Consider the following 288358-nt stretch of genomic DNA (forward strand, 5'->3'; position numbering starts at 1 on the left):
TGTTGCTCATTATGTTGTGGGTTGATATAATATCAAAAGTAACCACGCCATGCAGTTTCGTGTAGTCTAGGCCTACCGTGCGATTTACACCATCAGTGACTTTAAATTCCGTTGTTTTAATGGCTTTTAGTCGTTTTGCAAGGTAATTTTCGCTTGCATCATGACCTTTCATGATTTCATGATTTAATAGAGCTGGTTGGTAAATTGATCCTCTCAACCAGTTCATGCAAGCTGTCACAATCTTTAGTAAAGTAGAAATGTAGTCGAGAAAAAAGGTTTGAGGAAAGCTGTTTTAAAGAATTTAAATTGTTTAAATATTAAATGATAACTTTTCCAGTATCAAGCATGTCTTTGTAATGCATCTGTCAGAACTCGCGTTTTGTGTATTGTGTTTGATTTCTCTCAGCTTTAAATTAAAGATGTTGGCATTAAATTGTTATACCCCGATTCATCTAGTTTCTAAACCCACGATCTACAATAATTAAGGATTGATTGTCAATTTTGTTGCTTGCATGGACTGATGAAGGGAAGTGAACCTCGTGCAAAATGGTAGGCGAACTGCTTCATATAACCAAATTAAAAACTTCGCCACCAGATTGCAAAATTCGGTCACAACGGTGTGACTAAGTATGTCACTTTGTAACATTGTTATACTTATCGTACATGTGTGCACAGTAGTGGAACAGCAGACAGTCAGCTACTAGTATTCTCGTCGCCAAGGCAACACAAAATATAGTCCCATACACGTCTTGATTATTGTACGATGTTGATACACATAAATACGATATTTTCAAGGTAAAATATTCATTTATAACAAATATTTATGATATTGTATAATAAAAACTTAGCAATACCCATATAAATACGAATTTAAAGTGCAGTGTTGACAGTATAGTGTGTGTGTGATTTGGTCAGTCGAGACACAGGGACTCGGTTAAAAAAATGAGCACAAGGTTAACGTGACAACAGCTGTTCAGTGAAATATCACAACTTTAAAAAACAGAGTTTATACTCTCTAAAGCATCGAAAAAATGTTTATTTTGTAAGGTTTTATAATTTGAGTGAATGTTGGATTTTTAGTCTTTCGATTATTATTTATAAATGGCATATGTTACTCAAAATTTAACGCCGAACCCCTGTGACCGTATGTGATGCAGTCTAATGGCGGGATATTCAGAGCTCCAGAAAAAGTGTAACAATGTGGATTTTAGTCGCAGATTAGCTGATGCTGTACATTGTGCTCTTGAAATATTGGATTTCATTGTCGTACTGGCGTTTTGGGATGTAAATTCTGATAATAGTAAGTAAAGGAACATTGATTTGAAAATCGCGGTATTCGACAGCTGGAAACTTGTGTCCTAGATTTAGAATGAGTCAAATTACGACAATAATGTGTCCCTGTGCTCGATGTAGCATGCTGCTGCTACAGTCTGTTTTGTGTTGTTAAATAGTGTTAAAATTGAGGTTTATTTTCTGTGACCACTAAAATGATTTCAAGCATGGCATTCGAGATACAGCTAATGTTAGACCTACTGCGCTATGAGCTCGGTGCTATCGGGAGTGTCAGTGTTTTGTGAGATCCTGTTTTCTAAACTGTCTGCATTATACTGGCATTTTTATTAGCACATAAAGCGGCTATTCCACTTGAGTTTATATATACGTTTATAACAATGATACACAATTCACAAAATGAAAGTGCATTCAAGTCTGAGGCGGTACAGAACTCGATCGCCATTGTAAACTCAGTGAATGTATTCACACACCGGCATGAAAGTGATTCGTCACTCAGAACAGAAGCACGCGACCCAAAATCTTCAACGGGAAATCAAGTGATCTGAGTTTACTATGTTCATTGAGGCGGAGCGAGGTGCTATTTATATTTACATCATCTTCATCTGATATCTCGCTAAGTCCATTTATAGACGGCAGAATGTTCGCGGTGATTGTCGCGTCGTTTTCGCTACCAACCAACGAACCAACACTATCGAGGACATATCCATCTGGAAAATGCGATACTCATACACTTTACATAGTTTCGTTTCTTTTGACCACGCTAGCTTTTTCTTTGGAAGATATGATCGTTGCTTTAATGTACCATCCAATATCACAGACACTTTAATGCATCTGTTCTCGAAATATGTTTTTAATGCCTGAGTGGATTTGCTGGTACAACCGTACGTATTTTCTAGATATTTAGCAACAGAGTGGACAATTCTACTTATTGTGGTATGGTGAACACCAAACAGTGAAGAAAGTTGTATGAAGGATTTGTTTTCAGCTTCATCCAAAATACTGACATTGCTTTTTTTGGGTAAATATATTGCAATAGAACAGTTGCTTTAAGGCCACCCAAACAAATATCATATATCTTGTAAAACTGGTCATTTGTCCACCCTGGCCATGCAAGACAGTCGTCATTGTCCATTTTATCATAATCCAAAGTGATTGTATGATTGGTAGATAACTTGCCGCTAATCTCAAGTAAGTCATTGATGATATCCTTAGACTTATCTCAAGTAAGTCATTGATGATATCCTTAGACTTATCTCAAGTAAGTCATTGATGATATCCTTAGACTTATCTCAAGTAAGTCATTGATGATATCCTTAGACTTATCTCAAGTAAGTCATTGATGATATCATTAGACTTATCTGGTAAATGGTCAGTTAGCTAATCTCGATTAGACAAATCAACATTAATGCTAGAATAGGTTTCCTTTTCTAGTTGATACTCTGAACATAATCTGGAATATTTTTAGCATCACAGCTTATGTTTAAATATCAGCTGCTAACTTGCCCGCATTGGAACGACATAGGTGTCCTCCATACACTTATTGTATAATTCAGCAATTTCGGTGAGATGATACAGCATATAATACAGATCTTCAACAGTTAGACTATCTTAATCAGCAGAATTTGTGTTGCCCGTGAACTCTTCAATTTCATCGTCACTTCTAGAAGGATCTGGACTTTTGTTGTTGTTGTTGTTGTTTTTTTTTTTTTTTTTTTTTTTTGCTGTGTTTTGTTGTTGTTGTTTTGGGGTTTTTTGGGGTTTTTTTTCTTCGACTACTTTTAATAACATTTTGGGCATAAACGTGGATCATCACTCTGTTCAAGATCTACACCTTCAGAAAGAATGTCTTCCATCCATTTTTGTGGACGTCGTGGATTCTTTCCACTGCCTATTTGATTATACTTAAATCTAATTCCACAGCCCAAACAAAAACAAGAATTTTCCATTTCGGATCACTTTCTGATAATATCGAAGAACAACTTGTAGTAGACTTATCAACACACAATGTAATTACATGTTACCGTTTGTGTCCCACAAGGTGCTCTTTTTTAACCCTTGCTTTTTATAAGAGTTACTTCATGACTTTTTTAATGCAGAAATCTTTTGTTATCAAGTAATATTAATATACATTTTTGCCTGTATTGTAAGATTAATGTATCAAAATGTTATTGTTATGCCTGCTAATATGTTTCTTGTCGGTTTCATTGGCTAACTTTGATCGGATTCTTGTTAAAGTAAAGTCTGATTCCTGCGGAAGTCTGATTCCCGTGAACGTTAGAACAGAACCGATATAACTGTCTTGGTATCCAGTACATTTGAAATGGATCGAAGATTTTTTTTCCATTTCAGAAAGGAAGTAAGCAACATATTTTGAGCATGGCATCGTCAGCTAGTAGACTTAACTTTCTATCGCGGGGAGTGTGGTCATTACTACTACAGACGTCAAGGTCACCTTCCCACAACGTAAAGTATACCCACAGACAAGTCTCCCGGCTTCTTTCTACACTAAGACGATCTGCGGTGACAGGAGATGTACACACAAGGCCATTCAGTACCACAAGCTTAACTAAAACCGTTTTCACAAGCAATTTACCTGATCTTGAAATTCCACAGGAAAGCCTTGGCGGATATTTGCTGCCAAAGTTTGATACTTTCGGCGACAACACAGCACTGGTAGATATCTTTTTTAAGTGATATATTTCTACCCAATGTTCTTTTTTTCCCCAAAACGTTCGCACATATTTATTAAGATACTTAATGGTTTTAATAATAGTTAAAGGTTTATTTTATTTCTACAGTCATCTCCAAATGATTCCCATGAACACTGCAGACTCATTCCCACCAGTATTGGTGATTTCTTCCTCTGTAATGACTCAAACCCATTAGTATTGGTGACTCCTTCCTCTGTAATGACTCATTACCATTAGTAATGGTGACTCCTTCCTCTGTAATGACTCATTCCCATTAGTAATGGTGACTCCTTCCTCTGTAATGACTCATTCCCACTAGTATTGGTGACTCCTTTCTCTGTGATGACTCATTCCCACTAGTAATGGTGACTCCTTCCTCTGTGATGACTCATTCCCACTAGTAATGGTGACTCCTTCCTCTGTGATGACTCATTCCCACTAGTATTGGTGACTCCTTCCTCTGTAATGACTCGTTCCCACTAATATTGGTGACTCCTTCCTCTGTAATGACTCGTTCCCACTAGTAATGGTGACTCCTTCCTCTGTAATGACTCATTCCCACTAGTATTGGTGACTCCTTCCTCTATAATGACTCGTTCCCACTAGTATTGGTGACTCCTTCCTCTGTGATGACTCGTTCCCACTAGTATTGGTGACCCCTTCTGTGATGACTCGTTCCCACTAGTATTGGTGACTCCTTCCTCTGTGATGACTCGTTCCCACTAGTATTGGTGACTCCTTCCTCTGTAATGACTCGTTCCCACTAGTATTGGTGACTCCTTCCTCTGTGATGACTCGTTCCCACTAGGTATAGTGACACCTTCCTCTATTATGACTCCTTCCCACCAGTATTTGTGATTCCTTCCTCTGTAATGACTCATTGTCACACGTTGATGATTAATTGTTACTGTTTAATTCCGGTAAACATTGACTTATTTCCACAAAGATGTATGATCTTTTTCTAAAACATTGACGACTTATTGCCACAAAAATTGACGACCTGTTCGCACCAAAACTGATGACAGTATTCTTACCAACATTGAAGACTTTTTTCTTACCTAAATCAATGACCTTATTCTTACATACATTGATGGTGTATTATTACAAAAAAATGATGACTTATTTCTACAAAGACGAATTATTCCTTTCATCATAGAGGGGTTTTTTTTTTGTATTCAGACACATATCTATAATATTTTTCTGTATCATTGACGTTTTATTTCTACAATTAAACATGGACGTTTTATTTCTGCAAACATTGAAAACGGATTCCCTCTAACATTGATGACTCGTTTCTACAAACATTGATGACTGATGTCTACAAACGTTGACGCATTATTTATGCAAACATTGACGACTTATTTCTTGAAACGTTGACAAATTATTCTTACAAACATTGGTGACTTATTCCCTCTGACATTGATTTCTTTATTCCCTCAAATTTTGAACATTCATTGTTTTACTTTTTGTTATTCAAGGTCGATTTCGCCAACGGCAAGACATACACTTACTCTGAGCTCAAAGCAGCAATACTTTGTGTGGCTAGTGCCCTCAACAGACTTGGTTACAAGAAAGGCGATGTCATGGCCATGTATTCTGTCAACAACTCAGAGTATTGTATCCTACTGCTAGCGTGTGTAGCATCCGGGATTATCTTGACCACCGGCAACCCGACATACACACCTGGTAAGTGTCAAACAATATGTTGTGGTTCTTTACCTTATCAAAGTCATATCAGTCATGCATGACTAACTGATAGAACGGACTAAGTTACGTGTGTCCAGGATGATGGGACTTATTGTTATCATTACGTACTTTACTCAATGTTAGGCACTCTTTCTGTTTGGGGGCCGCGGTGGCCTAGTGGTTAAGGTGTCCCGACACTTTATCACTAGCCCTCCACCTCTGGGTTGCGAGTTCGAAACCAACGTGGGGCATTTGCCAGGTACTGACCGTAGGCCGGTGGTTTTTCTCCGGGCACTTCGGCTTTCCTCCACCTCCAAAACCTGGCACGTCCTTAAATGACCCTTGCTGTTAATAGGACGTTAAACACAACCAAACAAACAATCTTATATCTAATCCTTGTCGTGCGGCGATTGTTTTATAGGTATCTCTTTTATTTTACGATGTTTTTGCAGCAATGATATTATCCTCCAGCTCTATCATTGCACATTGTGACAGCTAGTCTTTGTTCACCTGGTGTATAAGATGTTCATGTTTACATTACAGCGGAGCTTGCGCGACATTTAAATCACTCTGGGTCCGCAAGTTTGGTTGTCGTCGATGTTCTATTACCAGTCGCCAAGACGGCTTTGGACAGTGACCCTAACTTGAAGAATGCTATCAAGGTACTGCTTATAACAATGAATAAGATTTAAATTTAGCCAGTATCTCAGGGATTCATAATCTTAAGATTAATCGATTGTTTGTCGCTTTGCCTGACTATTTGATCTGCTCTCTGCACCCATATCAAACGACTGGTGCTACATTGGTTTCTTGTATTTGAACCACACTAAGTTGGGTTTAAAACTTATAGTAGCACCAGCATGAATGCTTCCACTACGCATGATCAGAAACACGCTTTTTGTTGCTACACGTGATGATTCAACTAATTTCGTTTTGTTATGCTCGAGTTATTAAAAGTATCAAAGGAGGGTTTGGAAAGGAAGCAATTCAGCAAGAAACCTACTGTGGTATAAAAAAAAACGCATCAGTGAATGGTATCATTTCCTGAAACCTCAACTAAAGAATGTCAACATCGAAATTCGAAAAATAATAATCCATACTTCTTTACTATACATGGAAGCGATTCCGGCCCCTTGGGTCATTTGTATCAAGTTGGTTCAGTCATTTAATCACAGAACGTCAGATGATTCACAATTTTGTGAGCAGAAATACTGCTATTTATGGGTTACTTACGTAAATTTATCTTCACAGCACGTGATAGTCATTGGAGAAGCAGATGGCTACCGCTCGTTTTCCTCGTTACTGGAGGATGACGGGAAATCTTTCCCCGACAAACTCAACATCGATCCTATGAATGACGTGGTTGTCATACCCTACTCCAGCGGAACGACAGGGCTACCAAAGGGAGTGCAGCTCACCCATTATAACCTGGTTGCTAACCTTCAGCAGTTTAGGTATAGTTAGCTACTCTTTACTTTTAACTACATTCAAGGTACCCTCAGTCTCTTAAACAATTTTGGTGAGCAGAACACAACATACTTTCATAATATATATATCATTTTATTTTTTTATTGAAGACATGCATCCATATCTAAAGATGAGAGTTTTTCTCATTAACGTTTTCTTTTATAAGCGCATCATTTTACTACCTAGACAAGCATTACATTTATGTTGCCTTTTAAAGAACTATCTGTATGAACAAGTTAGTGGGAAAACTGCTCTTTAATTTACTGATTTTCTTCAGTATATATAACTATATTACGCGTTTTGCAGGTTAGAACTATAGTTTAACTAATATCAAATTCGACTATAAATGAGGCAAAATCCTACATTAAAACATACTTTATCTTACAGTTCAGTAATATACGATTAATTAATTGTTTTCTTGTAAATGTTTGTGTACTGAAAATGGAACGAATTTATTGTTTGATTCTATAATTTTGTAACAGTATTATTCGCCCATCTATTACATGTTTCTGGGTGTTTATGGGTTTTTTTCGTCCCTACTTTTATCTTTTTCTGCCGTACGTGAGCTCCGGTCCGGCCCGATATACAGAGCATTATCTTTGTTAAAATTAGTTTTCTAATATAAAAAAAAAACAAAAAAACAAAACAAAAACAAAAGAAAAACTCGATTGGTCCTGGGGATATCCAACATAACTCGATTTATCTGCTTTTGGAGGTGTTGCTAAACTTTCTGAGTGATGATAATGTATTCTAGCAGAAAGTTTTGAAATGTTAATATTTTATTCTGGAAAGGTAATATAATTTTCGCTTTATCTACTTAACTCGATATTTTTCTTTTCACGCAAATAAACTGTAGAACCCATTTGATATCACAAAGTACTACTACTACTTTTCTTCAAAAAAATTAATTAATAAATGAATAAAATACTTAAATCAGAGTAAAAGATACTTAAGTCTATACATTTTCCATATTATGTTAGGACGGTGATGAGGGTGACCGAGGAGGATACCAGCTTAGGGTTCCTTCCCTTTCACCATTGCTACGGCATGATCCTGGTCATGATGGGCGTATTTCAGGACGGAGGAAAACTAGTGACGCTCCCGAAATTTGACCCCGTCAATGTTCCTTACGGCTTTGGCTGAACAGAAGGTAAATTTCTACAAATTTGGTGTGCTTAAAATATCAAGTTTAAGTTTTGAGGGCGCCATCAGGATCGACTTTGATTTAATTAATGGAAAATGATTTATTTCCTTTCATGTTTTTGATGTGAGTTAATGTTCCTGGTGGTCCATTTGTCAATACCACAGCTACAATATTACTTGTTGTTTGACCATGTACAATATTACTTGTTGTTTGACCATGTACAATATTACTTGTTGTTTGACCATGTACACTATTACTTATGGTTTGACCATGTACAATATTTCTTGTTGTTTGACTATGTACACTATTACTTGTTGTTTGACCATGTACACTATTACTTGTTGTTTGACCATGTACAATATTACTTGTTGTTTGACCACATGTACAATATTACTTGTTGTTTGACCATGTACACTATTACTTGTTGTTTGACCATGTACAATATTACTTGTTTCACCTTGGTTTTAACGGAGAGTATTAGCGAACAGAGATCATTTACCTTCCGGAAGGCGTCTTGAACATATTCTCCCTGTAGTTTTTTGACTTAATCTGAATATCATTCTTTTGTTTATACTCATTTCATCATTATGGTTTACTATTACTCAGTTAACTATTTTCATGAAACAGTATTTTCATTTATTCGTTATATGGTCTAAGTATGTTAGTACAGGTCCGACAGAGGTATTCTTCAGAATGTCATATTTCAACGCGTTAATGATTCTAACCCTTCATTATGTAGGTAACAATGGCACATATTGTTCCACCAATCGTCGTGTTTATGGCCAAACATCCCGCTGTATCCCAGCATGACCTTTCTAATCTAAAAAGGGCAGTGGTTGGAGGAGCCCCTCTAGGTGAAGCCATCACTGAAGCCTTCACGAAGAGATTAAATGTCCCCATCACACAAGGTAGGGGTCGTAATTCTCATGTTGTTTGTTTTAATTTGACTATTTGTTGACTGGTAGGTTCATGTATTCTTAAATGGAATCAACAGATGTCATGGCTGGTATACGAATACCATATTCTTTAATGCATTTGATATCGATACCATTTTGTCCATTGTCACCGCATACAATATGAAACTGTAAGAGTTTAATTTGGAATGTCCATTTCAAGTAAAAACGACGAGAGACGTCATCGGTGTTTTATTTACAATACCATTCTCAGAAACAAGCTATTTTGTCGTGAATAATATTTAAAATGTATTATGTAAAATATCATCGTTGACAATGTATCTAAGCTATTTGAGTTTGAACTTTCAATATTGGCATTTACTTTGTGGCAATTTATGCCTAAATGGAATTCATAAGAAGCGAACAAATTATATGATACTGTATCAACACTTTGTATGCTTGAAACAAATGGCAAAAATTGAATTCATTTACCATAACAACATTAGTCTCATCACAGTGTGACCTCGTTACCACAGGTAGAACTCTCCGCCATCGGACCTTTTCTTCTTCTCGTGTTATTTTTAATAGACATGATCCCTGTAACATGTGCCTAAATCCAATGTTGTTACGGTCTTCTTAATGTTAGAAAAAAAAACATTCCCAAAATCTCACAGAATACCCAGGGTACGGGCTGACTTTGGTGTTTATATTGGTACCCAGGGTACGGACTGACTTTGGTGTTTACTTTGGTACCCAGGGTACGGACTGACTTTGGTGTTTACTTTGGTACATAGGGTACAGACTGACCTTGGTGTTTATATTTAGTACCTAGGGTACGGACTGTTTTGATGTTTATTTGGTACCCAGGCTACTGACTGAGTTTATGTATATTTTGGTAATCAGGTACGGACTGATTGATGTTCATTTGAAATTGCACCCAGGGTACGGACTGACTTTGATGTTTATTTGGTACCTAGTATACGGACTGACTTTGATGTTTATTTGTTACCATGGGTACGAACTGGTTTTAATGTTTACTTTGGTATCCAAGGTACGGACTGACTTTGATGCTCCCTGGGTACCCAGGAGACGGACTGACTGATGTTTATTTGAATTGGCACCAAGGTTACGGACTGACTTTGATGTTCATTGGGTACCCAGGATACGGACTGACTTTGAAGTTTATTTTGGTGCCTAGGGTACGGACTGACTTTGAAGTTTATTTTGGTGCCTAGGTTTCGGACTGACTTTGATGTTTATTTTGGTACCCAGGGTATGGACTGACTTTGATGTTTATTTTGTTACCTAGGATACGGACTGACAGAGACGTCTCCGGAGTTAGTGTCTGATTCCCTTCCCCCGAGCCCAGGAACTACCGGCCGACTTTTGCCCAATACAATGGCCAAGGTAAGTAATACATAGCCATATACAAACTTATGATACGTGTCACTACACATATTTGATTCATTTTAAAACAGTTGCGAAACAAGTTACATGAACTTATATTAATCACCTTTTTGTGGAATGGAAGCGCACGAGGGTTCTTATTGGGAGGAGAAACCGGAGTACCCAGATTTAACCCACGTAACCCATATTACTACTCTACCGGCTTCTGTTGGTAGTGACAGTATCTGCAGATAACAGTATACTTTTGTTGAACTATATGTTACTTTCTGTTTTTTGAAGCTATGTTATGCTATCATTATTTTCTCAGGATATTAAGATTTATAAATGTTGTCAATAAAAATTTGTGTTTATCTTAATTCCGTTTTTATCTCCTCGTTCGCTTTAGGAGTGCTAACGACAGAATTGATCAGTTTAATTATTCATCGATTGTCTTGGTCTTTATCACCTTGCATAACCTAGGTCGTCAATCCGGAGACGGGTGCCGAGCTCGGAACTGGAGAATCCGGAGAGTTAGTATTCAAGGGTCCACAGATAATGAAAGGCTATCTAAACAACCAGCAGGCCACTGATGATATGATAAAGAATGGATGGCTGTATTCAGGTAGCATTTGTTGTTAATCGAAGTCGTCTTATATAACATTCTAACGTTCATTATTTTTTCTTACATGTAGTTCTTGCGTGTTGAACGAAAGGCACCCGAGTGAATACACACCATTATATATAATAGATAGATAACGGATAAATAAAACCTATATCTAAACCTGTTTCGTTTTTCTAATCCAACGAGATCTCTTATATGGTGTTAAGGGCACCATAATGCTATTTCGTCCTCCTACGTCTCTTCTTCAGTGATTCTTCCGTGATGTTACGAGCATCGTTGGCTATTTCATCCATCTAGGTCTCTTCAGTAGTGATTCTCCAGTGATGTTACGAGCACTGCAGAGCTATTTCGTCCTCCTAGGGCTCTTCAATGATTCTTCAGTGTTGTGAGCATCAGAGCTATTTCGTCCTCCTGGGTCGCTTCAGTGATGTTGTGAGCATCATAGAGCTATTTCTTCCTCCTAGGTCTCTTAGTGATTCTTCAGTAATGTTACAAGCATCATAGAGCTATTTCGTCCTCCCAGGTTTCTTCAGTAGTGATGTTTCAGTAATGTTACAAACATCATAAAGCTTTTTCTTCCTCCTAGGTCTCTTAGTGATTCTTCAGTGATGTTACGAGCATCATAGAGCTATTTCATCCTCCTACGTATCTTCAGTAGTGGTGTTTCAGTGATGTTACGAGCATCATAGAGCTATATCGTCCTCCCAAAATCTCTTCTTCAGTGATTCTTCAGTGATATAACAAGCATCAGACCTATTTCATCCATCTAGGTCTCTTCAGTAGTGATTTTCCAGTGATGTTACGAGCATCATAGAGCTATTTCGTCCTCCTAGATATCTTCAGTGACTCACAATTGAAGTTGGAGGCACCAAAGAACTATTTTCAATGAAGAGTACCCATTGAATATTGTTATATATTCATACAGATTATTTGACTACCGACAATGTGATTTGGATATGTCTGATACATAACGAATCCGGAAAGCTTATGTCTCGAATAATAAATCATGTTATTAGGGATCACCTACAGAGATACATATTTCTATTGTATTTAAAATATAAGTTTGTTCGGTTTATTTTATTGTTTATGTAGGTGGCAAAAAGAGCTCCTTTTACACACACCCTGTCCCATAGTAAAGCACGAGTCATTATGTATATCTTATATTGATAACGTCATTAACAACAAAGAAGCCTTACACAATGCTTTACTGTATAGGTGATGTGGGACATGTACAAGAGAACGGCTGTATTGTTATCACAGACAGACTGAAGGAACTGATCAAGTACAAGGGTTTCCAGGTACAGTTAATAGTTCATACCATATTTAGACATATTAAATCACTACACAATGTTCTACATACTCTCAAATTCTATCCTATTGGCACACTTTCTGTTATATGACGTCGTTCAAGTAATGAAAATGATTTATGTCACATAGTCAAACCAGTCCCATATCGGCAATGATATATTGAACAGCATTCTGAACCCCGATGTGTTGGAAGGCATTCATTTGACTTTCGGTGTCGGGATATGTGTGTTACTATAACAAAAATCTGTGTTCTCGTAACTCTTGACCTGTACCTATTTAACAAAAAGACCTATAGAGATATGACCCGGCCTATTTTGAACATGGCGCTGAGAAATAAATCGCTCACAAGTTACATTTGTGCGTAAGTCCCTAAATGTTGAGCCATTCTAAATGAGACTTTCAGATTCTTAGTGACGTAGCAATTCATTAGTTTATTTATGAGTTTCTTGGTTATAATTAGGTTCCCCCGGCAGAATTGGAGGACCTTGCTCCTCAAACTTCCGGGTATCCAGGACGCGGCTGTGATAGGTATCCCGGATGAGGCCGCTGGGGAGCTGCCTCGAGCTTACGTGGTGTCGAAACTAGACCAAACATTAACTGAAGAGGAAGTCTGCAAGTTCGTTGAAGGTAGTGTTTATAAAAGGAATTGTAATCTAAGAATTACTGATGTTTTAACAACTGCTTATGGCCATTTTCTATTGAATGTGTCATTCTAAATATACTAGTGTCTTTATGACGTCACTGTGTCTGTACATAACTGATAATGCCGTTAATAAAATGGAGAAAACAAAATTTTCCTTTCTAATTATCGTTTAATTTTTTATCTCAGAAAACGTGTCTGGATACAAGAAATTACGGGGTGGAGTGCAGTTCTTGGAAGAAATCCCGAAGTCGCCTTCTGGCAAAATCCTCAGACGAGTTCTCAGGGACGAACTTATCTCGAATGTGTGATTAAGTATATGGGATACTTAAATGTATATTGTTAAAACTCATTTTTATTCTAACTGTACATACATTTATTTGTAAATAAAAACACTTATGACAGTGACAAAGCAACTTAGGAGATGTTTTAATTCAGAAAATTGGTATATGTCCTCATTAATGCATGATGATCACTTAAAATATATTTATATTTTACGGAAGGATTTTACTATGATACTTTGTTGTTATTGTTACTTTAAAGTAGTTTTATGACATGAACACGATAGAAGTGTATTGCTTAACATAATTAATTTTTAAAATATAGGCTAATAACCATGCCGGGTATTGCTAAAGCAATGCATGTCCTTTTCCTTCCCCCGCCAAAAATAGTAACAGTGACCCAAAACACCCTGATACTCGAACTTGATCAGTAGCTTTACTCATACTGAAGATACATACCAATTTTCACCAATACATTGGACCATGGCTGAGAAAAATGAGGAAAACCAGGTGGGCAGACGGACGGACAGACGGGTGGACGTGAGGAAACCTATCTTCTCACATACTTCACGGGGTTATCCCGCGGTTGCCAGATATCATACTCGTGAGACTAACACCTTGATATTTTTCACTCGTGCTACGTACTCGTTAGATATCCTCTATCAATAAATCATCTTATATGATAAAATTGTAGATTTATTGTTAGGGACACGGCAGTTCTGAAGAATAACATTGTCACTCGACGAAATCAAAATAGCACAACTCAGAAATGGTAAATATCTATATGGATATGATTAAGCAAAACATTATTTCCATGTTCGACAACCTGTCTGATCTCTGAATCTAATGTCTTATCTCTGAATCTAATGTCTTATCTCTGAACCTTATGTCTTATCTCTGAACCTAATGTCTTATCTTTGAATATAATGTCTTATCTCTGAACCTAATGTCTTATCTCTGAATCTAATGTCTTATCTCTGAATCTAATGTCTTATCTCTGAACCCAATGTCTTATCTCTGAACCTAATGTCTTATCTCTGAACCCTATGTCTTATCTCTGAACCTAATGTCTTATCTCTGAACCTAATGTCTTATCTCTGAACCTAATGTCTTATCTCTGAATATAATGTCTTATCTCTGAACCTAATGTCTTATGTCTGAATCTAATGTCTTATCTCTGAATCTAATGTCTTATCTCTGAACCTAATGTCTTATCTCTGAACCTTATGTCTTATCTCTTAATCTAATGTCTTATCTCTGAACCTAATGTCTTATCTCTGAACCTTATGTCTTATCTCTGAATCTAATGTCTTATCTCTGAATCTAATGTCTTATCTCTGAATCTAATGTCTTATCTCTGAATCTAATGTCTTATCTCTGAACCTAATGTCTTATCTCTGAACCTAATGTCTTATCTCTGAACCTAATGTCTTATCTCTGAACCTTATGTCTTATCTCTGAACCTAATGTCTTATCTCGGAATCTGATGTCTTATCTCTGAACCTAATGTCTTATCTCTGAACCTAATGTCTTATCTCTGAACCTGTCTTATCTCTGAACCTAATGTCTTATCTATGAACCTAATGTCTTATCTCTAAACCTAATGTCTTATCTCTGAACCTAATGTCTTATTTCTGAACCTAATGTCTTATCTCTGAACCTAATGTCTTATCTCTGAACCTAATGTCTTATCTCTGAACCTAATGTCTTATCTCTGAACCTTATGTCTTATCTCTGAACCTTAATGTCTTATCTCGGAATCTAATGTCTTATCTCTGAACCTAATGTCTTATCTCTGAACCCTAATGTCTTATCTCTGAACCTAATGTCTTATCTCTGAACCTAGTGTCTTATCTCTGAACCCAATGTCTTATCTCGGAATCTGATGTCTTATCTAAGAATCTTTTGTCATATTGTCTTATCTCAGAATTTGTTATTAAACATATGTTTCCTTGAATCTAACATCTTATCTCGGAATTTGATTGTCTTATTCCTACCTTCGAATCTATTGTTTTACATAAGTTTCTCCTGATCTGATTTACCTCTGGATCTAATGTCTTATCACTTATTTTTTATACCTTAATTTTGTGTCTTATCTAGGAATATAATGGTCGTATCCACGAATCTGACGTCTCATCTATGAGTTTAATGTCTTCTTTCCGAAAGTAATTGTCTTATATCTCTGAATTTAATGTTTATTGCAGAATCTAACGTCTTGTCTTATCTCCAAATTTATTTCTTACACGTATCTCTCTGTCTGTTGTCTTATCTCTAAATGGTTTGTCTTAACTCTGAATCTAATTATCCCCTTTCCTAATTGTCTTGTCTCATAATCTATCGTCTTATCTTCTAAGTTATTGTCTTATCTTAATCTAATGTGTTATCTCTGAATCTAACGTCTTAACTATGAATCTTTATCTGATCTCTGAACATAATTGTCTTATCTCATCATATAATGTCTGATCTCCGAATCTGACGTCTTATCTCTGAATCTAATGCCTTAATTATCTGTGATTCTAAAGTCTAAAATCCGATATCTCATTTCTGAACTGAAATGTCATCTTTAAAAATATGCCTGATCTGCCTAATGATTAACCTGTCTATAGATTTATATTTTAAGTCTTAGAACTGTGTTTACTGTGTTTGAATATAACGTTTAAATTACTTGTTACGTGTCATCGAACTCTTCAATTGGGTGGGGGCCTCTCTGAGTCATGTAGTTAAAACTCATGTCTGAATAGTTAGTTAAGTGGTGTGACGTCCCAAATTTACGAAGGCCGGAGCTTGTCGGTTATTTAAAATACTTTAACTTAAAATTAAGTGTAACGACAGGGCACATTTCCGATTACAATTTAATTTCAAGTTTAAACGGTACCTATTTGACTTCTTCACGGCCTAGAACGACCACGAATCACTTTTATTTTCAACCCTGCCACGAAAGTGTAACGCATTCACCTTTAAAGCGGTTGATGAGCGATCGGTCGGTATCGGTCTCTGTATTGCGTAAAGCTATACCGTAATGCCGACGGCTAGGGGTTAGCAACGCTTGGTATGTGTATACATATATATGCATGGTGTCTATTTATAGCTCAGACAACCTACAAATTGTGTAGAAGGGATAAGACGAGTTCTTCTCTCAAGGTATGTGGATCTATTATATAAGGTGTTATATCGATACACAAGTCGGAGGTTTTACTCATATTAGAAATAAATATCAATATTAAATTTCTGGCCAAAACCATCGTATTTTCGTTTTAACGTTCATGTCAAAGTGCATACAAATTAAAGCCTGCATATACGTGTGTAAACAAATAAGTACGGGCTGTACATATATGAGGCCTGGTTATATCGGTACAAAATACCTGTGTAGTAATTGAAGGATCGGATAGGTCAAAGTCCTTGTGATTTGTGTCTGGTACATTATAATTGTAACCGGGGCACTAGGACACTTGTCATCGGTAACGTTTTCCCGTTTCCCACACGGCTTGTGAGGTATGTATATAGTTTGGAACATGTGTTCATGTTTCACATCAATGTATATTTAGTACGTATATAAGCTTTATTCATGCGCAATAACTATATGGTCCCGGTGTATGCTATATTTATATATATAACGTTTCGCTGCCAGTGACTGACACATATAAATATCTGACATATATATATTATAACCTGCAGGTGATTGAGCTAGATGAAGCGTACAAACAGTATCGTCAGCTCAGAATTGCGGTCTCAGTCATAAAACATTCAACGTTACAAGTCAACGCACATACTATATCTTTCATCGACCCAAAACGATGTTTGGTCACATCCAGTAATTAGCGATCAATTCTGTGATATTATAAGAAATCTATAAGATGAACCTTTTATTATATAGTCCTCTGGCCTAACTTCACTTCATACGTATACAAAATCATGTCTATGATAATATTATGAACATGATAGCATATAGTATACCATATACTGCACCATAACATGTACTGTCCAACGTTCGTTGTATACATTCCAGCGATACGTATACAATATATAATTCACTTTCAGCCTCACAGCTGTAGTATGTACGAAACCAAACACACGAAACATGCATCTCGGTAAACAATCTATTTATATCTTGACGAGTACACGGATGATGAACAAAATCTCGGATTTGCTGGGACTGAAATTTAAAATCAATATACTAAACGGCGAGCTAGGACCTGTGCGTTAAGCAAACCATACTTTTTAAACAACAGTGTCCCGGTAACATTTCTTACGAGTATAGAGTGACATGTCAGAACTGCAGATAACCCAGCGACCTGATTGTGTCTCGCTGTCCTACTTTTCCCAGAGGCCATATTGCACCCACGACAAAATCGGTGGTTCATATGATCAATTTCCAGCTTACAGAACTTGTGATCAGTCCCGGAACGTCGAGCGCCATTACTAATTGGTTTCTGTTATTATTAGCTTTGACAGTTAGTGACGTCATTGTCTGTTGATAATTATTTGTTTTAATAATTCAACCCAAAGTTTAAAATATCGTACAGAATTCATAAATCTGAGACATGGTTTGGTCCCCGTCTAGTAGAAACAGGTCGATGTATATATAGGTAATGTTCACTTCGGCTTATCAATATATGCATTTAAGCATTTTTAATTTTCATTATCTATGTTTGGGACAAGATTAGAAAGCCTTTGGCCAGACAAACTCGCTGACTCCCGAGATAAATTGAGTCCAAAAGTGAAGGACGTTTACAATATCATATTTAGCTAGCTACTAGTATATTATACAGGTTTCCTGACTAAAGTCAATGTTCTGTCGATGTTTTATCGTCTACATGACTCCACCTATTACTAGATTTCGTCTCGCCGACTATAGTCAATGTTCTGTCGGCTTTATTTAGTTACTGATTTATCGCCTATATGACTCGCCTAGTGCTAGAATTCGTCTTTCCGACTATAGTCAGTGTTCTGTCAAAGGTTTACCGCCTACATGACTCCGCCTATTACTAGATTTCGTCTCGCCGACTATAGTCAATGTTCTGTCGGCTTTATTTAGTTACTGATTTACCGCCTACATGACTCGCCTAGTGCTAGAATTCGTCTTTCTGACTATAGTCAGTGTTCTGTCAAAGGTTTACCGCCTAAATGACCCCACCTATTACTAGATTTCGTCTCGCCGACTATAGTAAATGTTCTGTCGGCTTTATTTAGTTACTGATTTACCGCCTACATTACTCGCCTAGTGCTAGAATTCCTCTTTCTGACTATAGTCAGTGTTCTGTCAATGGATTACCGCCTAAATGACTCCACCTATTACTAGGTTTCGTCTCGCCGACTATACTATAGTCAATGTTCTGTCGGCTTTATTTAGTTACTGATTTATCGCCTACATGACTCTCCTTTTGCTAGATTTTGTCTCGCCGACTATAGTCAGTGTTCTGTCCTCGTTAATAATCACAACATGCTACTCCGGGTAACTCATTATCAATCTACAAGTGTAGCTTTTTCAGATTATACATGCAAAACCAGGCACTGTTTGCCAGGAATCTTGACCCCATGTATCATGCTTTTGTTCATGACGTACTTTTCATGACATTGTGTGGTCAGTCAGGGTCATTGCAAACGAGAAATTATATGGCAGTATATTGTGTTTATAATGGACAAACTATTTTCTTAAGCCAATAAAATGGCGTGTTTTGTCATCATTTTAATTGCTTATGTGTCTCGATAAAGAAAGTGTTGCCTGCGTCTATTAAAAAACCCATTTGTTCGCATCATACCAGCACCGTCATTCCTGCTGAATACCAATATAGCTTCGAGGTATCTATCAATATGCCGATACAACTTTTATTTTTCAAGAGATTTTTAACAAGGCAGAACAATTTATTCATCTCAACCATACACCATCAAATTCACTTTCATTCAAGGGTATTACATTAGTTTGTTTGTAAGAAAGAAAGAAAGAAAGAAAGAAAGAAAGAAAGAAAGAAAATATAGAGGGATATTAAGTGATTAACCTGGACGAAGAAAGAGGAGAGAGAAAAAGAACTTTTTGATTGACAGGCTTACCATGCACAAAAAACATTTGAAAACGGAGAATGCCAGTGTAACTTTAATACGCTCCGTCGGTCATCTGGTGTTTGATGTTACCTGTATGACAACACAATATTAAAAGTACCGACACCGTCAGGGACTTGTGTATTGCTTAGATGACCGTGTTTTTGTGAAAATTCATTTCAGTAACCTACATTGTTGTACTGTATCAAGTTATGTGTTGAATCCTGTTATGAATAAGAGATAGTCTGTCATGTTCCATTCGTCAATACAACGCAGTGTTACTTCAATATTATATGTTGAAAACGTATTCCTTACTTAACATGATTTTCAGTTGCATTCGAACACGAAATACTGGCTATCTTACCATAAGCGGTAGCGGTATAGCCTTTGTATACATCTAAAGCATTTTACTTCATGAATATTTAAATTTGTATTACATGTAACTTAGATATTCACACTTCTTTGCCGCGACTGGCTTCTCAATGGAGGAAAACCCAGAGAAACTGAGGACAGAGACCTGGTCGTGTAGATGATTCTGTGGATGGAGGAATTGTGCGATTATTGTCCTCGTCAGTATCTATGTTGCTTTCTTATTTGACAGGTGTGTGTTGACGTTGGTATGAAGTTTGTTTCTGTTTTGCTCACACCAATTATCCTAGAAATATACACTGGTAGGCCTGCTAAGATGTCTCTTGTCGGTTTTATTAAATCTTTGGTCTGATTTATGTGGAAGTAAGTACAGAACTGACGTATTTGTCTTGATATCCAAAACATTGAAATTGATTGAAGTTATTTCAACATGTTTTTTTTTTCAATTTCAGAAAGAAAGTTAACGATATATTTTGAGCATGGCATCGTCAGCTAGTAAACTTAACTTTCTATCGCGGGGAGTGTGGTCATTACTACTACAGACGTCAAGGTCACCTTCCCACAACGTAAAGTATACCCACAGACAAGTCTCCCGGCTTCTTTCTACACTTAGACGATCTGTGGCGATAGGAGATGTACACACAAGGCCATTCAGTACCACAAGCTTAACTAAAACCATTTTCACAAGCAATTTACCAGATCTTGAAATTCCACAGGAAAGCCTTGGCGAATATTTACTGCCAAAGTTTGACACTTTCGGCGACAAAACAGCATTGGTAGGTATTTCTTTTTATACACAATTCTACCCAGTGTTTAACTTTTTAGGTCACCTGAGACGAAGTCTCAAGTGACCTATTCTAATCGCCTTTTGTCCGTCGTCGTCCGTCGTCCGTCGTGCGTCGTGCGTCCGTAAACTTTTTACATTTTCGACTTCTTCTCCAAAACCACTTAACAAAATTCAATGAAATTTGGCAGAAAGTTTCTATGGCTGAAGGTCAACCAAAATTGTGAATTATATGGTCCCCAGCCCCCAGGGGCCTGAGGGGTGGGGCCAAAAAGGGTCAAATTGACTAAAACTTCAAAAATCTTCTTCTCTACTCTCAGATATGGTAGAATCAAATACTCTTCATAGATGGAAGGGTCTTAAGGTGCTTTACCAAAATTGTGAATTTCATGACCCTGGGGTCTCATGTTTGCCCCTGGGGAGGGGGTAAACTTTACTATAGTTTATATAGGGAAATCACATTTTTGACTATTATTTGTTGGATTTCTATTGGAATTCATTCTAACTTGTATCAAATTATCAGCATGATGACAGTTTGATGGTATGTACATGTTGGCCCTGGTTGACCCCCAGGGGCTGGTGGGCGGGGCCAAAAAGGGTCAAATTGACTGAAATTTCAAAAATCTTCTTCTCTACTCTCAGATATGGTAGAATCAAATACTCTTCATAGATGGAAGGGTCTTAAGGTGCTTTACCAAAATTGTGAATTTCATGACCCTGGGGTCTCACGTTTGCCCCTGGGAGGGGGTAAACTTTACTATAGTTTATATAGGGAAATCACATTTTTGACTATTATTTGTTGGATTTGTATTGGAATTCATTCTAACTTGGTTCAAATTATCAGCATTGGATTACAGTTTGATGTTATGTACATGTTGGCCCTGGTTGACCCCCAGGGGCTGGTGGGCGGGGCCAAAAAGGGTCAAATTGACTGAAATTTCAAAAATCTTTCTCTATACTCTCAGATATGTTAGAATCAAATACTCTGCATAGATGAAGGGATCTTATGGTGCTTTACCAAAATTGTGAATTTCATGACCCTGGGGTCTCACGTTTGCCCTGGGGAGGGGAGTAAACTTTACTATAGTTTATATAGGGAAATCACATTTTTGACTATTATTTGTTGGATTTCTATTGGAATTCATTCTAACTTGTATCAAATTATCAGCATGGGATGACACTTTGATGGTATGTACATGTTGGCCCTGGTTGACCCCCAGGGGCTGGTGGCCGGGGCCAAAAAGGGTCAAATTGACTAAAATTTCAAAAATCTTCTTCCCTACTCTCAGATATGGTAGAATCAAATACTCTTCATAGATGGAAGGGTCTTAAGGTGCTTTACCAAAATTGTGAATTTCATGACCCTGGGGTCTCACGTTTGCCCCTGGGGAGGGGGTAAACTTTACTATAGTTTATATAGGGAAATCACATTTTTGACTATTATTTGTTGGATTTCTATTGGAATTCATTCTAACTTGGTTCAAATTATCCTCATGGGATTACAGTTTGATGTTATGTACATGTTGGCCCTAGTTGACCCCCAGGGGCTGGTGGGCGGGGCCAAAAAGGGTCAAATTGACTGAAATTTCAAAAATCTTCTTATCTACTACATGTATATGTTAGAATTAAATACTCTTCATAGACTGACCCCATTAGGACTGATGGGTGGGGCCAAAAAGGGTCAATTTAGTTGGCCGAAATATTTCAAATCTCAGGTGACCGTTAAGGCCCTTTGGGCCTCTTGTTAACGATTAATGGTTTGTTGTATTGCCACATTTCTAAACAACTCATCCCTTCTAGTATTGGTGAGTCCTTCCTCTGTAATGACTCGTTCCCACTAGTAATGGTAACTCCTTCCTCTGTAATGACTCATTCCCACTAGCATTGTCGACTCCTTTCTCTGTGATGACTCATTCCCACTAGTATTTGTGATTACTTCCTCTGTGATGATTCATTCCCACTAGTATTGGTGATTACTTCCTCTGTGATGACTCATTCCCACTAGTATTGGTGATTACTTCCTCTGTGATGACTCATTCCCCCCAGTATTGGTGATTCATTTCTCTATAATGACTCATTCCCACTAGTATTGGTGACTCCTTCCTCTGTGATGACTCATTCCCACTAGTATTGGTGACTCCTTCCTCTGTAATGACTCGTTCCCACTAGTATTGGTGACTCCTTCCTCTGTAATGACTCATTCCCACTAGTAATGGTGACTCCTTTCTTTGTGATGACTCATTCCCACTAGTATTGGTGATTACTTCCTCTGTGATGACTCATTCCCACTAGTATTGGTGACTCCTTCCTCTGTGATGACTCATTCCCACTAGTATTGTCGACTCATTTCTCTATAATGACTCGTTCCCACTAGTATTGGTGATTCCTTCCTCTGTGATGACTCATTCCCACTAGTAATGGTGACTCCTTCCTCTGTGATATTCCATTCCTAATAAAGTTTAAACATTTGTTGTTTTGTTTTACACAACATTTTGTTATTCCAGGTTGATTTCGCCAACGGCAAGACGTACACTTACTCTGAGCTCAAAGCAGCAATTATTAGTGTCGCTAGTGCCCTCAACAGACTTGGTTACAAGAAAGGAGATGTCATGGCCATGTATTCTGTCAACAACTCAGAGTATTGTATCCTACTGCTAGCGTGTGCAGCATCTGGGATTATCTTGACCACCGCCAACCCTGCATACACTCCTGGTAGGTATCAAATCTTATGTTGAGTTTTGCTTACCTGATCAGAGTTGTACTAGTCCTATTTCTAACATATTGGTACAGAGTACGTGAAATAGGGAATGATGAAGGGGTCATTATATTGTAAGTGCATGCCTAACTTATATAACGGTCTAAATCACGTGTGTCCAGGAACACGTGACTTATTTTCATCATTAGTTACTTTACTGAAAGTTTGGCACTCTTCGGGTTTCCTGTCCATGTATTGTCGTATAGCGATTGTGTTGTATATATCTCTTCTATTTCACATTGACATATACCGGTAATTTGTTTACATTGCTAGTCCCCTCTTGCTCATTTATAATGCAGTGTTGCTTTTAGTCTTTGTTCGCCTGATGTACAAGATGTTCATGTTGATATTACAGCGGAACTTGCGCGACATTTAAATCACTCTGGGTCCACAAGTTTGGTTGTAGTCGATGTTCTATTACCAGTCGCCAAGACAGCTCTGGACAGTGATCCTAACTTGAAGAACACTATCAAGGTACTGCTTATAAAAACGAATGAGGTTTAAATTTATCCCATATCTCAGGGATTCATAATATTCAGATTAATCGATCACGTTCTTTATGTAAAAGTAAAACGTATAACTGGTATGCTCCATTCCATACTTTGTATTAAAATTGTTGTTTAACTATCATAATCAATCCAGATTTTCCTAACATCATTGTTAGTTCATGACAAGATGTATTGTCGTCGGAAGAATAATGACATGTTTGTCGCGTTGCCGGACAATTTATCTGTTTTCTGCACCCATTGCAAACGACTTGTGTTGCATTGGTTTCTCGTATTCCAACGACCCTTTGACGAGTCTTTAACATAAAGTAGCATGAATACTTCGCCTACGCATGAACAGCAACACACTTCTCTTTGCTACACGTGATTCATCTATTTTTAAGTTATGATCCACTAGTAGCAATGCAGCAAGCAATCTATTGTGTTATTCAAAAATGCATTAGTGATAACTATTTAATATACATGAAGCTATTCAGGCCAATTGGACCCTTTGTATTATATTGGGTCAGTCATTTAGTCACAGAACCTCCGATGATTCACAATTTTGTGAACAGACATATTGGTATTGACGGGTTACTTACGTAGACTGATCTTTACAGGAAGTGGTAGTCATTGGAGAAGCAGAAGGCTACCGTTCATTTTCCTCGCTTTTAGAGGATGACGGGAAATCTTTCCCAGACAACCTCAACATCGATCCGATGAATGACGTGGTTGTCATACCCTACTCCAGCGGAACGACAGGACTACCAAAGGGAGTGCAGCTCACCCATTATAACCTGGTGGCTAACCTTCAGCAGTTTAGGTAAAGTTAGCTGCTTTTTACTTTTAACTACATTCAAGGTACTTCTAAACAATGGACAAAAAAGGAGCATTTATGTCTAAAGCTGAGGGGTTTTCTCGTTACCACATTAACTCATAATGTTATTATCTTGATTAGCAATACATTTATGATGCTTTTTATTGGGAAAAACACTGTCTCCTCGATCAATGTATTGGAAAATCCACTATCTATATGAACAATTCATTTGGAAAGAACCTTTCTGTACAAACAATTTATTATGAAAACCACTGTTTGTACGAACAATTTCTTGGGAAGCCACTATCTGTACGATAATACCATACTTTAAGTGTTTGTGTAATGAAAATGGAACGGATTTATAGTTTACATAATTATGTATCATATTTGATTTTAATTATCTGGTTACAGCATTGTTCGCCCAATTATTTCATGTTTCCGGGGTTTTGTGTATTTTTCGTCCCAACAATTATCTTTTCCTGTCATACTAGAGCTTCGATCCGCCCCATATTTTGTATTTTGCATTTTTTCTGCAAAATTAAAACAATTAGACAAGAGTAAAAAATACATTATTTTTGGAAATACTTATTTGTTGCCATTATTAAGAATTAGACTCCTCTGAATTTCATTTTCCATATTTTGTTAGGCCGGTGATTAGGGTGACCGAGGAAGACACCAGCTTAGGGATTCTTCCATTTTATCATTGCTACGGCATGATCCCGGTCATGATGGGCGTATTTCAGGACGGAGGAAAACTAGTGACGCTCCCGAAATTTGACCCCGTCATGTTCCTTACGGCTTTGGCTGAACAAAAGGTAAATTTCTACAATTTTGGTATGCTTAAAATATCAAGTGTTTTGAGGGCGCCATCAGGATCTACTTTTATTTAGTAATCAAGAAAATATTTATTTACTTTTATGTTTTTGAGGTGCATCAATGTGATGGCGGTTCCTGTGTCAATACCTTAGTCCTAATATTACTAGTGTGTGATCATGGCTTTAACGGCGGGCATTGGCTATTAAACAGAGACCATTTTCCTTCCGAGAGGCCTGGTCTTGCACATATAATATTTGCAGTTTTTAGAGTATATCTAAATATAATTCTTTTGTTCATATTTGACCCTCATTTCATCGATATGGTTTGTATTTACAATTTTTATGCTACATTATTCTCTGAATTCGTTATATATATTATTTTATTTATTTGTTTAGTTGGTTTAAGCGTGTTAGTGCATTTTTACGGAATACCATATTTCAATGTGTTAATGATTCAAACCTTACATCACGTAGGTAACAATGGCCCATATTGTCCCACCAATCGTCGTGTTTATGGCCAAACATCCTGCTGTATCCGAGTTTGACCTTTCTAATCTGAAAAGGACAGTAGTGGGAGCGGCCCCTCTAGGTGAAGCCATTACTGAAGCCTTCACTAAGAGATTAAATATCCCCATCACACAAGGTAGGTGTCGGATTTCTCGGTTTGTTTTTTTTATATATAATTATTTGTTTTTGATAACTTTATTTTCATATTAACTGATAGGATCATGATTTCTGAAAGGGAAAAACAGTAAAGGATATGACTAGCTAACGAATGACATCATATTCTTCACTATGTTAGATATAATACGTACCACATTTTCACCGCATACAATGAAACTTGATTTAGCCGCAAAATCTACAAATTCAATTTGGAATTCCAATTTAAAAAGTAAAAACGACATGTGACGTCGTCAGCGTTAAAATAACATCATCATCACAAATGAGCCATTTTACCATATAAATGCTACACATGTATTGTGAAAAAATGTCATTGTTTACAAAGTATCCAAACTATTTAAGTTTTAACTTTTAGTATTGGCATTTACTTTGTTGCATTTCATGCCTACATGGACTTTACAAGAAACGAACATGTGCTATGCTTCTATATCCCTATTATTTATACGTATGTTACGGACAGACTTTGATGTTTATATTGGTACCTATGTTACGGACTGACTTTGATGTTTATTGGTACCTATGTTACGGACATACTTTGATGTTTATATTGGTACCTATGTCACGGACTGACTTTGATGTTTATTTATACCTATGTTACGGACTGACTTTGATGTTTACATTGGTACCTATGTTACGGACAGACTTTGATGTTTACATTGGTACCTATGTTTCGGACTGACTTTGATGTTTATTTGTACCTATGTTACGGACAGACTTTGATGTTTATATTGGTACCTATGTTACGGACTCACTTTGATGTTTATTTGTACCTATGTTACGGACTGACTTTGATGTTTATTTGTACCTATGTTACGGACTGACTTTGGTGTATATTTGGTACCCAGGGTGCTGACTGACTTTGATGTTTATATTGTACCCAGGGTACGGACTGACTTTGGTGTATATTTGGTACCAAGGCTACCGACTGACTTTGGTGTATATTTGGTACCCAGGGTACGGACTGACTTTGGTGTATATTTGGTACCCAGGGTACGGACTGACTTTGGTGTATATTTGGTACCCAGGGTGCTGACTGACTTTGATGTTTATATTGGTACCCAGGGTACGGACTTCTTTAATGCTTATATTGGTACCAATGCTGCGGACTGACTTTGATGTTTATTTATACCTATGTTACGGATTAACTTTGATGTTTATATTGGTACCAAGGCTACCGACTGACTTTGGTGTATATTTGGTACCTAGGGTACGTACTGAATTTGATGTTTATTTTGGTACATAGGGTACGGACTGACAGAGACGTCTCCTGTGTTGGCGGTTGATAACCTTCCTCCTAGCCCAGGAACTACCGGCCGACTTGCGCCCAATACAATGGCCAAGGTAAGCAATACCATTCAGTTCTTTTCGTACAAATTACAACGCGTCAATTACTACATTTATTGATTCTCAATGACGTCATTTCTGTTGATATTCCATAACTTTTACAAACGTGTCACTATATAAACTTTATTCGTTATAAATCATTTGCGAAACATATCATGGGAACTTATTTCAATCACTCGTGTTGCCGGGGTGTGAAATCAAACCGGGATACTCAGCGAAAGCCGACGTGAACCCCGATATTACTCTACAAGCTTCTGTAACTGACAGTATCTGCAGATAATAGTATAGTTTTTCGGCATAGTCGTATAATATTCTTTTGGCCTCGGATATGACGCGACAGGTGGCGTTACTTGTCAAGATGAAGTATGTGATTGGTCAATGTAGCAGTAAATACAAAATGCATATATGCAGTTAAAAACGAAACAAAGTTAAGTGAATGTAAGCTTAATAAGTGGATGTATTTTTTCAAATGGCACATTAAACTTATATTTCTAATTCGAATGGCTTAGTAATGCCTCAAATGTCTTATTATCACCAAATTATTCAAACTGATTTGTTATCATTGCTGAAACGCATAAGTTCGTTAATTTATTTCATCTGCAGTTTTACATTATAACCGCCAGAATTGAAACTATGCCGTTTATTTCTTATATATAAATATAAATATATTTACCTTCCTGTGATTGGAAGCTATGTTATGCTACCATATTTCTCTGATGATATTGATTAAGGTTGTGAATAACAAGTTGTCGATATAGGAGTGATAGCATCAGAATGGATAAGTTTTATCTTTTTTCAGCCGTGCCTCCACATTCCTTCCAGTGTTTTATTGTATCCTATAGACAGTAAGTTAATCAATAAACCATGCAATCAAACACGTACACATGAATTCCGTTATTAATCGGCCGGTCATTGTCACCTTGTATAACTCAGGTCGTCAATCCGGAAACGGGTGCCGAGCTCGGAACTGGAGAAACCGGAGAGTTAGTATTCAAGGGTCCACAGATAATGAAAGGCTATCTAAACAACCAGCAGGCCACTGATGATATGATAAAGGATGGATGGCTGTATTCAGGTAGGATATTTCTGTAAATCGAATCTTCTTTTATAAGTTTCAAACTTTATTATTTTGTCTTAGTTCTCACCTGTTGTACAAAAGACACAAGTGTGAATACACGCCATTATATATGATTGGATAGGTACTGGATGGATCAAGCTGCGTCCTGTTTCGTCCTTACGAGTACCTTCAGTGATGTTACATTTGTAGGGACACCATAGAGCTGTTTCGTTCTTTTCAGGTCGTTCACCTAAGTGATATCAGGACATCATAGAGCTGTTTCATCCTTCTATGTTTCTTCAATGATTCTTCAGTATTGTCAGGGACAACTTAGAGAGCTGTTTGGTCCTTCTAGGTCACTTCATTGATGTTACGTTGGTAGGGGCATCAAAGAGCTGTTTCGTCCTTCTAGGTCTCTTAAGTGACTTTCCAGTCATATTGGGGAAGCTATAGAGCTGCTTCGTCCTTCTATGTCTCTTCAGTGACTCTCCAGTTATGTCAGGGGCAACACAGATCTTTCGTTTCTAGTTCATCCAGCCTTTTCTCTCTTTTCTCTCGAAAACTGTTATGAAGTCATTAAGTAGGTTATAATGTAACGCAACTATAGCAATCGCCCGAAGAAAGCCGCAAGCTGGAAAACGTTTGTAATTTCAATATCGAGTTTCAGTGGCCATGTTAATATTTCGTTTTTACATTTATACATGTATTTACATTTTTTAAAGTCAGTTATTATATCTGATATTTGAAACGTAATCAACAACATGTGACACAATGTTCTCTTGTATAGGTGATGTGGGACATGTACAAGAGGACGGCTGTATTGTTATCACAGACAGATTGAAGGAACTCATCAAGTACAAGGGTTTCCAGGTACAGTTAATAGTTCATACCATATTCAAACATATTAAATCACTATTCAATGTTCTACATACTCTCAATTGTTATCATATTGTCATAATTTCTGTTATATGTAAGTCGTTCACACAAACAAGTCATTATTAGCAATGACATATTCTGAGTTCTGCAACATTTGGACCCTGATCTGTTGGAAGACATTCGTTTGACTTCCGGTGTCGGGGATATAGGTATTTTAACAAGATATTATGAGTTTCTTGCCTATGATCAGGTTCCTCCGGCAGAATTGGAGGACCTACTCCTCAAACATCCGGGTATCCAGGACGCGGCTGTGATAGGTATCCCAGATGAGGACGCAGGGGAGCTGCCCCGAGCTTACGTGGTGTCCAAACCAGACCAAACATTGACTGAAGAGGAAGTCTGCAAATTTGTTGAAGGTAGTGTTTATAAAAAGAATGTAAATCGTAAGGAACGATATGCTGATGTTTTAAGAGTTTAACAACTGCCAATGGCAATTTCTATTGAATGCGTCATTCTTAATATACTAGTTTGTTTATGTCTTCACTGTGTCTATACATAAATGATGCTGCCTTTAATAAAATGAATAATAAAATATCTTTCCCACCTAATTTTCGTTTTTTTTTTTATCACAGATAACGTGTCTGGACACAAGAAACTACGGGGTGGAGTGCAGTTCATGAAAGAAATCCCAAAGTCGCCTTCTGGCAAAATCCTCAGACGAGTTCTCAGGGACGAATTAAGCTCGAAAGTGTAATTAAGTAACACAATAGGAATGTTTCGAATGTATCCGAGATCATTTAATGTATATCGTTACAACTCGTATTGATTTTAACTTGAAATATATGTATTTGCACTTTAATGCACTTATGGCAGCGACAATGCAACATAAGGGATTTTTTTTATTTCATTAGATTCTTACATTCTTGGCTGGACTGATGAGACTAACACATGAAACTCCAGTCACGATGTATCACACATTTTAATATGTTTACATTTTACCAAAGATTTTACGATGATATTGTGTTTTTACTGTTATTTTGAAGTAGTATTATATTTTTGAAATGAAGGTCAATAAGTAGTGATATGATTGTTGTTCTGTAGATATTAACTATGTTTTACGTGTGATGTTTGAATATTCGCCTGGTGATCGAAGGATCGCTACATGTAGTTCGAGTCCCGACACGGGAACGGTGTGTTGTACCCTTGAATAAGATACTTCCTGTTCGATATATATGTAAATGACTACCTGGTAAGATAGGTTTGTTAGCACCGAAAAGTAGTTCTACTAGGTTTATCTTCCAAGGAAGGAGTAGAGAAAGAGGGATAGTTGGAGGGGGTAAAGACGGGGTAACCACGGATGCTTATTTTTGTGATCCACTTTAAAACAACTGTGTTGCAATAGCGGTATAATTAAAATTGCAACGTAATAATTATTGATATTATGCTTATGAAAAGGGTATTTTTAAGTAAAGAATATTTGACTTTGTTTAAAAGCTTTCTTTTCTTCTTTTCTTTTTTTCCACAATGTAGATTATAGTTACAACGAAAGTGTTTTACAGCAGTTGTTTGCTATACTGTAAAATACCTTTTTACCTGTAGAGGCAATTTACTTCTTATATAATTCTGTATATTTTATTCTCAATCAAGAAGTTTTTCTCCTTCTTTTTAAAGTAGCTATGTTTACACTGTTAAGTTCATCAATGAAATTGACATTTTGCTGAAGATTTGAATTATTTGTGTGGATTTAAATCTCTCGCGAAAGAAAATCAGTTGCACATTAAAAATGACGTCATAGCAATAGCAGGATTGTTTGTTTGTTTTTGTTTTTGTTTTTGTTTTTTTTTTTTTTTTGCGAAACGGAATCGAGAAACAATTGACTCTACAAGATGACACACCTTTCTGACGATTTAATTGTAGGTTGTAAGCAAAGACAATATTTCGTCATCTTTGACCTGAATGATATTGTTTATACCGTAGTCTATCCTGGAGAGTTTTACGGAAGAAGCATATTCAATATTAATATGGTATAAATACAATTTATATATAGGTCACTGTGACATGATAAATGATATATGTGACAGAGGAGCGGGAAATTGATCTATATATCATGTATATCATGGCGGAATGTATACAGCGCAGAGAATTATGATGACCTGCGGTTTAACTTTCTTTTACTAGATTAAACAGCAGGGGTATAATGTTTTTACTTGATCATTTTTAATAAATCAGTTTTTATAGATTTTTAAAAGAAATGCTTTATATTTGTGTGACTGGTATAAATCATAGATGATTTTAAATATACTGCTGATATTACAGTGATTTGTGTAGATGACAACAAGCGTTATTGTGTATGTACGCATTATAATATGTTTTTATGTATTAATCATTATTGTGTTTCTTTATTATTGTTGTGTGTTAATCAGCATATTGCAGCATATTGTCTTTTTCAAGCATTATTGTGTATCGATCGTATCAAGCATAAATGTCTTTGGATGCTATAAAACATTATTGTGTATGGATGTAATCAAACAATACTGTGTGTGGATGTTATCAAACAATACTGTGCGTGGATGTTATAAAACATTATTGTGTATGGATGTAATCAAACATTATTGTGTGTGGATAGTATCAAACATTACTGCGTGGGTGTTATCAAACAATACTGTGTGTGGATGTTATAAAACAGTATTGTGTATGGATGTTATCAAACATTAATGTTTGTGGATGTTATCAAACATTATTGTGTATGGATAGTATCAAACATGATTGTGTGTTGATGACATCAAGCATTACTGTATGTCGATGTTATTAAACATGATTGTGTGTTGATGGTTATAATCAATATTTTGTATGCATATTATAATCTTCTGACGATTTATTTCAAATAAAGATCAAAGATTTCTATTGGTTTCAGACAGGTTTTGCATTTTAACTCGCCTAGCCCGTAGGGCCGGTGAGCTTATGATATGGCGCGTTGTCCATCGTCTGTCTGTTAACGTTTCTAAAAAAATAGCCACCAGTCATGTGCGGGTTAGTGGATTTTGACCAAATTTTGTCTGAAGCATTTTTGGGGACGGGAAACAATTTTTTTATGAACCCTGGGTCTACCCAGGGGCTTGAGAGGAGGGGTCAAATAGGTGAAATTGAGCATTTTTTAAAATCCTTTTTCTGTAGGAATGAAAGGATTTGTTCCTTACGTCATCTGAAGGATCTTAGGGGAACCAATTTTGTATAAACGGCGTCCCTAAGTAGGTGAGGGCGGAGAACAAGCGATAAGGTGCCTGGTTAGGGCAACGGGAAATTCGAATCTTTGAGATACGTTTAGATTTCACAGCCACATACATGCATACACACATAAAAACTCTATATCAATTCTTATTTTGTAATTTCAAAATCACAGTCTTGAAATATTTTGTCAGACCTGTATCAAACCTGTCATTCACAAATCGATAGTTATATAATACATTGTATTTATAAGTTGGAGTATGTGGAATACATGTTGGTATAGAGTAGAAAGTAGAAAGGAAACTTACTTCAGTAGATTGTTCAAGAGATCTTCCACATTATGGAAGTGTAATGTGTCGCCATGATTGATAATATACCGGAGTAAGAATGCTCCTCACGGGTTTACATAAAACTTCGCACAGATATGCACATACAAAGTGGATGGAAATATTAACCAATAAAAACATGTAAAATATCCCATTTTAACCAATAAAACATGTTTACAACCCTGTGACCAACAAATGGTTTATCCCAAAAGTATATATTACTTACCTGTATGTAATACTGTACAGTTATATCTATCTAAATTAAAACATCTAAGAATGGTATCGAAATCTCACTACACTCCATTGTATAACAAATTGATGGATGAAAAGTATTCAACATATGGTGAAATTTATGTACATCCTTATCAGGAGGCCATATGATAAAAGAATCATCAAGGAACCTTAAAAAATTAGGTTTGTAAAATTATCCCAAAACTAAGATTCAATATCAGAATAGAGTTTCTTCGAAATATCCCAAGACAACAGCAAAAAAGGTGTCAGCTAATGAAAATATTAAAACCTAGTCTCAATAGACCATAGTAGATATGGCGCAACCTTATAAACTTGTTTTGTAAACGCATGTACATTGTGACGTCACGTTATTTGTTACGTCATCAAGTTGTTCTTTCAAAAATAAACATTCCTGAGGAGCAGCAATAGCTGTGAGAGCTTGTTTGTCGGTAGGTTGTTTTATATATATATATATCCAAATCTACATGTACACGATTTTTTTTTCTCGATACATATAATTATATATATATTTAAATGTTTAAATATATGAACATGTATACTATATAAACGCAAACAATTCATGTAATATGTATTGTCAGGTATGTTAGATACTTCCTCCCTGAGGTAAACCATACCGAGGACACCATAACCATTCATGAGATATTTATAGAATCGTAACAACCGATGTAAGACACATCTGCCAAGCTGACTCGGGATTATCAAACAGGTAAGTCTGTTAATCAAACTTCACTATGTGGCTATAATGCTTAACTCTTTTGTTTCTTAGGTATTTGATTTGTTATCTTACAGACAACAGCTGATAAATTGATGAAAACATATATTATGCACTGAATGTCATGCTCAAAATGGAAAACAAACTATCTAGATCATCAAACAAAGAGTGCATTTTTTGTATTTCAGAAAACCTTAGATATACGTAAAATTTTGTGCATTTACGCAGTAAAAGAACGAACTACAATTGTAATTTGCAATGATATGGAGCAGCATGAATATATATATATATACTTATATTGGAGCTCTACCGTCCTACAATACGAACACTTTAGACGATTAATTACTTATTCATAAATTAAGTTAGATGCAAACATATATATATGCTTGTCTCAAATGATATATTGTGTGATCTATTGTACCTACCAGTTCAAGTGCATCGTGATTTGAGACTTACGTATGTGTATTAATGCCACTGTGAAATCACATAATCACCACAGTGGTGACAAATAACACATCGAGTAGCTTATTACATAGATATTTTCATATTTATTTTTTTAAATCAGTCGTGAGTCGTCTATCAAGGAAGAAATATACAGAGCGCCTATTAATATCTAAACAAACATTGAATTTGTAAAGAGTAATGTACACAAAAAAGGTAACATGATACCTTGCCCGGTACTCTGTCGTGTCACAAGACAGTACAATGGAAAGGTTACCTCAGGTTAATTTGTTACCGCACAGGATCCATGCAGGGTCGGGTAACAAAAGGTATACATTGCTTGATTGGCATAAAACTAGCACCACCCCTTTTTAAATGACGTCACAATTTGTAGTTTATGGTAAACTATAAAATCTCCCGTTTGCAAGCACACATCGACCAGTTTCTGTTTTATAACACTGTACAATATGACCACAGTCGGATATGTCCTAACAAATGACGTCACAATATTTGTTTTAGGTGAGGATAATGAATTTTTTAATATGAAAATTACGTAGTAAGATTTTCCCCAATACGAGAAACTTTCTATTTCCTTTTCACTACTTTCCATACTAAAACGCAACAGACAGACAAGGAATAGAATCTTCGAAATGACACACCACCTTCTGAACGTTAAACTGCTTAATATTCAAATCGACAACTTCATGAAAACATTAATGTTTTAGACTATATCTTTAATCATCTGGTTCACCTAATACTATTTGTATTACTTACTAATGGTCTTGTGTGGTTTTGTCACAACCTAGGTTTTACAATACCAAGAGGAGAATCTTGAAAATAGCTTCCAAAGATGCTCTATTTGAGAACATTACATTTCTTGAGCTAGATTTAGCTGATTGCTCTTATATAAAACAGATGTCCCCATGATATAAATCCTTCTTTTTTCATATTTTGCCCTAGATTTAAATATAAATAAACTTCTTCACATTCGATAGTCTCTTTTTCATGTCTATCCTCTTATATCAAATTGGCCAGTTTATAAGTCTATTATAATGTAATGATATAGTGATGATCACTGCATCATTAATTTTGATTGTTTTTTAATGTGTACTTTTTCAGCCACGATGTCCATTCCAACTTCAAGACTTGGTAAGATAGTACTTACATCCAGAGGCTTCTCCGCATCATTCGCTGGAAAAATCAACAGAAGATATGTACAGAAAAACCGTCGGATATGGTCATCCATTGAAACTCCTATTGACAGAAGGGCATTTGGGAAGCAGTTTTCTACGACATCGGCTGCTCAAGTTATATACACCAGCCCTTTCCCGGATGTAGAAATCAAAACACAATCACTTCCCGAATATATTTTTCCGAAATTCGAGATCTTTGGGAACAAAATGGCCCTTGTAAGTGATACATATCTCTGATAGACATGCTTATTGAAATGTGATTATGGTATATCACACTTTATCATTCAGAAATTTCTATTGAGATCGTGTTGTAGAACTATGTATTCTGCATGTCTTAATATTGTGCACTTATTCTTAGATTTTATTCACAAATATTGACAATATCTTTCAATTTGATTTGATAGGCACTTTAAGATATTAACAGGAATATGACAATAACAATGACAATTTAAGGAAATCCAAATGATAAGAAAAGAGAAACATGCTTAAAATTCTTATGTATCTCCTTTTATGATATCCTCCTGAACCAAAGTAGACAGACGTGGAGAATTTGATAAGAGGGAGGGGTACAAAAATCACTCAACACAAAATATGTAAGAAATGTATAGAGGGTATGTAATATATGTATTTATATAGACTGATGTAGCAGTGCGACAGTTCAATAACTGATTATGTACATTTGAAGTACTTTGAAGTCTAGTTAACGTTGATATGACACAACCTGCAATGCAATTTGTACCACCGTATCACCGGACGATATTAGCAGTGTAATAGTTACTTCGCACAGAGAAATTTATAGTTTAATACAACTAATCTTATGTGCGGCAAAAATGTCATTATAAAGAAGTTAATACAAACGAAAAAGTGTATTGAATGATTTTTTTTTATCTTCATGTTATGCATTAAAAATAGGTATTGTTTGGAAATAGTGAAATTAGCAATTGTTTTACGTAAATTGATGTCCTTCTTTCTTCAATGTTTACTGTATTGTCTTCTACAGGTAGACAACGACACAGGTAAATCGTACACATACCTGCAACTGAGAGACGCGGTGATAAAGGTGGCCAGTGGTCTACACAGACTGGGATACAAAAAGGGAGATGTACTGTGTATGTGCTCCACCAACAGTACCGAGTATGCTATACTCATACTGGCCTGTGTGACGTCAGGCATAATACTCACCACAACAAATCCTGCTTACACTTCCGGTATTTATCGCAAATTGCCGTTGATGATATAATTAGTATAACAATAAAAAATATATTTTACAATGCACATTTTAATCGTTTAATACAGTAAATAGTGATTATATTGATTCTTGTTTTATTCATATTTGTATTTTAAGATTTCCTTATGTTCATTGAAAACGTATGAATTATGTTATGTTATGAATAGCGAAAATTAATTAATGGGCTAATCAGACGTTAATTACCAATATACAATACAAAAAACCACAGTATATTAAAATAATTCATAATAACACAAACAAACCTATACAGTAGGTCTAATATAGGTTTCCATCTTCCCCAGTTTTGTTCCTATTCCCTTTTAACACGTGATTTTTGGATTAAATCTTACTGCATTTGATGGTCATTTTGAGTGATAAATCTCGACATTCAATTGCTCATAGACAAACAAGAACACATCATATCGTGGGGAATTGTAGACATTTATATATGTGTTTATATCATATGAGAAGGTAAAAGCCTCTCCTTAATGTTATTACTTTCACACAATGGTATTATGTTTTCCTTTGCAGGCGAACTTACCCGGCATCTCCTTCATTCAGAATGTAATGGTGTGGTAGTGATTGAAGCACTGCTACCATGCGTCAAAGAGGCGATATCGGCCGACAGGAACCTTCAAACCAATATTAAGGTAACTGGCGATCAAAAATCACAAAGTATGGTTTCTTTCAAATTGCAACTGAGTAAATTGTCGGCATTGTTATAACAATTCCCATATTCGTCACAACATATCATAAGACAATTTGGTGCATGATTAGGGATAAACGAAACTAGCAAAAATTACTCGCATTCTAAATATAGTAACAATTCATCAACAGAATTTTCTCTCTTGTTTAAAATGAACGTCTTTTTCTGTCTACTAGAATATCATTGTGGTCGGTGAAGCCGAGGGATACCGTTCGTTCTCGTCTCTCTTGAAAGACGATGGGAGTCTTTTTAACGAAAATGTGGATTTTAATCCACACAATGACGTTACTTTGTTACCATACTCAAGCGGCACGTCAGGCTTCCCAAAGGGCGTCATGCTCACACACATGAATATCGTCTCAAACCTGCAGCAATTCAGGTAAGAAATTATGTTTGTGTTTTTGTGATTATACCTTAAATAACATATCCCCGTCCTATCTACACAGGGACGTCATATATAACGTTCTAAAGCATAATACAGCCAGATAAACGTATCACAAACCTCTGACTATACTATCCTTGTTAACATATGAAATATCATTTCTATATTGTTACAGAGAATGTACGAGATCCACCTCAGAGGACATAGGTTTGTGCATACTTCCTTTGTTCCATTCCTATGGTATGATCCCCATACTGTTGGGCACTCTCCAGGAGGGAGGAACTCTGGTAACCATGCCTCGCTTTGAGCCCGAACCTTTCCTTAATGCTCTTCAGCGGCACAGGGTAAGATAGATTATATTACCATTCTTTGATTTGGTAATGCCAAATGGTGTTGATTTCAAGTCTCCTGTCAAGTTTTGGTATAGATGTTTTCTTACTCTAACTGTTTGTGACTTTTAAAGTGAGACACACAAATATTTGTTAGACCAAACCGTCTAAATTCAATGAAACTCTTACATTCGATAAGAAAACCGATTGATAGAAGTTCTACAGCTTCTGGATCCTTTAAGATGTTTGAAAAGTTTGACTGCATAGCATATTGTAACCGTATGAAATATAATAGTTTATGCATTGTAATGAAACTTCGAAATATCCAGGAACATAATACAGATCTATATCCATTGTAACGATTGTTTCCTAGTAACTAACACACATCAGCAAAGACGTACACAATAACTAATCATACAAGTGACATAAAGAAATATTTTAACCGATGTATCATAGGAACTGTACATGTTATATCCGCAATTATTAAAACGTATTGCATTCAATAGATTAGAAGTCTTTTCTATTCATTTTGTATAGTATGTTTGTGCAAGTAAAATGTTAAGTAGTGGCCGTCAGATCCTGTCATACTTATTTGTTATTAATCGAGACAATTAAAAAGGAATATATACGTATTCAATATGTAAAGCCATAAAGTCTCCTAATGTTGCAGTATTACCATAGCTACGAGAATAAACATTCACGTTTCCAAGTGTCTTTTTTTATAATTAGTATCACGTGACCTCGAGGGAACCTTTACCTATTATGAAACCAAATAATACTTAATTGCAAAATATAGACAATTATCCATTGTTTTGATAACTGATAGGTAATTATACTATTTTATTGTTACACATAGAGAATTTAAAGAGATATATGAATTTAAAGAGATATATTTTGTTTAAAAAAATAATAGGTACAGAAATTTGTGTCTGTTAGGTGACGATACTTCAGATGGTGCCACCAATAGTCTTGTTTCTTGCTAAACACCCTATGGTACAGAAGTATGACCTGACCAGTATACAGGTATCAATCTGTGCGGCTGCACCGCTGGCTTTCTCACTGTTTACGGAATACCAGAACCGATTGAATTTATCAATTATCCAAGGTATGTTAATTACGTTTTTTTTTGTTTTTGTTTTTTTCGTCTAGTCTGTAACCTATTCACATGTAACTCCGTTTTCTTTGGAAATCTGAATATGTCTATATTGTATAAATTAATTTTAATTTGGATCGACTAATGCATGTCTGCTTTTTGAGTTAGTTCAAAATGCTAATCACGTAGTTTCCCCACTTTATGCAAGTGGCCGCCATTTTACATCAACGTCAGTGACAAAGGAGGAATATGTATTATGATATCGAATTAGAAAATTCAAAAACGACAATAAAATGGGAAAATATTATCGCATAACTGAAGAGAGTTACCATTATAATTAAAAAGAAATTTATCAAAATAACAAAAGCAAAATGCAAAAGTCCAACTCAGATAAAATAATCTTTGCTATAGATATTTGATGTACATTTACGACCTATAGAACTTAACATCTTCGAATTAACATGCACTAGTGCTCGTGTCAGATTTTGTTTATGAAATGGATATGTTACAGAAAAATATCTTTCCTCTCTATTCTTTTCCCCCCATGCATTGCTTTCTGTCTCCTTTAACAATACTCGTCCTCATATTATCAACCAACACAAAATTGTTTGAATACATACATAACCTGTCCATACTTCAAGCCCGACTAGAACAACATTACGATTATTGTAACGTTTAGAAATTACTTCAAAACTGGATAAAGGAGTTGAACACCAGATGTTATTCTATAAAGTTCATTGAAAGGTCTAGTATTTTATCAGCATGAATTTCAATTAAAAAAAATGTAGTGTTACATCTGTTAGACGTTAAGTAAAGGGTGTAAGGTTATATCGCTTTTGGGTTCAATGAAGGGTGTAGTATTACATTATTTGTGTGGCGTTTAATGAATGGTGTAGAATTGCATCTGTATGCAGTTTAATTAAGGGTGTAGTATATCATTAGTATGGAGTTTAATCAAGGATGTAGAAATTACATCTGTATGGATTCCAGAGACGGTTGAAGTGTTACATCTGTATGAAGTTCAGTAAGGGGTTATTATCATATGTTATATAACAGTTATATGTAAAGTCTAAATGTATTCACCATTTAATAACAAATGTAAAGCGTTTTAAGTACAGAGATTATCAGTTGTTCCTCCCTTTTTTGTATTTTAGGGTATGGTATGACGGAGCTGAGTCCTGTGGCAACCTTAGATACTATGTCATCAGTTCATCCGGGAACTTCTGGATTTCTGATTCCCAATACTAGTGCTAAGGTAAATTTAAAGTTAGAATCCAGCATTTTATTCAGTTGATACTCTCAGTTTGTGTACATTTGAACTACAAGCGTGAATAGAGGGCGCCACTTTACATTTGATAGACTATCTGAAAAATGGGTTTTTACCACTCAGCTTAAATTTATTTTAGTGGTAAATTTATAATTTTGATTTATAATTAATAACGACACCGTACCAACTGATACTTATATAAATCACTCAGATATATTAATAGCTTAACTTAACGTAAAGTTATTTTCATGATGAATGGTTTTGTATCTTTTATTTGCACGTGTTAACAAGGCCGATATTAACACGAGTGTATGATGCAGGTAGTAAACATAGACACGGGAGCCGAACTTGGCCCTGGACAGATAGGTGAGATATGTATACGGGGACCGCAAATCATGAAAGGATATCACAACAACAAGGAAGCTACAGACGAAACTGTTAGAGACGGATGGCTTCATACAGGTATTTTTCGTCTAAGATATTAACATCATTAAAATTGCTCTTTAATGTTATCATCCATAACATATATGTATTTTCATTTGAGTTATAAACTTTGATAATTTTATCAATAACGCTCAGTCCATGCATACTTCCAGCATATCACAATGGACACATTCGTCGTACAACGCCATCTGGTGATTTTTCTTACCCTGCTTTTGCGTATTACCTCTAATGAAATGACTTTAGTTTTAAATTTGATGTCGCTATTGGAAAAACAAATCCTTCATATTTGTATATTGGTTTTGATGCATTTTAATGTAAAGGTATCTTGTCGTTGACTTATTTTTTTAGTTTTACATAAAATTTTAAAGAAATGAACATGTCATAGAAATGGATCATATTTGTTCGTCTATCTATTTTACGACATATCTCCATTCAATTGATCTTAACTAATAGCTAAACACAAAACATATTTGAAATTTAGATAATTTTCGCTTTGAAGGCGACATTGGTTACGTGAACGACGACGAATGCTTTGTGATCACAGATAGATTGAAGGAACTGATCAAGTACAAAGGATTTCAGGTACTGGATGAAGAGACAATGAATGAAAACAAGGCAGTTGTATTTGTGAGGGATCTTAGCAATTGATAATACCTATACGACTGACAGTTTGATAATCATACTTGATAACGACATACTTGAATCGAACCCGGGACTTCTAGCTAGCCAGTCTTACACTGAACCGATCAAGCTAAAAAGAGAAACTCTCTATATCCGAGTAGTATATTGCGGCTTGTATTATCGGCGTTGCAGGTGTATCGAGATAATAGATTTATATTGTGTAAAGGAAATGATAAATGCATACACTTCACTCACGTTGATGTTGTGTGAAGATTTTACTTACAATTTGTGTTGTTACTAAACCAGATAGCTCCAGCAGAGTTGGAGGATCTTCTACTCCAACATCCGGGGATCCAGGACGCGGCGGTGATCGGTGTTGCGGATGAGGAAGCAGGGGAAGTGCCAAGAGCTTACGTAGTGCCTAAACCAGACCAGGCACTTACATGTGAGAGCGTGGCAAAGTTTGTAGAAAGTAAGGGGCACAAACTCTCACCACGGCAAATACTCATTGGCATAGTGTTTGGATTTTGTTAAGATATAAATCAGCGCATTGCAATGTTATTTCTTAATTTCTTAAATCCTACCTATATGAAAATGATATTTATTTATTTACATCAGTTGTAATGTGACGAAATCAGGTATCGAGGAAGAAACAACAAAGAGACGTTACAAAGTAATGACTATAATCGTGAGCATGACTGAATAACGAAAAATGATTTTTTTTATTGTTATAGAAAATGTATCTGGATACAAGAAACTCAGAGGAGGCGTAGAAATACTAGAGCAGATTCCCAAATCGCCTTCAGGAAAAATCCTCAGACGCATACTTAGAGACAATTATGGAAAATAATACCTTGGACTAACTGCAGTGTTACGAAAAAGGATGGTTAGAACAAAACAGAATTGTGATAACAGGTTTCATGGTTATGCGTATATACTTACTAATTTAAAGTACCTGTTCTGCCTTTACTCCCTTATCTCAAAATGACGGTCTCAATATGTCTTACCGTATGTTGTGCTCAATGAGTATACACATGGTCTGTACTTGTGTGTGTTGTAGGAATGAAAATGTGCTCACATGAGGAGGACGAGGACGAGGAGGACGAGGAGGGATGAAGACTAAGAGGACGAGGACGAGGAGGACGAGGACGAGGACGAGGATATGTTAGAATGATATTTGAAAACTACAAATATTTTAATGAGTTATATTTCATTATTCTATCATAGCGAAGTTCACGGCTAAATTGAATGCAAGAATGTATCCAGAAAGAATGAAAGAATTTTACATTACCATAACCCGTACGAAAGAGTAAGACTGGAGTGAAAGTTGTCAGGGGATGATTTTGATTTAAGAAAAAAGACAAGAAAATAAAGACATTGTAAACGTGGACAAAATAACACGATGGCGAAAATGATATTATTGTGTATAATATATATCCTATTGTAAATGTTAATGAATTAAACATCTTCCTTTAAGTTATTGAAGACTCTGGAAATATTTAGTTCTATAAAGACCACAGAATCTTCCACCAGGCTTCAGTCTAAGTATAGAATCTCAAAAGATTTTCATTTCATATGATATTTGTTGAAACGAGTGCTATGATTAAAAAATGTTTCCTTAATTATCTAGTAATTTTTCAGCTGATATAAAATACTGAGCAGTTGTCATATATAAACATCTTCATTGTGCGTCAATGCAAACCAGGAATGAAATATTCTGCTCACAACTTAGAGTGTTCCAAACAGACACACAATTGTTAAAACTGAATCCAAAATATTGGATGTAATATACTGTGAGATAGAGAAAGGAACGCCTTATATATAAACTTACAAACTTATACTGTTTTTTTAGTTTTGTTTAATTTGGTGTATTTTTCTTAACGTCCTATTAACAGCAAGCGTCAATTAAGAACGTGCCGGGTTTTCAAGGTGGAGGAAATCCGGAGTATCCGAAGAAAAAAACACCGACCTACGGTCAGTACTTGGCAACTGCCCGACGTAGGTTTACGAACTCGCAATCCAGAGGCGGAGGGATGGTGATTAAGTGTCGGGACACCTTAACCACTCGGCTACTGCAGCATTTCTACGTTCTGTAGTACACTTTTTATAAAAAAAAAAATACCTTTAATTGAACCATTTTAAACACTTCATAATGAATCAGTCTTATTTTGAATAAAGATAGTAGGAGCGAATATAAATTGGCTTTTTTCTCTTCGCCATTTATGAAGGACAAACAATGTAAAGCGTATACTTCTATAGCATTGTAAACATCATTGATGAATCCATGGTGCCTTGTCATATGATTTGATAATCCGCGCTACCATGGTACGTACGTAACGACAAATATACTAGTCACGTATTTGTTTAAAAGTCTTAAAAAATTAATAGAGAACATCGAAATAATGATCGTAAATCTAATTCTGTCGATAAGAGTAAAACATGAACAAATATCTAGATAGAACTTTCAAAAAAAGCCCAAGGTGTGATAGACCTTAAATGAAAACGTCTTCTGTCTCCGGGTTACGGGTCAACACAAATAAGGTCAACGATGGTGACAGCAAAACCACCAAACACGTCTGACATCATATCACAAAAGAAAATAGAATATTTCCAAATCCACAAGACCACAAAACTTTACCTTGCTCTTCATTTACCTGCATTTCTCTCAACCATGCGTCGTTATTTTTCCGTCAGTAGTTGACATATGTAATGGAAGATTTTTTTTATAATGGAAACAAGTCTTTGAATATTGAATCAAATTGGACATGTGAAAACCGTACATTTTAGGCAGAGGAAGCAGGGGTATTACTGTCTAGAAATAGAAAATTACCAGTAGGAAACTTGAATCCGGCACGCTTTTCATACGGCTTAGTTGTACACTGTCCCTGTTGGTTACGTAAGGTCGAGATAGGGGGATGATGTTTGCAGTCTGCAGTGGCCTTTTATTCAAGTTGTATAGGGTATATCATGTCGACATGGTTATTAAAGTTTTTGTTGCTTAAAGATAACATATTGCCAATATATATATATAAGTGAAATTGAATGACTTTGCAAGGTTTCGATTACACTTATGACAAATTGTGTTAATGTTGTTTTCAAAATGTTTTTAAATAAATGCATTATTCAATAATTTCCTCGTCAGTTCTGTCTGTTTTCGCAACTTGATTTCAGTGTTCGGTGTCCAACGTCTCTATCCGAGTGATTTTTCCCTTATGCCATCGCGTGGTCACTTGAACAAATGACTACACATGGTATAACTAGCGCGCCCAATTAACGTTTTAGTTAGAAATAAACTTAAAGCACTAGGGTTAGAAACTGGAGAACAGTGCTGTGCATTTTTTCTGCTAATTCACGTAATCATTTAAAGGCGTTAGAAACTTTTAACTTGTCATTACATTCACACATCGAATTGTTCGATGGCATTTTTATTATATTTCATTAATTTAAGCATAAGAAACCTTAGAAAACACTGAAGAACATAAATGCATCCTTCGTGTCAGGCAATGCAGCCACAACATCGAAATGCACAAGTTGCAACATTGTGCAACAATTGTATAATTGTGTATTTATTCATCATAGCCTTCTTTTCATGGCACTATGATCTGATATTGTTGTAGAGGAATGGCATCTAGAGATCACATTCTCAGACATAGTACCTTGAAAAGAAAGTAATTAAATTTTTGATACATCACACTTACATTTACTTTGCTAAATTAAATATTCAACTGAATATTTAACCCCGGAGGGTCTGTCAACGTCAACCACACCAGTGACGTCAATATAGATTCACGTGAAATCTCATAAAACACATTGTGTAGCCAAGTCAGTATTTTGTCATGTGATGAACTTATTTACATGAATACACTAATGAGCAACAAAGTGGAGCGCAACATTACATTCATTAACCTGTTCTTATCAGCTCTTTGATACAATCGGACTCTTAACAAAAACAAAAAACAAGATGGCCAACAAATGGGCATAATTTGTTTCAATCGGTATGTCAATAACCAATTGGAATATCTGGTCACAAAACTCAATGAAGAAGTTGATTTTCAGAAATTCAAGCATTCTCTCTTTCATTTTCAGTGTATTTCCTAGTTGTATATCTCATGAAATATGCTCCCGCTAGCCTTTCTTCGAAAAGTGCTCTCATCACATGAGAACGAAGGGGTTCCTTAAGTTTGGAATCGAGGATGGTAGTGTAAACAGCAAAAATTACAACATAATTAATGTATCATAAGCACAAACTTAGCAACAATTTGTACTACTTGAGATGAGACACTTTAGTCCAATGTATCTCAGGACTGTCAACCACACACACAAAGATTTTCCTAAAACAGAGTAACCTGTGTCTTTCGATCACTGTCGGGACGAACCTGTTTTACCCGATACAGGTACCAGTATCTGGTGACAATCAATAATCTAACGGTGTGTATACATTTCATATTAACTATATACAATGTGAAGTGACATCAATCAATATCAATTATATAATACTACCATTGCAACTTAATTACATAAGATATGTTAGTATGTCTAACGGCATTATTTGCATTTGGTCGAATGATGTTTGCCAGGTATGTGTTACATACGAGGGCTGATTGATATGTTGTGTGCCTCATATTGAAGGATTTGAATTTTGTCGGACATATTGTATTATTTTTCAACATAATCCCCTTCAGTATTTATACACTTTCCAGCGGTGTTTAAGAGCCTTAATGCCACTTTTATAGAACTCCTTTTCTTGGCTGTTCAGAAAGTCATCCACTGCATGAATGACGTCATCATCGGACTGAAAGTGGTTGCCTGAAATAGCTGTTTTCAGTTTTGGAAACAGATGAAAGTCTGATGGAGTGAGATCAGATGAAGAAGGCGGATGCTCAATCAATTTTTAGTCACAATCGTGAATGGCAGCCATGGCATTGACAGACTTGGACAGGAGCATTGTCCTGATGGAATAACACACCTTTAGTGAGCTTTCCGCTGCGCTTAAGTTTACTATTTTCCAGTACCTGCCTAAGAAGTGAAGCATACTATGTGCCATTGATTGTTTGTCCCTTTTGGAAAAAATATATCAGCAGAATACCATCTGCATCCCAGAAAACAGAGGCCATATCCTTCTCAGCTGATTGAACAGCCTTTGCCTTCTTTGGCGGGGGAGAGCCAGTGTTATTTGGCCTCTGGGGTAAAACGATGGCCCCATGTTTCATCCATGGTGACAAAAATGAAGAAAGTTGGCAGGATCTTCCTCCAAAAGGTTAAGCTTAGCACGCGATAACGTGCACCTGGTGTGCTTCTGATCAACTGTCAGTCTTGGTACCCATCGGGCCGAAAGCTTTCTCATTGCAAGATCCTCGTTGACTCGTCTGTCACTCATAACAATATAATGAACTTAATTGCCCATTTCTGGGGTTGCAACAATGACAGGCCTTCCAGGACGGGGGGGGGGGGGGGGGTGTCATCATTAAGACTCTGTTGGCCGCGCTTAAATCCCGCCACCCTCCTTATCACTGTAGCATATAAAGGAGCATCTTTCCCTAGTAAATATCCTTTTTTATGCAAATATTGGATCACTGCTCTTTCACCGATTTTGTCCATTTTGCAAAAGCCGCTTGTGTTGTTAATTTTAGAGTGCTACCTCGTCGACATAAACAAATCAAAAGAGACCAGTCCTTGGGTACACGGCCCTATATAGTCAGAGAATAGTAGGACATAAAATGAACATTCTTTAGTACCTCCTTCAATACGAGGCTAACAATATATCATTCAGCCCTCGTATATGCGTGTCTTTATGCCATCAAACCAATTTGGAAACTTATTGCGTGGGGCCTGAGCCCCACGCAGGTAATACATCGGCGAGTTAAGAAATTTGATCACTTTTGCCAATGGGGAAAAGCGAGTGTGCGCATGTGCTAGGATCAGTAACTTCCGTGAAAAGGTCAGTTAAATATCCGAAAGGGCATGCATGCATCGGCAGCATCTTTTGCCGATATGGGGGAAATCTCCAGTGAAAAGATTTATAGCGGATCAGATTGTAAGAACTCTTCGGACTATTTATAACTTAATATCTGAAAGGACAGGCTTAAACAGACCGACAAAACCTGACTCTAACCGCATTCATTATTAGGCTGGAGCAGCCCAGGTATTGTTTAATCGCCGAATGTCCTATCAGCAAGGAATGTATTACTAGTGCAAACGCTCCATCTAAATGGAGTCAACATTATCTTCATATAAATACAGTAGTGTAGTATCTTAACAAGGGACTTTCTTATCTTATATCCTTTTGATATGTCTAGAATTATAATCACTTGTATGTTCATCAAATGATTATCTAGTCATTTTATCATAACAGATTATCTAGTCATTTTATCATAACATATTATCTAGTCATTTTATCATAACAGATTATCTAGTCATTTTATCATAACAGATTATCTAGTCATTTTATCATAACAGATTATCTAGTCATTTTATCATAACAGATTATACCTAGCCAGTGTTCAATTATTCTGATGAGAAATGACAAGTTTGAAAATGGAGTCAATACATAATGTATTACCTTTGTTTAAACTAGCATCATAGCAAGGGACTTGCTTTATCATATCCGTTTAATGATGACATCTAGAATTATAGTGTTGAGGTATTTTTCTTGATGTTATCGCAATATATAGATAGATATAATATCACTGTAGAAATTATTTATATATAGAAATAATATGATCACATTGTATGCAAGCAATGTCTAGTCATTTGATAATCCGCGCTACCATGGTACGTACGTAACGACAAATATACTAGTCACGTATTTGTTTCAAAGTCTTAAAAAATTAATAGAGAACATCGAAATAATGATCGTAAATCTAATTCTGTCGATAAGAGTAAAACATGAACAAATATCTAGATAGAACTTTTAAAAAAGCACATGGTGTGATAGACCTTAAATGAAAACGTCTTCTGTCTCCGGGTTACGGGTCAACAAAAATAAGGACTACGGTAGTGACAGCAAAACCACCAAACACGTCTGACATCATATCGCAAAACAAAATAGAATATTTCCAAATCCACAAGACCACAAAACTTTACCTAGCTCTTCATTAACCCACATTTCTCTCAACCATGCGTCGTTGACATATGTAATGGAAGATTTTATTTATAACGGAAACAAGTCCTTGAATATCAAATTGGACATGTGAACACCATAGTAAGTAGAGGAAGCAGGAATATTACTGTCTAGAAATAGAAAATTATCAGTAGGAAACTTGAATCCGGCACGTTTTTCATACGGCTTAGTTGTACACTGTCCCTGTTGGTTACGTAAGGTCGAGATAGGGGGATGATGTTTGCAGTCTGCAGTGGCCTTGTATTTTGGTTTGTTTGGTTTGTTTTTGTTTAACGTCCTATTAACAGCCAGGGTCATTTAAGGACGTGCCAGGTTTTGGAGGTGGAGGAAAGCCGGAGTACCCGGAGAAAAACCACCGGCCTACGGTCAGTACCTGGCAACTGCCCCATGTAGGTTTCGAACTCGCAACCCAGAGGTGGAGGGCTAGTGTTAAAGTGTCGGGACACCTTAACCACTCGGCCATCGCGGCAGTCTGCAGTGGCCTTGTATTCAAGTTGTACAGGGTATATCATGTCGACATGGTTATTAAAGTTTTTGTTGCTTAAAGATAACATATTGCCAATATATATATATAAGTGAAATTGAATGACTTTGCAAGGTTTCGATTACACTTGTGTGTTAATGTTGTTTTCAAAATGTTTTTAAATAAATGCATTATTCAATAATTTCCTCGTCAGTTCTGTCTGTTTTCGCAACTTGATTTCAGTGTTCGGTGTCCAACGTCTCTATCCGAGTGATTTTTCCCTTATGTCATCGCGTGGTCACTTGAACAAATGACTACACATGGTATAACTAGCGCGCCCAATTAACGTTTTAGTTAGAAATAAACTTAAAGCACTAGGGTTAGAAACTGGAGAACAGTGCTGTGCATTTTTTCTGCTAATTCACGTAATCATTTAAAGGCGTTAGAAACTTTTAACTTGTCATTACATTCACACATCGAATTGTTCGATGGCATTTTTATTATATTTCATAAATTTAAGCATAAGAAACCTTAGAAAACACTGAAGAACATAAATGCATCCTTCGTGTCAGGCAATGCAGCCACAACATCGAAATGCACAAGTTGCAACATTGTGCAACAATTGTATAATTGTGTATTTATTCATCATAGCCTTCTTTTCATGGCACTATGATCTGATATTGTTGTAGAGGAATGGCATCTAGAGATCATATTCTCAGACATAGTACCTTGAAAAGAAATTAATTAAATTTTTGATACATCACACTTACATTTACTTTGCTAAATTAAATATTCAACTGAATATTTAACCCCGGAGGGTCTGTCAACGTCAACCACACCAGTGACGTCAATATAGATTCACGTGAAATCTCATAAAACACATTGTGTAGCCAAGTCAGTATTTTGTCATGTGATGAACTTATTTACATGAATACACTAATGAGCAACAAAGTGGAGCGCAACATTACATTCATTAACCTGTTCTTATCAGCTCTTTGATACAATCGGACTCTTAACAAAAACAAAAAACAAGATGGCCAACAAATGGGCATAATTTGTTTCAATCGGTATGTCAATAACCCATTGGAATATCTGGTCACAAAACTCAATGAAGAAGTTGATTTGCAGAAATTCAAGCATTCTCTCTTTCATTTTCAGTGTATTTCCTAGTTGTATATCTCATGAAATATGCTCCCGCTAGCCTTTCCTCGAAAAGAAAGTGCTCTCATCACATGAGAACGAAGGGGTTCCTTAAGTTTGGAATCGAGGATGGCAGTGTAAACAGCAAAAATTACAACATAATTAATGTATCATAAGCACAAAGTTAGCAACAATTTGTACTACTTGAGATGAGACACTTTAGTCCAATGTATCTCAGGACTGTCAACCACACACACAAAGATTTTCCTAAAACAGAGTAACCTGTGTCTTTCGATCACTGTCGGGACGAACCTGTTTTACCCGATACAGGTACCAGTATCTGGTGACAATCAATAATCGAACGGTGTGTACAGATGTATACATTTCATATTAACTATATACAATGTGAAGTGACATCAATCAATATCAATTATATAATACTACCACTGCAACTTAATTACATAAGATATGTTAGTATGTCTAACGGCATTATTTGCATTTGGTCGAATGATGTTTGCCAGGTATGTGTTACATACGAGGGCTAATTGATATGTTGTGTGCCTCATAATGAAGGATTTGAATTTTGTCGGACATATTGTATTATTTTTCAACATAATCCCCTTCAGTATTTATACACTTTCCAGCGGTGTTTAAGAGCCTTAATGCCACTTTTATAGAACTCCTTTTCTTGGCTGTTCAGAAAGTCATCCACTGCATGAATGACGTCATCATCGGACTGAAAGTGGGTGCCTGAAATAGCTGTTTTCAGTTTTGGAAACAGATGAAAGTCTGATGGAGTGAGATCAGATGAAAAAGGCGGATGCTCAATCAATTTTTAGTCACAATCGTGAATGGCAGCCATGGCATTGACAGACTTGGACAGGAGCATTGTCCTGATGGAATAACACACCTTTAGTGAGCTTTCCGCTGCGCTTAAGTTTACTATTTTCCAGTACCTGCCTAAGAAGTGAAGCATACTATGTGCCATTGATTGTTTGTCCCTTTTGGAAAAAATATATCAGCAGAATACCATCTGCATCCCAGAAAACAGAGGCCATATCCTTCTCAGCTGATTGAACAGTCTTTGCCTTCTTTGGCGGGGGAGAGCCAGTGTTATTTGGCCTCTGGGGTAAAACGATGGCCCCATGTTTCATCCATGGTGACAAAAATGAAGAAAGTTGGCAGGATCTTCCTCCAAAAGGTTAAGCTTAGCACGCGATAACGTGCACCTGGTGTGCTTCTGATCAACTGTCAGTCTTGGTACCCATCGGGCCGAAAGCTTTCTCATTGCAAGATCCTCGTTGACTCGTCTGTCACTCATAACAATATCATGAACTTAATTGCCCATTTCTGGGGTTGCAAATATTGGATCACTGCTCTTTCACCGATTTTGTCCATTTTGCAAAAGCCGCTTGTGTTGTTATTTTTAGAGTGCTACCTCGTCGACATAAACAAATCAAAAGAGACCAGTCCTTGGGTACACGGCCCTATATAGGATATAAAAAGAACATTCTTTAGTACCTCCTTCAATACGAGGCTAACAACATATCAATCAGCCCTCGTATATGCGTGTCGTTATGCTATCAAACCAATTTGGAAACTTATACAGAGATTCTGGCGATGTTTTATTGGATCTTGCTCATCTGACAATGTATCGCTGAGTAATTCATACCCACTACTCATATGGTACTCGCAGCAAAACTTTTCAGGTCAGGTATCTATTTTCTGTTTAACTGTCTTTTTTGTACCACTGTAAAACAGCTACTTATATTTTGCTACTATAATGAGATTTGACAAGTTAATAATATATTCCCATTGTTAAATAGTTATGTCAATGTAACTTCTGCTCACTGAGCTGACTGGAGTCACGAGGTAGGAAGCGTGCCCAGTTTATTGGAAGGATTGAGCGTTGTGCCTGTGCAGTGACCTAGTTTGTGTTGTTATTCCATATCGAATGTGTAGTGTGCAGTCATTTTGGACTTTACTACTGCAGACAGGGTAGTGTGACGTTAGTATACATGTAAATACCGAAAGCAAAATCAGCCAACGATCTGTAGCAAATCATGATGAGATTTGGTAATTGGGTAAGCAGAGCGACTGTCCTGTGTACGTATTCCCGACCCTGTGTGTCCACTGGTTGTCTGAGGAGAATCTCTCCCAATGTATTGTCATCCGTGAGACCGCCGTGTTACAGGGAGTTCTCCAACACCGCTGTCCGAAATGTTATCTACACAAGTCCCATACCGGATATACACATCAAGGAGGAATCTTTGGCGGATTATCTTTTACCAAAACTTGAGAGATTCGGCAGTAGAACGGCACTTGTAAGTTTAACGATATAAAGAAAGGACTTAATTATAATAATATTAATGTATATAGCAATGTTTTCAAAACATGCATCATTAAAGTGTGTGCATATAAAAGCGAATATCTCGTCGCAGTTCCATTTAATTGATAATGTCCGATACATCATTAGGGGCTATACTATCGCAAAAATGTTTTTGTGTACCTTTTCATCACATTTTATTATTCTTCCCAGGTAGACAACGATACAGGTAAATTGTACACTTACCTAGAATTGAAGGACGCTGTGATAAAGGTGGCCAGTGCCCTACATAGACTGGGGTACAAAAAGGGAGATGTACTGTGTATGTGCTCCACCAACAGTACCGAATATGCTATACTCATACTGGCCTGTGTGACGTCAGGCATAATACTCACCACAACAAATCCTACCTACACCCCTGGTATGTATAATATGTCGCTAAGCTAAAAATAGAAATAGAAGGAAGGCTTTACGATATTCACATTTCAATTGTCTTAATTTTTTTATATTGAGCCACATTATCCCAGACTCAAATCAAATAAGCTGGGTGAAATTGTATATCACTATATTTCCTTTGTCACAATCTCTTATCTTAAGCTCAGATCCAAAACATGCTAATTATTTCGTTACATGAATGACCGTTTGATTATCAATTCGATACAAACATATAAATAAGCATATTATTTTGGCGCGAATATTTACATGAAATACTATTTAGATTTAGATTGATAATATCTCTTATCTGTTAATGAGACATTTATTTGTCCCCGCGCATTGCTGAAAACATACATATTAAGCAACCCATGCTTTCAGTTGCAGAAAGCAGTCAACCTTAAATATACTACGAATTGCAAGGGTCATTGTTTCTTTCAGTTGAACTTGCAAGGCACCTGAGCCATTCAGGCTCCACCGGTGTGATTTTGATGAAATCACTACTGCCGAACGTCAAAGAAGCTCTTGCAAGTGACAATGTTTTAAAACATAAGCTCAAGGTATGATGCATTATAGTAATGATGTTTTATGTTATATTTAATAACATTCTAAATTCTGAAGTTAAAAAGATCTGATTAATGCCCATTGCAATCATATGAATGAAGGTCTATTTTCGTTATATATTTTAAACAGAACATCATAGTAGTGGGTGAAATGGAAGGATATGAATCGTTCTCAAGTCTGCTCAACGATGACGGTACTTGTTTCCCGGAGAATCTCACGATTGATCCGAACGAGGACGTGGCACTCCTGCCGTACTCCAGTGGGACCACGGGGCTCCCTAAGGGAGTCATGCTGACACACATGAACGTTATAGCAAACCTTCAGCAGACGAGGTAATGTCATTGTTACATTGTATTGTTTTTTCTTTACAGTTCCAGTTCTGTTAATTTTATCTAATACAATGTCTGTAATAATCCTCCAGTAAAACTTTCTTGGCTAACTGTTTTAACTTATAAAATTGAAATTGGCTTCCGAATCTTTAACTTTATTTTTTATTGTCAAAATGACTCGACATGCTGCAAATCGAACTCGAGAAGGGAACATAGTGCACGTTTCGACACCATTTACCCAATGTTAAGTTAGATAAGCTGCAACAAGTCAAAATCAGACAATGATGTTAAAGAACAAACAAAAATAAATTTATTACATATATATGTATTTGGTTAAAAGAAAAATCTTATTAAAGCATTAAAGAAACTTAATCGAGGTGTTATAGGGTAGTCCAGAATTATTAGCTCATTCGTTATCAGTATCAATATTGGTGCGTGATATGAATGAAATTCTATGAGGTACAAAAATCACCACAATTAATGTTTTCAGCACATTCACCTACAAAAGATGATTGATATCAAATATATCACCAAAGCGGGTTTACACTAGAAAGCTTTACCATTTTGATTAAAACCAGTTAAGGACCTGTTATAATTTACGGTTTGAACAATATATAACATGTCTATACACCGCTAATGTTTACAGGCCACAACTAACTATCACGATGGATGACACCATTCTGTGCCTTCTGCCAATGTTTCACGTTGCTGGCTTGATCGCCATTTTAATGGGAATATTAAAAGATGGCGGGAAAATTGTCACGTTACCTCAGTTTGAACCTGGATCCTTCCTGAAAGCTATCCAGCAGCACAAGGTATTCAAAACTTCTATATCATCATTTTAGGATAACTTAACTGTAAAACTTCATTATGTCCATTTGCTTGTGCTAACAGATGCGAGATCCGTTTTAGGTGACCCTGCTGTATATGGTGCCCCCTATAGCACTGTTCCTAGCCAGACATCCACTCGTTGACAAGTTTGACATTTCAAGCATCCGAAGCCACGTTTGTGCAGCTGCTCCATTAGGAGAGTCATTGTGTTTGGAGTATGAAAACAGAATCAAACATCCGATTTGTCAAGGTAGCTTTGGATACTACATGAAATACCTCATCTTTTATCTGAAGGTTTCAAATATTTTTAACATCTTACTGAACATTTTCCACCTTTATTTCGTTATCTTTTATTTTTCCTTTGTTTATTCATTTTCAGAATATTCCTAGATTTCTTGTTTAAAATTTAAAATCAAATGTATTGGTCTTAACTCTATGTTGAAAGCAGTATTGTTGAAAATCGATATATTAATAGCCGATAATACGAGTCTTGATGAAAAATAGAAACTTTTTTATTCTCTAAATGTAGGTTACGGGATGACAGAACTGAGCCCATTTGCTACATTAGACACACTACCTCCCTACCATTTAGGAACGGTCGGGCAACTAGTACCGAACACAAAAGCTAAGGTAAGAAAAAGTCTACAAAATGGCTACATCTATACTCCGGAAGTGACTTCTTCCACGTTCTTAATGAGATATATATTTCTGATGTGTTGGTTTTTTTTTCATAAGTACATGCGTCTGCTTCTGGTTAGTATTGATAGAAAATCACTAGCCCCTACACTTACTACATAAAGTGTTGCTTTAGTTAAAGTAGGGGCTAATATTTTTCGGCATAGCCGTATAATATTCTTTTGGCCCCGGATATGACGCGACAGGTGGCGTTACTGGTCAAGATGAAGTATGTGATTGGTCAATGTAGAGGTAAATGCAGAATGCTGATATGCAGTTAAAAACGAAACAAAGTTAAGATTGAATGCAAGCTGAATAAGTGGGTGTATCTTTTCAAATGAAACATTAAGAAAATAATATTCCTGATTAAAATCAATATTCTTATTATCACCAAAAATGATTGAAACTGATATAATTTTGTTATCCTTGCTAAAACGCATTAGTTCGTTAATTATAACAACCAGCATTAAAACTATGCCGCTTATCTTTTTTAAAGATACTTCTTGATTCTATTAATACTTACCAGAAACAGACGCTTGTGTTATGAGTTACAATTTGTAACTCTATTCCTAATAAACATATTAAACTTAGTGAAAAGTAGATCAGTAAATGATATGTTGTTTTGGTTGAAATATATACCAATGTCTAATACTATTTCTGCATGTGCAAGCTTTTATTACCTGCATAAGGTGTTGTATGAATGCATACATTTATATTAAGATGTCTATCTTAATCTCTGGTCAGGAATGACCGAAATGAATATCAAGCATCTGTTTGACGAATTGTGTTGTTTATACTGCACAAGCGTGTATTAATGTTGGGTTACCACCAGATAATGTGTCCGGAGACTGGAGCTGCACTAGGACCTGGGGAAACTGGGGAGATTTGTATAAATGGGCCTCAAGTCATGAAGGGATACCTAAATAACGAGGAGGCTACACGAGAAATGATCAAGGACGGATGGCTTTTCACAGGTACAGAAACACAAAAATTAAAGTGGAATTCGAACCACAACTCTCAAAATAAGGTCACTTGATAGCGAACAAGAATAAGACCAGGCGTTTAGGAAGTGCAAGCGTATTGTACTTCGTCGACGAAGTTTTCCATATAAATCTGGTATTCAATGCTTTAACTGTTTAATACAGTCGCTAAGTATACAGGTAAAGGGTTTCTTTTTAACGGAGATTTATCATATATGCTTTTTGGTATGTCATCTGTTTGTTCCTCATTCACATTAACGTCAACTCAACATTGGACAGTGTACGAAAAAAAGAAATAAATCTGTATTTACGATTATCGCTTTCTAACGGGAAAACTCTACAATTTGATCTCTAACTTTCTTTTAATATATAATCCTTCCTAACATAACTAATTAGAACAGGAGGATATTATGTCTACCACTAGGTGATTTGGGGCACGTGCGAGAGGACGGATGTTTCGTCATCGCAGACAGACTGAAGGAACTCATCAAGTACAAAGGGCTGCAGGTTTGTGCTTTTGAGTTGGCAAGTCGTCTTTGCAGCATCCGATGTTATATTGAAATGGGGTTCGACGATCCTTATTTTGAAACAGGCGTTATCACCCCATGATCTTGGTACATTATACTATGCGTTCTCAGGACAAATAAAGGTTCATACATAAAATTGGCAGGAATGAAATATATTTCATACATATTTATTATTGCACGAAGACATGTGTGGATACGTCAGTTAGGCCAAAAAATAACTTTATTGTTTTCTACCTGAATATTATTATTTTGAGAATGTGACGAAATGGCGATATCTTACCTTACCACTCATGATGTGATATTCAATTTGGAAGCAATTAAATATCTTATATTTACAAATAAAGCCACAAAAACAATTATTATACAGTAGCTAAATTACAATGACAGAAAGACATATTCTCGTGCGAAGTTCGATACTCACCGAGTAATTAGTTTACAACTTTTTTTTTATTATTTGATATACATAGACTAGTCATGTGTGAAATCAGTATGTTTTTTTATTTCTCATTATTGAAAAAAGGTTGCCCCAGCAGAGCTTGAGGATGTATTACTGAGTCATCCCGGGGTACAGGACGTGGCAGTAATAGGGGTCCCAGATGAGAGGGCTGGGGAAATCCCTCGTGCCTACATCGTACCTAAACCAAACAGCAAGTACACCCCAGAAGATATATCGAAATTCGTCGAAGGTAAGTTTGATATATCAAAGTACGAGATGCTTCGGCGATTGGTTAAACCGACAACAATAGTGTTTATTGAAGAAAACTACAGAAGTAATTATGAACGATTTTATAATGCAAATCGACAAATTTAATTATAAAGTATATAATCGAATTGAAATGCATTTCTTTTAGGAGATAGATATTGTACCGATTTTAAAAGCATGGAAAATCTTTCAAAATAAATAAATATTGCGTAGCCAAGTACTGTGTAATTAATTCTTACGTATTGACAGAAAACGTTGCTTCATACAAGAAACTGAGAGGAGGAGTTGAATTCCTGGAGGAAATTCCAAAATCACCATCAGGAAAAATACTCAGGCGTATTCTTCGGGACATGCCCTAAATAATTCGTCATAACAGGTGATGTAAAAAAAAAAAAGACATACAAGCATATACAATCAGGTTATATACGTTTTGTCTCCTCAACTTGTATTGCAAGTTGTTTGTTTGATATGTACGGGATATAACATTAAAATTAACACGTGTTACTTAAATCTTTTTCTGCTTATTATTTACTGTTTTTGTTATTACATTATATATTTTGTTGTGCAAGATGACAGAATATACAATGTTATATACTCAATATCTATATATTGCCAACAATGGAAAGTGTAGTCTACGATCACGCGAGTGAGGTATGTAAATACGTCCGTGTACAAGCTTGACCAGGTGTAGACTACGCCGATAGTGGTCACGCACGGCCGAACATCAACTCCGGTACGAGGTGTCATAAATAATTCATTGTTTATTTCATTACATTTCATTGTTATAATATTATATTTCATTGTTTATAAAATTATATTTCATTCTTTGTAATAACATTTCATTTCTTTTTTTTTATTACTTGATATTTTCATTGTTTTTATTTCAACTTATCATTTTTACATTACATTTTATTGTTAGTACATTATATTTTCAGTATTTTTAGCCCACCATCATCAGATGGTGGGCTATTCAAATCGCCCTGCGTCCGTGGTCCGTCGTCCGTCCGTCCGTCCGTCCCTCCCTCCGTCCGTCCGTCCGTCCGTCCGTCCGTCCGTCCGTCCGTCCGTCCGTAAACAATTCTTGTTATCGCTAATCCTCAGAAAGTACTGAAGGGATCTTTCTCAAATTTCATATGTAGGTTCCCCTTGATGCCTAGTTATGCATATTGCATTTTGGGACCGATCGGAAAACAACATGGCCGACAGGCAGCCATCTTGGATTTTGACCATTGAAGTTTGTTATCGCTATTTCTGAGAAAGAGCTGAAGGGATCTTTCTCAAATTTCATATGTAGGTTCCCCTTGGTGCCTAGTTATGCATATTGCATTTTGGGACCGATCGGAAAACAACATGGCCGACAGGCAGCCATCTTGGATTTTGACCATTGAAGTTTGTTATCGCTATTTCTAAGAAAGTACTGAAGGGATCTTTCTCAAATTTCATATGTGGGTTTCCCTTGGTGCCTAGTTATGCATATTGCATTTTGGGACCGATCGGAAAACAACATGGCCGACGGGCAGCCATCTTGGATTTTGACCATTGAAGTTTGTTATCGCTATTTCTGAGAAAGTACTGAAGGGATCTTTCTCAAATTTTATATGTAGGTTTCCCTTGGTGCCTAGTGATGCATATTGCATTTTGGGACCGATCGGAAAACAACATGGCCGACGGGCAGCCATCTTGGATTTTGACCATTGAAGTTTGTTTTTGCTATTTCTGAGAAAGTACTGAAGGGATCTTTCTCAAATGTCATATGTGGGTTTCCCTTGGTGCCTAGATATGCATATTGCATTTTGGGACCGATTGGAAAAAAACATGGCCGACGGGCAGCCATCTTGGATTTTGACCATTGAAGTTTGTTATCGCTATTTCTGAGAAAGTACTGAAGGGATCTTTCTCAAATTTCATATGTAGGTTTCCCATGGTGCCTAGTTATGCATATTGCATTTGGGACCGATCGGAAAACAACATGGCCGACAGGCAGCCATCTTGGATTTTGACCATTGAAGTTTGTTATTGCTATTTCTGAGAAAGAGCTCTTTCTCAAATTTCATATGTAGGTTCCCCTTGGTGCCTAGTTATGCATATTGCATTTTGGGACCGATCGGAAAACAACATGGCCGACAGGAAGCCATCTTGGATTTTGACAATTGAAGTTTGTTATTGCTATTTCTAAGAAAGTACTGAAGAGATCTTTCTCAAATTTCATATGTGGGTTTCCCTTGGTGCCTAGTTATGCATATTGCATTTTGGGACCGATCGGAAAACAACATGGCCGACGGGCAGCCATCTTGGATTTTGACCATTGAAGTTTGTTATCGCTATTTCTTAGAAAGTGCTAAAGGGATCTTTCTCAAATTTTATATGTAGGTTTCCCTTGGTGCCTAGTTATGCATATTGCATTTTGGGACCGATCGGAAAACAACATGGCCGACGGGCAGCCATCTTGGATTTTGACCATTGAAGTTTGTTTTTGCTATTTCTGAGAAAGTACCGAAGGGTTCTTTCTCAAATTTCATATGTGGGTTTCCCTTGGTGCCTAGATATGCATATTGCATTTTGGGACCGATTGGAAAACAACATGGCCGACGGGCAGCCATCTTGGATTTTGACCATTGAAGTTTGTTTTTGCTATTTCTGAGAAAGTACTGAAGGGATCTTTCTCAAATTTTATATGTAGGTTTCCCATTGTGCCTAGTTATGCATATTGCATTTTGGGACAGATCGAAAAACAACATGGCCGACAGGCAGCCATCTTGGATTTTGACCATTAAAGTTTGTTATTGCTATTTCTGAGAAAGTACTGAAGGGATCTTTCTCAAATTTCATATGTAGGTTCCCCTTGGTGCCTAGTAATGCATATCGCATTTTGGGACTGATCGGAAAACAACATGGCCGACAGGCAGCCATCTTGGATTTTGACCATAGAAGATTGTTATCGCTATTTCTGAGAAAGTACTGATTGGATCTTTCTCCAATTTCATATGTAGGTTCCCCTTGGTGCCTAGTTATGCATATTGCATTTTGAGACCAATCAGAAAACAACATGGCCGACAGGCAGCCATCTTGTATTTCGAAAATTGAAACTGGTTATCACTATTACTAAGAAACTAATGAAGGGATCTTCCTGAAATTTCATATGTAGGTTCCCCCAGGTGCCTAGTTATGCATATTGCATTTTGACCCGAAAAAACATAAAATGGCCGCCGGCTTCTCATTGGTTGAGGCTTGTCCGGACAACTCCTCCTAAAGTACTACTCCAATTTTAACGAAACCTGGTATACATGATCAGTATAACATGTAGTTGTACATCCCACATTTTTTTTTTCGATAAAACATTTTTCAAAATGGCCGACGGCTTCTCATTGGTTGAGGCTTGTCCGGACAACTCCTCTTAAAGTACTACTCCGATTTTAATGAAACTTGGTATGCCTTATCAGCATAACATGTAGTTGTGCATTCTTTATTTATTTTTTATTTTTTTAAATATATTTTTCAAAATGGCCACCGGCTTCTCATTGGTTGAGGCTTGTCCGGACAACTCCTCCTAAAGTACTACTCCAATTTTAACGAAACTTGGTATACATTATTAGTATAACATGTAGTTGTGCATTCTTTATTTTTTTTGAAAAAAATATTTTTCAAAATGGCCGCCGGCTTCTCATTGGTTGAGGATTGTCCGGACAACTCCTCCTAAAGTACTACTCCAATTTTAACGAAACTTGGTATACATTATCAGAATAACATGCAGTTGTGCATCCCATATTTTTATATTTTTTTTTTTCGAAAAAACATTTTTTCAAAATGGCCGCCGGCTTCTCATTGGTTGAGGCTTGTCCGGACAACTCCTCCTAAAGTACTACTCCGATTTTAACGAAACTTGGTATACATTTTCAGTATAAGATGTAGTTGTGCATCCTTTATCTTATTTTTTTCGAAAAACCATTTTTCAAAATGGCTGCCGGCTCCTCATTGGTTGAGGCTTGTCCGGACAACTCCTCCTAAAGTACTACTCCGATTTTAACGAAACTTGGTGTACATGATCAGTATAACAGTTTAAAAAATGGGAAATGAACAGGTGCACTCCTAGGTCAGGCAGGGGACTTTGTATTGCTGTTGCAATACTATCCATCCTTGTTTTCTATTGAAAGCGGCGCAGCTCTATTTCAACGCTGCCGATATAACGTAGTCTATATGTCAAGGGTGAATACACCCACCTGCAAAAGGAAATGATTTGATGAACAATTGAATTTATATTAATGATATATTTGTACATCGTATGATTTTCTGATAATTTCTAACTTTCATTATTATTACTTGTAATATACACTCTCATATTTTTGAGGAATAAAGAATGATGATGATGATGATGATTTCATTTCTTTTTTCTTATTACTTGATATTTTCATTGTTTTTATTTCAACTTATCATCATTTTTACATTACATTTTATTGTTAGTACATTATATTTTCAATGTTATTACATTATATTTTCAGTATTTTTTCCATTATATTTTCATTGTTTATTACTTTATATTTTATTGTTTATTTGAAAAAAAAATCATTGTAATTACATAATATTTTCATTATTTTTTTACATTATATTTCATTGTTATTACATTATATTTTCGTTTTTATTACAGTATATTTCATTGTTTATTAAATTATATTTTCATTGTTTATTTCATTATATTTTATTGTTATTACATTATAATTTCATATTCATGTCCGTTTCATATGTGAACCTTTACTTTTCCTAAGACCATGGTGTGACAACACTTATATATACGAATACCTTAGTAACGCAAATAACACAGAAAGACAATTTTATTATTCGTGCCCTGGCCGAGTCTTGAACTCATGATCTATGGCGCCCAATCGCCTAGCAAAAAAACAGTTTGGCTCTCCCAGCTTCTAAACTAGAGCTCGCAAACATACCTGTATATAGGCACACGTGCAATTATATCGGCCTCGTACCAGACTCTGTGGACTATGTCGATTATATATACCATAATGAGAACTTGAAATCAAGGACACTACATAGTTTTTGACAGCAGCCGCTTACCTCGATCTCGTTACTTACAACGTAACCAGTAGAGACAGCTTACAGTTAAGCTGTATGATAAGCGAGCTTATTTCAATTTCAAAGTTGTTAATTTTCCCTTTCTTGATTGTAACACTACTGCTTTTGTTTTTCGGCATAGCCGTATCATTTTCTTTTGGCCCCGGATATGACGCGACAGGTGGCGTTACTGGTCAAGATGAAGTATGTGATTGGTCAATGTAGCGGTAAATGCAAAATACAGATATGCAGTTACCGACGAAACAAAATAAAGATTGAATGCAAGCTGAATAAGTTGATGTATATTTTCAAATGACACATTAATAAAATCATATTCCTGATTTAATGCAGTCTAATTATCACCAAAAATGATTCAAACTGATATAATTTTGTTATCCGTGCTGAAACTGTGCATTCATTAATTGGTTCGTTAATTTATTTTACCAGCAGTTTTACATTATAACCACCAACATTAAAAGTATGCCGTTTATCTTTTTTAAAGATATTTCTTGTCTACATGGCCCATTTGATTCGATTCGATATTCAAGGACGTGTTCCCATTCTCACGATTTATGTGACAGATGCTGACTACTGGACAAGGAAACTTATCATCACACTTAAGGTCTCGAGATACACAGGTTGGTACGAAGAATGAGACGCTATTCCTTCCAGAACACCTGATCCTGTTCTACTTTTACTTTTTTTTAAATATTTTTTATAATTCAATAAAATAATTTAAATAAACCTGCATGCATTCGTTTGTGAAAAAATCAACTTGGTCGATTAAGAACAAAATAAATCATTTCCCAAATCCATGCTCTATGGATTTTTCGTGGTGATTTATGACCTGTTTCCGGTCCATAACATAAGCTTTTCACATACGACTCTGTATTTGATGAAACTTCCCCGTTACAACACTCGATGATTAAATATATATCTTCAGTATTAAAGTATAAATATCAGTTATGTGACAGTAGCCTTATCTTAATGATTTAAAACTTAATTTGAAATTTTGTTAATTTCAGTATCAATTTACTAAAAATAAAAATGAATGGTTCTCCTCACCGGAATATTCCATGTCGAAATAGAAGATTGGTAGGTGGTTACTGTGGTTATTTCAGCGTCATAATGATATCAATCACACTACTGATATCTTCTCTTCCAATTTTATAGAGGAGGCATATCCAAATCAAAGATTGACGATAGAGGTCGTAGATAGGGTTTTGTATGCTTAGTACAGTGGATCAGCCGGCAAATATGGCGTAAAGATTGTACCAGCTGTCCCAATTGCATGATTCTATTACGTTTTGGGTATTATCTTCCTCATTCTAAACAAATTTCTTTAAACCGAATCTCCCCTTGACACTGCCTCATATTTGGCTATCAGTTGTGCGTTCACTCCTATGAGGAAGACTTCGGGTTCTGTCCCCTGGTCGAGACAAACCAGAGTCTATGGTAGTAACTACTTGTATCAAATCATCAGTATTTTCGGAGAGACCGTGTGAAGTACCCTGTTGGTTTGGTTTGGTTTATTTTGTTTAACGTCCTATTAACCGCTAAGGTCATTTAAGGACGGCCTCCCGTGCGTGTGACATGTATGCGTTTGGTGAGTACGTATGTGTGTTTTGGGAGACTGCGGTATGTACGTGTTAAGTCTCCTTGTGATAGGCCGGAACTTTTGCCGATTTATAGTGCTACCTCACTGAAGCATACTGCCGTAGACATCCAGCAGCATACCCCACCCGGTCACCTACCTGCAGGCCCTGGTGCCTTCAGATGTGAGTTTATGTGAGATAGCACTATGGTGTTAGTTTGTATTGTACTTCTGTGAGGTAGCACTTAAATAATACACCATTGCGAGTCAGTTTGAAACCGAGATGAGGGGGCCCCTTCAGATGTGAGTTTATGTGAGGCAGCACTATGATGTTGGTTGGTATTGTACTTCTGTGAGGTAGCACTTTAATCATACAATATCGCCGGTCAGTTTGAAATCGAGACGAGGGGGCCCCTTCAGATGTGATTTTATGTGAGGTAGCACTATAATTTTGGTTGGAATTGAGCTTCTGTGAGGTACAGCACTATGGTGTTAGCTGGTATTGTACTTCTGTGATGTACCACTTTAATAATACACTATCGCGGGTCAGTTTGAAACCGGGACGAGGGGGGCCCATATACTTTCGCACATATATGATAATATGATCAGATTATGAAATGAGTAGCCGAATCGACTTCACACTGTTTACCAAATCAGATGAAAAGATCGGGCGATTTGACATTACACAATCTCTTACACTTATAACACCTTACAGTGCATGGACGTCATTGGTAATTTGATTATATCCGAGGTATATTATATAGGCAGGGTATAGTCATCGAAACGTCACGCTTGAAAAAAATCCAATACTGGTGGTGATAGATAAGTTAATTCACGTAAGTGATAGACGTTGGTTTTGTCATGATTTTATCGAAAGCAAAACTAATTCGAACGCCGAAGGTGTATGATCTACACAAATTAGATCTATAAAAGTCACTTAGCCCCTTTGGTGACGTACACATACACAATGTTGTTTACGCCGTTCCAGCCAGCGCGTGACCTAGTAAATAACGCTACAAAATCTCTCTAACTTTATCAGCTGTTTTATTGCACACCACACACCGCACACAACTAACAGGGGTTCAACCATATATCTTCGCCTGCTCCTAGATCGGAAACACGCTATTTCAAGTGTGCATGGTGTCGCATGCAAAGTTGAGTGAAGAGAAAAAAGTGTTTCTCACACGATATCAAGATGTCAACTTGCAGGACATTGACAAGTAGATTGGGTGCCCTGTGCACGTATCACCAACGCTATATGTCTACAAGTTGTCTGAGGAGAATCTACCCCAGTGTATTGTCATCCGTGAGACCGCCGTGTTACAGGGAGTTCTCCAACACCGCTGTCCGAAATGTTATCTTCACAAGTCCCATACCGGATATACACATCAAAGAGGAATCTCTAGCGGAATATCTTTTACCAGAATTTGAGAGATTTGGCAATAAAACGGCACTTGTAAGTCAAGGATATTCTCGAATCTTTTAGCTATATAATATAACATGTCAAATTTTACAAACGTTAGCGACATATAGATAATACTGTATTTTTTTCCCCATAATTGAAAATATTTGTAACTGATTTTGTTTCTAGCTTGTGTAAACGAATTCAAATTACGATATAATATCGTTATGTCACTTTAAGATACGGGATGTCAATAATTTGATTTATTCATGGCCAGGTAGACGACAGTGCAGGTAAATCGTACACTTACCTGGGATTGAGGGACGCCGTGATAAAGCTGAGTAGTGCTCTACACAGACTGGGGTACAAGAAAGGAGATGTTCTGTGTATGTGTTCCACCAACAGTACCGAGTACGCTATACTCATACTGGCCTGTGTGACGTCAGGCATAATACTCACCACAACGAATCCGGTGTACACTTCCGGTATGTTAAAAATTAGTTCGAGTTTCCTCTGGCCCTGACACTATTGTGTATTTCTGTTACAAGCCAGACGTGGTGTCAAGGCCAGAGGAAACTCGGGCTAGTTAAAATAAGATGATGTTTGATATGTATTTTATTAAGGAAACAGAAGCCGTTTCAACATAGTTTCGCTTTTTTCAAACATATTTCAAGATAAGTATTACTGATCTATTTAAACAAGTTTACATTGATCAATTCAATAGAGATCAGTGTATAATATAGTAAATAAGAATATCGATAATATTCAATAGAATCACTTTATATAAGACCATCTATGGGAGATACCATTGCTAATTTTAGGTTTGGTCGAGTGGCACAGTGGCAGTACACTTGCCTTTCGCCTAGGCGGCCGGGGTTCGATTGCCCGATCGGGCGTTTAAAGGTATAGGGTCACCTGTCCGACCACGTGGTTTTCCCCGGGTACTCCGGTTTCCTCCCACAGTAAGACCCATTAGGCGCTTCCACCCCGGCTTCCAAGCGTGATTTATATAAGTTAATATAACTTGTTTACATTTTAATTTCAGGGGAAATTGTACGACACTTCCATCATTCAGGCGCCTCCGGCGTGGTGGTGACAAAATCACTATTGCCGAATGTCCAAGAAGCTTTGGCAAGCGACAGCAGCCTTCAAAGTACTATTAAGGCAAGCTTTCATATCAACATGCTTGTTAATGAATAAATCAATGCATTTAAGGGGACGGTACATTCCTGCGTTTGAATAAAATTTAGGTCATCAAAATGGAACTAAATGGAATATGTGCATTTTCCCCAAGTAGTAAAAGTTATAATCTTTTCATTAATACGACAGTTTTACTCGCAAAGTAAACCGAAGTTCTTCAAGTATTAAGTCCTAAACATTCTTAATTCGCCCCGTAATATCACTAATTACCGCAAAAACAGACGTTATTTGTGTTCGATTCGTCATTTTGTCTGTACATTTCGGTCATTACTAGTAGGCACAAACACTCGTGTATTCCTCGTTCGGACATAGATTCCATCAAGAGAAAGTTTGCATCTTTCTTCTGTCCGAACGAAGAAATGTCCCTTTAATAGTTTTGTAGAAGGACATGCCTGAGGATTTCATATGTTTGCGTTAATCACAAAATAAAATGTTAAGTGACACTAAAATCTCGTATAGCGTTCGCAAAACGCAATTTTTTAGATACCTTTAATCTTTGTTAGGTATGTTCTGTAATACGGTGCTGGGACAATTAAAATGATGTTTGAGGTTTGTCCAGCTTTGACCAGTCATATTCACCCTCATGAGTATGCAAATTTTTATCACAAAAATATTTCCTTGTTATTTGTTCTTTCTGTTTATATGACACGTGTATAGTATAATCTCGCAGAACATCATAGTGGTCGGTGACATGGAGGGATATCGGTCGTTCTCAAGTCTACTCAGCGATGACGGTACTTGTTTCCCGGAGAATCTAATGATTGATCCGAACGAGGACGTGGCACTCCTGCCGTACTCCAGTGGGACCACGGGGCTCCCTAAGGGAGTCATGCTGACACACATGAACATCGTATCAAACCTTCAGCAAACAAGGTATAAGTTGTTTTGGGTTTTTTTGTGTTTTTTTTTAATTATTATTTTTTTTTTTTTTTTTTTTGAGGGGGTGGTATTTCCGCTATTGTAATAATGTAGGAAAACGATGCAGAAAGCTATAAAAAAACTTAACATCTGTTTTCTGATCAAATATATATTTAAACAAATTAAAATTCGTGGTAAGAATATAATGAGATATGCGATATTGAAGCCATTGAAGTTTAGTATTTTTTGTTACTTTACGTGGAATATTGTATATTTTACTCCATTGTCCTTCATCAAATAAGAGCTGTTCATTCCATTTTGATTTGCCAGTAGCAACAGTGTCTGTTTTATTGAAAATATTATAAAAGAGTTTTGAATCACTGATACTTGAGAGAAAACACTGTATATTAAGGAGGTAGCAAAGGGCGAGTAACTGGTGGGATATTTTGGGGTAGAGGATCTGGCAGACATTGCCGACCTGCAGATATTAATCCTTGGACCTGAAGAAAATATGTATGTAATTGATATCTATGTGAAAGTTCTTCAAATAAATAGAAAGTTATGTCCTCTGAAATCTTTAGAAGGTCTGCAATTGTATGTATTCCTGATTTATACCATGATTTATAGAACACAGGTTTACCAGCAACAGTTATGTCCTTTTATGCCAAATGCACTTAGTCAAAAATGAATTTGGTTTGGGTTCTTTAATTTCGTTAGAGTTACTAGTAATCAATTTATACCAGGCATGAAAAACGTCCTTCCAAAAATTATTAGTACATAATTTACTACAGTGAGATATATATTCCCCACCAATATTTAATAGAAGATCCACATCAAAATTATCTTTTAAGATATATTTCCATTTCCCTTCAGTGTTATACAGTCTTCTGACCCACCCCAATTTAAGAGAGTTTATAAACGCATATAAATTTATCATTTTCAAACCTCCTTTACAATGGTCTTGAACAACAATGATTCTTTTATCTTTGTCAGTTTTACTATCCCATAAAAATTCGAATAACAATGAGTTTATTTCCTTTATCACCTTTTCACTTGGGTTAGGAAGAGATATAAATAAGTGATTAAATTGGGATATTATTAATGACTTGATGATGTGGATCTTGCCAATAGCAGTAAGTTTTCTTTTTTTTCCATGTTTTGAATAAACTTTTTAATTTGACTATTTTCTTATCAAAGTTAAGTTTAGGGATGTTTTCTAGGTTCACATCGAATTCAATACCAAGCAATGTAAATTTACTTTTTCCCCAATTAAGATTGAATTCTGGGATTATGGTATCATTACTATATTTCATACTTCCAATCCAAATTATTTCAGTTTTATTATTTCATTATTCTTATAATCAAATTTTTTTCATTTTTAAGCCAGAGATTTAAAAAAAAAAAAAAAAAAAATCTTTTAGAGTCTCGCGAAGTGATTTTTCTGAACCGTCTAATGCAAGAAATATATCGTCAGCATACTGGGATGTAAAAATTTCAAAATTGTCTGTTTTAATTCCTTTTATATTAATATTTTTCCTTAAACGAATTGCTAAGACTTCAGCACATAGAATGAAGATATAGGGTGCTATTGGGTCACCTTGACGACAAGATCTTTTTATTTTTAAAAAATGGAGAAAGTATCCCCCCTTGATTAATTGTTGATGAAACATTTTTGTGTAATGTATCAAACCATTTTAAAATATCATTGCCAAAGCCAAAACATCTCAAAACTTTTCTGATATAATTCCAAGACACAGAGTCGAAAGCTTTTTCAAAATCTACCATCAAAATCATGCCAGGGATATAATTTTCTTCAGTGAATTTCATAATGTCATATAGTAGACGTGTATTCTCCCCAATATACCTCCCCGATAAAAACCCTGTCTGATCATGACTTATAAGTTTATTTAATACACCTTTTATTCTGTATGAGATCACTCCAGAAGCAATTTTATATTATAATATTCAATAGGGAAATTGGGCGCCAATTTTTCAAAAAATGTCTTCGTTTATCACCTTTTGGTATACATGTAATTATACCTTATCTTCTTTAAAACAATTACAGTCATTGCGAAACAAGTTCTATCAACTTCTTTTTATCACACCATTTGGCCGGGATAAAAATTCGCGAGGGTCTTGCTGTGAGTTAAAACCGGATCTTCTCATGGAAGACCCCCGGCGCGCTTCGTCAAACTTTTCAAAGTGACATCCCTCGCGCGCTTCATCAGATTTCTCAAAGTGACATCCCTCGCGCGCCTCATCAAACTTTTCAAAGTGACACCCCTCGCGCGCTTCATCAGACTTCTCAAAGTGACACCCCTCGCGCGCTTCATCAGATTTCTCAAAGTGGCACCCCTCGCGCGCTTCATCAAACTTCTCAAAGTGACACCCCTCGCGCCCTTCATCAGATTTCCTCAAAGTGACACCCCTCGCGCGCCTCATCAGCTGGCTTCTCAAAGGAATATCCCTCGCGCGCTTAACCGGGCTTCTCAAAGGAATACCCCTCGCGCGCTTCATCAGATTTCTCAAAGTGTCACTACTCGCGCGCTTCATCAGAACCAACAGGGGGACTAATATAGTTTGATATGGATGTTAATATAAGAATATAGTTTGCACAATTACATGTACAGCTTAACCGTAAGATATAATGTGTTGGTTATATCATCAATACCTACTTACTCGTTCCAGACCACAGTTCGCTATCACGAATGACGATTCCGTTCTCTGCCTTTTGCCGATGTTTCACGCTTATGGCATGCTTTTCATTCTAATGAATACATTACAAGATGGAGGCAAATTAGTCATATTACCCGAGTTTGAGCCAGAGTCGTTCCTCACGTCTATCCAACAACATAAGGTAATTAATCTATTAATTCCATTAAATGTTCACTAGTTTACACCGTCTTTATTCTTGGTTGAATGTTCGCGCTTCATTTACCGAATGCACTTTCTCTTTCAACGGTGATGACAAATAGTTTGTTTCAACTGTTTTAGCCAATGCACTGTTTAAGTTGTAAAGATTACCTACAATCTGGAAAACAATAACTGTTGGTGGTAACAGAAAACTCATAAGCATTGTTTATCATCTTTGCTCGTTTATAATACTGTCGAGTGGAGTTACGCGCCTAATGTTTCAACCAACCACACATTGATGTTTTGTTAATTAAAGCAACGAACAAATGGCAGGACATTCAACTTATTATTTTTCGAGTTATCAGTAGAGGCAACAATAACAAAGAAAAGTCTTAGACTATACAAAAAAATGCTTATTTTGACGGCGGAATATCCAGTTGAGTCGTTCTTCAGACCTAAAAGTTCAAAGTCCTGAAAAGACATGCTTAGCTTTCCGAAACGTCACTCAAAACCATGGGATGGACATATAAGAATATCACTCATAGATATTTTCCATGTCCATTTCGCCCTTAAGTATCCTTGATTTTGTTGATGATATAAATGTATTGTTATCTTAGGTAGCAGTGTACAGTAAAACTGCCCAATTCTGAAAAATATGACACATGTTTTAGATATGTGAACATTGCCAGTTAACCCTACATATTACCTCTAATAAAGTATATATATTTGTAATCTGTACAACATTTGCAATTTTTATACAGCTCTGAAGGATAAGTAAACTTATATTTTCTGTGATTTTAGAGCTGTGATTACCATGGTAACAGCTTAAAAAAGTACTCAAAAATTGCAAAATATTATGATATTTGACCCAAAATGACACAATTCTCTACACATTTTTTTTTCTGAAACCTATTTGAAATTATATATCTCTATCCCAAAGACAGAATTAATCTTGTTTTGACATATGTTGTAAATTAAGTTTTCCTGCTATCTTACCTTTTCTTTGGGCTTCCATTTTTCGCTGTAGGCAAAACTAAACTTCCTGTGAAAACACACTTTCGGAAAATCCGGAAATTTAAAATCCGGAACCAATTTATTAATTTTTTTGTTTCAACAAATGTGAAACTTGTATGTACTACTACATACTGAATATAACAATTATAGTGTACATTTACTTTTTTCATTTTTGTTATGCATATCATAATACAGGAGTTATTTGCTTAACAAAAAAAATCGCACCATAGCCAGGCTGTCCTACTGTAGTGTGCTACCTTATGTTTTCATTTATTCGATAGGTGTCCCTGCTGTACATGGTCCCCCCTATAGCACTGTTCCTAGCCAGACATCCACTCGTTGACAAGTTTGACATTTCTAGCATCCGGGCCCATTTATGTGCGGCAGCTCCCCTGGGAGAGTCATTATGTCTGGAGTATGAAAAGCGACTGAAATATCCGGTTGTTCAAGGTAATTGCATTTGATCCAGCATATTGTTTAAATTCGAATTAAAATTACCGGCGAAGTATTTTTCATTTACTTATATACATGTACCTTCTAAATTCTATGTTAAGTGATATGCGAATTTTCCAGGCCTGTGTTTTAAAACGTTTTCATGAATGACAACTTTTATATGAAATTTATACGAGTATATGAATTTCAACATAAGAAACAGAAATACATATAAATACGTTTTTCTTACTTCTTTGAAAAAATAGTGTGAACAACTAAAACTTGCATATGTAAATACAGGATATGGGATGACCGAGCTGAGTCCAGTCGCCACTTTGGACACACTTCCTCCACACCACGTGGGAACTGTGGGGGAGTTAGTACCCAACACTAGCGCCAAGGTAACAGAGCTCACATTATAGAACCAGGTTATGTTGTACAGAGAAACACTTTGATGAGGAATAATGAATCAATATTTGATGTTTCCTGACTTCTTAGAATCTGACCAGTTACGCTGAACATGTCCATCTAGGTTTTTACCAGAGTTCATTTATATTTTTCTCCCGTGATATTGTGAAACGCTCAGCAAGTTGTCTTTTATTTGCAATCTAGAAAAGATTAGAATTAATGGCAATATTTCGGCCACTTCCATCAAATTTCGAATATATTCTGAGAGTTGGTAATTGGTTGAAATATTTCTATCTTGATCAGAGGTAAGACAAACTAACAGTTTACCAGGACTGTCTAAAAGATAGCTCTTCAGTTTAGAAACAAAATTAAATTAACAAATGTTTGTTCGTTGCATTGTTGTTGTCGTCGTCGTCGTCGTCGTCGTCGTCGTCGTCGTCGTTGTCGTCGTCGTCGTCGTTTACTGTGGTCGCGGAAATATCAGTTTTGACTTTAAATTACAATTTTGCATGCACTCGATATTCTCCTTCTTAATTCAAACGCCATGATGATGATGATGATGATGATGGTGATGATGATGATTAATCTACCTGTCGACAGTTTTTGTGCCTCGAGACGGGAGCTGAACTAGGCCCAGGAAAGACAGGGGAATTGTGTATTCGGGGACCGCAAGTCATGAAAGGATACCTTAACAATGAGAAGGCTACTAAAGAAATGATTATAGACGGATGGCTTCATACAGGTAAACTGTACAATGACCAAGTATAGACATTACATTCAAATGCATTCTTTCTATATGCATGCTAGTCCAGTTGATATATTTCTACAGGAAACGTATTTATATCGTCAATTAAATGTTAATTAACTAGATAATTTCTTGAGATATATGTATGTTCTTTCTCAGACTGCTTTGGTGAAAATGGGACTGTATCTGAAAGCCTAAGTAAAAAAGCATCAAAATTTGGAGAATCACTGAATCACTGAATCACATGGATATAAGTCTTATTTGACTTCTTTGATGTATCTTGACGTTTTCCCACAACTAATGTTTGTCTTTCGCGACTTCGTTCCGGTTTCACACACACTTAATAATCACAAAATTATATGTACACTTAAAAAGTTCTAAAATACATAATGTATACTCAGAGTATATTATCGAAGTTGGTCATAAAAAACTGGGGTATGTCTTACTGAGAAAGGTAGACGTTACTACTATATACATTTGTCAGTTAACTGATAGTTCAATAGTTCTACTATGGAAATACATATCATTTCTAGTTTGACGTTTGATCCCTTTATAACTTCCATAAAAACTATCGGAATTTTTTCTGCTATTAATGAGCACCTTTTGTTTTTAATTTGAGTACGCAGCTTTAATGATTGACCCTTCTATGCAAATTACCAGTATCGTTCACTAGTAATGTCAGAGTTCAGAATAAACTGCAAATCTTCTCAACTGAATTGGTGACGGACGAGCTGACGGAGAAGGAGTAAAACTTGATGTATCCAACCATTTCATAGCTGTTTCATAGATATACAAATGAGTATGTGTTTTTTTAGTGATAGATGATGTTTTCTAACACTAGGTGATGTCGGGTATGTTCGGGAGGACGGAAGTTTTATGATTACAGACAGACTGAAGGAGCTAATCAAATACAAAGGATTTCAGGTTTGTTTTGTTTAAATTATATGTACAATGTAACTGATACTATGATATACACCAGCGCATTATGCGACGAGCTTTTAATCAACTGTGAAAATGCAAAACAAAAAGTGTGTACATCGTCTCTGTACGAATAAGTATCATTATGACCGAGCAGTACCGAGTGTTGTGGCCCAGGCGTACCTAGACATTGTGGCCCAGCGGTACCGAGTGTTGTGGCCCAGGCGTACCTAGACATTGTGGCCCAGCGGTACCGGAGTTATGGCCCAGGCGTACCTAGACATTGTGGCCCAGCGGTACCAAGTGTTGTGGCCCAGGCGTACCTAGACATTGTGGCCCAGCGGTACCGAGCGTTATGGCCCAGGCGTACCTAGAATTGTGCCCTAGCGGTACCGAGCGTTATGGCCCAGGCGTACCTAGAATTGTGGCCTAGCGGTACCGAGCGTTATGGCCCAGGCGTACCTAGAATTGTAGCCCAGCGGTACCGAGTGTTGTGGCCCAGGCGTACCTAGAATTGTGGCCCAACGGTACCGAGCGTTGTGGCCCAGGCGTACCTAGAAATGTGGCCCAGAGGTACCGAGTGTTGTGACCCAGGCGTACCTAGAATTGTGGCCCAGCGGTACCGAGTGTTGTGGCCCAGGCGTACCTAGAATTGTAGCCCAGCGGTACCGAGTGTTATGGCCCAGGCGTACCTAGAATTGTAGCCCAGCGGTACCGAGTGTTGTGGCCCAGGCGTTCCTAGACATTGTGGCCCAGCGGTACCGAGTGTTGTGACCCAGGCGTACCTAGAATTGTGCCCTAGCGGTACCGAGCGTTATGGCCCAGGCGTACCTAGAATTATGGCCCAGCGGTACCGAGTGTTGTGGCCCAGGCGTACCTAGAATTGTGGCCCAGCGGTACCGAGTGTTATGGCCCAGGCGTACCTAGACATTGTGGCCCAGCGGTACCGAGTGTTGTGGCCCAGGCGTACCTAGACATTGTGGCCCAGCGGTACCGAGTGTTGTGGCCCAGGCGTACCTAGAATTGTGGCCCAGCGGTACCGAGTGTTATGGCCTAGGCGTACCTAGAATTGTGGCCCAGCGGTACCGAGTGTTGTGGCCCAGGCGTACCTAGAATTGTGGCGTACCTAGCATTGTTTAGTGTTCTGGCCCAGCAGTACCGAGTGTTGTGGCCCAGCGGTACAGTGTTGTGGCCCAGCCGTACAGTGTTGTGGCCCACCAGTACAGAGTGTTGTGGCCCACCAGTACAGAGTGTTGTGACCCACCAGTACAGAGTGTTGTGACCCACCAGTATAGAGTGTTGTGACCCAGCAGTACAGAGTGTTGTGGCCCACCAGTACAGAGTGTTGTGACCCACCAGTACAGAGTGTTGTGGCCCACCAGTATAGAGTGTTGTGACCCACCAGTACAGAGTGTTGTGACCCACCAGTATAGAGTGTTGTGACCCACCAGTACAGAGTGTTGTGGCCCACCAGTACAGTGTTGTGACCCACCAGTACAGAGTGTTGTGGCCCACCAGTACAGTGTTGTGACCCACCAGTACAGAGTGTTGTGGCCCACCAGTATAGAGTGTTGTGACCCACCAGTACAGAGTGTTGTGGCCCACCAGTACAGAGTGTTGTGGCGCACCAGTATAGAGTGTTGTGGCGCACCAGTATAGAGTGTTGTGGCCCACCAGTACAGAGTGTTGTGGCCCACCAGTACAGTGTTGTGGCCCACCAGTACAGAGTGTTGTGGCCAAACAGTATAGAGTGTTGTGGCCCACCAGTATAGAGTGTTGTGGCCCACCAGTACAGAGTGTTGTGGCCCACCAGTACAGAGTGTTGTGACCCACCAGTACAGTGTTGTGGCCCACCAGTACAGTGTTGTGGCCCACCAGTACAGTGTTGTGACCCACCAGTACAGTGTTGTGACCCGCCAGTACAGTGTTGTGGCCCACCAGTACAGAGTGTTGTGGCCCACCAGTACAGAGTGTTGTGACCCACCAGTACAGTGTTGTGACCCACCAGTACAGTGTTGTGACCCACCAGTACAGAGTGTTGTGGCCCACCAGTACAGAGTGTTGTAACCCACCAGTACAGAGTGTTGTGGCCCACCAGTACAGAGTGTTGTGACCCACCAGTACAGTGTTTTGGCCCACCAGTACAGTGTTGTGGCCCATCAGTACAGAGTGTTGTGACCCACCAGTACAGAGTGTTGTGACCCACCAGTACAGAGTGTTGTGACCCACCAGTACACAGTGTCGTGGCCCACCAGTACAGAGTGTTGTGGCCCACCAGTACAGAGTGTTGTGATCCACCAGTACAGAGTGTTGTGGCCCACCAGTACACAGTGTTGTGGCCCACCAGTATAGAGTGTTGTGGCCCACCAGTACAGAGTGTTGTAACCCACCAGTACAGAGTGTTGTGGCCCACCAGTACAGAGTGTTGTGACCCACCAGTATAGAGTGTTGTGGCCCACCAGTACAGAGTGTTGTGGCCCACCAGTACAGAATGTTGTGGCCCACCAGTACAGAGTGTTGTGACCCACCAGTACACAGTGTTGTGGCCCACCAGTACAGTGTTGTGACCCACCAGTACAGAGTGTTGTGACCCACCAGTACAGAGTGTTGTGGCCCACCAGTACAGTGTTGTGACCCACCAGTACAGTGTTGTGGCCCACCAGTACAGTGTTGTGACCCACCAGTACAGTGTTGTGGCCCACCAGTACAGTGTTGTGACCCATCAGTACAGAGTGTTGTGACCCACCAGTACAGAGTGTTGTGGCCCACCAGTACAGAGTGTTGTAACCCACCAGTACAGAGTGTTGTGGCCCACCAGTACAGAGTGTTGTGACCCACCAGTACAGTGTTTTGGCCCACCAGTACAGTGTTGTGGCCCATCAGTACAGAGTGCTGTGACCCACCAGTATAGAGTGTTGTGGCCCACCAGTACAGAGTGTTGTGACCCACCAGTATAGAGTGTTGTGGCCCACCAGTACAGAGTGTTGTGGCCCACCAGTACAGTGTGTTGTGGCCCACCAGTACAGAGTGTTGTGGCCCACCAGTATAGAGTGTTGTGGCCCACCAGTATAGAGTGTTGTGGCCCACCAGTACAGTGTTGTGGCCCACCAGTACAGAGTGTTGTGGCCCACCAGTACCGAGTGTTGTGACCCACCAGTACAGAGTGTTGTGGCCAAACAGTATAGAGTGTTGTGGCCCACCAGTACAGAGTGTTGTGGCCCACCAGTACAGAGTGTTGTGGCCCACCAGTACAGAGTGTTGTGGCCCACCAGTACAGTGTTGTGACCCACCAGTACAGTGTTGTGACCCACCAGTACAGTGTTGTAGCCCACCACTACAGAGTGTTGTGACCCACCAGTACAGAGTGTTGTGGCCCACCAGTACAGAGTGTTGTGGCCCACCAGTATAGAGTGTTGTGGCCCACCAGTACAGAGTGTTGTGGCCCACCAGTACAGAGTGTTGTGGCCCACCAGTACAGAGTGTTGTGACCCACCAGTACAGTGTTGTGGCCCACCAGTACAGAGTGTTGTGGCCCACCAGTACAGAGTGTTGTGACCAACCAGTACAGTGTTGTAGCCCACCACTACAGAGTGTTGTGACCCACCAGTACAGAGTTCTTTTCTCAGTTATCTTCATATATGTGTAAGAGACAGGAGAGAATTAAAACAGTGCCTATTCATGTTAAACAAAACAAAACAAATGTACATTTGATATGCATGCATCGGCCTTTCTCCGAAGATCGCTTTATGGTGATAAATGTTTTCACTCTTCGTAAAAAAATAAATGTTTAATACTGCTGAGCATGTCCTCTGCTTTACTTTGTGTCCCTAAATGTTAAAGGAAAACCGTAGAATGCACTTCCCCAATCCAGGGATATAGAGGGTAAACAGATCACTCACCTGTCGTCATATTGAGAACACCGAACTTATTGATTTTGCGTCTACAGTTCACGCCGTGAGTTTTACCCACAATGCAAAGCAAACAAGGCAGCATTAGAACATTTATACAATATGTTTCGGAATCGGCCATTAATACCATATCTAAATATTTGCTTTGATGTCGTGCACGGTGGATGAATGGGAACAGAAATCTTACTGAGTTCATATCCCTGTAAATATAGGTCCATACCTGTAGAGGATGCGCAAAATTGTCATGCAAACTTTCACACTTTATATAAAATCTTTTTATGTAAGTGAGGACAAGTCATATGTGAAATCAGTTTGTGTTTTTTTCTCAATGCTAAAATAGGTAGCCCCAGCAGAGCTTGAGGATGTATTACTAAGACACCCCGGGGTACAGGACGTGGCAGTAATAGGGGTACCAGACGAGAGGGCTGGGGAAATCCCTCGTGCCTACATCGTACCTAAACCAAACAGCAAGTACACCCCAGAAGATATATCGAAATTCGTCGAAGGTAAGTTTACTGTTTCTATTATCTTTTTATAGTCATATTGGTATTTTCAAAGGTTCAGTGGATTGTACAAAAGACAAATATAAATAGCAATATTAAATATAGTCCGACAAGAATGACCTGTCGTGTTGAACTTTGATTAGAAAATTGATTATAGACGAGTCTATAGTCATTTAGGGGAAATAGGTACTGGTGTATATACATGTATGTTAAAGAACTCTGTTAGTTGCTTATAATGTAACAAACCTTATCATCAGCTGCATCATTTGCATATATACTGGTCTAAGATTTAGCGACAAAACTGTGAACAAATGATTGCATAATTACTTGAATATGTGTAAGCCATGCATCAAAAATAAATGATACAACCCCTATGTTGTCAATATATAATTGTAAACAAAAACAAATGGTCCAAAACAGCACCCTGCTGGACACAGTAGTATTCCTAATCAATATGTTTTGTTAACACACCTGTGCACAAATGGAACTACCCACTTTGAATATTCCATGAAAAGGTCAACGCGACAGGTCATTCTGGTTTGACTTTTTTATACAAAAACAAATAGCAATATAAAATATGTATTAATAAATATACACGGCATATGAGGAAAGAAATACAGTTGTTCAAGTCCATCTGGGACTCGTCAATGATGTTAGGGGTAAAATGTGTGAAAACTGAAAGGAAGGTTGGGGAATTCAAAATGGGCCAAAACAACTGAAATCTAATGGTAAAGACATACACATTGTTAGTAACATTTACATGTAAATACATCGACATTGTAAGTTACCTGTACATAAAGTTATCAGGTAAATAGATTGTATCCGTATTTAGATGTATGGTGTCTGAGCAGACGATATTGATAAATTATTATTACACTTTAAAACAATGTACATAGCTTTCCTATATTCATTGACTTCACTATGAATTATCAATTAATTGTGAAAGTTTAAATAAAAGTTTCAGTTCTCTTTATTATATTTGACAGAAAAGCGTTTCCTCCTACAAGAGGCTTCGAGGCGGAGTAGAATTCCTAGAGGAAATTCCAAAATCGCCATCTGGAAAAATTCTCAGACGTTTACTTCGCGATATGTCCTAGAGAAATCACCAATTGAAAATGACGTCACTGAAAATACACAAACTGGCTACTGTCAGAAGCAGTGCATGCATGCACCGTGAAGCGTACATTCAACAAAACCAAGCAAGACTAGTTATAAAGATATGTATAATAAATACATATACAAATGAAAAACATCAAGCGCCCTCACAAAATATTGAAAGTGAACCCAATTTAGTGTCTGCCAAAATTGTGTACAGAAAACTAGATTGGACTTTTACTAGAAGCCACCTGTTATCAAAATAAATCCATATTGTATCGTATATATAAAAAAAATAAAACAAAAACAAATGTGTCTTAGTGTTTCTATGACAGAAATATATGAAACAGTCCGAGACTGTTGATGTTAAACAATAACTTTTATCAACTGAGTGAATGAAATATTTCAAAAGAGTTTGTCGCGATTTTAATTAATTGCTATGGTGACTGTCTTCGTTAAGATAAAGATAATCATTGACTACAATCTTTAGACGTTAATATACGCTCTGATCCAGGGAATAGGCCTACAGCTCAGAATTTGTAAAAAAAAAACTCATTCTCAACAATGAAGTAAATGCATTATCAAGTACATAAGCACAAGACATTGAGCGAGGATAATAGAATAAATATTAGCGTTTATTGGTAACCTTATATGGTAAGTTCCGAGGTAAAGTCGGTGATCATGTCCAGATAGATATGTGGGCTTTCTGTACGTCATGCGCATTTGGTCCATGCTAACGAGATTGGTCTTTGGTCAATTAAATCTAACATAAGTGATAGAATTGTGTTTTGCAGAACTTTATGGAAGTCGTGACCTTTGGTCAATTAAATCTAACATAAGAGATAGAATTCATGAGAAAAAAAATATTTTGTAGAACTTTATGGAAGTTTTTTTGTTTTTTTTCTAATCCAGACATTTTACCATATTTTGTTGATGGCGTAATGTACGTTATTGATCACCACACTCGTTATAACCACACGCCATCACTGGGCAACACTTTACTCTCCATCCATATCGACCTCCTGAATTAAATGGTCCGGGATGATGTTTGCGTATTTGACAAAAGGTTTCTATGGAAATTTGAAGAAACAGGACAAAATTTCAAATTATTTCTCCAAGGTATCGGCGCATAATTAAGAACCAAAATGTCCCCACAAATTGTACAGGTGACATGCAAGTAAACAATACCCTCAACTAAGAATTTAGTAAGATACAGTAAATATGGAAGCTATAAATTCACATGAATTGTGTTGTATCTATTGCAACACATAAAAGGATTGATTGTCAAGTTTGTTGCTTGTCAGGACTGATGAAGGAAGGAAGTGGATTTGTTGCAAATTGTACACGAACTACTTGGCAGTTCGAATCACTTCTCTTGTTCAATCCACGCAAGCAACAAAACAGACAAGTAAATCCTTAATCACAAAACGTGTAGTTTCATTTAATCACTACTTATAAGAAATTAATTCACTATGCAAAATCGATTTTGTAATAGGTACATGATTATCTACCTTTCAATATACAACATTTGTTTTTGCTCTTTTCACTTTTTTCCTTCTGGTCTTCCACATATTTGGTTCCCGTCACCACAGACGAGTACTACAAGAACGAAACATTTGTATGATGTTCCTTACCTCACTTACAAGTCCTAGAAGAACGAAAAAGCTTATGATATCCCTAACACCACTAAGGATTCCAAGAAGAACAAAACAGCTTATGATATCCCTAACATCATTAAGGAGTCCAAGAAGAACTAAAAGGCTGCATGATGTCCATAACAACAATAACGAAACATAGAAGAACCAAACAGTTGTGTGATGCCCCTAGCGTCACTGACGAGTCCTAGAAAAACGAAACAGGTGTATGATGTCCCTAACATCACTGACGAGTCCTAGAAGGACAAAACATCTGTGTGATGTCCCTAACATCACTGACGAGTCCTAGAAGAAACAAATAGTTGTATGATGTCCCTAACATCACTGACGAGTCCTAGACGGACCAAACAGTTGTATGATGTCCCTAACATCACTAACGAATTCTAGACGGACCAAACAGTTGTATGATGTCCCTAACATCACTAACGAATCCTAGAAGGACCAAACAGCTGTATGTTGTCCCTAACATCACTAACGAATCCTAGACGGACCAAACAGTTGTATGATGTCCCTAACATCACTAACGAATCCTAGAAACGCCAAACAGTTATGTGATGTCCCTAACATCACTGACGAGTCCTAGAAGGACGAAACAGCTGTATTATGTCCCTAGCATCACTGACGAGTCCTAGAAGGACAAAACAGCTGTGTGATGTCCAAACGAAACAGTTGTATGATGTCCCTAACATCACTAACGAGTCGTAAAAGAACTAAACAGTTATGGATACAAAGTTTGATTAATTATTTTACGTATATTGTCTCCATTACTTAATTATTATTCATAATGGCGCTATTCACAAGTGTTGAATTCTTCAATCCGATAACGTTTGTGATATGTGTAATTTTGATTAAAGTGAGGTGGGAATAGTCGTTAATATGAATGTTACACAATATCCACCAAATGACAAGACCCTAATACATAAAGATCGTATGGTACCAACCAAATTTTGATCTTTATTTTCTCTATATGCAAATTTGATCTTTTCATGGCCGTCTGCCGGCCATTATAATAATCAAAACAACAAATTCCTCATGGACAGATGATGGACGGCTGGACCACGGACGAAGCAACTGTCATGATCATTTGATAAAGTCACCTACCGATGTGTGTCCAAGTCATTTGTATGACTTAATATCATATCTGTCTTCCTATTTGCTCAAAGCTGTAATAACCTAGCCCAAGTTTCCTCTGGCCCTGACACCATGTCTAGATCCGGTGTAGGGCCCCTACACCAGACATGGTGTAAGGTTTTTTTTTGCTAGAGGAAACTTTGGCTAGTAATAACGAAAACCTATAATAGAGTGATTGTTATATAGGTGGTAATAAGTAACACAGCAACATAAACAGCTTTAAATGTATTTTATTGGTATATACGATACATATCACAGATACCATTTCAAGGTAAAACTTTCATAAATAAAAGAGTTTCTCCACACGACCAGGTGGTGTTCGTGCCGTAACAAAACCATCCATCCACACCCCCTGTTAAATTAAACTGACCAGAGGTACAGACAGATTTATAAAGAGAATTGGCTTTCGGTTGCTCTACCCTGAGACTTATGCCCAGCGAAAAAGTTTGCTTTGGCAACCAGAAGTTTTTGCAAGCATATTTAATGGTGGTCTAATGCACATACGAATTGCAGGAGTTTCCTCTGGGCCTACCAAATATGTAGTGGTCAGAATGTCCAAGCCTGGTGTCAGGGCCAGAGGAATCTCGGACTAACATACCAACATATACACTGCATTCTTAACAGATTTACATCAACTATTTCTAAAACAGACAGAAATCAACTTTTTTTTTATATTTCAATTATGCCGACACAGATTGATATTGAGCCATATACTCAAGTTTTTTTTTATGTAGGACTAGTCAACTTTTGAAAATTACTATCTTTGTTACTAATAGAACTCGATTGAAATTCCATGCAAAACACTGGTATATTCAAATGAAACCAAAATATATACCAAATGCTTAATTGACAATACCCAGGTAATCACCTCAGACAAAGGTACATTTGTATAGCAACATCTGTCTGAGTAACGAATTAACAAATCCAAATACATGCTTCCATACAGTTTAATACTAACACTGTGTTTATATTCACAGTTACCCAACAACATTTTTGCAATTGTTCGTAAAATCTTTTACATTTTGTGACATAAAGCCATCCATTCATTTAAGGAGTCGTGGATCCAAATTTCTTGTCTGGAACCTCAGGAAATATTCAAATCTGATAATGTTTATAAAATTAGTGCTATAACTCAGGTATTCACGTAATAATGTATTCAAAGCACCATTATGCATTTTTTTTTAAATGATATCCAAATGCCCATTTAGGAAATAAATGTTACAGCTAGAAGATAAAAACAAAATACTCCGACAATTGTTTTCCAACTCGTTTGTAATCCATACAACACAATAGTCATTAAAATCAATGTAATTGTACAACTTAAACAATAGGCGATTGTTCCCTTACTACAAACCTCGTATACCTACCACCCTTGAAACTTCACAAACTAATTAACATTACGGACCACAATGGCATGTACATTCCATGTGTTTGCAGTTAATGCTACTGGTATACTTAAAATAAAAAAATGTGATTCTTATATCAATAAAGTGGAGAATGGACTAGTTTTCATTTTTTTTTTTAATATGTTGAACACAACGGAGAAAACATTTTCTGGCTTTTTGATCACAGAAAGTCAGCCTCCACAGAAACCTTTGTCATTTTTGAATTCTATTATGGCAGCCTCCTGCAGAGTAATAAAGTTTTCATCATTTTCTGAATTTCTTCTTCTCCTGAAAATAAGGAAAAAATACAATACGTTAAACAAGCTGATAAAATAAAGAGATTTTGTTATGATTAGGAAACCTGCTTTATATATTTTTGCGATCTTTTAAATACCATTTATCCTGTAATAGGCCTAGGACCAACAGTAACAATAGTCGTAAGATTTATTGCAGGGTATATTTATAGGCATTTTTCTTGAACGACATCAGACATTTGTAGGCTTATTACAAGGTATGGGTTAGCTGTTTAAAGACCTCACAACAGTCAGGGTGATATTAAGAGGGAGGGAGGGAGGGAGGGAGGGGGGGGGGGGGGGGGGGGGGGGGGACAATAAATTGCCTCTTACATCATGCAGTGAGATTCTGCAGGCATATTTTCCCTCATCCTAACAGGTTGTCATAAACATCAACATTTTCAATATTTCCAGTCCATTTGATAAATAGAGACCCAGCTTTTTGAAGTTACTACCCGTGAACCACCATAGCATTAGCCCTAAATGACTAAAAATTGTTGATTGGCTGTTAAACAATACAATACCGCCATAACTGTTGCCACCGCCAATACTAGAACATACCTTAGGTTGTTGTACTTTCTGTGACTTTAAGTCATCGATTTCATCTTTTTGCTGAGCCAGTTTTTCGTTCATGCTGGCTAAGTGCTCGCTCATCATACTAAGCTGGCCCTCATAACTTTTTGTTGTTGTCTGCAACTCATCCTGGAAAAATGTCATCATCAGAAATGTATCTAAAATTCTCACGATATTCATGAAGTGGCCCGAGAAATGTTGTTGAAAATGGAATACTGCTACCCTGGGGCCGTTTTCGTTTTTGCGGTCCAAACGGTTGGCCTAGTTCGACCGGTGCTGTTCGTTTATGAAATAAAGATGGACCTGGTGATTTTATATTGTTTTCATATGAGCCTCGACAAAGACTTCCAAGGCCTGTATCAACATTTGCAGGTCTGTCAAGATATATGTTTGAAATATTACATTTAAGAACTGACGAACCAGTTTGTCCACATAAACCAACAGGCCCTGGGTCAAGCGATTTTTTGAAAAGTTTATCATACTGGAAGTATTGATAAATAAATTTAAGTTGTAGTTTATAATTATTTTTAATTTTTTCTGTGAAATATAGACAGATTACTCTCCATTATCATAGAATATATGTTTTCATTTTTATAAGTATCCTATATATGCTAACTCCTGGCCACTCACCCTCAGTTGAGCGAGATGTTGTGAGGAATCTTTTAGCTCCTCTTCACACCGGGTTTTGGATTTGTCCGCGATCTGTAATTGTTTGTGTAACGCACGCACCTGTAAAAAATAATTCATATAAATGTTATCTTAAATTATACTGAATATCTTCCTAAACAATTTGTCAGATGTAATAAATGAATCTGTAGGATCTATAATTTATGGAAAGAAATTCGGAGATAGCCATCGCAATAAATGCAGGGGACAGATATTTTTGCATCCCAAGAAAGAAATAACACAAGACGGTACTCCAATAACATAAGAGGCCACTGGTCAGCCGATTTATTACCTGACATTATTGTGCCGACTAAATTTTTTCGGTGTGTCAACCCCTAACATTGTTTAAGTAACAAAGATGGGTGATTTCATGATATTAAAACATGTATTTGTTTCCCATTCTGATTATTTCATAATGAGCTTTAATTGCTTCTTGACATAATTGTCAAACATTTGAAAGTAACACACAGCTTTATATCTGATCCTAACTGAACATTAAACCTACCTGTCTGACCTATGACCTGAATGTGCAGGCACCTTTGACCCAGACTCAAAGGCTGCCCCAAATACATTATCGTGAACCACAAACTTCTGACCTTGACATTTGACTTGACCTCCCAGTAAAAAAGACCTTGATTACCTCTGAGTGAAAATGACCTTGATGTTTGATGATTGACCTTACCGCTGAGTTAAAATGACCTTGACATTTGACCATAATGCTAAGTTAAAATGACCTTGACCTTTGACCTTACTGTTGAGTTAAAATGACCTTGACATTTGACCTTACCTCTGATTTTAAATGACCTTGACATTTGACCTTACCTCTGAGTGAAAGTTGACAGCTTTGCTCTCCACAAGCTGCAGTTGTAGCGCCTGATCATTGATTCTGTTGGTGAAATGGTTCTTAATTAGGACTTCCCTTGTTTCTGCATCACTGGAACCAGCTGACACCATGTCCAATTTCCCAAACTGAAAAATAAATGAACTGATATAAGCCTTTACATGAATAGAAAATATTAACAACTCTCCAACATTAAACTAAAAAGTAAAACTGTGTACAATATTTTTTTTCTACACAATGAGAGGGTTTATCTAAATTCAATCCGTACACTTATTTGTACAAGTAAAGTATAGAAAAGTGTTACCATAGCAGCCTTGGCTTCAGGATTCTGAGGTATGACAGCGTCTAACGACGAGGTCCGAGAACTTGGCTCTTTGCTAATGTTATCCTCTATAGAGTCCTTCATAGCCCCAGAGGCAAGCCTACTCGCTAGCTCTTTCTCTAGCTTCTGCACTTTCTGAAACAAGTGATGGAACATCTCTTAATACAAATCAGTCATTTTAACACGAAGAAGTCCTACACAATTAACTCTTGAGCTGCCGTTTCATTTTCCAATTCAAACATACACATCATATAAAATGAATCTGCCAAGGACAGGCAGCAAGTTCGTGTTTAGATTCATACATATAAATACATGTATAAGAAATGGGTTTTTTTTGTTTTTTTTCTAGCTTTTATTTCTGTTTTCTTATTGCAGTCGCCCACCTCGGTTTCCTTGTCATGTTTTATCTGTAAAAGTTGGAGTTCCAACATCCAGTGTTCCTTCTCCTGTTCCAGCTTATTGACTCGGGTCTGGGCAGTCGTCAGCTGTCACCACAGAAAATATGTAAATGGTTACAGTATTATTAAATGGTTACAGTATTATTCAATGGTTACAGTATTATTAAATGGTTACAGTATTATTAAATGGTTACAGTATTATTTAATGGTTACAGTATTATTAAATGGTTACAGTATTATTTAATGGTTACAGTATTATTAAATGGTTACAGTATTATTTAATGGTGACAGTATTATTAAATGGTTACAGTATTATTAAATGGTTACAGTATTACTCAATGGTTACAGTATTATTAAATGGTTACAGTATTATTAAATGGTTACAGTATTATTTAATGGTGACAGTATTATTAAATGGTTACAGTATTATTAAATGGTTACAGTATTATTTAATGGTTACAGCATTATTAAATGGTTACAGTATTATTAAATGGTTACAGTATTATTCAATGGTTACAGTATTATTAAATGGTTACAGTATTATTAAATGGTTACAGTATTATTTAATGGTGACAGTATTATTAAATGGTTACAGTATTATTTAATGGTGACAGTATTATTAAATGGTGACAGTATTATTAAATGGTTACAGTATTATTTGATGGTTACAGTATTATTAAATGGTTACAGCATTATTAAATGGTTACAGTATTATTAAATGGTGACAGTATTATTAAATGGTTACAGTATTATTAAATGGTGACAGTATTATTAAATGGTTACAGTATTACTCAATGGTTACAGTATTATTAAATGGTTACAGTATTACTCAATGGTTACAGTATTATTAAATGGTTACAGTATTATTAAATGGTTACAGCATTATTAAATGGTTACAGTATTATTAAATGGTTACAGTATTATTAAATGGTTACAGTATTATTCAATGGTTACAGTATCATTAAATGGTTACAGTATTATTAAATGGTTACAGTATTATTAAATTGTTACAGCATTATTTTTAATGGTTACAGCATTATTAAATGACACACTCTGCCATATGTATATATAAAATTATACCTGCTTCTTTGTAATCATCAGAACCTTTCATTGATAAATAATTAAAATTATAAGTTCAAATTTTATAATTATCAAACATGATTTGAAAGAAACTTTTAATTGAAGTAAATATACACTTGTAATTAAAACATAAAATTTTTTTTTACTTTTAATATAATGTTAGATATTATTTTAGAGTACAAATTTAATAAAAAAAAAAATGTTAAAATATTCTTTTAGTTGAAATTCATTAATATTGAAGTGTACAGTCTAGGGGAGACAACTCAATGGTGTAACCAAATCCTGTAGTACTGTTACAGCAGTGGTTATTGTCCAAATACAGGATATTACTGTAAGGATACTGTAAATTTCCACGAGTAAGTTACTCTTGTCAATTCGAATTTTATAAGATCCTAACATATCCATATGTGGTCTGTGTATGATCTATTTCCACATAGTACGTACCCTAGCATGTTCTATTTTTAATATGGGTAATTCCTTATTTTTTTATTACTAATAGATTAACAAACTAGTTGCGATATCAAATCATGTATGTATATTAATTAGTCTAAATAAACATTTCAACATATAACACTGAATGAATTAAACAGCTGTAACATAACTGACTCAAATACCTCTCGATCATATGGGAAGCAAGTAACTGCTTCTTACTTGTTTTAATGACCCCTCTCAACAACAAACTTGTTTTGATAACTCCTCTCGACAACTTACTTGTTTTGATAGGCCCCCTCGACTACTAACTTGTTTCGAGAGCCCGTCTCGACTACTTACTTGTTTCGATAGCCCCCTCGACTACTAACTTGTTTCGAGAGCCCGTCTCGACTACTTACTTGTTTCGATAGCCCCCTCGACTACTTACTTGTTTCGATAGCCCCTCTCGACTACTTACTTGTTTCGATAGCCCCTCTCGACTACTTACTTGTTTCGATAGCCCCTCTCGACTACTTACTTGTTTCGATAACCCCTCTCGATTACTTACTTGTTTCGATAGGCCCCCTCGACTACTAACTTGTTTCGAGAGCCTGTCTCGACTACTTACCTGTTTCGATAACCCCTCTCGACTACTTACTTGTTTCGATAGCCCCTCTCGACTACTAACTTGTTTCGATAGCCCTTCTCAACTACTTACTTGTTTCGATAACCCCTCTCGACTCTCTGTCGAGCTGAGTAACACTTTTCTGTTCTGCACTGCCACTCTATGAGGAACAGTCTCCGGGCACGGCTGTAACAGGAAAACTTTTTACACGAAAGTCCTCAGTATCACCACTTAAAATTCCTAGGAATGGACACACATCTTACAGAAGGATATAAGTAAATCATTATTATTTATCACCAAGTATTGGCACTCAATATAATACATGAAACAAAAGGCCACAAAGCTTTGCTCACCCCGGACAGTTGTGACAGGTAAGTGGATGCCTTCTGTCTGAAGCAGACTGTCGCCGGGCCAGATCGAGGTCCGTCCACAGCAGTGTCGGTCCCTATACTACTGCCACGAGTTCTGTAACCAGGGTTTTCCTTGAAGAAGTCAACATTCACCGAAAAGAATGCCGAAATCTGAGGAGAAAAATGTCCAGAATTATTCTATGAAACTTTAACCAGGAGACATTTGCATGCACAGTTTGAGGTATGTACTGTAAATGGTCTGTTAAAATGTAATCTAAGGAAAAAGAACATCCCACTACATTAAAAAATACCAGAAAATGAAAATTAAAATCTAAGGAAAATAACAATGAATTTTGAGTGTTTGTTTGCTGGGTTTACCGCCCCATGAACAGCCATAGTAATTTAGAGGCGGGGTCTCCTTGTAGTAGTTGGTGACTACCTCACTGAACAACATACTGGAGGTCCTTTGCATGTCATCCAGAGCAATTAGGGAAAAGTGTCTCGGCCACCGACACAACCATGACAGCATGAACTGGCCCATTTCCCAGCTTCTCGAGAAACACAAACCAATGTCTTCATCTTTTACTTATCATTCCAATAAAATATGAGGTTTATATCAAATGGTGTGTTGTCAAAGGAACTTACCTTCCCTGTACAGGTTACCATGGAAATGAGCGATGATACAATACATTCATCTGTTGTCTTAAGTTTTTGTGTTGCCGTGGGTAACTGGTGTTCTAGAGACACTTTGGAATTGTAATGTTTTGATACATCTGAAAAAAGAAATGTCGCATTAAAAGATATTTAAATGTATCATAATAACAAGAACTTTGTGAAAGATGGAAAATTTTATTTTAGTCCTTTGATCATATTCATGTGTAACATCACCAACAAGAACACAATTACTGGACTAGCATCATGTATTAAAAGAGCTTTTAAAATTACTGGCTTGGCAAAAAAAAAAATATGTCTGTTACCATAGAAATCAATAGAATAGCTGATTTTTGTTTTTTTTAATTTATTTTTTTTTTATTTTTTTTTTACAAAATGGGAACGGACAACTTTTTCAGCATCTGTCATGCACATTCTAAAATTCAATCAATTGAGGGTGGTTATTTTCATCTTAACTTCTGTTATGCTAATTCACAGTGAGCACAAACAACAGTAAACTCAGTACTTTCTCGTCCAGGGGAGGTAAGTCATCCATTACCTCTGACTGAAGTGTCTAAATCCTGTAGCACCTTTGACAAGGACACAAAGAATGAGAAATGGTTTTGGTGTGGATACTGGCAGTGATTCTGACCTGACAATGGAAAACAGAATGTTTTAAGTTTTGTACAGAATTAAACAGGTTACTACATATACATATACATAAAAAAAACCATTAAGGTTTTTTACAAATCATTTTATATAAATGCTAAAATGCTAATAAAAAGTCTGACACAAATTTTTTTTTTATCTTACATTTATTCAAAGGTAATTCGTATTTTGAAAAATCAAGTATTGGAAAAGCTAACAACTAGCAAAGCTGTGATTGGATGAAGGTTCCAATTTGTCTTAATAGTAATCTCTTCATGAACTTCATAGTGTCACATGGACTTTTTATGATACAAAAGAGGAACAGAATCACATTTTTTCCTGCCTAAAAATATGACATCTTCTAAAATAATATCACAAATAATATTAGTAATGTGATGAAGAGAACCTTACATTGTTTTTTTTCAGAGTTCAATATCCTTGCAACAGCAATGTCAAACAAAAACAGTCTTAAATTCCATTTCCGTTTCATGGAGATACAAAAAACTTCAACTTGACACACATTTCCCATTTTAGCTTGTATGATGTCTGATCGAACAAAACTTAACAATTGGTTTATAAAGCTGGTATGTTAGGGAACCTTCTGTACCTGGGAAAGGTCTTCTGTGTATCTAATTTCAATGACAGCGATACGAGAGGTTCATTTCTTACTTTGAGTAGCTAGTAGAGCGATGTAGGTATCTAATTTGTTGAACACTGAAGTGAGATGCTTGAGAGATCGATGAAGGTCCATGTTTTTACCCTCCAATGTTGAGGTACAGGAAGACAAAGCGCATTCTTCCTCTATACTGTAAAAGTAGCAATATTAAATATTACTTCTCAAAAAACAAAACAAAAAACAAAAATTTATTAAAAGTATTAGGGGGAATATTTTTTTCACATCACAAAGGCTGCCACCAAGCATAATACAGGATACCCCCTTAAGAAAAACACAAAATATATCTACTTGACTTACATTTTCAACATGATTTGATATTCAAGATGGCTGCTAACTACCATTTTGGATTTTAAGATTTGGATATTGTTGCTACTTACTTCTCAATAACTACTAAAGTAGTCATTTTGCTAAAATCTATATTTCAAGCTTGATGTCCGACAGATCACAACTCATGACTGTAAAAAGTTATGCTTTACTTATCTCACCACCATAATTATTTTGAAATCAAACGTATAATTTAGCTGTATCAGCAGAAAGTGGCTCAATGATTGAATAAGGAATCTGTTATAACAGAATTCAAAAGCGTTGTTCTCTCTAATCAGAGTGAATTGATTAAATAACAAAATATTATATAGAGGATATTGAATGGTTTCCCATTTAATATAACATATATTTCACGAGTATGACAGAATATCGATATTTTCACGAGTGTGAAGTACGAGTGAAAAATATCAAAATGTTCTGTCATACGAGTGAAATATATGTTACATTTAACGGGAAAACATTCAATTTTCTTTTTATTGCATTTCATAAACTTAAAAACAAAATTAAAAACATACAAGAATTAATAGTCAAAAAAGTGCGGGAATCAGTAATGACGTCATCTTTTTGTGACGTTACTCTATGTCAACTTGATGGCGCCATTTTGAAAGGACTGATCAGCGCAATTTAAGTGTTTTCTGTTATTATCGGAGAATCTGTGCATGAATAGCTAACGTCAAGTGAGTATTAAGTCCAAAAACTAGTCAGAATATTTCAGAAATACAGCAAAATAGCCAGTTTCTCTATCTCCGCTTCGATTGGAAAAATCGACAAGTTTAAACGAGGTGAATACAAAGGTCCGCTCTGATTGGTCAAAAACAGAAAACTTATATTTTCACTGAAAAACTTCTTATATTTTCAATGCTCATTGCTGCAGTGAAAATATAAGTTTTATTAGTTTGATAAATCTCTATATTTCACTGGCAAAAATGCAATAAAATCAAATATTACATTTAATATTTCTAAGATAAAGGACAAGATCAACATTGAATAGGGAATTAATCTTTTTGTAGAGGGTTAATATGGAAAAAGGTCGCCTGGTGTAAGAACTAGGATTTAACCCTCTATGGCCGTGTTATCAAAGTACATACCTAGCCAGCTGGTACGGCAAAAGTTTGTTCATGTATGCAACGAGATATCTAAAATTCCTCGAAAATGTCAATAAATCTGTTGCAGTTTCCTGAAACAAAAAATGCATTAACAGCTTCATGACTGGCTACACTTTTTTGTTGCAATCAAATAGATGGCATTACAATACAATGAACTTACAGTGATCATTTCTGTCACACATGAAATATGCATTGCTATAATATGACATTGACCTAAGTAAGATATATATGTAATGAATTTGTGGTAAATTTAATATAATGTAATGATCTTGTGGAAACTATATCAAGATAATGTAATGATCTTGTGGTAACTATCATGATAATGTAATGATATTGTGGTAACTATCATGATAATGTAATGATCTTGTGGTAACTATCAAGATAATGTAATGATCTTGTGGCCACTATCAAGATAATATAATTATTTTGTGGTAACTATATCACGATAATATAATGATTTTGTGGTAACTATCACGATAATGTAATGATTTTGTGGCCACTATTACGATAATATAATGATTTTGTGGTAACTATAACGATAATGTAATGATTTTGTGGTAACTATTACGATAATGTAATGATCTTGTGGCCACTATCAAGATAATATAATTATTTTGTGGTAACTATATCACGATAATATAATGATTTTGTGGTAACTATCACGATAATGTAATGATTTTGTGGCCACTATTACGATAATATAATGATTTTGTGGTAACTATAACGATAATGTAATGACTTTGTGGTAAATATCAAGATAATATAATAATTTTGTGGTAACTATTACGATAATGTAATGATCTTGTGGTAACTATCAAGATAATGTAATGATTTTGTGGTAACTATCACGATAATGTAATAATTTTGTGGTAACTATTACGATAATGTAATGATTTTGTGGTAACTATTACGATAATGTAATGATTTTGTGGTAACTATCACGATAATGTAATGATTTTGTGGTAACTATTACGATAATGTAATGATTTTGTGGTAACTATCACGATAATGTAATGATTTTGTGGTAACTATCACGATAATATAATGATTTTGTGGTAACTATCAACATAATGTTATGATCTTGTGGTAACTATCACGATAATGTAATGATCTTGTGGAAACTATATCAAGATAATATAATGATTTCGTGGTAACAGCTAATGTTTTTGTAGACCTTACTTACTAGTGTTGTTAAGGAATCCTCATTCAGGGTAGCCAGGAATGACCGCAGAGCTTGTTCACAGGGACGCAGGTAGCTCACATTCTCATGCAGATATCTACAATACTGCAAATATAAGGACAAACTACTAGTTACTCAATCATATTAATCTTAGCCTCCGTAATTTTCCGAAAATTACGTTTTATTTATCTAATCATGTAAATTTAAATCAAAAGAACAATGGCAATTGTTTGAAGGTCAATTTATTTCTCACAGCAGTTTAGAATTCCCAAGATGAATTATGTGATGGAATGCATAAATCTCTGTAGTTAGGCCAGAGTCTGTTAGGAAAACTTGGGTACAAGGTATATACTTCTCTAATATGAACAGTAGATTTTTCATAGCAGGACTTCTTAAATAACTTGTATCAAGAGGTTCAAACCCCAAAAACAATCCAGAAAAATGTGACAACATCCATATGTTTTATGTATCCTACCATGCCTATGAAATCTCTCGAATTTTGGAGCAATAACATTTTAGCATGTTGCCAAATTTTAACAGATTAATGTATTGATGAATGGGTGCACATGCACCTTCTCATTATCTGCTAGAGATATGGTATAAAAAAAATGCAATTAGCGCAATGGTTCCAGCACAAAAACCGCTAAAATGAAAGACAGCCTAAATTAAGTATTTTAACAATTATCACTAAACCCCTGATGCATCTAAAAGTTACACAAATATATATCAGTATTAAATACACCTACCATTAGGTTGACGGGACTGAGAGGCTCATTGGTGCCATCATTGGGGTATATCTTGGACCTCTGTTCAGAGTAGGTGTAGAAGTTCGACAGAGCCTGAACAAGTTCTGACAGGTGGTTCACTGATTGGTTCACAAGTTCTCGTGCTCGTAGCTGGTGTTTTCTATCGTGTGTAGGCAGGTTCAAACAATTTAAATCTCTGTGCCCTGTAGAAATAAATAAACAAATAAATAAATAAAATTTTAATTAACCACAGAATGCGTGATCTAGTAAGTACAGAGTTCAATGTTTTTAATGGATGTGTTTTTAGATATTTTTAAAGACCAATTATAATTAAGATTTTCTAAAACATAATGGATCAATATCTCTTGGCCCTAAAGCTTCCAATAGACAGAACTTTAATACAAACACTCAGTAAATCATTAATGTCCTAATTAATTAGAATTATTTTAACATCATTTATTTTAATATTTTAAAGTCTTTTTCCACCAGAAATATGTTTGGTTTGGTTTTGTATTGTCTAACGTCCTATCAACATGGTCATATGAATGGCTACTAGAAAATAAATATGTGTATCAAATAAATATGTGTATCAAATAAATATGTGTATCAAATAAATATGTGTATCAAATAAATATGTATATCAAATAAATACGTGTATCAAATAAATATGTGTATCAAATAAATATGTGTATCAAATAAATACGTGTATCAAATAAATATGTGTATCAAATAAATACGTGTATCAAATAAATACGTGTATCAAATAAATATGTGTATCAAATAAAATATGTGTATCAAATAAATATGTGTATCAAATAAAATATGTGTATCAAATAAATATGTGTATCAAATAAAATATGTGTATCAAATAAATATGTGTATCAAATAAATATGTGTATCAAATAAATATGTGTATCAAATGAATATGTATATCAAATAAATATGTGTATCAAATAAATATGTATATCAAATAAATATGTGTATCAAATAAATACGTGTATCAAATAAATATGTGTATCAAATAAATACGTGTATCAAATAAATATGTGTATCAAATAAATACGTGTATCAAATAAATATGTGTATCAAATAAATATGTGTATCAAATAAATATGTGTATCAAATAAATACGTGTATCAAATAAATACGTGTATCAAATACGTGTATCAAATAAATACGTGTATCAAATAAATATGTGTATCAAATAAATACGTGTATCAAATAAATATGTGTATCAAATAAATATGTGTATCAAATAAATATGTGTATGTTTATACATGTATCATCAGTTAAAGTTACAAACATTATCAATTTTTTTTACATACTGGATTAATTAATTTCTGCAAATTTTTTTTTATTAAAATTCCAAATTACAGTATGTTGTTTTTTATTTCATTTTTTTTTAATTATTATTATTCCTAGTATTATTTTCGAGAATCTGCACTGAAATTTCTTACTTGTATCTATGAATGGTAGTTTGTCAGCAATAATTTTTCGAGCCTGTTGTAGGTCATCTTGAAGGCGTGACTGGACAATGTCGAGTTTTTCCTCACTGTGAAAATAATAGGTGAAATATTTCAGTAAAAGTGTATACAGCTATATATTTACCTTAAGTGGTTTTTGTCTGGTTTATTTTGTAACCAAAGATTCAATATACAAGAAACTTCATCTGATAACTAATACCAATGAGCATTAACTCATGTGAGCTTTTTTGTGACAAACATCAGAGGAGAGACTTGTGAGTTTCTGACGATGTTTAAATCCATGAAAATACTATTTCATATCTGACATTTAATATTTCTGAACAAATATGAAAAAGAAAGATAAACATTTGTCTTGATACTAACCATGCTTGTGTCTATGAATCCTGTACATATTCTGACAACAAATACGAGAAAATTATCTTTAAGCATTACACATGTATTACAGAGTAGACTTTTCTAACATCAATTGCTGCTGGCATTCATGCTGATATAAGTGCAATATAGATGTGACTTACGACAATTCAGCTCTCGATCGGTAACTTTTCACATCAGACTCTAGTTTCTGCAGTTTAACCTGAAGTAGACCAGAATAAATAGCATCATGGATACTGAAACAACAGCAGCATTGTACAATATCAACACACCTTGGTATTCATTGTTTATCAACAGTTGTGGGCTAATAGTATTTTATACTCACACGTACAGAACTGTTTCTTACTCTCTTCCACACTAATCACCACTAATACTGTAGTCCGTTTATCCCTCCCTCTTTCTCTCCATCCACTCACCATTAACACTAGTTTGTTTAACCCTCAATCCTTCTCTCCATCCACTCACCACTAACACTGTAGTTTGTTTATCCCTCCCTCCTTCTCTCTATCCAATCACCACTAACACTGTAGTTTGTTTATCCCTCCCTCCTTCTCTCTATCAACTCACACTGTAGTTTGTTTATCCCTCCCTCTTTCTCTCTATCCAATCACCACTAACACTGTAGTTTGTTTATCCCTCCCTTCTCTCTATCCACTCACCACTAACACCGTAGTTTGTTTATCCCTCCCTCCTTCTCTCTATCCAATCACCACTAACACTGTAGTTTGTTTATCCCTCCCTCCTTCTCTCTATCCAATCACCACTAACACTAGTTTGTTTATCCCTCCATCCTTCTCTCTATCAACTCACACTGTAGTTTGTTTATCCCTCCCTTCTTCTCTCTATCCAATCACCACTAACACCGTAGTTTGTATAAATCCCTCCTTCCTTCTCTCTATCCAATCACCACTAACACTGTAGTTTGTTTATCCCTCCCTCCTTCTCTCTATCCAATCACCACTAACACTGTAGTTTGTTTATCCCTCCCTCCTTCTCTCTATCAACTCACACTGTAGTTTGTTTATCCCTCCCTTCTTCTCTCTATCCAATCACCACTAACACCGTAGTTTGTTTATCCCTCCCTCCTTCTCTCTATCCAATCACCACTAACACTGTAGTTTGTTTATCCCTCCCTCCTTCTCTCTATCCAATCACCACTAACACTAGTTTGTTTATCCCTCCCTTCTTCTCTCTAGCCAATCACCACTAACACCGTAGTTCGTTTATTCCTCCCTCCTTCTCTCTATCCAATCACCACTAACACTAGTCTGTTTATCCCTCCCTCTTTCTCTCTATCCAATCACCACTAACACTAGTCTGTTTATCCCTCCCTCTTTCTCTCTATCCAATCACCACTAACACTGCAGTTTGTTTATCCCTCCTTCCTTCTGTCTATCCACTCACCACTAACATAAGTTTGTTCCCCTCCCTCTTTCTCTCTATCCACTCCCTACTAACACTAGTTTTTCCCCTCCCTCCTTCTCTCTATCTACTTACCTATAACACTAGTTATTTTTCCTCCCACCCTCTCTCTATCCACACTTATCATTAACACTTGTTTGTTTATCCCTCCCTCCACCTCTCTATCCACTTCATCAATAACACTAGTTTGTTTATCTCTAACTCTATCTTTCTATCAACACTCATCACCTACAGTTTAGTTTGCCTTCTCTATAAGAAATTACCTATAACTAAGGTATAGTCAATACTTCTCTCCTTCCCTCTATCTTTACTCTCTCCTTCACTCTATCTGTTTTCCCTCCTCCCCTCTATCTGTTTTCCCTCCTTCCCTCTATCTGTACTCCCTCCTTCCCTCTATCTTTACTCCCTCCTTCCCTCTATCTGTTTTCTCTCCTTCCCTCTATCTGTTTTCCCTCTATCTGTTTTCCCTCCTTCCCTCTATCTGTACTCCCTCCTTCCCTCTATCTTTACTCCCTCCTTCCCTCTATCTTTACTCTCTCCTTCCCTCTTTCTGTTTTCCCTCCTCCCCTCTATCTGTTTTCCCTCCTTCCCTCTATCTTTACTCTCTCCTTCCCTCTATCTGTTTTCCCTCCTTCCCTCTATCTGTTTTCCCTCCTTCCCTCTATCTGTACTCCCTCCTTCCCTCTATCTTTACTCCCTCCTTCCCTCTATCTTTACTCTCTCCTTCCCTCTTTCTGTTTTCCCTCTATCTGTTTTCCCTCCTTCCCTCTATCTTTACTCTCTCCTTCCCTCTATCTGTTTTCCCTCCTTCCCTCTATCTGTTTTCCCTCCTTCCCTCTATCTGTTTTCCCTCCTTCCCCTCTATCTTTACTCCCTCCTTCCCTCTATCTTTACTCTCTCCTTCCCTCTATCTGTTTTCCCTCTATCTGTTTTCCCTCCTTCCCTCTATCTTTACTCCCTCCTTCCCTCTATCTGTACTCCCTCCTTCCCTTTATCTTTACTCCCTCCTTCCCTCTATCTTTACTCTCTTCTTCCCTCTATCTGTTTTCCCTCCTTCCCTCTATCTGTTTTCCCTCTATCTGTTTTCCCTCCTTCCCTCTATCTTTACTCCCTCCTTCCCTCTATCTGTACTCCCTCCTTCCCTCTATCTTTACTCCCTCCTTCCCTCTATCTGTTTTCCCTCCTCCCCTCTATCTGTTTTCCCTCCTTCCCTCAATCTGTACTCCCTCCTTCCCTCTATCTTTACTCCCTCCTTCCCTCTATCTTTACTCTCTCCTTCCCTCTATCTGTTTTCCCTCTATCTGTTTTCCCTCCTTCCCTCTATCTGTACTCCCTTTTTCCCTCTATCTTTACTCTCTCCTTCCCTCTATCTGTACTCCCTCCTTCCCTCTATCTGTTTTCCCTCCTTCCCTCTATCTGTACTCCCTTTTTCCCTCTATCTGTTTTCCCTCCTTCCCTCTACCTTACTCCCTCCTTCCCTCTATCGGTTTTCCCTCCTTCCCTCTATCTGTACTCACCTCGACCATGGCTTTTTCCTGCTGCAGTCTATCTATCTGGTCCTTACTCTTCTGTAGTGTAGACTGGAGTACCTGTTGATGCTGGTTACATTCCTTCTCAAAAAACTCCAGTTTTGTCTCTAACTCCTGTATCCGCGACTGATATTTACGATTACTGTCGTCTACCTGTTTTAAAATTGTCAGAAGGTCAGAGGTCAGTAAGGCCAGACAAACATAAGAAAGATTTGTACAACCATGTACTTATCACAGGTAAGGAACATGCAAACCACTACATCAAACAGAAATTCACCACAAACTTTCAAACTGCCAAGGCAAGAAATACCTGAAACCACTAAGCCACATCACCCGTAACTTTGCGATGTAGCCCATCCCTCAGACTTTTGAGGTACAATGTATATGTTGCCCTTTAGGCTTATATTCAGATAGATACAAAACTTTACTGTGGCCTCCTTACTTATGAATCTATGAATGGGTGGGAGTGTTAACACAGAGGTCGACCTACCTGTTTATGTAACCTCTCGTTCTCCTGAATCTTACTGAAGAGTTCCTCACTGTAGACCCCCGGCGAAGTAGGCACAGGTGTTGCTGCTGTTGTTTCAGCATTTCTATTCTGCAATTAAACAAGAGGCCCATGGGGCCTTATCGGTCACCTGAGTTCTGATATATGTACTGCTAGATGAGTTTTGCTTTTGAACTACAATTTAACATATTTGACCCATGTGACCTTGGGAATAGGCCAAGGTTATAAAATTAATCACCTGAATTAATTTATTCCAGAATGCTACTTGCCCAATATCATGACCCTGCTTTTAAACTAAGATTTAACATATTTGATCCCTCTGACCTTGGGAATAGGCCAAGGTTAATGACCTGAATTAATTTATCCAAACATGCTGCTTGCCCATGCAATATCATGACCATAGACCTAAATTGTAAAGGGCCATAACTATTATAATCAGATCAGCCCCAATTAGGAAGTTGTTTAAGATCTTACAATTTGATATAAAGTTCACAGCATACCAAATGTCATCGAAATCCATTTATATTCACTGAAATTATGCTAACAATGTCAAATAGTAATAAAAGTGTAAAGGGCCATAACTCTGTAAATTACAATCAAAGCAATCCCATTGCTGAACTCATACCAAGTTTTATAAGAAAATTAATTCAAATTTACTCAAGTTATTATGTTCCAAAGATCCAAAGGCAATTAAAATACAAGGAGCCATAAGTCTGTCAGTTACAACTAAATCAGTCCAATTATTAAGCTTATCCACGATCCTATTGATATAAGGCTGCATACTAAGTTTCATGAAATCTGTTCGTATTTACTTAAGATATCGTGTTCATGTGAAATGGTTAAAGCACAACACACATCACACAACAACGAACAAAAAAGGCCATCATCAGCCTTCATCGTGTGAAATATGAGTACATTTTAAAATCGACAAGAAATAAACCTTACCAAAGCAATGAAATTTTGATCCCAGCAAAAACGAAAAGTGAAAAATGTACACATGTGGATTTTACCCAATACTTCATATAAAATCTATGGTCCAGTGATTCTTCGGTTCAGGATCCCCCAGTGTACAATTTAGACTATTTTCATATTAGCCAAGAGTAATTCCACCCATTTCTCTCATCCAAAATGACTACAGGATAGCTACATGTATTTTGATGCTGACAGAAGCTTTAAAAGTCATTAGAAAGAGTTCTTAAAAGACAGTTGGAGAATTTTCCAACTTGTTCAGAATATCCCTTTAAATAAATTAGCAAATTAAGTTAAAATATCTGGAGTTTCCATCCTAAATATGTTGAGTTGACAAGCATGGTCATAAGGATGTGCCAGGTTTTGGAGGTAGAGAAAAGCCAGAGTACCTGGAGAAAAACCACCGGCCTACGATCAGTACCTGGCAACTGTCCCACGTATGTTTTGAACTCGCAACCCAGAGGTGGAGGGCTAGTGATAAAGTGTCGGGACACCTTAACCACTCTGCCACCGTGGCCCCATATAAATTCAACTCCGGAGATATAGATATAACTTGTACTTGAAGTTAGGATGGATTTGTGATACAAATCTTGAAACATCAACTTAAAAATCCTGGTACAGACTAGGAAGTTATTATCCCTGTGACCGTGAGAAAACTATCATTTCCTATGATAACAGGAAGGAAATAAATTGATATATGTAGATAGAGAGGGTGATGTAACAATATTTCAATGGTTTTAATTGTCAAATTTTTAAGGAAGTTTGAAGTGGATGTACTTTGGTGGAAATTGTAAAACAGGCCATAATTTTTTTCAGGTTATAACTCTCTAGGGCAAAGATTCTATATTTTCATGATCATTTTTCTATCCTCACACGAAACTTGATAGCAATTTGAAAAACACATAATTCATCGATACATCAATTATGTATTTATCTATATATCTAGAACAAGTGAATTTATTGATAGACTTTTAACTGTAATAATTTTTTTTAAATCTGCTAAAGTTCAGATAAACAATTAATGTTTTTGTTTGTTTGTTTTGTCATATAAATAAACTCATATCATAATCGTTGACACAAATTATATGGAAACAAGTTGTGGATCAAAGTTTGATAAAATATTCTGTGAAAATAATGTTTTTTGCACAAAAATAACTACACATGTACCATCAGGGCCGTGTTGCATGTTCAAAAGGTGATTAGCTCAATCACTTGATCAGTGAATATCTCATTTCTCCTTTACTTCAAAACCTGATTGTGTGCATGTCTTAAAAAAGGCAGGAAGGAAGAGAATGACAAGTGTTACTGTGTCATGAAATTTTGTTAAGTTCATTTCGCCGGAAATGATTTTATCAGGATTTTAAAATTGTTGTTAAATCGTGATAAGCCTAATCACCCTTTGAACAACCGGGCCCAGATGATTATATAAAAGCAAGCTTATATATCATATAATTCTTTCTTCAGAACTAGCAAACTGACTCTAAAACTGATATAATGTAAAACGCATGTCAACATTTTACTCAAAAACCTATCTAATCCATACCAACATTTCTATAAAGCATAGTGACTTGTGAATTGCCAAGTTTAAAAGGAGAATTGAGTCTTTGATACTAGCCAGGAATATAGTTACATATATTGAAAATTATACACTGTTCTTAACATCTAGATTAATATAAATTTCAGTTTCCGCAGTTATTAGATATCACATTTGGATCTTAGATATATCTTGGATATACATGTATATTAAAAAATTTGATATAATATAATTTAATACCTCGTTTAAACAGCACTGTTAATCGGTTTAATTTATTATGTATATATACCAGTGTATATAAGAAGATGAGCATCTCAACATCAGTAAGGGTATCTTGAATTTTTACTTTGATCTAAAATTTATTCGTTACAGTGTTTTTTATAATGTGAGTAACATAGTTTTTTAAATAGGATTATTAAATTTTATCGTTTAAATGCGGCCGCAGTGGCTGCATTGGTAACGTGGTCCATCTTTCAATTATAGGATCGTGAGTTCGACTCCAATAGGAAGCAAATGTTTATTAACACCTCTATGGAAGTGACGTTGTCACCAATGACGTCACAATACCTTCTATTGTATACACAGTCTGAAGAATTGCCAAGATGCAATGAAAGTACTAAAGACATGTTGTCGAATTTTCCTTTTTCTTTATATATATATTTAATATATATTATATATAACATAGTAACACAAATGACAAAGGAAGACAACTTTTTTACTCGTGCTCTGACCGGGCCTCGAACTCATGATCTACGGCACCTAATCGCCTAGCCAGAAATACCAACAGCTTATACCACTGCATCATATCGGCATTCTTCCTGTCATTGTTGTACCGAGAGAAATATTTAATATATAATATATATATTATTATTTTTAAGTTGATCTGTAATGTACTACAGTGGCATAACTACCAAGTATGCTTGTATATCAAAGCTTCAACAATTGATTCCGAAAAAAAAAAAAAAAAAAAAAACAGATAAAGAAAAAAAACGAGAGACAAAGACAGATAAAAGTCTATGAAGCATCCATATAATTTTCGCCTAGCTACGCCACTGAACTGACTAGCGGTTTCACCAGATGCTGTAAATATCAGTTTATGTGAATATACGTATACCCTTCAGACATTCAAAGATAATCATGTTAAAATTAGCATTTAATATCATTGAGTTTTTCATTCAGAAAACAGGTTATAATTTCAAAATAGTATACTTGTTAATATCATCATCCTTAAAAAGCACCACTCTTTACTTACCTTTGATCTCCCAAATATCTAAACATCAAAACAATTGATTTCTATTTCATACAAACTTCAAAACACTTAACTGAACCTTATGTCTTGACCTTTGATGTATTGACCTTCAACCTATTGCTGTGACCTTGACATTCAAGGTCGGAATATGGTGTCATGGAAATAACATGCTACTTTTCAACAGATTAGTGGAAAGCTATGATTTGAGTTCTATAGGAGTTCATGTAACACATTAGAGATATCCTTGAAAACCATCTTGAGGCCTATTTATGATAAACAAGTACTATACAACATGATCATATAAGAACGCTTGTTCTTGGTGATCTTCGATAATAAGGAAATGTTTATCATGTGACCACTTTAACATAGTTGTGAACTTTATCTGTAGCTAAAGGTAATGTATATAAGTAAAGCAAACAATATCAGGGCTCAAAGTGGAGCCTATTTTAGTGGCCATGGCACCTTAAATTCACCATTGGGGACCAGTTATTGACCTATAATGCGCCTGCATGGCCACCAAAAAAATTGTGCAAATTTGCGATTTGGTTAATCTTTCAAGGGTTTGAAGTCAATGCTTAAATTATGTTCACAATTGAAAAAAATTACCAAGAAATTTTCTACTGAACTAAAGAATTTTTTTTTAAAGTTAAGAAAACTTTGGTACTTTGGCGACTAAACTTTTCTAATTGGCGTCTAGATTTTATGACTTGGTAGCCAAATAACCACCTGGTAAAAATATCCTCTTTGAGCCCTGAATATGCTTTACATATATAACCAGTCACATTCAAAAAGACCATTTCACCTTCTTTTTCTTTGATGCCTCTATAGTATCAAGTTCTTCCTGGAGGAAAAGTACACGCTTGGACAGTTGTTGGTTTCTGAATGATAAACTGTCGATTTCCTGTTCACATTTCCGCAGCGCCTGATCCTTAGCTTTGATTTGTTCCTAGTGATAACAAGAAAATCAATTAAAATTGATACACATGTTTGACTTGATACACATGTATGACTTAAGTCTTGATACACATGTATCACACTTTTTTATTATACTTGCATATAGTCAAAACTATTTCTTATTTTTATTTTAACGTTTGTAGCCAAGTACAAACAAAAGTAACCAAAATGCCTCAGCATTATATTAGTCAGTATAACAGTCTAAATTTTATAACATTTTCTTCATTTCAAAAAGGTTTTCACGCTTTTTCCTAATCAAAATGCTGCATCCAATATAAACATTTCATTTTGGGTAGCATCATATTTTAAGTTATTTTCGTTATGAATCAGCCACTAGTTTACCTTATAATCATTACTAGTGCCCTGCTCATCCAGGTAAGCCTTCTTCAATACCGGTATCTGAGCTTTTAACTGGAAAACAAATAAAACAATGTATTTGTAAAACAAAGCATAAGTGTTATTTTCAAAAGATTTGCTTGAAACGGTATGCCCTGTACAGGATATGTGATGTAATTCTTGACAGCAAAACATTATATTGTTTTTTAATCTTAAACATTCAATATCTTAAACAATAAAGTATATATGCATGTACGGTATATATGTTATTTCTATAGTATCAGCTGAGTATGCATGAGTATGTCAACATTTAATTCATAGTTTCTGAAATGACAAATACTTACTGAAATATATCAAATTTCGATATAAAATGGCATTTCACTGGAGTTTATCAAAATTTAGAAAGGAGATGAACAAACATTTGTTTACATATGTAATTACAAACCTGTGTAATGGGAACATACCGACAAGATAGCTGTAATGTTAGGCATGGTCAAGTACTTTATGTTCCTTTTTTAACATTGTGCACTCATTTGTAAATACAAAGGGAATTTCCCCATAGCGCGAAGCTACACATAGAAGACAACAATATCACTGTAAGTGTATATCAATATATATAAGTGGTGGGCCGATGACAGAAAATTAGTCGAAAATGAAATGAAATCAATCATCAAAGATGATTTTGTAAAGACAATTGCTTGGAAATTTCTTAAAGTGTTCGTAAATCTTTGGCTTCATGTATTTTTGTAATGTTAACGAACCAAGAAGTAGTTGATAATATATTTTATTGATATATTCATTAGTCGTTTCCAAGTGATTAAGGTAATTTAAATATATTAACAACCGTTAAAAATAATTTAAATACTTCGTTTGTGCACATGGAAATATTGATAACAAAGCAGGTTAAGATATGAAGTAAATATATTTTCTAAAAAGGGGCAATTCTGTGCTTAATTTAGAAAACTGTGTATAATCGATAATGGATTTAGAGTTTCCGATTATCGATTCTGAAAGTGAGACCGATTCTACTTTGTACATTGTCATCTAATAAATAGTATTTTGTATTTGACCACCAATGGACAGTAAGATATATGGCTTTCTATCATATGGTACCTTGTTGGTATATGTAGTATTTGATATAACAGTAATATACATTGATCCAAATACTCTGCTGTTGAATGTATGCTTCACTTTCTCTTTTTATCTCATAATGATATCGGGTGGTGTGACGGTGGGCGTTTTTTTTGTTAAGATGATTCGTATGTTCCCTCATCAGAAAACAATCAAACAAAGCTCAATAGAACACATTTATGTAACATAAACATGCTTTGTAAGAAATATACCAACTGCAATCGGTATTGTTAAACAATGTCCACAAACCTTGGCATATTCCGACGCTAATTTCTGATATTTAGCGGCATCTGCCATTCTGCATCACCCGGAAGTAAGGAACTCGGAACCCCTCTGAATCGGCCGTGAATGATGAGAATAATTCCAGAGGAAGGTAGAAATTACAGAAAATTTATGAACGGACCGCAGATTTACACATTTCGAAATGTATGTAAACGGAACGGCATTCGGGATGAGCAGGTAGCGACGAATATAAAGCTAGTCCCTTTTATCAAATTAGCTATTAGAAGTCGAAGTGAAGTAGTCAGTCTTTTAACGTTAAGTCCAGCTTGCTTGCACAACAATATTCATTAATTAGGCCCGTTCCAAGAACCTTAATAAATTATTGCTTGGGAAAAATTGGCATTTATTAATATCAGAGACCTATATAGTAGTATATAGGTCTCTGTTAATATTAATCATTCAAATCAATTATCAATAATAGCAGAGACTATAGTAAGATTCACCAGGTATGTAATAAAACTGCCTGTATCACTATAGTAAGATTCACCAGGTATGTAATAAAACTGCCTGTATCACTATAGTGAAATTCACCAGGTATGTAATAAAACTGTCTGTATCACTATAGTTAGATTCACCAGGTATGTAATAAAACTGCCTGTATCACTATAGTAAGATTCACCAGGTATGTAATAAAACTGTCTGTATCACTATAGTAAGATTCACCAGGTATGTAATAAAACTGGCTGTATCACTATAGTAAGATTATCAGGTATGTAATAAAACTGCCTGTATCACTATAGTAAGATTCACCAGCCTAATAAACTGTCTGTATCACTATAGTAAGATACACCAGGTATGTAATAAAACTGGCTGTATCACTATAGTAAGATTATCAGGTATGTAATAAAACTGGCTGTATCACTATAGTAAGATTCACCAGCCTAATAAACTGTCTGTATCACTATAGTAAGATACACCAGGTATGTAATAAAACTGGCTGTATCACTATAGTAAGATTATCAGGTATGTAATAAAACTGGCTGTATCACTTTAGTAAGATTCACCAGGTATGTAATAAAACTGTCTGTATCACTATAGTAAGATTTATCAGGTATGTAATAAAACTGTCTGTATCACTATAGTAAGATTTATCAGGTATGTAATAAAACTGGCTGTATCACTATAGTAAGATTCACCAGGTATGCAATAAAACTGGCTGTATCACTATAGTAAGATACACCAGGTATGTAATAAAACTGGCTGAATCACTATAGTAAGATTCACCAGGTATGTAATAAAACTGCCTGTATCACTATAGTAAGATTCACCAGGTATGTAATAAAACTGGTTGTATCACTATAGTAAGATTATCAGGTATGTAATAAAACTGGCTGTATCACTATAGTAAGATTATCAGGTATGTAATACAACTGGCTGTATCACTATAGTAAGATACACCAGGTATGTAATAAAACTGTCTGTATCACTATAGTAAGATTTATCAGGTATGTAATAAAACTGCCTGTATCACTATAGTAAGATTTATCAGGTATGTAATACAACTGGCTGTATCACTATAGTAAGATACACCAGGTATGTAATAAAACATGCTGTATCACTATAGTAAAATTCACTCGGTATGTAATAAAACTGACTGTATCACTATAGTAAGATTTATCAGGTATGTAATACAACTGTCTGTATCACTATAGTAAGATTCACCAGGTATGTAATAAAACTGTCTGTATCACTGAAGTAAGATTCACCAGGTATGTAATAAAACTGTCTGTATCACTATAGAAAGATTCACCAGGTATGTAATAAAACTGTCTGTATCACTGAAGTAAGATTCACCAGGTATGTAATAAAACTGCCTGTATCACTATAGTGAAATTTATCAGGTATGTAATATTATAATAATATAATGTAAATTACATCTCTCTGCGATTTTACATTTAACGTTTTACATGTTTACATTATTGTCTGCGAAGAACGAGGCATTACTGCTCCGGATTTGCATATGAGATAGTTTGATCAAGGTTGTCATAAAGATCAAATCTAGAGATTAGATACACACAAATAGTTCGGTTGGGGAGAGATTATGCACATTTAAGTAGACAGCTACAACTTATTTACCATAGGTTTAAAGAAAAGAATTTATATGTTAGATCTTTCGTTATAAAGTACCGTTAATCGAAATGATGTTATAAATCACATAATGTTCCGCAGGTTTTCAAATGAAACTGAAACAATTTTCTCAATACAGTTGTAAATTAAAGCCGACACTTCACCGAATACAGGTGAGTGTCTATACAGACTTACCCAGTTCACCGCTTGAATAGACGGATATGTCATGTGATATGAGCTGTAAACAAGCCGACAGGTAAAACCGTGTCACAGATGAGACTACAGCATTGCCATGATCAGGTACGTACAATTTCATGTCCGTCAAACATTACCTGTACTTATTGTAATAAGTACTAGCTTGTAACTTGTATATACAATATGTGCACCCGTGCTTCTCTATTCAATTCAATGCACCGTAAATGTACGTCGTAGTTGTGTTAATACAATGAGAAACGATTGTTAATTAGCAGGGCCAGTGTATGATCCTACAGGACAATATGCCTGTAAGATTAATGAATTAGTTTATTATCTATAATATTCCGTGTCAACCATCGCATATCCGTCACAATAACCTAATTACAGCATATCTGAACTTTTGTTTATTTGATAATTAACACGGGTTTCCCTGAAGCTGACTTAAATTACTTCCTGGTAACAACAGGATCTAGCTTGGGTACATATGTCAATATAAATGTGTTTCCGGATTTGCTTCATTTGAAATAGACATTTATATACATGTATAACGAAACAACTGGAAATTTCATTTTGAGCGAGAGCCTGTCAAATTGAAATGTAGTTATTTTATATAAAAAGGGAACGTTTTCAAGCCAATTTCATGCCATGATTAGAAATATACGCGACAAACATGAAGCATGCCGACTAAATTTTGATATCGTAAGTCTTAAAATCTGCAGTTGTACATGTATGTCATTTAACGACAGTTCCACGACATGATGTCAGGGGGTACTGTCTTTATTTCTTATTCTATTTTTCAATTCAATTCAAACTTTATTTATAGACGGTACATATTATAACAAATCAATATTAGCTATAATGAGCTATTAAAACCGACTCCAACAGTAAAAGACATGCACAAATACAGAATAGAATAAATAAATGAAAAGCATAAGCATAATGTATTTACCTGATTGAGTTAAAAAAAAAAAAAAAAAAAACATTGTAAAACAGATCATTGCAGAAAATGATTGTTTGGAAATATATTTCTTGGAGTTATCTCTTTAGATATACTTGAAGCAGTATCATTTTACAATATGGATATTAAACATTGAGCATTAAGCTTATTTAGACTTATTATTTATTTAGAAGAAAAAAAACATTTTAAAATTGTAAAAACAGATAATTGCAGAAAAAGAATGTTTGGAAATACATTCTTGGTGTAACAGAGTAAGTGAATTATGAAAAATTACACAATCACATCAAACGGGCTGATAATCCATATATATATATCATCAACGTATGATGTATTGTACTTTTCGTGATTATCAGAAAAAATATCAAAAGGCGATGTGTCCATTACAGGTTGTAATTAACCCTGATTAGCCGTGCCATTGTCTAATTCATTGTGACGTCACAATAAATAGTATTACATAAGTTAAACATGAGAAATGTGAATGATGCTATTTACACAAAATATAACATACTGTGCACGACGGCTTGTATTTATTGTGGTCAATACGTAGTCTGTCCTTGTCGTTTTTTAAGGAAATATATTTATAAGTAAGGTCTGGCTGTAAACGGTGATGGGATATATAAGTATATGAATTACAGGCTTGTAGTACGTTTTTCGGCATAGCCGTATAATATTCTTTTGGCCCCGGATATGACGCGACATGTGGCGTTACTGGTCAAGATGAAGTATGTGATTGGTCAATGTAGCGGTAAATGCAAAATTCAGATATGCAGTTAAAAACGAAACAAAGATAAGATTGAATGCAAGCTGGATAAGTAGATTATCTTTTTAAATGACATATTGATAAAATTATATTCCGGATTCAAATGCAGTCTTATTATCACCAAAAATGATTCAAACTGATATTATTTTGTTTTCCGTGCTGAAAACATTAGTTCGTTAATTTATTTCACCAGCAGTTTTACATTATAACCACCAGCATTAAAACTAATGCCGTTTATCTTTTTTAAAGATATTTCTTGTTAAACATTTTTAAGGAGTTAAGCAATGTGTGTTCAAGAGACTCCAATACGTACCGAACAGAGACAGCGAAATGTTCCGTCATCAGGGGGTCGATAGTTATCTGTATATATCGATTTTATGTTGTAGATATTTGTTGATGTTTTTTTTTTCTTTTTTTTTTTTTCATAATAAATTGTATCTTTCCTTGACCTGATTTACCCTGTATACCACGCAGGTCGTAAATCGATGGTATAAAAAGTCGTGCAACCCCGTGTTTAAGGAATTCATACTTATACCGTGAGTGTATCGATAGGTTTTCACAAACTTCACAAGAATAAATATGTATGGAGTATGTTGGAAGCCAGTATTTGTGAAAAATTTATGAAATCATATTCATTAGATAAATGTAAAACCAATTCTTATTTTCTTATTCTAATGCACGTCTTTGACACTGAAAAAACACCACTGTTGGGGGCTCATAATTGTCCTTTTTGTGTTTTTGATACACACAATGACTAAGTGATTGAAAACAGACATTGGCTAAGTGATTTAATACAGACAATGGCAAGGTGATTTCATACAGGCAATGGCTAAGTCCATGTTCCTACTCAGACATTCCCTACAAGTGTAGCCGTGTTTTTGAGTTTTTAATGTACAGATGTTTTATTGGCAACATGTCTGATGACAATGAGCACTGAGTATTGCCACCGAAACATCACACATGTTCATCCCGATTGTGATCTACGGATGATGTGTCTTGTATGTACATACTAAGTAATCCACGACAGATGTTTCGTTACTCATGTTAACTTCGGAAACCCATTTTTTTTTTTGACAAATTGATAATCTGTCACAAAATGATTTCTACCAAATATTCTTCTAGTATACAGTGGTTTGGAGAAGACTGATGCCGACATTTGAGGTTATTGGTATCTCACACAGCCAGTGATAAATATGGCGAGCAATGTCGTGTGTGACAGGGACAATGATGAAGAGGAGCATTATGTCAACATCACTGGCATGATGCAAGCAAGTGGTATCTATGAAACCCCCGTGTAAGTACAAAGTTTTTTTTAAATATACCTTTTTTTCGGCATAGCCGTATAATATTCTTTTGGCCCCGGATATGTCCGGATATGACGTGACAGGTGGCGTTACTGGTCAAGTTGAAGTATGTGATTGGTCAATGTAGCGGTAGATGAAAAATACAGATATGCAATTAAAAACGAAACAAATATTAGGTTGAATGTAAGCTGAATAAGTGGATGCATCTTTTCAAATGACACATTGATAAAATTATATTCCTGATTCAAATGCAGTCTTCTTATGAAATGATTCAAACTGATATGATTTTGTTATTTGTGCTGAAACGCATTAGTTCGTTGATTTATTTCACCAGCAGTTTAACATTATAACCACCAGCATGAAAACTATGCCGTTTATCTTTTTTAAAGATATTTCTTGTTTAACGTGTTTCAATTTTTCATTTGTTTTTTGTTTCCAAGTTACTTTCGGTGCCATTTTTATCGCTTGTGTATTGAAGTATTGACGGTATTGTAAATATGTATATTGGAAAAGAACCAAGAAAACTTAAGAATAATTCAAAATCTTGGAAAACATATGAATAAATTAATAACTATACAACTGCACCATTAATGAAATACATGTCAAAAGTCGCTAAAAAGTCAGAATAAATATTTAAAAGAAAATGAAAATGAGAAAGGGGAGCCAGGCGACTGAAAAAAGGCCGGAACAAACGATAAAACATAAAAGGGGATATGATTATTTTCTATTGTTGTTTCACTTCAGTTATTCACGAACTCCTACGACGCTGGCAGTGGCTGCGATTGACTTTGGAACTACGTTTTCGGGCGTGGCTTATTCTTTTGTTGGGGATTACAAGCGTTTCCCTCTTCAGATTGGCGGGAAAGTATGGCAGACCACGAAAGGATCCGGTGTAATGTCCCACAAAACTCCCACCTGTCTCCTCCTTAATTCCAATAAAACGTTCGAGGCATTTGGATATGAGGCAGAAGATCTATACGCGGAACTGGCGGAAGATAACGCCCATTTTGGTTATCGGTACTTCAAAAATTTCAAGATGCTTCTCCATACAGATGAGGCAAGCTATGGTTTTCCAATTCCATAATATTACCCTAGTCGACAGCATTTCATCTATCTATGCCCCGTCAACTTATATTACTGACATGTTGTTGTTTGTTGTTGGGTTGTTGTATTTTTGTTTGTTTGTATGTTGTTGTTTTTTTCTCTCTTTTTTTTTTTTTTTTTTATTAATGTCGTATTTAAATATATGTATTGGTATTTAACAATTCTAAACAGGGTTTAAACAGGGAGACCGAAATCAATGACGAACAAAACAACCCCCTCCCGGCCATGTTCGTGTTCACACAATGCATCAAATATCTCCGAGATGAAACAATGAAAATACTGGAAACAAAGGGAAATCTTGTCCGGGCGAACGAGGTCAAATGGGTCATTACTCTTCCCGCGATATGGGACGATGCCGCGAAACAGTTCATGAGAGAAGCCGCCGAACAGGTAAATTTTAAAGGGAATACAAAACCATTTTACTGTATTTTCGCGTCTGCTATTTTTTTTTATAATAATGAAAATAAAACATAATTTGAAAGTAAATAAAAGGAATAAACAGAAGACACACATGTGACCAGTTCTTTAATCTATAGAGGGAAATAATGTTGATTGGTTTGGCTTGATTTATTTTGTTTTTACGTCCTATTAGCAGCTAAGGTCATTTAAGGACGGCCTCCCGTGCGTGCAACATGCATGCGTGTGGTGAGTGCGTATGTGTCTTTTGGGAGGCTGCGGTATGTTCGTGTTAAGTCTCCTTGTGATAGGCCGGAACTTTTGCCGATTTATAGTGCTACCTCACTGAAGCATACTGCCTAAGCCACCCAGCAGGGCACCCCACTCGGTCACATTATACTGACAACGGGCGAACCAGCCGTTCCACTCCAAATATGCTGAGCGCTAAGCAGGAGTAGCAACTACCATTTTTAAAGACTCTGGTATAATGTTGAATTTCAAAAATGAAGAACTAATTATGTGATATACTAAAATGATTTTTTTTTTTGGATATGTAGTTAATTACAGTCATGTAATAAAAGAAATGTATACCAAAATGTTTGTCTGTACATGTATTGCTGTAGAAAGTGGCATGCTGTTCTATAGAGTTAGTTTGTGGTAAGATGCAGCAGCGAATAATTATAAGTCACACAAATAATAGAGTCTGGAAAATAATCATGCTGTTATGCTCACAAGTGTCTGTAGCACACAATACATGGAAATTATTTGGTAATTTTAAGGACTATATGCATTTCCTCCAAACATCAAATTTACGACATCACTACCTACTTTCACTTCATACAACGCTACCAAATCGACGATAACTTACCCGCATTTATTTTGCAGTCAATTGTTTACTTTCCACAGCAGCCATCATCTGAATAAACCAACATGCATTCATGCATTTAAGTAGCCTAATGCCTATTTGAAGTGTTTTAGTATCATATCTGATATATAAGTTCTATACATAATTTCAAAGCATTTACTTTGTCCTAGGCCATTATTAACATAGAAATAACTGAAGATATGCTGAACGGTACAACATGTTGTATGTCGCTATTTTCCCTATAATAATCACTTTTTTTCTGACAGTTTTTTAAATATTTTTTAATATCTCTTGGTGGTTTTTCTCGATTTCTGTTTCATTTTGGCTCTTTTATTCACACTGTAATATGTTATTATCATTTGGTAATATTTAACATTGTTTATTATCTGCAGGCTGGCATAGAGAAACATCAGTTGGTGATTGCATTAGAACCGGAAGCAGCATCAATCTACACGAAAGAGAAACTCTCACAGCGGAAAATCTTGGATGATGGCTCTGCCTTCCTTTCACCTTACGATCCAGGAACTAAATACATGGTTGTGGATCTGGGAGGTATTCAAATTAAATAATTTGATAAGTAGAGTAAATTATCCTTTATTACTATATTACATGTATAACAGACGGTTTCATTGTCTGACGAACGTTTAAAGAAGATGATATCAAATAAATGATGTGATCGTCGTTATTTCAAGCAATGAACAGTGGTTTTAATGTTGTTATGGTCGATATGGCAATAAGATGTATGGTGGGCAAATGGCATGGGAACCCGTTAGAGTTCTCCATACTACATTGGACCACCGTACATCTTGCTGCCATATCGACTATAACAACATTAAAACCATTATTCAATACTTACATATATATGTATATTTACATTGTCTTGCCATTCTCGTCAACTTTGAAACAAACTAAACCAACACAAAAAGAATCCCGCCTTTTTTAAAGTCACATGACCCACTGGGTGTTATAGCCTGAGGCACTGGGTGTTATAGACGTATGGTGGCAACTGCCTCTTAGCATTGCGTCAATGGGGAAATGCGGAGCAAGGGTAAATATACAAATTGTATATAAATATAAAAATTGATATATGGGTACTATAGAAAAATCACAACAGGATACCACTAATGTTTGTATCCGCTGTTATCAGCGTTTTGTAAAGACGTTTTTTTCAGTTTATATGTAAGTATATAGAATTCTACAATAGTGCAAGTTAAGTTCTTATCAACAGTTTTTTTTAAATGTCAGTTTTATGAAGTTTCATGCTTGTCTACTTTGGTGTTTTTTTCGCACTGCATTATGGGAATCGGGAGCATTTTGTGGGAACTTCATTTCTATGTTAGCTCGACAGTAGACGGTTTAGATAGGGCAGGGATTGCCATCCATTTTTAGCTCACCTGGACCGAAGGTCCGGTGAGCTTATGTCATGGCGCAGCGTCCGTCGTCCGTCCGTCCGTCCGTCCGTCAACATTTGCTTCAAATCGCTACTAGTCAAAAAGTTCTTATTGGATTTTGACCAAATTTGGCCAGAAACATCCTTGGCAGAAGGGGAACAGATATTGCATAAATGGTGACTCTGACCCCCGAGGGGCCAAAGGGGCGGGGCCCAATAGGGGAAATAGAGGTAATTCCTTTAAATCGCTACTAGTCATAAAGTTATGAATGGATTTGAACCCAATTTGGTCTGAAACATCCTTGGGGGAAGGGGAACAGATTTTGCATAAATGGTGACTCTGACCCCCGAGGGGCCAAAGGGGCGGGGCCCAATATGGGAAATAGAGGTAATTCCTTTGAATCGCTACTAGTCATAAAGTTATGAATGGATTTGAACCAAATTTAGTCAGAAATGTCCCTGGGGGAAGGGGAACAGATTTTGCATAAATGGTGACTCTGACCCTCGAGGGGCCAAAGGAGCGGGGCCCAATAGGGGAAATAGAGGTAATTCCTTTAAATCGCTACTAGTCATAAAGTCATGAATGGATTTGAACCCAATTTGGTCAGAAACATCCTTGGGGGAAGTGGAACAGATTTTGCATAAATGGTGGCTCTGACCCCCGAGGGGCCAAAGGGGCGGGGCCCAATATGGGAAATGGAGGTAATTCATTTAAATCGCTACTAGTTATTAAGTTATGAATGGATTTGAACCCAATTTGGTCTGAAACATCCTTGGGGGAAGGGGAACAGATTTTGCATAAATGGTGACTCTGACCCCCGAGGGGCCAAAGGGGCTGGGCCCAATAGGGGAAATAGAGGTAATTCCTTTAAATCGCTGCTAGTCATAAAGTTATGAATGGATTTGAACCCAATTTAGTCAGAAATGTCCTTGGAGGGGGGGGGAAGGGGAACAGATTTTGCATAAATGGTGACTCTGACCCCGGAGGGGCAAAAGGGGCGGGGCCCAATACAGGAAATAGAGGTAATTCCTTTGAATCGCTACTAGTCATAAAGTTATGAATGGATTTGAACCCAATTTGGTCAGAAACATCCTTGGGGGGAGGGGAACAGATTTTGCATAAATGGTGACTCTGACCCCCGAGGGGCCAAAGGGGCGGGGCCCAATAGGGGAAATACAGGTAATTCCTTTAAATCGCTACTAGTTATTAAGTTATGAATGGATTTGAACCCAATTTGGTCAGAAACATCCTTCGGGGAAGGGGAACAGATTTTGCATAAATGGTGGCTCTGACCCCAAAGGGGCCAAAGGGGTGGGGCCCAATAGGAGAAATAGAGGTAATTCCTTTAAATCGCTACTAGTCATAAAGTTATGAATGGATTTAACCCAATTTGGTCAGAAACATCCTCGGCAGAAGGGGAACAGATTTTGCATAAATGGTGGCTCAGACCCCAGAGGGGCCCAATATGGGAAATAGAGGTAATTCCTTTAAATCGCTACTAGTTATTAAGTTATGAATGGATTTGAACCCAATTTGGTCAGAAGCATCCTTGGAGGAAGGGGAACAGATTTTGCATAAATGGTGACTCTGACCCCAAAGGCGCCAAAGGGGCGCGGCCCAATAGGGGAAATAGAGGTAATTCCTTTAAATTGCTACATTTGTACTAGTAATAAAGTGATGAATGCATGTTCTAAAATAATTCTTGAGGACTTTCAGACCTTAGATAGTCTGGACTTCATTAATCTTTATAGCAGTTCCGATTCCCACACTTTAACCATATATAGCATTGTTTGAGATTTACAAATAAAACAAATTGAATATGAACATTATTTTGACATTTGGTCTAATTCAACCAGGTGAGCGATACAGGCCCCATGGGCCTCTTGTTATGTGTTGTTGGGAACCAAACGTTCACCATCTACCAATTTGCGCTTTGCTCAAATTCATCACAATTTTGTTAACGCATCTTTGATAGTTACTGTGTTTATTCTTAGGTAACAATGCTAACATTAACATTTTAACATTTTACATTTGCTCCGCATTTCCCCATTGACACCATGCTAAGAGGCTGTTGCCACCATATGCCTATAACACCTAGTGCCTCAGGCTATAACTCCCAGTGGGTCATGTGACATTAGAAAAGGCGGGATTTTTTTTTGTTGGTTCAGTTTTTTTTTCAAAGTTGACGGAAATGTTAAGACAATGCAAATATAAGTATTGAACAGTGGTTTTAATGTTGTTATAGTCGATATGGCAGCTAGATGTATGGTGGGCAAATGTAGCATGGGAACCCTAAAGAGTTCCCATGCCATATCGACAATCACAACATTAAAACCGCTGTTCATTGCTTAAATATTGTATTCATTTGTACATTGACTTTCCACAATTATTGCATGTTTATGTGGTTTATTGCAGGAGGTACTGTCGATATCACAATACGACAGGTTCTGGGGGATAGGACTCTAAAGGAAGTCCATCATGCCACAGGTGGCGCCTGGGGAGGAATGAAAGTCAACGCTCAAATACTGGAGTTCATTTCCAGCCTTGTCGGTGAAAAGGTGTTGTCAGAACTCCGTTCCAATTACAAGGCCGAATACTTGGAACTAGAAAGATCAATTGAGATGAAGAAGCGCAACATAGAAGGCGATCGGTCTGGTAGAATATTGATTCCACTTCCGGCATCTTTGATGGAAGTTTATGAGAAATTGAACGACGGTGCTAAAATAACCAACAAACTAACTTTTGAGACTGACTTTGCAGGGAAGGTGGATGTAAAAAGAGGTCATTTATGCGTAAATAAAGAAATTGTTGAAGGATTTTTCAGACCTGTCGTCGAGAACATTGTCAAACATCTCAAGGACCTCATGAAACTGCCTCAGGCGTCTGATTTGGTAGATATAATTTTAGTTGGAGGATTTGCAGATTCAAGCATTATACAAAAGACAATAACAGAAGTGTTTACCACGAAACATGTGGTGGTCCCTGATGAAGCAGGACTTGCTGTAGTCAAAGGCGCCGTGTTGTACGGTCATGACCCCAATGTCGTTAAAGAACGAATTTCTAAGTATACATACGGTACGCGAGCTTATAGACACTTTCTGGAAGACTTTGATCCTCAAGAAAAGCGATCAGTCATTGAAGGCCAAACATACTGTCGGGATTGCTTTGGGAAGATAGCCGAAGTGGGAATGTCCTATATGATTTGGGATGGGCAAGATATTGAACTCAGTCCTGTCCTACGGAGACCTCACCATAATGGCCGTGGACATTTATAAATCTACCAAACCAGACCCTGTCTACGTGACTGAATGCGGGTGTTCCTACCTCGGAAGGATCACAGTCAAACTGCCGGATAAATCTCGGGGAAGAGAGAGGACGGCTAAGGTCAGAATTACGTTCGGAGATACGGAGTTAATCTGTGAAGCTATAGACGAAATGACTGGCAAGCGCACTAGGGAAGTACTGGATACTCTCAGCAGTCGAACCTAAGATAGATTCGAACGACAGTGGGAGATAGCCAATAGAAAAAATATTAACCCTTGATTACTATACACACACACATATATATATATATATATATATATAGCTATGCATCGAAAAACTTGTGATAAACAGTTGGAATTTATTTACATGTATACTATCGGGGGACTTGAAATTTCCTATCTAGAGGTTCGGTTAACAGGAAAACGTAAGAACGATCGTCCCGCCTGCATTAAGAGTCTCTATGAATGGCAAAGATAAAAATCCTCATTTTGTGACAGGTTATAATCAGTAGACATGTGACTTATATCAACTAAACTGTCAAACCAACTTAAGCCAGACGAAGGTCTGTGTGTGGTGACTGACGTATGACATGGATCATCGACATTTGATTAAGGGTATGATTTAAGAGCTTTCACATGAAAACTCTTGTAAAACATCAAAAATTGAAATACTTACAGTATACCTTTTCCGAAATTTTTTTTTTCTCCGTGCTCGTTTTGAACGATTCGTGTATATCTTTTTAAGTTCATCTTGAAGTCGAGGGACCGCCATCACGATGCAAGGGAGCAAGAGAACAAGAGAACAAGAGAGCGAGGGAGCAATAACGCGATGGCCGGGAAAATAGATCCTCATTGTCGCGTTATCGTGTCCTGTACCCCCCAGTCGCACAACTCTCAGTTTATGTTAGCATTGAAGTTTTCACGGCTTGTACATCATTTTTTCTGTCAAGAAAGTTCATCATTTATTGTTTATTCTGAATACTTTAAACTTTTTGTGTCATTAAAATTACTGCCCATTACGTTTCATTTTTGTACGTTTATGCATACGCATTGATTTAACACAGCCAAGGTTGTTGTGACCTCATGAATGTTGAAAAAATAAATTTTGTTCTTTTAATGATGATAGCCAATTAACAATAACAGTTAATTCCATATGAATTTGGAAGCATAATTATCTAATAAATAATGATGGCCAATAGCCAATGGGAGTTAATTCCATATGATATTAACAAATGAAAGAGTACATGCCTGTCACTTAAATACTTTCAAAAATTTGTATCGATAAATGTTGGGACCGTCCATGCTAAAGCCATTATTCATCTGCGCGTCTGTGTTTAATACATGTATTACCATAATTAATCTGTTGGAAGTATTTAAGTAGTGATATTTTAACTTTATGGCAGTTTTATCATTACTCGGTTACTATACATTTGTAGATTTTGTTCATTTTTACAATAAAATATTACCTCGATTATTGTATTATAATTGTGGGTTTTTTGTTTTTTTGTTGTTGTTTTTTTGTTGTTGTTTTTTTTTCGAAACGAACAACATAAGTTACCTATTTGGCAGACGTGTAGATTTCAACACCGGACCAGGAAGAACCACTTAGCCACACCCATATACGTCCCATGGAGCTGTCCGGTCCTTAAGTGGACGTACTACCATTTTGGCTATTAGAATGCAATCGCAACATCTCGAGAAAATTTCCGGCAACTCTCGGAAATCAACTCCGTTGTAGTTACCGGAAATTTCCCGGTTCCGTTGATTTCCGAGAGTTGCCGAACATTTCCCCGAGATGTTGCGATTGAAAGGACAAGACTCGTAGACCTAAGGGGGGGGGGGGGGGGGGGGGGGGGGGGCAGCCACCCACGATAGCGATTACAGCACAAGAATTCGTCTCGTCTTCCAATAACCTAATACATGTATATAATTTGTAGATTTATTGACAGACGAGACGAGTGCCTGTGATTTCAGGAGACGAAACATTCGTCATCCAACCAACCCGACCGCGTATCCATGGTCAAACGAGAACATTTTTGATAGCCTTTATTATCACAATTTAGCCATTTATAAATAAACCTGATTGAGTGGCTATTTTCAAAACATTATCAAAATTATTTCTAGGACAAATAAACAAAGATTCTGTTGTTTTTCCTAGGTGTTTCAAGGATAAAAATAATACTAGCAAGAACGTAAACGTTGGATGCAATAACCTTGAAAATTTCCATTATTTGTTGCTTATTTCTAATAAAATTCGTTCGGAAATAGAATCCATTTTGTCGTTGACCAAGACCTTACGAGTGGTTAAGGTGTCCCGACACTTTATCACTAGCCCTCCACTAGGTTTTGGAGGTGGAGGCAAGCCGGAGTAGCCGGAGAAAAACCACCGACCTACGGCCAGTACCTGCAACTGCCCCACGTAAAGTCCATGCAAAGTCCGATTGTCCGAAAAGCCTAAAGAATAAATCAATTCCAAATCTTGTAAAATGTTGATCTCCACCCCAGCCATTATTTTAAAAAATTGAGTGACTATTTCTATTTAGTCAGTGTTAAAAATGTATTGTTTTAAAACCTATGCCCGAAAAAGCAGCATGTATGGACCCGGCCATCAAACTAGTTTCACAAATCGATAAAATGATGGTAACGATAAAAGTGGGGTTCAATACTAGGGCCGACAAACGTGTGCTTACCAAATCACTTCGGCTTCAATTGATAGCCCAACGCATGCGCGACAAACGTATAAATGAGTATCGATTAATTACAACTACATGAAAGAATTTGAGACCTTATAAAAATCAAACTTGGCTAAATTGCTCCTTTAGGCCGAAATGTAGGCTTCTATTTGTCTTTCTTTTGTTGTTGTTTGTTGTTTTATTATTTTTTTATTTATTATTTATTTTATTTATTTATTCATTTTTTATTTATTTATTTATTTATTTATAGTTTAAATAATAATGTTGAATGTCAACATAATAAAAACATGTAGAGTTTTCTTTTTATTATCGGTTAATTTGATAATAATTGTCTGCTGTCTTGTCAAGTTTAAAAGTTAGTCGCCATGAGTCTGTTGACAGAAAGCTCATAGATATAGTTATGCAAGAGTTACCTCCCTTACAAGTAAATAAAATCAAACTTTAAATCCTTGTTAATTTAAATAACTGTTTAAAAAAGTGGGTATTTTTATTCAACACTTCATTTATTCAATATTTTATGGTTGGTACTGAACAAAAAAATCGTCCCCAAATAAAAATGAGTTAGATACTACAACCATATCTTTAAAAAATAATTATGATTAGCAATGATCGATTTTCAATTCCTACGGGTAGACATGAAGCCTTAAAAATGCTCTTACAGCTTAGATATTTCTTTATTAGGGACACTGAACCACATAAACGTGCTACATCAATATGCTCCTTTACAATCAGTAAGATATGAACACGATACAGTAAATATTGACACGAGTAGGGCAATGTCTGTACTTCCGAGAAAGTCATTGTTGATATTCCGCAAAGTCTCTGAACTCGAATTAATCTACTTGAGATCTATAGTACTTTAAAAAAGGAGATCGTTGACCTCGTCTTATATATATCTTGACAAGACAAAAATGCATCTTGACAAGTTATAAACATAAAACAATTTTGATCTGTAAAAATGAGCGTGTCGTTTTGAAGAGTATTGTCCGTCTGTCCGTATAAAATTCTTCCAAGTTTTGGTGCAATCAAAAATTCTTAAGTGAAGTTTCTAAGGCTAATGGTATGGATTAAGTAGTTGATTGTATCCCGTTTTATGCACATGCATTGGACAATAAAGAGTAAGAAAAGTTAACATTTGAAACCTGTCTTTATATACCGATATAAGATTAATCTTCACAAAAATGTCGTTCGTTTTAATTGATATTACAATAGCGTATTAGGCTCACATTGGAGTATGTTTTTCATGGCATGCGAAAATATTTTATCTGGCGGCCGCCACTTAATTATCTGGCGACCGCAATTTTGTTTTTACAATTTAATATGATATCTGCTACGGTAATTACAGTTATTGTCGTTTTCAAATCCAATATTATTATTTAGAAATGATATGTTAAATTTAAATTTGATTTTTATAATTTCCGGAAATCTGAACCGGTTACCGGATCTATCTTCAGTGATTATTACTAAATGAAGAAAACTGAGACAAAATCAAGGTGCTATGCTGTCATGTTACTACATCTAATTCCCTATAAACTACGTACGATAGCACTACGGTATTACTACGGAAATACTCCGAAAGCATGACTAAAATGCTGCGATTATGTTGAGGATACAAATAAATAAAGTTTTACAAAAAAAAAACCGAAATGTTTTGATTTTGTTGGAAACGGTAATATACTTATTACGTCACATGTATGAGCTTACTAGAACAGATTCTCGTAGAAAATATTCATAACAAGAAATATCTTTAAAAAAGATAAAATGCATTGTTTTAATGCTGTTGATTATAATGTAAATCTGCTGTTGAAATAAATTAACGAACTAATGCATTTCAGCACGGATAACAAAATTATATCGATTTGAATCTTTTTTTTTTGTGTGATAATAAGGCTGCATTTGAATCAGTAATATAATTTTATTAATGTGTCATTTGAAAAGATACATCCACTTATTCAGCTTGCATTCAATCTTAATTTTGTTACGTTTTTAACTGCATATCTACATTTTGCATTTACCGCTACATTGACCAATCACATACTTCATCTTGACCAGTAACGCCACCTGTCGCGTCATATCCGCGGCCAAAAGTAAATATTATACGGCTATGCCGAAAAAGAAATGCAGTAATTCGCTCCTTCGCCATCGTGTTTTCGCTCCTTCGCCATCATGTTTTCGCTCCTTCGCCATCGTGTTTTCGCTCCTTCGCGTTTAGGTCGAAGGAGCGAAGGAGCGATATTGGAAATTTGGCCCTAACGGAACACCATATATGTAAGACAAGACTTAAAATTTACAATATATCGTGTATAAAATATTTCCCGTAGATCGTGAGTTCGAGGCCAGGTAAGGGCACGAGTCAAAAAGTTGTCTTCCTTCGTCATTTGTGTTGCAAGTTATATATCTATTTATTAGCACAATGTATCATATACACTATGTGTTGGTGATCCGAAGATATAGATTTGAATTTCCTGTCGTAGTTCTACCGAGAGAAATATAATATATACATATAAATATTTCTCGATAAAGGGGCGGAATACTCCGAAAATTTTACAGCGTCATTTTGTATACACTGTTGGAATTACTTCTTTGTCCTTTATTAGATTTTAAGTAATTCGGATTCTTAAAATATATTATACAAATACAGACTTTGGTTTGATTACTTTCTCTGATGCTCTTAGTCTGACCAATCAGGACAGACTCCGAGATATCAACAGCACTCTGAATAGATTAGCAGGAAATAATTCGATTACTAGTGACCAAATCAACGATGTAGTAAATGACATTTGCTCCGTGTTAACGACTACAGCGAAAGACATACTTGGAGTTAAAAAAAAACAATCGCGCTATAAAAACGAACAAATATAAGTTATGGTTTAATAAAGAATGTAAAACGGCACGCACGGAATTTTATAGAGCTAAAAACGTATATAAACGTATTAAGTCAACGTATACAAAAACACTGATGAATAAAACGGGGACAGAGTACAGGAAACGACTCCGTATCAATTACAGTAAAATTTAAAGAAAAGTACGCGAAAGAACTAGGGCAGATTTCTAAAAATAACCCAAAATTGTTCTGGAATACATTAAACAAGAATTCGGAAAGTAAGAAAAAAGCAGGTGAAATTCCAATAGATACCCTTTATCAGTATTTTAAAAATCTCAATGGAAACCAAGATGGCGACGATGCTAACGATCTTGAGATAAATAACGAAGATAACAACACAACCCATGACGAAAACGGCGATATACTTAATCGTATTATATCGGAAGATGAGCTTCAAAGCGCTATCAATCAATTAAAAAACAATAAGGCGCCTGGAGTAGACAAAATTTTAAATGAATATATTAAAAATTCGTCACCCGATATGATATCAATGTATTGCAAACTATTTAATGTTATATTTGATACAGGTTTAATACCCGAAAATTGGACAATCGGTGTGATCCAACCTATTTATAAAAATAAAGGAAATCCCGATGACCCCGACAACTACAGGGCTATTACTTTGATAAGCTGTCTAGCAAAACTATTTACATGTATAATCAATAACAGACTTAATATTTACGCCGACTCAGTTGGTTTGATATCTAAAAATCAGGCGGGGTTCCGAAAAAAACACTCTACAATGGATAACATTTTTATAATGCATTCGTTAATTTCTCTTTATTTATCAGCTGGTAAAAAACTGTATTGTACGTTTGTCGATTTCCGTAAGGCGTTTGGTACTATCTGGAGAACTGGACTTTGGAAGAAAATGAATAAAAGCGGAATAAAAGGTAAATGTTTTAAAATAATATATAATATGTACCATAATATCAAATCTTGTGTAAACTTCCATTCGGAAACCTCAGACTTTTTCCCTTGCTTGGTCGGGGTCCGGCAAGGGGAAAATCTCTCCCGATTTTTGTTTTCCGTATTTCTTAATGACCTTGAAGAATTTATGATGTCAATAGGCAGTGTTCCCCTTCAAAATTTAAGTGAGTGGTTACCAGAAAAATCCATATTTTTAGTGAGGTATTTGTATTATTATACGCAGATGATACTGTTATTTTCTCTGAAACAACGGAAGGTATGCAAGCTGCTCTAAATAATTTTAATGAATATTGTAAATTATGGAAACTTGAAGTTAATATAAAGAAAACTAAGGTGATGATCTTTAGTAAAAGAAAAACTAAACGGCGACATAATTTCACGCTTAACGATCAAATACTAGAAACTGTAGACTGCTTCACATATTTAGGTGTTGCTTTTAAATCGAACGGAAATTTTGCAAATGCTAGACGTAAGCTTATCGAACAGCACAAAAGTCCATATTCTCAATTTTTAGCAAAATACGAAATCAGGCAATTCCTATTGATTTGCAACTCAAACTTTTCGATTCTCTAGTTGAACCGATTCTGTTATATGGAGCAGAAATCTGGGGATACGAAGATCTCAAGTCTCTAGAAATAATACATCTTAAATTTTGTAAAAGAATATTAAATGTTAGATCTAATACACCAAACTATATGATTTATGGGGAGTTGGGAAGATACCCATTAGAACTTAAAGTCAAGATAAGAATGTTAAATTTTTGGAATCAACTTCTGACAAATGAAAATAAATTAAGCAATATATTATATAGGCTAATGTCGAGTTTGAACCGCAGCGGTAAAATGAGATTCAAATGGTTAGATCATGTGAAACAGATTTTTAATGATACTGGATATACATATATATTTGACATTGAACTACACATGAATACAAGTTTTTATAAGTATGATGTCAAACAACGTTTACGTGATATATTTATACAAAAATGGTGTTCGGACCTAGAATCTTATTCAAAAGGTCAGTTTTATTCACAATTAAAAAAAAGAATTTAAATTTGAAAGTTATTTAACAAAGCTGTCAGATCGGAATAGAATCACTATCTCGTACTTCAAATATCAAATTCCCCATTGAAACTGGACGATGGAATGGTATTCCAAGGGAAAATAGGATGTGTAATTTATGTTTTAGTAGTATCGGGGACGAATCTCACTATCTGTTTAAATGTCAAAATGAAGAAATCACTTGTATTAGGAAAAATCATGTACCTCACTACTTTCTCAAAAATCCAACTATGCTAAAATTAGAACGTCTGCTGAAAAATTGCAATATCCAAATTATGAATAATCTGGCACTGTTTCTAAGAAAGGTGATGCTTTTGATTTGAATGTATATCTATATTTACATGTGTAATTACTTGCATTATGCACTGTATGTATCCATCTTGTCATGCTTAGTTCTATTGTTTGTCACAAATGTCCTCATGTTACACATATTCATGTGTCTGAGTGTATCAATAAAAATCTTGAAAAATCTTGGTTGAGGGCAATCCATGGTTTTACGGACCTGACCTGGGCAAATGTTACTCATTGGTCCAAACCGGATAACATTACATTGATTATCTCGTTATAATTTAATTTTGTATGAAACACGCCTTTTCATTGGCTGAAATAATTTTGTTATACCTCCATAACAAAATTTTTGACGTTGCGAAATGTAACGTCATTTTTGATTGGCTGATGACGTTGCGTAATAATTTATCACAGAAAAGAGTTCGCCAAAGAAAGTGAAATATCTTGGTGTGTATAAGACGAAATTAAATTATAAGAATTAACATTAATTATTTTTTCTGTTATACAGTCATAACAGAAAAAATAATTGATGTTAATCCATAAATAATACATCATGACGTCACCAAGAAGTCAATATGACGTTCTGCCAGGTCCGCGGAATGTTATATCAACCCCTTAGTGTAGTTCAGGTACAACAAGCTCAACAGTCAAGATTTCGCAGAATAATCTACAATTAGAAATGTATTAAAAATAATAAACGACATAAACTTCAGTTTGTGTTTATTTAGTTTAGGGTAGTTCTGACAAAACCTTATATTTTCACTAGTGAAAAATATAAGCTTATATTTGAAAATATAAGGTTTTGTCATCTTATATTTCCATTGCAGAGAAAATATCAGCTTTATTAGTTAGATAATTCTCTATATTTCACTGATAAAACTGTAATATAAAGATTTAAAATATAAAAATAGACTTCCATCAAAATGTACAATTGATGGAACGTAAAATGTTACTTTTAGTCTTTATTCTTAACATCAACTTTCGTTTTATTCATGAAATGAACATTTTATTCATGTTTTTTTATTTATATGACAAATCTGTAGAAATCATAATAAAATAAATGCAGACTTTAGTTTAGGACAATCCATGGTTTTACGGATCTGACCTAAGAAATATGCACCTCGGCTTTCAGCCTCAGTGAAAATTGCCCAGTAAAACTATTGAAATATATTACCGTTTCCAACAAAATCAAAAGATTTCGTTTTTTGTAAAACTTTGTTATTTATTTGTATCATCTGATCGTTTTCAAAGCGTTATCCGCAACATAACCGTAGCATTTTAGTCATAGGGAATTACATGTAGCAACATGACAACATAGCACCTTGATTTTGTCTCAGTTTTCTTCATTTAGTAATAATCACTGAAGATAGATCCGGTAACCGGTTCAGATTTCCGGAAATTATAAAAATCAAATTTAAATTTAACAAATCATTACTAAATCATAATATTGGATTTGAAAACGACAATAACTGTAATTACCGTAGCAGATATCATATTAAATTGTAAAAACAAAATTGCGGTCGCCAGATAATTAAGTGGCGGCCGCCAGATAAAGATGTGGCGGCCGCCAGAAAATTAAGTGGCGGCCAACAGATAATTAAATGGCGGCCGCCAGATATTAAGTGACGGCCGCCAGATAATTAAGTGGCGGCCGCCAGATAAAATATTTTCGCATGCCATGAAAAACATACTCCAATGTGAGCCTAATACGCTTCCGACAAGCTCTGATCATATTTCTATAAACCACATTTTAATGTAAATTATACCCGAATTAGACCTAATTATAAATACAATCGTTGAAGTCATCCCTCTCTACATAACATAAAATAAGTAGTCATATGTAGCGCACGAATAACATTAAATATAACACGTCCGTAACATGTCCGTCCGTCCGTCCGGTTTATGTTTTAGTACAAGTTTCTTCCGTTGTTTATACTATAGTTTATCCAGAACATGTCATGTTTCCCTAACTTGTCGATCGGATCTAACAAGGACAACTTTCATTTTAGTATGGGAAATAATTCCTCATTTATGTTCATTGTGGACGGGGCTCTGCGACCCAGGTGTTTACTAGAAAAAGTGCACGGAAACGTTGGTGTTTGCCAATAAACGTGTATATATATCAAGTTACAATCGAAATCAAAGTTATGTATGGAAAGATTATGTCAATTAGAATATAAATATTGATTTTTTTTTTTTTTTTTTTTTTTTCTAGTTTAAACATATTTTATTGACATGGAATGACAAAGGGATTAGTCAGCAAGCTTTACCAACTTATAAACGACTTCTCCCGTAATAACAAAACAATGATAAACAATACGTAGTCACATGATGCCATATACAAATATTCAAAAATGTGATAAAGAAACGAAAATATCATAATTGACATATCAGAAATAGCATTTGTATAGGAGCACAAGTTATTCTGACTTTCTACTAGAAAATAAAGTTATGAATAAATATAAAGAAAATCCATTATTTTCTTTCTTCTTCTTTTTTTTCTGAAATTCTGATGATTCTCTGTGCTAATGTCTTGTTAGTAGCCGATAAAAATCACTCTGATCTGGGCTCAGTCTCTCATTGCTTGCAAGAGTTACCTCCCTTGCATTTAAATAAAAATGAATCCTTTATTTCGCTTTCAAATCTTATTTAAGTACAATCATTATTTTTTTAAGCTAAGTTTTTTCTTTTTTTGTTATATGTTATGAAGTTAGCAAGAGTTTATCTCTTTCCGAAATGTAAATTGCTTAACTTAGTTGTTGTTTTTTTAAGAAAAGTTACTATAATACTTGTTTTACTACATATATTTCCATTACCACTTTCAATGTGCACATTTTGCGGAAATATAAAAAATATTGTGTATTTTTAACAGCCATTTTATGGCTAATAAATGATCAAAAATAATACGGCAATAGGCCTTCTCTCTTCTATGTCATTTTCATGACAAGATATCAGAAATTTGACCAAATTATCGTTAACATGCTATTGGGGACTAGATAAATGCGAAAGATGGCTAAAATTGTGATGTGTATACTCACAGATCTAAAATGCCAAAGCGAGAAGGAAAACACCACTCAAATACCTAAAACCCTTCAAACAAAAATTATAGGAATATAGGATTCGTACTTTTTGACAGGTATTTATTACTATTTTTTGTGAACTTTTCCGATGGAGCCCCGGTGCGATTTATGGTTTTTGATTATGGTTAATAGGTGATTTATCTGCAATTTGGCACAGGGTTTCTATCGGAAGTTTTTATAATATAGCTCATGGTGGACAAAATCTTAAAAAATCCATTTGTTGAATATGCATGTGGAGAATATGCCTCTTGTAAAGCCATTTTTATATCTAGTATTAAAGCGAGTGTAGCGTATCTCATGCTATTTGGTTTACAGTCACAATTTACCATATTTTATTATTACTGTTAGTATTAGACATGGACATAGAAACCCACCCCGGTCCCCCGGAACATGAATTGTCTATATTTCATTTAAATAGTAGAAGTATAAGGAATAAGTTAGAATATATTGAAAATATCACAAATGAATTTGATATTTTGTGTTTTACTTAAACACATTTAGACCATCAAATATCTTCAGCTGATTTAATCATACCAGGTTTTATGGAGCCTTTTAGGAAAGATAGAAATTTCTCGGGTGGAGGGATACTAGTTAACTACTCCGATTCTTTGAAATGTGTTAGAGGAGCTGACCTTGAATTTATGGGTGGAGAAATTATATGGATACAAGTTGAAATGCCGAATCCAATTTTAATATTAGGGACTGTATACAGACCAGAAGGCTCATGTTATCCCTTTTGGGAAAATTTTAAATATTCAGTGGAGAAAGCTTTAGAAATTACATCCAATGTGATAATTGTTGGAGATATTAATGTTGATTTACTTACCTTATCACATAATCATGTTTTATATCAAATAATGTTAGAACTAGATTTGACAAATGTTATTAATGAACCAACCAGGTATGGAATGACAAGACATAGCTTACTAGATCCAATTTTAATAAGTGATATTTCTAAATGTAATGATTCACATGTCATTGCAATTGACCGTACCATTAACGACCTAGGAGTGAAGACAAGAGTTATTTCCATTCAATGAGCTTACAAGTAAGTTTCATTTAATTGTTACTACGAGATCTCGTGAGATGTTTAAAGACCGTCCTAACGTACAGTAGATGATTGCCAGTGTATTCGATGTAACTACGTGTGAAAATAAAAAGTTCAAAACATTTTTCTATATCCGCATGTATCTAGACTAATATACCATTTCAGCCAATCTGAATCAGTTTTCCGGAGAGAGAATAATATTATTGTATATGAATTTAATGGGAGTCCAATGTCTGATTTTGTTTTCGGGAGAGAGAATGAAACTATTGTTCTACGGAAATATTGGCCGTTATTGTCCGAAATTCTGATGATTCTCTGCTAATGTTTTGTTAGTAGAGGAAAAAATCATTCTGATCTGGATTAGGTCTCTCATTGCTTGCAAGAGTTACCTCCCTTGCATTTAAATAAAAATAAATCATTAATTTCGCTATCAAATCTTATTTAAGTACAATCATTATTTTTTAAGCTAGGTTGGGGGTTTTTTGTTGTATGTTTTGCAGTTGGCATGAGATTTTCTCCTTCCGAAATGCAAATCGCTTAAATTAGTTGTTGTTTTTTAAGAACAGTTGCTATAATATTTGTTATACTAATTATATTTCCATAACCACATTCCACTGGTCAGCTATCGAAAGCTAAAAGTAAGACAGTATTTTTAACAGCCATTTTATGGCATCTATCAAACTTTAAAAATTTCATGGCATCAACTATTTTTATTTGAAGCTGTTGTCCTCTGTAACAAGGACACCACGTGTCGCCAGAATTTTTCCATTAGTAGACTTCGGTCGACTTTTCCTTAATGTTTCCAACAAGTTTTTAGATACCCACTCTAGGGATGCTGTGTTTAAAATTGTTCATGATATTTTACCGGTTAATTACCGGATGCATAAATTTGGAATTGATTCGTCAAAAAAATGTACGTTTTGTGATGGTATTGAAACCATTCCACACCTGTTTTATGAATGTTCTTTCATTCAACCTTTAGTATCTTTAGTGAACTCTTGGATACACACTATCTCGGATAAAAAAGGTCACCTACTGATTCGGAACTTTGGCGTTTCCATGCTCCTGTTAGTCTTACTCTAAAAGTAAAATCTCTTGTCCTGTATTTGGTGGCAGAATCCCTATCGTCCATTTGGTATACCCGTTGCTCCAGGAAATTCTACAAAAAGTCTCTTACTTCTGATTCACTTGTCTGCCACTTTCTTAATAATGTAACTATGCGTATGCAGTCTGATTTTACCCGTTTCCCTCAGACAATTTTTTCCGAGTATTGGTGTACTACAAGTGTTTTATGCTCTATCCAGGAGAATGATCTTGTAAATAAACTTCCTTTGTAATGTCATGTTTAATCTTATAATATTATACTTTCTTGTAATACGTTTACCTGGTTTTCTGTTTGTAATTTGATATTACTTGTAAATATGGAAATAAAAATTTTATCAAACTTAAAAAAATTTCATGGCATCAAACTTAAAAAAAAAAAAAAAAAAAAAAAAAACATTTCATGGCTTTTTAATTATCAAAAATAAGACGCCACTAGGCTCTCACTTCCATGTCATTTTCTTGACAATTTGACCCAACTAATGTGTGTCTTTTACTCGATGCAAGGACTAATTTGTTGAATTGAAAATTAAATGACACTTGCCTGTAAGTTGAAATTTTATTGGAAATTAGTCTTCAATCCAGATGGTTTGTAGAAATCACGTGAGATGAATGCGTGCGCATCATCAGCAGGCATACTTTCTCATAGGTGGATAAACACCTGCTAAGTCTATGCTATTGGGAATCAATCAGTGAAGACAGAGTTCCATTTAATTGTTACAACGAGATCTCGTGAGATGTTAAAACGCCGTCCTAATGAAACTACATGTGAAAATAAAAGTTCAAAACATTTTTCTTATGTTAGGGAATACCCGCTTGAATGAAGACTCATATACCATTTCAACAAATCTGAATCAGATTTTAAGTCCATATTGTTAGTCAAATTCAACTTTGAATATAATAGAAGTCCAATGTCTGATTTTGTTTTCAGGAGAGAGAATGAAACTATTGTTCTACGGAAATATTGGCCGTTGTTGTCCGAAATTCTGATGATTCTCTGTGCTAATGTCTTGTTCGTAGCCGATAAAAATCATTCTGATCTGGACTCAGTCTCTCATTGCTTGCAAGAGTCACCTCCCTTGCATTTAAATAAAAATGAATCATTAATTTCGCTACCAATCTTATTAAAGTACAATCATTATTTATTTTAAGCTAGTTTTTTTTTCTTTTTTGTTATATGTTTTGTAGTTGGCATGAGCTTATTTCTTTTCGAAATGTAAATTGCTAATTTCAGTTTTGGTTTTTAAGAAAATTTGCAATAATATTTGTTATACTAGATAAATTTTCATTACCATTTTGACTTATTATGCAGTAGAAATAAGAATAAACACAATTTTTAACAGCCATTTAATGGCCCAATAATAATCAATATGTCAATTTCGTAACAACTATTGTGTTTTTTACTCGATGCAAAGATCAGTTTGTTGAATTGAAAATTAAATGACACTTACCTGTAAGTTGAAATTTTATTGGAAATTTGTCGTCACTCTAGATAGTATGTAGAAATCACGTGAGATGCGGGCGCATCATCATCGGGCATACTTTGTCACGTGACAATGAGCTTACAACAACTATTGTGTTTTTACTCGATGCAAAGTTTAGTGTTTTATTCGTTAGGACGGTCTTTGAACATCTCACGAGATCTCGTAGTAACAATTAAATGAAACTTAACAAGTAAATAATATTAACTAATGTAAGGGAATATCCGCATTAGTTAGAAAAATGTACAACAACGGCCAATATTTCCGTAGAACAATAATTTCATTCTTTCTCCTGAAAACAAAATCAGACATTTGACATCCATTAAATTCATACACAACATAATAGAGTTAATAATCATTAATTATTTGAAACATAATTATAATATTATAATATAAAATTATATTAATTATATAATATAATAATAATTATTATTATTATATAATTAATATAATAAATTGATTATTAATTATATTTAAATAATTAGTTAAAATATTTTAAATATAATAATTAATATAATTAAGGATTTTTTTTAAAAATATTAAATAATTATATTAATATTAATAATATTAATAGAGTTAAGAACTGTTGAATTTGACTAACAATATCATATATATTATATTTATAATTTAACATTTATAATTATTAATCTGAATCATATTTTAAAATAACTATAACTAATTATTTTGAATTATAATAATGTAATATTGTAAGTACAGTACATGATTGCCAGTGTATTCGATGTAACTACGTGTGAAAATAAAAAGTTCAAAACATTTTTCTAATGTTAGGGAATATCCGCATGTATCTAGACTAATATACCATTTCAGCCAATCTGAATCAGTTTTCCGGAGAGAGAATGAAACTATTGTTCTACGGAAATATTGGCCGTTGTTGTCCGAAATTCTGTTGATTTTCTGTGCTAATGTCTTGTTAGTAGCCGAAAAAATCATTCTGATCTGGGCTCGGTCTCTCATTGCTTGCAAGAGTTACCTCCCTTGTGTGTAGATAAAAATGAATCATTAAATTTCACTTTAATATTCTATTGAAGTAGAATTTTTATTAATTTTAATTTAGCTTTTTTTTTTTTATTATATTGTTTACATAGGGCATGCACTTATTTTCTTCCAAAATGCAAATTTGCTTATTTGATTTTTGTTGTGTTTAAGAAAATTTGCAAAAGTGCTTACGATATTCTTAATTGACCACGTCTTCCCTCTTTAGTTTAGCGAACATGTGTGAATTTTAAAAAACGATGTGTGATTTATCGTTTAAGATTTTTAGCAGCCAAATATGGCTCAATAATAAACATCAATTTAATACCCCACATGGCCTGTTTCTTTTGATAATTTTTTACATAACTATTTTCTTTTTATTCAAATCAAAGCAAAGATTAATATATAATTTTGAAAACTAAACCGACACTTATCTGTAAGTTGAAATTTCATTGTAATCCAGTCTCCACTAATCATGGCATAAGCAGGCATACTTTGTCACACGTGAGTAAACACTTGCTAAGTCATTAACATAGAATTTGGAATTCAATAAATGCGAAAGATGGCTAAAATTGTGAAGTGTATACTCACAGATGTAAAACGCCATAGGGAGGAGGAAACATCCATCATATAACTCAAACCCTTGAAGACAGAGTTCTTTCTATTCAATCATCTTACAAGTAAGTCTCATTTAATTGTTACTACGAGATCTCGTGAGATGTTCAGAGACCGTCCTAACGAATAAAACACTAAAACCATGGTATAACGCAGATAATTATCAATGTATTCAATGAAACGCCGTCCTAATGAAACTACATGTGAAAATAAAAGTTCAAAACAATTTTCTAATGTAAGGGAATATCCGCATTCATATAGACTAATTTACCATTTCAACCGATCTGAATCTGTTTTTAAGTCCATATTTTAAGCTGAAATTCAACAGTTCTTAACTACATATGTTGTAGGCCTATATGGAGATGTGGAAGTCCGATGTCCGAGATTGTTTTTCCGGAGAATGAATAATATTATTTGTTCTTTTGTTTTTTGTTGTATTTTTGTTTGTTTGTTGTTGTTGTTGTTGTTGTTGTTGTTTGTTTGTTTGTTGTTGTTGTGTTTTTTTTTCAATTTCAAAGCCATATTGTGAACTCAAATTGCCGATGACATCAAACGTCATCAAATGGAAAAAAAACAAACAAATAACATAGATACAAGTATCCCGCTTCCTTCGTAACTGTAAAAGAATCCAATGCATCACGCACCGAAACAAAGATTTGTGTAAAACAAAAACAAAAAACAAAAAATAATAATAATGAAAAAAAATCTAGGGAGAAAATAAATTATGCCTATAAGCATGAACAAATTTCCAATCATACCCTGTCCTTTTACGGATTTGACATATTATTGTCTCTTCTCTTTAAAAAGTAGTTTCTTAATCACCGAAATAGGTAGTGGCATGTACAAAATAAATTCCATGCAATGGAGAATGCATCATCTGCCAGGTTTTAAAGAAGCACATCGTGTTTTCTGTTAGTTCAGTCTAGATTCAAATATGTCCAATTCAGCAATTCCCCCCAAAAATTGAAAACATTTTGAAAATTCTAGGATCAGTTTCCCGCTCTGCGTTTTCATGGTCGAGTCAGCACTCTGTGTCAGCCTCAGTATCTGTACTACCTGAAATATGGGCAACTGATAGCTACATCTCGCTATTTGTCCAGTCGGTTAAATCTCTGACGATATATGACATTTTTTTACTCAAAATATTGTCAAGATTTCAAGATTTTTCAAGATTGTTTTTCAAGATTTCAAGATTTTTTTTTTTTTTCATTTTTCATTTTTCATTTTCAATTTTTTCAAAAATCTTGAAATCTTTTCCCCCTGTCCAACTCGTCCCATAAATGTTATATCCGTTAGAAGTCAGATCAACCTGATATTTTTATTATTCGAAGACTTTACAAGACATTCTATACAATTATAACCATCATACCTAGCATTGTGGTTCTCTGGTGTCACAGTGGGTCACATCCACAACAGAAAGGAACCCAAATCTCGGAATTACAAGAAACATGGCCGACCGGTGGTATGGCTACATGGTGTGAGGGTATTTGTGTAGAGAGTTTCAGGATGTGTGAAGCTGTCTGCGGTCTACTGTGTCGACTAGTTATCATAATGATATCTAGTTTGTTGGTTGTTTCTGCTATTACAGGTTATGAACTTGTATATAACTTATACCACTATGTGGCCCCGCGGTGGCCGAGTGTCCCGACACTTTATCACTAGCCCTCCACCTCTGGGTTGCGAGTTCGAAACCTACGTGGGGCAGTTGCCAGGTACTGACCGCAGGTTGGTGGTTTTTCTCCGGGTATTCCAGCTTTCCTCCACCTAAAAAACCTGGCACGTCCTTAAATGACACTGGCTGTTAATAGGACGTTTAACAAAACAAAACAAAAAAAAACCAATATATCCCGATGTTATAAACTGAACATCATTTGGTTATTGTAAAATCTATCATGTAAGTTATTTATAAGTATACCATTTAGTATACGGTTATACAATATATAGCACTCTATTGTGTATGAAGATACAGGGGGAAACTGATAATAAGACAGAAGGTCGTTAATTCAGGCGATCGCCTAGGCAATTTTGACTGTAATTTTATACAGACATGTGAGTACAGCCACGACATAGCAAGAATTTGTAAATTTTACCTTAAATGTGCATTTTGACATTTTCATCATCATTTTCTTTTCTGAATAATTTGCTGTCATAAGTATATTTCATCATTAATGTTTTGCGGGAGAAGACGGATCATAAGTATTTTAACTTGTGTCTGATCCAATTTGTATATTTGCAAATTAAATATGTTTCAGTCAACTCAAAATAAATCAGATAACAGAGCAGATATTTCAGTGGTTTTGATGCGTTAATTTAGGGCTCGTATGGAATCTTATACAACTATTTTGAGACATAATTATGTAGCCAACCACAAAAGATCATGGATATTACCTTTTTCGACAATAAATGTGCATGTATAAGATGACGGAATTTGAAAGACAATGATTTGACCAGAGGCGTAAATAACAAGACAAATAATGTATGTACGAGTCTACGATTTAAAAAAAAACAAACAAACAAAGTTATCCTGCAAATAATTTTGTCTTGGCTCTGCAGGAAGATTAAACCAATTATGACGTCATACAGACTATGACGTCACAGACAAATCGGAAAAAAAATCATTCATAGCAACCAACTTTAACGCAACTACCACACATACGGACTGTAAAATGCTACGAAGATTTTTGGGAATTCTGCCAAAGTCGGTGCTCACTGTGAAATTTCACCAGAGGGTTTTGGAAAAGAAACCAAATACAGAGACGCCTTTACTGATCACGAAGGTTCTGTTGGACATATTTCTGTCCCAATTTTTATCAAACTCTCTGCAAATTTGATATGACGACTAAGTTTTGAACTGTCGCATTTGCGCCCCTGCTTCAAGCGGAGAGCGACAGTGCGCTATGCGGTGAGCGACAATCAACCATGCGAAGCAGAAGCGCTAGATTCGCTTGACGGTTCGCCAGTAATGGCCGATATCAACTTGGTTACATAACCGCTTCGTCGAATACCCACGGTTGATTGCACTAAACTCGTAGCATGCTAGACAATCTTTCCATGAAAATTTTGGAAATCTTTCTATTACTTCTCTGATCCTAATGGACAATTAATTAAGAAATATCGCAGTTTATCATAACTATAGATGATTCAGTATCGGGACGTTTATCAGCTTACGATAAGGACAAATTAGATTTATTAAATGATTATTTTAGCAGCATGGTTAATACAAATGCTAATAATGCCGATATTTTTATTTTAGAGCTGAAAAATAAAAATAATTTATTCATAAATATGCAGGGTTTTTTAAAACTCCAACGGAATATCTGATCACTTGATGAATTTAGAACTTGGCAAAGTCTCAGGTGGCGATGCAATCAGCCATAATATGTTAAAGTACATGTACACAGCAAACATTGAATGTAACCGACTTGAACCTCTTTTTAATTCACGTTATCACTAAGTAACTTTTATTAATCTTGAAATTTGTAAACGCGAAAGCCATGTCGCTTTTTAAGATGGGAGATAAGCATTCTCTTTTTAGACAAAATGCCGATTTCTCGTTTGTCTACGGCTGATATTAGATTTGAAAGTGTTATCTTTTGAGCATTTACAAAAAAAAAAAAAAAAAAACTATAATTGTATACATGTACATGTAATTAAATTATCTTTTAAAACATTCTACTTTATCAGTACCAATCAGGATTAATGACTGGCCACTCGGTGTACATCTATCAATCATGATCTATTAGACTATTACACAAAAACAGTTTCTTGATTTTCTTCCTTTCAGTACCTCGAAGTAATAGCGGCAACAAGGATTGTTTACGGAGAGGCATACCATGAAGGAAGGGCGATTTGAATGGACCAAAATCTGATGACGGTCGGCTAAAATGTTGCAAGTGATATTATCCTATCTACACGTGATTCGTATGTTTCAACAATGTCGTTTTCCTGGACTTAACTAAAAACTAGACGTATATTTGTAAAACAAACAAGTCAACGAATTATATGAAACAAATAAATTATGATTATTATTTTTCTTCTCAAAGTTCCGGCTCGAATACAAACACGTCATTTATACAACAACCGATTATGTCACATATTTATATTTGTCCGGATAATTAACATAAGTCGGCAAACTCGGCATTAAGATCAAAGTTTTTCAGGAATCTTTTAGTCTTTTATCCTTGTAGGACAAGTGGTGTTCCGAAAACCTGGTATAAGCTGTAGCCCTGTTGAATCACAGATTCATAGAATCGACATGTCTTTTTTCCTTGTAGGGCCGGTGTCATTCAGAGAATTCTTTTCCCTGTAGTTTTCGAGAGTTTAATAGTCAATCGGAACACCTCGCCTCTGCGTAAACTTCGAAGAAATGACGAGGGGTTCCGATTGTGTAATGGTATTCCATCCTTGTAAGACCGGAGATGTTCCGAAAACTAATATTTCCCTATGATATCAGAAACGTCCCGAAAATCAGCTGGGACCGTTCTGGGTCGTTGGAATCAAGTCGCACTGACAAATTGGACATCCTCGAGCGTCTAATTTTAAACTTCTCTTGTCGCACTTTTTCTTACATGGCTTCTTACTACATGATGGCGTTGCAGGTTTATATGATGATTCTGAAATGATAAGAAAACAAGTTGTTTAGAAATAAGTTTACATAACGCATTTCTTGAAATTATATTTTTTTCAATAACCCCATTAATAGCCAGAGTTATGTTGAGGTAGATTTCATTGTAGTAGCTGGTGGCTACCTCATTTGAATAATACATGTTTACACGGGGAGAGTGTCTCATACTATGCATAACACCTCAGATAATTTTTTTACTTAAGGCAATATCGTGGCAGCCCAGGAGAGCACGTGGTTTCAGCTGCCGGAGAAACAAAACCTCCCCATGCAGGAATCGAACCCCATACATTTCAGATTTACTAGTATACACAAGGAATGGGGCCGGAATATATGGCCGGATTACAAATAAAGAAAGGATTTTTTTGGACCAAAATGATTATTTGGCCGGTTTGGGCAAATATCCGGATTGGACACAGTCCGGTTTGGACAGAGTACATTGTATCTACATTCTGATTAAATCGTGCCGATGCTCTGTCGACCGAGCTGTAGTTCTACTGATAATGCAACAAACATTGATATGATAAAAAAAAAAAAACACAATTTATCTTAATTGACAAATGGGATAAACCCTGTGAAAATTGTGAATGATCGCTCGCTTCTCTAGTAGATTTGTTACGATCAAATTGTCATAACTGTCAATGGCCCCGGTGCTTTAGAGAATACTTTTTCTTATCTGTTCAAAAATGCCTTAGTAATCCAGAATTTTGCTTTAAATTAACATGTTCGTGTATATGTGAGTACATGTATTTTGGAAAACAAACTTTCAAGGTGTACTCTTTAACTGGAAAGATTATTCGTGTGGCGAGGTGATGGTAACACTTAATATTCAATATTCACCGATCCTACTGTAGGGGGCTCGATTTATTAACCGGGCGTGAAAAGTCCTGTCCGTTCATGAACATTTTCTCCTACGGTTTTTCTGGCTTTTCCCACTCGTTGTCCGTGTATTTAAATTGTGCCAGTGTTCATAAATCAATTGTAAAGACTTTTCATTAATTCATCCTGCTTTTGGGATTTCTTGCTCGGTTCAGATGAACGTACTTGGCGAAAATACTTTTAAATCTTAATCGGGGAACTTTTTTTAAATGCTGGTCAAGGTGAATGTTGATGAAACTGGGGCCAGGAGCTAGGGGTTCTGTTTAATAGTAATTAACCTTTTGTTGGACATACCTATTGGCGGCTCACACTGACATGACCAGCAACTTGACCCCGTCACTTCCGGGTTAGAGGTGGAGCAGAATACGGCGCATGGGATGCACTTCCGCTTCATCGGGGCTGCAATGAACACAACACGACGTAGAACAAAGGACACAAAATTAATCCAAGTCCTCAAAAACAAATACTGTCGAAATGCAAAATAAATAAAAGTTTATCTAAAATTCGACAGCTAGATCCAGGCGCGTAGCTGCCATGTAAGCCCACAAACCCGTGCTTGCACATCATTTTTCAAAAAAAAAAAAAAGATCTACTGAGGTCAAGAGATATCAACATTTGACTTTTGTTCTGAATACTTTAATCCTTTTTAACTTACTATGTACGTTTCAAGTTTTACGTGTACGCATAAACATTTGACTTATCAGGATTATTTTGGCTTATCTGGTATTTAGATAGCCTAGTACGACCAAACGGCACTATTTGAAGTTCAAATGTCATTATTTCAGAAGCCTCGGTGCTTGCACATCAAATATGGTCCAGCTACGCCCCTAAGGTCATAGGGTGCATCCGTCAAAATCTATATTTCTTCCCTAGTGAATGGAGATGGGGTTTATGTAGGGTTTCCTTCTGATGCTTCAGGGTCTCGTGAGATTTATCAGGACCTAATCCCTCTATCCTCCGAGCCCTGTCGGAATTCTAATGACATTCGTTCCCTGTATCTGTACTGTGAACCCGTACAGTCATTGTGTAAAGTTTATGTTACCATAATGTAAGACACTGTCAACTAGAGAATGCATACAAGGAATTTTCATCGTCTGCGACTTGGTCAGTAATACATTTTAGTTAGATTTTTTTGTTGCAAACGACTCTGTAGTAGTTTTGGTGTACATGTGTACACCCCCGGTTCCCTGTATTAGTAGTACTTACGGTGAGGGGTTTGGTTTAATTTGTTTAACGTCCTATTAACAGCCAGAGTAGAGTAACCAGAGAAAAAAACACCGACCTACGGTCAGTACCAGGCAACTGCCCAACGTGGGTTTCGAACTCGCAACCCAGAGATGGAGGGCTTGTATCCGAAATCCCATTTAGCCATCAACCCCATCTATTGCATTCAACAATTTGCATTAACATTTCCCGAATCAAACACTTTTTGTCTTGCATTTCCATTCACGCGAGTTACCTCCCTTACCTCGTTTCCTGCCTTATTTAAGAAACCCACCTCTCTAAACAATCTCCCCCGAAGTGCATTGCGGTCATTTATTTCTATTTATCTATGCTATTATTGATATTATTTTACACCTGTAAGTACATGTTATACTGAATAATTTCCATCCCCCCCCCCCCCCAAAAAAAACAAAACAAAACAAAAAATAAAAAAACTCCACATCTCCTTTAATAATAGTTACCTAAGGAGACATATTTCATTTCAGTTTCATTTTTTTTTAAGTTTTTTAACCCTTGTTGCATAAAACGTATTATGAAATGTTATTGAGAAATAAAATAGTTTAAATTAATTATTATGAAACAGGTCCTTTATATCGGTAACCATAATATATCATACAGTCCGTTGACCTTTGCGTGGAATATTCAAAGTAGAACATCCTATTTGTGCATAAGTATGTCAACATGTTAACCGATATTTTGTTACATCGAGTACATATTGCACTAGCCCGAGTTTCCTCTGGCCCTGGCTCCAGACATGGTGTCAGGGCCAGAGGAAACTCGGGCTATACACGACATGGTGTCAGGTCCGAGGAAACTGTGGCTACACAGACATGGTGTCAGGGCCAGAGGAAACTCGGGCTACACCAGACATGGTGTCAGGGCCAGAGGAAACTCGGGCTACACCAGACATGGTGTCAGGGCCAGAGGAAACTCGGGCTACACAGACACGATGTCAGGGCCAGAGGAAACTCGGGCTATACCCGACATGGTGTCAGGGCTAGAGGAAACTCGGGCTACACAGACATGGTGTCAGGGCCAGAGGAAACTCGGGCTACACAGACATGGTGTCAGGGCTAGAGGAAACTCGGACTAATATCGCACGTGAACGTGGCGTAACTAGGCCTCCAAATGATCTGTTAAATGCGACATTGCATATTCGTATTCAAATGAAAGGCTTTATATAAATTATGATTTGGCCTACTGAGCCTGCCCTCTGTGTCACACGCACAATAGGAAAAATACGGCGTTAAGCAGTCTTTATTAAAGGGCCATTACCTCGTTGGAATAAAGTTTAGGTCGTCAAAATTAAACTTACTAGAAAATGTGTATTTTTCCAAGTAATAAAAGTTATAATCTTTACATTGATACGGCAGTTTTACTCTCAAGATAAACCAAAGTTCTTCGAGTATTAAGTCCTGAAAAGTATTAATTCGACCCGAATTATCACTAATTACCGCAAAGACATACGGTATTTGTATACACGATACGTCTTTTCCCTGTATATTTCGTCGTTAATTTCATTACATATAGACGCACACACTCATATAATCATCGTTCGGACATATATTTCATCAATAGAAATTGTGCATGTTTCTGATGTCAGAACGAAGGAATGTCCCTTAAAAAAAACATTGCATAGGTAAGATAATCACACGTATTTACATAGCTTGATTTTTAAAACTGAAAAACGTAAATTAATGTTCTCGGTCGTTGATATGTCAATAGTTTAGTTGAATATTTAAGTTGCCAGGAGGAGGGTGATAATTGAATGTAGAATGTGGAATTGAAAAAAAAAAGATTAGAAATACAAACAAAGTATGCAGTCACTTGTAAACCAACACGCAAGTGCAAAATCTCTTATAATGGGAAATCATACGGGGAATCGAGCCCGTTTTACTGTTACCAGTATTTAAATAACGTTCTTTCTTCTTTTTATATTCTTTTTTTTTCTTTTTTCTTTTTTCTTTTTTTTTTTCTTTTTTTTTTTTTAATCTTAAAAATAATGTTTTAATGTCCCAGACATAGGGCCTTCGTCATGTAACATTTAGCCCACGCGGCTGATTCGTCAATAACATTATTGTACATCATTTTAAAATGTTGCATATATACATGTATGCAGTGTCTTTAATTTCTCTCTTTATGATTCTCGACTCCTCTGCAATCAATATGCCAATCAAAGTTCAATACGACAGGTCGTACTTTAAACTTAAAAACAGCCAACAATCACCTTAACTACAGCGATAAACAATTTTAAGTAAACACACACTCATACTGTCGGAATGTCATTACCACAAAGGTACCACCAGGTACGATTTTGGCCGATGTGTTAAAAAAACTGCTGTCATTATTTTTTATAGTCTATATTCAGAATGATATGTAAATTATCCATCAGTTGAAATGTGTTATAATTTTCCGATGTCGGGCACAAAGTGCAAAAATAATATATGGAAAAGATGTAAGCATTGTGCATATGAAAGCTATTTCTTTACAAGTAACATAACAATGTTTAATGTATTTTAATTCATAAGGAAATAATTACCATGCTAATGGACAACAATTTATATTGCAAAATGATTATCACGTTTAAAATTAAGTAATTAATTAATCAAATGTATAATGAATGAATAAATAAATAAATACAAATGTATATAAATAAATAAATAAATAAATAAATACAAATATAAATAGATAAATAAATAAATAAATAAATACAAATATAAATAGATAAATAAATAAATAAATAAATAAATACAAATATAAATAGATAAATAAATGAATTACTTACCTGTTGATACTGTAGCTATAGTTAAAATACATATAGCACTTATAATAATACGAATCCTAGTGTAGGGCATGTTTCTGGGCAGATTAGCATGCTCAGTTCCTCGACATATTGATAAGCGAACTGGTTAATGTGGCACTAGTGTCTTACTAGCGCACAAACCATATATATATACACCTGATCCCTTTGTACCTTTGATGACGTCGACTTTGCTACTTGATTGACAGCATTTCAATCAGACAGGCGATACCCCGGGCCTGGTGCGGACAGTGGGAACCATCTCCCCTCCGTCCCTGGGGGCTGATCCGATAATGGACACGAGCGCTCCTCAGCACTGGAACGACCCGCGCCACCTCCCATTTTACGTCCACAGGGGGCGAATTCTCAAAGTCATCATTGGCGAATGGAGTGCCTTGTACTGTTGTCAAACATAAATATTTTGATTAGGGCAGGTGATGGCACAAGATGCTCGGGTTTCTGTGTGCCATTCCGTCCTATGATCAACTGTATATATATCCAAATGGCTTTGTCTGTATTGAGCCTCGTAAAAAGGGAAATACTCTGACCACGGCTAGCCTGGAGTGGTCAGTGCCCGGCACAGGATGACAGTGCTAAAATTATAGCAGTGACCAGGTGCCACGTTGTCCAGATAGCCTACAGTGCAGGTGGACACGCTTGATTTAATGTATAGTCTGAAATGAAATAAGTTTTAAAAACTTTGGCTACAAATAGCTTACTGATCATTGTAGTTTTAGTTTCATGACTTAAAAATTAATAAGACGCCATGGAAAATGCAAAGATGTCATTCTGGTACGCCGGAGAAATTTTGTAATTTCATTTTATTTTGAATACCCTTTGATGAAACGAAAATGGTACAATTACCTGCTACCGAAAATGTAGCAAAAAACAAAAACAAAAACAAAACAACAACAAAAAACAAAACAAAAACAAAAAAATGTTCTGCTGTTTTTCGCCCTAAATATTGTTAATTTCAACCACATAACTACTGCATCATCACTTAATCCAAAATTACACTGTATTTTTTTGTTAATTATTCAATTTGTCACCTTTATGTTGATATGTTGTATTGTGACAATACATCCTTTACTTGCGTTAACTTTGCATTTCGGGATTCTGTATAACCGAACTTCCGTTTCTGTCCTAACAATGATAGTATAGTAACTTCGATTTAAACCTTTTGTACTTTAATGTTAGAAGCAAAAGGAACAAATTTACCTTTCTTGGTACGGTTATAAGATACTTTGCTATCCTTTGCTTCACTGAGATACCTAGATGACTTGGTGGAAAACGAGTCTCGAACTATTCCCGGTTAAAATACTAGCAGAAATAGGCATGGAAGGTGGGGTAAACGTAATTAGAAGGTTTGGCCAGCTACCCTCGAATGTATTTGGGCGGAAGTGTTGTAAACATGAGTTCGAACCAACAACCCTCGAATGTATTTGGGCGGAAGTGTTGTAAACATGAGTTCGAACCAACAACCCTCGAATGTATTTGGGCGGAAGTGTTGCAAACATGAGCTCGAACCAACAACCCTCGAATGTATTTGGGCGGAAGTGTTGTAAACATGAGTTCGAACCAACTACCCTCGAATGTATTTGGGCGGAAGTGTTGCAAACATGAGCTCGAACCAATTGACTACCCTCGAATGTATTTGGGCGGAAGTGTTGTAAACATGAGTTCGAACCAACAACCCTGAAATGTATTTGACCGGAAGTGTTGTAAAAATGAGTTCGAACCAACAACCCTCGAATGTATTTGTCCGGAAGTGTTGTAAAAATGAGTTCGAACCAACAACCCTCGAATGTATTTGTCCGGAAGTGTTGTAAAAATGAGTTCGAACCAACAACCCTCGAATGTATTATTTGACCGGAAGTGTTGTAAAAATGAGTTCGAACCAACAACCCTCGAATGTAATTGGAAGGAAGTGTTGTCACAACAGACGAATTATGATAGGTTTATTGTACAGGCCTGAAAACTCTTAATACTTTTAACCATTTGAATGTTCGATTGAACGTGTATGCGGTTATTGTTCTGGTATTGTTAATCTTGACGACTTTAATGTGGATTTGAAATGTCGTAATAGCAATTTATAAGGCTTAACAGCCAACGATATCCTTTGTATATAAATACTACTGCTGAAGGGAAGATAGGGGCGTTGGTTACATTGCTGTATCCCGATGTGTGGCGAGTGGACTTCGTTCGTGGATTATTGTGCCTAAATTGTGCAGAAACTCTGTTGACAGCGAAAACAATACCGTTTTAAAAATTGTAATCTAGTAATCTTGTAATTCTCTAAACGCGTCTCAAGAAGCAGCGTATATCAGCTTACCTTTGGCGGCGACCGATATGAGCTATATATATCCTGTTGACACAAAGTTATATAATAATTAATCGTTCATTGTTGTTTTGTATTTAACAGATTTGGTATTATACTTGGTGTAACATACAAGCCGATAAACCAAAAGATTTTATTTTTTTTTAAACTCTGGTCATGTAATTCACTGGCTTATAATTATGGATGAAATGAATACACTGCTCTGCAGGGAAAGCACCTTTAATTCTTATTCTATTTAAATAGTATGACAAAGTCGAGGGTTTATAGAAGTTCTCCGATTGGACAGTTATTCATAATAGAATGAACTGATTGGTCAACTTATGTGCGTTTGTGAGAAACGTGACGAAAGCAATATGTCATTCTGCGAATTCAAGAGGATTCCCTAAATTGAAGCGATATTATTTGTTTATTATCATCTTCGAAGTCAACTATGTATATAATAATATCGATAATTTCTAGGAGTCAAAAAAAAATCATCATCATTCAAGTTAGACTTTGTATCAGAAAAGCCCAAAATCTTGCTCCATGCAGTTGAGAAAATTAATGGTATTCTCTTAAAGCATTATAATTACACGACACTGAGATCATGACCCAAATCATTGTGGAGGGAATCCCCGTATTAATTCCATTTTTAACTATATTTAGGCCGAATGCACTGGTGTTATTCGTCAAACATATCTATACTTATATTAATAATATAATAATAGATAATCCCCTGAAGAGCGGCAGAATGTAGCCGCGAAAGTACTAGGGAGACAGCAGATCTGTGTTTGGCTTTTTATTTTATTATTATTTACCGTCACATGGACATTTTAACTTTATTCTATATATATATATAGAGAGAGAGAGAGAGAGAGAGAGAGAAAATAATAGTAGTCCTTGTGGAAGAAAATATATGGAAAAATTTAAAAAATTTAAAAATTTAAAAAAAAACTCTGAGTCATTTTTTTAATTTTTCCATATATATATATATGGGGCAAAGAAGTAATTCAAACAGTGTAAACAATAAGGTTTGTTAAATTTTCGAGGCAATCCGCCCCTTTATCAAAAAACAAAAAATCACAAATACAAATACTTATCTTCCATACATTTATGTGAGGATCCAGTGTTATCTGGATTATACTGTTCATATTACTTCTTTGACCCTTATATATATATACATGTATATGATAATGAACGGCAACCTAGCTATACATAGATGTATATAACATGTCTCGTGATTTATCAACTCAATTAGACAAAACGTGTTAATTAATATATACATCGTTGTAACACCTTTCCCTCTCACTTGATTAGTACAGATATTGTTTAAAACATCCATTGTGTTCCTGATGGCCTGTCATATTGATCTGCTATTTCACAATATCGTGTGTGACTAATTGAATGTCAATTAAAAAGGTACATAGATCGAGCATGTTTAAGCGTGTGATATATACGATTTTTTTTTTTACATATAATCCGACTAGATAAGCCAAACATCTAGATGTTACAAAAGTTGATTTGGGAAGCCCGACGTCACAATTAAAAATGTATTAAACAGAAATTCCCCAAGATTTTTTTGTTATTATCTTTATCTTCCATATCTAGCTAAACTGTTTACAGCTTATTCATTACAATACGATCATTATATGCATCAATGATTAAGAGTGAATTGATTTAGTTTGAAAAAAAATATTCACTTTCAAGATTTGCACGATATCGTTCGGTATTTATATCAACATTTCACCATTTTCTGGTTTTCCCAGAATATCTTGGTTTTTCCATTGCTCATACACGTAGCAAACCGATGCAATATTCGGATATGTTCGGGTATTTCCGATTTAGGGCTGTCTCAAAATGTATTTACTGTGTTAAGCGCGACCCTTCTACTTTCGGATTTAACATGTGTATTAGTGAATTTTTATACACTTGTAAAATGATCACATTTTTGTAATTTTTCAATATTCTTAATAAAAATAACTTTATTTATTGATGATAAATACAATTTATTGATGATAAATACATGTTTAGTCAAAGGCTAAAAGTCACATTTCTTAATCGAAATTACCACAGAATACATCAGTCCAATGCATAGGTATTTCGTCGTTAAAATTCATGTCTCTAATATACACACATGCTAATACAGCAAATAATAAAAATTGACATAATTTTCTGCTAATATAGCATAATCTAAAAGAAATCAAAATTAAAACTGTATCATAAGAAGTTAAAGAAGAGATTTGCAGTGGAAATTTCATACTTTGTAGTAAAATAATTGCACCCCAAGACAACGATATACAGTATTCGATAAATTTACGTTTTAAAGTTGCAAAACAGCTAATTTTCTTGTGTCATTTGGTAAAATATTACACTCTTTCATACTAAAAAAGGAAATTGTTCAGAGTAAATAACAGCACTTGGAAAGTATTCTGACACGAGAATCTGATATTTCTGCTATGGCAATCTCGCACGAGAAACATTGTTTGATAAATATTCAAGGAAATCTTGGAAATGACATTTGTGCAATACATGTATACATAATCTTCTAGATTTGAATTATTTATCTGTGGACATCCATTTTAGGAGGATATATCATAAAGTACATCTAAATAAATCTAGCTGCTTGTTTTTTTTAATCTTTTGCAGCTTGCCTATTAAATTTCATTACATATGTAGTTTAACAATATTTTTATTTTAAACAAAATTCATTCATATATACATACATTTTTATATTTTGGGATCGGAAAACAAGCTTAAAGCTTATATTAATATCCCTTACCCAATTTGAGTTACACATTGACCATACTGTACTTTAATACAAAAAAAAAAAAAAAAAAAGTGGAAAAAAACTTGAATTAAAAAATAATAATTTACCTTCCGTGGGTGGATATTGACTAATACGCCGTAGCAAGCTTTGCCTTATTTTAGATCTGTAACACGATTTACCCATTTTAATCCGTCATCAAGCAGTTTTTCACCTCACACTTGTTCAAGCGTAGCCCGAGTTTCCTCTGGCCCTGACACCATGTCTGGGCTAGTTGAAGCGGTTCACCACACGAGAATTTACCAAGACCTAGACCGTTACTATTTTGCTTTAATCTTAAAAACTGAGGATCGAATGATCTTGTATTTTCTGGTATGATATATTCATTTGATTCGAGGTTGACGTAATATAAACAAAATAAATGAAAATGTGTTCATTCATTTTCACATTTACCAATTATAAGACAACTGCATGAAAACATAATATGCAAACCAGATGTGCCGTTCGTAAACTTGCGACGAGGACATGGGACGATACTTCTGGGTAGAGACTGGGGTATGTTTGTGTCGAATGAATGTTAAACATTATAAACATGATATACTGGTAATTACGTACCCGTGACAACAATAAACACACTAGTTAATTAATAACAGCAACCGCAGAGAAGACTACGATGACGGTAAATGATAATAAATGTTAAGATAAAAAATAACGGAATCGTGGTGCCATGTTTTGCCGTGGTGTCACGCGAGCAAATTCTCAACGTGGTGTCTCGAACAGCTGTAGACACGGTCGTCGTATCACCTTAGCTGTTGTGTGGCCCCATCATCTGTTGATACCGTCGTCATATGACCTTAGCTGTTGTGTGACCCCATCATCTGTAGACACCGTCGTCATATGACCTTAGTTGTTGTGTGACCCCATCATCTGTAGATACCGTCGTCATATGACCTTAACTGTTGTGTGACCCCATCATCTGTAGATACCGTCGTCATATGACCCTAACTGTTGTGTGACCCCATCATCTATAGACACCGTCGTCACATGACCTTAGCTGTTGTGTGGCCCCATCATCTGTAGACACCGTCGTCATATCACCTTAGCTGTTTGTTGTGTGGCCCCATCATCTGTAGACACCGTCGTCATATGACCTTAGCTACTATGTGGTTCCATCATCTGTAGACACCGCCCTCATATGACCTTAACTGGTGTGTGACCCAATCGTCTGTAGACACCGTCGTCAAAATCCTTTAACTGTTGTGTGACTCCATCATCTGTAGATGCCGTCGTCATATGACCTTAACTGTTGTGTGGCCCCATCATCTGTAGACACCGTCGTCATATCACCTTAGCTGTTTGTTGTGTGGCCCCATCATCTGTAGACACCGTCGTCATATCACCTTAGCTACTATGTGGTTCCATCATCTGTAGACACCGCCCTCATATGACCTTAACTGGTGTGTGACCCAATCGTCTGTAGACACCGTCGTCAAAATCCTTTAACTGTTGTGTGACTCCATCATCTGTAGATGCCGTCGTCATATCACCTTAGCTGTTTGTTGTGTGATCCCATCATCTGTAGACACCGTCGTCATATGACCTTAGCTGTTGTGTGACTCTATCATCAGTAGATACCACCGTCATATGACCTTAGCTGTTGTGTGACCCCCATCATTTGTAGATGCCGTCGTCATATGACCTTAGCTGTTGTGTGACCCCATCATCTGTAGACACTGCCCTCATATGACCTTAGCTGTTGTGTGACCCCATCATCTGTAGACACCGCCCTAATATGACCTTAACTGTTGTGTGACTCCATCATATGTAGATACCGTCGTCATATCACCTTAGCTGTTTGTTGTGTGATCCCATCATCTGTAGACACCGTCGTCATATGACCTTAACTGTTGTGTGACCCTATCGTCTGTAGACACCGTCGTCAAAATCCCTTAACTGTTGTGTGACCCCATAATCTGCAGACACCGTCGCCATATGACCTTTTAAGTAGCTGTTGTGTGACCCCATCATTTGTAGACACCGTCATCATATGACCTTAGCTGTTTGTTGTGTGATCCCATCTTCTGTAGACACCGTCGTCATATGACCTTAACTGTTGTGTGACTCCATCATCTGTAGACACCGTCGTCATATTACCTTAACTGTTGTGTGACCCCATCATCTGTAGACACTGTCGTCATATGACCTTAACTGTTGCGTAGCCCCATCAACTGTAGACACCGTCGTCATATGACCTTAACTGTTGTGTGACCCCATCATCTATAGACACCGTCGTCATATGACCTTAGCTGTTTGTTGTGTGACCCCATCATCTATAGACACCGTCGTCATATGACCTTAACTGTTTTGTGACCTCATCATCTATAGACACCGTCGTCATATGACCTTAGCTGTTGTGTGACTCTATCATCTATAGATACCGTCGTCATATGACCTTATTGTGTGACCCCATCATCTATAGACACCGTTGTCATATAACCTTAGCTGTTGTGTGACCCCATCATCTGTAGATACCGTCGTCATATGACCTTAACTGTTGCGTAGCCCCATCATCTGTAGACACCGTCGTCATATGACCTTAGCTGTTGTGTGGCCCCATCATCTGTAGACACCGTCGTCATATGACCTTAGCTGTTGTGTGACCCCATCATCTATAGACACCGTCGTCATATGACCTTAGCTGTTGTGTGACTCCATCATCTGTAGATACCGTCGTCATATGACCTTAACTGTTGCGTAGCCCCATCATCTGTAGACACCGTCGTCATATGACCTTAACTGTTGCGTAGCCCCATCATCTGCAGACTCCGTTGTCATATGACCTTAGCTGGTGTGTGTCCCCATCATCTGTAGACACCGTCGTCATATGACCTTAGCTGTTGTGTGGCCCCATCATCTGCAGACTCCGTTGTCATATGACCTTAGCTGGTGTGTGTCCCCATCATCGATAGACACCGTCGACATATGACCTTAGCTGTTGTGTGACCCCATCATCTGTAGACACCGTCGTCATATGACCTTAACTGTTGTGTGACCCCATCATCTGTAGACACCGTCGTCATATGACCTTAGCTGTTGTGTGACCCCATCATCTGTAGACACCGTCGTCATATGACCTTAACTGTTGCGTAGCCCCATCATCTGTAGACAACGTCGTCATTTGACCTTAGCTGTTGTGTGGCCCATCATCTATAGACACCGTCGTCATATGACCTTAGCTGTTGTGTGATCCCATCATCTGTAGACACCGTCGTCATATGACCTTAACTGTTGTGTGACCCCATCATCTGTAGACACCGTCGTCATATGACCTTAACTGTTGTGTGACCCCATCATCTATAGCTAGACACCGTCGTCATATGACCTTAACTGTTGTGTGACTCTATCATCAGTAGATACCACCGTCATTATACATATGACCTAAGCTGTTGTGTAGCCCCATCATCTATAGACACCGTCGTCATATGACCTTAGCTGTACGTTGTGTGACCCCCATCATCTGTAGATAAGACCGCAATCATGTAACAGTGGACGTAAAACCCGTTAAATCAAATCAAATTACAAAATGTATGTTGTTTGACTCCATCATTTGCTCAACATTGTCGTCTCATTTCGTTTTTCCCTGCATACACGATAATGTATAGTGTACATGCATGCAAGCCGGTTGTGCGTGTATCTAAATATCAATTTAGATAAGTATGTTTTAATAGTGTATCTGTATCTTTAAATAAAGAGTAGCTCTGTTTTCTTTTGAATACACATATCTGTAACTGAATTCTATAGACTATTATTTTTAATATGGCAAGTCGTTTCGGTTTTCACATATATCTAATTCATTTGTATTATATATGTTTCTCTATTCTGATACAAGTATAGATGTATGTTTTATTTATGAAATCATAACAGCAAAGAACATCTGAATGAAGTGGGTAAGAAAACTAAATAGTGGCATTACTGAAGATTAATGAATATCTACTTAATTTAAACTCAAATCCTGAATAAGAAAAACAAATGATTTTGAAACGACCCCCACAACTTGTCGGAGATGGCCGAGTCATTTTTATCCAATCAAAACGCCATATTTTGTTCGGAATCTGTATTTCCCCGTAATCTATTTTTAGAAGTTGACGTCCTCCTGGAATTTTTCAGACTAGCGGAGAGAAACACCGCGACCTAGTCTTAGCGTAATTTTAGCTAAACTTCGGAAAGCCCTTCGCCGGTTTACAATTGATTTCCGCTTGACAAGAACATCAGAACTGCTACAACATGGAGTACGGTAAGTTAATTGAAATAAAACTGATGTTGAAGTGGGAAATCATGCGCGGCAAGAGGTGCAAATCGTATATTTTGGTTGGACATGTCGGCAATGTTGTCAGTCGCCATGTTGTGAAAACTGGCTGGATGACTTATAAATGACACCGTTAGAAACGCATAACATTTATGTCTATTTTGTTGTTTTTTGATGATTTAGCCTTTAGTTTTGTGAGGTTTGTTAACTGTATTTGAATGTGTTTGGGGATTTCTTACTCGTGTTGGAAGCAGTGCTCGACGTCATTACGATGGAAAAACCAAGGGGAAGTCAAATCATATGACGTAGAAGAGGACGGGTTTACCGGGGCAATGCTCTTTAGTTGCACTAGAAAAAAAGTTATCGGCTATTTATGATTAAATCCGAAACCGATACAGGAAGAACATGACAACAATCGATGAATTTGTGTTTAGTATAAAATTTATAATCACACGCTCAACCTTCACTTCGATCTTAAATGTAGAATGTCACTGTTAAAGGTTAGGCATTAATCTCGGCAAAGCCGGAAGCTGTGACCAAAGTGCATAATATATGGGTATCTACATATAAACCTGCTGCTAAATATATATATTCATTGGTAAAAAATAGACCTACAAACAGGGTGCAAATCTACTATACAGAAAAGCTGAACACAGGTGAGAATTAAGTGCCACCGAAAGTACTGTCCCAGGACAATTTTAATCTACAATTCAAATTAACTTAATTTTTTAAATTATGATCGGTGAGCGACAGAGCCACTAATAATTGTCTAGATGAGATGGATTTATGAAACTGTGTAACTATAAATTGCAAGTCCCTCCTAGCCTCTTATATTGCATACAAGTGGAAGCATGTATGTAAAGTTTCTTGACATAAATGAACCCTATTAGGGCAAGTAAACTTTAGAGAAGAAGATTAAGTGGTTTTCATACTTTGAAACTACATGCAACTGTAAAAATAATTTCTATTACAGATCTGACTGTTGAAACTGCTGGTTGTTAATTAACAGAATTTCAATCCCCTGATAAAAAATATTTATGAACACTCAACCATAGTTTATAATGGTATGAACAATATTAATACTCACTTGTAATAAGGATCATTACTATTTTCATAATTATTTACATTGATTTTATATTTGTAAACATGCTGTTTACAACAATTTGGAGAAACAGTTAACAATATAATATTGAACCACTGATTAACATTCAAGAACATTAGAGTGTTCAGCTACAATTAAAAAAAACCCAGATATGTGAGGTACCGAACAACAATTTACATTTAATGAATGTGTCTTATTTTTTAAACCCAATGTCCAGTACATGTCAACTTAATTTTAATGGTGACTTTTGAATTGTTGCTAATATTTATTAATTGATATTAATAATTTCCGAGTTTAGATGAATTATCTTAAAAAGTGATTTTAAATTATTCTGAGGTAGACAGCTCAGTTTTAAATTTTTTTGAAAATGTTGACTGGATAATGTTTCTCATAGTAATGGTTTGCAGCTGTACAAGATTTTCTTAATTTCTGGGTTTAACTCCATTTATTGTTAATGCTATGAACTATAGTAATATTATAACTATAGCAATATGTGCATATATGATGCAGTTTTAATTTGGTTTTTTTTAGCACAAACATTTACAGACGAAATCCAGATCACAAGCTCAGAACTGCAGCAGTTAATCAACGACGGCAAACTTAACATGGACAACATTACAGATCCCGCAATACTCGGCCAATTCGTAGACCCACAACTCAACAGTAAGTATGAGGAAAAAATCCGGACTAAAAAAATTCATACAAATAGGTGGATTCCTTTGTATTTATCGTCATCATCACACATGACTGACTCTTCCATGCAGCGACAATTTTTGAAGCAACTATTCAAATTGATCAACTGATAGTATAGTATTCATTGTCATCGTTATGCATGACCGACTCTTCCTTACTGAGACAGTTAGTATATATTGCCATTATCAAATATGACTGACTCTTCCATAGGGAGATTAAATTTACAAAGCAAACAAACAACTTTAAGTATATATTGTCAATGTTGCGCATGACTGACTCTTCCTTACTGAGACAGTTGGTATATACAAATGCATTGCCATTGTTACACATTATACTGTGACATTTTACAGAACAACCAATCAACTGTTAGTATATATTGTCATCGTTATGCATGACTGACTCTTATTTACCAAGACAATTTACAGAACAGCCAATCAGTAGCTATTTGGGATTTTCAATGATTGCAACCATGATGTCATTAGGCCAAGTAGTTTGACTTGAATTTATTGTTGTAGGAAGCAAAACATTTAAAGATTAAAAAAAAAAAATCATGTATGAATGAATTTTCATCATGTTTTAGTAAAGGGAGTATAATAGAAATAATTTCTAATTTACCAGTACAACCCCAAATATCAACAATGCCAACCAATCAAAATTATGGAGCTCCGGTCAAACCTGGAGGCTCAAGGACGGCCAATCGAGCAGGCAGTAGAGGAGGATCAAAGCAGACCACACCCGATGGGGTGTTTGTAGAAATCGTGGAACAGCCCAAACAAAGAGGGTTACGATTCCGTTACGAATGCGAGGGAAGATCAGCTGGAAGCATTCCCGGAGACAAGAGCAGTGCAGAGAGAAAGACTTTCCCAACAATTAAAGTAAGATCATTTTTATGGCGTATTTTAGTATTCAGTTAGAAAGACTTTCCCAACAATTAAAGTAAGATCATTTTTATGACGTATTTTAGTATTAAGTTAGTAAAAAGTGAATACGATAGACCCCTGAAGAATTTTTTGTCACATGTTAAACCTAAACATTGCAACAGTCCTGGGGTCTGTTTGCATTTAAGAAGCTATATAAGTAGTAATCCTATTAAATTTTTGTAATTTCAATGCTTAAATAAAGCTGGGAAAGAAACTCTGTGCAACAGTTTCCCTGTGTGAGAATGCAGATCTTGAGGAGTTAGAACGTAATCTCATGATTCTACAGATAATTATTTTCTTTTTGAGGTTGTAGATATTGAGGTGTTAGGAAATAATTAATGATATCTCATAATTCCACAGATTATGAACTACACTGGTACTGCTGTCGTAGTGGTTTCCTGTGTAACAAAAGACGCGCCATATGAACCTCACCCTCACAACCTTGTAGGACGTGACTGTAAACGGGGTGTTTGTACCTTAAAGGTCAAGGACACAAACACTGTCAGGTAGGTACTGTAGCTCAAGGTCATACCATCTTAAACACTATCAGGTAGGTATTAAGGCCAAGGTCGTACCATTATAAACACTAGAGAGTGGGTCCTTTAGGTCAAGGTCATACACACTATCAGGTAGGTACTGTAAGCAAAGGTCACAAAGACTTTCAGGTATGTACTGTTGGTCAAGGTCACAACGACTATCAGGTAGGAACTGGAGGTCAAGGTCACAAACACTATTAGGTAGGTACTGTAGGTCAAGGTCACAATCATTTTCAGGTAGGTACTGCAGGTCAAGGTCACAAACACTGTCATGTAGGTTATCAAGGTCAAAGTCATACAGAACATCATAAACACTATAGGGAAGGTCCTGTAGGTCAAGGTCACACTTTCAGATAGGTAATCAAGGTCAAGGTCATACGATTATAAACACTAGAGGTAAGGTCATGTAGGTCAAGGTCACAAACAGTATCAGGTAGGTACTCAAGGTCAAGGTCATACCATCATAAACTTTAGAGGGTAGGTCTTGTAGGTCAATGTCATAAACACTATCAAGGAGGTACAAAAAAACATCAAATATGTAATTTGGACAAAAGTTTATTAAACAATAACAAAATCACACTGTCTGTGTTCACTTAAACTCCATATTGCATTATTTCCACAAAACCAATCAAAAACATTTCTGAATTTCCTCCTTCAAATTCATATCAGTATTATCTAGTGATATTTCTGAATAAAACTATTAATTTTCATTTCAGTTTTCCTCACCTTGGAATCCAGTGTGCAAAAAAGAAGGACGTAGAAAATAACTTAAAGCAGAGGAAAGAGATTAATGTTGATCCGTATCAGAGTAGGTTTATTTTGTGTTCATTGTCACTGTATATTGTGTGTAGCTTTAAGTTTCCTGTGGATAGCAGTGCAAAGGGATAACTTATTTTCTAAAATGGAAAATGAATGAATTTTTTTAAAACATCCATTGTATGGTGACAACAAAATATTTTCTCTCTAAATTCACAAATATAAAAAGGTAAAATAATCAAGTAAGCAGAGAGTTCGTTTTACAGTCAGCATGTTATCAGTATTAAATAAAGCTTGTTTCCAAGATCCAAGATATTTTTATTGTGTACTTTAAAGCCAATATGGCTATATTTCCACATGTTCCTGATGTTGTAGGTTAAATGTTGTGTCCTTAGTGTCTGATTGATGCCTTTGTGTTTTAGGTGGATTCAAGCACATGACCAAAGCTGGTAACATAGATCTCAATGTTGTGAGACTATGTTTCCAAGTATTCCTGCCAGACGAGTCGGGCAAGATATCTCGAATTGTTCCTCCAGTTGTCTCCCTTCCCATCCACGACAAAAGTAGGTCATCAATTCTTAAAATGAATTTCTTCCACATAATATTGAAAACTTCATCTGATCTTTTTTAATCTATCACCATATCAAGATTTCAGAAATCTGTACTGCACTGTCACACATTTTCCTTGTATTATAATTGGGCATACTTGGCTGGCTTTTTTATGTAAAATTATATTTCTAGCTGCACATACGCAATGTCATAAGAGTTCACAATTAAAAGGTCTCCAACTGGAGCTCTTTTGAATTGGAGATACATATGACACTTTAAGGTGGCATAAACCCTTAACCATTATTTTGTCATTGTAGAGGCCTTGAATGAACTTGTGATATGCCGTGTGGACAAATCGTCGGGAAAAGCAAAGGGAGGCGATGAGGTGTTCCTTCTGTGTGAGAAAATTAACAGAGGTATGTAAAAAATCAAACTTTTAAGCATATAGGATCAGTGATATTTTCTCACAAAATGTCTTCGGGTTTTATTTGTTATGTGCATTAAAAAAAACTGAGGAAGCTCTCTTTTACCTGGGTTAATATAAGAGACATGCAGTTTTGTCTGCTGTAAATTTGTAGGTACTAAAAAAATTAATGAGACTGCCCTCATTCTCGTGACCTCAATCTGACCCAATAGCTGTGCATGCATCGGAATTCTCTTCCTTGGAGTTTGTAGTAGAAAACAATCCACATACAGAATTTCTCTTCAGTCTTGACTTTGATAAAATTATCGTTAACATTAAAAGCATTGACAGAGACTGATAATGTTTTTATCTGAACTTCAGAGGATATCGGAGTTCGATTTTACAAGGAGAATGAGGTCAATGAGTCGTTACTAGATTGGGAGGATTATGGAGACTTCAGTCAGAATGATATTCATCGACAGGTAAGCCGACTCATTCGTGCATCTGCGCCGAGTTTTTGTGTACAAGATATCTAATGGATAGATTTATTGGTTAAAACATTTATAAGTTAATGTGAATTTTGGAATTTAAGTTTTTTCAGACATACTCTTATTTAATTTTGAAAGTTAACAAAGCTTTTTGTTCAGGCTGAGTTTTAGTAATTAATTGTATGTTAAAACCTTGATATAAGAAGCTGAATTATTATGAAAGCTTGTAAAATTTTAACTGCTAATTATCAGAAATTTTTGGAGGAAATAAACATGTCACTTTTGTCGGGGAGGGGTGTTAATTGGTCCACCCATCAGTATAATCTGCATATTGTACAGATAATTGTAAGGATTATCCTGTTAACATTATCCCGAGATATATTATATAAATAATGTCTATTTCCGTAATTGTTTTCGTATTGTATAGATTTTGAACAGATTATTCCGAGAATCAGTCATGCTTTAATAAAAGAAATTCTCCCAGTATCATATAATCTTACTTGATTGCAGTATGCCATCGTGTTTAAAACGCCACCGTACAAGGACACGTTTATCACAAGACCTGTGGAGGTGAAAATGCAGTTGAAACGCATGAATGACACGGAAACCAGCGATCCTATTCCTTTCACTTATATGCCTGAGGATCCTGGTAAGTTTAGATTAGGTTATTTACAAGGTAATCTTCAGTTGAAGTCCATTACTGAAAAAACACTTATTTTACAACACTTAAACTTAAGCGCATTAGCAAACTTTAGCACATTAGCAAACTTTAGCACATTACTTGCTATTGATAAAATCTATAGAAACTGGAATTAGTGCTAAATTCTAAGATGAAAATATTTTGCTGCATATGTAACAATGTAAAAACATGACACTTGATGTGAAATCATGACACTTGACAAAATAAATCAAACCTATAAATCATTTTTGTTTTCTTTTAGATCCAGATCGTCTTAATGAGAAACGTAAGCGTAAGGCAGAAACATTGAACAGCTACGGCCTGTTTGGAGATGGTACGTTTTACAGCAGAAATAATTTAACATTGGAATCGACGCCACTGTTGTTCAATATATAGTCAAAGGTAGAATTGTCAGGATAAGTAGAGATCTTATTTCTGTAGTATGTATTTTTGTAGATGTTTTATTAGGGAAAATTTTGTACAGGAAGATTATGTAAGAGCTCTTTCAGTAAAGTATCTACCTAAGGGGAGGCTCCATGTTTGTCAAACACAATCCATGAACAGATCAGAAGTTATAAATAATGAAGAAGAAAAAAATATAATTCATCACGTTTTCTATCTTTAATTTGGTTGTTTTTTCTTGTGAAAGAAATATAAGTTTTAGAAAATCTCAATTATTCAGTGACAGGTAAACAACACTATCTTTAAATATAAATTTAATTTTCAGTGGTTTGTTAAAAAAAAAGCAAAATTTGCTGATTTAGTTTTAAATATTGTTTTAGGTCTTCAAACCCTGTCGCAAGACGACATCAAACAGAGGCTGAAGGTGAAGGCCACCAAATCAAGAATCAAGCAAGAAAAACCTGAGAGTAATAGTAAGTTTCCCCTTGTTATCTTCACACAACAAACAAATCAGACTAAATTGAGATGAAATGAAATGTCATGTTTACACATTCTTAATCCACAAAAAGCAGTTTCTTTAATTTTAGAGAATTTTCAATTGTAAAATAGTAACAAAAATGTGATTCACAGATAAGTCCTCCACAAACATCAGAATTAAAGGTTTGCACTATGAGAACAGAGGACATACTGGAGAATAAATATGGCACTGAGGCAGATTGTGTCATTTTGAAATATTTGTACTTTCAGATTTTGAATTGCCGAGCTATTCCTTCAACAACCTTGGAGCATCTCCCATGCAGACAGATGTGGCTACAACAGCACCCTCTCCTATGAGTGTGAGAACGGCAGATAACTCTGGCATGGGCAGTGTCACCGTAACACCGACTGAATCGGTGAGACAGCAATTGGCAAGTCTCCCAGAAAACCAGCAGTTTGAAATCCTTCGTCAGCTAGCCATGAGCAAGCTGCAGCATGAAGCTTTACAGAAACAACACCAACAGACAGGAAACATGCCGGTCCCTTCAACAACAGCACCATTTGCTGATCTATTCCATAATCAACAACAGGTTGTTCAGCAAACCAACTCCAGCAGTAACGTGTTGCTTGCTGACGTTTCTATGCAACAGGGCCTGATGTCGTCAGGGGCAACGACATCTGACCAGACAGGCGGGCAGACAGTGGACTTAAACATGCTGCAGACATATTTAGGCGACCAGGGTACGAACGTGTCATTTGAGAGTATCGAAGGGCTATCGGGCAATCTGCTAAACATCAGTTACGATCCTAATGTAGCTGCAATGGAGAATGTGATGAGCGAGACAAACCAGGCGATACAAGGGCTGAGTCAGTCTGGGTGAAAAACAACGCACACAACTGTTGTTTTTTTTATAGAGAGAGATTTTATTACAAGTGTTGTTGCTTAATGAAATATAAGACAGTGGTGTTCAAAGTTTCATCTTACAAAACCATCAGAATGTTTGCAGTAAAAAAGTGAAAGAAACGATTAAAAAGCAATATACACTGTATGGGTGAAATCTCCGACTGTGGTACGCACATTCCACACACGCGGGTCGGTCCCGATGCTGGTACTGTGATGATGACAGGTAAACCCAGAATAAATTGTGGTTGCGACGGTGTCCATGGATGACCGTCATATCACACATACAGGCCTTAACTGTGATGGCTACACTTCAGTACTAACCAACAATGGCTGATAGCGGTTGTAGACTTGAAGTAAAAATCCTGAATCAAAAAAAAAAAAAAAGAATTATTCTTCACTTAATTTATTTATCATGATTCTGCTTTCAATTTGAAGTTTGATTTGTAGATTTAAAACCCTGCTTGATTGTTATTTTCTATCTAGCTATATAAAACAGTGTCACTCGACAGCATAGCTGTCCCACTAATAGACAGACAGAATTTGGTAGTTGTAGTATGGTCTTCCCAACTCCGAGCTCAACTCAAGTTGTACACCTTAAAATTTTTGGACGACGCCTCTGTATAGATTAGGCATGTCACCTATAGGTTGATAATTTAACATAGTAGATATCAGGATGGCCATCTTGGAAGTCCTGTAATAGTTCAGTCTGTATCGCAAGGTTTTGGTGCAAATTTCCAACCCACATATATATATATATATATAGTATATATGGACTTGCATATATACATTAGGTAGGGAATCTGTCCCTTTCTGATTAGTGAAGTGGATTGTGATATTCATGATGTCGAGAGTCCCATCATGACATGCCAGAATCACTCGTGTAGCAATTAATTTCTGTAGTGAATTTTGTCTAACTTTCAAGTAGCATATTTTTTCCAGAAAACCAGTAGGTCAGCTTTAATTTAACACAATTCTTTTTAACTAAAACTATATTTATAGAAAACTCTTCTAGGAATAATGTTTCTGATTTATAGAAAACTCTTTGGAATAATGTTTCCGATTTATAGAAAACTCTTAGGAATAATGTTTCTGATTTATAGAAAACTCTTATGAATAATGTTTAGTTATACATTATTGTAAGGGGAACCGAGTGTGGAAAAAAGTTGTTGTACAGATAGTGCTATATCCTTGTTGATCCCACGATTCCAGATACCTATATGTTTACATATTACATGTACTAGAAATTACTTCCATACTATTATATTCCTATACCACGCCCCTGTTGTGTTTCTTGAATGTCCTTCACAAGACCGAATATGTTTATTAGTCCCCCTACCAGTGAAACCTATGGAGACTTTAGGCTTTCTCTCTGTAAGTCTTTTACTTACATGTACATACACCTTGCGTATGTAACGCCAAAGATTGCGAGTGCTCTAGCGGCTTCATTCCTTGATGGATTTTGATTAAACTTCATAAAAGGACCATAATATCTCGGAACAATTTTAAGTTTCATGGATTTTGGCTCAAGGTCAAGGTCACTTATTGTTTTAAATGGGGAAGGAGGGGGACATGTATTGTTTTAGCAATACACAGTATACTTGCTAACAAAAATGTCATAATCAGGAGGAATATAGATCGTTTCTGTATAAAAGGGAGTTTTACTGGATGAAGTTTATTTTTCGGTGGACTTATATTGTTATATTGTTTTAATTTCATCGATCCAGATTCGAAGTGCTCTGTATGGCATTTTGAAGGCTAAAATTTTCTGTTATTTGGATTTGAATCTTTAGCGGGGCAAAATTTGGTGTGTACTTGTTAAACCAATACATATACGTATACTGTTCTGAAAATAGAATAAAGTTCAAGAAAAGGTAGTTTGGACTGGTCAGGTGATCATATTTGATAAAAGTATACATTTTTTGTAGCCTTACAGTTGTAACAGTCAGTATGTTTGTTCCCAAACTGTTATTAGATATTTCTAATTCTAGATTAAAACAAGTCAGAATTAATATTTAATACCAATGACACAGAATGAGATATAAGTTGAGGTAAAAGATACTACTGTTTTGGTGATTACACCATATGTAAATCATTTTATGAAAAGGACTGACATTTTTTTACGTCATTGTGGCAGAACATCCAATAACAGATAAAAGTAAAATCCAGCAAGTTAATTATTGATAATCAAATTTGATGAAAAATCTTTTAAAGGTTATACGAAAATGAATTTCAAGCTCAACTATGGCATTTATATATGGTTTGTGAATATTCATGTACCTCTGGTAATGAATATTTGTCCAGTTAAGGATAATACGTACCTTATGGGGTATTCCATGTTCGTCTTTTTAAAGAGAATATCGTATGGTAGCTATATACTGTATCAAATTTTCATCTCAACATTTGTTTATATGTGAAAGTGTCCGATTCTACAGTACGAATCTACAGTACAATATATTATAGGTGTATATTTATGGTGAGCATTGTGAAGAAATATGTGTGGATTATCTTTGCATGGGTCCTCATTTTAAAAACAGATTAATAATTAACATATTCATTATGTGATACCAATGTTTTTATGTGTATATAAAGGATTTATTAAGAGAAAAATATTCAATTAAAATGTACATTATGATATGTAAAACTGTTTTTCTTTGTCTGTTTACACTGATTTTAAAATGAATATTTACCATCTATTGTTTTGGAGACACTAAAATGAATGAATGCCAAACATTAATGTACGGAAAATTTGTGTATACGATTTGAAAGAATTATTTACATGCACTGGTAATATAGTCACCTTGACCTTGGATATAGCAATATACAACCTGCGACGTTTTTATAATTGACCATTGTACAAGTTCAAGCAAATTCACTGAAAGCTGATACTTCTGGTGTGGAGATTAAGACAAATATTTCTATAAATAGTAACCTTACTTTTGACAGACTCTTAAAATACCAGGTACAAACTTGTTGGTATTCCTTACTCGACATTTGTGTGAACATTGATCACATTCATTCATTAGAAAATGAAGATGCTTAAAGAGAAAAAAATTCTACAAACAAGAACTGACCTTGACTATAGCTTTAGAAAAAGAAAAAAAAATACTTGTTTCAGGAAGTCTCGATATGCAACATATTATCAAAGTCATGGAAATAGAAAAAATGAAGTGATTCCTCCATGGTGCCTACGGGCATCGTAACTGCAGGCAAAGATATGTACAATAACAAGAGGCCCATGAGCCTTAACCGTCATCTCACTTAAGTAGACTCTTTGAAGTATGCATGTTCAGTAGCAGTATTGTGGTACCGATAATAATTGGGGATTCACTGCAATACTACATGTATGCTGGCCATTGCGGCCCTCTTGGATGACTAGGTATGGAGCACCCCTAAATATGTACAACACTTGGTCAGACCCATCTCCACCCCTAAATATGTTCAACACTTGGTCAGACCCATCTCCACCCCTAAATATGTACAACACTTGGTCAGACCCATCTCCACCCCTAAATATGTACAACACTTGGTCAGACCCATCTCCACCCCTAAATATGTACAACACTTGGTCAGACCCATCTCCAAATCTTTTCATGCAAGTTTAAATTGAAACCATTAGGTGGAACTTGAGAAAAAGTTTGAAATGTGTTTTTCCAAGATGGTCGCATTTTATTTCAAACAATAAAAACTTGTGGCAAGAAGTAAGACCGTAACAGGATCATTTCAGGAATGGAGAGCTTAATCCCACTGGTTGAACTTGAAAGAAGTTTGAAATAGTTGTTGTTCAGGAAAACCATGATTGGGCAAGTATGTTAATTAAGAAATGGCCATTGTGGCTGCCATGTCAAAGTTTTTATGAGGCTTTGAAAATAACTTTGTCAACTTCGAGTGCTGTAACATCCCCGCCAATTCCAGCTCAATGGTGGCCATCTTGGATTTCTGGCCAACCCCAAAAATAATAACACTTGGTCAGGACTATCTAGGATCATTTCAGGCGAGTTCGGGCTGAATTTAACTGTCACTTCAAGAAGAAATTTGAAATGTGAAAAGTTTACATAAGGCACACAGCAGACTCCACAGATATGGCTATAGATACAAATCCACCAATTCTGATAGAAGGACCAACTTATAATGTATCAACATAGGATAGAAATTTGGCTAAAATCCATAAATGATAATTATTCATATAATCATACAAAATATACACATGTAAAATTCATTGTGATATAACTACAAGAAAGGCAAGATATCCTTATAACAATGTTATATAGCTAACACCATATGTTTGATGGCCATAAAAAAAATACATATATATATATATACCTATGTTACCAGGATTAGGCTATTGGGAATATGGTCCCTCCCTTGGTGACTAATTTTACATGAAAAGTGTGCATGAGTTCCCTTTAAACTGTGAAAAACATGTCCCTGGTGTCATGTCTGTCCATCATGAGAGAATCTAGGATAGGGACATATGAAATATAATCATGCGTTAATTTATTAAAAAAAATTCATGACATTGCTTAGTATCCAGGTTGATCATTAAATGATACATGACACAGGTCCTCTGGACCTCTTGCTGAAGGACTATCAATTTTCGCCATCTTTGTTACATCTTCCATCAAATCTTAATTTTACTTATTATAAGTTCAATGATTTTTCTTTGCTTAAAAACTTTGCGAATGATATTTGACACGAATGATTAATCAGCTGTCAAATAGATTCACAGTAATTACTTTTCAAATTATTTTTAGAATCTACAGTATGAGAAAAATAAGCATTGAATGAGTTGAAATATATAACATCCGGTGTAATATGGTATTTTGACCTCCGTGGTAAATTGACATACCATTATGGTAAAATGATCCCCCCTCCATTTCAAAGAGGTAACTTTACCATGGATAATACATATATATATGGACCATCATTTGGAAAATCGTGCCAAGCCCCTGTGATGGCCATGGTAAAGAGAGGCCATGGTAAAGAGAGGCCATGGCAAAGAGACCCCCTCCCTTCCTCCTCTTTACATCACAAAAAACAGCAAAATCACTTATCTGATACAAGATTGCTTTAATTAAAAAAATATGTTAAATAATAAATGAAAAGTCAAGTTATAGTGACTTAATTTTTTTTTTTTTTAGCGTGGGGGGGGGGGGGGTCACTTTCGGAGGAGGGTCATATCACCATGATTCAAAATACCATGGTACATCGGGAACATGAAGTTTAATGTACCTCATGGAGATAAAATCAATTTGTTGAAGTGATGTACAAAAGTACATATGATATACCATAATATAGTACTGATCGACATCCTGGTTCAATATATGCTCTGCTTGGACAACATTAAAAAACGGGATTACGTATCTAGGCCAGATTACATAGGAAAACATACATACACCCACAACAGGGAACCTATATACACCCACACACAACAGGTTACAGCACGCTGACAGCTTTTTATAGAGTTTGAAGCAGGAAGTGACAAATATGGAAGTCAATTTATAAATAGTCACGTTTACAGGGAATCCTAGCCGCCCAATTGGAAACAGCCATCTGGCTATTTTTAGCTCATGATGAGTAATTTCTTCTTCCAGGATAAGGGAAAGACTCAAACCTTTGAGTGCAATATAATATCCCTAGGACAATTAAGATTTGTCTTGACTTTGGGAAAATATATGTACAAGGGTACTTCAAATGAATGTTATTATTTTTTATTTTATAAAGTACAATACAAATTTTGAACAAAAAAGCTAGGGTGATTAGAATTGATTTTAATTTTCAATATTATACATACCGTATCTGAAATTGAGATGAACATTTTCAAATTTTTTTTTTTTTTAATTCTACGAATTGTTTTCACCATACTTTGTAGGCAAAGTGTGATCATGAGCACCAGTATATATATAGACTTTTCTGATCTTTTGAATGTTGCTGTTTACATTGAAGTAGAAGTGTCACCTCATTGTCCATTGAACTTTTTTACTCAGGAAAGTTTCACTGGAGTTGGGGGGTCAAGGGTTAAATTCAATGCTCGTTTGGATTTCCCAACACCCTCTCCTATGGAAGTTTTCATTGTGGTCAAGTCAAGTCGATCTCCATCTGAATATCAGGTTTGTCACTCACTACAATATATCATTAGATTTTGTGGCTACCAAATGTCCAAGTACTCATCGACATAAGGTATGTAAAAACTTTGAACAATGCTCGAGTGTCAACCTCCAAGATTAAAACTCCCGTCCTCTTTATATGTAGAATTTTTATCTAACTTGGTTTTTATTTTTTGTATCGAAATGGCCCCACTTCCTTTGACTGGACACTGTGTTTCCACTTAATAATAATAATGTGGAGTTTTATATACTGCTATACCACAGCGACATAGCCATCTCAAAGCGGTTCACAAATTATTATCCATGGTTTTTGGGACTTAGCAACCAGTCAATGACTTCATTAACTCTAACAGGGAGCATATGTTACAGCCGGAGCTGCTATATTGTGGGGCCGCGGTGGCCGAGTGGTTAAGGTGTCCCGACACTTTATCACTAGCCCTCCACCACTGGGTTGCGAGTTCGAAACCTACGTGGGGCAGTTGCCAGGTACTGACCGTAGGCTGGTGGTTTTTCACCGGGTACTCCGGCTTTCCTCCACCTCCAAAACCTGACACGTCCTTAAATGACCCTATAGCTGTTAATAGGACGTTAAACAAAAACAAACAAACAATGTTATTTTGGTGCTTTAAGTTTACACATAGCTTTTCTTTCATTGCCTTACCACGTACTCATTTACAGCTTATTCAACTGGAATACAACAGATTAAAGTATCTTGTTGCAGTATACAACACAGTGTCCGTGCCAGGATTCGAACAAGCAACCCTTCGGCCATTTAGCCCTATTAGGTATTCTATGAGGCATATGGTGCACGCTTGAATTGGACTGAAGAAGACTGCGTTCATATTAAAACAGCCCACCATGAGATGCTGTTCCATGTCTACAGCAGGAAGCCCTAAATTTGAATGTACCAAATGGATATATGCTGTTTAAACTAGGTAAACGTACCGTTTGAATGTGTACGTACTGTTTGAACTACATATGTACATGCTGTTTGAACGTGTATATGCTGTTAACTAAGTGTACATATTAGTTGAACTACATGTATGTGTTGATTGAACTATGTGTATGTGCTGGTTGAACTATGTGTATGTGTTGATTGAACTATGTGTATGTGTTGATTGAACTATGTGTATGTGCTGGTTGAACTATGTGTATGTGTTGATTGAACTATGTGTATGTGTTGGTTGAACTACGTGTATGTGCTGGTTGAAATATGTGTATGTGCTGGTTGAACTATGTGTATGTGCTGATTGAACTACGTGTATGTGTTGGTTGAAATATGTGTATGTGTTGATTGAACTATGTGTATGTGTTGGTTGAACTATGTGTATGTGTTGATTGAACTATGTGTATGTGTTGATTGAACTACGTGTATGTGTTGATTGAACTATGTGTATGTGTTGGTTGAACTATGTGTATGTGTTGGTTGAACTATGTGTATGTGTTGGTTGAACTATGTGTATGTGCTGATTGAACTACGTGTATGTGTTGGTTGAACTATGTGTATGTGTTGGTTGAACTATGTGTAAGTGTTGGTTGAATTATGTGTATGTGTTGGTTGAACTATGTGTATGTGCTGATTGAAGTACGTGTATGTGTTGATTGAACTATGTGTATGTGCTGGTTGAACTATGTGTATGTGCTGGTTGAACTACGTGTATGTGTTGGTTGAACTACGTGTATGTGTTGGTTGAACTAGGTGTATGTGTTGGTTGAACTAGGTGTATGTGTTGGTTGAACTACGTGTATGTGTTGGTTGAACTAGGTGTATGTGTTGGTTGAACTATGTGTATGTGTTGGTTGAACTACGTGTATGTGTTGGTTGAACTATGTGTATGTGCTGGTTGAACTACGTGTATGTATTGATTGAGTTACGTGTATGTGTTGGTTGAACTATGTGTATGTGTTGGTTGAACTAGGTGTATGTGTTGGTTGAACTAGGTGTATGTGTTGGTTGAACTAGGTGTATGTGTTGGTTGAACTAGGTGTATGTGTTGGTTGAACTAGGTGTATGTGTTGGTTGAACTATGTGTATGTGTTTGTTGAACTACGTGTATGTGTTGGTTGAACTATGTGTATGTGCTGATTGAACTATGTGTATGTGTTGGTTGAACTACGTGTATGTGCTGATTGAATTATGTGTATGTGTTGGTTGAACTATGTGTATGTGCTGGTTGAACTATGTGTATGTGCTGATTGAACTAGGTGTATGTGTTGGTTGAACTATGTGTATGTGTTGGTTGAACTATGTGTATGTGTTGATTGAACTATGTGTATGTGTTGGTTGAACTACGTGTATGTGTTGGTTGAACTATGTGTATGTGCTGATTGAACTACGTGTATGTGTTGGTTGAACTATGTGTATGTGTTGGTTGAACTACGTGTATGTGTTGGTTGAACTACGTGTATGTGTTGGTTGAACTACGTGTATGTGCTGGTTGAACTACGTGTATGTGTTGATTGAACTACGTGTATGTGTTGATTGAGCTATGTGTATGTGTTGGTTGAACTACGTGTATGTGTTGGTGGAACTATGTGTATGTGTTGATTGAACTACGTGTATGTGTTGGTTGAACTACGTGTATGTGTTGGTTGAACTACGTGTATGTGTTGGTTGAACTACGTGTATGTGCTGGTTGAACTATGTGTATGTGCTGATTGAACTACGTGTATGTGTTGATTGAACTACGTGTATGTGTTGGTTGAACTACGTGTATGTGTTGATTGAACTATGTGTATGTGTTGGTTGAACTCTGTGTATGTGTTGGTTGAACTATGTGTATGTGTTGATTGAACTATGTGTATGTGTTGGTTGAACTACGTGTATGTGTTGGTTGAACTATGTGTATGTGTTGGTTGAACTATATGTATGTGTTGATTGAAATATGTGTATGTGTTGGTTGAACTACGTGTATGTGCTGGTTGAACTATGTGTATGTGTTGGTTGAACTACGTGTATGTGCTGATTGAACTATGTGTATGTGTTGGTTGAACTCTGTGTATGTGTTGGTTGAACTATGTGTATGTGTTGGTTGAACTACGTGTATGTGTTGGTTGAACTACGTGTATGTGCTGATTGAACTACGTGTATGTGTTGGTTGAACTACGTGTATGTGTTGGTTGAACTACGTGTATGTGTTGGTTGAACTATGTGTATGTGTTGGTTGAACTATGTGTATGTGTTTGTTGAACTGTGTATGTGTTGATTGAACTACGTGTAACTACTTGATAAACACACCATATAAATATTTTTTAACATTGTTTAAAAGGCCATTTATCAACACATACCACACTGTCAAACCAAACATGTTTGTATGAAATCCAAGATGGCTACTAGCAGCCATATTGAATTTAGTATTCAATTAACAAGAGGCCCAATCGGCCTGTATCGTTCACCTGACATTATTGTGAGAGGTAGGTTCAAGGTGAAACTTTTATTTGTTAAGTATTAAGAGTTCATTTTGTAAAGTAGACGTCAATAAAAGTCCAATGTTTTATTTCCAGATTTACTGTACATACTTTGAAGACAGTTTTTTTTCTTTTTTTAAACCTCTTGTTTTTCCAAGCATATACATGTAAATCATGAAAAAATTACAAAAAGATGTTAAATGATAGAATTTATACCCTAATGATGATATAATGGGTTTTGTATACTTGCAATTAAAACTGGGAAACTTCCCAAATACAACGGGGAACCTCTAATTCTTCGCTCCCCTCTCTTTATGTAAATGAGTTGCGCAAAATTATGTTATACACTCATGCAGAATTGGTTTGCTTTGAAGAATGGCGGACTTGCGATCCAAGCGAGGCATCAGACATCAAAAGTCGATCAGATGTACTGCTTGCTGCTGTAAAGGCAAAGATAGGCAGAATCATAACATTATCCACGACATACAGTGAGGGCCGCGGTGGCCAAGTGGTTAAGGTGTCCCAACACTTTATCACTAGCCCTCAACCTCTGGGTTGTGAGTTCGAAACCTAAGTTGGGCAGTTGCCAAGTACTGACAGTAGGTCAGTGGTTTTTCTCTGGGTACTCCGGCTTTCATCCACCTCCGAAACCTGGCATGTCCTTAAATGTCCCTGGCGGTTAATAGGACGTTAAACAAAACAAACCAAACTACAGAGTCAACGTGAGATTGTTTGACAAAAATTATAGAAAGGTTAAGCTTGAAAAGCCACCATGAATCGGCGAAACTTCTCGTAATTTGATAAACAAACCCATGCTGTTCTCTTCATCATCTGAGGATGTAAATCCTCGTGTGCAGGATTGGTTCATGTGCTATTTTTAGATTTTATTGCATACTTTACACACGAATTGTTGATGTAAATAACCTTGAGAAGAAGTCGTTCGAATGGGAAGTTGACGACGGACAGACGACATATCCTACATCATACCATAATGTCACATGGCCCTTTTGGTCAGGTGAACTATATACTAAACTTCAATGAAGACAATTTAAAATGTGTTGGTGTTTCCTCCATTAAAATCAAAGCACTTTTATGAGACAACAAACCCATTGAGGCATGAGGATTGAATGATGTTGCTCTTCCTTGCAAATACCAAGACATTAAACATTCTAGTTCACTGAGCTGACTTGAATTAATAGTTTCCTTTCATCCTTGTGACCTACAGTGAAAAAAAAACAACAAAAAATGTAACACTGGTTTTGTTGTAGTTTTAATTGTATGCTGCAAATTCTCTCAGTATCCAGTAACACCATAATACTGTTTCCACAGCAAATGTTTCAGTTCATCACAAATGTACAGATTTTGGTGGCCACATCAGTTTAAACATCCTCTTCTAAAAACCATATAATCAACTGTCTTCAATAGGTTTAGGCCAGTCCAGTAAAACAGACTGAAAAAACAAGAATAATAACATGTACTGAAAAATGTAAAAATAAAATCAATCAAAACAAATCATGTTTAAAGATGCTTCATTTACGACAATTAGTAATTATAATCGTATGAAAACAAGGATAGACTCCCTTTTTTGTTATATCAAATGTTGCATACTTTACACTACAGTATTTCTTATAACAAATTTTTCTCAAGACAGCTTAAGACTTCTCTCATTTGTAAAAGCAGAGAGGAAAAATTGCACAGTCAGCGCTCGCATTACCACTAAATTACTGGACCCCCCCCCCCCCTTTTCAAATTCCTGGATCCGCGCCTGGTCAGACCGGGGTTCGAACCCGAGACCTTCGAACACTAGCCGGATGCTCTACCAATTGAGCTTCCTGGTTGCTTGTATTAATCTGGTCCAGTTCCGCTACATTCTCCCTCCTTCAACAAAGTTTTCAACCCCAGAAGACACACACCAGACCCTATACCACCTCCATGGGTATGTAGCTGGGCGCCGTATGTAATAGGAGAGGTAAAATGCACGGCCAGACCAGGGTTTGAACCTTGGACCTCTTAACACTAGCCGGATGCTCTATCAATTGAGCTACCTGTTCACCAGCATTCATTTCAGTTCAGTTCATTTATACATTTATGAATTATCTCTGCCCGGCTGCAGGTAGCGCATAGGAATTGTACCTGCTGCCCCTGTGGGCCAGTCCAAGATGCTTACACCCCTAATATTGGATTGAGATAGGCCAGTCTACTTACTAGAACATCGAGCTGTAGGATATCACACTCCATTCCTGTCAATGTGTTCATGTTCGGGGTGGTGCGGCCAAAATCACCATGAACAAACTCTTTTATATATCTGTCAGGGTCAAGGGTTCAAACTCGTAAACTTTTTTTCGCTATTTCATCCAGGTGGCTTTATCGGGTTTTGCTGAGTATTAATAAGAATTTGAGAGATTTTTTCACTGCATAGAATTCTGGGCATTTTGGACAGTTGATGTGACTGAAAGTGTTACACAAAAATAAGGCAGAAGACACTCACAAACATGAAACAGAGCAAGCAGTAATTGTACCAGGTACCATTACATATGACCCCAAAAAGACGCTGCAATTATAAATAAATAAGTTGATAACACTTCAGTGTTTACAGTGTTATAATACACCTATATACCATATTTCATCAAAATCGGACAATATCTATATTATGACCAATCAGAGGCCTCGTTCTGGCTGACCAGACAGATACTGATTAAAAAACAAAAAAAAAACAAAAAAAGGAAATACTCTTGTACACTGCCTGTCATACACAGACACTCATGATAAGCTTTGTTGAATTTAGATTCTACCTTATGGCTTTCGAGAAACATGTGGGAAACCTCATCAGAAGAAGAAAGATGAAGAAATAAAAATAATAAATATTAAGAATCGGAGCAAAAACAATCTGCCCTCTAATTTTGTTTTTGGGACATAATAACTGATAATTATCAGAACACGGTAAAGGATACGTTCCCGCTTGTGTTTCAAGGTTGAGTTTGAAGTGTTCGTCATCGATCCGCTCTGCAGACATTGTGTACACAGTTCTCTCCCTTGTTGCCAATGGACGCCTGTTATTAGTAAAAAAATAACAATTCACATCATAACTTAATACTAACAAATACATCCACAATATCTACAATGATAAGGAGAATGTTGTATTCAGACAAACAAATTCCAGGAGGTGGAATTATTGAATGATGTAATAAGTAAAGAAACGGATGATTGTTCAATATTTTACTGTAAAATGAGGGACATTTAATTAAATGTTATACCGGTAAGTGCTTCATTACAACTTACCTGTGAAGGACTCGGATTGGTGTTTTCTGTTGTAACACGACATTCTGTAGAATCAACACAAAAAGAAAACATTAGAAACTATTTTACTCACATCAGTCTAGGACAGTCATCTCCATGATGCAAGAGTTTTCATTGTTTTACTTAATATAACGACCTGTAAATTCATTTTTTTAATTTGTTGAACACTGTCACTTCTTTATCTTCAACCTGTTAAAATCTGACATTAACCTATCATGATCTGACCTTCACCTATCATGATTGCATGATCTTCGCCTATCATGATTTGACCTTCGCCTATCATGATTTGACCTTCGCCTATCATGATTTGACCTTCGCCTATCATGATTCATGATCTGACCTTCACCTATCATGATTGCATGATCTTCGCCTATCATGATTTGACCTTCGCCTATCATGATTTAACCTTCACTTATCATAATTTGACCTTCACTTATCATGATTTGACCTTCACCGATCATGATTTGACCTTTGCCGATCATGATTCATGATCTGACCTTCACCTAGCATGATTTGACTTTCATCTGTCCATAACCTAAAGTAACAACACCGCGTGGATCTGATACAGTCCTATGAAGTTCTTACTTTCATTGCACTTATTTCTTTCAGTTTCTCTGGGGGCATCACAGCAGCACTCCAACAGAGAGCTGAGTAAGTCTTTGTTTTCTCCATTTCTCCTTCTTTCAGGTTACTAGTGGCCTCTCTTCAATATCAAACATACAGAATAAAAGTTCTGGGTCTTTTAGTATTGATATCCACAACAAAAAGTTCTGGACATTTTTCCCCATCTTAACAGTTTCTCCACTGATAGTAACAGCATAAAAATTCATCATCAATATTTTTGTTTACTATCCTATTAGACTTATTATCAGGAATAGATATTATTGTGTATGGGTTGAAGAACTTATAAAGTAATATTACTAATTATCTAAAGTATACAACTGAAATTCATAATATCTACAAGCAATCCATTACTACCGATATTTTTATTTTTTTAAACAAGGACAGCCAGATTGTGACCACATACTAGGTAGGTAGATAATGTAAAACATATACTTACTTCGTAACGATTTGTAAGTCTCTGACTTGTACATAGGAGGAAGCTGCATTAATCTCCTATAAAATGATAAGAATTTTAGTTTTCTTCCTAACCTTGTAAATCAATCTTAATCCTCGAAAGACATGGTAACAATCTGAATACTAATTATATTAAAATTCTGAATACTAATTTTATTTAAATATTTATTAGACTGTACTTTACATACAAAATGTATCATTTATTTGCATAAACCCTGGTAAATACTAACCGCTATTTACCGTCCAGCTAACAAGACTTCTTCTGACACTAGTCACAAACATTTCTGAGAAGCAGATTTTCCCTGTGATTGCAACTATCTTTAGACGTCTTCTGACACTAGTTACAAGCATTTCTGAGAAGCAGGTTTTTTGTGTGACTGCAACTATCTTCAAACTTCTGACACTAGTTACAAACATTTCTGAGAAGCTGACTTTTCTTGTGTTAAATATTTCCTGAGCCCCACTCGATTTGCACTCTTCTCCTTCTAGAATATATCTTCCGGTCACTCGATTTATAGCTCTTCTGCTTCTGGAAGATCTTCTACCTCTTCCGTCTCGAAGCTGGAAGATTTATCTTCCAAGATGTCGGCGACCATGTTTTAAGTGTGCGAGTGACGAGTTTCACTAGAGAAGGATATATGATACATACATGCATGTGTTTGTGTCATAGTGTTTGGTAAAACTTAAAAACTTGTTTATTTTGGGTTATATTCTCCCACTTTACTCGATTTACATATAACGGAATGAGATCTTCTTAGAAGGCTTCTCTTCTGAGAAGAGTGCAAATCGAGTGGGGCTCAGGGTGCAGACTTTCCTAATAACAAACTGAAACTATGCTGAAACACTTGAACAACAAACATTATGCCGACTTGGTTACCTTTTGTATATTAGAAACCTCTGTCTTGGAGAAAGTAACTTTGTGAGGATCCAACAGTTCCACAACAAATGGCCGACCTGTCGGATAAATTTCATCAATACATTTTTCCAAGTAAAGGGAGGTAACTGCATTCAATACAATTCATACTTGTGTGAAATTTTTGTTCCATTTTCTTCCTCTTATTTTGTAACAATTGATAATTTACCAATAGGTACAATATGGTACATTTATAATTAAACAGTCTACACAGAAAAAAAAATCCATCACTTTCAGTGTACAAAAGGATTGACAAAAAGAGTTTGAAAAGCTGCTACAATAACAAAATAAAAACAAAAATTATTTCATACCTACGATTCACTTAGCACAAAAATGTATACTGTTACACATAATTAGTCAATGTGAAATATCCTTTCTTCATAAAAAAACTTCAGATATTCTTCAAGAACCAATAATACTACAAACGTATTCCTGGGCCATTTTCATTTATACGGTTATACCTCTTGGACCAGCGTTGTTCGTTACCTGGTGATTTTATATTGTTTTCAGACAAGCCTGGACAAAGATTTCCAAGGCCTGTATAAACATGTGCAGGTCCATCAAGATATCTGTTTGAAATATTACATTTAAAACCTGACAAACTGGTTTGTCAGCAAAAATGAACAGACCCCTGATGTCACCCACCTGTACCCAGCATGAGGACATCCACATCTTCACGCCCTGATGCTGAGAATTTGGAGTCTGGAAAAAAAAACACAAGGATATATAAATGTAATGTATTCAGCCTGAAATAATCTAAGGGATATAACTCATGTACATTTGATCAAAGAAAGACTTCTGCTAATAACAGACCACAAAATAGCATTTTTTAGCATTTTGCCAACCGCAATTGAGATGAATGAACTTATCATAAAGGTATTGTATTGTATTATTAGTATTGTATTGTATTATTAGTATTGTATTGTATTATTAGTATTGTATTGTATTATTAGTATTGTATTGTATTACATGTACAGTCAAACTTCAATGTTTCGAAGTTCAAGGGACTAACAGAAAAACCCTGAAACTTGTAAGTATAGATGCACCATTTAATTGATCAATAATTAAGTTGCTTACATCAGTATCTAGAGACACAGATGAGTACTATTTCTTTTACCCACAGATGTAGTATTTAGTTACATTTCACCAGGAATTATAATATATACCTGAATGCTTGAAGTATTTCTTGAGATGATCACAGATTTTTTCCTCCACGGAAGATTCACTCTTGCGAACTCCGTCCACAAACCATGGCGTCTGACTGAGTAAGCGATTGTACTTATTATATCTACCTGTAACAGATTTTAAAATCGTAAAATGTCAGATTAAAAGAAATCCTTCTATCTTCAAATCCAACCTTTCAGGCATAAACCTTGATGCACCTGCAATATGTTAGTACCAACATTGAAAACCTTTGTAAATGCTCACCAGCAAGTAAAACTAAGATAACTACACTTTTTCCCTTATTTCTTTAACAAACAAATCAACCCAGTAAAACAGTTTGGACAATATGACAAATGAAAACAGCCAAAGCCACTGGATTAACTCAACCAGGCGGCCCACGATATTTACGTTACACTTCTTTAAATCATAACAGATCATTTACTTGTAGAGATATTTCTTGGAGAAGATTTTTAAAACAACTTATATTCCAGTGGTTTCTACTGTCAAACAGTTACAAGTGTTGATGTACAGAGACCACTGAAATTATCCTGTAATAAGCTCACATTGCCAACACATAAACTTCACCTTCCAAGCTGGAGGTCACAAGTGATCTCAGGAAAATGAAATACTATTTAAGCATGTGTAATATCATTTTAGCATGTGAAATATCATTTTAGCATATGTGCGATATTATCATTTGTTTGTATGATGTCATTTTAGCATGTGTGATATCATTTTTGCTTACAAGTGTGATATCATCTTAGCATGACTTTGTACATATGTGATATCATTTTAGCATGAGTAAGCATTTTTACTGAACTTACGTGTAATGAGGAATGAGTTTATTGCCAGGAGAATATGATACTTACCAGCGATATACAGAGGTTCCCTGGTACAACAGATGGTCTCACATTCACAGGCTACTTTAGGTATGGTAGGGGGAACCTGGAATGACCTGTAACAGGATTTATATCTTATAACAACCAATATATAGGTATAGTCTTGTTCTTCTTGTCCTGTCAAAACTAAACAAAGGACAGATAGGGAATGTGTTTCTCTCCCTCGTACATGAGACAGAAATCTCACATTTACATGAGACATGGAAATCTCACATTTACATGAGACAGGGAAATCTCACATTTACATGAGACAGAAATCTCACATTTACATGAGACAGGAAATCTCACATTTACACGAGACAGGAAATCTCACATTTACACGAGACAGGAAATCTCACATTTACACGAGACAGGAAATCTCAAATTTACACGAGACAGGAAATCCCACATTTACATGAGACAGAAATCTCACATTTACATAAGACAGGGAAATCTCACATTTACATGGGACAGGAAATCTCACATTTACATGAGACAGAAATCTTACATTTACATGAGACAGGAAATCTCACATTTACACGAGACAGGAAATCTCACATTTACACGAGACAGGAAATCTCACATTTACATGGGACATGGAAATCTCACATTTACATGAGACAGAAATCTCACATTTACATGAGACAGAAATCTCACATTTACATGAGACATGAAAATCTCACATTTACATGGGACAGAAAAATATTACATTTACATGAGACAGAAATCTCACATTTACACGAGACAGGAAATCTCACATTTACACGAGACAGGAAATCTCACATTTACATGGGACATGGAAATCTCACATTTACATGAGACAGAAATCTCACATTTACATGAGACAGAAATCTCACATTTACATGGGACAGAAAAATATTACATTTACATGAGACAGAAATCTCACATTTACAGGAGACAGAAATCTCACATTTACATGAGACGGAAATCTCACATTTACATGAGACGGGAAAATCTCAAATTTACATGAGACAGGGAAATCTCACATTTACATGAGACAGGGAAATCTCACATTTACATGAGACAGGAAATCTCACATTTACATGGGACATGGAAATCTCACATTTACACGAGACAGAGAAATCTCACATTTACACGAGACAGGAAATCTCACATTTACACGAGACAGGAAATCTCACATTTACATGGGACATGGAAATCTCACATTTACATGAGACAGAAATCTCACATTTACATGAGACAGAAATCTCACATTTACATGAGACATGGAAATCTCACATTTACATGAGACAGAAATCTCAAATTTACATGAGACAGGGAAATCTCACATTTACATGAGACAGGGAAATCTCACATTTACATGAGACAGGAAATCTCACATTTACATGGGACATGGAAATCTCACATTTACACGAGACAGAGAAATCTCACATTTACACGAGACAGGAAATCTCACATTTACACGAGACAGGAAATCTCACATTTACATGGGACATGGAAATCTCACATTTACATGAGACAGAAATCTCACATTTACATGAGACAGAAATCTCACATTTACATGAGACAGAAATCTCACATTTACATGAGACGGAAATCTCACATTTACATGAGACGGGAAAATCTCAAATTTACATGAGACAGGGAAATCTCACATTTGCATGAGACGGGAAAATCTCACATTTACATGAGACAGGAAATCTCACATTTACATGGGACATGGAAATCTCACATTTACACGAGACAGAGAAATCTCACATTTACACGAGACGGGAAAATCTCAAATTTACATGAGACAGGGAAATCTCACATTTACATGAGACAGGGAAATCTCACATTTACATGAGACAGGCAAATCTCACATTTACATGAGACGGGAAAATCTCAAATTTACATGAGACAGGGAAATCTCACATTTACATGAGACAGGGAAATCTCACATTTACATGAGACAGAAAAATATTACATTTACACGAGACAGGGAAATCTCACATTTACATGAGACGGGAAAATCTCACATTTACATGGGACATGGAAAACTCACATTTACATGAGATGGAAAAATCTCAAATTTACATGGGACGGGAAAATCTCAAATTTACATGAGATGGGGAAATCTCACATTTACATGAGACGAAGAAATCTCACATTTACATGAGACAGGGAAATCTCACATTTACATGAGACAGGGAAAACTCACATTTACATGGGACATGGAAATCTCACATTTACATGAGATGGGGAAATCTCACATTTACATGGGACAGAAAAATCTTACATGTACACGAGACGGGGAAAATCTCACATTTACATGAGATAGAAATCTCACATTTACATGAGACAGGGAAATCTCACATTTACACGAGACAGGAAATCTCACATTTACACGAGACAGGAAATCTCACATTTACATGAGACAGGAAATCTCACATTTACATGAGACAGGGAAATCTCACAGGATAGCAGTGTAGTGATAAATTTTCTGTCTTATTTGATCTTTGTAACATTTCTTTGGCTTAGAGTTATATTAAGTCCAATTGTCTTGCTGAGGTGTAAGCCTCAAGGGAGACAACTCTTCTTATATTAAAGTGTTTGAAAATGAAACAAACTCTTCTTAAATTAAAGTGTTTGGAAATGATTCTACTCATACAGATTTTAATTATACAATCTCAGCCTGACATTTGTAATATCTCATTAAACAAAATAAATTTTGTGATACAGAAAATCAGCCCTCGACTGAGGTAACTCCATTTCAAGCTCATATATCTAACATATTCTTTTGATAGTGTATTTCTCAAGAAAAAGCCAACAAAAAAATAACAACTGTCAAAATCCAAGAAGGCCATACATTATCTATTTTCAGATAAATTTAAAAAATACTGGGTAAATATGAAAATCTAGCTTAATGGGAATCTACAACTGAAGCTCTTTCATTAGACTAGTTTGACATAGTAACCAAGGACAACTACCAAAACCTCCATATGAAAACGAATTATTGTTTCAGCTGTGACTTACCTTCTGAGTTTTTGGTCTGACATGTCTTTCAGTGCCTTGCCCACATTGGCCCTGTTGAACAGCTCTCCCTGGCCCTGATGCAAACCAAGTCAGTAATTAGTCCAACAAAATGTAAAACACAGGGACTTCACATATTCCTATCCCAATATATATGAGATATATATTAAGTACAAGATACCTTCTAATTGTGATTATGAATTTGTGTCAAGTCCCTTTGATGTAAAAGCTGCCATTATAGTTTTTCATTTTCTCCCACTGAAACACCTTCTCATTATACACATTATTTATAACGGGATCCCAGAAGTAGTTTTGCACCCACCATTAAATTTTCTTTATCAGTCGTATGAAAAACTGATCTACTTCTTTCCCTTCTTCCTCTAAATCATTTGATAACATACAGAGACTACATATGAAGTCTAAGAAAGATAAAACTTTCTGGAATGTATCAATAACAAGGAATCAAGGGGAACCTATTTGTGAAGTTTGAGAAATATCCTTCCAGTCAACAGATGTAGGCTGATTGGAATAGCCCACCATCTGTGAAACTACATCACTTTACGAATTTAATGTTCAATTTTTGATGAACTTCATCTTGTTCAGACTTAACTGTTCAATTGGTGATAAACTATACTATTGAACAAAATGATGTTTAATTCACAAATTATATCTTAAAATATCACTTACCCGCTTAAACTTTCTTCTTTTAAATACTTCTGGTTGGTAATCTAGGCTAAGAAAGTAAGAAAAATCTATAAATGAATTAAATAATCAAGTCATACATGTAGATCATTGAAGTAGATCGGATTAAACTCTTCCACATAATAATCCAAGATGGTCGAAATTTTCCCTCTTGTATAGGGTTTTATCCAGGGTTAAGCTAACCCCCAATGTTTGCCCATTTTCAGTGTACTAGCTCCCTGGGCTTATGCCCGATAACTGTAAACAAATTATTATAAGGCAAAAGGTCAGGAATCAATTGAAAAGGTTTTTTTTTGTTTAATACCAACTTTAAAAGAAAAATTCTCTAGTTTCATTACATCATTATTTCATAATTATCAATTTTCATATTTCTGCCAATAAGTCAACGTACATGTATGATAAATGATAATTTATCCCACCCATAATACTACTGTCCCATAAAATGACCATTACTATTGTTCGGTAAAATGACTATTACTACTGTCCAGTAAAATGACCATTACTAAACTGTTAAGTAAAATGACCATTATTATACTGTCTAGTAAAATGACCATTACTTCTGTCCAGTAAAATGACCATTACTACTGTCAAGTAAAATGACCATTATTATACTGTCTAGTAAAATGACCATTACTACTGTCAAGTAAAATGACTATTACTATACTGTCTAGTAAAATGACCATTATTATACTGTCCAGTAAAATGACCATTACTACTGTCCAGTAAAATGACCATTATTATACTGTCCAGTAAAATGACCATTACTAAACTGTCCAGTAAAATGACCATTACTAAACTGTCCAGTAAAATGACCCAATAGATGTAATTGTCTTGTGTTAAGCCTATCCATGATATTGAGTCAGACATTATATGTCTGTCTATAACAACTAAAACCGCAGTATTTTTTAATCAATAGTTTTGTCAACTAAAACTAATCATTAATACGTATATTTAATTTCAATATACATGTACATGTATTGTTTAGATGTTACAATTGCTACTTCTGAAGTAAGGAATTAATCTTTGAATACTTACAACATTTCACACTCCTTAAACGTCCTTGGATAATTGAATGTGATAGCAATATCAAAGTTACTCTAAAAAAAATAAATAAATTTGTATATATCAATACTGAAGAGTGCATATTGAATAAACAGTAAATAAACAAGAGGCCCAAGGGCCTTAACAGTCACCTAAGTTTTGAAATATATAAGTTAATTTAATTGACCTCTCTGAGATAATATTTCAACTGAATCAAAAAGATCATTAATGTATAAAGATATAAAATTATAAATACTGTGTCATTGAAATAATAAAATCACTTTTCAACTGACTATAATTAATTTTCCATTGTTGGCATGCAGAATGCAGCTTTCTGATCGTTTATTTTCATACCTCCATTGATGTTGGGTATTGATTTTCAAAAAAGAATCCCTTATAAGATCAGTTAAATTGTACATAAAACATGTTCTAATTTTATAAGTGTTGATGTCAATTATTTTCTAGTTTCTGAAGGGTATGAAAAAAGTCTTGTTTGCACACTTTTGCAAGAATCAGCTACGAGGATTCATACAATTTGCCCAATATTATAAATACTGTGTCGATGAAATAATGAAATCATGTTCAACTGAGTATGAGATTATTAGTAGTAAAGATGTTGTTACCTTTTGATCGAATGCTACACCTAAGGAATCCCCTAACAAAGGTCCAGCTGTCCACTTCCAGACGTCCTTGACCCGAGCAATGTCAGACTCCGTAACACTCTCATACACCGACCTGAATCAGGTAAAATGGGATGACGATTCATTCAATCAATATTATAAAACAAAATGAAAATACTGACATTTATTATATACTACAATGTACATTGTTATTCTGATAGAACTTTTAAAAGTCAAACATTTGCATTGATATTTTGCCTTAACCATACTGACCCAGAAAAAAGTCCTAGTTTAAAGTATTTTCAGAGTCTGAACTTTGCATTCCATTTTATTTTCCACTTTAAGTTCTGAAATTTGTATTCTATTTAACTTTTAATTTTCAGAGTCTGAACTTTGTATTCTATTTTATTTTTAATTCCCACAAATTCAGTCATTTCTCCATTTTTTGTATTTTTTAATCAAAACACTGTAAATACCATGTGAATTTCATGATCATTTATAAAAGCTTGACATATGATGTTAATTTTTTTTTAAACCAATATCATTAAAGATACAAATTTTTTTCTTACCTAATTACCTAAACATAAAGTTATGGGAGGATTTAGGCAAATGTACAATTTTTTCAAAAGACTGGAATGGAATAGAGAAATGTTTGATGTTAATTTTCACAGTGGGAAATACAACTTTTCTTGCTAGGAGTGTTCAATAAGAATAACGATACCATGAGACAACTTGAACACCCTTGGCTAGAGAAGTTGTTGGAAATAGCTTAAAGAAAAGCAGGAAACCCTATGGAGCTTTCTCCCTCACTTGTTCTGCAGCATTGGAACTGAAGATTTTGCCAGAAGATGTAATCCATATATGATCGATTTCAAATTGATTTATAGTAATGGATTTAGAATATAGCTGTGTATTGCAAGGTGGGCAGCGATAAGATTCGTATCGCAATACAGGGGTCACGATACAATACGTATCACGATATACGAGAAGCTGATGACCTATCAGATATCTGGTATTCCATCGTACAGAAGTCATATGTATTTGTGTTTGTGGTATTTCCTGAATATTTAAGTCTTTGTCAACATTGTTACAAAAAAACATACGTTTTTTGCGTTTCTCACAAAGCGCTCTTGAATTTAGATAATTTGGGTTAGAAAGAACGCCAACAGGCAGCTTTATAAACCACTGGAAATGCCTTGTCAGCCATGTTGTTGACTACAAAAAGTAAGATAACGTTGGCCAAGGGAGATAACTTCACATTTTCAAGTATCGCGATACAAATCAAGGATAGACGATGTATCGATGCACCACTCTGCGATTCAATACATCAATGCATCAGCGAATTGTTACACCACTAATTTAGAAACCAACTTTGTTGTAGTCTTTGCATGTCAAATATAACCGGGACTTTGGTATTAAGGAATAAACAATTTGAACATTTAAGCTTGTTTCGCCCCTAGGATTGTGAAAGTACATCAATGGTGTTCATTTGAACAAATTTGGCAGCCCTTAATCCCGGGTCATGCCGCTGGTCGAATATCCTTAGGTTAATTACCCTGTGTCATATCGGCAGGTGAACTTAAAATGACCATGCTGAATTTCATACCAACAAACAAAATATATATGTACCAATTATAGGGATAGTTTGAACTTCTTACGATTGGAGAGAAACTTACTTAAATTTGTCTCGCAAGTGTACTAAAATGGCTCTCTGAAACAGATAAAAATATAAATTAACATCTGTGATTCATATATCAAAAAAAGACATTTCCCTGGACAATTAGAAAATTAATATTGGGATTATTCCTTCCTGATTTCCTCAAGAAAATGTTCTTCTCATCTTGTATATTATAATTAAAGATGAAATAATTATGAACAAGAGATTTCAGAGGGATCTTGACATCCACTATCGAATGACCTTTATTGAATCTCTGTAAGACCAATCTTTTCTCTACTTTTCGCTTCTTCTTCTTAATCTTTTGAAAACAAGCTGAACCTACATATCAAATCTGAAGAATATCTATCAAAAACTCTCTTCAATAAAAGGGTTAACAAACTTCAATTAATACAAGAGGAATCTAAATGAAATTCAAGAAATATCCATGAAGAACTTTCTGGAAAAATATAGAGATAACAAACTTTAACTGACAAATTTCAAAATGGCCACCTGTTTGGCCATTTTAATCTAATCAGTCTCAAAATGAGGACACAGAGATCTAATACACTTACCTCTCGTATGAGGACACACATGTCTAATACAATAACCTCTCGTATGAGGACACACACATCTAATACACTTACCTCTCGTATGAGGACACACATGTCTAATACAATAACCTCTCATATGAGGACACACACATCTAATACACTTACCTCTCATATGAGGACACAGAGATCTAATACACTTACCTCTCGTATGAGGACACACACAGGTCTAATACACTATCCTCTTGTATGAGGACATACACATCCAATACACTATCCTCTCGTATGAGGACACACACACAACTAATACACTTACCTCTCGTATCAGAACACACGTCTAATACACTTACCTCTCGTATCAGAACACACGTCTAATACACTTACCTCTCGTATCAGAACACACGTCTAATACACTTACCTCTCGTATGAGGACACATGTCTAATACACTTACCTCTCGTATGAGGACACACACAGGTACTGTCAAGGAGCACAGGAAACTTTTAAACTCATACTCAGCCTCAGTCACATATTCTTTTATCTGAAAAATACAATAAACTTTCCAATAATTTCTGTATTTTGTTGCTATGGCATCTGAAGCTAAGCTACATGAAAATCAAAATCTTTCACCAATATATATCCTGACATTGCCAACCATCGCAAATTATCACACAATTACCTGTTATTCGACACTGACTGATAAGTAAAAACCTATTCTCTGCTTTTTTAACACAGCCGAGTAGATCTTACCTTCAGTATTCACTATTCTATACTGAACATGAAGAAATATTTATTCCGATTGTGAAGGTATTCATCTCTTAAGTTGATGCTGTGAATTCATGATTTCTGTAAATTAAGAAATCTGAATCATTTTTGGGTGGTTTTTTTTTCAATTATTTTTTTTTTCTTCTGAAACCACATGTAGACTTGCACATCAAAAACTGTAATTCATCACAAGATGTAATCTATAAGAAGCACTAGCAGCAAGCATTCTGGGTATTGCTTAAGCAGTACATGTCCCCTCCCGGTCCCTGCTAAAAATAGTAAGTGACCTTGACCTTGACCCAAAACCCTGAAACTAAAATTGATCTGTAGCTACTCATATTTAAGTTACGTATCAACTTTCACCAACATACCTTGCAGCATGGCTCAGAAAAGTGTGGAAATTGAGTGGACGGACGGATGGACGGACGGATGGACGGGGGAGGAAACCTATAGTCCCCCTGGTTTCACCAGTACAGGATAGCATGCTAAACTTCCCAGTAACCATAGTAAGCATCCCCTGTTTTAACTTCGTAAGTCAGATCAGCTTTGACCACCCTTATCAATACAAACCATACCTTTGCTAAGAACGGTCTATCCAGATGGTGCTGTAGTATACCCAGACATGCTGGACAAGGCTGACCATCACCCAGACTCATATCAACATCTGTTTGGATGCAGCTTTCTGTGCCTGGTTTGGCAGATGATTTTTTCTTCATATCATTTAAGGTTTCTTTAATTGTCTGCAAATATTCATCAAATATAAATTTTTGAGAGATTTACATTGAGCATTTTGAAAATTAAAAATTAAAATATCTCAAAATCATGTACTATGATAAGATATCATATTTTGTATGTTGGTTTTATTAGTAGTAATTGAAATAGTGATCAATATTTATCAATAGAAAAATAATATTAAAACAGAAGCTCACAAAAAATATCTACAAAAAATTGTGAAATACCTCTGGGTAAAACTTGTAGCTTGATGCACTCTTTTCTCCTAGAAATCTATATATGCATCTTGGACAACAACCACATTTCTCCAGACAAGTAATAATCTCCGCTGTTGTACTGTCATCATCAGCGAAAGATTTCAACTGAAATAAACAAAATGTCACAATACAGACTCTGGAATCAAAACATGCAATGTTCACTACTAGGGGCCGTGGTGGCTTAGTGGTAAGGTGTCCTGACACTTTATCACTAGCCTTCTACTTCTGGGTGGCGAGTTTGAAACCCACTTGGGGCAGTTGCCTATTACTGACTGTAGGCTGTCTGTTTTTCTCCGGGTACTCCGGCTTTCCTTCACTTCCAAAACCAGGTCCTTAAATAGCCCTGGCTGTTAATAGGATGTTAAACAAGTAAACCTAAACCTAAACCAATCACTGAACAATTACATAATATATCACAAATATCAGCTAGCCTAATTCAAAATTGAACTTCCCATTAATACTGTCTGAACATCTGTAATACACTACAATTCCGTAATGCAACCTAGAGAAAAGCTGCTGGTATAGGTTCATGTTAAACAACTGTACTAACTAATATATTACAGACAGCATCACATCCGTACATGCATGCTTAATCCTTAGATTACTGCATGATGATTCATCAGCCATCATATCAGACTTTGAAAAGGCTGATAAAACATCAAAATCCTTCAGATTAATCTATGCTAAGCAACCTAAAATGGACATATCGCTTCAAACCTACAGAAATTTTAACTTCCCTAACTATGTTATACAAAATCATCCAATGAATAATCTCGGGATGGACACAAAGTATACTGCTGATGTTGATGTAATGGTATATGAATTGGTTTACTGACTTGTAATCAGAGAGGAAAATTACAGCAACCAGACCAGGACTCAAATTCAGGATCTCCATCCTCTAGACTGTACTCCTATAACATAAGAGGCCGCTGGTCGGCTCTTTTTCTATCGGATATGATTTTGCCGACTGCGACTGTTTCACGGCGCCTGTCAAAAGTATCTCGCTGTGTAAAACATCTAACATTGTTGGAGTACTCTAGAATGATGATTTAATCAATCAAGCTACTTGGCCATCCATACTGTTCTACAAAACGAAAGTACGAAGTAGACACGTGTTTTTCTAAATACCAACGTACCGGTACAATACTGTATACTATACGATTTTTTTACAACACTGACAAGGAGTGCAACAGGAAATGTTGTGGGCAATAGGAAAAAGAGACCACCCAGTAACTGTAAAACACCAATTTATGTGTTTCGAATATATCAACCTGTCAAATCGTACCTGTTCCATGGTGGCATCCATCTTGAAATACAGCGCCGCCTATAACAGGAAGTAAAGAGTTATCTTCCGTGTTTTGATATTTCAGGCGTACGACTTGGATTATAATGTTGTAAATATTGGAAGTCAGACGGTGTTGATCGCTGGAAATGTAGGTATAAACAAGGTAAGTTACCAAATTAGATATTGGATATATCAGAGCATCGTAAAAAGTTATGCGCTTTCAAAATGCACAGAGGTCGATGATATCGACACCTGTTCATATCGGCCAAGCCCTGCTTCGGGTTTCATGAACCCAGCACTTGCAGCAGTCATTGAGTCAAGCAGTTGCATTGCCTATATAGCTAGGCCCTACCTAGTTCATTATTTATTTTATCGAACATTGGGTATTATTCCAGTCCATGCAGCAACCTAATAATTCATATCAATCACGTTTGTTTCCATATTACACACAGGTGTGTTGCATAAAAATTTGCATAATAATCACTTGTAAAATCACCTGTGCAAATTGATTAAAAAGGCTCTGAAACATTCTCCAACATACATCTTCTGAGCACAGCGGGAAAATCCTCCTGGAAATGAAAGCTTAGCTTGCTTCAATTTCACTGGGGCAAGATGCGGACATACATTACAAAAAAAATTATAATGCCTAATTGTCAGATAAAAAAAATAGCCTCTCCCGATTTTGACCCGTCCCACAACTGTCTAATTTTTTATCTGAATTTTTTTTTGTAACGTGAGTCTGCACCTACCCCCTGTTGTCTGTTTGATCATGAACTGTACATGCATATGTCAGCTAACCTAGCTCTTAATCATCAGGCGAGGGTTAAATAACTTGCAAATGAGTGGTAACTTATATATAATATATATATATTACCAATCAGATTTTAAGTTTTGTTAAAAATCAGCATATGTAATTTAAGAAATTAATGAAAATTCATTAATAAAAAGTTAATACCGTAAAATTGTGTAATTGAATTTTGCGAACTCATTTATATTTATGTCACACTACTGTATGTTCAATTGATTATGTATGCATGCGCAGATACTAGAAGATTTCTTTGTAATTTGGCTTTGAATAATGAAATAATTTATCAGATGGAACATGGGGATACATTGTAGGCCCATTATCTGTCTCAAAAAAGATTTGGCCCTTATTATACAGCATGGTGAATATGCTGTTATATAATCAGGATCAACGAAATCTAAATCATGGCAATTTGTTGTTTATTAAAACATCTAATATGCTATATAATTGTTAGTATGCTTTCATTTTTGTCTTTTTTTTTTCAGTTGGAAATGATTGACCAGCATAATGATGATCAACGATATGGTAGAACATGAACTGTAAGCTCTGCATGTCATTAATATTGAACCATGTATGCTTAGAGCCTTAGAGGTCCTTACAGCGAGCCATACATGTCATTATAAGTAGGGAACCATGTATGCGGAGTGGGCCTCACTCCAAGATGATATCCAATGTGACAAGGCCAACCAGAGTGTCCTTCACAAGTTCCCTCCCCTTGTTGGCCGTGATGTGGCCTTTACTGTGGTCAAGCACATTGCGTCTAGTATCAATCTTGCAGCCAACAACTCCGAGCCATCAAACCTCAACACTGACAAAGATGTTAAATGGGCCATGGAGGTAAACACATTTTTCTCGCATACTTTACAAGAGTAGTGATCCTGTGGTTGCTAGCTATAGGGATTGAATTTAATAGAATCTTATATGGGCCTGTTCCGTGGAAAGGAATATCTCAACTTGAGTGTAAGAGTGCTAGTCAGCAAGAATGTTGACGAGTGCTGGCCTGCCAAACTCTAATAATTACACAAGGGTTGATTTTCCTGTCCATGATGCAAAACAAAAAACAAAATGAAAAACAATACATAGATCTACTTTACATCAAGTTATATATTAATCAAATACCTCTAAGTTTTGAAGTAGCATATATACTGTACTGATAAAATCACATTAGCAGTTTGTCCTAGAGGTCAAGGTCACACATTGATGTTGAAGAATTCCAATAATTCTTTCTGACTTTCTTAATTAGGCTATGATTAATTTCTGTCCCACTTAGGGTATGTCGTGTAGTTAGACTGACTTAAAAGTTGCTGAGACAGATTTGAATACTGTTTACATGTCTATAGTGTTAACAAAATCTCTACTAGGCTAATGCCACAATGATAAGGGCAGAGGTCAAGTGTTTTCAGGATTTAACCTCAATCTCCCTTAAAGAGAAAGTTTATGGATATTGATTTGTACAATTAATGGTAATACATGTACAGTGCATTTGCTTACCACTGAAGATTTGTTGTGGCACATGATTTTTGAGACATATTACCTCATCCTTTGTTGTCCTTAGTTGTTTCAAGATAAAGTGACCATTCATTGACCTTATCACCAGTGGACTGTTGACTTAATCTACATAAATATCTAAAAAATCCCTCAGATTTCCAAACTTTTTACATGATCTGATATTATTTTCATTGAAGGTGCTATGTTTTGGGCTGAGCTTACCACTGTCAGAGCACGAGACAATCAAGGAGTGTGTCCTTGTTTACTTTGAATGGTTATCAGCATGCACATCACCGAAAGTATGTGTTCCGCGGCCAGTGAAGGAAAATCCTAACCCGTATGCTCAGGACATGATACATCATCTACTTAACCTGTTTGTGCCACGTCCTGGCTCAGGTAAGTCTTGTTGGGCACATTCTCTCTCAGAAAGCCCATTTTTGTCAATGGATTAAATACATGCATCTGAGTACATTACTTGATACAAGTAGAAGTAAATGATTTTTCAAAGAATACATTTTGGAGGGACATGGCCCAAAATTGGAAACGAAGAATTTTTTTCTAGTCTTAATTATTCTGTACAGATGAATTTGATCAAATTTTAAAGCAGACAGAAACTAATGGTTAATATCTGGAGGCTCGGGGATGGGATCCAATTGTCGAATTCAAAATTTAGTATAAATATTGAATGCTTTTCAACAACTTGGTTTTAATCATCTTTTGAATGAGTAAACTGAATGTAAGTTTAAAGCAAAGTGTTGCTTTCTTGACTTTTATGCATAGTACTACATACTACAGAGGCGGATCGTAAAAAGGGGAAAATATTTGAAATATAGGTTTTGAATAAGAGTGTTTTGCCATGATCACTGAAATATCAAGGTGATTGATGCAGGCCCTCTGAGCTTCTTATTTGTTTAGTTTCCTAGATGTGCCAAATTGATTACATGACCTACTTTCAGGGGTGGATTTGGTGAAGCGACAGGCACTTCTTTGTCATCGGGTTCTGAGGTGTATAGAAGATGTAGCAGAAAAGTCCAATGTGCTGACAAGGGACACCTGGGAAACATTACTCCGGTTCCTCCTCGCGGCCAACGACAGTTTGCTGTCTCCCCCAACAGAGAAAGGTGGGGATATAACAACCTAATTAACATAAAACAATACTACAGTTATCTTGGTTTTTGCATAAATTATTTGCACATGAAATGGCATGGTGTTTCTTGAAAACTAACATAAGATTCATGATCATGTTTGTAGACTTAGGATAAAAGTAAACAGAACAAAATTAATGGCAATCTACATAGTAATTCAGTTTTGATAGGTATATGCTGTTATGCCTGTGATTTTTGCTAGAGTTGTTTCCCCTTGAATTTAATTTTGAAATTACGATATATGTTCCCAAGTTTTTGAATGCATGTGAATGGCTCAGTGATGTCATTAAATTAACAATCATTAACATAATAAAAGTGACCAACATACATTTACTTAAGTATGAAAATCTTTTTGAAAAAGTTAACTTAAGGTAGCATAATACACTTATATTACACTGAAAAATGAACTCTTCAGTTGCAATACATCGTCTGTAACACATGGTCCTGACGCTCACAGACAGAGAATGTTGGACGATTGGTAAACTTTCCATTGTTTCCCAAAAAGTATTTCTTCAGGAACTTTGACCAATCTGAATACTACTTTCTTAGTGGTTTCAGTTTGACTATAGACAGTAACAGCAGATCCATGGATTACCTTTTGATAGTGAAAGAACTTTCAATAAAGTTTTTCAAAAATCAGACGTCAATGGTATAATAGAAAAAAATTCAAAAATCGGATATAAATGCCATTAAGGAAAAACAAAATGTTTATATGTCTGTTAAATTCATTGACCATAAGTAGCACATATATTGCATGGTTTGGTGGCGACCCCCTTGCTGGAGATCCCGAAAATATGGTTTACACAAAAGAGTTCCACAGTTTAATCTGTATGGTGGTATTTTTAATTTGATTGGTTACTATTTTCAGGACCAAAACAAGAATCTCAGTACCAATTGTCCCACGTTCTCAGTACATGAGCTTCAGGACCGTGGTTACAAAAATTCAAACATTCCGAAATGTGTTACTGTAGGCAGGGTTGCTAAAGAAAGTGTGGAAAAAGTACATTTTATTATTGTCAATAAATTTATATTAGATATACCAAGTTAGTTCACAAATGTGTCAAAATCAGGGTGAGTTTATGTTATGGTGTCTGGTTTCATTTTAACCACAAAAGTTTTGTTTGACGAGGGACAGATATTTGGCTATCCTTTACTTTTCTATTTTGTATGACAAAACAACATCTTCCTATCATCAGTTATGCATCAAGATTGATGTTCTTAGTATATGTTTATTAACTTTCTGTTATGAATTTGATTTATTTAGCAATTATAGTTAAAATTCATGACCTGTTACAACCAACATAAATCTGGGAAAAAAATCTCACAATTCCAAGCCCTATATAAAGTAAGACATTTGAATCGAAATAACAATAACGTTGTCTTGCTTAAATACAATTTTAACTAACACTAACTTAACACTCATGGATTAAATTTAAAGATTATTAATTAGAATAAGTTGGTTTACATATTGTGTACATCAGAAATAAATAATACACCCTGTTGTGTTTGATTATTGAATGAATTCAGATTGAAGAATAAAATTCACAAACACTCAGAAAAAAATTCAGAAAAAAAATCCAAAAAATTTTAAGTTCATATAATTGATATTTGGTATTTTTTATCGGATTTGTTTACAAAGATATGACAAATTTTTTTCTGGACTTGTTTACAAAGATATGACATTTTTATTTTCCGGATATGACGATTTGGCCGAGATGCCCAAGATTTCTTTTGGTTGTAGATATGGCTGTATTTCTAACAAAACAGACTTGTTGCAATGTTATGTTATTCTGCATGTGTTGCCATTTTTGTTCATGCAGACGATACAGGACTGAGCTCATGTAAGTTATTCACTGATGTGTTGTATCATCAACTAATGCCATTAGTTCCTACTCCACCGTACGGAGTTGTCTCCCAGAATCTCTCCTCTATCATTAATACCTCGGTCCATTCTGGGATCTCCTCTCAGTACTACAATGTAAAACTAAATAAAACCAGGGGCAATAACTCTGTATTTCCCATTGCAGAGGTAGGGGGGGGGGGGGCAATATTTTTGTGTTTTCCCCTTGACAGCATATAAATGCTTGCTTCTCCAGGTTTTTTTTTAATTCTTTACATTGTTCGTAAGGACAATATATTTTTGAAAGATATCTGTACACCGCAAGAGAAAAGAACAAAAAATTATTGAGAAATAGTAGTAAAATTTAGAATTTAAAAAAGTAATTTCAAATTGTTTAGAAATAAAAAGTTAAAATGTAACATAAGCAACTGATATCTTTTATAACATTCAGAATCTCACTTCCAGAGACCTGTGGATAATGTGGTGAAGAAACATCAGCTTATTTATAATAGTTCCAGCTCATTAATTAATCAGCAATGTAAATATTAGGTAAATTAAAAAGCCCAATAAAGACATATTTTTAAGTTCAAAACAGATAGATTTTTAATTGAAAAAAATTATTACTGGGGTACATTTAAGGAATATTGATTTATTTCGGAAAATTCACTCATTCAAAGAATGTACATTTAATTGAATAATTTATGATAATTTCTGATTGTAATAAATGATTTAATGTCACAATTCATTTTAAAATGCCATAGATAATTTCATAAATCCAAAATATATAAAACCTTGAAAATGTTACATTCGTATATCGTAATACTGTGAGGAGATTGCCTGTCCTTGTTATGTGACCCAAGGTTCTGCCTGCTCATGGTCAGTGTCTTTGTTTCCTGTATGGGGAATCCTGGGATGTAGCTATATATAGGTGGGTCTTCCCGTAAGTTATAATTAGTAAATATGTACCCGTATACTGCATTTGGGCTTTTTTGTTTGGTATTTTTAAAAAATTCAAGTTCTCACATTGGAAATCAGAACTTATGCTATGTTTGAAGATGACAAATATTGTGTCAAAAAAATGAGGAAAAATCTAAATAAGGATTTGAATAAATGCATATTAGTGTTTAATTTATAATTTCATAGTTAATTTGATATTTTAAAAATAAAATTTTGAGAGAATTTTTTTTTCTTGAATACTGTAAAATTGGAAATACTCAATATGCTTTTACTTGTTACACTTTGTTTTGTAGAAATTGTTCACATTATAATATAATTTTGTTTTCACATGCTTATTTTAACGCTGAATTAATCGTGATACAAGGAAAATATTTCTCTACAATGAGGATTTCCACTTTTACAGTAATTTTTTGTTTCGTCTATTTTGATAAGTTTTTCTTCAATATAATTTCACATGCATAATTAAAGATTTCCAATCAGATATTAATTAAGTTACACAGAGGGATTTCATATGCATGCTAAATCGATAATTATTGAAATCTTAGAGTGGTTCCCCTTTGTCCTGAATGCCGAAGGTCCCTTGCCTGTTTTGGTGTCTATCTGACTTGAAGTGGCTTGTGTATTTGATGCTTGTTCTTTTACTATTGTTTGTGTGATGTGCATGTTGTCACCTAATCCAAGATTGATGTACGTTTGGAGATAATAATTTCAAATGTATTACAGTGTTACTTCGTTAACCTAGATCAGAATGATTGACAGTCGTGAGTTGAAATACATTTATTCCTGGTGACTATTTCTATGATAATAAAAATATTTTTATGTCATTTGGAAAACTTATTTTGGGTAATTAACCCAAAAGCATATTTGAAGATCTAATAGCTCACAGATATGGATTTCATGCAACCACTTACTATATAAGGTCTGCAGTAAGTCTTTTTTCTTATTCCTTTTATTTCAGGTTTGTTTTCTTTTTAAAATCTGTTTGTAGGACATAAAAGTTGTCCTGCAGTTTTTTTCAAAAATCAGTTCTGAATTAATTTCAACTATAAACTATATATTTTTTTTATTGGAAATTATTTGAATTTCAGTTTCTATAACAAATATTTGTAGAACTTCATGCACAAAATCAACGTCGACTACATTTCAGCTTTTGTTTATCGATTGTAAAATATGTTTTGAGTCACGACTGTTAATCTATGTTAATTGATGTAGCTGACATAATTTTCAGTATGGACAATTCTAATTTACTTTATCTGGAAATTGATTTATTCTGGGACTACGTACCATAAAACCAGATTATCTAGTTTAACTAGGTTCCACTGTACATGCTAAGCTTGAGGGCCTAAGTTTGTTGAAATTTTGAATTGGTTAATACAGTTAGTACATATATATATAGCAGTGCAGATGGGAGGCGATCAACATATCAACCTCAAAATAACATATATACATGTATTTCATTGGTTAAGCTTATCATTTATCACAATTACATATTATCATGATTTATTACAACACATAATTTATTACCGCTCATATAATAATTTATTTTGAAAGTTATAGCTTATACATGTATCTAGCTTATCATTTCTATATAAATACAGAGCTTAGAATGTTTATGTCTAAAATACACCTTGTGCTTTTTCATTTAGAATTCCACCTTTTAAAGCTTTCTGATTTAGCTTGGTTTAGTTATAGTAAAGTTACAGAAGATTTTATTTGCATACATCTACTCAGATATCATACTTTGATCTTGGGGACACTTGAAGTGAAATTTAGATGATATTGGTAAGAAGAAAATTTCAGGAATGTTCTTGTTTGACAAGAAATGTGGTTGAGATTTTCTTAAAGATGCAAATTAATTAATATGTCTTCAGAGAAGAATGTATGCATACAGTATGCATAAAAACTCTTTGATTGTAGATCGTGAGTTTGAGGTCCACTAGGGATTCCATTGGACCCTTGAGAGTATGTCTTTGACTCTAAAGTCAGATTTTCTCTTGAGAGTATAGGGACATGTCTATATGACGTATATCTTGACACTTCAAATTTCTGAGAAATCACGATTTTACTTCTGAAATCTCTAAAATTCAAGGGACAATTGGATAAAAAATTATTATACATGCACAAGCTCTCTCGTGATATACATTTGCAACATAAGTATTAGATGGAGAAAAAATATCATCAACTTCGAAGTTATTTTCCGCCTGATTTCATTTGACTCATTTCACTTTACAGGTGATTAACGTATGTCCAGTAATAAGCCTACAGACACATTCTTACGATCAAAGTCCTATATATATATCGGGAGGGAAGCTATTTCTGCAAATCATGAAATTTTCATTCATCAAACTTAGAAAGGATATGTATCGAGTGTCGAATGCCAAACACCATTAACATTAGCCTGTGGTAGATTCTTAAGTGTTTGAATTTGTGTGCAGGATGTTTTATATGTTTCAAAATTTGACAGAGTATAATGGTATGGCGTTGTCTTCCTGTGTAAATTTTGTCAGGAGAGATATCCTCTGACATTTTTATTGACTTTTATCTCATTGAAACTTGGTAGGTAATAAATAATTATGATAATTATGTAGTTGTGTTAATTACCCGAGCGGAATTTTAATTTTGCAAAGTTATTGCCCTTTGTTACAACCTCCCAGAATTTTATTAAGAGGGTATAATATAGTAATCACATTACCTGTGTCCAGTCTTCGGTGATAACATTGTGTACACAATACATGTATGTCATGAACCCCATTGGTCAAGGTCAAAGGTCACACTTGACCTCTTTTACTAAGCTTTACTTGTACCCCTGAACAGATGAATTTTGCCGATGATGGAGTGGGAGGTTTATCTGTGCGAGTCCCACACACTTTGCTTTACATGTATTTATTTTAGTATTTAAATTTTGTTCATCTTATTTGTAGATCATTATCTTAGTTTTCAACCAATTTGATTTGACAATTTGGTCTCATTTCTATACATGAATTGGTATTGATACAATTGTAAATTTCTCTTTGGCATGGTCGAGTGATGAGTGTATATTGTTCTACTCTGCAGTACTTTGACTTGTTTTTTATTTTTACAGTCAAATGCATAGTGGGAATAATGATTTATTCCTTGTTTAGAATTTAATCCCCAAGTTTATCAGAGGTATTACATAGGTGGTGTAAGTGATAGAAACAGATTTTCATTACCCATGTAACAAGTCTATTAATTTTCCATTAAAAACCTATGAAAATCCCATTAAACCTCCAAAACTCATTAATTTGATTTCAGTTATTAATGGTGTGTGTTAATGCCTTTTTCATGGTCAGTCAATGATACCTGGTTTTGTACTATTATACTTGACATGAAGCTTTACTGTTGTAGATGATATCGGCGACCACCTCTGTGAGAGAGTGCTGAGTGTCCTGTTTGAAATGTGGCTACTGGCTTGTCACAAGTGCTTCCCGTCACCATCACTGTGGAAGACTTTCAGGAATATGTGTGTCAACTGGCGACATCACGAGGCACTGGTCACACAGTGGCACAAGGTCAACCATAATCTCACGTCACGCCTTCTAAAGATCATGTATGGAGCCGATTACCCAGAGCTCCAGCTTAGTGAGTATAGAGTTACTCAGATATTAGTACTCCATCTTAGAATTTTATTATTTTTGTTATTTCATGGCTCATGAATAGAGAAATGATGAAATGAAATTATTTTGTGAAATCATTGTCAATAGCACTTGTAATGCTGATATATATTTTTCTTTTCATCATGAGCAATTTCTTCAAATTTCAGTTATCATACTTTAAATCTCTTACTTTTTTGTATTGAATAAAAAGTCATTAAACCTGTACCAACAATTATTATATTTACTGGTATACAGCTTAATATTCTTAATGGCAAATTTCATTCAAGACAAAATATAATTATTGACATAGTTTGTAAATAAATTAGATCTGAAAACTAAAATGATTTGCAAGTGTACTTTAGAGTAGTTTCGCCAGAAATAGGAGAGAATGGAAATGTTGTATATTTCAGATGAGACCGAGAGCCAGTTCATCTCACCAGATGTGACGGACGACTGTGTAGCACAGTGCTGGTTTCGATTCCTTCACATCATACAGAATCCAGTAGATCTATGTCACCCCGAGATCATCGGCGGGACTCCAAAGTTCCTACAGCTCCGCTCAGGAGAGGGAATTGACCCTACCCAGCACGAATGTCTACAAAAACTGCCATATATTTTCTACAAGGCCATGAGGGGAATCTCCATCTTAATTAATGCATTTCTAGGTATGTTATGTCGACAATATATAGAAACATTTGTAACTGTTGTATTTGTCAATTTGTCTGTTAACGTTGTATTTGTCAAATTGACTATAAACGATGTATTTGTCAAATTAACTGTTAACATTGTATTTGTCAAATTGACTGTTTAAGTTGTACATATGTATTTGTCAAATTGACTTAACATTGTATTTGTCAAATTGACTGTTAACAGTGTTTTTGTTAAATTGACTGTTAACATTGTATTTGTCAATTTGACTTAACGTTTTAATTGTCAATTTGACTGTTAACATTGTATTTGTCAAATTGACTGTTAACATTGTATTTGTCAATTTGACTTAACGTTTGTATTTGTCAAATTGACTGTTAACATTGTATTTGTCAATTTGACTGTTAACGTTGTATTTGTCAATTTGACTGTTAACATTGTATTTGTCAAATTGACTGTTAACATTGTATTTGTCAAATTGACTGTTAATGTTTTAATTGTCAAATTGACTGTTAACATTGTATTTGTCAAATTGACTGTTAACATTGTATTTGTCAAATCGACTGTTAACATTGTATTTGTCAAATTGACAGTTATATTTGTCAATTTTAGGAACAAGAGTGATAATTATAGAATATTAACCAGATATTTAGATAATTATGTTTGAAAAATAAGTGAAGACTAATTCTGAAAAGAAACCTTCATTATTGTGTTAAATTCTACTAACTGTGTTTTTATGATATAAGGAATATCTCAGTCACTGAAGGCAGAGGAGGAACTAACCCAGCCTCCGTCGAGTAATCGTCACTCAGTAAACGTACCACCAGTCACACCACCCGGACAGAGGAAGTCTACACGACCAATGTCAGTACTGGCTGGAACTCTCTCTCAGAAAGGTAACAAATATCCTCAAAAAATTTCAGAATTTTCATCAACAATTTGCTGCATTTCATGAAAATAAGAAATTAATCTATGTATACCTTTTAGGATTACAGGAAGAACTTCTTTTTTTATATTTATTTTTTTATTTTTCAAAATTTTAACATATTCATACATATAACATGACATAAGACACATTAGACACACATTCAACACATTCATCCAACATTCAATACATGGAAAACAAGAGTTAACAACAGTCAAACAAAATCTTAAAAAAAACAAAACCAGAATAAACACAGAAAAACAAGGTAGGATTGTTTGTTCTAAATTTTGTGTTATCAGAAAAAAAAAAATATTTAAGGCAGGAAGAATAAGTTTAGCGGAAAGAAATATTGAAGATAAAATTGTTTTGTTTTTAGCTCACCTGGTCCGAAGGACCAAGGTGAGCTTATGCTATACTGTGGCGTCCGTCTGTCGTCCGTCCGTCTGTCGTCCGTCCGTCCGTCGTCCGTCCGTCCGTCCGTCAACAATTGACTTATTTGACTTCTTCTTCATAACCGCTGATCGGAATTTAAACAAATTTGGTCAGAAGCATCCCTATGGGTAGGGGACTCAAAATTGTACAAATGATGGGGCTGACCCCCTGGGGGCCTCTGGGGCGGGGCCAAAAGGGGTCATTTTTGCGCTATTGATATAAACGACTTCTTCTCTGAAACCGAGCAATGCCTGTCGCTCATATTTGTATAGTAGCATCACTATGAGGTGGGGATTCAAAATTGTACAAATGATGGGACTAACCCCCCAGCGGCATGAGGGGCGGGGCCAAATGTGGTCAATTGGGCTATATTCATATAATTGACTTCTTCTCTGGAACTAAACAATGGATATCTCTCATATTTTACTGGTAGCATCACCTTGGGGTAGGAATTTGAAATTGTACAAATGACGGGGCCGACCCCCTGGGGGCTTAGGGGCGGGATCAAAAGGGGTCAGTTTTGCAGAATTGATATAAACGACTTCTGCTCTGAAACTAAGCAATGGATATCACTCATTTTGCCTGGTAGCCTCCCTATGGGGTGGGGATTCAAAATTGTATGAATGATGGGGCTAAACCCCAAGGGGCCTGAGGGGTGGGGCCAAAGTTAGTCAATTTGTTTAAACAACTTCTCTGAAACTAAGCAATGGATATTGCTCACATTTGTATGGTAGCATGGTTATGCGGTGGGGATTCAAAATTGTACAAATGTTGGGGTTGACTCGGGCCGCCAGGGGGCTGAGGGGTGGGGCCAAAAGGGGTCAATTTGGCTAAATTGATTTAAACAACTTATTCTCTGAAACTTAGCAATGGTTTGACTGGTAGCATCCTATTGGGGTAGGGATTCAAAATTGTATAAAGGAAGGAGCTGACCCCCAGGGGGCAGAGGGCAGGGTCAAAAGGGGTCAATTGGTCTAAACAAGATCTTCTCTGAAACTAAGCAATGGATATCACTCACATTTGTGTGGTAGCATCCTTATGGGGTCACGCCAAAAGTCAATTTCATTTCATGAATTAATGCACTTTTTTGGCATTTTTAGTATTAAAATAAAATCAATGTACATGTACCCATATAAAATGCTTATGATATATATTGACATAGCAATACCAGTGCCAATATATACTTAAGCATCATTCTTGTTTCATATCTCATGAAACCAGGTGAGCGATACAGGCCCTCTGGGCCTCTTGTTTTTCATACAGGAGTTTTTTTTTATACAGGAAGAAGTTTATATAATAAACATTTTAGTGGCATTTGAGGGGTAATATTTCTGCTACAGTCAGTATCTTGTTTAAAGTTGATAAATAAATAATTTATAAATGTATTTTTGTAAACTGTGGTATTTATGTTATCTGTTGGCTTGATAGCTTAATACATAGATGTGTTATAAAGCAAAGAAGTTCTGAATTTGAGAATTTGTTATTATCCCCTCACGACGAAAGTCGGGGAGGGGATATAGCGTTCCATTCGTACGTAAGTACGTACGTACGTACGTCGTACGTATGTTCACTTTTTGTCAGTGCTCTTGCGACTTCATTTTTGAACAGATTCTGACCAAACTTCATATATGGGTCCAGCATGGGAATACCTCGAACGAGTTCGTGTTTCAGGGTGCCAAGGTCAAGGTCACCGTTACTATTTATAGAAAATCTTTGTCAGCACTCTTGCAACTTCATTTTTGAACGGATCCTGACCAAACTTCATATATGGGTCCAGCGTGGGAATACCTCGAACGAGTTCGTGTTTCAGGGTGCCAAGTTCAAGGTCACCGTTACTATTTATAGAAAATCTTTGTCAGCGCTCTTGCAACTTCATTTTTGAACGGATCCTGACCAAACTTCATATATGGGTCCAGCATGGCAGTACCTCAAACAAGTTCGTGTTTCAGGGCGCCAAGGTTAAGGTCAAGGTCACTGCTACTATTTATAGAAAATCTTTGTCAGCGTTGTTGTGACTTCATTTTTGAATGGATCCTGACCAAACTTCATATATTGGTCCAGCATGGCAATACCTCGATAGCCCATGCCTGATAATAAGCCCATCCATGTCTTTTGCAGTTCAGTGCAAATGACAACTGATGTTATTTCAATGTCCTGCAATAACCCCACCCCCCATTTTGCGTCAGAGTTCATTTGTTAGCACGTGAGGGGATTTGTATCTTTTTCGATGCCTTGTTTGTTTTCCAGTTTTACATTCTTGTGACTGACAGTTCGTCATTTTGCTAAATAAAATGTACTAAGATTTATGGTAGCAAAATTAGTATATCTACAATAACACGCTCTCAAGCTTGTTTTTATGTTCAATACCATGACTAGATGAATGATGAGAACATATATATATATATGAATAAGAATTTATTGAACCTACATTTCCTTTCATTATTCTGTTCTAGGGTCCTCAAAGTCATCCTCAGTCACCACTAAATCGGCCCTTCCTCCTCCCTCCAACTTCCCTGGTCAGCTCCTGTTGGACTCTCGTCAGCCCCTGGCCCCAACCCGGCCACGCTGCAACAGTGTCCTCCATATGTACGGGGCCTGGCTGTTTGATGCAGCCTTAGCTCGAGTCCGACTTCTGGCGTGTCATCGAGGGCCCACTGTGAATGGTAAGCACTTCAGTTTTATAGATTCATTCTGCATCTGGTATGTCAGTAAATAACTAAGTCAGTAAATAAATTATTTACAAAAGGGGTTAAACACCATTTGTTTACTTGTGACATTTTTCTGCCACAATGTTGATATACGATTGACACCAAATATGAGAGTTATTGATAAAAAAATATTTTTTTAAGAATACCTTGTTTGTGTAAGAACCCTTCTGATGTAGTATTCTTTGTATTACATGTTTATTTATATATATTAGATACAGATTGGTTTGTAAATTTCTTAGACATATATATATAATATATTTAAAAGCAGTCCATCCCTCCTTTGTTTTAGAATTGTGATTATAAAAGTGATGAGAAAGAGAAAATAACAAGCTTACCAGAACATAATTTACAGATAATTGTTTGATACTGATCATTCTGTTTGTACTTTGTTTGTATTGTAAAGAAACTTGGACATTTAATGTTGGAAAAAGTTAATCTTTAAGTCAGCAACAGAGATTTTTGTTATTTATTCATTCAGACTGAGCGTAATTTGAATTCAGTTTAGCATTTACGGGGCTAAAAAGCAGGCATGATAATTTTATCATTTTCTTACCAAAACTTTTATACATTTTTGATTTGAAAAATATTCATTTTTACAGCTCGTGCAGATCGAAGAACAAATTCATTCACAGACAACAGACAGACCTCCATTTCCCTGGACTATCATTCCGACCTGAGTCTGTCGGTGGATAACACGTATGAGACCGGGCGAGCTGAGGCCCTTGGGGCCCTTTGTAGGATTTTCTGTGCACACAAGACGGGGGAAGAAATTCTGCCAGTCTACTACTCACGGTTCTACATAGCCATGTACTATGGCCTACAGACATCTGATGATGTGAGTTTTTTTTTATGAAGATGAAGCGATAATGATTAACCTGTGTCCTCCTGGTTTTACTGATGTCATTCGGTTAAGGTTTCAGATAGGCTTTGTAAAATAATGAACAGAAATTTCAAAATTCTATATTGTAGAAAAGCATATACACTCCTCGTCAAAAAAATGCATAAAACAATACAAAATATTCCTTATTGACTCAAAGAAATGAAAAACAAGCTTGATAGAACAGCTTATTAGTCCCCGTATGAGCGTATGTACATAATGCCAAAGATTTTCAGCGCTCTAGCGGCTTCATTCCTTGAGGAACATTGATCAAATTTCACACGATGATAAAGGACCAGTTTGAATTTCAGGGATTTTGGGTCAAGGTCGCTGTTAGTATTTTTAGCCGGAGATGGTAGGGGACATGTACATGTATTGCTTTAGCATTACACAGTATGCTTGTTCTTGTTGATAATTGTCAAATCATAAATACTCCTTATTTGGGATCTTTTAACTAATTAGATTATAATACCCCAGGTGATTTGTTTAAAATCTCATGAAAAAAAGATGAATAATACTAGGTTTGCTGATCCTAACCTATACTTTGTTTGACCAGAGCCTGAGTGGCCAGGTACTGGCGAGTATCCTGTTTAACTCCTGTGACCTGTTACGTGTTGACCTTGACGGTGTACAGATTTTGGTTCCATACATACTGGACGCACTACAACTAATACTCAGCGACCAATCTCCGAGACTCAAGTAAGTCCTTAATGACCTGTCTTCAAATCCTTCGTGCTGATTGGTTAATTAAAAAAATGATGGTTTTAAAATTAAGATTCCTGACATTAAAAATGTCTTAATCAAACGTGTTGAAAGTGTCAAATGTTCCCATTTTTTTTTTTTTTTTTTTGTTAAAATGGTAAATGAGTAATACATCATTGGGCCCTTGTTGTCTTTCTGAAAATAAAATGATGTATCCCTGTTGTAATGTCTGCCTAATGTTACCCTGTTTGTGAATTCCCTGCAGACTCAGCGACTCAAACGTGGACTGTCATAACGTGGAGCTGCGACGGTCCTGTATACAACTCCTGTTGTCTCTACTCTGTCTGCCTTTACACTTCAAGGACCTGGAAATCAATGGTAACCATGTCCGGTCCCACTGGCCTTGTTTAAATGAGCGGCTGTTATAATATCTACACTTCATCATAGCTTGTAATACTTTACATTTTAATGGGAAAATTAACTGGAAATTAATGGGTTTGTGTGATGGGGTTTTCATGGGAGCTTAATGGCCACACATGTTGTAGTGTCTGTAGGTTGAGCGGCTGTTATGATATATACCCTTCATCTAAGCTCATGATATTTTACTTTTTAATGGGAAAATTAACTGGAAATTAATGGGTTTGTGTAATGAGGTTTTTATGGGAGTTTAATGGCCACACATCTTGTAGTGTCTGTAGGTAGAGCACTAGTCTAATGGAACTTCAGGTGAAGCTATCGGAGGTGTGTGGTTCGATCCCTTCCCGGGCCGGTTTGTGTATTTATCAGAAAGTGAGGTCCATCCTGTGCTAACATGGTGGAACCATTTGTCAAGATAAATGTTTTCGTGTAAAATGAGTAAAAATGTGTAATATTGATATATTTATCACAGACATTGTTTATCGTGTCTGTAATGTTAATCTATTTTTCACAGACATTGTGTCCAGCTAATATTGATCTATTTATCAGACATTGTCTATTGTGTAATATTGATCTATCTATCACAGACATTGTTTGTCATGTCTGTAATGTTGATATATATATCACAGACATTGTCTGTTTATTAATGTTGAGATATTTATTACAGACATTGTCTATTGTGTAATGTTGAGATATTTATTACAGACATTGTTTATTGTGTAATGTTGATATATATATCACAGACATTGTCTATTGTGTAATATTGATCTATCTATCACAGACATTGTCTATTGTGTAATATTTCTCTATCTATCACAGACATTGTCTGTTTATTAATGTTGAGATATTTATTACAGACATTGTCTAATGTGTTATGTTGATCTAATTATCACAGACATTGTCTGTTTATTAATGTTGAGATATTTATCACAGACATTGTCTGTTTATCAATGTTGATCTATTTATCACAGAAATTGTTTATTTATTAATATTGATCTATTTATCACAAACATTGTTTATTTATTAATATTGATCTTTTTAACACAGACATTGTGTCCAGCCCTGATACCCCAGTTCAGTGTATCACCTTCCTGTCCCTTAAGAAGAAGATTATGGAGCTGTTGCTGAAGGCACTGTACAACGCCAAGGATCCTACCAATACCCAGATGTTGTTAGGTAAAACACTGTTTTCTACTCTCCTTCATTCTCTGTAAGTTATCATCATATGTTCAATGACAAACAGTTTACTTATATATATATATATATATCAAAGATGAAGTGGTAATAAAGCCTGCATGTAACTTTTAATTATGCCTCCACCATGAAATATAGGAAAGGGGCATATAGTGTTACCCATGGTCGTCCACATCCCATCCCGTCTCATAGCATCGTGTCCCATCCCATCCCGATGCAAATTTCTGTAATATTTTATACCTGTACTACAGGGGGTCTGATACTAATCGTGTTACTGGGCATAAGGTAAATATCTGTAATATTATATACCTGTTATATAGGGGTCCGATACTAATCGTGTTACTGGACTTAAAGTTAATATCTGTAATATTTTATACATGTTATACAGGGGGCCTGATGCTAATCGTGTTACTGGACTAAAAGGTAATTATCATATTTGATACCTGTTATATAGGTGGCCTGATGCTGATCGTACAGGATTTAGCCATGAGTGAAGCAGTGGACCAGACAACACTTCAGCCTCAGCACGACACTTCTGGGGATTCCGATTCACATGGAGGTATGAATGTAACAGTCCGTATCACATATAACTAAGAGGCCCAGACACCTGATACTGGGCCTGTAGCATGCTGGGGTGAAGGGCCACCAAGTTTGTTCAAATGAATAACCTTGATCTAGGGTCACAGGGGGCAAATTTGTTTAAAACAATTGAAGTTCTTCTGAAAACAAAAAAAAGTGAAGAGATGATGTTTGGCTAGTGATATGTTGAATGGATGGCTACCAACCAAGGGTGTTAATATTCAAATGAATGACCTTAAGTAATGTATTTTCAAGGTCATTGAAGTCAAAATTATCAAAAATCTTTTAATAAATTCTTAATCACCCAAAGAACAAGATCAGCTCCATAGAATATTTCGCCAACTGCATTCATACAGCATATATGCATTTACTATAGTAATTATGTCATCAAGGTATTTTTGTTATCCTATACAGCATACAATGCATCAGGAAACAAAACCTATAACAACTGACTATCAATGACTTCTACTTTACAAAATGAACTCATAATACTTAAAAAAAAATGCATCACCTGAAACCCACTTCCTTGATTAATGCCAGGTGAACCATACAGGCCCATTTAGTCTCTTGTTTTTGTCCATAAAATGTATGGGCCATTTGATTTCCCCCTGAAGTAGAGACAAATCAGTCGTTACGGTGTATTGTGTTTAGCACACATTCTTTAGATTCATATGAGCCACTTACTCTGAATGTATATACTTGTACTGATCACACTTTGATACCAGTCAGTTTTAAACACAATATCTTCATTCTCAATAGATCGTGAATTGGGTGAAATAATTCATATGTTTATATTCTTTTCAGAAAACGTAACTTCTGTTTAAACTTCAAAATGAGAAATATGATATCATATACTCACACATATTTCATCTGTTCTGAAAAAGGAAAAATGATTTATATAGTTAAGATAAGTATATACTAGGTACATTGTAGAAAGAAAGAAGCTAAAACACAAGCTTTTTGTGGGGTTTTTCAGATACGAGTCGAACAAGCATGAACTCAATGTCATCCGACTCCAGTTACCATGAGTCCTCTTACCATCGCCTGCCACTCACTTCTCAGGATCTGGGTAAGTTACCATGAGTCCTCTTACCATCGCCTGCCACTCACTTCTCAGGATCTGGGTAAGTTACCATGAGTCCTCTTACCATCGCCTGCCACTCACTTCTCAGGATCTGGGTAAGTTACCATGAGTCCTCTTACCATCGCCTGCCACTCACTTCTCAGGATCTGGGTAAGTTACCATGAGTCCTCTTACCATCGCCTGCCACTCACTTCTCAGGATCTGGGTAAGTTACCATGAGTCCTCTTACCATCGCCTGCCACTCACTTCTCAGGATCTGGGTAAGTTACCATGAGTCCTCTTACCATCGCCTGCCACTCACTTCTCAGGATCTGGGTAAGTTACCATGAGTCCTCTTACCATCGCCTGCCACTCACTTCTCAGGATCTGGGTAAGTTACCATGAGTCCTCTTACCATCGCCTGCCACTCACTTCTCAGGATCTGGGTAAGTTACCATGAGTCCTCTTACCATCGCCTGCCACTCACTTCTCAGGATCTGGGTAAGTTACCATGAGTCCTCTTACCATCGCCTGCCACTCACTTCTCAGGATCTGGGTAAGTTACCATGAGTCCTCTTACCATCGCCTGCCACTCACTTCTCAGGATCTGGGTAAGTTACCATGAGTCCTCTTACCATCGCCTGCCACTCACTTCTCAGGATCTGGGTAAGTTACCATGAGTCCTCTTACCATCGCCTGCCACTCACTTCTCAGGATCTCGGTAAGTTACCATGAGTCCTCTTACCATCGCCTGCCACTCACTTCTCAGGATCTCGGTAAGTTACTCAGGGTGTGTTGTAGAACACTTTATAAACTTACGTAATAAATATACAAATAAGAATAAGGTTGAGTGAGCAAGTGAACACTTCCATAGAGAGCTTATACCATGGCGCAGCGTCCATTGTCTGGCGTCCGTCGTCTGACGTCAGTCAACATTTCCTTTAAATCCCTACTTTTCCTGAATGCCTGAATGGATTTTGATGAAAATTGGACTGGAGCATTGTTGGGCATTGTTGTATTAACAGAGTGTGTGTCTCCCCTGGGGCCACAGGGGTGGGGACAAAAGGGGAAATTAAAGTAAATCATTTAAATTGCTACTAGTCCTGAACGACTGAATGGAGTTTGATGAAATTTGGTCTGGAGCATTACTGGGTAAAGAAAATATAATGCTGTATAAGTGGAGGATGTGACTTCGTTGGGGTGGGACAAAGGGGGTGAAATATGGGAATATAGCAAAAAAAAAATTTTTTTTAGAAATCTTTTTCTTTTTCGAGAATTACAGGATTTGGTCCACCTGTAGTTTGAACCATTATTGGCGGAGGCAGTTCAAAAGCAGGAAAATATTTGAAATACCTGGTATAATTTAAATGAGTTTATTTTGCCATAATTACTGTAATATCCAGGTGAGCGAGGCAGGCCCTCTGGGCCTCATGTTTATGATTATTTCAACTTTTACAGTGAATACTATTTACAAATTCCCCATGATTGCTATACCATGTACTAAAGGTTTGATGACAACAACATTGACATTCAAATCTGACAAAAGATTGCATTTCACAAGACATTAACAATAATTCTGTTTATAATCAGTTATACTGATGTTTAAATTTTACAACAAAATGCAATTTCATAAAGACAAATATTGTTATGTTTAATGACGGATGATATTGATGTTTCTGATAATTGCTACTCAACAGAGACAGCCTACGGCCTGTTCGGTGATGCCACAGCTCTGGTTTGCCATCGTCTGATGGCCTCGTGGAAGACAGACCTGAACACAGCCCTGGCAGCCATGGAACTTCTGGGGGGCCTTGCCAAGGTCAACATTAACCCACCAAATCTACTCATGTGTAAACGCACGGTGAAGTGGATTTGTGAGTTCATCGTTTATCAGTGTAGCCGCCCCGCCCCCTCGCACTCCCGCGACCTTCACTCGATGATCGTGGCGGCGTTCAAGTGTCTCACTCTATGGCTTGTGGAACATAGCCGTCTGATGTATGACAAGGAATGTCTCATCAACGTTCTGGAGGTGGTGGAGCTGGGTATCTCAGGCTCAAAGTCACAGGTAAGGCTTTACAATTAATGCCTTATGCATGACAAGAATTTTAAATGTCGTAAACATTTCGAGGTGATGGAGCTTGGGGTGTCTGGCTCAATATCACCAGTAAGGCTATACAAGAATGTCGGATCAATGTCCGGAAGATGATAGAGCTCTGTATCTCTAACTTAATATCATAGGTAATGCTATAGATGTGTGATGTGTACAGCAAAGAATGTCCGATCAATGTCCGGGAAATGATAGAGCTTGGTGTCTGGTTCAAAGGGACACAGGTAATGCTATACATGTGTGATGTGTACGGCAAAGAATTCCGATCAACGTCTTGGAGTTGATGTAGCTCGGTGTCTGGTTCAAAGTCACAGGTAATGCTATACATTCAGGATGTGTACGGCAAAGAATGTCCGATCAATATCCTTGAGGCGGTGGAGCTTGGTATATATAGGTCAATGTCACAGGTAGAATTCGTGTCACATTGACAATAAACAATTTATTTCTTGACACAAATTGTATATACTGTTCGAGTAGCAGTCAGTATTTACAGTCATCACTCAGCCTTATTTAACACACCTATACATTAGAGATAAGGTTTTTGATTCAGATAGATGTTTGCTGAATATGACTGTCTATTAACCAATAGCAATAATAAAAAGTAATTTTTAGATAAACAAAATTTACATGCCAACAAGTTTAGAGAAAATTTTCTGATTCAGATTTAGTATTTATTATATTCTACTACCTCAAATGTACTGAAAAATCTTATGCCATTTCGTCACCAAATTGATAATGTTTATATCTCAAAATATTAGAGAACAATGGGACCCATTGTTCATACATACTGAAATTAATAAATCACATATCTATTTATTAACTGCTTCTAGTCTTTACTAGTCTTTTCTGTGTGTAAATTACACTAATTCAGACAGGACCATTTAGAAAAGGAAGTGAAATATTTATCTATTTTAATACCATTGCACATATTATGATCAACTTAAGAGAGTGAAGCTAACACAGGTTTACACTTTGGTAGTGAATCACCAAGACCCAAAGACAAGAACATTTTTCACATAACAGAATCTGCTCGTCTGTAATATCCTCAAGTCCTCAGTAGATCAGTAATACTAGCAAAACATGTGGTAATTTAGTGAAAGAAAACAAACTATCGTGGTAGGCTGTGATTTAAAGGTTTTAAAAATGTGCAACAATAACTAGGTTATATGATTTGGACTGGAAAGTGGAAGAAGGAAATGATGATACATGTACATATGTTTCAAATAACTTTTAAATGCATTAAACTGTTTTCTTAAATCTGAGTTTTTATCCATGGGTGCAAAGAGTGTAGAATTTTTAGTTTGCTTTCTAGTTTGCAGGGGGTAGAATTGCTAAATACAATATCTAGTTCACAGGAGTGAAGAATTGCTAAATGTAATTTGTAGTTAGTGGGGGGTTAAAAATCGCTAAGTACAATTTCTAGTTCTTGGAAATGTAGAATTGCTTAATACAATTTTTCTAGTTCAAGGGAATGTAGAATTTTTAAGTACAATTTCTAGTTTGTGGGGGTGCAAAATTGCTAAATACAAACTCTAGTTCATGGAAAAATACAGTTGCTTAGTACAATTTCTAGTTCATGGTAAAGAAGAATTGCTCAGTACGATTTCTAGTTCCCAGGGGTATAGAACATCCTCGTTACCGATGTGATCTGTCCTTGGCAGCGCAAATTGATCTAGCGGGGGCACTTATAATTACACAAAAAAGTCTGGTATTCATGAATTATTCCTGAAACAAATGCAGTAATCTTTATTGGTTCTGTACATGTCTGAAAATGGCTTTGAAAAATCTGCATTTAATAAGAAGCATTTTAATTAGTCATTAAACCTATGAATATTTATGTCAAACCGAAGGTTTTGAGGACAGTGCTGCCATGGGTCAAACAAGAGTAATGAAGAGAAGTCTTTGGGGGCTGACAATGGGTGTTGTACTGATAAGAACAATTTATAGATCAAAGAATGTAGAATTTCAAAGTGCAATTTTCTAGTTCACAAGGGTGAAGAATTTATTTTGAATAAAAAAAATCTTGAGAATGACACTGTTTTGTTTCAATTAAGAGAATTTCAAATGATGAGTTCTGGAATTTTGTTGATTTTTTTTTTTTTTTTAAGAATTTAGTTTTGGCATTTTACATGTATGTGTATATAAATGGTGAAATATTGAAAATAAATGTTTTTTCTTGATATACTTGATATACCACTAACAAACTGAGGTGATACTACATCATTTTAAACAGAATGGTCAGCATCAAATCACATTGTTTTGTTTACAGAAAGTGACAGGAGAGAATCACAGTGTTTCCGCTAAGGATTCAAAAACTGTGACATCACAGGTATACCTATAATTATGTTGTTGTTGCCGTGCCGACAGCCAGTTGCTCTGCTTCCCTTTCATACTGATCATACGTAATATTCTCCTAACTGATCGCCACGTTTAACACCCTAGCACAATCTAATCATCCTAATCATTGATATGCATGCACATCAGCTTACACCTCAGGCAGGATACAAGAGTTTTACCGACTCTTTTTTTGAAGTCACAATACTTAATACAAATAATGTTTTATCATAATATATGATTATTTTTAATAACAAGAGTTTTTATAAATGCTTTTTTTATCTTAAAATGTCGATATATTGCAGTTTCTTTACTAAACAATTGAGATGAGAGTACTGAATACGAATTGAGAGATTTTTTGTGGCAGACAGCATATGTTGATTGAAAAACAGAAGAAGAAAAAAACTAACCCCTTACCCATGCTATAAAATAAAGGTTTTTGATCAGACCAGGCATTGCATCAGACCTGTCATCAATGTATTTGAGGTTAGCAAAGGTTTTATATTGGACTCTGGTCGAAAACACAAGATTTTTGTATTATAAACACCGTTTGTTGGGTTAAGTGCCCCCTGAACAGCCAGAATCATTTTGACATAGAGTCTCCTTACTGTAGCGTTCAGCATTGTCCATTTCTCAGCTTTTTGCAAAACATTAACCACCCTGGTTGGTGATAAGAGTTTTCATACATTTCAATACAGTGGAAAATATTCGTGATATTTAAGGGTTATAATCAATTTACTTTGTATCCTTGTTATGTGATTTTTTTGATTTTTTTTGATTTTTTTTTTTTTTTTTTTAAACTGTAGAAATTAAGTTTCATTTGGATAATATCAACAATTCCTAAACAGATAGACACAGGATTTTGTCTCTGTGCAATATTGTCACCATTACATAGACATCAACTGTCACATGCTCTAGAAGATCTGTAGGAACTGCCCTACCCCACTAGGAGACCCAATGTTTATTAAATGTCCCAATCTTTAGTGGCAATTTAATGTCACATGTTTGAACCAACCATATTGTAACCTTATGTAATTATGTCCTCACAAAAAAAGGGTGGGGTCATCATTCGACATTCGGTGACCTCATTTCTGTCCGTCTGTCCATGTAATATCTCGGTTAAAATTTGTGTACAACTCAATTTCACTAATGCTAGAAGCCGTATAGCCAAAACTTCATTATAATGTGGATTTGTCTCAACGTCTGCAGTAATAGTAGCCCGAGTTTCCTCTGGCCCTGACACCATGTCTGGTTTTCGGCCCAGACATGGTGTCAGGGTCAGAGGAAACTCGGGCTACAGTAATAGCAGGCAAAACTAATGTAGGTCACTGTGACCTATTCTTTCTGCTTTTACTGACTTTTATTAGACTTTAGCTCAGTTTCCATCAATGATGATGCGAGTTTACTAACATTTTCTAGTTCTGCTTTGCCTTATGGAATTTCTACAGAAGTAGGTGTTTTTATACTGTTATAATTTTGACATTATATATCTTTTTAGCTGTTATATTTCCCTGAGAGAGAAAAAAATGATGTGTAAAATGTTTTATCTTCTCAACGTTTGGCCATAAATTATTTCCCAGCATCCTTATTGTGAACCATCGATTGTTCAATCTGTTTAAAATGACATCATGATCTGTGCTTCCATTCTGTGAACTACACTTCGCTACTTCAAATGGAATCTAGTTTATAGAACAGGAGCACAGCTCAAGATATGATGTTTGCGGGGTTAGCACAGGTCTTGAGAAAGCCTTGAATTTCACTTTGGGCCTTGAAAAGCCTTTAAAATAGGTTTACAGCCTTGAAAAATCTTTGAATATTAAGGTTTCATTAGGATAAGTGAAACCCTGGCCACTGATCATTTGGATTCAACTTTGTCTATGCCGCCTTCCCTACAAACCTTACTGTTTTAATAAATGTTTATAAGAATAATCACCATATGAAGTTGTATTTTGATCAAGTGGATAATTATAAGTTGCTTTTTTGTTCTCTTATTCCCTTTCAAGATTCCTTAGATGACGGGTAAAATGGGCCTTGGATATTTAATTAAGACATTGAAAAAGCCTTGAATTTGGTTTGTTATAATCTGTACATGTATGAACCCTGGTTTGTCAGATTTCTCATAGGGAGATATGGATATCTTACCCTAAGTCTTCAAGTACCCGAGGTCTTGACCCAGGTCTCCATAATAAACCGGTTCTCTATCAACTTAAATCAGACTAAAAAATAATCTGTTCACTACAAGTTTTATTTCCAAATACCAGGTGAAAGTTCTGGAATAAATTTGTCTTAAATTAATAATTATTCAAAAAACTTGTCTAGATACCGGTCTGCTGCATAAAATTTGCATAAAAATTTGCATAAAAGTAGTTTGAATTTACATATTCAACATTTTTGAGGTCACAGGGGAGATAACTAATACATGGACTGTTTGATTGATTGCGAGTTGATGAATGGATTATGTATTAATACTAATTAATCAATTGTTTATGATTATACATTAAGCATTTATTTATAGATGTACATATTATTATTTTACATATCAATTATTATTTTACATATTAAATATTGATGTATTTTTATACATTTATTTAAAAATGCATAAATAAACTTGTGTTTTATATGATGTATATGTAATGCATCTATACCAAATATTCTGTTTCTTTAGATGATTATATTCTTCTGTTTCATAGCACAGAGTACCAAATTACACTTTTATTTAATCTACCTAGCAAATGAAATTGAGTTTACTCGTACACACATTACAGTGAAATGATTATGGTTATAATTTTGTTGTCAGATCAATATTTTGTCATTAACAGTTGAAGCATGTTAGATTTAATTTGTGAGCGATTATCAAATAGCATGGACTTTTAATGAATTTAAAATTATAATTAAGATTCTAATCTGTTAACCTCCGTTTTTGTAAATTGATATTTAACAATCCATCTGGACCTAGATTTGTAATCATTGATTTATATAGATAATAAGTAAATAATGATATAATTTTTATTTGAAGTATTTTTAACCTCTGTAGGCCAAATCATTGAAAACATTTACTGAGTCCTCTTGACTCTATACTAAACTTGAGATGTAGATATATACTTAGCTAATTAAGTTCAGATCAACTTCCAATGACATCATCATGCTGCTTCAAAGGGAATGTATTAATTATTTGCAGTTAGAGTACTGAATTTTCTTTTTTCAGCTAAAGCAGTAGAATTAATGAAGCATGTCTTATTCTGTTGACTTTTGACCCAAGGTCTTATTCTGTTGACTTTTGACCCCATGTCATTCATATATATATTCTGTTGACCTTTTGACCTGATGGTCATATTTTATTATGTTGACATTTTGACCGATGTCATATTCTGTTGACATTTTGACCCAGTGTCATATTTTGTTGACCTTTGACCCAATGTCATATTTTGTTGACCTTTTGATCCCATGTCATAATCTATTGACAATTTGACCCCTTGTCATATTCTTTTGACATTTGACCTAAAGTCAAACTAGGTTGACATTTGACCCAATGCCATATTCTGTTGACAATTTGACCCAGTGTCATATTCTGTTGACAATTTGACCCAGTGTCATATTCTGTTGACAATTTGACCCAGTGTCATATTCTGTTGACATTTGAATCGAACCCATGTGATATTCTGTGGACTTTTAGACCCATTGTTATAATCTGTTGACTTTTGACCCCATGTCATGTTCTGTTGACATTTTGACGCCTATGTCATAATCTGTTGACTTTTAGACCCATTGTTATAATCTGTTGACTTTTTGACCCCCATGTCATATTCTGTTGACTTTTGACCCCATGTCATATTCTGTTGACATTTGACCCCATGTCATATTCTGTTGACATTTGACCCCATGCCATATTCTGTTGACTTTTGACCCCATGTCATATTCTGTTGACATTTGACCCCATGTCTAATTGTGATTTTATATGAAGGAGTCAAAAGTCAACATAATCATAACATTATGTAGGTTTATTTAGTAGCTTTGTGGATTTTGAAGTATATTTGTTTTTGTTTCATTTTTCTAAGAATGATTTTGAAAATTTTATGCATGAGAATATTATATTTTGAAATATTTTGAAATGTGTCAAATAACCATATTTAGTGTTATTCGTCATTCTAGGGTTTGTTTTAACTTGCAAAACCATGTTGTTGTTTTTTATTTGAAGCTGATTTTTCACCTTGATAATTTAATTGTATGCCAAATAAGTTGGTGTTGAAGGTTTTTTCTGTTGGTTGGTATGTACATGGCAACCAACTCTTCAAATTACTCTCGTTTATATTTAGTTACCATGTGAATTTTAATGCATGCTACATGTGATATACAATATGAAGAGAGTATCAATGACTTGTAATAGTCCACAGAAGCATATTCCTCAAGTAATAGGTTATAAAATAGATTCTCCCGACTGAATAATGGGAAACATTAAACCGTTAGAATAGAGCTGGATTCTCTTGACTGAATTATGACAAATATGCAACCATTGAAATAGAGCTGGTTTCTCTTGACTGAATTATGACAAACATGCAACCATTGAAATAGAGCTGGTTTTTCCTGGCTGAATTATGACAAATATCCGACCATTGAAGTAGAGCTGGTTTCTCTTGACTGAATTATGACAAACATGCAACCATTGAAATAGAGATGGTTTCTCTTGACTGAATTATGACAAATATGCAACCATTGAAGTAGAGGTGGTTTCTCTTGACTGAATTATGACAAACATGCAACCATTGAAATAGAGCCAGACTCACTCTACTGAATTATGACATATATTCTCTATTGATAAAACTTTAACCTGACTTAATTCTAAATAGGTCGATCATCTATTTTTCAGGCTTGATAATGCCATCTAACTTTTCTGTAATTCACATTTCACTCTATGTGTGTGCATTGTGTTGTAAAAAGATATTTGTAATGCAATTACGTTTCAAAATTTTGACTGTATAGTAAATGAATATTTTTCTGCTCAGCAGTACTTTACACTATGAGTATATTGTGATGAAATTTTGTTCAGCATAGTTTCTGTTTTAACACAGAATCGGGCAAGTGATCCACCAAAATTCAAGGGAGATAAGCAATTGATGCCAGCATCCATGAGGGTGAAGGATGCCGCAGAATCTGTTCTCACCTGTATAATTCAACATGTGGTAAGGCTGATTTCCTGTTCTCACCTGTATAATTCAAATGGTGGTTAGGTTGATTTCCTTTTCTCATATATATATATAATTCAACATCATCAACTTTCCATAAGTTCAGGAAATATTAATTTAAAATTTAAAAATCTTGGATTTAGTTAAGGGACTTTCCTAAAATTCTGTATGTTTTCTTAGTATTTAAATTCCAAAGAAATATCTTCCAAAGGGAAGCATTGATACAATTTTTTGTGATATTTAGTATTTTAATCTTTAGGTAAAGATTTCCTGAAGTAAGTCCCTGTTCTCCCTGTAGTAGAACCTCACTCTATCATTTTTTGTTTAACAGGGAGCCTTTCCTCCTCCATGCGGACCTGAATCATTATTTTCCTTATTGGATGAGAAATCACTTCTCAAGTATTGTAAAGGTGTTGGATTTTCTGAACAGGCCTCACCTTTCCGATATTTTGTCCTGGAGAATTCTATCATCGTCGGATTGTTGGAACAGCCACTTGGAAATGTAGAGGGTGAGTAGGATTTGGTAGTAATTCTGGGATTTTACTTAAATTATTTTAGAAAAAATAACCTTTTTAGGCCAATAGATAATGTTTTTCTTGTAAGGAATATTATTTTACAGTTAGGAAAGCTTGAATATTTCTTGTACGGCTTGGTACGATGGAAATATTTTTTCTGTTTTCAGATCCACTGCCTAATGTGACAGCACTTATACGGGGACCATTTGGGAGACATGCCTGGACCATGCAATTACGACATTCTCCCAGAAATAAAAATGTAAGTACAATCAAACCTGCTCTAACGGCCACCTTGAATAAGCGGCCACCTCCGCTAAGCGGCCAGTCTGTGGTTCGCTCGATGGAAAACACTATATAATGAACCTTAAATAAGCGGTCATCTGTCTAACGCGGACCAACGACCACAAAAATCTGTCCCGAGTCGTTGTATCATCCTGTATTAAGTGGCCATCTTGTCCGGAAGTAGACATCCGTGATGATCACATGACCAGATATTTTTATCGATCGTCACATGATTTGTTTTTGTTTACGATAATCTCCGCATAGAACCCTTCACACTGGTCAAGCTTTGAAAACAGGATTTATAATTATGATTAATTTAATAAACTGTTGAAAAAAACAAATTGGGCAACAGGCCGTTTCTGGCCAACCTGGTTTAAGTAGCCACCTGTCTTAAGCAGCCAATATCTGTCGGTCCCTTGGGTGGCCGCTTAATACAGGTTTTACTTTAATCTAAACCTTGCCTATGATGTTATCATACATGGTTCATACAGATGATGAAAAGTGCTGAAACTTTGAGGACAGTACTGGAATTTGCTCACAATTGCTTGTCAATGAAAAGTCCTGGGATTCATACATACTCATTGTAAAAATGAAATTAGATTCAGATTCCTTGAAAAATGCAGTGGTTGTAACTAGAAAATTATGAAAAGAAATATAATCACATGTCTTTTATTTGATGATGAAGGCAGACAAGCAGGATTTTCACATTCGATTCGGACACAGTTGGTAAAGATAATGATTATTAAATGTAAATGGTAATGTATATAAGTTATACTTATCAGGTTAATAATAAAAATTTATCCTAATTCCCTACAAGTTTGGGGGAAAATGAACCTGGAAAATTGAAAAAAGTGCTGAAAAAGTGCTTGATATTTGGTATGAAAATTCTGTATGAATCATGTCATGTGATTGAGTAGCACAGTGGTAACACACCTTTCACTTAGCAAGCAGTATTATCACAATTGGACATTAAATGGTATGGGGGTCGTTTGCTCAACCATGTGAGATTTTTTCTGGGTAATCCGAATTCCTCCCACAGTACGACTCCTTGCATGCTTCCATCTGGGTCAACAAGAGATCGATGTATTAAGTTGACATAAATTGCTGTGAAGTTGTACAGTAAATAACTTTTAAGTTTGTTGTTATAAATATTATGTTACAGGTGAGGATGGGAACCCTAGTACACTTTCGTAACTTACATGCGACACTCTGTATTATTCTTAAAATTGTCTAGATATAAGCAATTTCTGGAGAAATGCATTTGATATTTCTTATCTTTAGGTAAAGTATTCTAGTATTCTTACCGTATGTCTCCCTACACAAATTTTATCCAGGTGTCGGCTTCCAGTTTTAGAGTCTTTGGAGCAGGGACACTCCTTACTCTAATTAACCTGTAATAATCTCGGGGGGCAACACATATATTTCGGCTCAAATTCAGGGTGGGCTTATTGAATGACAATGAAATAATTATTTGATTATAATTTAATTGTTCAAACTGAAATGAAGATATAAGTGATATTTTTAATTGCCAGGCTTGTACTTACAGCAGAGAATTGTTTTTATGTTTAAAAAAATGTTTTTATTCAACCTAGGTAAATGCCAAATCCCATCTGAGTGACCCTGGACGACCCCTGCCGATGGAAAATGTTGGAATTCACCACAACGTCAAACACCGACACTTCCCAGAATCTGTTGACAAGATACCTCTCACACAGGCGTAGGTATCCCTAAAAAATCCTTGACAAGGCCCTCCTTTGTTACAGCCAAAAGGCACTTCAATGATGATAATATGTTCCAGTCCAGTCAATGTATCTTAGGAATGCGAAATGATGACATTTTAATCTGTGCTCTGCATGGAGAATAATCCATGCACACACTCAGTCGAGCCTTTAAAAGGTGGTTGTTACACATGCTCCAACACTCCATCTTCTGCAGTTGGTTTGTAAAGCCATGGTGGGAAATTGAGAATGTAAGTTGTGTGAAATTGTCACTTTGTGCATATATTGAAAGAGTCATAACTGGCTTGACAGTTCACTGCTCAGATTTGGTAGACCCCTCTCCAAGTACAGTACAAACAACTCGCTTCTCAGATCAGTATACTCCTCTCCGAGTAGAGTATACACTAAAATGTTGGCACTTCCTTCGATATGATGAACAGAACAAACTCTCATCATAGGGGAATATCTCGGAAACGATTTCTGAAAACTAAAACTTTATAAAAAAATGTTTTTTAACTGAAGCTTTTACTACATATTCTGAAGATTTACAAATAAAACAGAAGCTTTCACATCCTGATATGCATTGTTGATCAATTGTAGAGACAAAAGTATCCCGACTCTCGAGTCGTTGGTGACAGAGAAGGAACGAGCCAACCTGACCAAGCTCAAATCCTTCATCGAGAAACAGATACAGTTTGAGAACCAAGTCAGCAGCCGCAGTAAAGCAGGATCTCACCAAATCTAAGTTCCCTAATCCCGAAACGGAATGTAAACCTCCGAAGTAAGTATAGACATTGTATTACTGACAGTAGACAGGACAATTTAAATCTGTTAATATCCTTGTGGAAAGGTGTTGTGTAAGAATATTTTGACCTTTGACCTGTTGAAGTTATAGATACTTGATGACCTTTGACCTGAATATTCTTAATGAAAATACATGTATATGATGCCCTTTGACCTGTAGGAGCCATATATATATCACCTTTTGTAACAGCATGTTAACCTTTGACCGCCCTTTGACCTATAGAGCTATATATATATAACCTGTGTAGCAGCATGTTAACCTTTGACCTAAATGTGCTGTATAACTTGATGATATGTGATGACCTTTGACCTGTTTCAGGGTGACCCAGGAGTTCCAAACAGCAAGGCTCTTCCTTTCTCACTATGGATTTTTGTCTCTGGAATCCCTCAAGGTAATTAATTATCTCTTTTGTCATATTTGTAATATTTCTGCAAATTTATTTGGTAGGAGATGAAATAGTGTGACCTAGGCCTGATTACCATTATATCTAAACTCCACATACAAAAAGTGATCATAGTGAATGCATAGAAACCTTGATAGGGATCAAGTTCAGAGGTTAAATGTGATGGTTAACACACTCATTTACATGTTTTTCTGATCATAGCATGTACCCTTTTACAACTTTTCACAGACGTACCTTTAAGATATGATTGTGAAGGAACTTAAGTCAAACCAAAGCAAGTTTCGTACATCAGAACCACATAATGGTCATTTAGAAAGTTGTATCAGTGAATTTTCTAGATCTTTCCTAATTCTAACATATGAAACAGGAGGACAGTTTCAGCACAAAAAAACAAAAAGTGATAAGCATGAACTGGTATACAGTGGAATTCAGTACTATTTCAAATGTAAGAAATTCCACTGTGAAATTTTTTTCACACAAAATAAATTTTAGTATGTACTACATGTCTGAACAGAACAACCTGGAAATATACATATTGAAGCATTATAATACACCTAATACCAACCAGTCAATTTCAATTAATGACTAGGATATTGATATATATAATGGTATATTGGGGGAAATCATTTAGATCATAGTCACCAGCACCATTTTGTTTATCTCTGTCTAAACAGTTCGACCGGTTAGACTGGTTTGCTCTTTTACGAAATAATGACACACTTAGTATTTTTATGTGGCTGTCAGACAAGCTCTGACAAAGACTTCTAAGGCCTGTATTTAAGTCTGCAGGTATGTTAGGATTTATACCTGAAATGATACATTTAAAAGTTGACAAACTGGTTTAATTTGTCAGCATAAACAAACAGGCCTCTGTATTTGTTATGAGTTAAAACAGAGTTATGTCCCCTCGTCCATTTACCTTCTGTACTCAGTATATCATTAGGGGGCCGCGGTGGCCGAGTGGTTAAGGTGTCCCGACACTTTATCACTAACCCTCCACCTCTGGGTTGCGAGTTCGAAATCTACGTGGGGCAGTTGCCAGGTATTGACCTAATTAGGCCGTTGGTTTTTCTCCTGGTACTCCGGCTTTCCTCCACAACCAAAACCTGGCACATCCTTAAATGACCCTGGCTGTTAATAGGACGTTAAACAAAAGCAAACCAAGTACATCATTAGGATTTATTGTTGGTTTCCATGGTCACCACAGCTACATTTTACCTTGTTATGGGAAGATTACCAGACATAGAATCACTGCTGACGTGTTGGGTTCCCCAGCCATACTGATTGTTTATCTTTGTCAGTGAAAAGTTTTCAATATGAATAGTGGTGTTTTAAAACTAAGTCTGTCAAAAAACAAAAAAATTCCGGTTTACAGTCATAGTTTTAATTCCAGTTTTTACGATTTCAATACTGAAGATCGTTGTCAGTGACCTGAAATGCTTGTGAATAAACATAGCCTGATAGAGGTACCAAATAACACTGTACAGATTCACCACTATACAATTATCTTCCAGAATTGATTATGACCCTGTACCACTTAGTCAGGGGCATACTATTTTACCCCTGATTCCTTCTGACCGTAATTCCATCCGTCCACTGCTGTAGTATAGTTAAAAATTTTAGTGGGTGTCATAATGAAATGGGTAACAGAGACATTCAATTGGCAGCAATCTATTTCAAGTTTTATAGAAATTAAGCATTTAAAAACAAAGTAAATGTGTTCTATTCATTTTAGAATCATGAATTTTTATATAGTAAACTTCTGGTAATAGTGATTCACAAACTTTAATACTAATGTTTTATACTAGGGGAGGGGGCCTTATTTGAGGATAAATATGGTACTAACGTTTTACACTATGGCAGGGGCCTTATTTGAGGATAAATATGGAACTAGCCTTTTTCAATCAGAAGGGGGCTTATTTGAGGATAAATATGGTACTAACGTTTTACACTATGGCAGGGGCCTTATTTGAGGATAAATATGGAACTAGCCTTTTTCAATCAGAAGGGGGCTTATTTGAGGATAAATATGGTACTAACGTTTTACACTATGGCAGGGGCCTTATTTGAGGATAAATATGGAACTAGCCTTTTTCACTGAGTAGGGGGCTTATTTGAGGATAAATACTGTAGTTTTATAATATATGTTTACTTAATAAAAAAAACTCCCAAATCAATAAGCGGCTTCCTGGTTGTGTACTGTAGGAACCTTTGTTTACTTAACAAATACCTGTTGACAAATGTTTATATATGTTTTGAAAGGCCATTCATTGTCCTTCTGTTATGTATTTCATGTCAAAATGTTTTATAGAGGACCAGCTTGAGAAAAATCAACAGCTCTATTTGCTGTTTGGTAATAGATTTTAATTAGTTGTCTCTGTATTCTATAATACAGCTGTATGGAGGGTGGAGTGTAAGATTGCGTAACTAGGATCCATACTATCTTATTTTTAGATCTCTTCAAACTGCAGAATGTTTTGTCACTACGGTGATGTCATGTCAGTTGACAATCAATACTTGTAATTATGTATCATAGCAAGCTGTTAGAATTGTGAGGGTTTTCAGTCACCAAATAAAAAGTAATGTAGTGGATGGTTTGTTTCGCTGTAGTTATGCAGCAGTAATGATGAAGAGATTTAATTGATTAATATCTTTATGTATACTCTCCACTGCCCCATAGCGTTTGAAAGAAAAACATAATTATGAAATGTTTACTTCAATTGAAATCTGATGATAGTCGATAGCTTTTGAAAAATTGATAGTGACAAACCATTGGAAAATTTTGTACAACTGTATGCGTTATATTTATTTCAATAAGCCCATGTGCGGTAATAAACCCATACTCGATAATAAGCCCTTGTCTGTTAATAAGCTCATGTTTGGTAATTAGCCCATCCATGGTAATAAACCCACATACGGTAATAAGCCCATGTCTGATAATAAGACCATGTCTGGTAATAAGTCCATGCCTGGTAACAAGCCCATGTCTGGTAATAAGTCCATGCCTGGTAATAAGTCCATGTCTGGTAATATGCCCATGTCTGGTAAAAAGCCCATGTCTGATAATAAGACCATGTCTGGTAATAAGCCCATGTCTGATAATAAGCCCATGTCTGGTAATAAGCCCATGCGTAGTAATAAGCCCATGCGTGATAATAAGCCCATCAATGTGTATTGCATGATAATATATTATTCTGACAACTGCTATCTTGTTTGTCCTACAATAAGCCCACTCCCAACTTTGAGACAAAGTTTATGTGTTAGCCCACTTGGGCTAATTTAAAAAAAAAAAATGTAAAACAGATCCAAATAGCGCTTTGTATCTCGACATTGAACTAAGGCGTGTATATTTTTGGTGTACTTAAGGAACCAAAGAACAGCAATATTCCTCCCGCCCTTGTGATGCTGGATACAACCAACTCGGGCCTGTTTACAGACCTTGAAAGTCTGGACACAGTGACCGCGCGGGATAACGACACTGTTCACATATTCTACGTCAAATCTGGACAGAAACTGCCACAGGAAATACTTGGAAATGTTGTAAGTACAGAATAAACCTAATGCACTGTCATAGGTATATGTGTCACCACGAGGATTGTGGGGTGTGTGTGTTTCTTGTGTGGGGTGTGTCCGTCAGGATGTGGCTACACAGTTATTGGTTTGGGGGAATTAGCAATGGTAGAATAAGCCACACCCTGATGAAACCCCTTTCGTATAAACCCCGTGGTGAACTGTAATTTCCTTTGAAACAATATGGAGACAGTCTCTTCTTCTTAGATATTTATTTTATTCACTGGAATCAATATTTCACTAGGGTTCAACCAATACAGAAGTTCTTTATAAAGTGTCCACTCTGGTGCGGGCCCCTACTTCAAAGTTGGTCAAAGTCCACGGGTCCTTGTAAAAGGCCAGCACCCTCACACTCACTTGGGTCCTAATCTAGCTCTCTCCTTCTGCACTCCCTCTCTCTCTCTCTCTCTAAAAACTATTTATGTATACTCTTTACAAAACAGTCAAAACTATAACATTCAATTTCATTGGTTAATAAAATAGTAAGAGGTGGAGTTTAATTATCAGATGGTGCCTATAGTAATTAAGATATGTTGACACCAATTACCTAACAGCTATGGTCAGTAGTAAATCATACAAAGTCCTATTGTGTCTCAAAGTGTTTATCCTACAATTACTTTAATTGAGCCTGTTGAGTGACCACCTGTCAGCTGGAGGGTTCACAGGTAGATATGTGTCAACTCAATTAAGGCTAATCCAGTTTACCTGGCTGACTCCTAAAAACATCAAAGCTTCTAAAATACAATATGATTCTAATAAAACTGACTGCCAAGCTAATTCAAATGTCTAGTAATGAAATATAAACAATATAAATTCCATAGTCTCATGTTGAAATATTCCTACAATTTACCTATACTTGAAATATCACTAATTATTAAAATGACCATTTTTGTACTATGATACATTCCTCCCTACCAACTTAGTTTGCTCCGCAAACTTAGAAAAATGAAAAAAAAAATACATAATAACATATCTCTATCTATCAACAATAAACATTTATAGAAAATATCATTTTAACATGTTTAAAACAACTATTAAAATTTATAGCTATATTCCTAATTATGCACAATATAAAATCAAAATGTTACTTCATAGAAAAGCGTGTGGAATATAAATTTTTAATGTACATGCCTGTATGATTGATCAAGTCATGACAGACAGACATTATAACACTCATGTATATAGGTGATCAGACTATAGACATGAATGCACAACTTAAGCTTTACAAAAAAAAAAATCAATCTTATAGTAACTTTTCCTAAAATTGAAATAAACAGTAATAACAAGATATATTTATAAAAGAAAATTAGCTAAATATATAATAAGAAGACATATTTCACATAATGAAGACTTAACCACTATACATCTATCTAAAAACTATTTATGTATACTCTTTACAAAACAGTCAAAACTATAACATTCAATTTCATTGGTTAATAAAATAGTAAGAGGTGGAGTTTAATTATCAGATGGTGCCTATAGTAATTAAGATATGTTGACACCAATTACCTAACAGCTATGGTCAGTAGTAAATCATACAAAGTCCTATTGTGTCTCAAAGTGTTTATCTTACAATTACTTTAATTGAGCCTGTTGAGTGACCACCTGTCAGCTGGAGGGTTCACAGGTAGATATGTGTCAAATCAATTAAGGCTAATCCAGTTTACCTGGCTGACTCCTAAAAACATCAAAGCTTCTAAAATACAATATGATTCTAATAAAACTGACTGCCAAGCTAATTCAAATGTCTAGTAATGAAATATAAACAATATAAATTCCATAGTCTCATGTTGAAATATTCCTACAATTTACCTATACTTGAAATATCACTAATTATTAAAATGACCATTTTTGTACTATGATATATGTTTGTGTCGTCTGCTTTTTGTATATAGGTATCACTGTCGGCAGTGCTGGCATGATCTGCATAGAGGTTTCCGTGCGATAACCCAAGTTCCCTTGAGTCAATCAAATTGAAACTTCATGCAGATCTTCCTTACCACAAATGCTTGCAAGGGATTACTTTTCAGGTTCAAAGGTCAAAGGTCAAGGTCAAAATTCTGAGCAGGCTTCACTTCCACTTTCGTGAAATTCTTGTTATCTCTGAAACAGATATTTGAGAATTGTATGATACTGTTTTGTTTAACAGTTTAGTTTCTCAACTATTTTTCGTAAGAAATATATTTACAGAAACAGACTATAATTTTCTGTGTTAATTTCATATTCAAAGTATCAATTTTCAATGATTTTTTTTTCTGCCTATACAAATTGTGATAAGTAGAGCCTTGAGAAATAACCATTTGGAATTTCTGAGCCATTTGTTACAAACCTCCATATATGCATACACATATGAGAGAGTACATTTCTGAGTCACCTGTTGCAGACGTCCAGGAACAATGTCCAGCCTCAGTTCCTTGAATTCCTACACTCGTTGGGCTGGCCAGTGGATATTAGGAAACATGCCGGCTGGACCGGCCATATCAGTACAAGTTGGAAAATCACGGAACCGGACGACTTGGATGGTGAGTAAATATAATCACCCCTACCTTGAGCATGTGACAGAGAGATCTCTTGTACTACTAACTGTTGTCATGCTCAGTTCAAGTTCTATTCACAAATTGAGGTCGAAGTGTACTTATTAATATTTTAATTGAAATTGTCTAATATTATATGTTTAAGTTGGGGAAACCTCTGTACGAGGTTAGAGTTTCTTGTTGTGTAATAGGAAAACTTTCGTCTCCCAGAAAAACTTTATCTTTCTGAAAAAATCTGTTTTATTCGTCAAAACCATAATGAGATCAGGGAGTAGTGAAAGTCGAAAAAAAAATATGTTGCTAAATTCACCCTCTTTCTAAGAGAAAATGATGAAAGTCACATTGTTGTGAAAGGTTCTGTTGTTAGCATACAATTGTATATAATTATGAGATATCTCAGTCAACCCCTAGAGTATGCCTGATAGCACATTCTTGCAACAATACAATGACATCACGTCAACAAATTAATCACGTCAACTTTATATTGCACTTCAATACCTGGATCATGCTTAAATAAAAAGTATGATGGGAGAAAAATAATCACCATCTACCTTGAGGACGTGACAGAGACAACCCCGACCCTTGGGATGACATGTTTGATTGTCTGACCCTCGGCAGAGTCTCGGCTTAGACAAACAAGAGTATCACCCCTTTGACTGGAGATTTCTCTATCACACCCTCGAGGTAGAGGAAGATTATCATGATCTATAATATTTCGAGCAAACCTATGTATTATTATTAATGCCGTTGACTAGGATATTAATCCCTTGTGCTTTATCTTACAGAGGGTGAGTTCCAGCTTGGTACGGGAGGCTGTATCTACGACGGACGACAGCAGGTTCTGTACTGGGCCGATGTTTCCTCCGAAGTGGCGTTTGTTGTACCGTCCATAGAGACGTACAATACAAAGATGTTGTCTGTCGACTCCAATGGAGGTAGGGCTACAGTGGATACAGTATGTGTACAGTATTTATAGTGGAGGTAGGGTTACAGCAGATACAGTATGTATACAGTATTTACAGTGGAGGTAGGGTTACAGTGGATACAGTATGTGTACAGTATTTACAGTGGAGGTAGGGTTACAGTGGATACAGTATGTATACAGTATTTACAGTGGAGGTAGGGTTAAAGTGGATACAGTATGTATACAGTATTTACAGTGGAGGTAGGGTTACAGCGGATACAGCATGTGTACAGTATTTATAGTGGAGGTAGGGTTACAGTGGATACAGTATGTGTACAGTATTTATAGTGGAGGTAGGGTTACAGTGGATACAGTATGTGTACAGTATTTATAGTGGAGGTAGGGTTACAGTGGATACAGTATGTATACAGTATTTATAGTGGAGGTAGGGTTACAGCGGATACAGTATGTATACTGTATTTATAGTGGAGGTAGGGTTACAGCGGATACAGTATGTATACAGTATTTACAGTGGAGGTAGGGTTACAGTGGATACAGCATGTATACAGTATTTACAGTGGAGGTAGGGTTACAGCGGATACAGTATGTATACAGTATTTGTAGTGGAGGTAGGGTTACAGTGGATACAGCATGTATACAGTATTTACAGTGGAAGTAGGGTTACAGCGGATACAGTATGTATACAGTATTTAAAGCCAGAATACTGTATAGATATATATTTGTGTGTTTTGTAATAAGCCTAGAGGCAGCACATTATCTGTGATGATTCATGGGATGGGATTATTATAGGGCGATAGAATAGTTAGTTAGTATGCTGTTCAGTACTAGGTATGTTTCAGCTTTTATTTTAGGTGCAACTGGGTACTTGCTTTAAATAATGACATACCCCAGTATTTATGTGTAATATAATTTTAAAAAGGAAATATTTAAAAAAAAAAAAAAAAAAAAACTTTATATATTTTTTTTTCAACAATTGCAAAACAAGTTATATCAACTTATATTAATAACGCTTGGTGACCCGGGTGGAAACCTTAGAGGGGTTTTTAGTGTTGAAGGAAACTGAAGTACCTGAAGAGAACCCGCATGGTCGGACGGGTGATCCCTCCTAACCTTTTCAGGTCTGATCGGAAAGCGAACCCTGGCTGCCTAGGTGAAAGGCAATTGTGTTACCACTGTGCCACCTGACCACCATTAAATAGTCCTTATAAACATTTAGTACTGTAAGCACTGTTCACATCTATGTTTTACTTGCAGACCGGTCACCATTATTCCCTCACCACCCAATGGAGAAGCAGGGGACCGAACCCATGCACAAACCTAAATCATTGTCTCTGGAGCGCACCCTCACCTCTGAGGTCGGGGACAGAACCCGCGGAGATAGAGATAGTCCTAGCTCTCCCCAAGAACCCCCACCTGTCCGCTTCCGTAACCAACGGCGACAGCCGGCACATATGATCGGACCAGACACTAAAATGTTTGTGGTATGGCTCGAGAACTTTGAGGACCACGATAACTTCCCTACAGGTATGTGGGATTTCATATTAAACTGATTTTGCAGGCAGTGACACGAAATTTGATGGATGGCTACTTAATAATTATTTACAATAGACAGTGTGAAGTCATACGGTCACTGTAATAATGGATCTGTGTTATGACAGAGTCACACGGCCATTGTAATAATGGATCTGTGTTATGACAGAGTCACACAGTCATTGTAATAATGGATCTGTGTTATGACAGCGTCACGCGGCCATTGTAATAATGGATCTGTGTTATGACAGAGTCACACGGTCATTGTAATAATGGATCTGTGTTATGATAGCGTCACTCGGCCATTGTATAAATAGATCTGTGTTATGACGGAGTCACACGGCCATTGTAATAATGGATCTGTGTTATGACAGGATCACACGGCCATTGTAATAATGGATCTGTGTTATGACAGAGTCACACAGCCATTGTAATAATGGATCTGTGTTATGACAGGATCACACGGCCATTGTAATAATGGATCTGTGTTATAACAGCGTCACACGGCCATTGTAATAATGGATCTGTGTTATAACAGCGTCACACGGTCATTATAATAATGGATCGGTGTTATGACAGCGTCACACGGCCATTGTAATAATGGATCTGTGTTATGACAGCGTCACGCGGCCATTGTAATAATGGATCTGTGTTATGGAGGAAAACACTTTGGACCTAAGTTTTCTTGGTTTTGAAAATCAAAACCTGAGGTATTTTTCTCCTATCTAGTTGTTATCTGAAACGTTGTACACCAGAAAATGAGTTTCAGCCATTTCTGTACCCTAGTACTTGTACATTGTATTAACAATACAGGTTAGTTCCAGGATCGATGAGGATTGTACAAATCCAAACAAATGGAAAGCACTTTTATTAATCCCCTACTGGTGACACTAGAGGGACTTGAAGAATTCCTTGCCACCCATCTTGTACATAACACTAAAGTTTGTCAGCCCTCTAGCGGCTTCATTCCACGAGGGATTTTGATCAAAATTCACACAATGATAAAGGACCATGATATTTCGGACAAGTTAGAGGTTCAGGGTTTTTGGGTCAAGGTCCCTTGAACTATTTTTAACAGGGGATCGAGATTCAGGGTTTTTGGGTCAAGGTCGCTTGAACTATTTTTAATGGGGGCCGCTAGGGGATATGTATTGCTTTAGCAATACCCAGTATGCTTGTTCAGATTGGATGTGACCATTTTTAGACAAGTTCCACATTTACATACTGACTTCTTTATTTTCATTACAGGAGAGTTACTTGGAGTAACGAGTACGGGTATGGAACACTTTGTGACGACGAGTACCAGTAGTACGAGTTCTACACACAAACTTCAGGAGAAGGACACATTTATTATATTTATACACGCCCTCAAAAATGGACTCTTCCGTATACATATGCAGGGCCAGACAAACAGGTAAACAGAGAAGGGATCAATATTCGTCAGTCATTAAACTTTTTGTAGGCTATGCATTGTAGTTATCTCCCTTATAGCCAGCCACTTTTAAAGCTGACAATGCAAGTTAAAAAGCTTTCATTTCGAAATTTAAAAAAAAAATTATTATTTTGAAATGGTTTGGAGATGTTCCCTGTGATAAATATATATCTTCCTGTCACCTTTTCCAAGGAAGTGGTGGACATTTTAGTTGAAGTCTGTTTGGATATGAGACTGGGGATCGGATCTGTGACACAATTTTTCAGCAGGAAAACTGCATTGTTTAGCAATATATAGATTTGCTTTATATAACCATAAAAAAGTGGATTTTTTTCTCAAAATTGTTTTAATTGTTGTCATGGTAACAATTACCTTACTACCTGTGTTTCAGAGTTTCCATGGCGATACCTCTAGTGGATGGTATGGTGGTCAGCAGGAGAGTGCTTGGAACAATGGTCAGACAGACGTCCATCAACATATGTCGCAGAAAACGGCTGGAGAGTGAATTGTAAGTACATGTATATTATATATGAGAGTTTAAAGTCTTTGGAGATTGGGTAGAAATATCATGTGTATGAAATCAGTTTTAAATCTTGGGTTTTAACGGGTTTTGTTATGATTTTTCTTATGTTTAATGACATCTACATGTAGTTTAACTTGAGGTCTTCTTTGGACTTTTTTTCAATCAGAATTATTTTTGGAACTAGTGTGCAGCTTATGTTGGTAATATCTCCCAGTTTCACCTTTAAACAACGCTTCAAAGAAGTGTGAAAGTCTTCTTAGCGAGTGATAGTTTGGGTACAACCGTTTAAGTTAATCAGGGCTTAGTATAACTCTTGTGTAGGTAGTTGAGGTACAACTGCTGTAGTTAATTAGAGTTGAAGTACAACTGTAGTTAATCAAAGTTTATTTTGTTTTAGGTACCAACCTCCCCATGTGAGAAGAAAACATAGAATCCAGGAAATAGTGAAAAATTATCATCTTAAAATGTCTGAACCGGAGTTTTACACTGCATTATTTCAAGACGTTCCAAAGTGAGGCTTGAATGACAACATTGTGCATCTACAGACAAATCGTTTTATTTGTGGAAGCCTCCGTGAATTGAGTGTTGTGATTGATAGTTTTACAATCGCTTGACCAGTTATTAAGCTTGTAAAGATAAACCCAATGTGCCAAATTAGGGAAAACTGATATATCAGGCTGGATTTGATGAGAAAAATGTTTGAGATTATAGTCATGTTGTATCCTCTCTCTGAATTTTATTTTGCCATATTTGATTTTCAAGTTTGTCAAAATTAAGATATCTTTTTAATGATTAAAACACATACAATATATAGGGGTTTAAGATTTCATTAGCCTATGTTCATGAGAATGGAAAATTTACTATCATGAAAGTAGGTTTGACTTGTACAGGGTTCATACAGACCAGGAAGGTTGGTGAAATTGAACTCTGAGCTTCAAGAGAATTAATGTATCCCTGGAATCTTGGAGAATATTTATATACTGTATTCTGTCCGGTGATGAACCGTGTACTGTTTTATTAATGAAGGACTGTTTCATGGTCTGACAAGGCAATTGTGTGCTAAAAACTCCAAACTTCAGTCCTGTTTAAATCTGTAGGAACCATGTAGTCTATACATTAACTTGTACAGAAAATGTACACAACACTGAGATGTTGTCACATATTATGCATAGTGATTTTTTTTTTTTTTTTTACTTAATAAATCTCAGCCTGATTTTAACTGGAGTTGGATATAAATGACATGGCAGTGTTCAAATGAAGTTGTGTTCACACATGTAAAATTTACATATATACACTTACACATGTACACATATACTTGATTAACTTACAAATGTATACATACAGATCACTTACACATGTACACATACACCTCACTAACTTACACATGTACACATACACCTCACCAACTTACACATGTACACATACACCTCACTAACTTACACATGTACACATACACCTCACTAACTTACACATGTACACATACACCTCACCAACTTACACATGTACACATACACCTCACTAACTTACACATGTACACATACACCTCACTAACTTACACATGTACACATACACCTCACCAACTTACACATGTGCACATACACCTCACCAACTTACACATGTACACATACACCTCACTAACTTACACATGTACACATACACCTCACTAACTTACACATGTACACATACACCTCACCAACTTACACATGTACACATACACCTCACCAACTTACACATGTACACATACACCTCACCAACTTACACATGTACACATACACCTCACTAACATGTACACATAAACTTCACTAACTTACACATGTACACATACACCTCACTTACACATGTACACATACACCTTACTAACTTACACATGTACACATACACCTTACTAACTTACACATGTACACATACACCTCACAAACTTACACATGTACACATACACCTCACTAACTTACACATACACTTCACTAACTTACACATGTACACATACACCTCACTAACTTACACATACACCTCACTAACTTACACATGTACACATTTACTTCACTAACTTACACATGTACACATTTACTTCACTAACTTACACATGTACACATACACCTCACTAACTTACACATGTACACATACACTTCACTAACTTACACATGTACACATACACCTCACTAACTTACACATGTACACATACACTTCACTAACTTACACATGTACACATACACCTCACTTACACATGTACACACACATACATTTCACTTACACATGTACACACACATACACCTCACTTACACATGTACACATACACCTCACTAACTTACACATGTACACATACATTTCACTTACACATGTACACACACACCTCACTTACACATGTACACACACATACACTTCACTTACACATATACACATTACTTGTACAAACAAACATAAACAAACAGCTGCCAGATTACAAGTCCAGTTAAGCTTTGTAGTAAAAATCATATTTATAAACAATTTAGTCTAAAGACAATCTACTTAACTATGATATGTTGTTGTTTTGTATTTATTGATGATGTTATTGTTGTTAATGAGATTCTAGTCAAACTTTCTGTACATGGCTAACTACACAATTACAGTCGTGTACCAAGGTACTGTGTGTGATGTTGTAAGGTGATGTTAAAACCAAAGGATACAATGTACAGCAGAACAAAACGTCACGCTGAACATACCTGTGGTCAGCTGAACATACCTGTAATCAGCTGAACATACCTGTGATCAGCTGAACATACCTGTGATCAGCTGTACTTGTGATAAGCAATTTTCAATTCTCATATCATTTTTAAGGAACAACATATATAGTTTCTGTTGTTCGTTATTTCTAGAGCTCAATATCCACGCCTGATTTTAGCTTATGAACAAAAGATGATGTGACATAGGTCACAGATATAAAGTGCTATGAAGATTTGACTATTTGCTTTCAGATTAAATGTTAGTGACCTATCCGACCATACTGTGTACAATTTATTTACATGTACATCAAAGGATTCCATTTGTTCATCAGATAATGATCAAAGGATCACGGCTACCATTGTAATGTACCATTGAGAGGCTGTCCTTGAAATTGAATAAAAAATATATTAACTGAATTATTTGAAGGAATCACCATTGTACTTGTGTTTGAAATATCACCTTTAAAATTGTTTGTCCCTTTTTAAGATTTAGTACATACATTGTACTTCAAATACCAATTTGCATAACTTTTCCAGGATTTTGAGATACTATGTAAAATTTGGTAGTATTACTTTCAAAAAAATATATGATCATCTTCATTCATTAAAGGGACATTCTTTCGTTTGGACATCAGAAACATGCACAGCTTCTGTTGATGAGTGTCTGTGCCTACATGTAATGAAATTAAAACCAAAATGTACAAGAAAAAGGCGTATCATATACAAATATCATATGTCTTTTCGGTAATTATTGATACTTTGGGTAGAATTAAGAATTTTCAGGACTTAATACTCAAAGAACTTTGGTTTATCTTGAGAGTAAACTGCTATATTAATGTAAAGATTATAACTTTTACTACCTGGAAAAATAGGTTTATCTTGAGAGTAAACTGCTATATTAATGTAAAGATTATAACTTTTACTACCTGGAAAAAATTACATATTTTCCAGAAAATCTAATTTTGACGACCTTAACTTTTTTCTAATGAAGGAATACCCATTCAAATATGATGTGAATTTTCAGTTTTGATGTCTTTCCTTCCTAGAAGAGGTTCCTTCATTCAGACCTAATTTTTTCTCCCGATACAATTCTCTAAAAGGTGTTTTATTATCGTATTTAATTTTGATATAAACATATGTAATTGTAATACCATTGGAGTTGTATTTCTCAAGGTTGTCATTCATTTTATCATGATAGGTAAAAATTTAACAATCTCCAAATCTAAATATTTTAAGGTGTCTTCAAAGAATTCCAAGGCAAATTATTTTTGTTTCCAGAATGATTTTGTTCTTTCAATTTGTTTTCATTCAAAGGAATTTCAAATCTCAACTTAGATAGATCATCTAGTCCAATACAGGTCCTCTGGGCCTCTTGTTGATACATGCCCACTGTACCCTCTTTTTAACTCGGGTCTTAACTTTGGTCATCTAGGCCTATTGTCTGTTACAGGACCTCTGGGCCTTTTATTTAGGTCCTCTTATGCCTCATGTCAGATACATGCCCATTGTACCTCTTATTTAACACATGTCCTCTGAGCTTCATGTAGGATAAATTGACACAAGGAACTTTAGTAAAATCTTGACTACATGTTATCAAAGATATTGTTTAGATTGATGCTACATGTTAATGTTATTTTGTTGGTATGAATGCTTTGTGTAAACAGATTTTTGAAACCTGAAATATTTTATAGCCATGTTATAGGTCATTTAAATAATACAGTGTATAGGAAACCAGGACTTCTCTCTCCACAACATTTAATAGGGTTATCTGGGACAATTGACATTGAAAGGTTTCTCTAAACTTGACCAGGTTTCATTAGTTTGCCTGCTGCCATATAAGCATTAAAAGTGCTGCAAGTGTTTTATGTGGTATCTTACTGACGACACAGAGAGGGTTTGAAAATGAAACAATTTACTTTAGAAGAACAAACAATGTTTAAACAAATGTGTACACAATAATAATATCAATATAAACCTTCATGTGTTGCTTATTTTTGATTATTGCATCTTTATGCGCCCATTAAAACTTGGCGGGAGTATTATTGTGTCATGACATTGTCCTTTTGTCAGTCCGGCATTAACATTAGTTTGTCTAGAAACTGGACTTCTGGGAACAGTTGTTCAAAAGGTGATTAAACTAATCACAGTTTAACAACAGTTTTAAAATTCTGGTAAAATCATTTCTGGTAAAACTAACTTTACAAAATTTCATGAAACTATAATTAAAACACTCCTCAGTTTCTTCTTAAGAGATTAAGCTAATCAACTTTTGAACAACTAGGCCCTGTTAATTAACTGGCCAAGAAACTAGATATATGGTTGGTTCGTTGCACAGGGGCTTGGCACGATTTTATAAATGATAGTCCATATATATATTATAGTGACTCTAATACATATATATATGGACTATCATTTATAAAATTGTGTCAAGCCCCTGCAGTTGGTAGATACATTTGTACCCGGGATGATGCCCTAATAACTTATCCAAAGGAAATGCCCTTGAAACTTAATCAATTGTGTCTTTGTCAAAACACCGAAACAAGTTCATTTGATTTACTGAACCACACCGAAGTGAATACCAGGTGAGCGATGCAGGCCCATTGGACCTCTTGTTTATTACGTGACCATGAACAGGTATCTTTTGTCTGGTACACGTGACGCCCAGTGTGTTAGGTATGTGTGTGACATTTCCATAAAATTTATTGTTATGGACTATCCGGCCTTCCGTGTATTGTGTGGGAAACTGGAGGAGTAACTGACCCAGTCCACTCAATCGGGAACCGTCGGCACTTTCCGTAAACGAGAAAAATACTCGTTTATTTTCTCGCTTACGGAAAGTGCCGACGGTTTCCGATTGCCAGTCCACTCGGTACACAATGCCCTTCACGGACATTTAATACACCAATTAGAAGTCTCTATCCTATATATTCCATAATATCATTTAAATATAAATAACCTGTTAGGTGGACAGTCCAGAGTCCAAGGTCACCCATTCTAGCAAGGTCACCTTGTCTAGAGACGTAACAAATCCGGAACGAGCTTAGGTAGTTTGACAGTCATTACCAGATTCAAAATTTGAGACCTTTATGTAAAGCCAGAGACTTGAATATCAGGTATACACGTATATATGGTATATACGTCTCTGGTAAAGCAAAGTAATAAGAATGCCATCTAGACAGTGTTTGAGAAAAATGATACGGAATTATTCATCAGCTACTGATCAAATCCATTGTAGTTGGCTAACTGAAATAGTTGTAGGGCTTGGAAGGCTTTGGGAAATCTAAGTAATTCGGAAGACTCACAAAATATCTTTTAAACATTGAAATATCTATCTGTTATCTGTAACAGACAGAAGTGTCATTTGAACTTGTACTAAATCTGAATAAATTCTAGAATCACCATTATATAATTGTTCAGCAGGCATTGTTCATTAAAACTTTTTTTTTGTAACCGAGACATCAGTCCACCCTTGTCTCAACACGTACCTGTACCGTATGACCTTGAATGTAGAGATCACCTTACCTGGCTGTCCTCCAACTGTTCCTCATTTTTCTGAAATATTTCTTCCATTCCAGAAATTAAAAAACGTAGTCTTTGTTGTCAGTCATAGGTGTTTAGCATGCTCATTAGTCAAAGATCGGATATGACGTCATATATGGAGATAATATGTACTCCAACAATGTTAGAGGATATCACGGCGAGAAATTGGCGTCAGAACCAAAAATTATTTATTTTAGCCAGAGACCTTTAGCTTGCTGAAGTAGAGATATATTATGTCAACGTCTCTGGTGTTTTATTCGATATTTGACTAATGAGCGCGCTAAACACCTATATGGTTGAGCGCGCTAAACACCTATATGGTTGTCAATTACAAATTTCCAGAAAAACGAAGTATTGCACTAATTGTATTCCCTGAACATCGTTCTCCGTTTTCTGTCCGAAACTGAGTTTACCATTTCATCATTGAAATAAATTGTTAAAACACACGTGCTTAGCACGCTCTTTAGTCAAAGATTGAATATTGAAACATCAACCGAAAAAATACTGTTTTAAAGAAAAAGGGTTCTTAAAGGTTAACACTAAAATAATTAAGTTTCTTTTCTATTTGTTTATACTGTTTGCAGTTCGATCCATGATGTGTTTTATTTGGATGTAAATTGCAATAAATTTAAATTATTGTACCAAGAGCTGACTTTTAGAGGATCGTAAATCCTATACATGTTTTATGTATATTGTCAGAATAAATCTGTATAATACGCAAAAATGTTTACGTCTGAAGAAAAAAAAGTCAATTCCTTAAATCAGACTAGCTCAAAGAGCACCAACTAGCCAGCCTTTCTTAATCTGTAAACAATTAATCAAGACGTCATAAATAGTCTAAGTGGTTCGTCGAGTGTAACGTAATCAGAAGCCTTGTCTAATGAAGATGAGGTAGCATATATCCTTAGTAAGGTCGTTGACTAGAACAATGTGACATAAAAGAAGTCATCCTCCTCAGTGTCCGTTAATCAGGGGCTCAAGTGGAGTTATACTCGACTGATAAAAACACGCCAAGAATTGGTTGTTCTAGAGGAGTTCGAATGGCAGGCGTGACGTAACGTGTCGCCACTAACACCACTCTGTGATAAGAGGCCGTTGTCCTATATCTAGAACAGATGCGCAGTAACCACACTCTTGATGCATGTCAACACACTTTAAATTAAAAAAAAAAAAAAATATTAGAAATGAATATTATTAATTATTGTGCTCTTCCATATGTTGCAAACACTTGTGATTTTTCCTTCATCAGTATCTGTAGCCATGACAAATCACAACAAGTTCAGTTATTGCGCCCTTTAAAGTTTGCAGCTTGACAGTGAGTTGACATATATGTTTTCTGTAGCTGCACATCTGTCCTGGATCTAGGACAACCCCCATATATCACGGTATGGTGATTCATATTACATAACAGGCCCTATATACCTGGTACGAGGGTTCTGCTATAACTAAAACTTTCCGCATTTAAATCAATTGATACTTTAGCGAAACACGCCATGTAGTTAGTCAAATCTAGATACTGCACGTTCTCAAAGTGGGAATCAATCTGACATTAGAGACATATATTACAAATGAAATTAAAGTTTGTGTAAATATCAAATGCAGTGTTATTTTACAAGACTGTAAATCACTACTCACAATGGAACAGAAATAACTCGATCAATTATATAGTATCTAGCATGGCTATCCATACGTCTTGCTCTTTGTTAATTTCGGTAAAACATACGTAAAATGGCTGCAAGTTTCAGGAGAACAAAGAAATGTCATCTGATTCAGACACATTGCACAAAATAATCATGCTGTTATGCTCACAAGTGTCTATATATAACAGGTAGTACGAACATGACTGGATTTGTCTTTATAGAACTGAAATGCAAATGGCGGCTGTGAATTATTTTGCACAAGTATGGCATAAAGGGAGGCATTTCGAAAAATAATAATGATCATATTAGATACGATGACATTTATACAAAGTAAGAGAGATGTTTTCAAGACAAATTGTTAAACAGAGGAGTGTGGTTGAACTAGTTTCCTAAAAACGTGCTTCTTGCTGTGTTCAGAGTTCTACATAGTGTCAACTATGAGCGTTTTTGATGACAGAAATGCCTCCCTATATGCAATATCTGTTTTATATTATTCACAGCTGCCATTTGCATTTAAATGTCAAAAGAGAATCAATGTTGATACGTTTATAAAGTCAAATCTGATCAAACAAAAAATATTCGTACTACCTGCTATAGACACTTATTAGCATAATTAACGGCTTGATTATTTCTGTGCAATATGTCTGATCCACATCAGGTTACTGTGTTCTCCTTAAACTTGCATTTTACGCCATATTTTGCCGAAATTAACAGGCAGCTTAACATGACAACAGTAAGACCAATGAGTAGCCATGATACATATCAACAATTAATCAAGTTACTTCTGTTAAATTGCACCAGAATAGTGATTTATATATAATACGGCTTGTAAAAATATCACCAGATTTTCTATTATGACGACACTTACATAACACAAGGAAATTAGTAGTGACATCGTTATGGCGACATTCAAACTCCATCAACCTGCATCTTTCCAATCATTGGATTATTAATCACGTTCGTCAATATTCGAGGCTAATGTGTCTTTCACTTCAGGCTTGACTTGAGATGGAGATATATACGATGGCTGTGATCAGTAAATGTCTTGATATTTATAGACAACATTCAGTATACATGAAAATTAAATCAAAGAACTTTACAAGGTCCTATATACAAGTTATAGTGTCTTCGATAAAACTATACTGAAACAAAAACTTATATCGGAATTGTCCTGAACACTCTAATCAACTGTCCGCGTGCATAGCGCCGCTTATTTTTTTCAAATAAGATTTCAGCAGATACTGTCAATCAGGAATCATACAATGGGTATAACAATACCCCTGGTAAAAGCCATTGCGAAAAAAAATCCCTCCGACATACCGGTGTGTTCCCCCTTTCACGAGACAGAAAGCAACACGTGACAAAGAAACGAAGGCGCTCCTACGATTATTGAAACCAGAAAACAAAAATATTTTTTCACGAACAGATGTTTAAATTCCGCGGTAAGTCCACATTCCATAAATTCCATTTCTGGAGTAAACAATGCCATAATATACAACCGTTACTCGAATTTAATAGTACATTTACTTACTCGCGGTAGGAAGTTTGGATAAGGGCTTGGCTCCGTCTAAACGAGCCGTGTCAGGGTCAAGGGGGAAAAGGCTTTGTCGTGCGTTTAATTATTACTTCGTATTGCTTATTCAACTCCTACTGAAAGTTTATTTATTTTGATATTTTGTCTATCAAGAAAGTCCATGCATGCCGAGATGGTTTAGAAAATATAGACTTTTAGTCTCCGTATTAGAATACACAAATCTAATATTTAGGACATTTTTGGTTAATACACATCCCCTGTTGTATTCTAACGTTATTCAGAAACAATTTATTTTTTTGCGAATCATACGTTAAAATGACGTATCTCTGATAAAATCCTGAAACTCTACTCCTTTGTGTGGACAGCATTGCTTCCTCAGATATTACAGCTATTTCCTCTAGGTGTGCTCGCCTACATAGGTGTTGTGTATATAACACCTACACACTGTAATATACAGGTACACAGTAAGTATACAGGTAAGTAATGAACTGACCTAGTTGTACTCCCACACGGCCCAGTGGCCCACTGATGTGTACCTCCGCCATTACGTCACCCGATCGCCGGGTCGTGGTCTACTGCGCACCACGCTCTCGGTCCGTGCAAAGTCCATGCGCTACATCGTGTAGACAACACATATGGCGGTGTGTGACACGCATTAACATATTTGTCCCGTAACATGATCCATACATCAAAAAACGGCCAACGGTAAAAGTTATACTTGGGAGATATCGACATACTGAGGTAATAGGCGAGACTTGTACGTAGGATTGCGTCTAGAGTCTCGTACGAGCAGTGCCTTTTACCAAGAGAGGATGTCCTGTTCATTCCTAAACGGATTGCAATTTGAACAAGAGATCCCAGATGGATCTTGGCGCCCACCATTGAATGATCTTTACAGGTTCCATGTCAGATTGATCTTCTCTCTATTTTTCCCTTCCTCTTACTAATCTGTGTTAATTGAGAAACATCCCTCGAGTACGTTTCAAACAAGGGAAACCTATACATGAAATTTAAGATTTAGCGACAATGGCTGCCTGTCGGCCATGTTGTTTTAGATTGGTCCCAAAATGCAATACGAGGGACCTAGGGGAAACTACATATGAAATTTCAGAAAGATCCCTTCAGTACTTTCTGAGAAATAGCGATAACAAACTTCAATTGTCAAAATCCAAGATGGCTGCCTGTCGGCCATGTTGTTTTCCGACTGATCACAAAATGCAATATGCATAACTAGGGGTCAAAGGGAACCTACATATGAAATTTCAGAAAGATCCCTTCAGCACTTTCTGAGAAATAGCGATAACGAACTTCAATTGTCAAAACCCAAGATGGCTGCCTGTCGGCCATGTTGTTTTCCGATTGGTCTCAAAATGCAATATGCATAACTAGGAACCAAGGGGAAGCTACATATTGAATTTGAGAAAGATCCCTTCAGTACTTTCTGGGAAATAGTGATAACAAAAATTGTTTACGGAGGGACGGACTACGGACCACGGACGCAAGGTGATTTGAATAGCCCACCATCTGATGATGGTGGGCTAAAAAGCTACTATGTACATTTCTAAAGGTTTCCAATACTTTAACTGTATCTAGGGAGATCAGATGAGTCCAAGCAAATCATAACACGGTCCCACTTATGTTGGTACAATTGTTCACTTCACAATAACAACACATATGTCTGTTGGTCTCAGATTGCCAATCTCGTCACAGCATCAACAGAAAGTATGTGATATATACGTTCCTGTTCCTGGCAAAAATTGGCATACTTTGAAATCAATTAATATTTGATGAAATAACTACAGTAATTTAAGTGTAGCTTTTCTAGACGAATAGACAATATAATAGACAAATAACAATGTCGTTATTTCTTGGCGAAATAATTGTTCATTTTAAATTTATAAAAAAAAAATTGACCAAAGTTGTATTAGTTATATAACAAGTCAACCTTTATATTTCATTTTATTTTTATATTTTTTCTCTTTTATTTAAACATATTTGCTTCAAAAGCGTAAAGGATTAGACAGAAGTTATTACAACATCACTAAGGCAATATGAATTGAGAAATAGCATAATATGATTACAATGAATACCATTTCTATACAAAAAAAAATATTTTTAAAAATGTATATCATATATTACCGAAACCTTTGACTGAATTATATGTTTGTGTTTACATATATATACCGTCAGATTTTCATTTCATTGGAGCAGTAGACTTTCAAAATCTACATGTTTGCACCGAGTAAATTAACTAGATAATTATGTACATGTATATCCGGTTTGCATTGATCGATAACCTCGGACACAGTAAAAAGCTTATTCAGAATAGTTGAGATATACCTAGATTTGCCGATAGAATACCAATCTTTTGTCAATGATCTGGGCACGGTTTTTTCTATAGAATTGTTATAAGAGAGACACTTCCACGCCGTAGAAAATGGCTGATTTGTTACTTGGTCGTGTTTGGGCGCAATACCGCTTCTCTCTTCCCTTTAAACAGTATTTTATTTAACCATAGACATTGCATACAATATTAAAAAAAAAAAAAAAAATCAGTTCATATTTCGCAAAATTCAGCATAATTTTATCTAGTATAGTGGTTGTCAAGTCTCAACGCTGCCTTTGCCTTTCTGTTATTGATATTTAGTATTTTGGGTTCTTATATTGTCACAGGATTATAGTTTTAAACATAATTTCTTTTTATGTCAGCATGACCTTGGTCCGAACCTGCAGTTTGTTTTCATATGTCATAGAATACAGTTGAAATCAAAAGACGCAGCATAGCATAAAACTGCTGTTGAAATGGTCATTTATTAATGACGTGATTTCTTAAACAAAAAAAAATATATTACGTTTACATAAAATTTATAAATTACTTTAAATCCGTATTCAACTTTATTATTGAGAAGCAACAAAGATGGGGTAATTAAAATTATATCATTGATGTATATTTTGTTCAATTTTGTTCGCGATGTCGAGAACTCGATGTGTTAAGATTTTAGATATATATGTATATAATGCAAGTGTTGGTTTCAGTTATGACTGGTGTATATACCCGAACCCTTCAAAATATCCATGGCTTTTGTGAGAATGTCTTATCCGCACCTAACAACCCTATTTTGTCAAAGACGACAACATTACACCGGTCGACTCCGATCAAGCAGGCCTATATGTATATTTGTACAATAGATTATATAATTTGTAAATAAAAACTGAATTAATATTACGTGGTTGCCAGCGCCGGATTAGTCAGCATGTAAGATAATCCGTGTGAAAATGAGTATGGCTTCATTTTATGTGTTTGTTAGATTACCTTCTTTCAATAAGGACTTTTCTATAGCTGATTGTTGTTATTGACAAAAATTTAGTTTTCTTTGACAAGTAAAATATCTCGGTATGAATAGACGCTAGCAATTTTTTAAATGTTCAGAAGTACACGGAATTCAGCGAAATGTTTATAATGAACCCGTTCAAACGAATTTTTTCATTTACATGTTTACAACTACTTGAAAGATTCCAAGATGAACATCCTCTTTTGTAAATGCATCTTTCTATCAACACATTTGCTTTTCTCCTCTGTGCACAATCATGCCTCGTTCCTAAATTTACGAACATCTTTTTCCTAATTTCTAAATGGTGTTCAGTGGCATGCAGATTATTGGCATACCATGGCCGACATTTTGTGTGGCTCCAATTTGGTAAATTAAAAAAAAAAAAAGTAGCATATGCTATAATACTTCCGAGTACTAGACGGTATTTTCTCGTTATTTCTTATGTCCGACTAAACACTCGTCACATCTCGGGAGATTCCGTACCGACATCATTTGACGAAGGGTACCGGAATCGGCCGAGGTTAGCGAATGCGACTTAAAATTAGTCAATCGGACAACCTCGGGCCTTTCCAGCAAGCCACGAAACCTGAGGAGTTCCGATTGAAAATTAGTTATTTTAGTATACTTTTCTTCTTTATAACAAAAAACAAACAATGAATTTGGATTTAAATGACCGCAGTCTCATTTAATATAAAACGTATACAACCTCAGAATATGGCGAGCAGGCTTATCAATTTATGAATTTAGTATGACAATGGCCGCAGCCAAAACTTATTATTACAAGTGCATGCAAAGGCAAGGACCCATGCTAAATGTCTACCCGCAGGTACCCGGACATAAAGCCCCTTGCCCTCTGACCTAGCAGATTTTGCCTGCACTTGTAAAAAACCGAAACCACCTCTCGCAAGAGGAACCAACCTCTCCAGCCTGGAGAAAACCATAATCCTGCCTTTAGCTCCCAGGATATCACGTGGCAAGCATTACAAGATCAGGATTATTATATTTAGACTTAGCACTGGCCTGCCAGAAACTCCTAGGATACCTCCGTAGCAAGATTTAGTCCCCCAGGGTAAACCCTAGCAAGACTATTGGCCGACCAGAGCACAGTCTAGTATAATTAATACCACCAGAATTAAATAATATGACACACAAATGTATAATTATATGCCTGCCCGCCATATCCTGCCCAGAAATAAAGACTAGTACTGCAGCATAAAAGTATAGCACTCGCGGTCGTAGTCCAATACACAGTATTCCGAAACCGCTGACCCGCGTTCCAGTCCTTATAATTGCCTCCTTTCACCAAGATTCAAAGTCACTCAAGATTCACAGATCCCATATGGTTGATGATTGGAGACAGTTCACAGAAAATGTTGTTACACTCAAAGCTCATGTCCATCTGCAAGCTCGGAGTTTCCTCTGGCCATGACACCATGTCTGAGACATGCAGAGATTGCAAAACGAACCAATTAAGTACACTATGAAGAATATAAACCATTCTGTACATTACATAAAATCATAGAATACATTTTTTCAGACATCTATCAACTTCAGGATATATCTTGTATGAATTTACATACTTACTTTTGTTAGAAATCGAGAATTACAATTGTCATGACATGCCGCAAAGTTCATCAATTCAAACGCCGCTTACTGTGGCGGTCGTGTAATTACTAATTGGTCATAGCCCGAGTTTCCTCTGGCCCTGACACCATGTCTGGTATAGGGGCCCTACACCAGACATGGTGTCATGGCCAGAGGAAACTCGGACTATTATGGCCAGAGACCGAAAGACCGCTGCAGCAAATGTAAAGATCGGGGTCTCTACGCTTGGTAGAACCTTTATATTTTGATGAAATTTGAATTGTTTCTGTAAGTTGTGCTGTAAAATGTATTCTTACTAGCCCTAGAGGTTATGATATACGTACGCTGTATGCAATTTCAGCCTCTTTGTGGAGCCACTAAATAATGGTTTTCATTCAAAGGTTATAAAACAGAAGTTGTAACATACGACGGAATATTTTGTCCTGTGGTGTGTGCGTGTGAACCCTGACTTTGTCTGGACTTCGGACTCGTTATCAGTATGGGGTTACGATAATTAGGTAAGGCGAGTTTACATACGGGGACTTCGCTCTTCTAAGTCCCCACTTCCTTTGTTAGCTGTAACACCCTAATGTACTCCAGACTAGTGCGTAGAAGTGTAACGACACGAGATACAATGTTATTATAGAACAGAGCTGTTTACCGAGCTGTAAATAAACAAATGTTTGTAAATCACACAGATAAACGTGAGATTTTCATGTTAAGACTGGCCACCAGACCCTAAGTTGTTTTGTTAAGAATTGCCAAGCTAAATTCTAATACTAGATTATTTGCCCCTAGTTTGAATCTAGAATCAGACATATCCTAGGGATCAAAACCATAAAGCTCAATTTTATTTATAATTTTAATATTCTAGAGACAGGGGGCCAGTCTAATGTAATGTATATACATACATATACAATGTATAGATAATTTCGCTGAATGAAATTGTGTCGCAAAGTGTGTTCAGCTTGATTTATCTCAGTGCTTTGATTGTCCGCAAAACGAGTTTTTTCTCTGTCTTAACGTTTCGGCGTTTTTATCCCTCGATTCTTCTGTCCGAATATGACCCGATCGGCTGGTATACTGCACTAGTCTCCGCCAGACAAGCTTTGACTGTGCATGCTACGTCTTACAGAGATTTTATGAGTCGATACAGACTAAAACTTTAATTGTTCCTCAATTGCATAAGTCATGCCATTTAATTCTGTCTGTCAGAGCGAACTATAACCAGGGCAAGCATTTTTTTTTCAGCTTAAACTCTTATGCGGTATACATACGTTTCACAATCATGTATATATACATCACGTTTGTAGCAGATGTACTGCCAAAACTATGAGGCTTATATTTTTCCAAAGCAAAGTAAAAATAATAACGTTCCTGGTGCGTGGCTAATGTACGGAATATAGAGTTGATATCGACATCATTTACATATTTATGTAGGTCATCAATAAAAAAAGGTAATGGGGTTGCTATTGTGTATGAGTGACCGTGATGAGAATACCCAGCTCTAGATAGGTAGACATTTCAGCTTAACATCAAAAGATAATCAAGAAATACTTTAGATACGACTTTTGCCTGTTGCTTCTAAATAGCTGACCACAAAGAGAATATATTTCTACATAAGCATATATACCCAATCGGGTTTAAAAGGTAAAACAATTCAGACTAGATTTCTATTACCTTTACAGACAAGCTAACAGTTCTATTTCAGCAGATCTGGGTTCAGGTAAAGGTAAAGCGTTCTGAATGAACTTTTTAAAGATAACAGCGGCCATAAGGTTAGTACGGTTTAAACTTGGGCTACCTGTGAGAATGATGTATCCAGTCCGTATTATACTGTAGCTACAAGTCTGTATTAAGATCGACGAAGCTCTCAAATCTGAATGAAATGATCCCCTGTATGGAGAAAAACGATGTTCCATAGTCTTGCACGACGATATACATAAAAAAACATATTGTAATATTGTAATCCCAATAAACAAAAACAAACCCAAAATACCAACATGTAAATTGAAACCGTAATTCTATCTAAAAGGATAAAACGAGTGTCAAATATGAATAAGACAATGATTTACACGGATACCATAGAAAACGTCAGTGAGAGGACCCAGGTGTCCCGGTAGGGTAAACGTCCTCTCCTCCATCGGACACTGGCCATATATCTAAGCCTTTAAGCTATTTACCATCAAAACCATGGTGTGAAATTGAGATTTTCGAATGACAAAAAATCAAATCTAAAACATTCCCCCTATATATGTTTTCGAATGATATTTCACTGTCAAATACTGTATAAGGATTGTGCTAGTAGTGAAGCGCAAGATTTTGGCACCTTTAACTACAATTTAAAACTAAGATACGGTAGAAAGTGAATGAAACTGTATGAGCACACTTTGCCTTCTCTTAACATCCATCTTGTCAAAGAATATCCGAGAATAGAATTGTCTATAAGAAACCATATTTTCAGCAATTCCTGTATTACTGCGCTCATGTGAAATGATTGACATAGAACGCCGACAGCAGACCCAATAATGAAATTAAACTACACTTGTCTTTGAATGTGAACAGAAGAACAAGAGATCTAAAAAGTGAACCTGAAACAGGTGTATTGGTAAGGTCTTCGGTGAAATCGCCCTCGTAAAACTCAATTTTGGTCTTTAGCTGAGCGTTCGCCCCTGTGAGGAAGGCTTTGGGTTCAGTCCCCTGGCCGAGACGTATCAGAGTCTGTAAAAATGGGAGTTTCTTCGCATGCTTAGCGCTCATATTTTTGTGGGGAGTGAGACGACAGGTTTGCCCATTGTCAGCATAATGTGACCGGAGGGTTGTGTCCTACTGGTTGTCTTCGGCAGTATGTTTCAGTGAGGCAGCACTACAATGTCGGCATCAGTTTCACGAGGAGACAAACCAAGCCGACCAAGATGGGGCACCATATATACCTCTAGGTTTACGCTAAAAATATGTTATTAGATCCAACGAAATTGTTGATAGAAACTACAGTATTGTCGGAATTCCAAGGAGAGGTTGTCTGGTTAGGACAGAGAATGCAATCGAGAAGGAGGGGATCACGAGACTCACAATGAAAATCTCAGGACAGGACAAAATATAATAACTCCGTGGTTGAATCTTTATGTTATATAAGTACACTCGAGTCTAACTCATTCATATATTTCATATATGTCGACAGTATGTAAAGACGCACTCTCTAATAGCTAATTCTATACACATACTATTCAGCGATTGAAAGTCCTTCGTCATTTCGCAATAATTTAAGCAGTTCTAAGATTATACTCGACAGGCAGCCTTTTCGAAACTTTTTTTTCGTGTGATATATTTACATATATATGTAAGGCACGCCCATGTTTACAATAAATCCATCATTACTTTCCATTTTTTTACACACGTGACAATTACAATGAATCATATATCAATCATTCAATCATTCGATCATACCTCAATCATTCAAACACATATCAATCATTCCATCATATATCAATCATTCAATCATTCAATCATACCTCAATCATTCAATCACATATCAATCATTCCATCATATATCAATCATTCAATTATATATCAATCATTCAATTATGCATCAACCATTCGATCAAATATCAATCATTCAATCATACCTCAATCATTCAAACAAACATCAATCATATAGAATTGCAATAATTCAATCATACCTCAAGCATTCAATCACATTTCAATTATTCAATCAATCATTCAATCGCATATCAATCATTCAATCATTAAATCAAATATCAATCATTCAATCACATATCTATATTCCCCAACACTTATTTTAGGGTTGCCGCCATTGTAGGACACATGCACTAATGTTATATTACTTACAGTGCTTGCACAATGTATGTATGTTTATTATCGTACCTGTCAAAGGCCTGTACAAAAGACATACAACCTGTGAGTGCCAATCATTATAAATTGATAGATAGAGTGGTGCCAAAAATACATTAAACTGCGTCACACGGTTGTTTCGTCCTTTAAGGACTTGTAAGTGATCGATGCTAGCGGATTGACGTGTTAATATATTGTTGGCAACGGAGAAAACTCAAAAATGTCGAAAGAAATATCTTGGAGAGGACATCAACACACCCGATACCCAAGGGGCTACGGTCACATACGAAAGGACGGTCGTGTCGGACATATTTCAATTTATGTCAGCCATCTTCTCGATAATTGTATAAAAAAAATCAACAAGTAAATACATTGTGTAATCAGATATAGCAATGCCAAAGGAATTAACAAAAGACAGTGTTATATCAATACAATTTTAGAGTCAGATACAGTTGAAGGATATGACGCAACAGCTGGTCAAGATGAAGTATGTGATTGGTCAATTTAGAGGTAAATGCAAAATGCAGATATGTATTTAAAACGAAACAATGAATGCAAGCTGAATAAGTGGATGTAAGTTTTCAAATGACACATTAATAAAATTATATTCCTGATTCAAATGCAGTCTTATTATCACCAAAAAAATGATTCAAACTGATATGATTTTGTTATCCGTGCTGAAATGCATTAGTTCGTTAATTTATTTAAGTTTTACATTATAACCACCAGCATTAAAAGTATGCTAGATTAAATTTGGTAAAAATGACACCCCCGATGTTCATTATTATCTAGCAACCCAAAACACCTGAAAGTGTGCTAAACACACTATGGGGGGGGGGGGGGGGGGGGGTTCCAAATACATGTTGACTGTTTAATTTAAAGTTTATGAATCAAGAAACGTTGTTTAAACTAAGTACAGTTAAACTCTGATTTGACCATTGACAATGACCGCAGGCAATATCTAAGATAAAATTTATTTTGATGGATTATTCGGTTATCAATCTGCACATGTCCATTGCACTCCGTAGTTAATCGTCCGCTCGTTGAACTCTCAAGAGGAATTTAATTTTAAACTTGTAGTTCATATGTACGTGTGTAAAAGTAGGTCAAACAGAGGTCAAAGTACGAATGCAGTGTGCTTAATACGACCAGAATGCGTTAGAAGATATCAAATGATAAACAGCTGGACGTTTGCCAGAGTTTTTGTTTGATACAGGATGATATATCACTTGTTAAAACAGTTTTTTACTTAATTATTCCAAGGTGTACCTCACAATATTGTTGTTCTTGTATTATTTTTCCTGTTGCGAGCGAGTTTTACATCTAATTTAAAACTTAAAGGACAAACAAACTGTTGCCAGAATAAAATTCAGTGTGCATTGCATGGTTTGTGTAGAAAAATAATTAAGTGATAAATTTGCGGTAAAAACGTGCAATATATAATTGATTGAAATTATCGGAAATGATGAAAAGATTTATTTCTCAACAGAGAAAGAACATACCGGTATTTTTATATACATTTGTTAGAATCAATGATGGTATATATTATTATTATATATATGACTGTAGCTACTTGTATAGAACGGAGTAACGCTGCATATCAACTTTAAATTTATTATTGATATGAATGACATAATTAATTCACAATACTGATGTCCATCCTGTTTACCATGCAATATTGTTTATCCATTTGTTTGTTGAAATATTCTCTGCACTATACGAGAATAAACAATTGTCCTTGTCATTGAAGTTAAAATACACACAAAAAATGACATAAAAACTGATATTTAGATACCGTTTCCAAGTACATCATGACCCATATGTTCAGTTTAGTGCAGGCATATACCAAATGCACTTTAATATTATCAATGTGGTATGATCGGATGGTACGATTCAATATAGGATGTTTGAGTCACGTGACAGTTTTAGAAATATATATCAAATTAAACTTCTGACCTACACAATCAGTTAAAACAGGCGATGTACGATGGAATGCACCTCTGGTGACATTTTAAGTGCACTGTTTATTCAGTTCATAATCTAATAAACAACAATCCCTGGTCACCTTGCCCTACTGTATTTGACGTTTCGAACACGTGTTGGTGACGTCACTGTCAGCTATTTTAGTCGATGTAATGTTAATTTAACACTTACGTCCTTGTGACATAGTTTAAGCGATGAACATATGAAGACTTCAATATACAGTAATTGTATATGAGAACACAGGGATAATTAGGCATTGAACGGCTTTCAGTTGGCATTCATAGTCAATATGAATGCCAACTGGACAGAGGCAAATTCAACATGAAGCGCGCCAACTGAAAGCCGTTCAATGCTTATATTTACCATCTGCGATTTTTTATTTGTCGCGCAATTTTTTTTTGAAATTTTCAAATTCAAATTTCAGTTGGCAGTTCATAAGCTGGTGAACTCGCAACTGAATTTGTAGGGTTATATAGTGGCAGTGCCATACAATGGTAAATATTCAATCGTGAATGAGAATTCAAGTGTACTGCATCCTTAACTTAAAGTTATGACAATTACACGGAAGAAGAAGAAGAAGAAGAAGAAGAAGAAGAAGAAGAAGAAGAAGGAGGAGGAGGAGGAGGAGGAGGAGGAGGAGGAGGAGGAGGAGGAGTTAATATATAAATGAACATACGATACATGTTTTAAGAAATTTCGTATCAGATTTGCTAGCCACAGCACGGACAAATACTACAATAACTTTGAATACATAATTGATTACTGCTGTCGTTATCTTTCTTTTTTATTTTAATGGGTTGTGAAACTTATTAGCGTAAATCGTCACATAATTCTTGTACCAGAATTGTCACGAATCCAGTGATATGTCTCAAACAGAGTGACGTCAACTTATTTTCTGATAGTCCTTCTATGCGTATATCAATATTATCACTATAAATCACGCCATTATACTGATATCTACTATTTCTATAGTATAATCTGTCCTGACCTGGCCTGGTACCAAATTAACTGTCATGCACAGTTCCCGAGAAATGCCATAGAGTAGCCATGGTCATTTGCAATTGTTTCATTTACTTTGTTACGGAATTTCGAACTCTACAACATTGCAATGTTAATATATATGCCAATAACTTTCAGGATTAAATCGAGAATCACACGGTGGTTATCGTCTACGAAGCAGAAGACGCTTTCTCTTCCAAAACACATGGTCTTGTTTACTTGTGTAATTTTAAAGTGGTTTTCATGCAAATATTCATTTTGTACATATTTCCGTTTTTATAGAATTTTGGTTAAAGTTATCGGTTTTTTTGTTTTTTTTTATTAGGTTAAGTTAGGTTATCAATTTACAAGCTTTGGAACACAAAGAACAGATATATCCAAAGATACTATGAATTGTTTTGATACTGCCCTCGTGACTATACAAGATAAAAAAAAATGAAAAAATTATATAGAGAATACATGGTCAGTGTCTTACAATATAAGCTGCCGTATGTACAGCAAAACCACATATACATGTATATGGTGGGTGTATTCCGACAATGCAGTGTCAGTTGCAGGATAAGTAAATGTATTGATTAGATTTGAACTACTTCACGTATAAGTATATAAATATTGTATTCAGCCGTTTGTAAAATTTGCTGAATGCACTTGTGTCAGTGAGAACAGTAAATATTGAAGTTAAACTTATCCTCGTTAAAGTACTTTTCATGTCGGATCCGTTATTGGACATGGGGACACCGATTACATAATGTTTTAGAAAATCTTCATATAATATGTTATCGACTTTCTTTTACAACAAGGATTTATGACGTTATCTGATCAATATAGAAAATGTCCATCTTTGCTTTTTCGTAAGAGTTTTGAAAAGGTCTTACAACTATGAACTATTGAAAGAACAAAGAAAATATACCAGTTTTCAACGTTATTTTTCAAGGTATAGAGACGTCATTAAAGTTTAGCATTCAAAACTATAGAAACTTTTCAGACAGCATACGAATATGCTTGTTTGAGAAAATCAGGCACTAATTGTGGAATAATACGTAAGCGCATATGGGCAACGTCTCCTGGCAACTGCATAGATATATCTAAGTATCACAAGTAAATCGCTGTTTTGACCTTAGAAGTTGAAAATTATCTTGAACAACTAGATGGTAGAGACCGGATTACCCTACATAAATTTAGATCAACTTACCTTGTCCTGAAACGGGAAGGTGAAATTTACGTGGAGAAACAATTTGCATATTTTGTAGCGAGGGATTAATTTCTTAATTTACCAGTAAAATCCCTGCTTAGTATATTACTCCCGTGCGGAACAGATGTAATTATATTTCAATCCTTAATGAATTCTAATTATATTGACTTACTAAAAATGTAGCCCGAGTCTCCTCTGACCCTGACACCATGCCATGGCATGGTGTCAGGACCAGAGGAAACTCGGGCTACTAGAAATGTTGTGTAAATTCATCCGATTTATATTTTGCACTGTTAGTCCTCCATAAATAAGTTGAAAGTTTATAATTGTATCTGTTTTCCGACTGTGAACATCATTAGTATGTATATGCATTGTAAAGATTCTCGATGTTTTAAAGCGAATGTATTAACATGTTAAAGTATTGCTGTTGAGCGGGGGTCGCGATAGCTCGGTCGGTTACAGAGTTCTGGCCACGTAACCTCACGTGAAAATCCGAGATCCGAAGTGTGTGGTTCGACGGTTACCTGTCAATCGGAACACCTCGCCTCCGTCTGCGAAGTCTAGTTTCGGAGAAAATGACGAGGGGTTCCGATTGGGCTACCTGTGTCGGTTTGTTTCTCTTTTATTTATGGGTTTTACGTCCGCTATTACGGCCTTACGGCCTTTCAGCTGACGAGTTTGGTTTCTCGAGAACATGAGAGACGTGCCTGTCTGTGCTGTTGTGGTTGTGTCCTAAGGCAAGACACTTTACGCAAATTGCTCTGGCAAATAAGTACTTTGAATTATTTTTGATATTTTAACTGCGAATTCTTTTCGCTTTCCCATTAGATGTTATCAAAAACCATCTTCTCTTTCCCGCCATATAAGCCCTCAATTCTGACTATTTTCACCAATCTATGAAGGTAACCGAAATGCACCCCGGGAGAGATCGTGTCTTTTCTGTGACGTCATAAGTGTGAAAGTCGCCCAAAGCCAGTATGGCAATAATAGGCATAGTCCTACTTTTACTCAAAGTTTCCGATTGTTTAAGTATGAATACTGGTCTTTGACAATGACTGGAGTTGTTTAGTGTTAACACAAAAACAGATTTACTGTGAATATTTTCAATAATTTTCTGCAAATTGTCAGCACGACTCCAGCATGTAGCGAACGTAGACCTGAAGGCGAATTTACTAGAGTCAGTCTATAGCATAATATCTAAACCTCTCTTACGCATAACATCATCAAGACATTTTTTCCAGGTAGAAATTGTGGTGATTTTACAGGAATGGATCTCGATATCGGCACTAGTTCAGGTCTAAGTAAATCCTGCATTTCTCGAGTACGTCTAGATTACACCTGCGATGTGTGATCTGACCGTCCAGATCATGTGAGTCTTGTATGATAGCATTTGCTAGAAGCGTATAAATAATTGTTATTTGTCTCTTTTAGTTTTCAAAAAAATTTCGTCCATAATCTAAACAATGTAGTCTTGCTCGAAACGCCCATCGCGGTACCACCTGGCGTACCAGCAATTGTCCACTAATTTCCCGATCACCAATCTATATTATTTCATATCAAAATATTGAACCAACAATCAGACTTTTTTTGTAAAACATATATTTAAATGCCAAATATAAAAGTAATATAATACCATATTATAAGGTGATAATTGATCTCGTGCTTCGTCTGTCTCATTTGTTTGTACAATCTGCTGGATATTAACATTTGTGACGTCACGGCTAGATAGGTCGAAATTTAGGACAAATGATATTCCCGTACAGGTGTGCATTCTACGATATCGCACATATCTCGAAAACGATACAATATTTTCACACAATTTCTTCACAATGCATTATTTTACACTTGATATAAGAAAAAAATTTACATATATAACAATAAGTATTGAGAGTATATTGTTTTTAAAACTGATTAACACTACAATAAGATAATGAAATATTTGTTTAAATGTCGTATACTTTGTCCTCGTTGGTGAAATGTATATGTTGATTGTGGTATATGTTTTCTCTATACACAATATTTCTGTAAAGAGAATAAAATAAAGTTAAAAGGTGGAAGTTGGGTGGTCTGCGATGAGCCTTCGGTATGTTTCATCGAGGTAGCCACCAACTACTACAGAGATCATCGCCTCAAAATGACCCTGTCTGGCGCGATAAACCAAACAAACATTTTTCTATATAGGTCCTTAGTACGTGGCAGATGACACAAATAATTTCTAACCAATTATCTGTGTCACATGATGCATTTTTATTGACTATTGTTTGGGAACTCGCGCCAAGTCCGCGTGATCATGGCAAAGGTCCTGTCCATCAGGTGCAGGAACGCCGACAGCTGGCCAAGGATTATTCCTTTAAATAGGAATTTAGTAGTGGATTCAGTATATGTCGTTAAAATGAATCTTTCTTGTGGCGATGTTTCCACCATTTGTAACTCATGCTTACTCTTAGGTTTTAATCAGTTGAAGGAGATCATATTATTATATAAGAAACGACATTGACAAGAGCCTGAACGAATATGATCAATAATATCGGCCAATAACTGTTTAACAATCAATACTGATACTGTTTGTCGAAGCCGTTGAGCTCCGTTGTAAAAGTTACCATTACTGTTATGCACTTCAAACAGCTGCCAACAACCGGGGTCAATCTATGTACAATGTATTGGTACTTTAAGTTACGGTCATCGCCTCTGTTGACCACACAATTTATGATATATGTTGATAATGCGTTACTTTGTCTCTCAAAGGATTATGTATGGAATGAAAGCGGTGGGCGAAATCCCACGTGGATCTAGGATAGGATCTAGGGTAGGATCTAGGATCTGGGATAGGATCTGGGATAGGATCTAGGGTAGGATCCAAGATCTAATCTAGGATCTAGGATAGGATCTAGGGTAGGATCCAAGATCTAATCTAGGATCTAGGATAGGGTCTAGGATCTAGGGTAGGATTTAGGAGCTAATCTAGGATCTAGGGTAGGATCTAGGGTAGGATCCAAGATTTAATCTAGGATCTAGGATCTAGTGTCCACATAGTTGGATGGTGGATAACACATACTAACTTTACATCTCACAGTCCATGTGAGTATATGGGCATGTCTGGGAATCGCAGGAACAAAACGTTTTACGAAGATCAGCCACGTACGTTCATGTTTTGCAAAGCTACAGAAAGAAGAAAGTAAGAAAGCTAGACAGGCTGATCCAACTCGACATCGATGCAATGGCCTACATCATAAATAGTCGCAGCAATGAATCATTCATGTGTAGCGAATACTGCACTAATTGTTGATTGGTAACTCGATAAATTGTCTCAGCGGGAAAAATCATTCATGCGAAACGAATACTGTATATAAAATGTTGCAGCAGGAAAACCCACCATGCGTAAAATTACTGATATGCTAACTGTTCATTAGTTGCCCTGTAAAATTACACAACAATGAAAATCAGTCATGTGTGACAATTAGTTATATTCTAACTGTTAATTGGTTGTTCTGTAGATTGTCGCAGCAAGGAAAATCAGTCATGTGTGACAATTAGTTATATTCTAACTGTTAATTGGTTGTTCTGTAGATTGTCGCAGCAAGGAAAATCAGTCATGTGTGACAATTTCTGATGTACTTACTGTTGATTGGTTCCTCTGTACGTTGCCTAAGATACCTGGTCCGGACGTCGAGTCCGGAGAGCCAATCATATTAAGAGGAGCTTTTCATTGGACGGAAAGCAATTTGAACTGTCATGCGCGTGGAACAACTGTTGTGAAGTCAAGTAATCTTTTCCTCGCCTTTAAAGTGTGTCAAACAACTAACTCAAGTTTTTTTTTCTATTTATGACGGGGATTTATAAAATAGATTGACCGATTGGAGTAAGTAACTTGACATGACAGACTGCAAACCATTTTAATGGGATATTTAAATAATTGATATATCACATTTTCAACGAACGAAATTGAAAAGTACAAAGTTGTTCAATTTTCATACAACTCGAAAATGACATTTCCCACGGTGCTTTATATATGAAGTGAGTGTGGGTACCATTTTTATGAATCTAAGGATATTGAACGAAATCTTAAATGAATAGCCAATCAAATTTAAGTAGGCGTGTCCGTGTATATAAAATCACCCCGTGATTAATTCATGATTGACAGTCTAGTAATTCCTATGCCTGAGTAAGATTTAACATTTTTGAAAAATGAACATTAAATCATATGCCACATCTATGACACAAGTAGGCAACACACAATTTACCCGTTCTGAAGCACAGGGACTTGCTGAGAATTAGTTACAGTTTACATGTATTTTGACCTCCCTTGGTGTATAGGACATTTTCAGACGTTTTCGGTCAAAATGACACCACAGGTGTTCATTAAGTATATGTGCTACACATACTAGAGGGGGGTCCAAATACATGTAGTCTGTAAACTAATTCTCAAGTCCCTGTGTTCTGAAGTTCTCGTAAACTATAATGTAACCAATAGTTCAAAGTCCAAAAGATAAGATCATAAATTTTAGAATAAAAGCCTGAATGAGAACGACGTTGGATTAATACGCATATTAACAGATGGGGTTCTACAGGAACCTGTCGTAAAATGCTTCAGCAACAATTTAACCATATCCTTAAAAGCTTGAATGGCGATTTCGTTGAATTAGCATTTTACTTATACAGTAAATCTAATAATAGACCTCTCCCACTGTGTATTGTAAAGAATTTATTCATTGAGAGGAGAAACACTTTAAATTTGTTATTGACCAATGGTCAGTGGGATATATTATATAATTTATATTTATGTGTGTGTTGAGCCAGCGGTACAGTCTAGCCGGTCGAGATTTAACTAAAGGATTATCATTTTGTAAACAGACGACCTTGACCTCCTCGGATTAGAAGAAATGTAAATACATACCGCTTAGAGCTTGTTTAATCTACTTAGGTGTCAATCAGTCACAATCAAAATACAATGTACATGTATATGTGTAAAAGTCCAAATACATTTTATTGAAAGTACCAACCATAAACTGACATGAGTGCATACCGTTATCAATTCGGAACACACTAGAAATCAAGCACGTTTTCCTAGAAAGTCATATTGTATTTAGCATATCATTTCGTTCATTAAAATCCGATTTAATCCGGGATATTCGCTATCTAAAAAAAAAAAAAAAAAAAAACGATATAGGATTTTGTTTTGACACAGAATTCATAATTCAATCATGTAATTCCACGGTCATAAGTTTTTGAAGAAAAAAAACCCCAAACATACAAAAAAAAAAAAAAAAAAAAAATAATAATCTCACACACCAGACACACACACGAAACTTTTTATCGTGGTCTACATATAAAAATCACGAAACTATGAAATTATTGCCCCTATAAATTAGTAGATGATGCCCAGTTTAATTGTCTTTAATGCCCGTCTGGTTACCCCTGACGGAACTTGAACCCCAACTTTCTATCCGTGTTCTACAATATCTTCTATAAATAAAGTATTATCACAGCAGGTCTCGTTAAAGGTACATTCCTTCGTTTGCGGTAATTAGTGATACTTCGGGGCGAATTAAGATTTTTTAGGATTTGATACTTGGAGAACTTTGGTTTATCTTGAGAGTAAAACTGCCGAGTTAATGTGAACATTGAATCTTTTACTACTAAGAAAAAATACATGTTTTCCATTAAGTTCATTTTTACGACCTAAAACTTTATTCAAACGAAGGAATGTCCCTTTAAAGACCAGGGGGTGTTGAGTTTGAGTTTAAACGTATTTTATTGTAAAAAAATTACAACAGGATTGGGCACAAGTTATTTAATACAACTTATAAACGCCCTCTCCTAACACAATGACATATAAATAATTACAAAATGCTATAAAATACATATTTAGTATTAAATAATAGATATATATTTTAAATATATAAAAATGGTGTATCTATCACCGAAGTCTATCATTTTAACGCTCAGAAATTAACAAAATAACATGTTATGCTTGCAACATATTATTGTTGTGATAAATAACATCCATGGTCTAGTTAGTATTTGTAACGCAAAATCGATCATATATTCAAATGTCAAGTCTGTGGTTTTGAAAAGAAAGCAGACATGTTCATTGGTATTATTGACACTGTTCTCGTAGTCTCAGAAAATTTTGAATGTTGTATATATATACTGGTGCGTTTGATGCATTTGATGTATATTCTTATCAATGGATTTAATTAAAAGCTCGGGAAAAAGTTGTATTGTACATGGTTAAGGATAATTATATGATTTTGATCAGGACGGTGCATAATGGAACACCAGACAGTATTTATAAACGGTATTATGTGACACAAAACGCTTCGTACATATCCGAGCTTGTTTACCAAGGGAGTTAGAACGAATATTCATACCATGCCTACACTGTTCTCCGGCAGACGACCATCTGTCAGAAATTGTTCGTCCGTCGTCCAGAGCTACGTTATCGAAACTGCAAGGGAATCTGCACAAATATAGCACGAAAACTATTGGCTGTGAGATATACACACGTACCGCGGGGACTTGAGAATTAGTTACAGTCTACAAGTATTTGGACATCCTCTAGTGTGTATAGCACATTTTGATACGTTTTGGTGGGGATAGATTAAAATTTGGCTAAATGACTCGTATATATATGACCACCGGGGATGTCATTTTTGCCAAATTGTAATCTAGCGCCCCCCCCCCCCCCCCCCCCCCCCCCCCAAAAAAAAGTCTCTAAATGTGTTATACACTAGGGGAGGTCCAAATACATATAGACTGTAACTAATTCTCAAGTCCCTGTGATACGTACCTGTTAACAAATATGTAGCACATATGTATGTAAGAAAATAACTACGGGGCAAAACTGGCGACTTTTGTTTTCTGACGTATCTGTCGGGAAGTGGAGAATCCACAGTATTTTTTTTTCATTATTTCTGCAGTCTTTGACACACTCTATCAAATTATTGCTTTGTTACTTATAAACGGGCACGAATGATAACGTCAACATTTAAACCGGTTATAATTGATAACAACTTATAAACCGGCGTGAATTAAAAACAACTTATAAATAGGTGTACATTAAAAACTGGCATGAATTTTATATATCTGATATAATTTCTATAAATAGAGTGAAATTATACATAAGATAATAAGATAAGATAAAAAAAATCGATACAGAACTAAAACCTATAGATAATATGGTCAATGATCGATTATGGTTTACCGAGAAGCGTGTAGTCTGTTTAAGTTCTTATAACATTGGTAGCATTAGTTGTAACTTAATAAATAGTTTATTTGAAATGTTTTGAAAGATTAACTACACTAATTAAACACGGTGCATATAATTAGTTGTAGTACTGATTGACGGGTAGATCTGACAGAAGTAGGTCAGCAGGCCAACAAAGGGTTTAAAATAAAACTTCTTTAGCCATGGCGCATATTGTGGTTCCAGTGTCTGACAAATTATTAATATAGTATAGTGACGTTTGGCGCTGTGTAAAAGTTGCATTTAACTCGAAGGTTACGTCATCTTGTCTATGATATGAAAAGCATTTAATTAAAAATCAGTGGGTCACTAATTTACATAGCAGTTAACTGCTTTTGTCTAAGTACTCGGTGAGACGTGAACTCGTGGCCTTTGAATAGAACACTAAATTTGGTTATCATTAAATCTTTGGCAATCAATATGCATGAATATCGTACTTATCAATACCATTGTTACGTATGAAGCCGTGAAGCACCGGATCGCCTTATTTCCTGAATAATGAAACTCCGCAAAACCCACAATACCCCCCCCCCCCCCCCCCCCTCCCTCCAAAGATGTCTGAAAATGTGCTATATACACTAGAGAAGGTCCAAATACACGTAAACTATAGCAAATGCTCATGTCCCTGTGTTAAACACACCAGGAAAGATCCAAATACACGTAGACTGTAAAATTATCATATCCCTGTGTTAAACACACCAGGGATGATTCCAATACATGTAGACTGTAACAAATTCTCAGGTCCCTGTGTTGACCACACCAGGGATGATTCAAATACACATAGACTGTAACAAATTCCCATGTCCCTGTGTTAAACACACCAGGGAAGATCCAAATACACGTAGACTGTAACAAATTCTCATGTCCCTGTGTTAAACAGACCAGGGAAGAAGACTGTAACAAATTCTCATGTCCCTGTGTTAACCACTGTATTTCAAAGATATTACCGAAGTCGTCCTAAACAACGTCCGATAAAAAATATCGATATTTCACGGCAAATTTGGTGCTTATGACAATGAAAATTAAAAACACGTGCTTTTATAAGCAGTATTTTATTCAAAACTACCATTTAACAATCATTATTGGGGGATTGCCGGAAATCAGACTGATTAGGCAGTAGTTGGACAGATACTTTCAGATAAGTCTATACCACTATTTTGTGTTGTCGTTGTCTTTTTTTTTTAAATCTGTATTGCTCCCATTTGTTTTGTAGATACGTAATTTGGACCCGGAATATGTCAGGACAGTTCGGACTCCGAATACTTCACGACAGTTCGGACCCTGATATTATGTCATGGGTTGAACAATGACCTTTGTTATTGTGCGAAAGTTACACAGGTGTAAGTTTGAACTTTGTTTCTCTTCATCATGTGACTCCTCTAATCAAGGTTGATGGCCCTGTAGCGGCTATCACATCAGATTATATGTCATTCGGTATCTAATTTGTATATTGGCTTTAAGCTTGTACATGACCGACGCATCATGCATTTAATGTACTACTGTGAAAGGTCGATCTCAAAAGTGAAATGATTTTTAATTACTTACTTTATACGCATTTTACGCGACAAAGGAGGTGTGTCAATTTTGGGCTTTCTGTGGCAAATCAGTGATAAGGCTAATATTTTGCAGGACTGCTATACTTTAAGAGCTGCATATGGAATGCTATTCAAAACATTCGATTTTTTCTGGGCTTATAGAAATTTTAGGGTTGTCAAATGCAAGTTCAGGCTGTACAAATTCAATAGTGGATTGAAAATGATACGGTATTTTTGAAGTTTCTGTATTATAGGTGGCAGGTTTAGAAACACAAGTTGACAAAAATGTAAAAAGAAAAATTGAAAAGTACAAATGATTGACAGGTGGCATTTTAGTACTCAGATGGTCACATTTCAGACAGGTGAGATAATAAGCTTAAATGACCTTTGTCATACCTGGCCAGACCAGTTAATTTACTCAATTAACATCAAAAGGTAAATGTACATACATATTGCGCGGTTTAATCCGATAACAATGAGAAAAGGGGAATTATACATATCACTTTCAAAAGACAGACAGCTGGTTGAGATGTAATTAAATAATTTGTAAGTGTAACATTTTTACAAAGAGAAATTCGACATCGAAGAAGTCCAAAATTATGGAAAATGTAAAATGTCCAATAATGTTTATATTACAACAAATTTCATAAAATTCACTATGAAAGATCTATAAGCTTCAGTGCTTTTCAATGTGTCCGATAATATGTGTTCATCGAGTTTTAGATACAATATCAAAATTATAGGGAAGCGAACATAACTGTATTCTATAACGACTACATTAAACTATCCTCATTCAAAACATATGAGTAACAAAATATAGGCAGCTGTGTCTCTGAATGAGTCGTGGTTTAAAAGTATTTTTATTCTTAAAATTGTGATGTGTGGACGTTTGAGGTGTGGCCTTTGCGTTTATTTTATATGTGCTGACATGTTTCGTTCGTCGGAGTTGTATTTTAAAGTCTAGAAATTTGCTTTGTTATTTTATCGTTTAAAGATACGCTTTGTTATTCGTTTGCCTACACAGTATGTATCATAATATTCTACTACACAATCTGACAATGCACATTGCTTGCTCATCCAACCATGTTGTGAGTATTTTAAGAGTCGGTTGTCTCCCTTGCCATCAGATCTCCGGTCACGGCCACGGTCACGAGTCACACTCATAGCCTTACACACATCACACCACCGAACGACGGTATAAGCTGAAAGGACTTGAAACAGTTGAATGGAGGATTGAGAAATTGAAAATGGATCGTCTTAAAAATGTGTTCTTTTATTTAGAAGGCCCACAGAACGTGGCTGACTTTCAAAAATTGTGTGGAATTCAAATATTTACACAGAAGGCAAGTGAAGGCTTGAATGGTTATGCTGCTTCCGCTACGAAGACAGATAATGGCGACGCCGGTAAGCATTCGAACAATTACGAATTAAGACACAGGGATATACACAACGGTGTCTCTAAGCAAGACGATCTTTCCGAAAACATTTCAAGTTCATCAAAAAATGGGTTAATTCCAAATGGATTGAATGGCGTTTGCCATCAAACCGCAAACGGTTTAGTGAAAAATGGACTCGTTCGAAATGGATCTCAATCGCATGAATCAGTGTGTAAGCAGACGGACAAAGAAGAAGTTACCTATAAAACCAATAACAAACTCGTTCATTTTCTTTTTCTCTTTGGGGCTGCTCTTGGGAACGAGCAATTTTATTTGGTGTTTTTTCCATTCATGATGTGGAATGTTGACAGTCGTCTGCTAAGACAAATGGTTATAGTGTGGCATGTTGGAATGTACTTGGGTCAAGCAGCAAAGGATGTTTTTAGGAGACCCCGACCTGCATCCCCACCTGTAGCATATCTAGAGAAGAGATATGTCACGGAGTATGGTATGCCATCAACACATTCAACTGTGGGAGCTATCATCCCTTTTTCGATACTATTTGTATCCTTCAATCAATACCAGGTAATTACATAACTAGATGATTCACACTTAAAGGCATTATTTAATTCACCAAGAAGGTTTCCTTTTGTAGTTTACAGTACAAATATATACCACACCACCCCAGCAGCTAATCGGGATAGAATTAATGGTTATGGGAGTTTGGCCTTTGAGTTGGAAAACAATTTATTTTTTGCCTGTGCCTCGAATAGATACCTCAGAACCTTTGAGGCTGCTTGCCACATCAGGTTGGGGAAAGTCCCCAACTTGCATATATTTTTTTTTATATTACATGTAATATGCAAACTCCCATATTATATGCCAGTTGAAGTATGGATTTGCTACTAAAAATAGCCAAAATTGTTTAACCAGTAAATGTTGCAATATATTATCTAAAGCAGTTTTAATTTACAACAGCGCAAATCATATTTTACTTGAAGATGTTTACTGAAAGCATACTAATGTACATACTACCGTACTGTTGTCTACTTAAAAACTTGATGTTACTCTACCGGAAGTATTGCATCAATTTTTGGTACTTTCCAACATGCAAGTAATTTTCATTTTTACACAAGTATGATGTTCCAGGACTACATAAATGTGACTTGAACGAAATTTTTTAAAAACATATGTTTAAGGGATTTGAGCTATTTTTGTTGACACAGCTATACCTCAATTAAGAGGCAAGTTTGCTCATAATATGCTAGGTGGTGGTTTCCAAAATTTACATATGCTAGAATGAACATTTGTTGAAACCTACATGTGTAATGTGTTCCTATCTATTGTTTTGAAATAGTACAATATACATTCAAATGTTACTTTTTTTTGTAATTTCCAGCATGATTTATATGGGATAATCATAGCCCAGAATATCATCTAGCTAATTTACAGCTGCGAACAATTAATAGCATGCTTTGTCGTAAGTTCACCATATGCATGAAAAGGGCTTTTCACACAGAAAGGTTCCTTCTGTTTTTGGTAATGAATGAAGTATTGTAGTTTGAACTGAAAAAGAATCCATGTTTTTAGACAGACAAATGTGTAGGAAAAAGATGAGGGTTGAATTGCCTATATCTATACCATTGCCCTTACCCAGGTTGAGATCTGTAAATAGAGTTTGCAATTGCAAGACAGTCTCAGAAATGCAAAGCATTCCTGCATTACAGAGAAGAAATTGTCTCTGAAAAAATAAGGGATTTTCTGAAACGAACAAACATAAACTGTTCTTTAAAAATATATCTATGTACAAGGTTTTCCCCGACTCGCAAAAACCTGCATTTTGACTCCTAAAATTGCCAAAGGACTCCCAAAATTGACAGAGTTTTACTGCATATTAATTGTGATTGGAGTCCCAGGACGCCTAATTTATTAAATTTGAGGGTCCCAGGGAAAACCCTGTATGTATAATGAATAGCCGCATCGTTTTATTGACAGGTAAAACAATTGACGTGTGAAAAAATAATTAAAAAGGCTCAACATTTTTTGCCTATTTGATGAATTATTTCATCTTATTTACGTTAATGCAAATTTTGGAACTACTGTAAAATTATGTATTAAAAACCTCCAGAAAAGTTCTGAAGGCAATTAGGAAGTTTTTGATGGTATATGCTCTCCCGAAAAAATGCTCCTGTTTTTCAAATATATAATCACACGTAAGTGAACAGTGTGGTAATATACCTTTAACTGGTTGGTAGAAGATGCGACCATTATAGATTTTTTAAGGAACAATTTATGTGCTTCCATTCCAGAATATCCCTCAAATTAGACACAATTTGTCAGTGTAATGTGAAAGTGTGTCATAAACTTGGAGAGATCTCAACCTGTTATTCTTGGCTTCTAATTATATAATTATAATCGACAAAGGTTTACACAGGAAAGTATATTATGCAAAGCTCTTATCATTTATAACAATTATAAATTTATTAATTCCATTACCCGACATTTCAATACAATGGCAAGCCACATGCCTACGACAGACACCTGTCTGGTGTGATAATGCTGGCTGGTGGATGTATATATATAATATACACGTATACATAGTCATTGATATACATAATTACATGTGGGGTAATTCTTGGCCTTGAGTATACGTAATTAATCATTATTAATATCACCGGCTGTATCAGAGTTCTATTTATGCTGTATGACTTTGGTTATTCAATTATTTAAATTTCTCCTTCAACCATTGATTTAGTTTGCTAACGTTTTGCAGGAGGTTCTTTCGGGTCTAATATTGATATTTTGTAGTTAAATTTTCAAAACAGAGTATTACATAGAATTTCTGACACATTTTTAGCAAATCTGTATTTGGGCCAAAATATGTAAATATAGTAATAAAGGCTGAAGTTTTGTTAGACTAAATAATTAAAGCCTGAATTTGAGTTGGGGCAGGGAAATGCATGTTTGTTTCACAAGCATCTTCTAATTCCAGTTGATAATATCATCAATTCAAACTGTTTGGATTGATAATATATATTTAGCTACCGATAATTATAATATATCTAAATAATAGTATGAATAATTCAGACTGTTATATCTACCTAGTATGATTATAACTTCGTATACTATTACTAGATGATCATATAAAACTGAGTTACCTTACATGATTATATATGTTACTTTATATAGATCAACAAAAGCCGAGATCAGCTGGCCACTGATCATGATCTTAACAGTGCATGTGGCCAGCTGAATTACACATCACCTCAGTGTCTTCACTACTTTTTGGTTAAATAATTATAAAAAAAATGAAATGAAATTTGATTTATTTTAGTCCTTCTATCGTTACATCAGTACTATTAGTACTACTGTGATATATAAGGTTGTCCAAATAAATTAAACTGCTGTGATAAAATACACATGGGTACACTACAAACTATATATAGAAATGGCCATTGACATTTGTCATGACCAGATGTTACTTACCCTACACTTTGGTACGCGTATCTAGCATAAATGTATGAAAAATGTTATCTGAATAATGTCCTCCACCCTCTATATCTAGCTTCAATATTCATTCTGAGTGCACCTGCCCTAAAATCTGCATTCAACAGCTGTGACCTACTTCTCTCGTCAGCATGACAGATTCACTTCAAGGTTTATCTAAAACATGTAAAAAGATTACTGATGCATGACCTCACTGAATTGTCAAAACAATCTATCTTGTTTATATGTTGATTGGAAAATTAATTCAATTTCTTAAAATAACTTTTTATTTAAACGAACCATGTCCATGATTTCAAACAGAATCTCTGATTGGAGAGTGAAGTCTGGATCCTTTGAATGATTTTGATAAATGCAGCCCATTTGAGTGGTTTTGATAAGTGCAGTTCCTTTGAGTGTTTTTGATAAGTGCAGTTCCGTTGAGTGTTTTTGATAAGTGCAGTCTCTTTGTGCTTTTTTTAAGGTTTTAGGCGAGCTTATTAGGTAGAATGACTTACGTAGTACAATGTATACATGTGTAATCTGTGAATATATTTATATTAATGCAGAATTCACAATTATCCTTCCAGTTCTATAACAACAGTATCAATATATACACCGTCTGTATTGTTGAATAAATTCATCTCTCTTGTGTATTAACGAAAGCTGTGTTGATTGACATGTTAACATATATTTATAGCCGAATATTATTTATAATTCATAAACTTTTTACATGACCAGTTATGAGTCTACCCCTTACTTGAATGAGCTATTTTTGGACCGCAAACACAAAGAAAAATATAACTAGCTGTTTGTTTGTTAATTTGCTGTGTTTTAATATCGCCCTGTGATCATGAACAGCCAGGGTCATTTAATTTGGAGGGGGGGGGGTAGATCTCCTTGTAGTAGTTGATGACTATCTCACTAAACAGGAGGCTTTTCACATGCCATCCACAGCATATGGTGTCTTGCCCAGGTACACAACCATGACAGTGCAGGTAGGCCCGTTTCTCAGCTTCATGAGAAACACAAACTGACATGTGTAGGAAGCGTCGAACCCCACACCTGAGAGATCATCACCTGAGATAATGTGGCCGCGCTCTAACTTACTGAGCTATCTTACGCATTGTCTCTTCATAAATAACTAGCGAAATAGTTGTCCCAAACAATCTGATGTTTAATTCTCCTTAAATATTTATCATGTCTAGATCTCCTCTTTAAATGAGACATATTTTTTTTCATATTTTTGTCAAAGTATGGTTCTATACTCATAAAATTTGTCTCAAAGTTCCTTTGTCCATGCGGCATGGGAAACTCGAGACTTGCCATTATCTATAAATTCTCCTTGTAATATTTGTATCTCTAGTTCTCACTGTTCCATATATTTTACTCCATTTCTGAGCTGCAAGCCAAGAGAGGTGCAGAAACTTCATGTAAAACTGATCTCTAATTATAACAAAAAACATCATATTTTTATTCTCAGAAATATATCTTTTTAACGTATGAAATAATGTATTACCAGTGTCGTGACTATACATATGTAATGTTTCAGTTGATGCATGATACAATTTAGATATTATTAGGTTGTCCTCTGGCTTGATGTTGGGTCATGAAAAGAATTTTCATTCTCACATCATGTTATTAACTTCTACACAAGTGCTATATAATTAAGCCAGACTGTCAATATGTGCAAATGTTATCCGTACAAAAAGAGGCTTTACACGTCACTATATATCGCCACACATATACAGTATTGTCAGTTTTTGAAAGAAAATTCACACCATTTCTACAGAGGATGGCGTGCACGTGGTTGATGTACGTTTATATGCTGTAATATTTATGTCTGTATATATATATATATATATGGATCAGTGACACTCGGTTTCATTGTCAAGCTCTAAGGTAAATAACCTAATGTGTCACCTCAAAGTATAATGAATCTGACCTCTGAATTATAAATACCTGTACAGTCCTTGTGTCTCTGAATTATATATACCTGTACAGTCCTTGTGCCCAGAAGCTGTTGCACAGCGACCTTAATACATACCTTAAAGACACTGAATATTTGTTACAAAATATTTTATGTTGGATTATTTAACAATAAGATAAAGCTGTGATAGACTGAAACCCTGCTGTTTTAGATTAAATACCGATATATGCAACTGCATCATTGAAAGAATCATACACAAAATTCTGAGTTGGTTTTATTAATATCAGTTTCTTAAAAGTATTGGACACTTATTGTCATGCAGACATTGTTACCCTTAATCTTAAGGTTGATTGGATGAAGTTCGGGGAAGCTAATGGAGGTGTCGGCGATGGTGTCAATGGAAAGCTAGGTTGATTTTTTTTTATCAAATAGTCATGCAATACTAATAAGGATACAATTCATTTGGTATTGGACATGTGTGTCCCTAGCCACAAGACCTTTCCTTTGGTAATATATTTGCAGATCTTGACCGTGACCTTTGACCTACTTAAAAAAACTTAAACCTTGAAATAAATTGGCCACTGTATCTTAACCGTAGAAGATATGGCTTTCATAGAAATGTTTCTTCCTTGCAATTGTGACAAGGTCATTTCATTTGGTATTGTATTTGCAAACCTTCCGACCTTTAACATGACCTTTGACCTATTTAAAAAAAAATATATATATATTTTTATATTTGACATGCAGGTTCCTGCTGACCTTGATTGTGACCTTTCACCTACTTTTAAAAAGCTAATTCCGAATTCCAACCCACTTGTCTTCTGACAACTCTCTTGTTTTCATCTTATTATATTTTTTATGATTATACTACATTTGATACTGTCAGTGAACCCATGGAAAACTAGTTACATTATGATATTTTTGAAACAATGCATACACATACTTCAGGTCATTTTTCTTTGTCTATCAGATTTTTACCAAATTTTATATGTTTGGGTCATGGTAAAGTTTTATCTGTGCATGTCCCATAGGCACTGCCATTCCCAACCACTTCCAATTGTATTGTACCACATTGACATTTAATATTGTCAATATTTAATATTTAATAGGCAAATGTTAATTCTGGTGTTGATAACCTAATAATACTGCTGTAATATATAATTTTCATATGCGTATGTACAGATATATATACTTGTATATGATATCAAAGATTTACAAAAACAGCACACAACTTAATATAATGCTGTCAGTAACTGGTATATGTACCAAAATGGACTTCCAAAATAATTTCAGGTAGTTAATGTGTTCTGTACAAATGCAAACCTATAGCAATTAAAAATTGTGTATTGTCGACATTGATAATTATCTGGTGACAACTTTCACCTGTAGAAGTACATTCAATGTATCTATACCTCCGTTTGTGGATATACCTGGTAAGTAATTATAAAAAGGAGAAAAAACCTACGAGAATGCATTAAAAAATATAGCTCTCTCCAATTCAAAAATGAAGATGATCTCTTCCAAAAGAAAGCAATTTTGTAATTCAAAATCTGCAATGTTTAAAAATGTTGATTTGTACGTGGAAGATTATTTAAATCAAAATTGGAATGTTGCTTCTTTATGAAATCTTTCACGTGCACGAATACATCTAAAAGCTACAAAATGAGTCACTTCTTATAAACAGGAAGTTTTGGACTCGTGATCATATGTGATTGTGTGGTTTTGTGGAAAAGATTTTAGTAGACCATTTTAATTGCTTGGCGTTGGTTGCATTACCAGTGTAATTTCTTGGTAAATGCCAGTTTCTTGTTAAATATTTCTTCATGAATACACATGCATACAATGACTCCACCTCCATTAATGTGTTGTGGGCCACTCCGTTCCATGAATGGCGTCACTTGAAACTATTGTATACATATTTTGTATCGTACATACATGTACATACTGCATATGTTTATTATATTATTTGGCCCGTAATTTGACTTAAGTTATATCTGTGAAAAATGTATTGTTTTTCCCATTTCATAAGATGTATACTTATAATTTGTGTTCATTAAAGTATCCTATAGGTTAAAAAAATGTTGCATATCAGCATGTGCTGTATAATGCAAGCATCCAAGATAGTCAGAATGGCAAAATGATGTCAAAAGTCATTTCAAGTAAATGGTAGTATATATATGGTCTAATAAAATAAAGGTATATTTTCCATACTGTTATATGCAGTCCATCAGGTATAGGTCAGTTATATATAGGCCTAGTCTTGATTAGAAATCATCTGCATATATATATTATATAGCTGTCATCTGATTACCACAGCTTTTAAAAAATATTAGTGTTTTACCTAGAGATCTTGTTTAATGCCTTCAGAGGGATAGAAGCACTGTTTCATTTTTTTTGTAAAGTGAAATATGATATGAATTTAATGTTGTGTTTTTGTTTTCAGTACAACTTTACTTTTGGGCTGACTGTTGCCCTGGTGTGGACAATATTGGTGGGCTGTAGTCGGATCTACCTGGGGATGCACACAGCGCTGGTATGTACCTCTATAGATAGATACAAAAATATTATTGAAGTTAATGATATCAGGGATCAGCTATAAATAGAAAGATAGGCTAGCTATAGGTGATATATGTTTACAACCTGGGCAGACCTCACTGGCAGGGAAGACTGGCCCAAATCTATAAAAAAAACTTTAAACATGGCAAGATTTCCAAACATTTTTCTCTCTCAAATTTTCTTATATTACTACACTGTATTTACCTATATATACATGCCTAATTCTTAAACAAAACTGGATTGGTTGCTGTGGTACAGACTGATCAAGATCAGGCTCTGTTGGTAGGGCAATCCCTCTGTACTCAAATTATCTAATCATTCAACATAGATCTGCAATCATTGTTATAAAAATACCAGTACAACTTCTGTACTACTAGATATTGCTGCAGTACATTTAGCCGACCTCACTGGTATGTTAGAGTTTGGCGTTGATCCAACCCTTGGACTACACATACCGTACATGTATATTAGTATTGATTTAACTATTATGTTATAGCAATATTTTAAGTACACATATGTACGTTAATGTATACAAATTACTTTGTATATTGTGACTTTCTGTTAAGAGTCAACATAACAAAACCTTAATACAGCTTATTAAAGATAATTCCTATGTGTTAGAAGAAGGACAATATATATATATACCTCCGCAGGGATAACTCTGGAGGGGGCCATTTGCCCCATATTTTCCAAAATGGCCCGACAAAACTCACAAATTTCTTCAATTTTCTATGTTTTGGCCCATACGATTTATGAAATCTTGTCGAAATGGCCCATGATTTAAGGGTCCAGGGTGAACCCTTCCTCTGGTCAGTTTGAAGCAGCAGATAGTTTGAACATATATTTATTTCAATAAAAAATCTATAATTTTCTAGCTAATGTTAGTTTGCTCCCTGGTTGTTTATGACTGATGAATGTTGGAGCATCAACGTCTTGTTTCTGTAGTCTTTGCACAGTGTATGAAAGTATATATGAAAATTCCTTAAGACAATATGTCTACAGAAAATTGAAATACCGTAGCCCAAGTCATTTTTCCATAGACCCATTTTGTAAACATATTGTTGAAAGTAGCATAACTGTCATGCAAACACATGCATCATCAAGTAAATTATCATATGGGTAAAACAAACTCTATTGTAAGCTCTGATTTCATATGATCATTTGTTAGGAAATATTGGAATGTTGTTTACATGAATTGTAATGTATGTCAGGACTCAAACTTTTCATAGCCAATGGGCCAACACTTTGAAATTTTACATAGACCTACCAGGTTTTCAATAGCCTCTGGCCATCGGACCACCTTCACTTTCGAACACTGTGTACATATGGTTTACATCAATTCTACTATTGATAATGTTTTGGTTTAGCATATAGATACATCTACCTGTATAAGTAATATAAGCTGGGGTTCAGAATCACAATATGCAATTTCTGAAAGCTATGGTTAAAAAATTGTACATAGCAAATAGATGACTCTATGCGACACTGATCAGCTTTTGACTCCCTAGATTAGATTCCTCAATTGCACAAGGGAGTAGAGATAGGTTTGTATGATGTAAACTACCCGGTATAATAAATAATATATATATACAAATGTATATGAGACCTACATCACATGAATTATGTATTCGAAGTCTGTGCTTTTAAATTTACTTTCGTCACTGTATAAACATTTATAAATACAGAAGACATACCTTGCTTAGCTGTGATGACCTTCTGTTTTAAATTTGGACTAACTGGAAGGAACTCTCATCAATTGTCCAACATTTCTGATAAAAATATGTACAGTGACTTGGCCTATGCTTGAAAATACCCTGAAGATCTTGTTAATCTCGAAAATATACCATTAAGTCCAAATTGAAAATATTAGCGGCATCTTATTTCAAAGCTTTAAAATTAAGTTAGGAATACCTTGAAACTGTTTCTGCTTGTAAATGTATATAATATGAAGTTAGTGATGAAGAAAACTTTGAAATTACTCAATATTGTCAAAGTATAATATAAACCTGATGTTTACGATGTTTTTTCGTGTGTTTTAGGATGTTATATGTGGGATCCTGACAGCATGCATGATTATGCCAGTTTTACTACCTCTAGTTGGGACATTTGACTACCTCCAAGTCACCCACCCTCTCGCTCCACTGGTCACCGTACTAGGATCCTTCATCCTCTGCTTTGTGTACCCACCCGTGAAGGAGTGGAATACTGCGAGGGGGGACACTGCCACGGTTCACGGTATTGGCGGTGGAATTTCCTTCGGCTGTTGGTTAAACCATTACTTGGGCTTCATGTACGCTGTGCCTTCGGGAGCCCCCTACGAAATCAATATCCCATCTGCAGAATGGTTTGTACTGAGCCTGGTACGGATTGCCGTAGGTGCCACACTCATAGCAGCAGGCAGACAAGTTGCAAAGAGGGGGTCCATCAGATTCCTGTGTTACCTGTACGGCCAGGATAGACATGATATTCAAGTTCAGCGACAGTTGAAGGTGGAAACTCCGCAGAAGTTCTTCACCTATTTTACAATCTCTGTGGGTGCATCATTTTTAGCACCGTTTCTGTTTAGGACCATTGGTATCCATCGAGAGACTTTCTACACAGAGTTTTAGAGTGTAATATGTCGATACATCTCAGTAGTAGTGTCACTCATTGAGGTGTTAATAACCATTTAAACATTTTTACTACTGCTTTGTTTTTGCTTATTTTACTACAATTATAAAGAATATATGAAGGGTACAGTACCAAGAACATAAACTATGAATGACATTGGTCTAAGGGAGATAATTACCTCGGTAACAAGCAAGGTGTATGTTGAACTTGTGTTCATACAGAAATAGATGCATTCATGTGTGATTATTTTGTAAATAGGTTCCAAGGGAAAAGTTTTTTGTTTTTAATGTAGCGTCGTATAATTTCTTTTGTTTTATATTTTATCTAAGCATACCATACAATTTTAGAAAATGGTAACTTTAATTTCTAGTGAAATATTAAATAGAAAACTGTTCATGCAATATTTGTTATTTACATGTGAAAGAAGAAAAAACACTCTGAACCCTTCAAACTACATATCAAATCTTTCTTCATTATGAAAATTGTCAAAAAATGGGATGAGCTCAATTTTTTTTTTTTTCATTTTCTGTTTCTTTTCCCCATGTCTAGAACAGGAAATATTTCCATTGTTTTGATAAATGTATGCCATGTATCGGACTTTATCCTCCTGTGATATACTCATTTTAATGTTATAATACAATACAACTGTTACGGTTTCAAAATATTTGGGGAACTTACAAATGTTCATATATATGTATCAGATACCACTAAAAGCTTAAGTTTTACGCCAAAATTTCAATTTTCCCAGACTAAATTTGAAAATTAATTAAGTGGTAGATATTTCATTTCTGAATGTGTCCTTGTAGATTCAGCATGTGTTGATATAATCTTTTTGTAATTGAAGTTTATCTGAAGTTGTTCTGTTGCCATTCGGAGACCAAATTTTCAGAATGACCCACATGAAGCAGAAAAATCCTTTAAATGTCTATAAATTGACCATCAATTATATTACAGATAGTTCTTTTTTTCTTGAAAATGACCCATCCATTTGGTAACCCAAAATAATCCCTTGTCCAATTTTATAATACAGAAGTCATTTTTAAGTACATGTATCTTTCTTTTTATAACTGTATTGTAATTCTTTAGGCCTGAAGTGAGATAAATCCCCTCCCTCTCCCCAATAAAATCATACTCAAACTTTTTAAATTTTCTGTATACATACATATATACATTCTATCTATCGGTATCAAACATGATAGAGGTCTACCTAGTTATGTCAGTGGTTTGTGATGGCCTTGACTCATTTTCTTTTTCTAACCTGTTTTTTTCCCCCCTTTAATTGATATGGTAGGAGACAGCTTTGTTCAACAGTGTACACAGAAAATTCAATATAAAAAATATAATTTGTATATATTGTATTCTTTTCTTACATTTTCTAAAAAAAAATTCATTTCAATAAATAATTGTTTTTAATATAATTTATACCATAAGGTACACTGACAGCAGCATGTCCTTTATTATGTAAAATTATGCACAAGGATTTCATTTTCATCATATAAATATGTGATTTTTGATCATGTGTGTTAGGTATGTGTGAATTTCCAAATGCTTGTTTACGAAGAACAAAATAATCCGGATATTGAAATTTCATTCTGAAAACAAAATAATATCTTTGTTTAATACTTGTTTGTTCTGAATATTAATGTTATCATATTTTCCCAAAAAATGTTTTTGTATCCAAGAATTGTTTACCTGGACATGTAGCTACATAAAGACACCATGAGAGATCAGAAAGAAAATAACCAGAATTGAAAATGAACAAGATATTTAATTATTTTATCATTCGTTGACTTTTTCATGAATTCGATATTGTCGGTTAATATTTGTTTGAAATTGATGTAGGTTTTTTTTTTTTTTTTTTTGAATACATGTACACTGTACATACACATGTACAGTTGCTCAGTTGATGAGAGAGAGATATGCCTGTCTCAAATTTTAGATAGAAAATTTGTTACACACTTGTGCCTGTATCCCAAAATAACATGGTAGCACGTGCCTGTGCTTTTATTTCACGGCAAGGGAATTTCACCACGCTGGACATAGAAGAGCTGGCTTGTTTTTTTTCTGTCTCTGATAGGAAGAATGATATGTATATGAACCAAGTAGTACACACAGGGTATATGTACAATGATGTAAATGTGCATGATTTTAAAATTTTGAATTTTCATTACATGCTGTCACAAAACTGACTTAATGATAATTCTTATCATCAGTTTATTTAAGGTCTGTAATAATACAGAAAGATAAAAAAAAAATGTCTCCACAAAATCCTCATTATTTTTTTTTTTTTTTTTTCCCCGAAAAAGTAAGTCAGATCATTTATAAAGGATTTATCCTTTAGAAACCCATAAGGTCACGTTACCCTAGTTTTCACTACAGATATGAGGACAGCTGGTAGAATCGATAGCTTTAAGTACTGTGGCAAGACATACAGCTTGTCGGTTAGATGAGGGGATGGTGGGTGAGGTTTGGAGTGGTTTGAAACTGAAAATTGGTACAAATTTGCAAAACAATGTGGAAAAATCTCATTAATCTGTGACTAGGTGTGATCCAGACATTACTAATTTCCGGTAATTGTTCCAGCCGACAGTTTTCCCATTATATGTAATTCTAGTCCAGTTGTCTTGATACCTAGCCTGTGTTTAAATGGATACATTTCTATACAAACTATTGGTGTTAAACTTACATGCCCTTGTCTTACAATCTAGATGGGTGTGGCTAGATTTCTGAAGGTACCATTTTCTATCTCCTACGTGTCGAATCACAATGTAACTACATATTGAACAGTTTAAAGATTCTGACTTATATATGTATAGATTGTTTCATGATCGTGATGTCAAGGCTCGAACTAACATTTATGTCAATGTGAGAGTTGTGTTAAAAAGACTGGATAAGCACTTATCGAGAGTTTCACTACAAGAAGGGCCATCTTTATACATCAGTGATGGTTTTCTTTATCCGTCCATATGATGTCATATGATTATGCTGCGTTGTAAATTGTGCATGCAGCATCTTACCTCTGTGAAGCTAGTCCTGAATGGTGATTTTACATGTGATAAGGAAAGTCTGAGTTTAATATAACCGGTTCTATAAGTTCTCTGTCTCCTCATCAAGACTTCCATAACTTCCATATAAAACCAAATTACTTGCAGCCGATCGCGATTGCTCTGTCAGCATGAATTTCGGCTGCCATTTTACATCATGCATCATATATCTCATACTTCTGTATATCATTTGTAGTATTATAGTGATAGTAGTTTAGATATTTGTTGGTGGATATTTATATGTTCAAATGTAAATCCTGTTTTTCATGCCATACACCTGACAAAATGTGTAAGAAGAAATGGAGAATTTATCTTAGAAAAAAAGGGAGAATTTATCTAGTCCTGACTATATTGTTAGTCTTCTTTAATTCTCATGTCTTTCATTTTATATAAAACCTTAATGATATACTCGCTGTGTACACAAATGTATATCTGTAGTAAATTTGATCGTTGATCATAAATGGTTGGGAGTTATTTTTCAGAGACAAAAATCACACAAGATTAGAGGGGATGAAATTGTTTTGTATAATCTGGGCCGTAATCACTAAATCAGTCAATCTTATTATATATGTACTCTTTAGCGACTATAATCCCAGGAAAATTTTATCATTTTCAAATCAATATAGTGCCCGACTTAAAATTCTCCAAACTGGGTTTCCATATATATTTTTAAATTTAAAGAAAGAAAGAATTCAATAGACACTTGGGATAGAGACGTGTGAAAAATCCTCATTAAAATAACCTTTATTCAAGGTCACAGGGTTAAATATATTGAAAAATTCAAGCATGATTAGCTTCAGATTCATGATTTCTAGAATGATAGTTTGACTCATTTGTGTAGATTAGTAGTGCAAAAATATTCATTACCTTTCATAATACTTGTCGGAGTAGTCTTCCTTTGAAAATAGATTTCTTCTATTAGTATCGCCTATAATCAAGAATTACTGGAGACATATAATTGTTTTGTCATATTAAAAGTGAAATGTATTTCTCCTGAATCACCAAATGTAGAATACAACAGTAAAAAATGCAAAAAATTACTGGAGACATATAATTGTTTTGTCATATTAAAAGTGAAATGTATTTCTCCTGAATCACCAAATGTAGAATACAACAGTAAAAAATGCAAACTTGATCAATTTTCCAACAATTGCGAAACAAGTTTTACCAACTTATATATTAATCACCTTGTTGGCCCAGATGGAAGGCAATGACACAGGAAGTACATGTATTTGCGAAAATTTTACAAGACTCTAGATATATGATACCATTAACAAAGACAATGTTCACATGTTTTTATGTATGTGACCACACTCAAATTATTTTATTTCGGCTCGTCCCTGATTTGTATGATTGATGGATGAAGGTAATTGAATACGCCATTTTTTTTTCATCTTCAAAAAATCAATTTATAGAGAAACATATATTTTCGTTATGGCCTTTAATTGTACAGGTTCTTTAAAATCCAGTCTAGTTTCATATGACATCTTATTTATCTGGCAATAAGCTAGGCCCATCCATGTCTATTTCAGTTTCGATAAAAGCATTAACACATGTTATTTCATTGTCATGCAATAAGCCCACCCCTTGCTTTGGGTAAAAAATTTCCATGTTGCCCCCCGGGAATGTCAAAAACTGGGCTTATAGAATAAATACAGGGTTCATGCAATCAAGTATTATTTATCCCATATTGTAATATTTAACTTCACTATACTATACAATATAGAAATTGTAGATGGTACATGTTGTCTTTATAACCAATTGTAATTATTTAATGTAATGCTTATATAACATGTTTATAATACTTATATATATGATATTCTTACTGTTGAACATTTTCATTAAGAAATGACGAAAAATTGATTTTGCGATTTTTTCATAAAAGGGGGTATGTTAGAGACTTTCATCATGTTTAAAGGGCATTTTATAAAAAAAAAAAAACCCAAATGTGAACCATTCAGAAATTATATAAAGATAAATTTTCCTTCTTGTGGGATGGACTTTAATACAGTGGATTGATTTACACCCCTGACTTAACTTGGGTGATTGTATGCATTATAGAATGTTGTATGATAACTGGTGTGATATTCAGGTTACACAGATCAATATACTTGTGTTATCTATGAGATTAGTGTGTAATCCTGCAGATCTGTCCTATTTATTTTGGTCATGTTGTCAGTATTCAGTAATATTTGTTATCTTGTTCCTTACATTATTGATGTTTATGATAACCTGTTTTCGTGATAGCCGTAACACAGCTTGCTTAGAATAATGAACTTATTTTAAAACAACATATAAAAAATGTATAAAAAAAAAAAGTAAGCGTACGAAATGTTAAAATTAGACAATAGGAATTAAGTTTTTTTAGAGACTGAAGTTTCTGTTAAACTATTTGAGGAATCTTTTAAATTACAAAGATACATTGAAACAGGATCCACAAAACTGTTGGTGGTCAGTACTGGTGGAAAGGTGTCGATCTTTCTGTGGTATTTATAAAAATGTACACGTTTGACGACTACAAATAAATGGTTTCATAATGCCTTATTGGTATAAACAGATCAAGTTTGTTTTGTGATCATCTGTAATTGTATTGTTTAAAGAATAAATTTGATTTTGAATGACACTGCAATTTTGTATTATTTATAGCTCAGCTAAGGTCAAGGGGCATGATCTGGGCCACGGTGGCTAGGAAGTTCAGTTGTACCGACACTTTATCACTAGCCCTCCACTTCTGGGTTGTGAGTTTGAAACCCATATGGGACAGTTGCCTGGTACTGACTGTAGGCCGGTGGTTTTTCTCTTGGTACTCCGGCTTTCCTCCACCTCCGAAACCAGGCACATCCTTAAATGACCCTGGCTGTTAAAAGGACGTTAAACAAAATTAACCAAACCAAGCGTATGACCTATTGCCATGGTGACATTACAAATAACATATATATATATATATATATATATATTATTAGCATCCAATCAGAAAACGGTCAACAAGCCAATGATAAAAGCCAAGTTGGATCATATCTTGGTACTAGTGTCCACATTAAGGAAGAGGGATCTTTTACCAGGCATGTTGTTTGTCAACCATTTGTTTAAATAATCCTTCAAAAGTCAGCTGACAAGGTAATTTGGCAAAGCTTTACAAAGGTCTACTCTTGGTCAAAGGTTGTTTTGTTTACTGTGTTTATTGTCCCATGAATAGACCTATAACCATCTTGCTCTGTCCATCGTTAAACAACATTTGATATGAAACATGACTGGGAGAGAGCAATCATACTTTGTGATTCCTCCGGACAGAGGTACAGGGCCATATCACATGGACACTTGCGTTAGATCCTCTATATTTAATGGTTCAATTGTTAGATGACCATTAAGGGCCATGGCCCTCTTATTTTAGTAAGGACTCCTTGTTGTAGCTGGTGGCTACCTCGCTGTTAGGAACATCATATAACATCATATAAGAGTCTATTGATATGCTGCCCGGAGCAATTCTGATTAAGTGTCTTTTGCAAGGGCATTCATGGTCTCGGCTTCCCCAGAAAATACCATCTAGAGTGGCGGAGAAGTGGCACTAGAAATGGGACTTTTTTAAAGTGGAGATTTTAATTTACTGATACATATGTCACGTTATAAATGAATTAATGTTTCTTTGTTTCCTGTACCCTTGGTCAAAAGTAAGAATAAAGGCAAAATTTTAATTAAAAGACTACTTTTGAAGTACATTTGTATGGATATAATAGATTCTGATCTAATTTGCCTTTGGAGTATCCATTGATCAAGAAGACAATGAATGAAGGAAAGGGACAGAAATAATTTGCACTCTCCTAAAAGTATAACCAGCTAGGTGAGGTTATATATTGATCCAAAGTTTTAGCCTTACTTTGATAAATGGTTGCTGGGACAGGGCATTTAAGTATTATTTGTCCTTTGACTGTCAATGGACAATCAAATACTGTATTTTATATTACACAAATAAGCTCCTATTTTTTTCCAGAATCATCAATTTAAAAACATAGTAGTAAGCTGAAATTATTTCATAAATAATCCCTCCCCAAAGTTTTACACTAGGGGAGGGGACTTATTTTAGGATAAATATGGTATTAAAAAATCGAGAAATTCTGAAATAGGATAGAGGGATGAATCCCAGTTTAGTCTATGTATGGTTTGTATGCAGCCTAGACATAGAAATTCAATATATGCATAGGCGAGAAGAAGGCAGTGAGCATGGTCTTATTTTAAAAATTTGGGGTTTATTTGTTTAATACAGTATATACCTATATTTGCGAGGTTAATATTGCCAGTGTCATTTTGAGGCAGGGTTTCCTTGTAGTAGATGGTGACTACCTCATTGAACATATGAGAGGACCATTACATGTCATCCAGAGCAATAAGGGTAAAGTGTCTTGTCTTAAGGACACAACCATGATAGCACAGCTGGGCTCTTCACCTGAGGTTACATGATCGGCGTTCTAACCGGCTGAGCTATCGCAGCCCCTTTTGAGCATTATATTCAAAATATGAAAATATCTTAAAAGACTATATTAAATGACCCAACTGTGGACAGAGAAGTAGGGCCATTATGACAATGAGGTTATGTAATCAATTTATTATTTTTTTCTGCATTCTCAGCTGTAAGGTTCATGACAGGCCCAGAAGTGCAAAAAGGCCACATGCACCTGCATTATTTCAGGAATTTGAACCAGCTGTCAAAGCAACAAATTGCCAAGAAGTCTGATATCTTTAAGATTTGAGAGTAAATTTCAATAGTGGCTAAATGAAACAACTGATTTCAAATTGTTTTTTCCTGTGATTTGCTGTGGCATTTGTGGATGATTTAATCACTCTAAGGGAGATAAGCCCTATATTATAAATAGAATTCTACCAGATAACATAAATGCTTTATTTGTGTAACGATATGTGAATAACCTACGTAAAAACATGACAAACAATAGATGGCCTATGTAGTTTTACTCTTTCTGGTATCATACAGATTGTCATCAACATATTGCGTAACAAAAATTTAATTGGAAAATTCTTACGAACTTTTTTTAATTCTCGAATTCCATATCTCTTTAAGTGTGCTGTTTCCATGAAAATATTCATGTTAATTTCATACTTATACGCCTGATACCATGTTTATATACAGTTATTGAACATACCAAATACAGGTCCAATGGACCTCTTCGATCTTTGTCGGAGAGTTGCCTCCCTTGTCCACCTCTTCGGTGTTTCGAAAATGGCGACTACCGATCCACGAGAACAGGCATTGGGGGACTACAGAAGAAAGCTCCTTGAACACAAGGAGCTGGAAGCTCGTCTAAAAGAGAGTAAGAATATAATGTTTGACATTTCTTTGATTTATTGAAAGTCTTATGTTGAGCAGAAAGGCAATATTTAAATTATTGACAACCGGCTAATCCGAGCGTCTAAAATAAGATTATTCATTTATTGCATTGTCATTGCATTGTCTATTTGCCAAGAACTATTTATTTATGACATTGTCCTTCATTAAGATGGTATAGATAATGTCTAGTTATATACCTGGTATTAACCAGTGTCAAAAAACTCACAACTTGTTACATTGGTTCATAAATTTGAAAGTCAAACTGATCGAATATTCAGTGACCGGCATTACAAAATGATGATCAACAGTTAAATATAGATCATTTTGTTTTAAGTTTTGGTTATTTTATGTATATACTATGTAGGATGTTGAGAACGTCAAGAAAATTCAATATATTCAACAATGTAATTTTCGTTAGGGTTTCCACATTTACGATAGGAAATCTGACTACAAGATTGTAAAGAAAAGTAAGATAAAGTTGAACAGAATTACCCACACACTTGGCATTAAGTCTTCTTGAACAAGTTTTGCAGGACTGGTCATGGACAGAACTGATCTCTTGAGGGGGCCAGGTTCAGATGATTAAGCCTCAATATATTTATAATCAAGAGTTCAGAAGTCCTTGTCTCGTTTGTTATTGCATGATTTATCTCCTTTAATGTACAGGGAAGGGTTTTGAGGCCCCGAAATGTGGTACCCGTGTAGCTATCGCCAGATGTTTAAAAGTTTAATTTCAACAACATTCAGTTTGAAATTAAGGAAAATGAATATTTATCATTTGTACACTATCTACAGTCATAAAAAATGCTTGTCCACGGTTTGGTAAAATGGTACCTTTCTGGGCTAGATGGGCAAATGACCCATATTAATGCAAAATTATCTGAAGCCCTGACTTTTGTCTAGTTAATCTACAACTTGACTCTAGGGCTGTATTGATGTCAATATAAAGGAACGATGATATGTATCTCAAGTAAAAATCCTATCATCTTGTTCTGTCTGCATGCATGGGGTGTCATGATCTCATCCTGATAATGTACTGCGATAACATGCCCATTGGCGATCATTAAAAGTGTCTTCACACAAAGAGAGATTATAAAATTACCAGTGAATAGCTATAGGTTTTCACAGTTGTTGATAACCATCCTTTCATCATAGGGGAACATTAGGGTATGTTGCCGGCCCTTTAGTTTAACCATTACATATATTTATAACTTATCGACATACAAATTATAAAGTGTATACTGTATATATATTCACTCTGTTTTTTTCAGTGAGAGAAAATTCCAAAGAACTTACAAAGCAGTATGATAAATCAGAAAATGATTTAAAAGCTCTTCAGAGTGTTGGACAGGTACAGTAAAATTTTGAAGTATAATTATTTTGAATTCCAGACTTTTTAACCTGTGACGACAAGTTGTCAGATTTCATTTTATCATTAACTGTTGTTTTGAGATATTTATTGTTAAAGAGATAAGAGATTAAAATTCTAAATGGTTAACATTCATGATTGATTTTAGAATTGATAAAGTTTGAATTCAGTATGTAAATCTGTTTATAAAGGGTCTAGATAGAAAGTAGAGAAAAATGAACTTCATGGGCTGATGTCATTTATATTGAGGTTCAGGACCCAAACATATGGTCATTATGGCAACATCAATAATCATGATATTCAAAAGTACATTTGTATAGGATTATTACTTTATAGTAAGTGTATATTTGTTTGTTTATTTATCAGATTGTTGGAGAAGTACTAAAACAGCTGACAGAAGATAAATGTAAGTATGATGCCCAGATCCAGGACTTTCTCCCTTACCCTTCATTTGAGAATATGTTTTTGATTACCCACAGTGTGTTTTTAATGTTATAAAGTTTCAAGAGACATGTATGTTTCTTTTTAACTGGATTCTTGATATTTCTTGGATGTTGCTATGACTTCATCTTCGCTAGCCAAGGCTTCTGATTACGTTACACTCCATGAACCCTTGGCGGATATAGTCGTCAGTTCTGGCCCTCTAGCGGAGATTCAAAATTACCACCCTTTATTCATGAAATTTTCGACCAATCAAAATGAGCGTTACCAATGTACTTCATCAGTGATGTTTACAGACACACATGAAGGCTTGTGTCAATTTCGATGAGATGTGTGATCAATGACTTATATAAATTGATCAAATACTGTGAATGTTCCCCCAATGATTGTACGTCTCTGTATTTAGGTAAAATGCAATGACATAGTCGACAATGTAGTTCTATACTGGGTGACACAGTTTTTGTTTAATGCGAAACCAAGCCTGAATGTAAAATGCGATTTGATTGGTTGCCCTGGGATTCCAGGGCGAAACGGTTTGAACACGACTATATCCGCCAAGGGTTCGTGGAGTGTAACGTAATCAGAAGCCTTGGCTAGCGAAGATGCTATGACTTCTGAAATCTGAAATCCCTAAAATGTGGTCAGCTCAAAGACCTTAAAGAACTTGTTCTGAATGGGTAAATTTCTAGATGAGATACATTATATGTACCAGCAAATATGAAAGATAATTTTTCACATTGCTGGGGATATATATCCATATTGTTGTTGTTAATCTTTTGATTTCGTGTCATCATGTTACAATTTGGCTTTGATATTTTTGCTTTGAAATGTTCAGCTTCATTAGAATGTCTCTTATTTTTTTTTGCTGGTTCCAGTCATCGTTAAAGCTACAAATGGACCAAGATATGTTGTTGGTTGTCGCCGCCAACTGGACAAAACCAAACTCAAGCAGGGAACCCGTGTGGCCCTGGATATGACAACACTGACTGTCATGAGGTGAGCTGTGTACTTTATTCTATACATGTACACTATCCAGAACTTTGGTTGATTTAAAAAAAAAATGGCTGGCATTGATAAAGGTTTTTATTTTTCTGTTGAATTCAAAAACTTTATTATATGAAATCTATGTATATATATGTCTGTATGTTTTTTTTTCCCAAAAAGATACACAGAGAAAAAATTGCTAAATTTAAACAATATCACTAAAAATAATTCGTTTAAATTCTCCTTTTCTTTCATAGGATAAAGGTTTGAACTAGCAACATAGCCCCTTACGGTACGCTGGATATATATCTTTTTCTGTTAGGAATACACGAGATCATGTGTGGAAGTAAAAACGAGAGAAACATCTATAGTATAAAAATATCCCAAACAGTACTCAAGACTATTCCAGCAAAATAATAAGCCTGCAGGAAGACACACTTGGGATTTTCCTGTTTGTTCAGTGTTCCAGCTAGGTCGGGTTAGCAGGGCGCGGCGCCCTGCCCCTAATTCAAAGTTAGAAATGCGCCCCGCCCCTTTTCCTGAAGTACTGCCCTTTTTCTAAGTGTCATTGATGCTCATTTTGCCTCGTATATTCTATATCCGATTTGCTGAAGCCATGCAATATACAGTCAGTCACTAATTGGCCACCTGTGACACTAGTCCCCTTACCTGTAGACCCTTATCCACGGGGGTCGATCCACGGTACTGATTGACGCTGCCCGAGGCAAATCGGTCAGCTGGGGATCGAGCTGGTGTTTTAATAGTCATTTAACCGTGACGAGTCGATAGGATCGGTTGGTAATCCAATTAAATCATAATCACGAAGGCTTTTAGAAGATGGACACAGTAATGATAATGGATGGAAATGTTGTTTTACTTATGTAAACAACTTTTGACAAGACCGAAAAGAGCCGCACGTTTGTCGTAAAGTTATCCCATGAGCACGTGTGCATATTGGCGATCGATCTATATATCTTTGAAATTTTCTTCACATGACAACACGAAATCCTTCTGGTTTTAACCAAGCAACTTTTAAGTAGATATCTAAATGATCATGAGATCACTTTCCAGTGATTTTCCAGTGATCAAAATTAGCTTTCGGTTGATTTTATTTGATGAAGTTTGGCGGGACGCCGGAAATGGTTCGTTGTAAATGCAGATGTCGCAAATTCCTTGTTGGATTGACGGATTTCTATACAAAATGTTTATTTTTCATAAATAAATAAAGGACACATAAAAATATCTGCTTATGTGAATAATGGTTGCAAAAGTTTAGTTTATATTGTGTTCGTATCTGAAATGCCGACTCTGTATTAACTGCGGGTCATGTGATAGCCTATTGCAAGTGATTACATTTCTGCAACACGCGGGGACCGTTTGTTTACGAGAGCAACGGAACAAATGTTTGATCAGAAACTTGCGGATCATGATCGGCCCTAATTCGTTTACCATTTCTAATAATTGATTCAAGAAAATGTGAACTTGCTATAATTTCCTGGTTTTAGTTTACCGTTATTTCTAAAGTGAAAGTAGAAATTTACC

General features: G+C 35.7%; 12 protein-coding genes, 1 long non-coding RNA gene and 1 pseudogene across 19 annotated transcripts in view; 11 read left to right on the forward strand and 3 right to left on the reverse strand.

The window, feature by feature from the left end:
- The first annotated feature begins 3669 nt into the window (after positions 1-3669).
- On the forward strand, positions 3670-13549 carry LOC117324565 (4-coumarate--CoA ligase 1-like). The gene is given in 13 exon segments (XM_033880484.1): positions 3670-3756; positions 5462-5669; positions 6213-6331; positions 6921-7123; positions 8117-8249; positions 8251-8286; positions 9020-9188; positions 10483-10580; positions 11040-11181; positions 12397-12479; positions 12950-12973; positions 12975-13116; positions 13319-13549. Coding segments are annotated over 13 exon segments (1566 nt in total). The 3' UTR covers positions 13441-13549.
- Positions 13550-16494: 2945 nt separating this feature from the next.
- Positions 16495-32331, forward strand: LOC117322953 (probable 4-coumarate--CoA ligase 1). 2 transcript variants are annotated; one of them, XM_033877921.1, is made up of 12 exons: positions 16495-16551; positions 20268-20591; positions 23104-23311; positions 23710-23828; positions 24460-24662; positions 25303-25471; positions 25946-26114; positions 27396-27493; positions 28430-28571; positions 29341-29423; positions 29680-29845; positions 30062-32331. In XM_033877921.1, the coding sequence occupies exons 2-12, from the start codon at positions 20295-20297 to the stop codon at positions 30181-30183; spliced, it is 1776 nt and encodes a 591-aa protein (XP_033733812.1). In that variant the 5' UTR covers positions 16495-16551; positions 20268-20294; the 3' UTR covers positions 30184-32331. The 2 variants fall into 2 exon arrangements, with proteins under 2 accessions (XP_033733812.1, XP_033733813.1); XM_033877922.1 differs by lacking the exon at positions 16495-16551 and adding an exon at positions 16787-16902.
- Positions 32332-35336: 3005 nt separating this feature from the next.
- Positions 35337-43486, forward strand: LOC117322956 (4-coumarate--CoA ligase 1-like). 3 transcript variants are annotated; one of them, XM_033877925.1, is made up of 12 exons: positions 35337-35794; positions 36579-36786; positions 37338-37456; positions 37689-37891; positions 38070-38238; positions 39160-39328; positions 40471-40571; positions 40904-41045; positions 41527-41609; positions 41955-42120; positions 42383-42534; positions 42709-42756. In XM_033877925.1, exons 1-11 carry the CDS (start codon positions 35489-35491, stop codon positions 42496-42498), a joined length of 1782 nt encoding a protein of 593 aa, XP_033733816.1. In that variant the 5' UTR covers positions 35337-35488; the 3' UTR covers positions 42499-42534; positions 42709-42756. The 3 variants fall into 3 exon arrangements, with proteins under 3 accessions (XP_033733816.1, XP_033733817.1, XP_033733815.1); XM_033877926.1 differs by lacking the exon at positions 42383-42534 and having other exon boundaries at positions 42709-43486; XM_033877924.1 differs by having other exon boundaries at positions 42383-42797.
- Positions 43487-52281: 8795 nt separating this feature from the next.
- LOC117322957 (probable 4-coumarate--CoA ligase 1) lies at positions 52282-58133 on the forward strand. The gene is made up of 11 exons (XM_033877927.1): positions 52282-52695; positions 52911-53118; positions 53571-53689; positions 53823-54025; positions 54669-54837; positions 54935-55103; positions 55383-55483; positions 56361-56502; positions 56933-57015; positions 57556-57721; positions 57988-58133. The coding sequence occupies exons 1-11, from the start codon at positions 52435-52437 to the stop codon at positions 58095-58097; spliced, it is 1731 nt and encodes a 576-aa protein (XP_033733818.1). The 5' UTR covers positions 52282-52434; the 3' UTR covers positions 58098-58133.
- Positions 58134-65426: 7293 nt separating this feature from the next.
- LOC117322954 (4-coumarate--CoA ligase 1-like) lies at positions 65427-80040 on the forward strand. Its single transcript, XM_033877923.1, has 11 exons — positions 65427-65849; positions 66073-66280; positions 66841-66959; positions 67666-67868; positions 70542-70710; positions 72002-72170; positions 72453-72553; positions 73161-73302; positions 74147-74229; positions 78472-78637; positions 79621-80040. Exons 1-11 carry the CDS (start codon positions 65589-65591, stop codon positions 79809-79811), a joined length of 1812 nt encoding a protein of 603 aa, XP_033733814.1. The 5' UTR covers positions 65427-65588; the 3' UTR covers positions 79812-80040.
- Positions 80041-82729: 2689 nt separating this feature from the next.
- LOC117322958 (protein phosphatase 1 regulatory subunit 21-like) lies at positions 82730-106624 on the reverse strand. 2 transcript variants are annotated; one of them, XM_033877928.1, is made up of 22 exons: positions 106528-106624; positions 105154-105222; positions 104660-104803; positions 103861-103878; positions 100088-100195; positions 99586-99750; positions 96790-96848; positions 96248-96342; positions 94791-94993; positions 94048-94149; positions 92847-92935; positions 91428-91564; positions 90670-90762; positions 90105-90232; positions 89463-89630; positions 89203-89295; positions 86979-87080; positions 86578-86730; positions 86255-86401; positions 85397-85495; positions 84755-84895; positions 82730-84188 (listed from the first exon to the last, which is right to left on the reverse strand). In XM_033877928.1, the coding sequence occupies exons 1-22, from the start codon at positions 106573-106575 to the stop codon at positions 84165-84167; spliced, it is 2385 nt and encodes a 794-aa protein (XP_033733819.1). In that variant the 5' UTR covers positions 106576-106624; the 3' UTR covers positions 82730-84164. The 2 variants fall into 2 exon arrangements, with proteins under 2 accessions (XP_033733819.1, XP_033733820.1); XM_033877929.1 differs by lacking the exon at positions 103861-103878 and having other exon boundaries at positions 84081-84188.
- Positions 106625-108850: 2226 nt separating this feature from the next.
- On the forward strand, positions 108851-120367 carry LOC117322959 (annotated as a pseudogene).
- Positions 120368-139040: 18673 nt separating this feature from the next.
- LOC117322960 lies at positions 139041-145141 on the reverse strand. Of its 2 annotated transcripts, none has more exons than XR_004531626.1 (3): positions 144736-145141; positions 140832-140936; positions 139041-139650 (listed from the first exon to the last, which is right to left on the reverse strand). XR_004531626.1 is itself a non-coding variant. In XM_033877930.1 (3 exons), the coding sequence occupies exons 1-3, from the start codon at positions 144614-144616 to the stop codon at positions 139505-139507; spliced, it is 321 nt and encodes a 106-aa protein (XP_033733821.1). In that variant the 5' UTR covers positions 144617-144724; the 3' UTR covers positions 139041-139504. The 2 variants fall into 2 exon arrangements, 1 of the variants encoding a protein (XP_033733821.1); XM_033877930.1 differs by lacking the exon at positions 144736-145141 and adding an exon at positions 144547-144724.
- Positions 145142-153794: 8653 nt separating this feature from the next.
- Positions 153795-164498, forward strand: LOC117322961 (putative transcription factor p65 homolog). The gene is made up of 12 exons (XM_033877931.1): positions 153795-153936; positions 155582-155713; positions 156362-156618; positions 157024-157169; positions 157916-158007; positions 158378-158518; positions 158822-158920; positions 159289-159389; positions 159906-160044; positions 160337-160408; positions 160857-160949; positions 161224-164498. Exons 1-12 carry the CDS (start codon positions 153927-153929, stop codon positions 161832-161834), a joined length of 1893 nt encoding a protein of 630 aa, XP_033733822.1. The 5' UTR covers positions 153795-153926; the 3' UTR covers positions 161835-164498.
- An 8119-nt stretch (positions 164499-172617) lies between these two features.
- On the reverse strand, positions 172618-189352 carry LOC117322962 (putative tRNA pseudouridine synthase Pus10). Of its 2 annotated transcripts, none has more exons than XM_033877932.1 (19): positions 189298-189352; positions 187983-188117; positions 187599-187763; positions 186713-186799; positions 185732-185766; positions 184059-184170; positions 183430-183491; positions 182380-182425; positions 181696-181769; positions 178690-178775; positions 177823-177948; positions 177302-177358; positions 176621-176697; positions 175727-175782; positions 175252-175369; positions 174649-174692; positions 174321-174419; positions 173575-173674; positions 172618-172819 (listed from the first exon to the last, which is right to left on the reverse strand). In XM_033877932.1, exons 1-19 carry the CDS (start codon positions 189316-189318, stop codon positions 172778-172780), a joined length of 1542 nt encoding a protein of 513 aa, XP_033733823.1. In that variant the 5' UTR covers positions 189319-189352; the 3' UTR covers positions 172618-172777. The 2 variants fall into 2 exon arrangements, with proteins under 2 accessions (XP_033733823.1, XP_033733824.1); XM_033877933.1 differs by lacking the exon at positions 189298-189352 and adding an exon at positions 188849-188870.
- Positions 189353-189355: 3 nt separating this feature from the next.
- LOC117322964 (ral GTPase-activating protein subunit beta-like) lies at positions 189356-233968 on the forward strand. Its single transcript, XM_033877934.1, is given in 31 exon segments — positions 189356-189460; positions 190588-190939; positions 191788-191986; positions 192547-192711; positions 194556-194576; positions 198899-199132; positions 199557-199811; positions 200541-200690; positions 203605-203814; positions 204459-204694; positions 205293-205435; positions 205704-205816; positions 206903-207031; positions 207504-207608; positions 208605-208697; positions 210389-210756; positions 213068-213127; positions 218199-218309; positions 218644-218821; positions 218995-219086; positions 220702-220826; positions 221428-221554; positions 221556-221608; positions 221951-222023; positions 225402-225575; positions 227989-228127; positions 228925-229074; positions 230319-230588; positions 231843-232008; positions 232418-232534; positions 232947-233968. Coding segments are annotated over 30 exon segments (4578 nt in total). The 5' UTR covers positions 189356-189460; positions 190588-190735; the 3' UTR covers positions 233065-233968.
- A 904-nt stretch (positions 233969-234872) lies between these two features.
- On the forward strand, positions 234873-237290 carry LOC117322965. The gene is made up of 2 exons (XR_004531627.1): positions 234873-236054; positions 236121-237290. It is a non-coding gene; the product is annotated as an uncharacterized LOC117322965 (long non-coding RNA).
- Positions 237291-264817: 27527 nt separating this feature from the next.
- Positions 264818-279155, forward strand: LOC117322966 (sphingosine-1-phosphate phosphatase 2-like). Its single transcript, XM_033877935.1, has 3 exons — positions 264818-265646; positions 272918-273007; positions 275070-279155. The coding sequence occupies exons 1-3, from the start codon at positions 264933-264935 to the stop codon at positions 275637-275639; spliced, it is 1374 nt and encodes a 457-aa protein (XP_033733826.1). The 5' UTR covers positions 264818-264932; the 3' UTR covers positions 275640-279155.
- A 4724-nt stretch (positions 279156-283879) lies between these two features.
- The window catches only part of LOC117322967 (26S proteasome regulatory subunit 10B), an 11165-nt gene continuing 6686 nt past the window's right edge, over positions 283880-288358 (forward strand). Inside the window, exons 1-4 of the mRNA XM_033877937.1 lie at positions 283880-284005; positions 285294-285373; positions 285758-285797; positions 286708-286828. Coding sequence (XP_033733828.1) covers positions 283915-284005; positions 285294-285373; positions 285758-285797; positions 286708-286828 — 332 coding nt within the window. The 5' untranslated portion in view covers positions 283880-283914. The remainder of the gene's footprint in view (positions 284006-285293; positions 285374-285757; positions 285798-286707; positions 286829-288358) is intronic.

The sequence above is a fragment of the Pecten maximus genome, chromosome 3 (assembly GCF_902652985.1).
Source record: "Pecten maximus chromosome 3, xPecMax1.1, whole genome shotgun sequence".
In the NCBI taxonomy this organism is placed as follows: Eukaryota; Metazoa; Mollusca; class Bivalvia; order Pectinida; family Pectinidae; genus Pecten; species Pecten maximus.

Bases quoted from the DNA above. Each gene is read 5' to 3' on its own strand.
- LOC117322953 (XM_033877921.1), top strand. From the start codon at position 20,295: ATGGCATCGTCAGCTAGTAAACTTAACTTTCTATCGCGGGGAGTGTGG. The intron at 28,572-29,340 runs GTAGGATATTTC...TCTCTTGTATAG, and splicing joins GGATGGATGGCTGTATTCAG to GTGATGTGGGACATGTACAA. The intron at 29,846-30,061 runs GTAGTGTTTATA...TTTTTATCACAG, and splicing joins AGTCTGCAAATTTGTTGAAG to ATAACGTGTCTGGACACAAG.
- LOC117322956 (XM_033877924.1), top strand. From the start codon at position 35,489: ATGTGTACTTTTTCAGCCACGATGTCCATTCCAACTTCAAGACTTGGT. The intron at 37,892-38,069 runs GTAAGAAATTAT...ATATTGTTACAG, and splicing joins TCAAACCTGCAGCAATTCAG to AGAATGTACGAGATCCACCT. The intron at 41,046-41,526 runs GTATTTTTCGTC...TTCGCTTTGAAG, and splicing joins AGACGGATGGCTTCATACAG to GCGACATTGGTTACGTGAAC.
- LOC117322957 (XM_033877927.1), top strand. From the start codon at position 52,435: ATGATGAGATTTGGTAATTGGGTAAGCAGAGCGACTGTCCTGTGTACG. The intron at 55,104-55,382 runs GTAGCTTTGGAT...CTCTAAATGTAG, and splicing joins CAAACATCCGATTTGTCAAG to GTTACGGGATGACAGAACTG. The intron at 56,503-56,932 runs GTACAGAAACAC...GTCTACCACTAG, and splicing joins GGACGGATGGCTTTTCACAG to GTGATTTGGGGCACGTGCGA.
- LOC117322954 (XM_033877923.1), top strand. From the start codon at position 65,589: ATGTCAACTTGCAGGACATTGACAAGTAGATTGGGTGCCCTGTGCACG. The intron at 66,960-67,665 runs GCAAGCTTTCAT...ATAATCTCGCAG, and splicing joins GCCTTCAAAGTACTATTAAG to AACATCATAGTGGTCGGTGA. The intron at 78,638-79,620 runs GTAAGTTTACTG...TATATTTGACAG, and splicing joins TATATCGAAATTCGTCGAAG to AAAAGCGTTTCCTCCTACAA.
- LOC117322958 (XM_033877928.1), bottom strand. From the start codon at position 106,575: ATGGCAGATGCCGCTAAATATCAGAAATTAGCGTCGGAATATGCCAAG. The intron at 104,804-105,153 runs GTAAACTAGTGG...TGTTATCACTAG, and splicing joins GCACTAGTAATGATTATAAG to GAACAAATCAAAGCTAAGGA. The intron at 99,751-100,087 runs GTAGGTCGACCT...ATTTTAAAACAG, and splicing joins ACGAGAGGTTACATAAACAG to GTAGACGACAGTAATCGTAA.
- LOC117322960 (XM_033877930.1), bottom strand. From the start codon at position 144,616: ATGCCCTACACTAGGATTCGTATTATTATAAGTGCTATATGTATTTTA. The intron at 140,937-144,546 runs GTAAGTAATTCA...TGTTCATTGCAG, and splicing joins TATAGCTACAGTATCAACAG to CCCCGATGAAGCGGAAGTGC. The intron at 139,651-140,831 runs GTATGTCCAACA...TTATCATTTCAG, and splicing joins TCAGTGTGAGCCGCCAATAG to AATCATCATATAAACCTGCA.
- LOC117322961 (XM_033877931.1), top strand. The intron at 156,619-157,023 runs GTAAGATCATTT...ATAATTCCACAG, and splicing joins AGACTTTCCCAACAATTAAA to ATTATGAACTACACTGGTAC. The intron at 157,170-157,915 runs GTAGGTACTGTA...TTTTCATTTCAG, and splicing joins AAGGACACAAACACTGTCAG to TTTTCCTCACCTTGGAATCC.
- LOC117322962 (XM_033877932.1), bottom strand. From the start codon at position 189,318: ATGGATGCCACCATGGAACAG. The intron at 188,118-189,297 runs GTACGATTTGAC...TGTTTATTTCAG, and splicing joins TGGATGCCACCATGGAACAG to TTGAAATCTTTCGCTGATGA. The intron at 182,426-183,429 runs GTAAGTATTCAA...TTACTTTCTTAG, and splicing joins TTTAAGGAGTGTGAAATGTT to CCTAGATTACCAACCAGAAG.
- LOC117322966 (XM_033877935.1), top strand. From the start codon at position 264,933: ATGGATCGTCTTAAAAATGTGTTCTTTTATTTAGAAGGCCCACAGAAC. The intron at 265,647-272,917 runs GTAATTACATAA...TTTTGTTTTCAG, and splicing joins TATCCTTCAATCAATACCAG to TACAACTTTACTTTTGGGCT. The intron at 273,008-275,069 runs GTATGTACCTCT...CGTGTGTTTTAG, and splicing joins TGGGGATGCACACAGCGCTG to GATGTTATATGTGGGATCCT.